Genomic DNA, 205,295 nt, shown 5'->3' with positions numbered 1-205,295 from the left:
GGCAGGTAATTTGAGTAGTTTTTCGACATCTAGCATGTGAGATTGAAGTCAATGCATTTATGAGAATTGGGTAAGTTAGTATATTAATCAAATGAAAATTTACTATTGAAATTTTCCATTTCAGGTATGTCAGATATCTTTGCATAATCTGTATCAGTTGTCAAAATATGTCAAGTCTTGGCATAAAGTCCTTCAGCTGTATATAATTTCTGAGCATAATTTCTGAGGGATGTATATATTATAACCATAATTGCATGATTATGTACTCTTGACTATCTTCTGGTGAATTTATCAAGATCTGAAACATTTACATTCCAAGTAACTGTGATGTTTATAAAAAAAAGTTTTAATATTTTTACTGTCATGTATACCTATCCCCAAACACTTACAGTTTGACAAAAGAATACTCAGATTTTATTTCAATGACAGGCTTTTTAATTCAGCGGTTTAATCACTGTTAAAAGTGACATGTGCTTGTGCATTTCATAACAACTTTCACAACATATTTTTTGCATTTAAACCATCTTGTCAACAAAGTAGTGTTCTGAAATCACACGTGGTTTGTCAATCAAATATTGTGCTGTACTTCATGCTCACTTGTTGAAACAGGCTGAAGCAAGAATTTATGTCAGCGAGATAAAGACATATATGTTAAATATTGGTAGTGTTGTTCCCAGCCTCTTGGGACAAAAGGTCAGTTGGACCTGGATTAACAATATGTTTTGGCCGAATGTCCTGGCTTTGTTCACAGGAAAATTGATGGTCAGAAAACTTCCTACACGTCAAAACATCGGACAGTCAATCGGCCATTCGTCAGACAAATGGGTGGGATCAAAAATGTATGTGTCAGTGAGCGAAGACTGGAGGCCTAGGAAAACACTGTATAAGTAGTCTTTATGATGAGATGAACAGCACTTGAAGTTATATCAAATACAAGTACATGTACAAGCCTGCTATGATGTATATTCAATGCAACTTGGAGTTTTTCTTGTATTTTGTCTGTGTCTATGCTGTACACAAGTGTGCATGTATATACTTCCATATGTTATGATTTAATAGTTAAAATTATATTTGAAGGCAGCAGTGTGAACTGTGATTTCTTTGTAGTTATGTAAAGTATAGTTCATTACAATTTTGGGATCTGCTCAGGGTTCTTAAAAGGGGAGTGACTGTGTGTGTGTTTTTCATGTGTGGATTACTATAGTTAGGTGATGGCATGAGTGTGTACTCATGTGGAAAAACGTGTCATACGAAAGAACAACTTAATTATGTATGACAGGCTGAAAATGATCATGATTTCCGGAATGTGTTTTTTTTACCAGTAAAAATAAATACAAATTAATTTCTTAGGCAATCCCTGTAGATAGTCATTGAACGTCTTATGTTGAAATTGAAGCTTCACCTCTCCACAGATTGCTAGTAAAAACAACCAACCAAACAGGAATCTTTGTTGAAGATCAAAATGGTTTGAGGCTTAAATATGTCTGTAGTCTGTTCTGGTTGACTAGATCAGTTCAAGATCGTGGATATGAATCTTGCAGCTGCTCCTTGAACAATTAGTTAAAGCCACCCTCTGCCTCCCGTAAACCATCTGTTTCTGACAACAGAGCTCCCCCAGCTTTTACATACAGTACAAACATACATCCATTTGAACGCTTGAAGCTTTGGAACATCCTGGTTGCTTTCCGTTGAGAGTGAAACATTTTTCAAAGAATTTATTTCGTACCAAGGAAACCATGTGAATCGGACGCCTTGTTATGGTGCTGGACCTAACTTTTAAAATCTAAATGATAAATATGCAAAGTTTGTGAGACAAACATTGTTAAAACACGAAAGAATTCTGTCATCATCAAGACAAAGTCAGTTCAGTTCGAAGTCTTAAAAGTTTGAAAGTAAGAAGCCCGGATGTATGTCAAGCGAGGTGGATGAGTGAGTTGACTGGTGCGTGTAAATTGCAGCTCTTTTCAGTTGATGACGGGGAAGTAGACTACTGAAAACGATACAACTTTCCCCTTTTTAAGATGCTGGTTGACTGATATTTCAAACATGTTATACTGTTTGTTGCTGTGCCTTTCTAGATTGAGTATTGTGCGCATACAAACGTACTTTCGCAACAGGGAGACTATTGCATTAAGGTAGCTGCATCCTACCATTGCCAAAGCAGACGAATTTTCTGCAAACGGCAGCAAAAGTTTCATTGAAGACGCCACTACTCTGTTCTGTGTCACTCTCAATCATGTGTTGCATTTTAGATATAGAGGTGCACAATAACATGCTTTTGCAGTACTTATATATCAGGATTGAAAGCGCAAACCACTCATTTGATCATGTATGAAAATGTGGATCACATGGGGCCCCGATGGCTCGAATATACCACGAGAACTGGTGTGTGGTTTACGCGCTTTAAATTGCAAATCAAGAGATCTGTAAGTGTCATTTTATGTTGAGTGCTATTGTGAGTGTGTTCCATTAGGTTAGTATTGCTTTTGTACTTGTAGTGAAATATGTCATCGTCCTGTAAACCTTATGTGAGGTGGAGTGGGGCTTGAATGTTAAAATATTTTAAACCCTTCCTACTCAAACTGATTTGATTTGATTTGTATTTGTAATACCTGTAATGTGTATACTGCACAGTACACACAATCCCACTCATTTTCAGAGGAGTAAAGACTGATGTGGCTACAACAATGCATATATTTAAGTGTGCAGATGCACTTGAGACTGATCGTAACTTCACCATGACTGACAGACACTGGAACTTAAACACACAACCACATTTTGATCCCACACAAAGTGTTATGAATGTTGTGGTATTGTTTTTACATTTAGTCAAGTTTTGACTAAATGTTTTAACATAGAAGGGGAACCGAGACGAGGGTCGTGGTGTATGTGTGTGTGTGTGTGTGTGTGTGTGTGTCTGTCTGTGCGTGTAGAGCGATTCAGACTAAACTACCAGACCGATCTTTATGAAATTTGACATGAGAGTTCCTGGGAATCATATCCCCAGATTTTTTTCCTTTTTTCGATAAATACCTTTGATGACGTCATATCCGGCTTTTTGTAAAAGTTGAGGCGGCACTGTCACACCCTCATTTTTCAATCAAATTGATTGAAATTTTGGCAAAGCAATCTTCGACGAAGGCCGGGGTTTGGTATTGCATTTCAGCTTGGTGGCTTAAAAACTAATGAGTGAGTTTGGTCATTAAAAATCGGAAACTTGTAATGAAAATTATTTTTTTATTAAACGATCCAAAAACAATTTTATCTTATTCTTTGTCATTTTCTGATTCCAAAAACATATAAATATATGTTATATTTGGATTAAAAACAAGCTCTGAAAATTAAAAATTATGATCAAAATTAAATTTCCGAAATCGATTTAAAAACAATTTCGTCTTATTCCTTGTCGGTTTCTGATTCCAAAAACATATAGATATGATATGTTTGGATTAAAAACACGCTCAGAAAGTTAAAACGAAGAGAGGTACAGAAAAGCGTGCTATGCAGCACAGCGAAACCACAACAGCGCTGGTCAGTTTCACTCCGTTTTGCACAAGCGGCGGACAACGGTCATTGTGAAAAAATGCAGTGCGTTCAGTTTCATTCTGTGAGTTCGACTGAGCTTGACTAAATGTTGTATTTTCGCCTTACGCGACTTTTTTTTTTTTGTGTGTGTGTGTCTCATTTTACAGTGGTACAATAGAATACGTATGTATGTTACATGACCCGAATACAGTGTCATTATTTTGCCAAGGGAGCAGGCACAACAACTATATGTCTTTTCCATTGTTTTTCTGATCTCAGCAAAAATGTATACATGTACTTCTTTTATCTTTTAAAATGATCTTTTATTAAAAAAAATGTATGTTCATGTTCAGGTATTAACGCAGCACCAACCATGTTTATGTTCCAGATCATATTAGTAGACACAACATTTAATATGTCCAAGTTAGATATTAAGAAAACGATTCTTTTTGGACATTTTAAAGTCAGAAATCAGTATTATAAACTATTGACAGAACAATCTGTAACTCCGTCCACTTGATTCTTGCCAGCGTTTTCCAGTTCACTATTTATTCAGTTCGACCAAATTTCATATGACATGTAAAATGGCCTGTAAATATGCTTGCCCTTTAACAAGAGTTTTGTTCTACTTGTGTGATATACAGAACTTCCACCGTTACTAAATTGTGTTTCATTCCCATGTGTATGAAGGCCAGTGTGGCTCTTGACAAGTGCTTCAGCTGTTATTATTGATTTACTGTTCCAGTCAGTATTGAGTGGCAGACTTCTTCTAAAGCATCAGCAAATAAAGGGGGCTATAAACTCACAGGACTGGACTAAGTTAACCGAGAATGTTTGTTGCTATTTGATGGTGCCTGGGAATACAAGTCCGCATACTGGTGTTAAACCGACTTGCAATGAGTAAAAACATGTAGGTACTGCATTGTTATTGAACACGGTATGGACAGTGGAAACAAAACATGTGCACATGTCCTATACTGCAGACAGTTTTGTTTTTTTATCTTCATGTGTAAATAAGTGTAGTGTCAGTCACTGCATACATAGATCACACGTAGATCTATATGTTGACAACGTGTTTGACTAAAATTCAGTTTTAAAACGAGGATGCATTTCTGTATGTTGAGTAATAAAGATTCCTTTTGTTGAAGTAAAGACCTTTTTTTGACATAACTTCCAATTTTCTGTGTGTGTGCGTTATAAAAAATGACCGAATAAGATTAACTTACTAAGAGAGTGCTCATCACATTCAATCATGTTACAGAATCTTGCAAATAATGTTCATTCCAGGTATAAAGGAACAGTGCCTCATGTTTCTCTGCATTGCACAAATCTCTTTGGGCATTCTTCAGTTGTCTTATTTAGAAAATTATCAAGTTTCATTCATCTTTCTTGCAAGGAGTCAAAACTGCATTTTTGCGAAAAATTAATTTTTATCATTGTCCTCGTAGGTTAGCGTAAGACGGAAAATGCGGAAGTAAAAGGTAAAAGTACCCAATCAGGCCCCGCACTTAATAACTTATTACGTCAAAAGTTTTGTTTGGCTAGTGTGCAATACATACATCTGTGGGGTAGTTGTGTGAATGTTTTGACTGTTTCTATCCTCATCTGCGACAAGACATTGTCCCTTTTTAAGCCTTGCACACCAACACAAATATAAACAAGAGAATACATAGACAACTCATCACATTTATTGATGACATTTTGATACAAGACATGCTGAAACAGCATTCTTTCCATTTATTTCAATCATCATAACTCATAACTCATAACATTTTATTGATCCAACAAAGGAAATTAAATTGGTCATCAGCACATATAGGTCATTAATTAATAATTATAAAAGAATAAGAGAAGAAAATTCATAAAACCCATGATAACAAAAAAATATCTAAAGTAATATATGTACAACTACAATACCCTTTTTACTTGCACACTTGACACACCAACACACATGCATACATACCTACATACATACCTACATGTACCATGCACACAAAGATAAAACTGTTGAAACCAGAAAGCACATAACATTTAACAGTTAAATCATCCCCTTCACCAGACTAATGCATATTCCTGTTTGACACTTCCGTTGTGGAACTTCATGCTTATATTTGAAGGAAAAAAAAGTGTTTCAACATTACACACAACATCAGGATTTTGTCAAAATGTGTTTGCTTTTTGACTCACATGCGAAGCAAAAGTGAGTCTATGTACTCACCCGAGTCGTCCGTCCGTCCGGAAAACTTTAACGTTGGATATTTCTTGGACACTATTCAGTCTATCAGTACCAAATTTGGCAAGATGGTGTATGATGACAAGGCCCCAAAAAACATACATAGCATCTTGACCTTGCTTCAAGGTCAAGGTCGCAGGGGCCATAAATGTTGCCTAAAAAACAGCTATTTTTCACATTTTTCACATTTTCTCTGAAGTTTTTGAGACTGAATACCTCACCTATATATGATATATAGGGCAAAGTAAGCCCCATCTTTTGATACCAGTTTGGTTTACCTTGCTTCAAGGTCAAGGTCACAGGAGCTCTTCAAAGTTGGATTGTATACATATTTTGAAGTGACCTTGACCCTGAACTATGGCAGATAACTGTTTCAAACTTAAAAATTATGTGGGGCACATGTTATGCTTTCATCATGAGACACATTTGGTCACATATGATCAAGGTCAAGGTCACTTTGACCCTTATGAAATGTGACCAAAATAAGGTAGTGAACCACTAAAAGTGACCATATCTCATGGTAGAAAGAGCCAATAAGCACCATTGTACTTCCTATGTCTTGAATGAACAGCTTTGTGTTGCATGACCTTGGATGACCTTGACCTTGGGTCAAGGTCACATGCATTTTGGTAGGAAAAATGTGTAAAGCATGTGAGTCGTATGGGCTTTGCCCTTCTTGTTTCTGTTAGTAGTACAGTGGAACCTCCCGTAACGACCTCTCCCAAGAACGACCCCCTCCTTTTGCCGACCAAATTTCTCGGCACGGATGCCTTTTACTATGTAAGAACGATGACCTCCATTTTCAGACGACCGACCTAATATATATATCAAAGGGTCAATAACGACTTTGACCTTTTTATCAGCGAGTGTCAAAGTTCGTAATTGCCCAGCACACGCACGCGATTAGTCACGCATCAAGAGTCAGGAGTGGTGGTCTGTGGTCAGCGGTACTGCAGGTCCAGTGGCCTACAGCTGTCCTCTTCTCACCTTTTGCTGCCACAATTGCATGACTGCTCTTGAAGTAGGGGAAGGGGGGTGGAGGGGAGGGGAGAGAAAGGGAGTGGAAGGTGTTGGTAGGCGCAGTTTGAACAACAACTCAATACTGAAGGCGTCAATATTGCCAGCCTACCCCATGGCGTTCTTTTTGGCTAGTTTGTTTGCATACGTATTCTGTGATTTTGTGCTCACCACCTGTGAAGATGAATAATCCTGAATAAACAATAGAAACACTCCCCTTGACTTGAGTTTGTGAGTTGTTTTGTGTCGAAGCGCTCTGTCTTAGTTCAACTGCATTTTACATTTTGAGAGGTTGTGTGTTAACATGGCGACTCCAACCAAAAACCGAAAACTGTTGACGCTAGAAGACAGGATCAAAGTCATAGAAAGAAGCAATAAGGGTGAGACTGCGATCGCAATCGCTATAAGTCTTGGAGTTGAAAAAACACAGATCCAAACCATTATCAAAGACCAGGAAAATATTCGGAACAGGTGGGAGAACGGAGAAAGTTGTGACCGAAAGCATTCTAAAAGAAGAAAAACTTGTAGCCTGTTGCCTGTGTTTTACCAGAGTCAACTTGTATACTCTTAAGACATGTATAACTACATACACGTATTACACCACAGATTTTGCAGTCTCATTGTCTTTAATTCTCTGTGTGTGTGTCACAGTGTGTGTGTCTGTGTGTGCGTGTTACCTGCCTGTTTTCAAATGGGAGCAAAAATGGTATAACGAACCCAAATCCCAAGGGACATAACTACGGAAAATCAAAAAGACTTAACTGCACAACAGTTGCCTCCCCTGTCAAAAAAATTAAAACCTCCCAAACTCCCAATAAAGACCCCTCCTTTTTACAACCGATTTCTCTGGACATTTTCAAGGTCGTTAGTGGGAGGTTTTACTGTAATACTTTCTTTGTGTGCACAATTTATTTCCGTGATTGCTGACCGACTACTGGATCCAGGTACTGTATGGGATCACAACAGATTTCAGGTTCACGCACTTCCCTGAAAGCAGCGTATGGCTGCCTAAATGGCGGGGTAAAAACGGTCATACATGTAAAAACCAACTCGTGCAATAAACATGTGTATGTGGGAGTTTCAGCCCATGAAAGCAGAAGAAGAAGAAGAAGGTTCATGTATGCACATCTTAACCTTCAGCGGATCACGCGTTGACTACACAGTCCGAATGATGTGGGTTGTGTACGACCCATACTTTACGAAGTAGGATTCAACGTAAAAAGTATAGGTCATACACGACCAACGTCATCCGAATAGGGGTAACAAACGAATAGTTTGCCGCCTCTTGGCAGAGTATGGGTCGTACACAATCCACACGACACCATCCGAATAAGGATAAACAACGTAAAATTCCTTACGTCATTCCATATATGGGTCGTCCACAACCCACATCATCCCCACTGTGTAGTATAAATTACGTTGTAATAATCTTTCACAAGTTGGGCACTGGAAAGGTCGTATGGTGATTGGAGATACCCTGAAGTCTCAATTAAAAACTCAAAATAGTTTCAGAGATAAAGACGATTTTGTGAGGCTCTGGGTTGTCCACGACCCACGAAGCACGAAGAAGGTTAACCTTGAAAGTCTTGTATGTGACTGGGCAGCCCTGCACCTCTGAACTGTACCTGCAACAGAAGAGTTTTTAATGAAACCTCATTCAAACAACAACAATGCATCTTGCATGTATATATATGTATAAGTCACACCTCCGTCCATCCATGGTATGGTGAAGTATCTTGTCGAGACTGGGTCAATGAATATGATGTGAGCAAATATAGCGCCATAAGGCTTTAAAATAAAAGCTTCCATACATTGTTCAACAATCGGAACACAGATGAGGTCGGTCGCAGTTGTAGAATGAAACTATGAATTGGTACGACCTTCCATCACCGCCAGATTGTGAACAGAGAGGGTTCATTGTCAGAATCAAGGTCAAATTTGCCTGGGTCCCATTTGAAACGTCATCATTTTATTCAAGATTTTCTTTTTCTTTTTTACTGTAGCTGCACAGGTTATGTTCCTAGGTCATGGCCAAAGTTTAGGCCTACTGAGCAAATATGGCGCTATATTTGCTCACTAGAATAACACAGACAAAGAAGGAAGGTCATGGGATATTTGATGTTTGGTGGCTTGTTGACAGACCAGCTTTTTTTAATTGTTTTCTGTTTCATATTTATCGACCAAGACCGAAGGCCGTGGTTGATAAATATTAAAACCGAAGGCTATTTGGTCCCCAAGGACCAGCAAAAAAAGCTTGTCTGACAACAAACCACCAAACATCGTTTTTGTCATCATTTTGGATGAGCACAGGTTCGCACAATAACACACAGGGATCCCTATTCTGAACGGATTTTTCAGAATGCCATTTCCAGGGTCCCAACGCGTCAGAAGTTCGAGATAACACGTCATACTTGTCTGTGACGTCAAACGTAACTTTTTTTGTTTGTTTATTTGTTGCTTAACGTCCAGCCGACTACGCAGAGCCATATCAGGACGAGGAAGGGGGGGATGAAGGGGGCCACTTGTCAAGCGATTCCTGTTTACAAATGCACTAACCCATTACTTGTGTCCCAGCAGGCTTTAGTAAAACTAAATTAATACCTACTGGAAGATTACCAGTTTCCAGTATGTTAAAATAGGCTTAACCTATCTACTGCTGGACTTACATCAGAACACTAACAGATTAAACTATACATGAATCGCGAGACAAGCGGCAAGAGAAGAGATTTTTGGAAAAAATACAGGTGAATGAGCAAGAAGGCAGAAAAAAGAAAAGAATTCATGAAGAAAAAGAGAGCATGACAGGAAAGAGGAACCAAAAATCTACCTAACAGCAAACTAGAAAGCTCCTGCGGTTCCAAAAACAGGAGGGGCTTTTAATTTCATAACCGCAGTGCCCCACTGCGGGATCAAACGTAACTTGTTCGTAGATTTTGTTCCAGACTGAAAATGCACAGAGCTTCCATCTTATTCAGTGAGTTTGAGCATATTCCTTTTCTTTTAAGCGTTCTACGACTTTTCGTTGTGGATTGTCCAAATACAGAGATAAGTTGCAAATTGACCATGAGTCGCAGCGGTAACCATCAACTTTGATTGGGTCTTTGAGAGTGAATGCTTACAATCATTGTCCTCGGAAACACGAAATCCAAAGCCGCGTTGGTTCCACACATCAAAATCAAACAATCAGCCTCATTGGCTTCTACTTTGACAATCCACATTTTACCTGAAAGCTCAAACCCATTCACCACCTCGATTTGATACATGGGGAACATGAGATTTATTTCCAAGCTGGTTACGAATGAAAACACCTGGGAACTAAATGTCATGTTCCCCATGCAATAAATTCCGTTACCATAGTTGCAGGAAGCAGGTTATACATGGATAATCAAAAGCAAACCCAATAGAAACGTTCGGGGATTCTTCAGCTCTTTTGATTGGCGTTTCGCAAAAACGAACTGGCAATCTGGCAAAAGTAAACAAAAAACAAAACTACTTCATGAAAGGTCATAAATTCATCACAAACAAATGAAACCCACCGATATGTTTTGTCATCTTACAAAGTCATGGAGTGCGTGTATCTGTGTTTCGATACACAGACGTTCGGAGAAACACGAACGTCAAGTTCAAGTCAAACCAATTGACCCCTGACACACAAATTTTGACCCATGCACAAGACGTTGTACTACATATCAATCAACGAAGCGCAAAGAAGAAATAATAATAAAAGCAAAGAAAATAGCAACAAGATATGCAAACATCTAACAAAGCCGAGTAAGCCGAATGACAGGTCTAATGAAAAACAAAGAGGCAATGAGACGGAAACATGATCGCGATTCTTTCCTTCGCTGCACGACGCATATCTTCTGTGACCTTTGACCCAACGTAGCTTCCACATTCGATCACTAAGCTTAATATTCACAACTGAAAGCCGAAGGGGTGGAATACCGAGATGAACCTACAGAACTGTGCATCCTCAAACCTATTCATCCCAACATTTAATGAACTGAAAAACACAGAAAGTTGCTTTCACACGCCAGCTTTGATTGCCAGTGGTTATCAAAACCACGCCGGTACCTCCGCTGCACCCGAAAAAAGCCGAGGCCACTTGCTGCGCACCGGGACCGAGCCACGAGAGGTGAGTTTCTGCACTAAATCTTCTCTGTTTTCTCCAAAATGACATATCATCACATAACTGGCGTTTGTACTTCGACCTAAGGTGTTATAGCATCCCATCATCGGTTTTATTCTTTCCCTCGATTCAATTGTGAACTCTGAGCTTCAATTGTTTATGCTTTTTAAGTGAATTATGTGTAAATATTGACTTTCCACAATTATTACGGAAAATCAAGCTTATCAAACAAGCTGCAGAGAATTGGAATGTAATTATTGGTTATTTATTGACATCTGGCTCAAGCGGTATCATCTAAATTCACGCGGTTGAATCATATTTCTTGAATCTCTACTGTCACTGAACGAATTTGTTGCTGTGCACCGGGGCCACTGTGGGCTGCGCACAGGGGCACTATTTGTGCAATTGATGCTGCGCACCGCGGCCAGTTTATTCAGTAATAAACGTGTTATTATGCTCCTTCAAAGTGTGTAGCATACTGTTTTCGGTTGCGACCGTACTTGAGGATCTTTGTTTGTTTGTCAGCTTGTCCCGAGGGGACACAACACAAGCTGTCGTCTGCTAACTATTTTTTTCTTCACATTGTTACCTGCAGGGACCTCGGTTCCGCAAGGTCTATAGGCCTGTCCCTTACAAAATTGATTGAATAACAAGCACGACTGTCAATCAAAAATAAATATTTGAACATGCTTGAAGAGGACGGTCATTATGCAATCAAGAAGCCACTGATAAGCCCTTCCCCAGTATGTGGCAATCATCTATTGCTTTATTGAGAACATCGTCTACTCTTCTTGTAGTTCGATAACAATAACAATAATAGCACTTTATTGTCCATCAAAATAGTACATAAATATGGAACATTTTCTTCCGCTGTGAGTTCTTGTAGTTCTTGTTCTCATTGTTTGCAATACACATGCGCGGGCAGGTACAGGCGCCCGCAGGTATATTCCCAGCGAAGTTGGAGGTAAGCTTATCCCATGAACGAATACTGAGATCGACTTGAGAAATGTTCTTCCCGATAATACATGATAAAGAAGGATCCTTTGTTGCCAAACTATGGCTACAGTTGGGGACAGAAGTTGCCAAACTTTAGAAGACCTACGTTGATCTGAATTTGGGTGGATTTCCGCGGATTTCTTTATTTCTGATTTTTATTTAATAAAAATGTTGCATCGCAGATGGAGGAGATCTCAGCAGTCACCGTAGACAGCAGTTTTCTGGACGTTAGCGAGGTGGTGGTGGAAACACATCATGAAACGGATGCTCCAGACCAAGCTCTTTCTAGTCACTTCATTCAGCGACAAAAAACGAATCTTCAATTGTTCATTCGAATGCACATCGACACTGTGTCCAATAACGTCCTTGAACTCTCGAAATTTGAATTTGCAGTAGTAACATCTAAACTGATCCATTTGTTCACCTGCAAAGCAGAACAAACCCACTCTTAAAAAGGACAAAACGAACGAACGTCAGCGTCATTACCTTTCGTGTGTGTGTGTGTGTGTGTGTGTGTGTGTGTGTGTGTGTGTGCGAGCGCGTGTGTGTGTGTGTCTGAGACAGACAATACTTTATTCACTGTAGTACTGGCCCAGATGCGCAGCAAATTAGTGCCCAGGTCAGTATACAGCCCTCAAAACAGAGACATAGCCTGATGCGCGGCATCAAAATCGTTCAATGACTCTAGAGATTCAAGAAATATGACTCAACCGCAAGTATAAATATTTCACCGCTTGAGCCATATGTCAACAAATAACCAATAATTATATTCCAATTCTCTGCAGCTTGTTTGATAAGCTTGATTTTCCGTAATAACTGTGGAAGGTCCGAATTTACACATACTTCACTGGCCCCGGTGCGCAGCACATAAGTGCCCCGGTGTGCAGCACATAAGTGCCCCGGTGCGCAGCCCTCAAAATAGAGACATCAGCCCGGTGCGTGCTCTCAACAAAATCGTTCAGTGACGGTAGAGATTCAACAAATATGATTCAACTGCGTGAAATTAGTAGACACCACTTGAGCCAGATGTCAACAAATAACCAATAATTACAATGTACATTCCAATTATCTGCAGCTTGTTTGATAAGCTTGATTTTCAGACATGGGATTCAAAAAAAGTGATAATTAAGGAAAAAGAAGGTGGGGGTCTGGGGGCCGCAGAAGGCCCCCAGTAGGGTCCAGGGGCGACGCCCCTGGTCGGGGTCTGGGGGCTTCGTGGTTTTTAGTGTTTTAGACACACAAAAATGGCCCTGAAATGCATATTTCAGCTTAATCATAGCCCCCCCCCCCCCCTTTCTCTTCCTTCCCATGTTTCTCAAATTAATTTTATGCTAAGACTCAAAATAAGGAGGAGAAAGAGAGAGAGAGAGAGAGAGAGAGAGAGAGAGAGAGAGAGAGAGAGAGAGAGAGAGAGAGAGAGAGAGGCAGGGGGTGGGGGGTGGGGGGGCATGTGACGGTGTGGTTTCAATGTTCTTACCTTCTCGGTGCCAAACGACCCCAGTGACTGATTAACCGACTGGGTTTTCAGAATACAGGGTTCATACAGACACCTGACAGTGAAATTCAAGGAGTATTCAAGGAGTTTTCAAGGAGTATTCAAGGAGTTCAAGGAGGTCAAATTGCATAGGTGTTCACGTGGAAAAACTTTCATCAACTTGAACTTGAACTTGAACTTGAAGTTTACTATGTGGTAGGCTGTGTAGCCTTTACATAGGTCCTATTACTAGACTGTAGCATGCATTCAAAGCTCAAACCAGAAACGTAAAGTAAAACAAAAACATTTATTTACTTTTTTAAATTCAAAAATTTTTAAAAGCACTTTCCACCCGGCATGACTACGATTTTCGACCGGCGATGGCTTGAAACGCTGTCACAATGAATCGACACTCTGCTTCTTCAGAAATGGCGCTAAAAGCTACCCGGATGAAGGGGAAGTAATCGGTTTCAACTTCCCTTCGCACGATGGCAGACGACACACGACTTGCACACAACACGCACACAATCGATATAAATTGCTGAAAAACTTTAATATTAGCATATTTTTTTTTTTTGCCTGCACTTCAGAATTCAAGGAGGTTCAAGGAGGTTAAACACAAGAATGACCATTTTCTCCAAATTCAAGGAGATTCAAGGTCCTTGAAAAGGGGGGTTGAAAATTCAAGGAGATTCAAGGAGATTCAAGGAGCGTATGAACCCTGGAATAGTCTAGTCAGGTGCTTGTTGCTTTTCAAGTGGCTTTTGAGGGCAGTCTTTCCATTGGAGCCGTAGTTGATAACATTAACATTGTTGCACAAAGTGCACTGAGCTTTTCCCGGCAAGTTGATTTTAGCAAAAGCATCGCCAACTTTCAGTTTCACGTCTTGTGTCTTCTGGCCTTTCTCGTATTTCCAGCTCAATGTTACAACTTCATCGAGCCAGTCGAATCTCCAGAGATTTTTCTTGTACTTCTGCTGGTCAATTTCCCGGGCTAGAACGGTTTCGTCTCGCTTTAGCTTCCTCATCATTTTGGCAGGTGGTTCGAAGCGATGTAAAAATGGCGCCGAATCATTCTCATACGGTATGCTTACACTGAATCCCCGATAGCTACGTTGAAACGGTGACTGTAGGAGACAAAGAGCGCGTTCTCATACGGATCGACCAGCAACAGTCTAACCGTTTTAGGAACCAACCGTTCAAGAATAGTATGGAATGGAGCGTCGCGATCAGCGGACCGGCCGAAAAACTTGGGTCTATACCTGTTACGCGCATTCTTACGATTACGACCATCTTAAGATGGCGCTGCGCCGGTACACGCCGCGTGTATTGGCGCAGCCGGCTTAAGACGGTTGCGCTATTACACGTCTGCGGAAAAACAGATGGCTGCGCCGATACACGTTCATAATCACAATCTATCAAACTTAAGTCGATACATATTGATAGTAGCCGACCAATGCTTTAAATGTAAAATGTGTGTATACACATGTATAATTATCGGTGTGGGTTTGAAATGAAATTAGGTAGTAGTAAACATTTGTTGTGAATATTGCTATTCTGACAATGTGGGTAGTATGGAAATGTGAGCATTTGAATATGCCTTTTAGGAATTACAGTACCCAGGAAGAGAGATGAGAGACAGATAGAGTAAATCGCAATAGGTTGTGTGGAATCTTTGTGCTTTGTTTTAGGAAATATTTATTTAAACATTGGAAATTACTGTTATGCATTTCACAAGGTATTGTACAGCAACTAAACATATTTACTCACAACATCACCACACACAACCAGTCCTGAGCCCTTAGTACTACTTAGTTGTCTAAACCGACCTCAAGTTAATTATCTAATTCAAAATTAAGGAATAAAACAATATAAGTTTGAAGGTATGATATTCACCTTGAAATATTGAAGTCAAACCTTTTTTAACACATACCAAACTTCCAGTATTATGACGTAGGAATAATACATAGTATACATGGAATATGAAAAAAAATGCAAAGTAACATTTTTCCTAATGACTGCCACCCTCATGTCCCTTGCACCTGGGGCACACAAACTTGCCCTTGAACTGCTTCACTCCTCCCACACAGGCAGAGTGGAAAGACTGCTTGCACCTTGTTCACTCGCCCATCAACCCACGTCCATGTGGTTGTCGGTAAAATACGTGCGTCTCATGACCTCGGGCCCCGGTCACAGTGAGTTTCCAAAGAATGACGCTATCACGTGTGACAACAACTCAATGTGAAAGTGAGCAATGCTCACACATTAGGAAAATAATAGGTTTTACTGAACGCAGTTTGCTTTGTAGGTGAACGTGTATCGGCGCAGCCATCTGTTTTTCCGCAGACGTGTAATAGCGCAACCGTCTTAAGCCGGCTGCGCCAATACACGCGGCGTGTATCGGCGCAGCGCCATCTTAAGATGGTCGTAATCGTAAGAATGCGCGTAACATACCTACATATACCCCAAAATTTTCTCAGCGGATTTGCACGAATCTCAAGAATGATCCCTGGAGCCTAAAAATTTACGGAATTCCGTAAATTTACAGAAGAATCCCATGTCTGGATTTTCCGTAATAACTGTGGAAAGTTAGAATTTGCACATAAATCACTGGAAAAGCATAAATAATCGAAGCTCAGAGTTCACAATTGAATCGAGGGAAAGAATAAAATCGATGATGGGATGCTATAACACCTTAGGTCGAAGTACAAACGCCAGTTACGTGATGATATATGTCATTTTGGAGAAAACGGAGAAGATTTAGTGCAGAAACTCACCTCTCCTGGCTCGGCCCCGGTGCACATCAAGGGGCCCCGGCTATTTTCGGTGTGCAGCGGAGGTACCGGCGTGAAAACGGAACTCGTGTTTCAAAGCATGGCTCCCTGTGTTCATTGTGCACTTATTTTCTCACTACCAAAAAGATGACAAAAACGATGTTTGGGGGTTTGTTGTCAGACCACAGGCGGAAGGTATCGTCCACTGGACGACTACTATCACAGAAAGACTACAAGGTACGTCACTCACCTTCGAGTCTTCTGTGTTCTTGGAGTCGCTTCCTGGGGAAAAATATTGTTCAAGACGGTTTGCCTCTTCCTACAGTCTGTGTAAGGTCAAATAAATACAGTTGAATGATTGTTTGAACTATATGCACCTTTAGTTTTCAGCTTCCGTTTGCTGCAGGTTGTTTTTAACCATCATTTGGACGAATCTTCGTTTGCGAGCCGCTAATATCCATCTTGCGTCAAATCATGCATCTTGGTCTAAAACATATGTAAATATTGTGCAGCAAAGGGAAGCGTTTTAGACCAATGAGCGGTGGTATGCATATTCGGTGCCGGATGCATGATTTGACGCAAGGTGGATATAGACCTTTTCGGTATCTGAGCAGCTCTCGCGAGACACGCTCTTTGTTATGCTTTGAACATCGCAAGAACTTCGAACCTTCGCTTGTGCAGCTCGCACGAGATCGCTGTACCGCATGCTTTGCTATGCTCTGAAGCTTGCGAGAGATTACGAGAGCTTGGAATACCGATAGGGTCTATTAGCTGCTCGCAAACGAAGATTCGTCCAAATGATGGTTAAAAACAACCTGCAGCGAACGGAAGCTGAAAACTAAAGGTGCATATAGTGAGTGACGTACCTTGTAGTCTTTCTGTGATAGTAGTAGTCCAGTGGACGATACCTTCCGCCTGTGGTCAGACCAGCTTTTTTGTCGGTCCTCGGGGGGCATATCGACCTTCGGCCTTGGTCAATAAATATGAAACAAAAGACGATATGCTCCCCCTCGGACCGACAAAAAAGCTGGTCTGTCAACAACCCATCAAACATCTTATAATGTTTTAGATGGGGTTTACAGGAGCGGTTGGAAGAAAAGTAGTACCCCAGGACAGGACACATGATCATGAATCAAAATCAGAATACCCTGTACCTAAATGACGTGAGACTTATATACATGGCAGCATCAACATCAGTTCTGATTGGAAGTTGGTGGCTGTTCATGCAACGACTGCAAAGCCAGATCCGTCCATTTTTGCTCCTGCTCTTTTAGAGTTTCAGTGGTAGGTCCGTTGTCCTGTTCGAGCTCTGGAAGTTCCATCTGCGGCACAGCGATATCCTCCATTGGAAGAATGTCCTCTCTCCATTTATCATCAATCATGTCCATCAGACGACCCGGCCTTTGCCAGCTCTGGATTTCGCTATCCATTTAACTTTAAGCCCCCCTGTCAAATGGACCTTCGAAGGGAAGCGATACCCAAGGGACGGTCTGACTAAAGACTACGCGACGGGTGCGTCTAATTACCCAAATGAACCCAAATGATACCCAAATGAATCCAAATGAACCCAAATGATACCCCAATGCCATTTATATAATATTATTCCATTCCATGAGAAGTTAACGGTGGGATTAGCCTCAAACAAAATAGTTATATTGAGATGGGGATTGGGGGCGGGGGGGGGGGGGGATGGGGTGTTACGGAAGGAAATCCTTCCCATTAATTTACTATAATGTCAAATATTTTTTAATATTGGTACTTTACCTCACATGCTATCCACCGCCCATCGCTGTGATCAAAACAATCTTGACACTCAGCCATCATGACATCTCCACTCTCTCAGCTTTCAAGTGTGATAAGATTTTCAAATCATATATCAAGCAACCGTGACCGAACACTGAGAAGATCCTTTGCGATAAACGGGACACTGAGCAAACGTGAAATAACTGAATGGTGATCACAATTCAAAAATACCAATTGAAAGACCTGTGTTGCCATCTTACACACACTGACACATATGGGATGGGGCATTGAGCAAACATGAAATAACTGAATGGTGATCACCAAAAAAATCAGTACCCATACCTGTCACGTTTTGATGAATACAACTCCACAAATTACGTCCAATCTTACACAGCGACACACACACACACACACACACACACACACACACACACACACACACACACATTCTCTCATTCACATACACACACTCTTATTCATTTTTATATAAATGGTATCATTTGGGTATCATTTGGGTTCATTTGGGTATCATTTGGATTCATTTGGATTCATTTGGGTTCATTTGGGTAATTAGACGTACCGCTACGCGACCGCACGCGGCCACACGCGACCTTGCACTACCTTGCGCGGCCTCAAACTAAAGCATGTACATGTAATATTTTTATATATATAGTATCTTCACAACATTATCTGACTTTATACCAAGTTTTAAGTCACAGAAATAAAAAAACAAGGGAGTTATGATGCATTTTGAGACGCGCTATCGAGCGAAAGTGAAGGCATCATGGTTCAGCGTCCGACCATGTTCGCATTGATCTAAGAACGCAGGCTCCATAACCAGGCCCTTCAATCAGGGGTGGGCTTATGATATGCCCAAATAGGGCTTGGCCAGATGTAAGCCTAAGTATCTAGTTTAATTTTATGGTCATTCTGTGAAATGGGGCCGAGGATGATCGCCGGTGACTCGTCATCATCCCCATCATCATCATCCTCATCATTGTCATCATCCTCAGTATCCCCATCTGTCATTTGAACGGCCACAAAGTGGTTAGGTAGCCAAGTTTTGTCTTTTCGTTGGGATGGTGCAACACGGGTCCATAACAAAGTAACAGGTGTATTCTCATACATCATACCAAAGGTTGTGTTCAAAATGAGGGGAACTTTGTTTTTTCTAGTGCCTGTTTTAGGATAGACGCTTGCAATGGGTCTTTGTATCACCATGCACAGTGCCATTATTGTCCACGCAGAAGAAAAACTGTAATTTTTGGCACATTCACCAACTGCCACGTCATATTTCGGTGAGACACAGTCAATTGCTGCAGGATTCATATGCTTGCTTTTCACCTCTGACGCATATAGTGTCATGGTTAAAGCCGTCTTAGGCCTATATCGTAACTATGTGGTCATGGAACAATCCCCCTTTAAAGACAGCATGGAACAGACAGTTTCCGTCTGCTGGAGTTTGCAAGGCCTTCCCGGGTAAGTTCATTTCTTTTAGAAAAGTTTGAGAAACAGTATCTATTTCTGTTTGTTTTGCTGTGATATCAGTGTGATCTGTGGTGACAGTGAGGTTTCCAACATGAAGCATCTCTTCCCTCAAGGCCACTTTACGCAGATGCAGCCTTCCCTTTCAGTTCCAGCCGCCTGAAACAAACTCGATTGTACATCACGTACTTGTTTTTCCAGCGTCGCGGACGACGCTGGTATCTGCGGTCGGGAAGACTTTCCACGAATTTGCCTACAGGGCGCCGCCATGTTTTCTGTGCTCGACTGCGAGCAGACCACAGGCACATTACACCCAAAATTCTTGTAGGCATACACAGACGCAACATAGCATATACAGACAATAACAGCCACAACACTTCAACTGCATATGAAAGGAATAAAAATAAATCCGCAAATCAGTCGCGCACAATACACCAGTTAGAAAAACAAGGAGTACCAAAGCGGCGTGCAGAAACTAAACTGACTCGGAGACTGAGAAGAAACATTTATTACACGATGTGGATAGCAAACATTAAAATAAAACAGATAAGTCAAGCAAAAAATAAACACAAATATCGAAAACACAATAAACAAAGGTAAAGAAAACAAAAAGAGATGCTTGCCGACAGTCAGTGTGTGTGTGCGTGGTTTGCCGTGTGACGGTCAGCGGGGTGTGTGTGTGTGTGTGTGTGTGTGTGTGTGTGTGTGTGCGTGCGCGTGCATGCGTGCGTAGGCTACGTTCTTGCGTGTGTGCGTTCGAATGAGAAAGAAGAGAGAGAGAGGATTGAACAATGAGGTCACGTTCTCTGTCACATGAATACATATACACACACTGAAGGCTACTTCGGACACGAACACTTGCCAACAACTGTGGTTGGACATGCTTTTGAAATGTAATATTTTTTCGACATGATTTCTGGACATACGAATGCCGCTGTGTTGCCTACTGATGTTGCGAATGATGAAGGTTTTGAGTTGACTGACCTTGAGGAGGGATTGCATCAGGCGTTTATCGTCTCAAATTATATCCTTGCTACTTTTCAGGAGTCAACTATTGCCATTCATGGTAACTTGGATAGTCAATGTTTTTATTTGTTTGATTCCCATCAAAGAAACAGAAATGGTAACCATTCTTCAAATGGCGCTGCAGTTTTGATGTCATCAAGTTAATTCCTTTGCAGAATTGATTGATTTTCTCAAAAGCCATTATCAATGTGTTTATCAATTAACACCTGTTCATTTCTGTCCAACTGCAATGCAAACTCAATGTGGAGGAAACAAGGATTCATTACAAACAAGTCATCCCTGTACATCAACAGATTTATGTACCTCAATCAATACTGCTAGTATGAGTGACAGGAATCTAAAAGAAAAAACAACCAAACCCAAATGTACTACTACTTCTACGACTCGTTTGAATGTAAAACAGAAATGTAACACTATCTGTGACAATGACGGTTCTACGACTCGTTTGAAGGACAGTATAGATCGAACCTTAACCCACAACTACGACAATTTGTGTCAGACTTTTTTGAACAGGAAAATATGCCTCTGTTCAACAGTAACCAAAACATGGAAGATGTTTTTGAAACTTTACAGAAATGTAACACTAGCCTATCTGTGACAATGTTGCTTTTGAATTGAACCCACATTTGTTGAACAGGAGAGAATGTTCCTGTTCAACAGTGCCCAAAACACTGAATCTGACGTTTTTGAATCTTTTCTGTCATCTAACTGAATCTGACGTTTTTGAATCTTTTCTGTCATCTAACCCAATTGCTCATGACTTCATCGATCTTGAACATGCCTACTTTTCAAAGAAAGACAGACAAAAGCGAAATCTGCATGTTAGCCATCTGCCTGAAATGGTCAATGCACTTTTGTAAAATTGTCACAGCTGTTATGCACTTTTGTGAAATGGTCAGTGCTGTTGTGCACTTATGCAAAACTTGGTGCTGTGCTGTTAACATTTGAACAAAATGCATTTTGTTCAAATGTTTAGTGCAACTTGCTACTATATAATCGCTGTATGCGCTTTGTGGTAATAATGCACTGTTGTGAAAAGTTTGCGCTAAATGTTGGCACTATGCATCATTGTTGGAGCACCCTCCTGTAGATGCACCATGCTGAAAAATGTACTTATGAATCAAGCATTGACTGAAATAAACAATTTATATATCCAGCACAACATGCAATTCATTAACTTTTGACCCTAACCTTTAACACTTCCCAAAATAAATCTTTGGTGGACATTGCATCGACGCTGTTCATTTTGAATGAACATTTTTCTTGTAGCTTTAGCGCTTTCTCTTTTTCCCCTTTATCATAAGACAGTTACACTGATGTAATTTTGCAAATAAATAATAGTGTGGGTGGGTGGGTGGGTGGGTGAATGTGTGTGTGTGTGGTAGTGGTGGTGGTGGTGGTATATGTGTGTGTGTATGTGTGTGCGTTTGTGATATTTAACATGTAGTTATTTTGTTTATTTTATATTTATTTCCCATTGTATAGTTATAGCAAATGTACCTCTGACGCAAATAAATAATAGTGTGGGTGGGTGAATATGTGTGTGTGTGTTTGTTGTGTGTGTGGTAGTGGTGCCGGGTGGTGTGTGTGTGTGTGTATGTGTACATGTGTGTTTGTGGTAGTTAACATAAATATTTTATGTTTATTTTATATTTATTTCCCATTGTTTTGTTATAGCAAATGTACCTCCTCTAATCTTGCTATGCCCTTTTCATAGTCGAATGGAACTCCCGCAACGCAAGTGGGACACATATAGGCTTCCTCTATCTTTTCCCAGAGAGAGAGAGAGAGAGAGGTAGAGAGAGAGGTATGATACTGACTTCACATTCGATACTACTCCGATTTTCAGTGTCGTCGCAGCAGATGCCACATGGCCACGTCTGTCTCCTTCGAGGCATTATCATGGAGTGTTACAGAATGTAGCCAAGTAAAGACCAATGCCGGGTATGTCATTAACTCGGGTATACAATAGAGTGAACTGTTTTATTGACTCATACTGTTTTATTATTCGCTTGTGAACAGACGCTCACTCAAAAGAAAAAAAAATTAAAGAGAGAGAAAGAGAGAGGGTTTGTTTCGGTGCAACACTTGTTTTTTGTCGTCGTAACTCGGGTATACAATAGAGTGAACTTTTTGAGTGAACTGATTTATTATTCACGAGTGAACAGACGCTCGCTCAAAATAAAAAAAATAAAAGAGGGAGAGAGGGTTTGTTTTGGTGGCAACACTTGTTTTTTGTCGCCGACCGTCACCGACCGTTGCCGACCGTCACCGACCGTTGCCGACCGTCCGACCGTTGCCGACCGTCACTTTCAACCAACCGTATGCTGGGTGATCTTAGAATAACCCTTTTTAGCGGATGAGCGTATGATACGAAGAGCGGGGCACGAGGTGAGTATCTGCAGAAAAAATGTAATAACTCCTAAAATACTAATTATCCTGCAACCATATTACAGTTGTCAAAACCCGAAATGTAGCGCTACTTATTCACGTTGCTCTTTTTACAAAAAAATGCGTATCTATTGAATAACTATCCAAAACACAAGGCAGGTCGCTGATTTGTGGTCGGGTGCTCTTATGAAATACCCCCCTGTGCGCTTATGATAGCTTGATTTTTCGGATCGGATGCGCTTATGACTGGTTTTTCGCTGCGCTGCCTAGTTTTTTGCTTGATGACCTGAATTATCTTAATTAAATGTTCTCATTTTACAGATCATGGATTATAGATGTTACCATTGTGGAGAAGGGTTCTCCATCTTCAAAGAAATCATAACCCACACAGTTGATAAACATGAAGCACATAAGCTTCGGTATTGTTTTGTTCAGCTTAACACGGAGACAGGCAAGCGGAGGCTATGCACAAAAGCATTCGATTTTTCACCAAAAGAGTGCGCTGAGAAAGGCTGCAAAATAGTTGTAACCGATCAAAACAAAATAATAGTGGATAAAATTCCAAATTCCATTGGGCTTACTCCAGCATCTCAGAATGGCAATTAAGAGGCTCAAGAGCCTACGCCAGTGTCTCAGAATGACGATAAACATCCCCAAGAGCACACTTCTAATTTTCTCGTGTTACACCGGGAGAAATTTTCGGCTTGTTACTGGATTCTTTGGATAATCTCTGAAGGCTGGGTACAGCAAAATTTATATTGTATGCTCTGTCAAAATCCCATTTTTCACTTTTTGTCTTGGTTTTTTTCACTCCAGGTTCTATCTCATCTGTATCCACTCCAGGTTTGGTCTCAGCTTCTGTCATATCCACTCGATCTTCTGTTTCATCTCTATCCGCTCCAGGTTTGGTCTCAGCTTCTGTCATATCCACTCGATCTTCTGTTTCATCTCTATCCGCTCCAGGTTTAGTCTCAGCTTCTGTCATATCCACTCGATCTTCTGTTTCATCTGTATCCACTCCAGGTTTGGTCTCAGCTTCTGTCATATCCACTCGATCTTCTGTTTCATCTGTATCCACTCCAGGTTTGGTCTCAGCTTCTGTCATATCCACTCGATCTTCTGTTTCATCTGTATCCACTCCAGGTTTGGTCTCAGCTTCTGTCATATCCACTCGATCTTCTGTTTCATCTGTATCCACTCCAGGTTTGGTCTCAGCTTCTGTTTCATCTGTATCCACTCCAGGTTTGGTCTCAGCTTCTGTCATATCCACTCGATCTTCTGTTTCATCTGTATCCGATCCAGCACCTGTCAAAAGATTATCCCCATGTTGTGCCAGCTTTCTATCTTCTTCAGCTTCTCTTCCATTCATGAAGCGAATGAATCTGCCATGGAATAAGCGATAGCCTGTGTGCCAAAACAGAATGGACTCTTTACTGTATCTCATTCTTTTTTTTGTCTCCAGTGGCGTAATAGTTCACAACGTCAAGAAATAACCGAAAGGCAATATTATCAAGGGGAAAATGTCCTTGAATTATCATTTGATGAAAACTAATCCATTCACTTATCAAGCCGTTTTCAGCCAGAATTTGTCCAGCCTTTTCGGCAAGGTTATTCACAAAATAGTTAACCGCACTAGGGATGTTTATCGTCATTCTGAGACACTGGCGTAGGCTCTTGAGCCTCTTGATTGCCACTCTGAGATGCTGGAGTAAGCCCAATGGAATTTGGAATTTTATCCACTATTATTTTGTTTTGATCGGTTACAACTATTTTGCAGCCTTTCTCAGCGCACTCTTTTGGTGAAAAATCGAATGCTTTTGTGCATAGCCTCCGCTTGCCTGTCTCCGTGTTAAGCTGAACAAAACAATACCGAAGCTTATGTGCTTCATGTTTATCAACTGTGTGGGTTATGATTTCTTTGAAGATGGAGAACCCTTCTCCACAATGGTAACATCTATAATCCATGATCTGTAAAATGAGAACATTTAATTAAGATCATTCAGGTCATCAAGCAAAAAACTAGGCAGCGCAGCGAAAAACCAGTCATAAGCGCATCCGATCCGAAAAATCAAGCTATCATAAGCGCACAGGGGGTATATCATAAGAGCACCCGACCACAAATCAGCGACCTGCCTTGTGTTTTGGATAGTTATTCAATAGATACGCATTTTTTTGTAAAAAGAGCAACGTGAATAAGTAGCGCTACATTTCGGGTTTTGACAACTGTAATATGGTTGCAGGATAATTAGTATTTTAGGAGTTATTACATTTTTTCTGCAGACACTCAACTCGTGCCCCCCTTTTCGTATCATACGCTCATCCGCTAAAAAGGGTTATTCTAAGATCACCCAGCATATCATAAGCCCACCCCTGATTGAAGGGCCCGGCTGATAACTCAGTCCCTTCATTTTTATTTCTATGACATAAAACTCGGTACAAAGTCTGATAATGTTGTGGAGATACTAGATCTATACTAATATTGCATGAACATATTTAGTTTATGGTCGTGTCTGCGGTTCTAAAAACAATGCAAAAATGGTCGGACGCAGAAATCCGATGTTTGCACTTTCGCTCGCTAGCTCTTCGAAAATGCATCAGAACTAACTTTTTTGTTGTTATTTCTTTGACTTAAAACTCGAGACAAAGTATGATAATGTTGTGAAGATACTAGATACATAAAAATATTACATGACAGGGCCGGACTAGGCTAAGAGGAGGGGGGGGGGGTTGCCAGTGGGGGGTCTTCTTCTTCTTCTTCTTCGGCGTTCCAGGGTGGGGGGTCATATTTTGAGATAGCAAAATGGTCGCTCCTTGCATGAAACGGCATAAAATAAACAATAATAAAAAATGTTTTAAATAAGTGAGGTACATGTTTAGGCTAGGGGAGGGGGGGGTTGCGCAACCCCCATAACCCCCCCCGGTAGTCCGGCCCTGCCTGAACATTCTTTAGTTTGAGGTTGAGCCTGCGTTCTTAGATCAATGCGAACGTGGTCGGACGCTGAACCACGATGCCTTCACTTTCGCTCGATAGCTCGTCGCAAAATGCATCATAACTCCCTTATTTTTATATTTAGTCAAGTTTTGACTAAATATTTTAACATCGAGGGGGAATCGAGACGAGGGTCGTGGTGTATGTGTGTCTGTCTGTCTGTGCGTGTGTGTGTGTGTGTGTGTGTGTGTGTGTGTGTGTGTGTGTGTGTAGAGCGATTCAGACTAAACTACTGGACCGATCTTTATGAAATTTGACATGAGAGTTCCTGGGTATGAAATCCCCGAACGTTTTTTTCATTTTTTTGATAAATGTCTTTGATGACGTCATATCCGGCTTTTCATGAAAGTTGAGGCGGCACTGTCACGCCCTCATTTTTCAACCAAATTGGTTGAAATTTTGGTCAAGTACTCTTCGACGAAGCCCGGGGTTCGGTATTGCATTTCAGCTTGGTGGCTTAAAAATTAATTAATGACTTTGGTCATTAAAAATCTGAAATTTGTAAAAAAAATTAAAAATGTATAAAACGATCCAAATTTACGTTTATCTTATTCTCCATCATTTGCTGATTCCAAAAACATATAAATATGTTATATTCGGATTAAAAACAAGCTCTGAAAATTAAATATATAAAAATTATTATGAATTTTTTTTTTTTCGAAATCAATTTAAAAACACTTTCATCTTATTCCTTGTCGGTTCCTCATTCCAAAAATATATAGATATGATATGTTTGGATTAAAAACACGCTCAGAAAGTTAAAACGAAGAGAGGTACAGAAAAGCGTGCTATCCTTCTCAGCGCAACGAATACCCCGCTCTTCTTGTCAATTCCACGTGCACTGCCTTTGCCACGGGCGGTGGAGTGACGATGCTACGAGTATACGGTCTTGCTGAAAAATGGCATTGCGTTCAGTTTCATTCTGTGAGTTCGACAGCTACTTGACTAAATATTGTATTTTCGCCTTACGCGACTTGTTTTTATTTCTGTGACTTAAAACCTTGGTGTAAAGTCAGATAATGTTGTGAAGATACTATATATATATATATAAAAATATTACATGTACATGCTTTAGTTTGAGGCCGCGCAAGGTCGCGTGTGGCCGCGTGCGGTCGCGTAGTCTTTAGTCAGACCCCCAAGGGAAGTTACTCTTTGGCATGACGCCGAGAATTCGCGAGAACTGGGATTCTGTAATGGCGCTCACGTTGTTGTTGTTTTGACCATACATTTTTCTTTGGATCAGTAATTGTTTGTGCAAGAAAGGTAGGAGTAGATTTTGGTTCCTTGATGATTATTTTCGACTGACTGAAGTTTTACTCTCACAGTGGCCAATGGCAGCGATTGATTTGTTACTTTCGTGTGCGATCAAAGCATGGGACTGAAACGGACACTGACCAAATTGATGACATCAGCGCAGTCAGTATACTAGCAGGTCTACGGAATGCATGAGCTGTTCATGTTGTGTAACAGTGGTTGTAAAGGTTAAAAACGAAGTACATTGTCCTCACACTAAAAAGCATTGTAACTGCTTGTCACTGTAGATTTGATGGAAAGAAATGTTTGATGGGAACTGGCCTCTTCAGACTCGGGACTGGAACATTACGGCCCAAACATTACTACTATAATTTGTCAGCAAATTATTCAAACTTTTGTTCGATGTTGATCGGTGTCTGTGACTCATGAATGATGCTGATTGGTTTCTCTGAGTGCACTACTGCTGTGGACAGTTGACAGAGTTTTTTGTGTGTGTTTTGTTTACAGTGAGTATTTCACACTGATTGCGCTCAGACATGGCATCGACTAGTTCCAGAGGATCTTCATTTCAGTATGAGCTGCAAGGTGATTTGTGTGTGTGTGTGTGTGTGTGACAGACAAACAGAGAGAGAGAGCATTTTCGTAGCATATGTTCAAGTATTTTATTTTTAGGCTGTACGTCATAACTAAATGTTCACAGTAACAGAGGCATCGGACATAGACCGATTAAAAGGCTCAAATGTCCGATTCACTTAGCCGCATAGCGGTCAGATGTCTTATCGTTTTCAACTGAGCGCGGTCATTGTCGAATAAGAACTCCATTCCTTCGGACAGCGCGTTATTTGATAATTTCCTTTTCGGCTTTCATAAATATAATAAAAATCTTCAAAAAGTGACCGAGCTCTCTCGCGTACAGGTGCACTGAAGTTGTGCAGTGCAGATCTTGCGTTTTCTGAACCGTTTGCGGTATGAGCTGTTTGTGTACACCCGTCTTCTAACAGCACACTAAAGTTAGAAGTACGGGAGACAACTTCAACTGAATAAGAATAAGAATACTTTATTATCTCATAGAGAAATTCAGGCGTGGTACATAACAATAATACAAACAGGACATTGTTTTTACATAAGACATATAGCACTATATATAAAAAACGCTGGCGCTGGACCCGAGTACTCTTCAGACTGGCTCGCTCCCCCAGCATGAAAGTTTTTGTCTTGTGCACGTGGATTTAAAAAAAAAAAATTTATTTTTTATTTATTTTACACAATTAAAAAAATTATTAGAGTAAAATAAAACATTAAAACGTTCATAATAAACAATAGTAAACAAGAATTTATTAAAAAAAAAAATAAATAGACAGCCCATGCCGGGAATCGAACCCGGATCACTTTAGCCATAGTCGGAAACGCTTTCCACCAAGCCACCAACTCTATCATTCGCCAGTGAACTCAAATGCCTATACTCCTCGCGCACAGTGGTACACGCACGCACGCAAAGCCTGCTGTCGCTGGCTGGCTGGCGGATTAGCCGAACGGCTGTTCTATCCCACCGCGAATCGCGCCCACCGTTAAGAGTCGTTTTTGTTGATTAATTCGCATTTAGGTCCCAGGTAACATTATGAAGTTTTAATACGATCAATCGGACCTACAGCAGTCCCTGCAATGTACGGCCCCCGGCGTGAGCGGACACCTGACATGTACGGACACATTTGCTGGGCACGGAGTGTTTTCCTTCTATATTTGCCCCCCCTTAAACGGACACCTGCAAAACGTGGACGCGGACACTCATTTTCGGTCCCAACAGCAGGTCATACCTCCAATGTACGGACAGACCATCGTCAAATTTTCACCACAACAAAATCGATAACAGAGCAGTCCGGCTCTTGGTACAAAGATCACAGCGGCAATGGCGTGATGACAGTCATGCGAAGATGCCAACATGAAACTGCACTGTGCTCTTTATTCTTGTCTGTTGGACGTAAACAACAGAAACCACAGTCGATAAAGGTCCTGAGCGAAAGAGAGTAAAAAACCGGCCACAATTCTCAGCATCGTGTGTCTGTGTGTAACCTCTTTCATTGACAAGATACTCTTGTTTCCCCTCAGCCTTGACCAGTGAGTCGGTTGCCTAATCTATGAACCCTTCAGTTGTCTTGCTTTGTCAAAAGTTACGACACAGTCAACTGGTTTTGCTCTGAGTGAACAGTGCAGCTGGCCTCTCTGTCCACAGTCCCCAACAGTACATGGCTAGAGGGAGTGAGAGTGAGGAAGGGGGGGTGGGGGGTGGAGGGGTAGCTGGCTAAACTCTGTGGGTATCCGGTGTCACTGCATGTCAGCAGGAAGAGCATTGGAGAGAAATAGAGAGGTGTACTCTTCCACACAATTTCCAAGCATCAGTTGTCACGGCTTGGTGTAGGCATTAGTGAGGGAGAGTGGGAGCTGTGTTATGTACAGTCTATTTTCGACTCGGAAGAGTGAAAAGTCACTGCCATGCCACATGATCGGCATGCAGTCAATAAAGCCAGACAAGAAAAAAATAATTACATGATTATGACATGCAGCTCTATCTGCTGCTATTTATTCAAACTGGTTTTCAAGCTTATTCTTGCAAAGCATCTGCACACGCTCCTCTGTGCTGTGTTTGTGTGGCTGCTTTCGTATGTCAGTGCATGGTGAGTGTGTTCACTACCTTGAGGATTTATTTTATCTCTTCTTTTCAACACTTTTCATACAAATCATTAAATTACATATTCCTACTCCGAATCACATGTAGCAGTTGACTCAGTCTAAAGTGCTAGGTCTGAAAAGGCTACCCGTCTAAGGGGAGCAACCCCAACTAAAAAAGTGTAAACGTAGCTATGGTAATGACGACGCACCCAGGGAGTTACCTCCCCTCCTGCGTACCACGTCACTACTGCTACTGACCACGTGACCCCTATCATTCGACACTTCAGCTTTCTAGGGAGCAGGTCGTGAATTTTTTGGCTCTAGTGGAAGTTCGCTGTTTGGTGTTTGCTTAGACACCCACCGGCACCCACACACCCGTCTCTTCACCCGCTGCACTGGTAGTTGGTGAGCTCGTTCCTTTACTTGTATTGAACGTAATTTTCAGTTGCTACTTGAAATTTTCGGCCACGTGTTGGTCACGTATTTTGTGGTAGCCATTTTGGAATTTTTGTCGCCATTTTGTTGTCAGCATGTCTGACGGAGATAAAAAGCGCGGCAAGGCTGATGTGAAGGGAAAAATTAAACCCAAGTCTTCTACTTCTGTCCCTAAGCCTATTTTGGTTGTTGTTTCCGACGCGGCTAACAATGCTGTTATGACGGTCCCTATTTCTGCCCCGAATGACCAGCCGGTTGCTGGGCAGTCTAATCAACCTACGCGTACTGTTGTTTCTCGCTCGTCTTCTCTGCCGCTTGCAGATTCGGCGTCGCTGGTTTCATCGTTGCTTTCTTCGCTGGTTCCCGAGCTTCGCACGTTGGTGAGAGAGGAGATGGTGCGTTCTAAGCCTTCGACTTCCGTTGTCCCGTCGTTGGCTTCCTTTCCGCTTCCGGCTGTGACGCTGTCCTTGACCGAGGTGGTTGCTTCTGCGCCTTCTACCGCTGTGGTTGGCGACGCAAGTAAGTTGGGCTGGTCCGTAGGTCCTCGTGAGACCGCTGGACGCTCCCTGCTGGGAAGCAGCCCTTTTCGGCGGGTTCACGACCCGCAAACCCCTGTTCGTTCTCACTTTGGCTTCACGGAAGACCATCGTGTTGACGAGCAATGGCGGCATTTGGTTCAGGCTTCGACGCTTCCGGCACTCGCCGGAAGCGTAGGTCCTCCGACGTACGCACCCGCTGGGGTCGTTTCCGGAGTCGACCAGCCGGTTCCGTCTGCTGCGCTTCCGGCACTCGCCGGAAGCATAGGTCCCCCGATGTACGCACCCGCTGGGGTCGTTTCCGGGGTTGACCGGACGTGGCCCTCTGGGCATTCGGCCTTCCGGCTGCCGTCCACAGTGTCTGCGCTTCCGCTTTTCGCGGTCGCGTCTGATACTTTTCCGGCTCAGCCCGGATCTGCTGCTTCTTCCGCTTCCGCTTCCTCTCGGATGGCGGTCGCGGGGGGGCATCACCAGCCCTTTGGGCAGGTGTCTCAGCCCTGGCCGGGGCAGTCAGCGCTTCCGTCTTCGGTTGTTGCTTCGACTGCGGTTCCGGTTCCGGCGGCTGCGGGCATGCCGTCCTCTTACTCTTACCCTAGTCAGGGCATGAGTTCGGATGGTATTGGAGTGGACGGGTTTCCGGTTTCCGGTTACGGTGTTCACCGCCCTTCTACCAGCAACGTGGACTTCGGTCCTTCGCCGGATGTTTCGGATGTTCAGTCCGTCGCCAGCGAGGCTGCACGTGTTGGTTATCCGGAGAGACTCAAAGTGGCACTGGAGGCCGCTGCCGAGGTCACTTCGAGATATTTCGCGGAAGGGGCTTCGGTCTCTTCGGCTGCCGCTTCGACGGCTCCGTCCGCGATGGCTGATTTTCGCTCTGGGAAGGAGGATGACTCATACTTCCGGTTTATGGAGTCTCCATCCATAGCTTTTCAGCTTTCTCAGGTTTTGGCCAAGCCATCTCCTTCCGGAAGTGGAATTCCTTCACTTCCGGTTCCGCTGCTCGTGCCTCACGGCTCAGTTCCGGAGCTGGCTCAGCAGTGGATGGCTTCGCCTTCCCAGGCTTCTGCATTCGCACTGTCGTCTCACAGGCGGTTGGTCTTGCAGAAGTCTCCTAGGAACTTGTTGGATGCGTTCGCTCTCCCGCGTTCATCTTTGACAGTTCCTCCGGAGATGCTTGCCTTGTTGGCCAAGCCTATCAAGAAGGATGACGGCGTGCTCTTTTCTGAGAACACGCTGATTGCTTCTGAAGAGGCAGGGCGTCAGCAGCTGGAGCTTGCCTCCATTGCTGAGACTCTCATTCGGGCCCTCTCTCGTGCCCTCACTGATTCGCTGAATCCGTTCTCTCTCAGCGAGGATCAGGATGCGGATGACGTCTCCACTTTGTTGGCCGCTCTTGCGAGGGTCAATGAAGAACAGATGAGACTTTCTGCTGTGCACTATGCGCACTCTGTTATGTGTCGTCGGGATCTCTTTCTGGCACACTCTCAGTTTTCGGATCAGGCGACCAAGGACACTTTGCGTGCCTCACCGGTCTTGGAGGGTTCCCTCTTCGGGCATCTCGTTTTCGACGCCCGAAGACAGGAAATTCAGGCAAACAGGGACCAGCAGTTCTCTGACTTTTCCCTGCACAGCCTTAAGCAGTCCAAGCAGTCTCAGCCTTCTCAGCCGAAGCAGGCTAAGGTTGCTGGCCCTCCCAAACCGGCAGACAAGGGTCGTGGACGTTCCTCTTCTCGGGGCTCGAGAAGACGACCGTCTTCCGGCAGGGGGAGAGGCGGCTCTGGAAGCAAGCCTCACCCCCAATGAAGTGCTCCCGATCTCCCCCCCACCCCGCCCTCCACTCTGGTGATGGCGGGGGGCCCTTCCCGGGCACTTTCCCATTGGCTCGTGTCCATACAGAGTCAATGGATCGTGGGGGTCGTGAGGTCGGGCTTCCGTCTTCTCTGGAAAGATGGCAAGGCTCCACTGGTCAGGCGTCCGCCGGCGTTCAGGCCTCCCTCCTCGCAGGAAGCCATTTCCGTCCTTCGGGCGGAAATAGACTCCCTGGTGCAGAAGGGTGCAGTGGAGAAGGTCCTCGACCACAGTTCCCCTGGGTTTTACGGACGGCTTTTCGCCGTCCCCAAAGCCTCAGGGGCATGGCGTCCTGTCTTGGACCTGTCGTTCCTCAATACCTTTTTGAGGGAGATAAGGTTCAAGATGGAGACGCCAGCGTCGGTCAGGGACTCTCTCCGCCCGGGAGATTGGGCGACCTCCATCGACCTGACGGATGCATACTTCCACATCCTTATGCATCCAGCCGACCGGAAATGGCTTCGTTTCCGGTGGGCAGGTCAGGTTTACCAGTTTCGTGCCCTTCCTTTTGGCCTGTCTCTCGCCCCTTGGGTCTTCACCATGGTCGTGAGACAGGTCTGCGCGCTGGTGAGGTCGCGGGTGTCCGGCTACGTGCCTACCTGGACGATTGGCTCATCCTGAGTCAGAGTCAGGCGGGGTGCGAGCAGGATACCCAATCGGTTCTTCGGGAGGCCAACATGTTTGGCTTCTCGATCAACCGATCAAAGTCGGAGCTGACACCGTGTCAGACGTTCACCTACTTGGGAATGTCTTTCGACACGGTGGCTTGGACGGTCCAACCCTCTCAGAAGAGGGTGGACAAGCTCCAGGCGTGCATACGCTCCACTTTGCCTCTCCCGAGGGCCTCCCTGCAGACTTTGGCCTCCATCTTAGGGCAGATGGAGTCCATGGCTCTCCTGGTCCCCTTGGGGAGGGTCCACAAACGTCCCTTTCAGCTGGCGCTGAAACCGTTCGTGGACTCTCCCACGGTGGATTGGAATGCCCTCATCCCTCTCCAGGGATGGTTCCAATCCGCTACCCTTCCGTGGCTGGACACGGAGTGGGTGAGCAGGGGCGTGCCGATAGCCCTTCCTGCCCCAGATTTGGACCTGTTCACGGACGCGTCCTTGGTGGGGTGGGGGGCTCACACAGACCAGCTGACTGCGTCAGGTCTGTGGTCGGCAGATCAGAGGATGCAGCACATCAACTTGCTGGACAAGTTCCGGCCCTCCCTTCAGGCCAAGCATGTTCGTCTGTTTACAGACAACACGACAGTGGCAGCTTACATCAACAAGCAGGGAGGGTCGCGGTCTCCGTCGCTTTCGGCCAGGGCCTGCGAGATCCTGGTTTGGTGTTCAGAGCATCAAATCAGGCTTTCGGCCAGGTACCTGCCCGGAAGCTTGAACACTCTGGCGGACGCGCTCAGCCGCTCCGACAGAGTGCTTCAAACAGAGTGGACCATCACTCACGGAGCGCTGGATCGTCTCTGGTCTCTTGTGCAGAAACCTCAGGTGGACCTTTTTGCCACCAGGTTCTCGAAGAGACTACCAGTGTTCGTCTCACCATTCCCGGATCCCGAGGCGTGGGAGACGAACGCGATGGACATTTCCTGGTCAGGCCTGGAGGCTTATGCGTTCCCGCCATTCCAGTTGCTCACGCGAGTTCTCAGGAAGGCGGAGCAGGAGGGCCCGTCCCTCCTGCTGATCGCTCCTCTTTGGCCGTCTCAGCCGTGGTTCCCGGACCTGCTGAGACTCGCCCAGGGCCCTCCCATTCCTCTCGCTCTCACGCGAGGAGAACTGGTACAGCCTCACACCGGCAGCCTCCACGCAGAGCCTCAGATGCTGAATCTTCACGCGTGGAGGTTGTGCGGTCTTCTCTGAGGCGCAAAGGGGCATCAGATCTGACCACGGACCTGGTAGGACGCTCGCACAGAGCATCTACCTCGTCCGTTTATGAGTCACATTGGAGGGCCTGGGTTACCTGGTGTCACGAGCATCGGCTGGATGCTACGGCGCCCCGCACGATGCACGTGGCGAACCATCTTGCTTTCATGTCCTCTCAGGGTGCTTCTGCTGCCTCGTTGAAAGTAAGAAGATCGGCCATCTCGGCGACCCTACGCCAGTTAGGTCGCTCTATAGATGTTAGTGGTGTGATCGCTGGAGTCATCAAGGGCGCTTCCCTTTCTGACGTCAAGTCTCGTACACCCGTTCCTAAGTGGGATCTCTTATTGGTCATGGAGTTTCTGCGTTCAGCGGATTTTGAACCTCTCAGAGATGCCAGTTTTGCGAATCTTACACGCAAGTCCCTTTTCCTTTTGCTGCTAGCATCGGCACGAAGGGGCAGTGAGATCCACGCTCTTTCCGGTAATTCGGACGACATTTCCTTTGAATCAGATGGGTCCGTTACTTTGCGGTTTCGACCTGATTTTCTTGCGAAAAACCAGGCCCCCGAGCGAGCTTCTCCTTTGGTTCATGTCAGGCCGTTGTCCACTATTCTGGCTCCGAATGATCCAGACTTAGTAAATTGCCCTGTTAGAGCCCTTCACATCTACCTTGCCCGTTCTCAGTCTCTTAGATCCGCAGCTCAAAAGCTTTTGTTTATTTCTCTCAATACGGAGAGACATAAGGATATTACTAAGACGACTCTGGCCCGGTGGGTGTCGGCGCTCATTAAGCATGCTTACGAGTGGAGCCGCCGTAATGAAGGGGGGACACAGCCTGTCCTTCCTCTGAAATCAGCTCGGGCTCACGAGACGCGAGCTTGGGCTTCCTCCTTGGCCGTGTTACGATCAAGAAGACTGGAGGAGGTGCTACACACCGCATACTGGCGTTCCGAGGATGTCTTCATGAATTTTTACCTGCGTGACATCTCGGCTCTTCGCCAGGATGGATCTAGAGCTTTGCCTGCCATGGTGGCAGGTGGTCAGCTCTTGACAAGGATTTGAGAGTGAGTTTGAACTTTTTCTTTCCCACCGCCTTGTTGTTTCAATCTGCTACATGTGATTCGGAGTAGGAATATGTAATTTAATCGAAAATTTTATTGTAAATTTTCATTTAATAAATATACCTACCCGAATCACATATCGTAGTCCCTCCCACCTACCCCGCTTATGATTTGGAGATGTTATTCTTCGAGTCGAATGATAGGGGTCACGTGGTCAGTAGCAGTAGTGACGTGGTACGCAGGAGGGGAGGTAACTCCCTGGGTGCGTCGTCATTACCATAGCTACGTTTACACTTTTTTAGTTGGGGTTGCTCCCCTTAGACGGGTAGCCTTTTCAGACCTAGCACTTTAGACTGAGTCAACTGCTACATGTGATTCGGGTAGGTATATTTATTAAATGAAAATTTACAATAAAATTTTCGATTTTTACAGAACGTTTAAAGAAGTATTAGGAGTTTATTGTTATTGTTTAGTAGCCACAAGAAGTGATTAGCATAGACTCAATCCTGTTGTTTGTGTGTCTCTATGTGAGTGTATGGGGGAGGGGGTGGTGTGGTCACCCCTCCCGTGACCGGACACCTGCAATGTACGGACAGTTTTGCTATGGCCCAAGGGTGTCCGTTCATGAGAGGGACTGCTGTATTATCAAGTTAGTGTATCAACTTTTGAACGAACTGCGCCCAGTAGTTTCCCAGCAATAAGCTGTTAAGTCGAGACAGACAGACACACAATTAAAGTCTGTTGGACCCTAGTACTGCGTACTCGGGGATAACAGGGCAGGTTATAAACACACCTCCCACATACCTTTCTGGCCATTCCTTGCATTGTGCTTACGCATTCAGTCATGAACACATCTATGTCTCACTTACACATCGCACACATGGACATTCTTATACGCTCAACTTACCCGTTCACACATGGACATTCGACCACGCTCCACTTACACATTCTTATACGCTCCACTTACACATTCACACATGGGCATTCTTATATGCTCCACTTACACATTCCCACATGGACATTCGACTATACGCCCACTTACACATTCCCACATGGACATCTTTAAAGCACTGCGCTTACATATTCTCGCACACCTACGCGTATAACGGACTATGGCTAAACATCATTGCAAAAAATCATAGCATACAATATATCACAGAAAAAATACGGACGTACATAAAACCAATACATACATGTACATTACTTCTGATTGCACTGGCAGAAGAGGGGATGAGTCGGGTATGTGGATGTGTTTACATGTTGCCAAGGGTGATGGATTTGGGGATGAAGCTGTTTTGCAGCCTGAGTGTCCTAGCTTTGTGCGTGCGAAGTCTACGGCCAGAGGGAAGGAGTTCATAGAGGTGGGCAAGGACATGGGACCTATCTGAAGCTATCCGCCTACTCTATTTTTAGAAGGTCACTGTCAACAACGCTCAATCCATATTCCCGTTATACTATTTTTACTCTTCTCCAGTGTTTTTCGCGTTTATCTCCCTTCCTTCATGCGGTGCGCCGGTGAATAAGGCTCGTGTATGCTTTAATTTGCTTTCGGTTAGAGTTGAAGCGCACTGCACTGAATTATGCCACTGAAAAAAGCTAAAGCCTGCTAAACAAACAAAAAAGCTGAACACGTTTGGCGTTTCAACGGCATCGTGTGCTACATTAGGGCCAAGAAGAACATGGGAAAACACGGCTAGCAATAGCATAATTCCAGAAAATGACAGCGCCAATGATAGTGTCGCCGCTGAAACCTCCACAATCACGGAAAGTAAAGTTTCGTGACTTGAAGATGTACGTGTCGGTACAACAGGACATTCGCACAGACGGTCTTTTAATAAGGTTAACTATTCATGTTGACCCTGTTTAGTACTAGTTGGTTAGAATTTGACAGCAAAGAGACCAACTATATATATACGATTTGTGTGTGTCTGTGTGTTCGCGATGCACGCCCAAGGTTCTCGATGGATCTGTTTCAAATTTGGTGGCCATATTCAGGTACACCCCGGACACAACCTGCTCGATGAGATATTTCAACACGTGCTCTCAGCGCGCAGCGCTGAACAGATTTTGGTTTTTCTCTGGATCCATTCCCAGTAACTCTTCCTTATCTTCTCCAGTGTTTTCAGCGTTTATCTCCCTTCTTTCGTGTGGCGTCAATCCATATTCCCGTTTCTATTTTTTGAAGGTCACTGTCAACAACGCTCAATCCATATTCCCGTTATACTATTTTTACTCTTCTCCAGTGTTTTGCGCGTTTATCTCCCTTCCTTCGTGCGGTGCGCCGGTGAAGCCGGCGTACACCCGACAAAGCTTGACTTCTTCCCGGCGAAGCCGTACCCGGCGAAGCCGGTAATCATCTAGTCTATATATATATATAGGTAAACTGTTTTGTCGAATATATGTCAAGAAAAAGCTCTATCAGGAAATCATGCAGTTTGTGTGCCAATCAAAGTAAGAGTGCTGAAGTTTTTGGTTGCTTTTTGGTTTGTTTGTTTCTTTTTTGTGTGTGTCCTGTTTGAAACAAAAGAGATAAAACAATATACGCACACAATGTTGGTGCATATATTGATATGTGTGTGTGATCATGATTTTGTGTTTTGCACAAAATTATGTCCTATTAAAATGTCTGAAAGCAGTCAAATGTCCTATTGATGCCGAAGAGCTCGGGAGATTTGTCCTATAGGTATGAATTTGTGGCAACATCCCTGCAGTAACCATTGAATTCAGTATTTTTAGCTTAATTTGTTTTGTCTGTCTCATTTACATTAGGTATGTATACCAGTGTACATTTTATAATTTATTTTTCGGAGTTGCTTGGGAAACGGCAGTCACCAGTTTCTCACAATATATAGACCTTCCTATTTTTCACCTATCTGTCATACTTATATTGCCTTCTTAGCTCAGTTGGTAGCGAAACTGCATTAGAGTAGCATTGCCACATCGCCCAGCGTCAACTGAGGACACAGTGAAAAGGCACTTTTTTTTCACTTTGAGTGAAAAATAATTGGCATAATTGATGTTTGTGAGTCACATATTATGTATCAAATAAAAAAGGAATGAATAAAGAAATGATTCAAAAACAAAGTTTACTGTATGAAATTAATAAAAGATGTGTTTTGGAATATTTTGAGTGTGAAAGTGCGTGTTCGTCTTGACTGCCTCTCGCGGCCATTTTCGCGTCACTCTTAGCAGATGACCAGTTCATTTCAAACTGCTCGGAATACCGTAATTTTCATTGGAGGTCTGTGATATTTTGCAACCAATCAGAGAAAGCCTTACATCTTTCCCATACAAAAAAACGCGAACCACCGGAAGCTACATCTCCGTCAGCATGTCGGTGAATATTACTCGTGTGAGTTTCACTAAAATTTGGTCTGAAAACTTCCATCGGCATACACGGTTAAAATGCAGTTTATAAAACATTAACTTCTGTTTCATTTAAACCAAAAATCAAAAGAATCGAGCGAGAAATGACTTATTCCCAACGATTATGCTGCGCAAAACTGGACCCGAAAAATGCGAAACTCGGCCGATCAAAAGCCTGAAGAGGTTGCGATCTCGGCTCGCTCAAAGCAAAGTGATTTCGAACTAAAATGACCATATCTCGAGAACTACTGCACCGATTTAAATAAAACAAATTGCTATGTGCTCAGAATGTTGATCTGTTTAAAATGGTGTGTTTCTTGTCATTCAACCATTAATTTCAAAATTTCATATCATTGCCACAGCAATCAGTCTATGTCACTAGCTTTGTCCTCAAATGACGCCCAAAATTTCTCAACTAAAATGACCATATCTTGAGAACTACGCGCACCGATTTAAATAAAACAAATTGCTATGTGCTCAGAATTTTGATCTCTTTAAAATGGTGTGTTTCTTGTCATTCAAGTTCAACCATTAATTTCAAAATGTCATGTGTCATTGCTAATTAGAGATCATGAGGCCGCAGGTTCAAGCCTTGTCATTGCCAGCGTCCTTTTTTGACTCACATGCGTAGCAAAAGTGAGTCTATGTACTCACCCGAGTCGTCCGTCCGGAAAACTTTAACGTTGGATATTTCTTGGACACTATTCAGTCTATCAGTACCAAATTTGGCAAGATGGTGTATGATGACAAGGCCCCAAAAAACATACATAGCATCTTGACCTTGCTTCAAGGTCAAGGTCGCAGGGGCCATAAATGTTGCCTAAAAAACAGCTATTTTTCACATTTTTCCCATTTTCTCTGAAGTTTTTGAGATTGAATACCTCACCTATATATGATATATAGGGCAAAGTAAGCCCCATCTTTTGATACCAGTTTGGTTTACCTTGCGTCAAGGTCACAGGAGCTCTTCAAAGTTGGATTGTATACATATTTTGAAGTGACCTTGACCCTGAACTATGGAAGATAACTGTTTCAAACTTAAAAATTATGTGGGGCACATGTTATGCTTTCATCATGAGACACATTTGGTCACATATGATCAAGGTCAAGGTCACTTTGACCCTTATGAAATGTGACCAAAATAAGGTAGTGAACCACTAAAAGTGACCATATCTCATGGTAGAAAGAGCCAATAAGCACCATTGTACTTCCTATGTCTTGAATTAACAGCTTTGTGTTGCATGACCTTGGATGACCTTGACCTTGGGTCAAGGTCACATGTATTTTGGTAGGAAAAATGTGTAAAGCATGTGAGTCGTATGGGCTTTGCCCTTCTTGTTACATTTAGTCAAGTTTTGACTAAATGTTTTAACGTAGAGGGGGGAATCGAGACGAGGGTTGTGGTGTGTGTGTGTCTGTCTGTGTGTGTGTGTGTGTGTAGAGCGATTCAGACCAAACTACTGGACCGATCTTTATGAAATTTGACATGAGAGTTCCTGGGAATGATATCCCCGGACGTTTTTTTCTTTTTTTCGATAAATACCTTTGATGACGTCATATCCGGCTTTTTGTAAAAGTTGAGGCGGCACTGTCACACCCTCATTTCTCAATCAAATTGATTGAAATTTTGGCCAAGCAATCTTCGACGAAGGCCGGACTTCGGTATTGCATTTCAGCTTGGTGGCTTAAAAATTAATTAATGACTTTGGTCATTAAAAATCTGAAAATTGTAAAAAAAAAAAAAAATTTTTAAATCGATCCAAATTTACGTTCATCTTATTCTTCATCATTTTCTGATTCCAAAAACATATAAATATGTGATATTCGGATTAAAAACAAGCTCTGAAAATTAAAAATATAAAAATTATTATTAAAATAAAATTTCCGAAATCGATTTAAAAACAATTTCATCTTATTCCTTGTGGGTTCCTGATTCCAAAAACATATAGATGTGATATGTTTGGATTAAAAACACGCTCAGAAAGTTAAAAAGAATATAGATAAAGAAAAGCGTGCTATCCTTCTCAGCGCAACTACTACCCCGCTCTTCTTGTCAATTTCACTGCCTGTGCATCGAGCGGTGGACTGACGATGCTACGAGTATACGCTCTTGCTGTAAAAATGCAGTGAGTTCAGTTTCATTCTGTTAGTTCGACAGCTTGACTAAATGTTGTAATCTCGCCTTATGCGACTTGTTTCTTTTCTTTTTTTTTCTTTAAAAATAAAATCTTTTTAACTTATTAACTTTCCTTACTTTTACTTTGCCCTATTCTTTATTCTGAAGCATTTCGGGGATCGAACTGAGATTGCAACAACTGAAGCAGCTTACACGAGTCAAGTGCTCACTGACTCAGTGATTGGGCATTGCCCGGATTACTGAATTTGTCCGCGAACCAAGCTACGTGTGTCACAGGTCCCGAGGCTAGACTAAAGCAGCATTAGTTAAACAAAAATCAGTATATAAATACTTAACATGGAAACAAACAAAATACAACAAACAGGTTTCATTTTTGGCAAAATATCAATCTAATTTGCATCGAGATACTTCGACAGAATCTCTGCATCTCTTGCTACAGTCAGTCGCTCTTTAGTGACCGCGCTGTTGCCGAAATACACGTCCTTCTGAATCTATAACTGATCATTAGCAATCTTTCTCCACAGTTCTTTGAATTGAACAGCGATTATAAACTCCTACACAAACACAAAATCATGATTTACAAGGTGAGCAGCCATGTGAGTTCCCTGGGCTCGAGAGCTGACTCGACGGTACCTCCAGCCATGGCCTTTATTTTTACATTTACATACCAGAAGGTTAGTGGATGATAAAAGAAGAGTACTTACCCGATTTTGTTGGATTACTGCATTTCACTGCAGTTGACCGACTGTGTTTCTGGCCCATGAAACAGGCCCAAGGTCTCAATAACTGCATGACTTGTCAGTTCTCTAGCATAGTCTGAGCCTTTTTAAGTGTATAGTGTATGGTCAGAGCTTACTATAATATGTGATTGTCATTGTCGCAGGTGGTAATTTTTCCTGGGATAAGTATCTACGGGAGACCAATTCTTCTCCAGCACCTATCAGCTGTTTCAAACAGGTAACACAGTAGTAACACTGTATGTAACTTTAACAGTGCAAGTTGATTTGTCAACATTGATGCTTCATTTTTTATTAATAAGTCATGACATTGACAGTCATGACTTGAATATTTACTATCGTAAATAAGTGAGAATTAACTCTATGGTGTACATCTTGCTGCTTACTTTTTTTCAATAACAGGGACCGTCACCTTTGCTACCTCTTTGTATGCAGAATCCCCCACCAGGCAACCTAAGTTTATACATAACCTGTTTATTTGGGTCAAACAATCTTTGACTCAGTCCGGACTATGGGAATGGCATTTTAGTTTGGAAGCTCAAAATTTAATTACCGTACTTTCCGGGCCATAAGGCGCGACTTTTTTCCTCGAGTTCGACCCCTGCGTCTTGTATAACGAAGCGCCTAATCCGTGTATGAAATACGAAAAAAATCAAAGAGACCGCTTGAGTACCAGTCAAACAACTTGTGATAATGCATGTTTCAGCTACTTGGTACTGCCCTGCCTTTGATCTGGCCGCACACACAGATTTCCACTCTGTTAAACTAGGTCACTGACCGGTCACTGGCCCCGATGCAGGAAGTGTTTCCTCTCAGATATGACAGGGGAACCACCTCTCATGGCAAAAACTGGGTCATTGACCCCTGGGAAGAAGGTCGTGTCTTTTAACAAGGCCACCCAGCTATCACAATGCCTTTGATCTGGCCGCACACACAGAGCACACATATTTTCACTCAGTTAAAGTCGGTCACTGACCGGTCACTGACCCCGATGCAGGAAGTGTTTCCTCTCTCAGATATGACAGGGGAACCACCTCTCATGGCAAAAACTGGGTCATTTTGGTGCGCCCTATCGGCCCCCTGCGTCCAATGGGTGACTGGATTACAATTTTTTTTTAAAAGAAGGGGGTGCGTCTTAGATAACGAAGCGCCTTGTCACCCGGAAAGTACGGTAATGAATTTGTTTATGAAAAATGGAGAAAAAGGTTAATATATTATAGACATTTTGTAAACTGGTTCACAAATGAATGCATTGAATTCTTTTTGACTCACATGCGAAGCAAAAGTGAGTCTATGTACTCACCCGAGTCGTCCGTCCGTCCGGAAAACTTTAACGTTGGATATTTCTTGGACACTATTCAGTCTATCAGTACCAAATTTGGCAAGATGGTGTATGATGACAAGGCCCCAAAAAACATACATAGCATCTTGACCTTGCTTCAAGGTCAAGGTCGCAGGGGCCATAAATGTTGCCTAAAAAACAGCTATTTTTCACATTTTTCACATTTTCTCTGAAGTTTTTGAGATTCAATACCTCACCTATATATGATATATAGGGCAAAGTAAGCCCCATCTTTTGATACCAGTTTGGTTTACCTTGCTTCAAGGTCAAGGTCACAGGAGCTCTTCAAAGTTGGATTGTATACATATTTTGAAGTGACCTTGACCCTGAACTATGGAAGATAACTGTTTCAAACTTAAAAATTATGTGGGGCACATGTTATGCTTTCATCATGAGACACATTTGGTCACATATGATCAAGGTCAAGGTCACTTTGACCCTTATGAAATGTGACCAAAATAAGGTAGTGAACCACTAAAAGTGACCATATCTCATGGTAGAAAGAGCCAATAAGCACCATTGTACTTCCTATGTCTTGAATTAACAGCTTTGTGTTGCATGACCTTGGATGACCTTGACCTTGGGTCAAGGTCACATGTATTTTGGTAGGAAAAATGTGTAAAGCATGTGAGTCGTATGGGCTTTGCCCTTCTTTTTTAAAAATAATTTCTTGTATCCAAATAGATGTATAGAAATGTCATATTTACTCTAAAAAATGTGCTCCAAATTTAAGAAAATAAGTTATATTACATTTACAGGGATGGTCAAATTGTCCGCCCGGTCGCCACTAGCAAGTAAAAAATACGCCAGGCTAGTAGAAACCAGCTGGCAGCTCGCACAGCTGGTCAGTGAAAATTCTGATCAAATGCAAACAACTTTGTACTATCGAGTTTCAAACTCAAAGTCATTGAAACACTTTACGGGGCGGGGATGTAGCTCAGTCGGTAGCGCGCTGGATTTGTATCCAGTTGGTCGCTGTCAGCGTGAGTTCATCCCCACGTTCGGCAAGAGATTTATTTCTCAGAGTCAACTTTGTGTGCAGACTCTCCTCGGTGTCCAATCACCCCCGTGTGTACACGCAAGCACAAGACCAAGTGCGCACAAAAAAGATCCTGTAATCCATGTCAGAGTTCGGTGGGTTATAGAAACACGAAAATACCCAGCATGCTTCCTCCGAAAGCGGCGTATGGCTGCCTAAATGGCGGGGTAAAAACGGTCATACACGTAAAATTCCACTCGTGCAAACCACGAGTCGAGTGCACGTGGGAGTTTCAGCCCACGAACGCAGAAGAAGAAGAAGAAGAAGAAACACTTTACAATGCAGAAACTTCTGTCGTCTGCAAAAACGCTGCCATGCTGTAGTGAAACGAGAACTAGGCTCCCATCTCGGATGCTCTTCTGGCATTTTAATTTTTATTCGCACTGCGGCTGACCTGTTTGTACTTTCACTACTGATTTTAACGCCACATATGTTTGTCAACAGGTGAACCCGCATTTAAAACAAATAACTTGATAAGGCTTGATGCCGAAAGGAAGGAGAAAAACAAACAGTATGAGAAACAGAAAAGATCGTCCATTCAAAGAACACCGGCGAGTTGTCAGAGTTCAATGGGGAGACGATAGGGAGTTCTTGAGAGTTTGTACTGTAAAAGATTTCCAAGAACACAGAGAGACAGAAAGGATGCCTTTTTGATTGGAACAACATCTCAAAGTTGAAAAATGTAAAGTCATGCGAAACATAGATTGCTCACAGTTTGAATGCAACTTGCGTGAAGAATAGTACATGTCCCCCCAAAAGCTGGGAACGCCTATTCATCGCTGACCACCCTCCAGTTGTCGATCATATCATGGCTATTTTGTGTGTAACAATGAACCTGACAGTCATTCATATAATCACTGTGTCATACTTTTTGTGTGTGGTATGGAACGGGCTAGTGACATTTCTGACAGGCTAGCAACTTTCTTGGAGTTACTCGCCCGGCTGGCGAGTTAAATGTTTTGAGATTTGGCCATTCCTGTATTAGCAATCGTCTGCTTTGCAAGCCCAGTGCCATCCCCCAATGGTGTTTGGGTTTCGGCTAGCCAAGCCTGTGCCAATGATCTGATAAACAAAGTGAAGTAAGCGCTCTAAATGCTTAGGACATGTGTAATACTAGTAATAAGTGACCGGCACGGTTGGCCTAGTGGTAAGGCGTCCGCCCCGTGATCGGGAGGTCGTGGGTTTGAACCCCGGCCGGGTCATACCTAAGACTATAAAATTGGCAATCTAGTGGCTGCTCCGCCTGGTGTCTGGCATTATGGGGTTAGTGCTAGGACTGGTTGGTCCGGTGTCAGAATAATGTGACTGGGTGAGACATGATATGAAGCCTGTGCTGCGACTTCTGTCTTGTGTGTGGTGCACGTTATATGTCAAAGCAGCACCGCCCTGATATGGCCCTTCGTGGTCGGCTGGGCGTTAAGAAAAACAAAACCAAAACAAAACAAAAACAGTAATAAGTGAGAGTCATGCGGAACCAGTCTCCTGGCACCTGAAAGAATAACAAGCATTGAAAATTAAATGCACAAGCCACTTTTGTCCTCAAACCTTTGCTTTTTTCAAGCCTTTGCTAGTCTTGGTAATATTGAGTCTATTATAAAACTATTTTCCAGATTGTTAGTGTGGATCTTTTAGTTTGAGGCGTACAGATTTACTTAATGTTTTGATCGCTCCACGCGACTTTGTTCTTGTGTATGTTTGTTTATTTGTTGCAAACGTTCTGTGGGTTTCTACTGTTAGTTTTATTCTTACGCTTACTATGACTTGCTGCTATAATTTTTACTGCGGTACCAGTTTGCATGTAAGTTAAGCTATCTGCCTTTTATGATGAGAGGTATGAATCTATCATTACTGTGCCATAAAATCGTAGATAATACTTTCTTCATGTGTGATTCAGTGGCCAGTCCCACCTGCTAATGAGTTTGGTGTGGCCATGAAACTAGAGGCCTCTGACCCTCGCAACCTGACTTCAATTTGTGTGGCCACCGTCGTTGGTATTCAAGGGGCACGACTCCGTCTGCGACTTGATGGCAGTGACAACAAGAACGACTTCTGGCGCCTGGTGGATTCCTCAGATCTGCATCCCATAGGTTATTGCGAGTCTCATGGTGGTTTACTACAGCCACCACTCGGTAAGTTTGTCTGTGTGGAAATAGATTTGTTCTACTTCTAAACCTGACTGCTCCCTGAAAATCAGGCAAACAAGCAAAGTTTTCACTATGCTATGCTACTTACCTTAGCTGTACAAAAACTGCTCGTGCTTGTTTGCACTGAGTTTGGGAGTAGAAATGTAAATTTGTTTGCTCTCATAAACTGATAAAGGAGAATTAAATTACATATTCTTACCCAACTCACATAGATAGCAATAACTTCATTTTGTTGCTAAGGTATTGAAGCACTCATCCGTGGTAACACGGGAGGTAACTCTTAAAAACAAAACTCTATACCATATAAGGCATGGTTCATGGTAGTTACCTCCCCTACCGGTGTCCTGCGCATGCGCCGGACATACACCGGTGACACTCATTCCTTTTCCTTCAACCCACGTTGCATGACGTGTTTGAGGAGCTCAGGCTTTTTCTTAAGCCATCGGCCTACCTTTCAGGGAAGGCCATCGAATCTTGGTAACATATCAACGTCCTTCTTCACTTCTTCAGGAATCGGTGAGAGCGTTCCTTTTTTGTTTAACGAGAAGATTTCTTAGCGTTTTTGAAAGCTTTGCCACTTGTCTTGTGTAACAGTGGTCCGCCATTTTTTACTTTCAAAATGGCCGACAACCTAGACATAAAGAGAAAACTAAGAGCTCTGCCAAGCAGACTTGCTCACCTGTTTCTCAATTGGGCAAAACGGTTAAAGCTGGCGCTAAACCACGCACTTCTTCTACTACTCATAGCTCTAAAAGGTTCCTTAGCGAGAAGCCGTCTTTGGTTGGGACTTTAACCTGATAAGCAGCATTCTATTCTATTGTTGATAGATACCGCTTCTCCCTCAGTTGACATTTCAGCTTCGGTTAATAACCACAGGTGTTACAACCATAATGAAGTTAAGCGAGAGGAGCTTCTTGTCCTCTTTTTGTCATTGTTTATTCTGAGGTTCAGGACATGTTAACTGCTGATTGTAAACAAATAGCAAGTTAGGCTTCTCTGCTGCTCCCTTCCGGAGTAGGTAACGCACGGTCGCTCGCACGGGTTCGTTACGTACCTTCTGCAACCATTACGTCTTCCGACGTTGTTGCAGAGCCGACAGATGCGTTTAGGTCGTAGTCAGGTTTTCCTGTCAACGAACTTTTGTCTGCCTGTCAGACCTCAGCACCGCCCAGTCCTCTCGGCGCTTTGGTGTCGCGGGCGGTGTTTGCCTTGGCGAAGCACGCAAACCTGCGTCAGGTTTTGGTAACGCAAAGTCTCTCGCGCGGGTTCGTTCAGAGCCGGCTGCAACCATTACATCTGCCGACGTGGTTGCAGAACCAACAGTGGTGTTGGACTCGTCGTCAGGTGTTCCTTTCGACAAATTTTTGTCTGATTTTCAGACATCAGCACCTCCTGGTCCTCTCGGCGCTTACGCGTCGGCAGGAGGTGTTCTTGGCGAAGTACGCAAACCAGCCAAAAGGTTCATTCCTCAAGTCAGCCTTATGCCCTACCGGGGTACGGGTTGGGGTGTGAAGAGCATGTGTCCGCTACTTCCGGTAGTAGGACAACAGGATCTTCCGGTTGCCATTCGTTGGGTCCGGTTGGTGCTGATGCTTACCAATCCACTGCTGGTTCCGCTTCCGCTTCCACGGCTGCGGCTTCCGGTGGCAGGATGGTATTGTCTTCCGCCGATAACACTTCGGTGTTGGCGGTCGGCACTCATCAGCCTCTGCTTCCGGTTTCGCTTCGGCGGTTTCCGGGTGGTCGGAGGCTGATGCTGGATCCGCTTCCGCTTCCGCGGTTGGGTTTCCGATGGCAGGATGGTATCGCCTTCCGCCAATAACACTGTCGGTGTTGGCGGTCGGCACTCATCAGCCTTTGGCTTCCGGTTCGCTTCGGCGGTTTCCGGCGCCGTTGTACAGGCTACAACCATTTCCGCTTCCAGTTGTTCAGCTGGCATGAAGACAGGTCGATGGAGGATCCGTTCAAGGATGTCCAACTTCCGGGGGTTTTTCCCAATCATTTCCGGCTTCGGCCGATGTTGCCTCTGCGGGGTTGATTTCCGGATCTCACACTTTCGATGATCGTTGGGATACTCCGGAACAGGGTGATGAGGATGTGGAAGACGATGCCTCTGAGGCAGATGGGAATGCCCCTTTTTCGACTTCTGGTTAAGCTGCCAACTAAGTTGGCCTTAGCCGCAGAGGTCACTACACACTATTTCCCGGAGGGAGTAGCGGTAGCGTCGTCATCTGCTGTTCCTCCACCTTCAGCTTTACTGATTTGAGCCTTCTCAGGAAAATCTTCGAACTTTAAGTTCTCAGAGCATCCCTCGGTGGCATTTGAACTTGCGAAAGTTTTCTCAAATGATTTTCATCTTCCACCACTTCCTTCGTTGGCAGCGCTCGGTGAAGCACCTGCTGCGGCATTGCCTTGGCCTGCGTCACCCGCGCAAGTAGCGCATCACTCGCTGAGCGCTATCCGTAGGCCTCGGTTAACACCAAGCCCAAGAACTTAACTTATTCTTTTGTTCTAACTACGGAACCGCTTCCGGTTACACCGGATTTGACGAACATCCTTTAGGATGGTTATAGCAAGGAGAAACTGTCTCTTTGCAAGGACAAGGATCTCCGAGCTGTGGAAGAATGCGGCTGCACTTCTTTAGAATTATCGTCTTTGTCTGAGACCTTGATTTGTTATCTCAATCAATCAATCAATCAATGACGCTTATATCGCGCATATTCCGTGGGTACAGTTCTAGGCGCTCTGCAGTGATGCCGTGTGAGATGAAATTTTATACGGCCAGTAGATTGCAGCCATTTCGGCGCATATTTACCTTTCACGGCCTATTATTCCAAGTCACACGGGTATAGGTAGACAATTATTAACTGTGCCTAAGCAATTTTGCCAGGAAAGACCCTTTTGTCAATCGTGGGATCTTTAACGTGCACACCCAATGTAGTGTACACGGGGGGAGGGTTCGGACACCGAAGAGAGTCTGCACACAAAGTTGACTGTGAAATAAATTTCCGCCGAACCTGGGATCGAACTCACGCTGACAGCGGCCAACTGAATACAAATCCAGCGCGCTACCAACTGAGCTATTTCCCCGCCCCTCTCTCTCGTGCAATTACGTCCTCACTGGATCCCTTTGTGTTCCTTCAGGGCGCAGAGCCAAAGGATGTAGCTTTGCTGTTCGCAGCTTGGGAGAAGGTCTCAGCTGAACGAATGGTTCTTTAGGCGAGACTTTAATCGCTTCCTTTCTCGAAGGTTCTCTTCTCGAACATGATCTGCTGGACGCACTGCATTAGCAGCCCTACCGGCACGGTTGGCCTAGTGGTAAGGCGTCTGCCCCGTGATCGGGAGGTCGTGGGTTCGAACCCCGGCCGGGTCATACCTAAGACTTTAAAATTGGCAATCTAGTTGCTGCTCCGCCTGGCGTCTGGCATTATGGGGTTAGTGCTAGGACTGGTTGGTCCGGTGTCAGAATAATGTGACTGGGTGAGACATGAAGCCTGTGCTGCGACTTCTGTCTTATGTGTGGCGCACGTTATATGTCAAAGCAGCACCGCCCTGATATGGCCCTTCGTGGTCGGCTGGGCGTTAAAGCAAACAAACAAACAAGAATTAGCAGCCCTCGCAGGCCAAAGACTTACAGTCTGTTAAGCTTTCGGAGCTGGCATTTTCAAGAAACAAACCAAACGCAGCGGACCTCCCGCTCCTTAGTTCTCGGCGTCAGCTAACACTGGCCAGAGTTCGAAGTCTGGTTCGTCTTCTCGGAATAAGAATCGGCCTCGAACCTTCCCCAAGAACTAGCCCTCCTTCGGAGAGCGGGGGTCAGGCCGTAAGCCTAACCCTTAATGACGCTCCCCTGGTCAGAGCTTCCTATGGAGCACGCACAGTGCACATTGACCAGAACTCCTCCTGCTTTTCATTTCCGGCCAGAGTAGAAGCCAGGGATTCTATTACAGGCCGGGGTCTCCCTTCTGCTTCAGAGGAGAGCTGTGGCTGTGGAATTCTGTTTGTCATTCCAAAAGCCTTGGGCACATAGCGTCCGGTTCTAGAACTGTCTCATTTAAACCTTTTCTTAGAAAGAGAACGTTTACAAGGGAGACACCCACTTCATTGAGGGAGGCACTATCTGACCACGCGCTTCTACGCCTCCGGGCGTAATCGGAGAAGCCGCTGATAGACTTATTTGCCACTCGGTACTATCGCCGTCTGCCGATGTTCGTCTCCCCGTTCCCGGACCCCGAAGCATGGAAGATCATCGCTCTCGAAAATATTTTGAGCGGCCTGCCGGTCGCACCATAGGGGCTCTTTCAACCTTGGTTTCCAGACCTTCTAAGGCTGGCAAGAGGGCCCCCGTTTTCCGCTCGAGCTACACGGGTGGCAATTGTACGAGAATCATTGAGACGCTCAGGGGCTTCGGCCTCAACTCTGGATTTGGTCCAGAGATCCCATAGGGGTTCAACGTCTTCGATTTACACCTCACATTTGGCTGGCTTGGACCAAATGCCGTAATGTTAACGGAAAGAACTCCACTTCTTCCCGTTCAATGCAGGTGGCGAACCACGTATCCTGGCTTTCCGGCCAGGGAATTTTCTCCTTCTTCTTTGAAGTAAGACGATACGCGATATCAGTTGCACCGTAACAGCTAGGTCGCACTATTTCACTTGGGGGCGTTATCGCCAGCGTGATTAAGGGAGCCTCCCTTCGGTTTGCTGAAAACAAATCTCCCGTCCCGACTTGGGATTTGCTCCTAGTTTTGGAGTATTTGAGATCGGATTCTTTGAGCCGTTACAAAAGCTAGCCTTGCTAATCTAACACGGAAAGCGGTCATGGTTACTCCACTATACTGTTCAAAAAAAGAAACGCATAGTTGCTACTTGCCAAATTTGTTTTATTTTTCGAAAAAATTAACAGAAAATCCAATATTTAGATTATTTGTTTGAAATTTGGTATGGACACAGTTGAATGCACACACAGTTCATTTGCATCTTCAAATCAATCAGTCAATCAATACGATTGGGTGCCGAGGCTGTCAAGTCAGTAGGGGGTGTGACTGCCTTGAGCAGCAACAACTGCCCGGCACCTTCTGGGCATGGACTGGATCAGATGCCGGATATCTTGCTGTGGGATGGTGTCCCACTCCTCCTGAAGTGCCTGCAATAGATCGCGGTGATTTGCCGGCGCTTCTTCTCGCCTGCGCACACGTCTGTCCAATTCATCCCAGAGGTGTTCTATCGGGTTCATGTCTGGCGACATGGATGGCCAGGGAAGCACCTGGACATGGTGGTCGGTGAGGAACTGGGTGGTGAGTCGTGCTGTGTGCGGGCGAGCGTTGTCCTGCTGGAATATGGCATCCTGGGCAGCCAGAAGAGGAAGGGCGTGTGGGCGCAGAATTTCCTCCAGGTATCGCTAGGCAGTTATGCGCCCTTGGACGTGCACCAGGGTGCTCCTTCCAGCGGTATTGATCGCCCCCCACACCATGACGCCTCCACCACCATGAACGGGTGCCTCATCCACACAGTTGGGCGCGTAACGTTCGTTTACTCTCCGGTAGACCCTCCTCGGACCATCATGTCGCTGGAGCAGGAAGTAGGACTCGTCGCTGAACCACACGTGTCTCCAGTGATTCCGGACGGTCCAGCGAAGGTGCTAGTTGCCCCACTGCACTCGGTTCTGGCGATGGCGGCGGGTGAGGACAGCTCCTCTGTGAGGTCTGCGAGCTCTCAAACCAGCTTCATGCAGGCGGTTCCGCACGGTCTGGTCCGATAATCGGTGTGGCCCGGGGAGAGCCTGGACAGAAGATGAGGCCGACAGGAAACGATTCCGGAGGTGGCGGAGCCGTATGAAGCGGTCGTGAGCAGCAGTTGTCGCCCTTGGTCTTCCCGCTCGTGGCAAGTCAGCAACGGAGCCAGTGGCTTGAAACCTGACCCACAGTCTACTGATGGTGCTCTGGGACACGTGGAAGTGCCTGGCGATTGCACTTTGACTTTGGCCTGCTTGTAAACGACCCAATGCAATTTGGCGGTCTTCTCTGCTCAATCGGGCCATCTTTCGTCGCTGAATTGTCGTCTGATTTCTTTGTGGCGAACAATCCGCTTTTATGGGTTTTGGAAGACATGGTGAGAGCTCAATATTCCCCGAGTTTCACGAGATTACACTGAAGCATGACGAGTGGTCATGCCAAATGAGCAATTTTGACATTGTAGCCACTGATAACGCATGCGTCACGTGCAGAGCTCACTTGTGGCAATGGACGAAAGGTCGACGACCAGATAAACATTTTCTGCAGTTTGGTGGATATCCTTGTAGCCATATAACTAAATTAACCAAATATTACAAGCTATGCGTTTCTTTTTTTAAACAGTATAATTGTCTTGTTAGAGCCCTCAGCAGTTTTCTGTTTTGGACTCCGCACACTCGATCGGAAACTCAGAAACTTCCTTTTATCTCACTTAACATGGTGCGGTGTGCAGGTACAGCAGTCCCTGCAATGTACGGCCCCCGGCGTGAGCGGACACCTGACATGTACGGACACATTTGCTCGGCACGAAGTGTTTTCCTTCTATATTTGCCCCCCCTTAAACGGACACCTGCAAAACGTGGACGCGGACACTCATTTTCGGTCCCAACAGCAGGTCATACCTCCAATGTACGGACAGACCATCGTCAAATTTTCACCACAACAAAATCGATAACAGAGCAGTCCTGCTCTTGATACAAAGATCACAACCGCAATGGCATGATGACAGTCACTGATAACTTGAGTGCACGTGTACCCATCGTTTTGGTCAGGAGTGAAGTACATGCGAAGATGCCAACATGAAACTGCACTGTGCTCTTTATTCTTGTCTGTTGGACGTAAACAACAGAAACCACAGTCGATGAAGGTCCTGAGCGAAAGAGAGTGAAAAACCGGCCACAGTTCTCAGCATCGTGTGTCTGTGTGTAACCTCTTTCATTGACAAGATACTCTTGTTTCCCCTCAGCCTTGACCAGTGAGTCGGTTGCCTAATCTGTGAACCCTTCAGTTGTCTTGCTGTGTCAAAAGTTACGACACAGTCAACTGGTTTTGCTCTGAGTGAACAGTGCAGCTGGCCTCTCTGGCCACAGCCCCAAACAGTACATGGCTGGAGGGAGTGAGAGAGAGAGAGAGAGGGGGGGAGTGGAGGGGTAGCTGGCTAAACTCTGTGGGGTGTCCGGTGTCACTACATGTCAGCAGGAAGAGCATTGGAGAGAAATAGAGAGGTGTACTCTTCCACACAATTTCCAAGCATCAGTTGTCACGGCTTGGGGTAGGCATTAGTGAGGGAGATTGGGAGCTGTGTTATGTACAGTGTATTTCCAATTGAAGAGTGCAAAGTCACTGCCATGCCACATGATCGGCATGCAGTCAATAAAGCCAGACAAGAAGAAAATAAATTACATGATTATGACATGCAGCTCTATCTGCTGCTATTTATTCAAGCTTATTCTTGCAAAGCATCTGCACACGCTCCTCTGTGCTGTGTTTGTGTGGCTGCTTTCGTATGTCAGTGCATGGTGAGTGTGTTCACTGCCTTGAGGATTTATTTTATCTCTTCTTTTCAACACTTTTCATACAAATCATTTTTAGTATTTTACAGAACGTTTAAAGAAGTATTAGGAGTTTATTGTTATTGTTTAGTAGCCACAAGAAGTGATTAGCGGCATAGATTCAATCCTGTTGTTTGTGTGTCTCTGTGTGAGTGTATGGGGGAGGGGGAGGTGTGGTCACCCCTCCCGTGACCGGACACCTGCAATGTACGGACAGTTTTGCTATGGCCCAAGGGTGTCCGTTCATGAGAGGGACTGCTGTATCTCGAAAGTTATGTTATTCAAGTGGGCCTCCGCCATAGGTAGACAAGCTTTTGTATTGTGGCGGATTCAGTCGGGTGATGTCAGGGCAGTTGGCCCTTTATTACTACAGCCAGGTCTCATGGGGCAAGAGGTGGGTTTTCCTCTCTAGCTGTTCTTCGATTTGGTCTCCTGGCATTGGTTCTTGAGTCTGCTTACTGGCTTGCTTAAAATGTTTTTCATCGATGTCTATCTCAGAGATGTCTCTTCATTGAGACAGGATGCGTTTCTGTGTTGCCCGCTCTGGTAGTGGTAGGACATATTCTCATTTCCTCCACCGTTAGTAGCAATCTGCTATATATGTGAGTTGGGTAAGATATGTAATTTGATCAAAAATTTTAGTAATAAATTTTCATTTGATTAATATACTTACCCAACTCACATGGTTTATTCCCTCCCGCCTCCCCGCTGTGATGTTTCTAAAAAAGAAGTGAGTTGGGCTTCGTTTTGGAATGATGCAAATGGCGGCGTATGCGCACGCATACGGAGGTCAGACTAGTTATTGGTCTGGCATTATGGGTAGTGGTCACTCTTTTTTTAGAGTGGTCTCTCTTGTTACCAAGGGGACGCGTACAACGTTACTAGCACTGAACCTGAGTTAATTGATATATGTGAGTTGGGTAAGTATATTAATTAAATGAAAATTTATTATTAAGATTTTGGATTATAGTACACATGGTCTGCCGGCTATAGTTGCTGCCGGACAAGTACTTACAAGATATTGACTGTGAATATTTCCCCACCACCTTGATTAGCAATCTGCTATCTATGTGAATTGGGTAAGAATATGTAATCTATATATATATACGACTTGTGTCTGTCTGTGTGTGTGTGTGTGTGTTCGCCATGCACGCCCAAAGTTCTCGATGGATCTGCTTCAAATTTGGTGGGCATATTCAGGTAGACCCCGGACACAACCTGGTCGATGAGAATTTTCAACACATGCTCTCAGCGCACAGCGCTGTACCGATTTTGGTTTTTCTGTTCATCTTCCCAGATCCATTCCCAGTAACTCTTCCTTATCTTCTCCAGTGTTTTGCGTTTTTCTCCCTTCCTTCGTGTGGCGTCAATCCATATTCCCGTTACTACGTTACTATTTTTAGAATGTCACTGCACTGTCCAGAACGCTTTCCTTGCACCCGTAAGTTGTCCTCACTGTAAAAGTGCAAAGGTCGAATCAATTTATAGCCACGCGAAAAATACACTGTCATCTATCTCTATATATTTATAGATATGTGTGTGTGTGGGCAACACCTGTGGATTGTAGAGTTCTGTTTGTGATGTGGTCTGGCGGCTTTGGTGTGTCTGTATGTTCGGGCCTTCCTTTGAGAAGCCATAACAGTTATTATAGGGCTTAGAAATATGCTCTAAAATTCTCAATCCCGTTTGAGTGGACTTCGCCTTCAAAGGTGATTGTGGCATCGTGCAGTACGAGAAGCTGCAACGACTCCCCTCTCACCCAGCACACCAGCACACCCAACAGATGACGAAGAACAGGCTGAAAAGAAGCAGTTTCAACCATCTGGCCAAGCAGCTAGAGAGAACCCAAACCAGCTTCCTACCACGCACCCCTGAAGAACAAGAGCCCCTCCAAGACGCTGAAGAGTGGAACAGCCAGCTCAGCAAGGTGGTCTTTGTTACTGACATGCCAGGAGTGACCAGCAAGAGAGAGCAGCAGGACGCAGTCCTCAAGAACCTCACGCTGGAGATGATGCACCAGGACTACAACGCCTCAGTATGGACTCACATCTACACTGACGGGTCCTCAGATGGTGCCATCAAAAACGGAGGAAGCGGGATCCTGGTACGCTACCCAGACGGACACACCCTTTCAAGATCCCTGCCTGCCGGAGAGCTGTCATCCAACTACCGGGCAGAACTCACCGCTCTCAGAGAAGCAGTTAGCCTGGTCAGCGAACACCCACCCTCTCACGCCGTCTTCCTGACCGACTGCAGATCCGCCGTCCAAAGCCTGCAGTCGCCCAAAGAGCAGCTGGAACGAGACACCCAGCGTCTTCTTTGCACTCTCTCCCAGAGCACAAACGTCGCTGTCCAGTGGATCCCTGCTCACTGTGGCCTCTCAGGGAACGAGGAAGCGGACAGACTGGCCAAGACTGGCAGCCATCTGGAGCAGACAAGACCAACAGTCTCTTACAGTGAAGCCAAAACCCTGGTGAAAAGACACTACCAAACCACCTGGAATGCCCAACACAGCCTGCCATCTGATGATCAGATGCCCAACTTACAGCGCCATCAGCAGACCATCCTCTTCCGCCTACGGACTGGACACTGTCGACTGCGTGCCCACATGCACCGCCTTGGTCTGTCGCACACACCGAACTGCCCGTGCGAAACAGGCCCACAGACCCCGGAGCACATCCTGCAGACCTGCCCGCTCCACCAGGAAGCCAGAACAGATCACTGGCCACAAGGTGCCACACTGCAGGAGCAACTCTGGGGCACCAAAGACTCCCTGATCCTGACCACTAGCTTTATTCAAGCTACAAAACTTGAAGTCTGACCTGAGGCCAAAAAAAATCCTGGAACGCCGAAGAAGAAGAAGAAGGTCTGGCGGCTTTGGTGTGTCTGTATGTTCGGGCCTTCCTTTGAGAAGCCATAACAGTTATTATAGGGCTTAGAAATATGCTCTAAAATTCTCAATCCCGTTTGAGTGGACTTCGCCTTCAAAGGTGATTGTGGTGTTTCGGCACTCGGTTACATTAAGCGTCGTCGACAGGGATGGGACTCGACATGAAATGTTCAGGCCACTGAATCATTTTCGTGCTGTTCCCATTCCACCAACCTGGGAGGGACCTAAGCTTGGCGGGTCCATGGTTCGGAACTTTGGGGACAAAGTTCATTCAAAGGGGGTCGAGTGTGACAGGGAGACTACCGTCGCCCTTCACAGCAGACTCTGCAGAGTTGTTCACCTTAGAAGTTGTGGGCTTTCCTTGCATGTACCCGTAAGTTGTCCTCACTGTAAAAGTGCAAAGGTCGAATCTATTTATCGAAAAATCCACTGTCATCTATCTCTATATATTTATATATATAGATAGATATATACGGCTTATGTGTCCGTGTGTGTGTGTGTGGTGGCAACACCTGTGGATTGTAGAGTTCTGTTTGTGATGGGGTCTGGCGGCTTTTGTCTGTCTGTATGTTCTGGCCTTTGAAAAGCCATAACAGTTAATATAGAGCTTAGATATAAGCTCTAAAATTCTCAATCCCGTTTGAGAGGACTTCGCCTTCAAAGGTGATTGTGGTGAACCGCCACGCTGTCTGTCTCTGTCTCGCGATTCACCTAGTTTAATATAAAGTTTCAAAAATAAACTTTGATTTAATTAATATACTTATCAACTCACATACTGAATTCCCTCCCAACCTGCCCCGCATATTGTGTTAAAGGGGTATGTGTTTCAGAACGGAATGAGTGTCACCGGTGTATGTCCGGCGCATGCGCAGGACACCGGTAGGGGAGGTAACTACCATGGACCATGCCTTATATGGTATAGAGTTTTGTTTTTAAGAGTTACCTCCCGTGGTACCACGGATGAGTGCTTCAATACCTTAGCAACAAAATGAAGTTATTGCTATCTATGTGAGTTGGTAAGTATATTAATTAAATCAAAGTTTATTTTTGAAACTTTATAATATGCGGGCTCACAGTAAGGTCCATTCCACCTTTCAAATCTGATCGCATTTCAGAGTATGAATATACATGTGTAGTTACATTTTAAAAACTGCAATGCATTAGAATTGTTTTTAAGAAGAAAGAAAAATGTTTTGTTTTGATTGTGAATGAATACGAGTATTTATGTATGTATATATACAGGTTTTCGGATGAACCCATCCTGTTGGCCTTCCTTCCTGCAGAAAACTCTTCATGGCGCAAAGATTGCACCAGACCGCTGCTTTAAAAAGGTTCTAATCTTGCATGTTCTGTCTCTGACATCTTTCTTCCATTTCTTTTACGCAGTTTCATTCTTTTTTCTTTAATCTGTGAGCTGCTCTTCCTGCAGCGTATCTATTTATGGAGCAAAGATCTCTCCTGACTCCTGCTTTAAAAACATGTTTATATAGCATGATGATGGAGTCCTTGAAAACGCTGTCATTTACTGCACTAAAATACATTTTTTAGAATAATGCATGATATATATGAAATGTTTTAACGTGATGTACTTATTTATATACATACATACACACACACACAAATTGAGTTTCTTTTCAGTGAGTTGATAGCTAGCAGACTGCGATACAGAAATAGAAGAAGCTTACTGATTGTTTCATGCTCATAATCAGAAACTGATTTCTTTTCCAGGAGCCCCCTACTCCTCGCTGCAACCACTTTGAAGTTGGGATGAAACTGGAGGCAGTGGACCGAAAGAACTCGCAGCTCATTTGTCCCGCCACAGTCGGGGCAGCGAACGGTGAGCAGATCCATGTCACTTTCGATGGCTGGAGGGGAGCTTTCGACTACTGGTGTCGCTTTGATAGCAGAGACATCTTTCCTGTCGGTTGGTGTGCAACTACCACTCATCCACTGCAGCCGCCAGGGCAAAAAGGTATGTATTAATGCGTGTGAGAAGATGTGTGTTTATATCTGTCAGTCTGTATAAAGGCAGGGAGGTAGTATGCTGGCGTTCAAACCAGTTTATCGCAATCAGCATGGGTTCCAATCATGGGTTCCTTGAGGGATTTGTTTCCCAGAGTAAACTGTGCAGACTGTCCTCGGTGTCCGAACACCCCAGTGTGCATGCATAAAGATCACAGCGAATGTCTCGTGCTCAGGGCTTGCCAAACATGAACACAAGCATGCAGAACAAAAGAAGAAGAATAAACATCTCGGTATTCCTGTCCTTCAATTGCAGCATTTTATTTTCCAGTCAAGTGTTCGGTTTATCAAATATTTGCAGATAAAGCACAAATGACTGTATGTTACATTTACACCATAACATAATTTCAAGGTGCTGTCATTTTCTTAGGTTCAGCTTTAGGCAACTGTTTCACTATTTGATGGCTGAATGTAGAGTTGATCTGTACTAAAGCAACACTTGAAAAAAGTTTCTCCTGTCTCAATATAAGCAAAATCATTTATCCGTTAGTTACTTTACACCAAAGCCCAGAATCAAAGTTACAATTCAACATTTACCTATTTACACTGTTTTTAAAACAATGAAATTCTCTATGGAAGTGCAGAAAAGGTTCCAGTAAATTTTCATGTCATTTGTTTTGCAAACCTTAACCTCAATCATCAGGTTATTACTTAATTTGAAAAAAGCACGGTCAGCGGTGTAGAAATTATTATCAAATCACCCTCTTTAAATATTTTTACACTATTTTGGTCTGCAGTTTTTTGAGTTACAAACAAGAAATCATAACAAATCCTTTTCACGATAGAATAGTCAGGTTGGTACTCCACTACGGTACCAAATGTTAATTTTACCCATGATCTGTACGTTACTTTACACCAAACAGCAAGTACAAGGTACTGAATTTACATTTAATGGGCTATGCTCACATCAGTTAAACAGTATTTCTAACTTGTTTGTTCTAAGCTACCTGTCTCAAGTCAAAATAAAGGGTTAAATTAATGGTTGTGCCTTTTTGGTTGTGTGTACCGTACTTTCCGGGTGACAAGGCGCTTTGTTATACAAGACGCAGTCCCCCTTCTTTTTAAAAAAAATTGTAATCCAGTCACCCATTGGACGCAGGGGGCCCATAGGGCACACCAAAATGACCCAGTTTTTGCCATGAGAGGTGGTTCCCCTGTCATATCTGAGAGAGGAAACACTTCCTGCACCGGGGTCAGTGACCGGTCAGTGACCGACTTTAACTGAGTGAAAATATGTGTGCTCTGTGTGTGCGGCCAGATCAAAGGCATTGTGATAGCTGGGTGGCCTTGTTTATAGACACGACCTTCTTCCCAGGGGTCAATGACCCAGTTTTTGCCATGAGAGGTGGTTCCCTTGTCATATCTGAGAGAGGAAACACTTCCTGCACCGGGGTCAGTGACCGGTCAGTGACGGAGTTTAACTGATATGAGTGGAAATCTGTGTGTGCGGCCAGATCAAAGGCAGGGCAGTACCTAGTAGCTGAAACATGCATTTAATATCATATTCTTACTCCGAATCACATTAGCATTGAGTCACCTGAGATGCTTATCACTGAAAAACGCTTACCCGGCTAAAGAATTTAAAGGGAAGCAACCCCATCACCAAAACGAAAGTGAAAGTAGCTTTGGTAATGGGCCAGTACACCGGGAGTTACCTCCCATACGGGTGTATGCCACGTCACTTCCTCTAGGAACACGTGCCTATTATCATACGTCTTTTTCACCTCGGAGAGGACGGTTCACTTTTTGACGCTCTGTGGCTGACCTTGTGTGTTTGAGTGACACCCGCCGGCCACGTTACCCAGCTTGTCTGCTCGCCTTGCCTACAGTTTGGTGAGCTCGTTCCCGTTTGTTGTTGGTTGTTTGCGCTGTTTCGTTACTGTACGTTGTCCGTTTTTTACGGACTTGTGTGTCAGTGACTTGCGTGTTTCGCCATTTTGTTGTGTGAGTTAGTTAGCTAACTCGTGTGACTTTGCTAGTAGCTCTGCGTGCCCTCTTTCTGTTTGGGCAAGTGTAGCTTTAGTATTTTGTTGACGCGTAAGCGTGTGTGTTTACTGTGTTTTCAGTCGTTTTGACTTACGTTTCAGTAAATCTTTTTGGCTTTGCCACGTGTTGTTGACGTTTGTGTCAGTGTCTTGCGTGTCGCCATTTTGTTGTGTGAGTTAGTTTTCTAGCTCGTGTGACTTTGTTTGTAGCTCTCCGTGCCTCTGCTTGTGGGGCAAGTTTAGCTATAGTATTTTGTTAACGCATTAGTGCGTGTGTTTACTGAATTTTCCAGTCGTTTAGACTTATGTTTCAGTAAATTTTTTTCGCGTTGCCACGTGTTGTTGTCAACATGTCTGATTCAGACAAGCGCCGTGGCAAGTCGGACCCCAAGGGGAAAATTAAGGCTAAGTCTTCCTCTTCCAAAGCAACGTTACTTGTTACAGACCAAGAGCGTAACACTTTGTTGGCTGTACCAATTTCGGCGCCTAGCGCTGTTACTACTTCTGCTTCTTTTGCGGCGCCTAGCGCTACTGTTACTTCTGCACCTGTCTCTACATCGGAGACTTCGTCTTCTTTGTTAGCACCTGGACAAGGTGCGTTGGTTTCCTCTCTGTTAAAGTCACTGGTTCCAGAAATCCGCAGCTTGGTGCAGGCAGAATTTCAGCGTTCCGTCGCCAGCAGTTCGGCGTTTCCGGCATCTGGCAGTGACGTCCGGGCATTGGCTTCCGTGTCTTTGTCCTCCACTTCCGGCTTGGAGCAGCGTCCTCCCTCTTCAGCGTCGGTTGGTAAGCAGAGCTGGTCCGATAGCCCTCGTGAGGCGCCTGGACGTTCTCCTTCGGGGGACAGCTCTTTCGCATCGGGTCACGACCGATACCTTGCTGATCTTTCATTTCCGGCGATAACCTACGAGGCCCCGGACTTGTTCGAACAGCGGCGGCAGTCGGTTTCGACTGCCGCATTTCCGGCACTTGCCGGAAGTGATGATCCGTCCGCTCCGGCACGCTACGGCGGTCGCGGCAGGATGGAGTATTCACTGACTTCCGGTCCTTCCGGATCGCGAAGTCAACCAGTGCAGTCTTCACTTCCGCATTTTGCGGTTCCGTTGACTACACTTCCGGTTTCGGCCGGAAACGCTTCTTCCTCTTCTGGTGGTTCCTTCCGGATACCAGATAGTGGATTACAGCGTGCGCCTTCCGGCTTTCAAGCGCCTAGGCTTGAGCAGGCATCACTCCACTCAGTCGGGGGAGTGACGTCAGCTCATCCAGCTCCGGTTTTTGCGGATGGTCGTCCTGCTTACCCTTTACCTTCACAGGATTTTGGGCGGCAGGATGACGTTAGTGCTCAGGCTTTTCCGGTTTCCGGTTTGCCAGGGCATGCTTCTGCTTCCGGAACTGGTGACTTCGGTCAGGGTTCCACGTGTGACTATTCTGATGCTCCATCAGTGGTCAGCGAGGAGTCGCGGGGCGTGTTTCCGTCGAAGCTCAAGGCTGTTCTTGACGTCGCGGCGGAAGTAACGTCTCGTTATTTTCCTGAAGGGGTGGTGGCTGCGGACTCTTCCGCATCATTCGTTCCTTCTGCCATGGCGGACTTCCGGCCGGCACAGGAGGATGTTTCTTCCTTCCGGTTCGCCGAGTCTCCGTCAGTGGCTTACCAACTTTCGCATTCACTGGTTCGTCCAGCACATGCGGGGAGTGGTATTCGGCCAGTGCCTGTTCCGTTACTGCTTCCTTTTGGTCCAGTTCCGGAATCAGCTCAGCAGTGGGTGGCTTCAGCTGCCCAAGCCTCTTCCTTCGTGCCTACGGCCAATAGGAAGCTTGGCATGCCCAATCAGAGCCAGAATTGGCTGGCGTCTTTTGCACTCCCTAGGGCTACCCTTCCGGTTTCCCGGGAATTGCTGCCTCTTCTGACTAAACCGATCAAGCGTGATTCGGTTTTGCCGGTTTCCGAGGCTTCCCTCCTCTCTGCTGAGGAGGTTGGACGTCGGCAGATCGAACTGTCCTCCATTGCGGAGACTCTCGTTCGGGCTCTGTCTCGGGCATTGACCGATTCGCTAGTTCCTTTCACTCTCAGTGAAGAACAGAATGCGGACGATGTCTCTGCGCTTTTGGCCGCATTGGCCAAGGTCAATGAGGAACAATTGCGTCTTTCCTCCCTGCAGTACACCCAAGCGGTACTCTGCAGGAGGGATCTCTTCCTCTCGCAGTCCCAATTCACGGAACTGGCTACTAGGGAGACCTTGAGAGTCTCCCCGGTCTCAGAGGAGTCTCTCTTCTGTCCGCTGGCACTGGATGCCAGACAGAAGGAGATTCAGTCAAACAAGGACAGTCAGTTCCTTGACTACACTCTGAAGGGGGTGAAACAGTCTCAGCCTTCTAAACAGAAGCAGGCTCAGACATCGTCTAACCCCAAGCCAGCTCAGAAGCGGCAGGCTCCGCCGGCCGCTCGTGGTGGGAAGAAGAGGACGGCATCGGGGAGGGGGCGTGGCGGCTCTGGAAGTAAGCCACACCCCCAATGAAGCGCTCCCGATCTCACCTCCCTCCCGCCCTCCACCTTGGTGATGGCGGGAGGCCCCTCTCGGGCACTTTCTCGTTGGATGTCGGTAGTAGACAGCCAATGGATTGTGGGAGTGGTGAGATCGGGCTTCCGTCTACTCTGGCGGGAGGAAAAGGCGCCTCTTCCCCGAGTGCCTCCGCGGTTCAAGCCCCCCTTCTCGCAGGAAGCACGTTCCGTCTTGCAGTCGGAAATTGCCTCCCTGGAGCAGAAGGGCGCGGTGGAGAGAGTTCGGGTCCACAGCTCCCTGGGATTTTACGGGCGTCTGTTCGCTGTTCCCAAAGCATCAGGAGGATGGCGTCCCGTGTTGGATTTATCTCTCCTCAATACTTTCTTGAGGGAGATAAAATTCAAGATGGAGACGCCAGCCTCTGTCCGAGACTCTCTCCGCCCAGGAGACTGGGTGACCTCGATCGATCTCACGGACGCATACTTTCACATTCTTATGCATCCGGCCGACCGGAAATGGCTTCGTTTCCGGTGGGGAGATCAGATCTACCAGTTTCGCGCACTCCCTTTCGGGCTGTCTCTCGCACCATGGATTTTCACCATGGTGGTGAGACAGGTCTGTGCACTGGTGAGGTCCCAGGGTATCCGTCTGCGGGCTTATCTGGACGACTGGCTCATCATGAACCAGTCCCAGAGCGGCTGTTCGCAGGATACCCTGACGGTTCTTCGAGAATCCAACTCGTTGGGGTTCTCGATCAACCGGGTAAAGTCGGAGCTGACCCCGTCACAGACATTCACTTATCTGGGGATGTCTTTCGACACGGTCGCTTGGACTGTCCAGCCTTCTCAGAGAAGGGTGGACAAGCTCCAAGCCCAGATTCGCTCCACTTTACCTCTCCTGATGGCTTCCATCCGCTCGCTCGCCTCCATCTTGGGGCAGATGGAGTCTATGGCTCTTCTGGTTTCACTGGGCCGGGTCCACAAACGTCCGCTTCAGTTCGCGCTGAAGCCGTTTGTGGACTCTCCTCTGGTGGACTGGGACGCCCTCATCCCTTTGCAGGGATGGTTCCAGTCTGCGACCCTTCCGTGGTTGGACACGGAGTGGGTCTGCAGAGGTGTTCCGATCGTCGTGCCCCTCCCCGACCTGGACCTCTTTACAGATGCGTCCAGGGAGGGTTGGGGGGCACATACAGATCTTCAGACTACTTCCGGTCTGTGGACGACGGAGCAGTCCTTGTGGCACATCAACTTGCTGGAGCTAGAGGCAGTTGCTCTAGCTCTGGCCAAGTTTCTGCCCTCCCTGTACGCCAAACATGTTCGTCTGTTTACAGACAACATGACAGTGGCGGCGTACATCAACAAGCAGGGAGGCTCGCGGTCCCCGTCTCTCTCGGAGAGGGCTTGCGAGATCCTGGTGTGGTGCTTTCAGCATCATATCACGATCTCGGCCAGGTACCTTCCAGGGAGGCTGAACACTTTGGCGGATGCGCTCTGTCGTTCCGGTACAGTGCTTCAGTCGGAGTGGACGATCACTCACGGGGCACTGCTTCGCCTTTGGGCCCAGGTCCAAAAGCCTCTGGTGGACCTTTTTGCCACAAGGTACTCAAAGAGGCTTCCGGTGTTCGTCTCGCCATTCCCGGACCCTCAGGCATGGCGAGTGAACGCTCTGGACTTTCCCTGGACGGGTCTGGAGGCGTACGCCTTTCCTCCCTTTCCGTTACTCAGCCGAGTAATCCGGAAAGCGGAGATGGAGGAGCCGGCCCTTCTTCTTCTGGTCGCTCCTCTGTGGCCGTCGCAGGTCTGGTTTCCAGATCTTCTTCGGCTCGCCCAAGGGCCCCCCATTCCTCTCGCACTCGTGCGAGGGGAACTAGTGCAGCCCCGAACAGGCATTCCACACGAGGAGCCCAGTCTTCTGAAGCTTCACGTGTGGAAGTTGTTCGGGACTCGCTGAAGCGCTCTGGGGCGTCGTCTTTGACTCTGGACTTGGTGGCTCGCTCGCATAGAGCGTCCACCTCTTCAGTTTATGCTTCCCACTGGAAGGCATGGACTGCCTGGTGTTCAGCTAGAGGGGTGAGTTCGGTGGCTCCGCGCTCTATTCAGGTCGCTAACCACCTCTCTTTCATGTCTTCGCAGGGCGCCTCAGTCTCCTCGTTGAGGGTCCGGCGCTCCGCTATCTCGGCGACTCTTAAGCAGATTGGTCGTTCTGTTCGAGTCGGGGGCGTTATAGCTGCAGTCATTAAAGGGGCTGCTCTTAAGGAAGCTAAAGCTCGTTTGCCCGCTCCCAAGTGGGACTTGTTTTTAATCCTGGAATTCCTTCGTTCTGCGGATTTTGAGCCTTTAAGCGAGGCCAGTCTGTTCAATGTCACTCGCAAAGCGCTGTTTCTCCTTTTGTTGGCTACGGCCCGACGGGGTAGCGAGGTCCACGCCCTGTCGGGTCAGCCTGGAGATATCTCCTTTGAGCCGGACGGTTCCGCATCTTTGCGTTTCCGGCCTGATTTCCTGGCCAAGAATCAGTCTCCGGGGCAGGCCTCTCCGCTGGTTAGAGTTAAGGCTCTGACCAGCGCGTTGGCCCCGGATGACCCCGATTCGGTCAATTGCCCTGTGAGGGCACTTCGTCTGTACTTAGCCCGGACTCAGCCGATTCGGTCTAGTTCTCAGAAGTTGTTGTTTATCTCTCTCCTTACTAGGCGCGAGAAAGATTTGTCGAAGGTAACGTTGGCCCGGTGGGTGTCCTCGCTCATCAAGCAGGCTTATGAGTGGAGTCGCACAAAGAGGGGGGGGGTTATGCCCTCCTTGCCACTTGACTCGGCCCGAGCCCATGAAACGAGGGCGTGGGCATCCTCTCTGGCAGTTCTGCGCTCCAGACGTCTAGAGGAGGTGCTGACAACTGCGTATTGGCGTTCCGAAGATGTTTTCATAAACTTTTATCTTCGGGACGTCACAGCTCTTCGACAGGATGGCTCCAGAGGCCTTCCAGCGCTCATAGCAGCAGGCCAGTTCCTGTCCAGAACTTGATGGTGAGTTTTGATTCATTTCTAGCCCACCGCCTTGTTGATGTTATCTGCTAATGTGATTCGGAGTAAGAATATGATATTAAATGGAAAATTTCCTAAATAAATTATCATTTAATTAATATACTTACCCGAATCACATACTGTATTCCCTCCCACCTGCCCCGCTTATGGTTTTAAGATTTTTTAAAGCCGTATGATAATAGGCACGTGTTCCTAGAGGAAGTGACGTGGCATACACCCGTATGGGAGGTAACTCCCGGTGTACTGGCCCATTACCAAAGCTACTTTCACTTTCGTTTTGGTGATGGGGTTGCTTCCCTTTAAATTCTTTAGCCGGGTAAGCGTTTTTCAGTGATAAGCATCTCAGGTGACTCAATGCTAATGTGATTCGGGTAAGTATATTAATTAAATGAAAATTTACTTTAGAAATTTTATATTATCACAAGTTGTTTGACTGGTACTCAAGCGGTCTCTTTGATTTTTTTCGTATTTCATACACGGATTAGGCGCTTCGTTATACAAGACGCAGGGGTCGAACTCAAGGAAAAAAGTCGCGCCTTATGACCCGGAAAGTACGGTACATCTTTACACAAAAGGATGGTGTAAAGTAACATACAGAAGGCTCCGAAGATCTGCAGGTCCATTTGAAGGGTAATTTCTCTTTTATTTAGCTCATAAACCCTCAACAGACTGTTATGTGCTGTTTTTAGCATTATTATGTGCTGCATATGGTCTCAGTAAAAAAAACAAGGTGATGTATGTTACATTTACACCAAAATGTCCCAACAGTGGTCCTTCTGAGGTAAATTTTGTCATTCAGTGTGCTTGTTTTCATGTTGAAACAAAGGTTTGGTCTTGCTGGTTGTTCTTAAGCACTGATAAGTTATCTTCTGTCTCTAAAACAAATTCATTGTCATTTTCAAGTATTCTCAGTATGTACGTTACATTTACACCCTTGTCAGATGGCCTCACTTAAGTCTCTCTACGAGCCAACAGGTGCAAGCACTAGGAATCCTGTGACCATAGTTTAACTACCAGGTGTCTGAGGTATAAGAAAACACACACTTTTGTGTATTATGGCATTATTTAAGGACTGTGAGTGTGACAAAACTTGTTTGGGCAAGTAGATACAATTTCATTTACACCAAACGCATATTTTTAACTTAGAAGTACAATTAAATTACATCAAACACAACTTTTTCGCTCAATTTAAAAAAAAATACAATCATCCTACCAAATGACTTTTCTCTGCAATGATTTTTGACTCACATGCGAAGCAAAAGTGAGTCTGTACTCACCCGAGTCGTCCGGCCGGCCGGCCAGAAAACTTTAACGTTGGATATTTCTTGGACACTATTCAGTCTATCAGTACCAAATTTGGCAAGATGGTGTATGATGACAAGGCCCCAAAAAACATACATAGCATCTTGACCTTGCTTCAAGGTCAGGGTCGCAGGGGCCATTAATGTTGTCTAAAAAACAGCTATTTTTCCCATTTTTCCCATTTTCTCTGAAGTTTTTGAGATTGAATACCTCACCTATATATGATATATAGGGCAAAGTAAGCCCCATCTTTTGATACCAGTTTGGTTTACCTTGCTTCAAGGTCAAGGTCACAGGAGCTCTTCAAAGTTGGATTGCATACATATTTTGAAGTGACCTTGACCCTGAACTATGGAAGATAACTGTTTCAAACTTAAAAATTATGTGGGGCACATGTTATGCTTTCATCATGAGACACATTTGGTCACATATGATCAAGGTCAAGGTCACTTTGACCCTTATGAAATGTGACCAAAATAAGGTAGTGAACCACTAAAAGTGACCATATCTCATGGTAGAAAGGGCCAATAAGCACCATTGTACTTCCTATGTCTTGAATTAACAGCTTTGTGTTGCATGACCTTGACCTTGGGTCAAGGTCACATGTATTTTGGTAGGAAAAATGTGTAAAGCAGTTCTTAGTGTATGATGTCATTGCTAGGTTTAGTTATTTGACCTTGACCCTGAAGGTCAAGGTCATGTAAAGGTCAAGGTCAAGCATGTGAGTCGTATGGGCTTTGCCCTTCTTGTTTTAAGTAAGTTTGACCAGAAACATTTTTTTAAGATAGTTTCTCTTTTTTCATGATTATTTACACCAAATGTAACGTACTGACCAGCTAAAAAAGAACGTTCAAAATCCAAAACCTATGTTCAGATCAAACTTTCATTAATCTAACATATGTTTCTCCATCCATTTCTGGACCTATTAAAAATTAGATTGAGATGATACCCTTATCAGTAACTTGGTTATTCAATGCCCAATGTACCATGCGTTTCGCGTAACGCCTTGTGTGCCCAAAAAGGTGCTTTTTTCTGGAACAAAGTCAATTTTCTCAGCATCCAGACGACCGACAGACATAAATTTGGTATGGATAGAATCTGCATGAGGAATACTTCATAACTGTATTGTTTATATTGTAGTCATTTAAAAACAGAATAAAATACAAAGTAATAAAAGTATCCAGAACAGGATTTTTGCATTTGGACACCTTGACAGATTCCTGACCATAAATGTGTGCGTGTGTTGCTGTGACCACTGGGTTACTATGATAACAAATGAGCATGTAGTTCACTGCCACTTTTACTGCCACAAGTTATCATGTGTGTGTTAATATGAGGATGTATAAACAATTAAACTGGTGTGTTCTTTTGACTGCTAGCTTTTTCTAAATTTTGCTTTTTACGTTAGACATAACCGCTTGTTCAAGAAAGAAAAAACATCTTGAAATAGAATGTTTGCGAAGTGCAGTTTGTAGTTTTGATGTCAGGGTAAAATGAAATATGTACATCAAACTCTGCATGAATGAGTCCCATTATATCTGCGCGTTGACTTGACAGCTGTGTTAACTGGGGGTGAGCAGAAGAACATCCACTCTATCAGTACTTTCCTGAACAACAGGTATGCCCACTTACAAGGCCAGCAAGCTGATGAAGGAAACAGACCTGTCTGTCAGTGTCAACTCCCCTGGTCCCAGTATGCCTGTCCCTTCCCCCTCCCCCACCTCCCCGAACACCTCCACCTCCTCTGCTGCATCCATGGCAACCACAGACCGCCGGCCGCAGTCCCCTCCGGAGAGCAGCCAGCAGGCAGCTTCGTCTTTGGTGACTGTGTCAGAACCTGATACTAGCTCAACACACAGTTCTGTCACAGGTGTGTTCCACGTGCAATTTGCTTAACAATGAGAGGTGGCTTGCATATATGTGGGTATGGGTTGGTGAGTTTCACTTTCAGCATATCGGTAGGTATTCTCTTTTTCATATCAATAGGTAATCTGTAGATTTATGTATGGACAGTTTTGGGAGATATCATTGTTTGTTGGAGCTGAAATTATGGAATAAGCCTCTGCATAAAAGAGTCTACTGATTTTAAAAGATATTAAGGATATGGTGCGCCAAATTGATATTACTATCGTTAACTGTTATATAGAGTAAAGAGACCAAAAAGCAATGTACTCACGTTAAAATGACGAACACGGAACGAATAACAGTGACGTTTCGACCTATGGGTCTTCTTCAGGCACAAAAACACAAAAGTACACACACAAAAAAGAAGAAGAAAGACGATAGAACAGATAAAGAGGAGAATAACTGACAAAACAACTGCACTGCACAAACCAACAAATGACAAAGACAGAGAAGCAAGGGAAGCTACTCGAGGGGAAGCCAACAATAACACAGGCAAGAAAAAGTTAGAGTTGAAAAGCGGCAGTTTTGAGGTCTGTAGACCAAACAAAATGTGGGGGGGGGGGAATGAATGGGAACGAAAGAGGAAACTCACGTATCTGTGCACACACACACACGCACACACACATACACACAAGGTGGAACAGCGGGGGGAAGGTTTAGATGAATGAATTAACGGCGGATGTTATTTCCATCGGGGCAGGTAGTGCGGAGGGATGATATGATGTGGGACTCCCTGAGTTTGCGCTCGAAGGAGTTGCCACGTACTTTCGGATGAGACGAAAAACCGAGGTCCCTTCGTGTACACTACATTGGGGTGTGCACGTTAAAGATCCCACGATTGACAAAAGGATCTTTCCTGGCAAAATTGTATAGGCATAGATAAAAAATGTCCACCAAAATACCCGTGTGACTTGGAATAATAGGCCGTGAAAAGTAGGATATGGGCTGAAATGGCTGCGATCTGCTGGTCGATGTGAATGCGTGATGTATTGTGTAAAAAATTTCATCTCACACGGCATAAATAGATCCCTGCGCCTTGAGTCCGAGTCTGGAGATACGCGCGCGATATAAGACTTCATATAACGTACTTGCCACAGAGCCATGACTCTGACATGATCAAGTGAGTGATTAACGGCGGTGAATTAAAATGAAGGGATACTGGCCTATTGCGGGAATGACGGATGTCGGCCAGATGCTCGGAGAAACGCACCTCGAGGGTGCGCGCAGTTTCTCCGATATAAATCTGGCGACAAGAGAAGCAGACGATCGCATAGACAACGTTGTGACTTTGACAGTCAAACGTTCTCTTGACCGTGAAGGAGCCACGAGGGCCTTGGAGGCAGGTGTCAGAGTGGAGGAAGGGAGAAGATTTGCAATTTCGTTTAGAACAAGGAAATGTCCCAGGGGCTGTGGGGTTGGTGGGACTGTGAAGACGGGATATCACCAAGAGGTCGCGAACGCTGCGGTCTTTTCTGAAAGCACAGAGTGGTTTTTGAGCAAAGATCGAACCAACAGAGTCACTTCCTTGAAGGATGTGCCAGTTTGATTTCAGGATTCTGCTTACTGGCATGTTGTGGGAATGAAACAGTAGGGAAACGACGGGTCTGTCACTGTCCCTAGATGGTGTAGGACTGAGGGCGGACTCTCGACAGACCTGGGTAACACACAGAAGGGAGTCACGGACGAGTGCATCAGGGTAGTTGCGGGCCAAAAAGAAAGACGTCATCAAGACAGACTGTTGGTGGAAGTCGTCGTCTTCAGAGCAGAGCCTCCAAAGACGAAGGAATTGAGAGAAAGGAATGCTGCTTTTGTTGGCAGGATGATGAGAAGAGTTGAAATCAAGGTATGAATGAGCGTCAGTTTCTTTGTAGAAGACAGAGGTGGTGAAGCGACCATGCAAGATGGAGATGGAGATGTCAAGAAAGACCACAGATGAGGAAGAGATGTTGAATGTGAACTTTGATGCTGGGATGGAATGCTTGGATGAAGTAAAAGAAATCGAGAAGGAGGGGTTCAGACAGAGAAGTGGCACCCAAACCATCGTCGATTTTTTCTCCTTCTTTGTCTTAGTATTTCTCACCTCCATATTACGTCCCCCTCTCTAATACGACATACGACCGTCCATACGAGGACTTATAACGACTTTTCTCAAAATTATCACGGGGTTGGTTTACTCTGACTTATATCTCCAGTCGAGTGAGTAAGCGATACGGACACAAACACGTGCTGAAATCCTGTCCGTGTACATCACTTCGGCACGCTAACGGCTGAAGCCATGGTTTTTCGTTTTTATTTTAGGTCATTACTTTATTTTGAATTTAGATAAAGGTCATTCGCCAGATGTCTGCTTCATTTTGCAAAGAACTGTGCAGGAACTCCTACCTTTTAAACACGCAAAGTTACAGAAACGTTATGAAAGTAATCCGATCATCGAACCAAAATCGAAAGTTGTGGTGACGTCATGACATTTTGCGATGTACGTATGCAAAGCGTGTGTAACATTTTTGGTCTAGCCAACAATGGCGGCCGACGAACATGGGTTTTGAAATCTGGAATTGTTCTTGGTTTTCCCCGATCCGTGACCGAATGACGCGATATACAACCACGCGTTCGTTTGAATCAATAAATTCTTCTCAGAATCCCGTCAGTGAAGTTTGAAGGTGAGTAGTGGAGTGTCCTAAATTACTCAACTCTGTGGACAGTCCGTAGTGCAGTTGTCCCTAAGTTGAATGAGTGAGTCAAGTTTCATCGTGAAAACTGACACTTTTGGCTACAATTTTACATCAGTTTCAACACACTGCCGCGGTTCTTATTCGTTTTGTTCCTTGCGTTTGGGACACTTTTCTTTGTTTTCAACCAAATTGTTGCTGGGTATCGTATGACTATGATTAGTAGCTGGTATCGACATCGATGTGCATGTTTTGGGACCGCATGCTTTCGTTCGACCTCAGTTTGTTTATTTCAAACCTTAACCCACGAGTAGTTACGGGGCTTGATTAAACAAGCAAGAAAACTGAATTAGAAAACAGGTTACCATAATCGTTTAAGGAAAGAATAACATTACTTTGTGGGCGGAATCAATCAAAACGCCAATGTCATTCCGGATCATTGACGGACCCGGACATAATAAAACAATCCTCCATAATATGACCCCTCCATAATACGACCGAATTTCGGTTACATTTTCAAAGTCGTTATACAGAGGTACCACTGTATCGTTGATACAATATTCACCGATTGCTTTCAACATGGAGGGGTGTGCCTAAATTGCCGTAGGCCTGAGGGATTCCATTTACAAATCACAGGTGAGACAATTTAGGCACACCCCGACATGTTGAAAGCAGCAGGTCGATATTGTAATTGTAAATCTATCCATTCAAAGGATCTTTCTTTTTGGATGTGAAGTGGCACCTCAATTCATCAATTTTATTCATGACTTGTCACGTACTTACCATCGCCTTCGATGCAAGTATAGTCCCATGGAATTACGATGTGCTTAGCACATTATAATTCGCTTGAGGTTATTATGTGCTTTTCTATATTTTACAGACTGACTTTTCCATGGCTTGTTCCTTTTGAGAAGTCTGCAAAGGCCGAATCACAAAGTGACGTTCTCGCTAGAACAATTCCCGCAGTGGGGCACTGCGGTTATGAAATTAAAGGCCCCTCCTGTTTTTGGAACCGCAGGAGCTTTCTAGTTTGCTGTTAGGTAGATTTTTGGTTCCTCTTTCCTGTCATGCTCTCTTTTTCTTCATGAATTCTTTTCTTTTTTCTGCCTTCTTGCTCATTCACCTGTATTTTTTCCAAAAATCTCTTCTCTTGCTGCTTGTCTCGCGATTCATGTATAGTTTAATCTGTTAGTGTTCTGATGTAAGTCCAGCAGTAGATAGGTTAAGCCTATTTTAATTTAGGTATTAATTTAGTTTTACTAAAGCCTGCTGGGACACAAGTAATGTGTTAGTGCATTTGTAAACAGGAATCGCTTGACAAGTGGCCCCCTTCATCCCCCCCTTCCTCGTCCTGATATGGCTCTGCGTAGTCGGCTGGACGTTAAGCAACAAATAAACAAACAAACAAACAAAAAGCTAGAACAATTCGTCATTCATTATGACATGACGTCACATCCTTTTCATGTCTCGGTCACCAAATTGCGTACTTGCTGTCTTCAATTTCCCTTGATTTGTCTATCGTTCGTGCGCATGACCAACCGGCTGGCAGAAACTATTGCAGTCATGGCGACACATGAAACACATGACTTGTATTGATACGCTTGCCATGAAGTGTACATTGAGGCAGATCCATTTGGAGGTGATACACGCTGATTGCCTGACCGCTGAGTGATTGCATTGACCAATCAAAATGTCGAATTAACAAAGAAGGATTTACAATAACTGTTATATAGAGTTTCTAAAAATAGCGTAGGCATAGTCGGATGTTTTGATGATGTTTTCTGGCAAAATGGCTGCTGAACGTTGCGTGTGTCGTCTGCAGTTCGTCCAACTGCAGAACGATCGGGTAGATATGGTTGCGACCTGTGTGACTCAATTTCATGGGCATTACGTAACTAAAATACTACATTTACATTTAGTAGATCATATTCAACTCACCGTCGTCTGATAAGTCCATCATTTCGGTGCTTCGTTTACTGCTTCGTTTAGAATGAAGTAATCAAATCTTCGTTTACCACGAATATTCTGTTGGCCTACCTTCTTCAAACCGCACACATGGAAAAGGGTACGGCCGAAAGTACAAATGATATGATCGAGCTAATATTAAACAAACTCAATAATAATTTAAGAAGAACAGAAGAACGGTCAAACATTTCCTAATGTTGTAGTTTTTGAGTCACTTGAGAAAAAGTGACTCTATGTAATCGGTCAGTGTTAGTCTGTCCGGCCGGCCGGCCGTAGACACCACCTTAACGTTGGACTTTTCTCGGAAACTATCAAAGCGATCGGGCTCATATTTTGTTTAGTCGTGACCTCCAATGACCTCTACACTTTAACGATGGTTTTGTTGACCTTTGACCTTTTTAAGGTCACAGGTCAGCGTCAAAGGAAAAATTAGACATTTTATATCTTTGACAAAGTTCATCGGATGTGATTGAAACTTTGTAGGATTATTCTTTACATCAAAGTATTTACATCTGTAGCCTTTTACGAACGTTATCAGAAAAACAAGGGAGATAACTAGCCTTTTCTGTTCGGCAACACACAACTTAACGTTGGGCTTTTCTCGGAAACTATAAAAGTGACCGGGCTCAAATTTTATGTGAACGTGACTCATTGTGTTGTGAATAGCAATTTCTTCCTGTCCATCTGATGCCTCATATAATATTCAGAACTGCGAAAGTGACTCGATCGAGCGTTTGCTCTTCTTGTTAAAATTGTGTTTCTAGTTGAAATGTACATTTCATGGCAAAAAGACGGTTTCGCAATGGCATTTCAGGGTTTTCCCATTTGGGAACGATACTGACGCGCTTTTGATAAAACTATCGTTAGCTGTTATATAGAGTTTCTGAAACTATAAAACAGCTAACGACAGTTTTGAAACTCAACAGTTAACGATAGTTTCAAAACTATTATAACAGTTAACGATAGTTTTAAAACCATATATAACAGTTAATGATAGTAATATTAATTTGGCGCACCATACAAGGAGTGTTTTGTCATTAAAAATAAAATACAAAATATGTATATATCCATGTTTATGCAGTTCAGTTCTTTTCACTTGTCACTACGCTCCTTAAACTCTTTTAAATCAGCACGTTCCCACAATAATAAATGTGTTCTTATTAAATGTGGAATAGAACATTACACTCCTGCTTTCATGTATGTAATTTGATGTAATTTTATTATCTGTACAAGTACTCTTTGTGTGCTCTTACAATAATGATGCAATGTTGTCTGCTTACAGTCAGCGTGCACATCAGTCCAGGCTGTTACGCAGGCCATTTTCTCAGTGCGCACAAAGTTCGCACGCTGCCACTTCGCCTGGGCCCGGGCAGCTTGTCACGGGTTCTCATGGAGACAGTGCAGAACTGCATTAATTGTGCTACAGACGAGAGGAAAGTCTTCAACCTGGTCAAAGAAGGCAGCAGCAAAGTTTGTGTCACAGGTGAGGATCCCCTGCAGGAGCAGTGGGATGGAAGGTGTTGGCGGAGGGTCCTCATCCTCACTTGAGCTGATTATTTGTTAATTCTTTTAATGTCTTTAAAATACAGGCAAGAGAATCTTCCGCCTAAGTTTATTCTCATTTGGCGTATTCTTATTTGGACTGAATGTAGCTTGTGGGAAATTTGCCGAGGATCACAAGAATGCTGTCGGAAACAGCCGAGCAAGTAGTTTTCTGCTTGTTCCGGAATGGGCAGAAGATTTCAGAGCGCAAACTTTGTTTTTACGGATCCTGTATTTTTGAGACCGCTCGCCATTTTTGTTGCTATGCATCGACAAATTACAAAAGGCCCTTGCTGCCGAAGTTGACTTGACCGTGAAAAACACGTGGAATTTTGGTTGGCTGGAGGAGAAAATAAAAGACTTCGATCTGGTTGACGACACGAAAGGAAAAGAAAGAACACACCGTCTGTTCACGACTCGATCTCAAAAATCAACAAAGATATTGTTACTGCATGCAGAGGAAGAGTCCGCGAGTCAGTTCACATAGGTGAGGAATTACTGCAGCTTAAAGTGTACTGTCTTGAAAGTGTTTCTGTCTCCTGGTGCAAGTTTTAGGCTATGTATTGCAATTATTCGTCCGCTGTCAAATTCGCGAATGCACGCACATAATGAAACTTTTGCACATACACTGATAAACAAACACAGAGAGACACATACACGCATGCACAGACACACACGCACAGAGGTGCATGGATTGCTACGCATCACTCCTCCGGCTTAAAGTGCACTGTTTTGAAAAGATTTGTCTTCTGGTGCAAGTTTTAGGTGTGGAAAATGTGAACATTCTTCAGCTTCAGGGGGCTCTGTTTTGCACCGTTTTGAAAAGTTTTGCTGTCTCCTGGTGCAAGTTTTAGGTGTGCAATAAGTAAACATTCTTCAGCTTCAGGGGGTTATGCCCCCTGACAATCAGTCATTCTTTCTTTCTTTATTTGGTGTTTAACGTCGTTTTCAACCACGAAGGTTATATCGCGACGGGATCAGTCATTAAATTACATATCTTTACCCAACTCACAAATAGCAATTAACTCTAGTTCAGTGCTGGTAACAAGGGAGACCACTCTAAAAAAGAAAGTGATCAATCCCATAATGCCAGACTATTGCTAGTCCGACTTCCGTATGCGTGCGCATACGCCGCCATATTATCATTCCAAAACTCAGCGTCAACAAGACTGGTCGCTTATCAAGTACGCTCCGGCTGTTTTCAGCCTTGTTTCTTAGTCTACGGACTTTGGCTTCGCCCCTTGGTCTGCCGCTGAGCTTTATCTACACCTTTGCTGTTTGGGTGAGACCTTTCCTGTTTTATGAAAACTTTGGCGACTTTTTTTGTCGCGCTTTTGCGAACTTGTATGAAATTTTCTTGTAGAAATTTTTCGTAAGTTCGTTATGTCAGGGCGGAGAACGCCAAGATTAAACCTAGTTTGAGACAGACTACTGCTGCAGCGTCTCCTACTAAGAAAGCTTTCTCGGTTAGAAAGAGTAAGAGTGTCGGATAAACCGCCATTTCACTTTCAGAACCGGGAACAGACATATGTTTGGATGTTTTGGCCGACAAGCCGTCGGCCGCCATTTTGTCCGCTAAAAGGGACAAGGTCACGCGCGGGACAAAGATGTTTGTGTTGATTAAGATGTTGTTGTGTCGGGGGCATCTGGTGGTTCAGGTGTTTTGCCCTCCGACATTGCTTTGTTGTTACGGACGATTAGTTCGCAGGTTTCGACTTTGGCTGCGGATTTGACGGCAACTTAAGCAGAACTTCGTTCACTTCCGTCTGGCGTCTTCAATGTTACGTCTTTGGGGAGAATCCGGTCTTTGCCTTTGGCTCCCGCAGTGGGGCACTGCGGTTATGAAATTAAAGGCCCCTCCTGTTTTTGGAACCGCAGGAGCTTTCTAGTTTGCTGTTTGGTAGATTTTTGGTTCCTCTTTCCTGTCATGCTCTCTTTTTCTTCATGAATTCTTTTCTTTTTTCTGCCTTCTTGCTCATTCACCTGTATTTTTTCCAAAAAACTCTTCTCTTGCCGCTTGTCTCGCGATTCATGTATAGTTTAATCTGTTAGTGTTCTGATGTAAGTCCAGCAGTAGATAGGTTAAGCCTATTTTAACATACTGGAAACTGGTAATCTTCCAGTAGGTATTAATTTAGTTTTACTAAAGCCTGCTGGGACACAAGTAATGGGTTAGTGCATTTGTAAACAGGAATCGCTTGACAAGTGGCCCCCTTCATCCCCCCCTTCCTCGTCCTGATATGGCTCTGCGTAGTCGGCTGGACGTTAAGCAACAAATAAACAAACAAACAAATTTGCCTTTGGCTTCCATTTCCGGTTCCACCTCTGCTTCTGCAACCGTTTCCGCTTTGGGTTCAACTTCCGTTGTTCAAGCGGAAGTGCACGCTTCGCAGCATGGCGACGGTCGTCTTGTGTCCCTTCTGCATGAGCGGGGGCTCACTAAAGGTATGTCTTCTCCACAAGTTGCCAGGTTCTCTGGTGACAGTGGGGTGCGATCACAGGAGCGAGTAAGCCACGTGTGTGGTGAAAGCTCTCCTGTCATCTCTGGCCATTTGCATTGTGCTCGGTCAGCGGTGGCAGGGAGCCCTGTGAATCGTAAGAATTCTGCATATCGTACTTTCCGGGTGACAAGGCGCTTCGTTATCTAAGACGTACCCCCTTCTTTTAAAAAAAATTTGTAATCCAGTCACCCATTGGTCGCAGGGGGCCGATAGGGCGCACCAAAATTGAAAAAGTATACCGGTAGTCGAAGAATGAAAATAAGCCGGCGAGATCAAAGCCAGGTCCATTGTTTATAGACACGACCTTCTTCCCAGGGGTCAATGACCCAGTTTTTGCCATGAGAGGTGGTTCCTGTCATATCTGAGAGAGGAAACACTTCCTGCTTCGGGGTCAGTGACCGGTCAGTGACCGAGTTTAACAGAGTCGAACTCTGTGTGTGCGGCGAGATCAAAGACATTGTGATAGCTGGGTGGCCTTGTTTATAGACACGACCTTCTTCCCAGGGGTCAATGACCCAGTTTTTGCCATGAGAGGTGGTTCCCCTGTCATATCTGAGAGAGGAAATACTTCCTGCACCGGGTCAGTGACCGGTCAGTGACCGAGTTTAACTGAGTGGAAATAATTATGTGTGCTCTGTGTGTGCGGCCAGATCAAAGGCAGGCATTGTGATAGCTGGGTGGCTTGAGAGCTCGAGGAAACTTGGCCAGGGCAGTACCTAGTAGCTGAAACATGCATTATCACAAGTTGTTTGACTGGTACTCAGGCGGTCTCTTTGATTTTTTTCGTATTTCATACACGGATTAGACGCTTCGTTATACAAGACGCAGGGGTCGAACTCGAGGAAAAAAGTCGCGCCTTATGACCCGGAAAGTACGGTATACCTCTGATTCAGTGTCGGGTATGCCGGTTCTACTTCCGCCCTGGGGGCAGGAAGTTGGGTGTGTCTCAGAGGACCGCTGCAAGCCTGCAAGTCTCTCTGGTGCGCATCTACCTGACTACGATGGCGAGCAGGAAGGGTGCGTCCATGGTGGAAGTTGGTGATTCTGGGATTGACCGCGAACGGCGGCTTTCCGGGGGTCACCTTCCTGATTGCGATTGCGAGCATGAAGGAAAGGATAACGAGGGTGCGTCCACGGTGGACGACACCCAGCTTACTTGCCGTTCAAGTTGTCCAGCGCAGTGACGTGGGCAGCGGAAAACGGCATTTAGGTATTGTGGAAGTTGGTGATTCTAGGATCGACCGCGAACGGCTTGGCCGGGAACGTCTTTCCGGGGGTCACCTTCCTGATTGCGATTGCGAGCATGAAGGAAAGGATAACGAGGGTTCTTCCATATGAGGGTGCGTTCATGGGGATGGACGACACCCAGCTTAACTTGCCGTTCAAGTGGTCCAGCGCAGTGACGTGGGCGGCGGAAAACGGCATTTAAGTTTTGACCGGAAGGGGTGGTTGAGAGCTAGGTGTTACTTACTCCACCTCTATCTGGTTCCGACTTCCGGAAGTTCGGAGGAACAGGATGTTCGCTTCAGCTTCCGGGAATCGTTGTCCATTGCCCTGGAGTTGGCAAATGGCCGCGTGTAGCCGGGTTCTCCGGTGAAAGTGGTGTACGTTCGCAGGAGGAATGTAGCACGCATTTTCGTGGCTGGGCAACGTAAGCTTCCGCCCTGGGGGCAGGAAGTTGTTGGGCTGGGTGATTCTTGGGTTGACCATGCGAGTCTCTCTGGGGGTCACCTTTCTAACTTGGATATTGACAGGAAGGGGTGGCTGAGAAAATTTTTCTTTACTTCGTCCACCTCTTTCTTCGTTCGACGACTTCCGGAGTTTGGAGGAACGGAAAGTTCACTTCCGCTGCCGGGAATCGTCGTTCTTTGCCCTTAAGATGGCAAATGTCTTGAAGTTTGACTTCCTCTTCCTCCCGGGGGGCAGGAAGTGAGCAGTAGGGCTGGTTCTTTGTTGGACAATTAAGTCAAACAGGGAGTCAGCTTCCGGATTGCCCGGTTGTGCTTGACGGCTGTTCAGATGAAGGTGCTTCCGCTTGACTGAAAAGCACTGAATTCAGGTTCCGTTTCATGTTAGCAAGTGCAGTGGCGCTCGCAGCTGAAATGGTTCGAGGTACAACGGGATCGTCCGGTGTGTTTATATGCAACCGGTTGGTTCTGATGTTTACTAATCCACGGCCGGTTTCGCTTCCGCTTTTGCGGCTGTGTCTTCCGGTACAGGATGGGATAGCCTTCTACCGTTAACACTGTGGTGTTGGTAGTCGGCACTTTTTAGCCTTTGGCTTCCGGTTCCGTTACTGCGGTTCCTTAGCTGTTTTACAGGCTGTATCCACTTCCTCTTCCAGTTTTCCGGCTGGAAGGAGACAGGTGGATGGAGTATCTGGTCATGGAGTTCCGGTGTTTGAACATTTTCAAAACTTTTCCGATTTTTGGCAAGTATTGCCTTATCGGGATTGGTGACTGGTTCTCATCATTTCGATGATTGTTATGATGCTATTGATCAAGGGGAGGCTCATACTTCAGCTGTGTCGCTGTTCGCGGCATTTTGTAGTTGATTTGAGCCTTCTGAGGAGAATCTTTGAGTGTTAAGTTCTTAGATCCTCTGGCCCGTCGTGATATAACCTTGAGTGGTTGAAAACGACGTTAAACACCAAATAAAGAAAGAAAGAAAGAAAGATCCTCTGGCGGGGTCTTTTTGTACTTGTGGAAGTTTTCACAAGCGAGTTTTCTTTGTCTCCACTACCTTTGTGGACAACGTTCGACTTATACCTGCGGCGGTGTTGCTTTAGTTTGTGTCTTACGCTTGTCAGGAATGAATTATCTACAATACCGACTGTCAGTCAGAAGGCTACTATTTCATTTATACGCATTCGTTATTCTCCTCCGATTCATTCCAACAATAAAAGAAAATACGTGGAGCTCAATATGTTTATATAGCTCACTGGTAAAGCGTGTACATATATCAACGTTCAGGATTCACACACATATACACAATACGCCCAGGGTTCTAGATGAGTAAATTAATGTGTTACCCCATCACCAGAACAGCGTAGTGTAGTTCATCTCTGTTTCTCCATCACCCAGCCGACGCGGCGACTCCTGGCGTGGTCCGTAAAGTCCGGTTAGTAGATCACGTCGCTCTGCTTCGTGCATCTTCATCTCTTCATGCGTCTGCTTGAATGGTCAAACAAGCTCTCGCGAATTCCATCTTCTGTCTCTGGGAAGACTCCTGTGAAAGTAATTCTTGAGTCAGTATTTCCATAGGCATAACACACACAGCAATTCACTCATCATTCACCCTGGGCTGTAATTACACTCTACATTCAACCACACACACACGAATTCTTAAATAACTACTGTCAATACTAATATCAATTCCCATCCATGTCCGAGTTATTTATCCACACATTAAACAACTATTCAGAATATCCAGATTAAGAACTAGTACAATGAACACTTAAGTTAACATAACAGCGAATATTAAGAATGATTATTCATAAACATACTAGTGTTCCTTAGCGAAAACATATCATGAAAAATAGTTTACCTGAGCACGCGAGCAAAGAATCTTCCCCGACTTGCCGCTTACATGTTCAATGGGCAAGTGAAGCTAACAGCTTAGGTGACTGGCGACACAAGTCTAACAGCTCACCTTACAAAAAATGGACATTCAGGTTTTTCACCTGTTGCACGTGAGTGCGTGGTGCGTGGAGACTCGGCTCTACAGGTAACAGTACAGGCCCCATAATCATGGTCCAACAGGCATGCGAATCAATAATAATGTTTTTCGCGATACGAGTCTACTTCTGTCAATTAATGCATACTAATAACAGCATCATTTCATCATTAATTAAGTACTCATATTACATACATGTTCATACATAAAACCCATAAATGTCATATCTGACAACGCTCAAGTAGCGTGTCACTCGCGGAGCGCTTTCTGTAGGCTTCGGTTTACTCCGAGCTTAAGAACTTAGGTTTTACGGAACCGCCCTCTGGTTTGGCAAACATCCATCTGGATTTTGATAGCTAGGAGAAACTGTCTGTAAGATCAAGATCTCCTAGCTCGGGTAGATTGTGGCTTCGGTTCTTTGTGATCGGCACTTTCGAACAAAACTTGCTTTTATTCTCTCGCCTGGGCGGTTATGTTCTAACTGGATATCTTTGTGGTCTGACAGGACGCAGATACAAAGGATGTAACTTTGCCGGTTTTTTACCTGAGAGTAAGCCTCTGCCTTTAAAGTATTGTTCTTTTGGCTAGACTTTAATCTCTCTCTTGTTTGAAAGGTCTCTTTTTGAGGCCGCTTCTAGGCACGCGGTCTTTTATCTATCAAAGAGACGCTCACGGTAAAAGGAAAGCGCAAGGCAGGCCTTGGCTGTTGTTTGTTTCCAAACGAAAAGCTTCAGGCTGGCTGTTATCTACTTTAGCTTTTGGCTCTATACCCTCGTTTTCACAGGGTCTTCTTCATAGATCGTTTTGGCGACCGGTTGGTCGCACAGTACGGGTCGTTGCAATCTTGGTTCCAGACCTCTTAAGGCTGGCAAGAAGGCGTTTTTGCTTTCTCACATTCGAATTACACGGATGTCTACTGTAAGGGTATCCTTGAGATACTTAGGGGCTTCCCCCTCAACTTTGGATTTGGTTCAGGGTCTTTATAGGGGTTTTGGCGTTTTTGTTCACTTGTCACTTAGACTGGCTTGGTACAAAGCGCTTACTTCTTACGGAAAGAACTCCTCTTCTTTCCGTTTAATGCAGGTGGCGTTCCACCTATTCTGGGTTTCCGTTTTTTCTTCCATGTCTTACTTTTGAGACTTTCTGTAATTTCTGTCACATTGTTACGGCTTGGTGCAGTGTTGCTTTAACCCGTTTCAAGACTAGCCTGGCGGATCTACATGGAAAACGGCCAAGCTTACTCTTGTAGCTTCTGTGAGAAGTGGGAGTAAGCGTACTTTCTGGCTATTTTGAATATAGACAGCTTTTTCAAGAAAGACTGATCTATGACTTTTGGGTTTCTTCGTAATTTTTCAGGCAGTTTATGCGGAAAACGGGGAAAACTAGCTTCCAATTGCATTTTCAATTTATGAAGCAATATTTTGGCTCCTTTAGAGTCAGGTTTAGTCATTTGAATATTGCGAGTTTCGAATATTTTTCTGACTTTCACTGATCTTATTAGATCATTGAATTAAAGGGCAGATATTTTGAGATATTTGGCTTCTAACGAGGTTGAACCGATACAGTCAACTAGTTTGGCTAACTTGACACGCAAGGCAGTTTTTCTAACTTTGCTCGCTACGTCTCATAGAGGAAGTGAGGTTCATGCATTATCCGGCTTAGCTAAAGATATTTCAACCGAAAAAGATGGTTCTATATCTCTCAAATTCAGGCCAGAATTTTTAGCTAAAAATCAGAAACCGGGCCAAATTTCACCTGTCATTAACATTCCTGCCTTGAGCAACATTCTTGCTCCTGGAGACCCCGACATCGTTAACTGTCCAGTTAGAACTCTCAGCAGTTACTTGTCTCGAACGCAGTTCATTCGTTCAGAAAGTCAAAAATTGCTTTTCATTTCGCTCAATACAGCAAGGTGCAAAGACATGGCGAAAGTGACTTTAACCAAGTGGGTCTCCACATTGATCAGACAAGCGTATGCCTGGTGGCATACTCAGTCCGGAGAGGTTAGGGCGGTTCTTCCCCTGACTTCGGCAAGAACTCATGAGGCAAGGGCATGGGCCTCCTCTGTGGCAGTGCTCCGATCAGGCCGTATGGCTGTTGTATTGGAGGCGGCCTATTGGTAATTAGAGGATGTCTTCCTGAGTTATTATCTCAGAGACATCTCCTCCTTGAGACGGGACGGCAGTTTTGCGCTACCTGCTATGGTAGCCGCAGGACAAGTCCTTCTTCTTTGATTTTTGGTAAGTACCCGCCACCTATAGTAGCAATCTGCTATTTGTGAGTTGGGTAAAGATATGTAATTTAATTAATCCAAAATTTTATAAATAAATTTTCATTTAATTAATATACTTACCCAACTCACAACGTTTATTCCTTCCCGCCTCCCCGCTGTGGTTGGTACTGGGGTCTAAAAAAGAGTGAGTTGGGCTTCGTTTTGGAATGATAATATGGCGGCGTATGCGCACACATACAGAAGTCGGACTAGCAATAGTCTGGCATTATGGGATTGATCACTTTCTTTTTTAGAGTGGTCTCCCTTGTTACCAAGGGGATGCGTACAGCGTTACCAGCACTGAACTAGAGTTAATTGCTATTTGTGAGTTGGGTAAGTATATTAATTAAATGAAAATTTATTTATAAAATTTTGGATTCTCATTTCTTTCTTTCTTTATTTGGTGTTTAACGTCGTTTTCAACCACGAAGGTTATATCGCGACGGGGAAAGGGGGGGAGATGGGATAGAGCCACTTGTTAATTGTTTTTTGTTCACAAAAGCACTAATCAAAAAATTGCTCCAGGGGCTTGCAACGTAGTACAATATATGACCTTACTGGGAGAATGCAAGTTTCCAGTACAAAGGACGTAACATTTCTTACATACTGCTTGACTAAAATCTTTACAAACATTGACTATATTCTATACAAGAAACACTTAACAAGGGTAAAAGGAGAAACAGAACCTGTTAGTCGCCTCTTACGACATGCTGGTTAGCATCGGGTAAATTCTTTCTCGTCCCAACCAATATGGGACTCCCCCTAACCCGCGGGGGGTAGTCATTCTCATCTGATCACTTAGAAATGGAGTACTTACCCTAGAGTGATATTGAAAACAAGTAAGCATGGGAAATGTGACAAAAAAGCCAGCAAGACCTGCTGAATGACGTTTCTTTACACTCGAGTCGAATGAAGACGAAGACAGTTTGTTAGTAAAACCTGACATGAGGTTTGTCATGTGACCACACAAAAGTGTTTAACCGATACATGTAGTAACGTACCACAAAAGAGATTAGTTTGTGCAGTTTGGCACTGTAAACAACACAACACGCTTATTACACATGCACATTGCATGTGTTACAGGCAGAAACCTTCCATGCCAGTTTCAAAGGAATCTCCGCAGAAAAAAAATCTGACAATGTATGACTGTCAATTTGACAATTCTTGTTCATAAAATTACAACTGAGAAAGTAATACGACATACAAGGTTGTCGTCACCAAGACTGGGACTGGTCTCAAAAACCGGGAAATCTTTAGATGATGCAGTTGTTTTTTATTTCAAACCCTCGAAGTATTCTCCCTTAGCGGCTACACACAGTTTAAGTCGTTGGACCCAGTCAAGAAATGACCGTTTGAAGTCGTTTTTTGGCACCTGGTTCAGACACTGGAAAACAGCCGATCCGAGGGCTGATCGACTGTCAAATCGACGCCCAGCCAATTGTCTTTTCAGATGAGGAAACAAAAAAAAGTCACAGGGTGCAAGATCAGGAGAGTAGGGAGGATGTGGCAAAGTTTCAAAGTTTTCTTCCTCCAGGTACTCTTTCACCACCTTGGATTTGTGAGCAGGTGCGTTATCATGAAGTAATTTGATCCCTTTCAATCCTGTAGTTGGTCTGGCTCTCTTGTAGTAACGAACGATGCCAGCAAGAACTTTTTCCTTGTACAGTAGAGCCTCCCTATTAAGACCTTCCTTATTACGACTTCCTCTAAGTTAGGACTTTAAATTTCATGACCGATCCTTTTTACTCTGTTTACATCCTCTGTACTACGACTACCTCCTTAACCCGACATACGACTGACAAATCATGGTCAAATGCGACTTTGTTATTCCCAAGAAGAAGTTCAAAACTGTGCAAACCTTGATATTGTTTTGGAAATTGAGCAAACAGTTGACGAGCACATCGCAACTGCGATGTCGTCTGCTCAAATAGGCTCCATTCTCCGCAAGCGTTATTTCCCCTGTTGACATATTCGCGACTGGATCTGGATCTGGATAACCCGCCTGGGTTGGTGGTTGGCGGGTGCGCCACAGAAGCCGACGACGACTATCAACGTGACGTACTTTATTTTGAATAGATAAAGGTCATTGGCCAGATGTCTGTTTCATTTAGCAAAGAACTGTGCAGGAACTCCTACCTTTTAAACACGCAAAGTTTCAGAAACGTTATGAAAGCAATCCGATCATCGAACCAAAACCGAAAGTTGTGGTGACGTCATGTCATTTTGCGATGTACGTATGCAAAGCGTGTGTAACATTTTCGGTCTAGCTAACAATGGCGGCCGACGAACATGGGTTTTGAAATCTGGAATTGTTCTTGGTTTTCCCCGATCCGTGAACGAATGACGCGATATACAACCACGCGGCGTTCGTTTGAATCAATACATTCTCAGAATCCCGTCAGTGAAGTTTGAAGGTGAGTAGTGGAGTACGTGTCCTAAATTACTCAACTCTGTGGACAGTCCGTAGTGCAGTTGTCCCCAAGTTGAATGAGTGAGTCAAGTTTCATCGTGAAAACTGACGCTTTTGGCTACAATTTTACATCAGTTTCAACACACTGCCGCGGTTCTTATTCGTTTTGTTCCTTGCGTTTGGGACACTTTTCTTTTTCAACCAAATCGTTGCTGGGTATCGTATGACTATGATTAGTAGCTGGTATCGACATCGATGTGCATGTTTTGGGACCGCTGCTTTCGTTCGACCTGAGTTTGTTTATTTCAAACCTTAACCCACGAGTAGTTACGTGGCTTGATTAAACAAGCAAGAAAACTGTTCAAATGCAATAATGTGTTGAGCTGGCAATCGTGGCATTAAAAAAGAACTGAAACATCATTAAGGAGTTTTATTTACATTTTACACTAGCTGTCTGTCCTTCAGGTCTTGGTTCAGCCTCCCTATTAAGACCCCTAGGCCCTCCCTATTAAGACTTGATTTTGGGAGGTCTTAATAGGGAGGTTCTACTGTAGTACACCCCAGTGATGCTTCTGCCTTTTTCGCGTGGTTTTTGAAAAATGACGCCCTTTGTGTTATAAAATATTGTGTATAAAACCTTCTTGCCGGAGCGACTTTTTCGCACGATCCGAGGGGCATTGGCACCTTTTTTTATCCATGCTTTGTTTTGAGCTTTTCTTTTTGGCTCAAAGAAGTACACCCAAGTTTCGTCTCCAGTCACGATCTCATCCAAGCGTTTTTGATCACATCCGTCGTATATCTTGAGTAGCCGTTGGGCAAACGTAACCCTACACCTCTTCTTCTCTTCAGTGAGGAAATGTGGTACCCATCGCGCGCACACCTTTGTGTATCCAAGTTTGTGTTTTGAAATTCTCAAGACAGACGACAACGAAATGTCCAGTGTTTCGGCGATAAAATGACTGCTCACTCGGGGATCTTCATCAACTAACCGTTGCACATGGGACACCATTTTATTGTCGGTTACAGGTGGTTTCTTCACTTTTCCCCTTGCATCTTCCACAGACGTTTTCCCTGTTGAGAAATGCTTTGCCCACCGAAAAACTGTCGCGCGAGATGGTGCTGTGCCTGGGCTTACAGTTCTCAGCTCTTCAAGTATGTCACCGGCCGTTTTACCAAGTGCCGTTCTTATTTTGATGTAGGATCGAAAATCCTTCTCTGAAAATGTGCTTTTTGCCGCCATTTTTTAGGCTAGTGTCTCTCGCTTACATGACTAAATACACTGTATCTTTACGAAAACACAACGGATCACAAAGAAATTATGCACAATAATACATCATGTACCAATCTTGATAATGACGTCATTTGTTATAAATGTCGTCATTTGATTCTGTGCAAAAAAGACCAGTCTCAGTCTTGGTGACGACAACCTTGTACATTGCTTCATAAATTGCGCCTACACGTTTGTCATGTCTCTGTATCGAGTGAAGTGGAGACAAAACATCATTTTCCAGACCAAATTTAACGGCTCAATGGTTATTTCATGACATTCCATGCAAACAGATAATGAAAAAAACTTTTTGATATACGTTCCATGTACACACATATTGATTTTGATAAGTATTCAGCCACAAAGTAAACGTGTTCCCAGGGGTGCCCACCACATGTCCCACTTTTAAGCACTGTTTTACCATCAATTTGCAACTGTATTTTTAGTTTTATAAAACATATAAGTGTAATGGAGATATTTTCGTTTTCAAATTGAAATAAAAACATACCAGACAATATTTTAGGTATTAAATTGTGTTCGAATGCTTTTATCAGAAGTGTAAATACATGTAGCTGCTGAAGTCGACAAATCCTCAGTCTTTCCAGTATCTCAGACAAGAACCGATAGAACTAAGCCATCTTTTGCCGTTCATGTTGCTGGTTGTTATCAGGTGAGTTTGTTTCAGCCACCTTCCAAGGCAAGACTTACAGCAAGAGCCTGGTGTCGGTGGAACGGGTGTCCACTTTCTGGTCCTACTTGGAAAGTTTCCTGGAGGAGCTGGGAGCCTGTGAGAACCTGCTGTCCAGCCACCCCCTCTCAGGTCCCTGTCTCAAGTGTCAGCGAATGCGCTCTGCATTCATGCCAGCATCCACCTCACACAGTGAGCCATTTCTTCTTAATGACAATTTGATTTTCTCTCTGGTCAACAGTTTATCTGTACTATCTGATATATATATTTCAGGGATGTTGCTACAAATTCATACCTATAGGACAAATGTCCTAGCTCTTCAGCATCAATAAGACATTTGACCCCTTTCAGAAATTTCAATAGGACGTCAGAATTTTTTTATTTTCAAGAATGACGCTCGCCGTGTTCCCCCCTGTTTTTACATTTAGTCAAGTTTTGACTAAATGTTTTAACATAGAGGGGGGAATCGAGACGAGGGTCGTGGTGTATGTGTGTGTGTCTGTGTGTGTGTGTAGAGCGATTCAGACTAAACTACTGGACCGATCTTTATGAAATTTGACATGAGAGTTCCTGGGTATGATATCCTCAGACGTTTTTTTCATTTTTTTGATAAATGTCTTTGATGACGTCATATCCGGCTTTTCGTGAAAGTTGAGGCGGCACTGTCACGCTCTCATTTTTCAACCAAATTGGTTGAAATTTTGGTCAAGTAATCTCCGACGAAGCCCGGACTTCGGTATTGCATTTCAGCTTGGTGGCTTAAAAATTAATTAATGACTTTGGTCATTAAAAATCTGAAAATTGTTAAAAAAAATGTTTTTTTATAAAACGATCCAAATTTACGTTCATCTTATTCTCCATCATTTTCTGATTCCAAAAACATATAAATATGTTATATTTGGATTAAAAACAAGCTCTGAAAATTAAAAATATAAAAATTATGATTAAAATAAAATTTTCGAAATCAATTTAAAAACACTTTCATCTTATTCCTTGTTGGTTCCTGATTCCAAAAACATATAGATATGATATGTTTGGATTGAAAACACGCTCAGATAGTTAAAACGAAGAGAGGTACAGAAAAGCGTGCTATCCTTCTCAGCGCAACTACTACCCCGCTCTTCTTGTCAATTTCACTGCCTTTGCCATGAGCGGTGGACTGACGATGCTACGAGTATACCGTCTTGCTGCGTTGCATTGCATTCAGTTTCATTCTGTGAGTTCGACAGCTACTTGACTAAATGTTGTATTTTTGCCTTACGCGACTTGTTGACCCTAATGTAGCACAGGATGCCATTGAATAGCCAAACATGTTTAGCTTTTGTTGAACTTTGGCAGGCTTTAGTTTTATTTTTCGGTGGCATAAATCAGTGCGCTTCGTCAAAATGTCTCGAACTGAAAGCAAAAGCAGACGCAAGACTTAGTCAGTTGGAGTTGTCTCCCATACTCCTAACTTTAATGTGCTGCAGACGGGTGCCACCCAAACGCAAGATCCGCACTGCACAACTTCAGTGCACCTGTACGCGAGAGTGCTTGGTCGCTTTTTGAAAATGTGTATCTTGAAAGGAACATTAACGAATATCGCGCTGTCCGAAGGAATTGAGTCCTTATCGGACAATGCCAGCGCTCAGTTCAAAACGATAGGACATCTGACCGCCATGCGGCTATGTGAATCGGACATTTGAGCCTCTTAATCGGTCTATGTCCGACGCCTAACGACATCCCTGATATTTGTTATTGTGTGTGTGTGTGTGTGTTTCCATCTTACACTTTTGTGAGTGAGGTAGGTACAGTATTTGGTTGAATCTGAGCGGGATATGTTTTCTTTTCCCCCCTCACATTTGTTTGTGTCAATGGGCACATATATGCATTCAGTTGGATCTTAGTGAGAAGCCAAGTACACGTACACAAAATGTGTCCAAAAACAAGTTTAATGGCCTATGTAAATAGTTCGGCTCACTGTCTCAGATCTGGCCAAGCTTTTACATGAGATAAGACCATCCACAGACCTGTTTACCCTTACGATTTTGGCGTAATTTATTACGATTTTCTGCAAAAAATACGCGATTCCGCTATTCGTGTCAAGACTACGATTTTCATAAATGATAAAAATGTTTAAAAAAAAATGTACATTTTTTTAAAATTTTTTAAATTTTTTTAATTAATTTACATGTTTGGCATTGTTTTTTTCAATGGCAAAATGGGGTGAAAAAGCACAGGACTGACCAGAGATCATGTCTGTCTGATGAGACGCTGGAGAGCCTTCTTGTGGTGAAGTCTCGCCCTCACTCATTCGGCAAGCGCAAGTACAGTAGAGAAGCGCTTGACACACTGAAAAAGGCCTACTACGAGCAAAAGAAAAAGAATCAGTGATGCATGTGCTTTTGATGTGATCTTCTTTGAAATTATGACTACAAAAACTGACTGATGTGTTTTGTTTGTGAATGATGGATATATGTGCATGATTGCGTTTCGCAGACACAGTTGTCATGTGCGTTGTAATTGGCGACGAATGCTGGATGATTACTATTTTTGTGCCAGGATTACTATTTTGGGGGCTGAGCATTACTCCAAAACACTTATGGGGGTAAACAGGTCTGCATCCATGCCTTTATTTGGTCACATACCAAAAATGAACAGCCTAAGTGCTCTCTGTGCACAGTTGAAATGTTTTGATGAATTAATTTCTTAAAAAGCCACAGCAAGCAGTCAGGGAGTTGATATTTGGTATGTGTCCAGGTAGAGGGGTGGTCAGATCTTCACAAAAAGGAGTGTACCTTTTGGAGTTTTAGCTGTGTGACGCAAGGAGCTTGGACCTATGTAAACTCGGAGACAAAAGAAACGCAAATAAAGGATGCGTTAATTAAACCGTTATGGACTTGAAATAAAAAGACAATAATGATACTAGCATGTTCTGCACGTGTTGTTTTAGCGGTCTTATCTTGTCAGAACCGTGTTTGCCGTTATCTGGGTCACACGTGAGGTCTTGTTGACGGGGATCCCAAACCGTCATGGGGACCACTTTCAGCACATGCACAATGTGGAAAAGCAGCTTTTCGTGTTCAGAGTGTTCAGGCAAGCTGTACCGTACTCACAAAACTGTTACAACATTCATTTCTGCGACACAGGCGCGATGCCGAGACTATCACCAGATCAGTGCCAACAGGCGATCGGGAGACTTGATGCCAGACAATCAGTTCAGCAAGTTGCTAGGGCATTTGGAGTAAATGTCACCACGGTTTATCGCCTGCAGCAACGTTTTCATGCCACTAACAGTATCTGCGACTTACCAGGACGTGGCAGACCCCGGGTAACAACAGCCCGACAAGATCGCCATCTTGTCCATCAACACCAGTGAGATGCATTCGAAACTGCCGCCAACACAGCCCGTAACACATTTGGGGTGCATGGACAACCCGTCAGTGCCAGAACTCTACGCCGACGCCTTGGTGGGCAGAACCTGGTAAATCGGCGTCCTGCTCGACGTCCTGTCTTGACAGCTCTGCATCGCCTGGATCGTCTATCCTGGGCCCAGCAGCATGCCCACCGGCGCCATCGGGACTGGCGGAGGGTTCTTTTTTCGGACGAGAAGCGCTTTTGCCTGGAACCTGGCGATGGGCGTGTCCGGATCTGGCGAAGACCTGGACAGCGGTTTGCTAACAATAACATCCTGCAGCATGATCGATGGGGAGGTGCCAGCGTCATGATATGGGGCGCCATTGGTGTCAATTAGCGAGTGGGACCTGTCGTCTTTCAGAACGTCGGCCAAAGTCGTGGGAATGGTGTCAATGCAGACCGCTACATCAATCAAGTCCTGCGTCCCTATGTGGTTCCATTTGTCCAGAGGTACCGGAACTGCCTGTTCCAGCAAGACAATGCCCATCCCCATACTCCACGTGCTACCCAGGACAGGTTGCGTCACAACAGCGTGAACATTCTGCCTCATCCTGCTCGATCTCCGGATCTCAACCCAATCGAACACTTTTGGGACATCATGCAAAGAAGGATTAATGCCCTTGCCCGGAGACCCCCCGCACAGCAGCAGAACTGCGTGCTGCCGTGACCCAGGTGTGGGCTCAGGTCCCTCAGCAGCAAATTAATCACCTCGTCCTCTCCATGTACCGGAGGTGCGCCACAGTCATCAACGCCCAGGGAGGAGCAACACGCTATTGACTTTCAACAGTCTTCAAACAGTGTTCAGTGGAACATGGCACGTCATGCTCTCATCCCAATACACTTTTTCGTATGGTTTTTGTATCGGTCAATTCGTTTCCTTGTTATGGTTAACCCGAAATAATTAATTCGACATTAAAATTCATGGGTAACCCATCTTCACTGCAGCATTTGCGTTTCTTTTGCCTCTGAGTATAGTTCATTTGTCTTTTTTATGCTCTCTTGATTTTGGGAGTCTTAGTTGTTATTTCTATTTCTAGTGCTGACTTATTTCAAGTGAGTTTTAGAAATTAGCAGTGTTTGTCTTGTTTGGGCGGCTGTTCGTCTGTCCGTCTGTTAAAAAAAACACCTCATTATCAGGTTTTCAGGGGTGGGACTCTTCCGCGAATCCGCGGATTTCCGTGGACACAACTTACGAATTCCGCTGGAGTAATTTATTTTTCCGTGTCAAATGATATTTAACGATTTCATTCTCAAACGGCATTTATTTCTCAAACAGTTCGGAATCGTATTTGGTACAGTCTTTGCCTTTGCCTTTCCGGTTTGCGAAACAAAATGGCGCACCGCAAAGACTTTGTCGAACGAAGCAAATGTTCAACATTGGATGAAAGTTTGAAAAACAAGTGGAGATGGGATTGGTCAGGTTGATAAAGAACTTATTGGAGAATTTATCACAGTATCTATAACTTGTTGACTGAATGATATGGAGAGAAGTAAAGATGGAACAGAACACTGGAGGCTTGAGAGTTAAATTGTGCTGACTGAAAACTCCTGATAACTAACAGTAATAACAGTAATTAAATTACATATTCTTACCCCAATTCTCATAAATGCATTGACTTCAATCTCACATGCTAGATGTCGAAAAACTACTCAAATTACCTGCCCTTGCAAGGGTGGTAACCAAGCTAAAAACAGACGCCATAGCCGTTGCTATGCCCTGTCCCACCTGGTTACCCATAACCCACCGCGCACCACGTGAGCGCCGGCATCCGGAATAATCATTCTCGACTTTCGACGACACACATCAGACGTGCGGAATTCGTCTGCTCACTTGGCCTTCCCTAGCCCTTGTCTTTGTGGGACCTGTCGTCTTTCAGAACGTCGGCCAAAGTCGTGGGAATGGTGTCAATGCAGACCGCTACATCAATCAAGTCCTGCGTCCCTATGTGGTTCCATTTGTCCAGAGGTACCGGTAGCTCAGTTGGTAGAGCACTGGACTTGTGATCGGAAGGTCGCAGGTTCGAATTCGGGCCGGGACGGACACGGGTCAACTTTATGTGCAGACCCAGAGACGGAAGCAATGTCCCACCCCCGTGTTATCACAACAGGTCTGCCTACCGTTACGGAATTTCCGTATTTGTCCCGGAAATCAATAAATTTTATCAAGTGTTCCGGAAAATACGGATGTTCGAAATGCGTCCCGAAAACTCAAAAAAATTCCAAACACGCTCACAACAGTGTGAGCGATAGAGATTGCCTTCAGCTACTAGGTATACTGCCCTGCCTTTGATCTGGCCGCACACACAGATTTCCACTCTGTTAAACTCGGTCACTGACCGGTCACTGACCCCACTAGGTACTGCCCTGCCTTTGATCTGGCCGCACACACAGATTTCCACTCTGTTAAACTCAGTCACTGACCGGTCACTGACCCCGATGCAGGAAGTGTTTCCTCTCTCAGATATGACAGGGGAACAACCTCTCATGGCAAAAACTGGGTCATTGACCCCTGGGAAGAAGGTCGTGTCTTTTAACAAGGCCACCCAGCTATCACAATGCCTTTGATCATTGCCGAGCAGCTTTTTGTAGCTAATAGTAATACTCATGCGCGTCAACTTCTTGCAAGAAGAAAAGGTCGAAGAAAAAATGGCGTCAATGTTCCAACACTTGCCAATGGTCATGCTGTCAATCCTCACCATTCCACACTCTTCAGCACACTGCGAGAGGATTTTCTCGGTGGTCCGCAAGAACAAGACAGATTTTAGAGGCAGCATGGCAAAAGACACTCTCGAAGCACTTGTTGTCGCCAAGTTGAGACCCGGTGAAGCTCTGGATAGAGTTTACACCAACAAGGAGCTCAAAGACATGAAGAGTGCCTATTACAGGTCCCTTCAGGCCAGCTCCAAATGAATGCAGTGACACCACCAAACCTTGTACAAAATGTAAATATTGTAAGTTTGAATTTCATTTTTTCAGTGACATTTACAGTGACAATGTTCAAGTTTGGCAAGATGATTTGAAGGCAATGTTAGGGTAAAATGACACCAGATTGCACCAATTGTGTCCTTTTGGCCCAAAAAATTTTTCGGGGGGGCATGCCCCCGGACCCCCCTAGCCAGCTCGCTTGCGCTTCGCGCAACCTCGACTTTTGCGCAAAGCGCAAAATCGACTTCTTTTAATCTTCAACAGAACTTTGTCCCTGAAGCTTCACTTGGAGGGTAGGCAGACCTGTCACAATGGCACGTAAAAGACCTTGGTCATTCTGCCATAAGTGCAGGTGGCTGAATACACCTAAACACGCAGACACCTGGGTAGCGCGACTCCGTTGCTGCTAGCTTTCCACTGGGAGGAAGCGACCCGAATTTCCCAGCGATGGGACAATAAAGTAATGAAAATGAAATGAAAAAAATGAAATGAAATGGGCTTGGGGGGGCCTTTATCTGTTCGCCTTTCTTTTGGTGAGACCTGCCCTTTTTATCCCAGCGAAGCTGGAGGTATCCCACGAACGCTGTACTGTAATCGACTTGAGAAATTTTCATACCGATAATACATGATAAAGAAGGATTCTTTGTGCCCGTGCTACGGGCTACAGTTGAAGATGGAAGTTCACCAAAAATTGGGACCATACTAACAAAAATACGGTGGGTGCAATAGGCGCCCCCATTTTTTTAGCAAACGCCACCCAAGGCCGCTTTGGACGGGTAGAAATTCTGTAGTTTCCAAGTCTATTTGTGTGTGGTTATCCAAGACTGGATAAAGCTCGCGTAAGAAGATTACGTCACGGTCAAAAGTCTTTGACGTCAATTAATGCATCATGACGTCATGCCTCCCTGTAGTCTTTTTCTCTCGCGCGGTGTGTGTGTGTGTGTGTGTGTGTTCATTTTGTGCACATGTGTTAGTGTTAGTGTGTGTGTGTGTGTGTGCGTGTGTGTGTGTGTGTGCGCGTGCATGAGCCTGTACTCGTGTGTGTGTGTGTATGTGTGTGTGTGTGTGTGTGTGTAAGAAATTAGACAGAGAGAGGGAGAAAGAGTGTGTGTGTGTGTGTGTGCATGTGTGTGTGCATGAGTTTGTGTGTATGTTTGTGTGTGTATGAGTGTGTATATGTGTTTGTTTGTAAAGATGTGTGTGTCCATCTGTCTATGTGCGTATTTGTTTGTTTGTTTGCTTAAAGCCCAGCCGACCACGAAGGGCCATAATTATCAGGGCGGTGCTGCTTTGAGGTATAACGTGCGCCACACACAAGGCAGAAGTCGCAGCACAGGCTTCATGTCTCACCCAGTCACATTATTCTGACACCGGACCAACCAGTCCTAGCATGCACTAACCCCATAATGCCAGACGCCAGGCGGAGCAGCCACTAGATTGCCAATTTTAAAGTCTTAGGTATGACCCGGCCTGGGTTCTAACCCACGACCTCCCGATCACGGGGCGGACGCCTTACCACTAGGCCGACCGTGTATGTGCGTATGAGTGTGTGTTTTGTGTGTATGAGATTTGTGTGAGTCAATGTGTGTGTCTGTGGGTGTGTGCGCGCGTACATGCATGCGTATGTACATGTGTGTGTGTGTGTGTGTGTGTGTGGGTGTGTGTCTGTATAAGAGAGAAAGAGAGAGAGTGGGTGGGTGGGTTTGTGCGTAAGTGTATGTGTGTGTGTATGTGTGTTTGTTTGTAAAGGTGTGTATGTCCGTCTGTCTTTATGTGCGTATGGGGGTGTGTTTTGTGTGTATGAAGTGTGTGTGAGAGAGTGAGTGAGTGCGTGTGAGTGAGTGTGTACGTGTGTAACTTGGGGTATATGTGTGTTCGTGTGTGTGTGTGTTTGAGAGAGAGAGAGGTTTGTCTTTCGCTGGGGTATGCAGTGCCTTGGCGTTGCACATCTACTTAATTGAATTGAATTGTTGTTTGTTAGCTGCTTGTTTACAGCCGCTTCAGAAATTTACTTTTCTGGTGGACTACGATTTCGCCCATTTTCAAGATGGCCGATAGCAAGCAGTAACTTAGGGCTAGGCAGGAAGTGAATAAGGCTGTTAGCCCTTTTTAGAAACCTCTGTGCGGGTCATCGACCCTTCGAGTAGTACGACTTTTGTAGTAGCTGTTCGTGCGGATAAGGTTTCGTTTTTTCTTCCCAGCCCTCCTCTCCTCTTTAGGAGAACCAGTCAGTGTCTTCCACTTTCGGGGGACTTAACGATGAAATATGTGTTTATTTCTCAGCTGTTTCAGGCACAATCGGCCCGCCCACTGTGGCGGCGTACTCCTTGGCAGCTTCGCATCGTGGTCTGGTGCAAATGGCCAGTTTGGTTCAGCCCTTTTATGCCTCTGGTGGCTCTGGGTTGTTTGCGAGCACCCTCTCCTTTTGGGAGGGGGGGCCTGCTCCCTACCTGCCTCTGACCACTCTGATTACCTCCGGTATTTCTCAGTGTGTTGGGGGATGGGGGGGGTGTTCCTGCTTCGCACCGTGGTCTGGTGCAAATGGCCAGTTCGGTTCAGCCCTTTCTGCCTCTGGTAGTACTGGGTTGTTCACGAGCACTCTCTCCTTTGGGAGAGGGGGCCTGCTTCCCGCCTGTCTCTGCCCGCTCTCCTTGCTTTTAGCACAGCTGAGTCGGGCATGCAGCCCCCTTACCTGGGCTGGTTCTCACTCTGCCTCAATGGGGGCAGGGGGCTGTGTCAGTGGCCCACCCTTTCCCGCCCTCAGGGCAGGATCGGGTGGGGGCTGTGACGGCGGCCCACCCTTTCCCGCCCTCTGGGCGGGATCGGGTGGGTGCTGTTGGACTGTCTTCTCAGTCTATGCCTCTATTGTCCTTGCCCGGCAACCGCCCCCCCCCCTCCCCCCCTCGGGGTGGGTGGGCGGTTGGGCTACTGGACGTCAGCAGGTGGACGGGTGGGGGTCGGCCGTTTACGGTTGTGTCTCTCACCCCGTCTCTCCCCCCTCCAGGGGTTTACTGCTGTGACGAGCCACCCCCCTCCCCATCTGGGGCGCGGCGTGGCTCAAGCGAGTCATCACAGCGGGGGTGGCACGTACGGCCTTTCCAGGCTACGTTACATACTCCTCCTCTGTCCCATTTGGGGCGGGGGCTGTGTTAGCTGCCCGCACTGGTCAGACCGGTTTTGGCGGCTGGGACCAGTCTCTCGCACATCGGTCGGGGAACAATGAGCTCGGCTCTCCTTTGTTCTCGGCAGGGTATTTCACACAGCGGTCGGGGAACAATGAGCTTGGCTCTCCTTTGTTCTCGGCAGGGTATTTCACACAGCGGTCGGGGAACAATGAGCTCGGCTCTCCTTTGTTCTCGGCAGGGTATTTCACACATCGGTCGGGGAACAATGAGCTTGGCTCTCCTTTGTTCTCGGCAGGGTATCTCGCACAGCGGTCGGGGAACAATGAGCTTTGCTCTGCTTTGTTCTCGGCAGGGTGCTGTGCCGGCTGCCTACCCCTCTACCCCCTTGGGGTAGGTGAGCGGTGGCGGTGGCAGGCGGAGAGTCAGAACATGCTCTTAACTCTCCAGTCTCCCTTTCTTTGTGTTCTGACACAATGGATTGTGGGGGACTACAGTATCGCCTTGCCAGTGGTTATTGTCCTCAGCCAGCATCCGTCACCCCCCCCCCCTCCTCTGGGTGGGTGAGCGGTGGGGCTACAGGAGGTGGACGAGTGGGGGACGGCCGTTTACGGTTGCGTCTTTCATTCAGTCTTTCCCCCCTCCAGGGGTTACTGCTGTGACGAACCACCCCCCTCCCCACTCGGGGCGCGGCGTGGCTCAAACCAGGCAGACTGGTTCTCAGCACTGGGATGCTTCTCTCGCACAGCTGGTGGGGTACGGCTGGCCGGGCTTGGCTTTGTCTCGTACCCCCACTCTCCCTCCTTCTCGGCAGGGCGCTGTGCCAACTACCAACCCATGGGTGAAACTAGCCCGTCAATTGACTGAAATCCGTCAAACTGAAAAATAGTCTGACGGAAATTCCGTCAATCCGCAATTTTGAAAACAAAAAAACAAAAACAAAAAACAACCCCGAAACTACTTGCGGAACGCGTTTTCGAACTGCTATAGTGAACCGGTTGCAGTTTGCCCGGAAACGGAAGCGCTTTTGCCCGTGATCGCGGTAAACCCCGTAGGTGAGGTTTCTTTGCTTTCGGATTCGCTCTGCATCACGATAAAAAAAAAAAAAATTCTCTCGCGTTTTGGCAGGCATTACGAAGTGGTGACACGATTTCTGCGACAAAGATGCCGGTTTTGACAGAAAACGCACCAAATCTTTTTGATGCTGGTCTAGCCAACAAATGGCGATGGGACTGGTTGGAGTTCATGAAAACTAAAACTGTGTGTGATAAGTTTGGTGCTTGAAACACAAGTGCTTTTCCTTGAGAACTTTGCACTACAGTGGAACCCCTCTCTAGCGACCTTGAAAATGTTGACAAAAATCGGTCCTTATGGAGGGGGTTCCTTAAAGAGGGAGGGGGCGGGGTCAGGGGGCCACAAAGAAAGTCACCTCAGATTTTCTTAAAAAAAGAAAACAGAAAAGTTTGAGTTGCTGACGACCGTTTCCTCAAGCAAACTGCTTCGATTTCATGTTTGACATTGTCGATGGTGTCCACCAGTTTTGGTTCATGTACTCCCCTCAGATCTCCCTGGCCAAGTTTCCTCTCAAGACATCAAAGAGACCGCGCCATAGGTTAAACTCCCCATAGGTTAAACTCGGTCACTGACCCGGGTGCAGGAAGTGTTTCCTCTCTCAGATATGAAAGGGGAACCACCTCTGTAGCTAAAACTGGGTCAATGACCCCTGGGAAGAAGGTCAGTGTCTTTTAACAAGGCCACCCAGCTATCACAATGGACCTGCCTTTGATCTCGATGATTGGTTTGTGATGTTTACTTAGCCCACCCAACCATCACACCTCGCAGCGGTTTAGTGCCTTTGCTTACGCGAGACGGTTATAACTGGTTATAACCGGTTTGTCAGTGATGCGTTATGCTGACTGAGAGTCTTGGCTTTGTCTGACAAAGTCGTTGCACAAGCTGTTAGGTCGGTCCTTAGACGTTAGAGCGGGGTGGTCGCTACACTGGTGACAACTATATAATAAGGAAACACATCGGTTAAAAAAAAATGGGTCGTTGTGGCAGGGTAGTCCTTAGAGAGGGGGGGTCTTAGAGAGGGGTTCCACTGTATAAGAGATGCTACTGCTTAGTTGCTACTTTGTGCAGTGCTACATCATGCTGTTTGCATGTGTTACATTCTGTTTCATCATTTATTTCAATGCCTGTCTGGCAATGTTTGCTTCTTATAATTAAATATTTCGAACTTTTATTTCAGTTGTTCAGTTGTTCACTTTCTATTTCATGTAGTATTGCTGTTGTCAATGTTAATTGTTATCAATTGTGTCGTTGTGTTGGAAGATGCAAGTGTGAAAGGATACACACAAAAATAATTACTGCTGTGAATTGTTTTGATTTTGTTTACCCTTTTTACCATATCATTAGAATCTGAAGGTATTTTTTTGACCTGCATGATAGTGTATTTTTTTGCCAGGAAAGGCCACAAAATCACAATGAATAATGCAAAATTCGTTTTCGGCCCCTGGACCCCTGCCTCAAAAAAATTTCAGTCAATTTGATTTTCCTAGGTTTCACCCATGCCAACCCCTCTCCCCCCTCACGTCAGGTGGGCGGTTTGGGTTGGCAGGCAGAGACTGATCACGCTTTTCACTCTCACTCTTGGCGGTGTTATCAGCAGGAGTTTTAGTGCGCTGCCTCCCCCGTCTCCCCTCCTTTTGTGTTTTGACACAACTGCTGGTCGGGATTCGGACTACTCGGTTGAGGAGGGAGAGTGTGTAGCGCTCCCTACTGCTTGTAGGCTTGCTATGCAAAAAGCGGCTGCTGGGGCAGCTTACTTTTTCCCGGATGGGGTGGCGGATTCAGAGCAGGGCGTCTCTCTTCCGCGGATGACTTTGGGTTTACGCGGGCTTACTCGCAATCGTTTCGATTTGCCGAGTCTCCGGTGATTGCCTACCACATGTCGCAGCTCTTGGTTTGACCCGCACCTCAGGGTAGTGGTCTTCAGCCTACACCTTTCCCGCTGCTTCATGCGCATGGTCCTGCTCCTCCTTCTGTTAGCCAGTGGCTGGCTTCTGGGTTTCAGGCTGCTTCGTTCTCACTTTTAGTGAGGAAGAAGATAGGTTGTCTTAGGATCTGATCCAGACCTAGTTTTTCCGCTCCGCCAGAACTAGTCTCCTGGCTTCACAAATGGACCACAGGGAACGTGGGGTTTCGTGATGTTACTCCTCCCTCTCCTCTCTGGAGGAGGTGGGACGGCATGGTCTAGAGTTATCTGCTTTTGCTGAGACTCTCCTCTGTGCTCTCATACGAGACATCTTATCCTCCCTGGACTCTTTTTGGTTTAGGAAGGATGCCTCGGATAGGGCCATAGCCATGCTGCTGGCAGCTCTGGCTAGGGTCATCACCGAGCAGATGTGTTCGTCAGTGATGTTCTATGCCCACACTGTCTTCACCAGGTGTGATCTCCTTCTTTTCAAGGGGTTTGATTTCACTCCGGTTACAGGAAGCAAGGGTCAGGCTTTTTTCGGGGTTTTGTTAAAACCTACTCAGAAGCCTCAGTCTTGCCCTTCCTTCATGGACAAGTAGCAGCGCATTGATGCGCTCCCGGTCACAAAGTGGGTGTTTCGTTCAGTGTCTCCTCCCTCTCCGGAGGAGGTGGGACGGCATGGTCTAGAGGTATCAGCTTTGGCTGAGATTTCCCCCTGTGCTCTCACAGGAGCCTTCCTTATGTGTTTCTGCAGACAGGAAGTGGCTCCGTTTCTGGAGAGCTATTCGTCTCTGGACGACCTCGGGGACTGGTTGATCTTTTATCAGAGTCAATCAGCTTGCCAGCTGCACTTTCAGATGGTGTTGAACCAGGCTTTTTGCCTGGCGTTCTCAGTAAACCAGGCAAAATCTGAGCTGTCCCCATCCCAGGTATTTTACCCGGGCATGCCGTTCGACACTGTCTCTTGGAAGGTTCGTCCTTCACAGGAGAGAATAGAGAGGCTTTAGGCTCTTATCACTGCCAGACTGGCACGAGAGCAGACCTCTGCGAGGTCCTTGCTATAGCCTTGATCCTCGGTCAGACGGAATCGATGGCTATGCTGGCCCTCTAGTCTTTCCTCAAGTCTCTTTGGGACTCGGCCTCACAGGTCTGGGACAAGAGGGTCCTCCTCCAGGGTGGGTTCCTCCACGCGAGTAGGTGGCTGGAATCCAATTGGATCGCTCAGGGCGTTTTCCCTAGCTTTGTTCCCCCCCGGACTTAGACCGCTTCATGGATGCGTCTCTGTCTGGATGGGAGCCTACTTTGGCAATTACAGTCTTGAGGCTGTGGATGTAGACTCAACTCCTTGGGCATCTCAATTGCCTGGAGTTAGGAGCAGTAGCTGTCAGTCTACTAGCCTTTCTTTTTGGCTATATACAGGCATGTTCGGTTGTATACGGACAATACTTCTGTTGCTTCCTATGTGTACTAGCAGGGAGGAGCAAGTTCTCACTCCCTGTCAGACAGAGTTTACGGGATTCTGATTGGGTTTCTTTCACACTAAATCAATTTCTCAGGGGAATTTCTCCCCGGCCGGCTCTATAATCTGGCCGACTCGTTCAGCAGGACCTCTCAGGGCTTGCACACGGGTTGGGTCATCTGCATACAGGGCTGGAGGTTGTGCTGTTTGTGTTACAGATCGGGGGTTTTGACTCTGGTCTTGGTGCATGAAGCACATAGGTCCTCCACTTTCTCTGTGTATGCCCCTCATTGGCCTCATTGGCGTATAGAGCGGGGGTGCAACTCCTTAGCGCCCCTCTCTCAATCCAGGTGGTTATTCACCTCTGTTTCTTTTTGGCTCTGGGCAGCTTGGCCTCTTCTTGGAGGTTCCGGCATCTTGGCTATCTCAGCTACTTTGGAACAAATAGGCCTCTCTTCTGATGTTCATGGCGCTTTTGCGGGCATGATCAAAGGACCTTGTTTTTAGAGGTTTAGAGGCGTCCCCTTGTTTAACGCGTAGGACTTTGTTCTTCTTACTCTGGGCCTCAGCCCCGAAGGGCAGTGAGGCACATGCGTTGTTGGGGTTTACCGGAGGTTGTAGCCTTGGAGCTTATAGTTCCGTTTTTTCATGGTTTTTCGGCCAGATTTCCTTGAATCAGAAACCTGGTCAATCTCTTCTGGTGTTTAATTCCCTCCTCTCGGGAGGATTCTCGCTCCGGGCGGTTTGTATTTTCTAACTGTCTGGTTAGAGTTTTTAAAATCCTTTTTTGATTTGCGCTCAGTCAATTGGAACTAAGAGCCAAAAGCTCATGTTCTTATCTCTTTACACTATAAGTGAAAGAGGCTTCTCTTTATTGACTCTCACAAGAGGTGTTGCTACTTTCATAGGACAGTCCTATGAGTGGTGGCTTATTGAACACGGGGGGGGGGGGGGGGGGGGGGGGGGGGTTGGGCGTTCAGTCCTCCCTCTGTTCCTTTACAGGTGTTCAGGAGTCCAGAGCCTGGGGTTCTTCTCTCGCTATTGGTGTTCCTGTCGCCTATGCGAAGTTTTGCCAACAGCTCTTTGGAGGTCTGATGACGTGTTCATTAATTTTTTACCTCGTGGACATCTCCTGCTCTTAACTTGATGGGGCAATTTCCTTGCCCTCGTTAGTTTCTGCAGGACAGGTTCTCTCGGGGACATTAGTAAGTTCCCTCCGCCTTTAGGAGCAATCTGCATTTATGAGAATTGGGGTAAGAATATGTAATTTAATGGAAAATTTCAATAGTAAATTTTCATTTGATTGATATACTTACCCAATTTTCATAGTTAATACCCTCCCATCCATCCCCTCTACTTAATTTCCTAAGGGTTTTTGAGAAGTCTCGAATGATTATTCCGGATGCCGGCGCTCACGTGGTGCGCGGTGGGTTATGCGTAACCAGGTGGGATAGGGCATAGCAACGGCTATGGCGTCTGTTTTTAGCTTGGTTACCATCCTTGCAAGGGCAGGTAATTTGAGTAGTTTTTCGACATCTAGCATGTGAGATTGAAGTCAATGCATTTATGAGAATTGGGTAAGTATATTAATCAAATGAAAATTTACTATTGAAATTTTCCATTTTGAGCTTCAATGTATTGGGGCGTCACTTGGATCATACTATTGCCAGTATTGGATTATGGATACATGGTTCATTACGTAAATATGCACCATTACACTGTTACCATTGTTGTGTGAAAGTGTTTTTTGTTGTTGTTTGGTTAGGATTGTTTTAGTGGGTTTTTTTTTTTTGGGGGGGGGGGGGGGGGTTAGGGTTTTGTCTTTTTTACCTGATGCAAACAAGTACGATTTTACTTTCAGAATGCACCAGATTGCACAGATTTTAATGTACCATTTGAAAAAAATGTGGGGGGGGCAGGGTTCGTACAGGTCATGGAAAACCTGGAAAGTCATGGAATTTGATTTTTAATTTTTCAGGCCTGGAAAGTCATGGAATTTCAATTCAAGTCATGGAAAGTCATGGAATTTAACAAAAATAAGAAAGAAAAAAAATTAACCTTCAGCACGCCAGCGGCGATTTTCGTTACCAAGCCATTCATCAACACCCCCCACCCACCCCTTTGCCAGCCAGTAGCGATTTGCGTCGCCAGCACAAGGCTTGTTCGTTTGACCAACTTCTCGTTTGCATACGAGAATAACGGTATTTTTAACGGCACTTGAGCCAAAGCGAGGCTCACTTCCTTCCGTTATCTCGTCGTGTCGTCTGCGCTGCATTTGAGTCGGCTTCGTCGAAGTTTTCTGCTTTTGTTTTTGCATCAATAAAGTACTTTAGCGCTTCGACAAGCAAGATGGAGGATGATGAGTTTGAAACTTTCTTTCGAGTTGTTTGTTGACAACAAAAAGTATGTGAAATTGGAACGAATTACCGAGGAAGATCTTCGCAATGAACTGTGTATCGCGGTGAAAAAAATGACAGTTCGTCAAGTCACAGTGACGGTTACGAAACGGAATTTACGAAAGTGCAGATGGATACAAACAGTGGCTGGTCCAGTTTAGTGAAATGACAGGACCAGCAAACATTACCGATAATCTGACTGCGTAGCAAATGCTTGACTTGCTTGTCGAAGAGACACTGCGTAGAAACTGACTCAAATTCAGTGCAAAGCAAGCCAGTGTCAAAACTGGCAGTGACAAGACATAAAAAGTTTGCGTGTTCGGAAATGGCGACCTGTGGATCTAGTCATGGAAAATGTTATTGAGGCTCATGGAAAGTCATGGAAAAGTCATGGAATTTTGTTTCTAAAAACCAGTGGGGACCCTGCCCCTAGAAAAAAGGGATTTTCTCTTTTTTCATCACAAGAGAGTCCCACCCCTGGGTTTTTGAAGCTGGGGCTTTGAAACTTTCCACACCCAAAATTTGGTTGACCCTCATCAAATTTCAAGGTCACAGAAGGTTCAAGTTTCTAAAAAAAAATAATTTGTCAATTTCTTTCATGTTTTTGCAGCTGCAGCTTTAAAACTCATTACACTTTTTGGGTTTGATAACCTTTAAATGACCAAAGCCTGGTTGACTTAAAATGTCAAGGTAACAGTGGGGTCAAGTTTAGCTCATAAAATGGAATAGAGCATAGTGTAGTATATATATATCTATATCTATATACGGCTTGTGTGTGTCTGTCTGTCAGTTCGCGATGCACGGCCAAAGTTCTCGATGGATCTGCTTCAAATTTGGTGGGCATATTCAGGTAGACCCCGGACACAATCTGGTCGATGAAAATTTTGAACACGTGCTCTAAGCGCGGCGCGGTGAACTGATTTTGGTTTTTCTGTTCATTCATTCAGATCCATTCCCAGTAACTCTTCCTTATCTTCTCCAGTGTTTTGCGCGTTTATCTCCCTTCCTTCGTGTGGCGTCAATCCCATACGGTATTTGCAAGAATACTGAATGAGAAAGTTTGATCTTCCGATCACAGCTACGGTATCATCCCGGCAAAGCCGGGTATTCCTCTAGTCTATATCTATATACGGATTGTGTGTCCGACTGTCTGTCTGTTCGCGATGCATGGCCAAAGTTCTTGATGGATCTGCTTCAAATTTGGTGGGCATATTCAGGTAGACCCCGTACACAATCTGGTCGATGAAAATTTTGAACACGTGCTCTAAGCGCGGCGCGGTGAACCGATTTTGGTTTTTCTGTTCATTCATTCAGATCCATTCCCAGTAACTCTTCCTTATCTTCTCCAGTGTTTTGCGTGTTTATCTCCCTTCCTTCGTGTGGCGTCAATCACGTACGGTATTTGCAAGAATACTTAATGAGAAAGTTTGATCTTCTGATCACAGCTACGGTATCATCCCGGCGAATCCGGGTATTCCTCTAGTATATATATACATGTATATATCCCATGACCTCCCTTCTTTGTCTCTGTAAATCTACTATAGGTATAGTTCTTGTATTTTAAGAATATTATTGTTACATCATATGATGTATCAATTGCACTCTTATAACACATAAAATAGTGGATAAATAAGGGTGCAACAAATACATCAAAGCTAGCTCTACTTTCTGTCATCCTTGACATTCCAAAATGCACATGTACCTGTCGACTGGATGTGCAAGGGATTACCACGGTTTTGAGAACTTGCGCGAGAGTCGTTCAGTGCTATAGCTGAGTTTTAGTCTTGACTTGCCAAGACCAAAGATAGTAGAAGCTGAGAAAGAGAGCCGACTCTCGGTTTTCTGGACTGTGCAGAGTGAGGCCAGCTGCCGGCCACTCCCGTGACGAAATTGCGTGATAACTGGTCCTCCCTGCCTTTTGGAACTAGTGTTTTCAGTGTGTTTTGCCGGGTATCTCTCGATAGTTATATTGCAATGCATTCTGACATTTCACTCAAAACACAACTTAGTGTTACGTGAGATGGCTGTGTGTTCCTTTCTATTCTATATGCACGTGTGTTATCTATGTGTACGTCTGTACTCTGTGAGTGTGTACGGTGTGTGTGTGTATATATGTGTGTGTGTGTACACGCACTGCAACTGGAGCTATAGAGACATGTTTACAATATTGATACTCGGTCACAGTATTCTGTTGCTGTCGTATTGTATTTTTGTTATGCATTGTTTTTCTGAATGCTCTACAGTAATCAGTGTACTGTTTCATAAAGAAGACTGATGTCATCAAGCACTGCCAGTCTTCTAGAAATCAAGACTACAGTTTTAATTCAGCAAACACATTCACAACATTATTTAAAAAAAATCTGTTTTGGTTGAAAGTATTCGTTTTTGCACAATCATCCAAAAGTAATCAAAACACATTTTGCAAGCTTACGTTTTGAAACTGAAGGAGATCACTGCCGGATTGAATCTGTTACAGCACACTGGGATTTTGGACACAATAATAAATTATTTAAACTTATCTACCACACACACACACCCACACCCGGGCCCACACCCACACACACACATCCTTCTTCTTCTTCTTCAGCGTTCCAGAATTGTTTTTGGTTACGTGTGAGCTCGTTTGCCCATTTGGGTTCCCCACACTATACTCTGAGAGCATAGTCAGCTCACTCCGCTTTCGTTGAGTAGGCATGCTGGGTATTTTCGTGTTTTCATAACCCACCGAACTCCGACATGGATTACAGGATCTTTTCCGTGCGCACTTGGTCTTGTGCTTGCGTGTACACACGAAGGGGGTTAAGTCACTAGCAGGTCTGCACATTAGTTGACCTGGGAGATCGTAAAAATCTCCACTCTTAACCCACCAGGCGGCATCGACTGGGATTCGAGCTCACGACTTCCCGATTAGGAGGCCGACGTCTTACCACCACGCCACTGCGCCCGTCCCACACACATCCACTGACATGCACATAATCAGTGACACGCGCAACACATACATCCACTGACACACACATACACCACCACAAACGCGTGAAACACACTCAAATGCTGATTAAACGTATACAACAAACGACCAAACAAACAATGTTATTCATCGTGGGAATTGCCAAAATCAAAAGGATGATTTCAATTCGTGTATTTTGTCCAGTTTGTGGTATTGCATGTTAAATCTCTGACTGTTTTCTTCTCTGCGTGTACTGCCTTCAACGCTGCCAGAGCCGCCTTATCACGCAATTTCCTCAGAGCCGCACCCATCACTGGACACACCGAAAACCGAGAATCGGCCCTCTTTCTCAGCTTCTACTCTCTTTGCCGAGACAATCATCACAGCGTCATAGATTTCATGACTTCTGTCGTCCATCGCGTCATATTCTGGGGACGTAATCTGTTTCCTTCTATTCGCTGTTCTATTTCTCTCTTGTGATCAACATGACAAGCCGTGTGTGTGTGAGTGTGTGCGCTCGTTGGTGCCGGCTCTCTCAACTAAAACAGAAGCAATCGTTAAAAACCCAGTCCGTCCGACCAGCACTGCTAATATTTTCAGGCTATGCTCATGCCAATGAAGTTACAGGCGTGCTCTTTTCGGTACACACGCTCTTATCGGTACATCATCGACTAGGACAGTCCTCTGGACAGGCTGTTTAATGCATTTTGCGAGTATTTCTAGCTCTTCTGCCGAGCAGTAGGCCCTATAGACGATGAAGTTGTCCAAGATCTCAGTAGATGCGTTTGTAACCACTAGGTGTTCAGTCAAATCAGTGTAAGAGGCTTTCAACTGACACAGCGACGACGTCATTATGTACGAACTTGGCATAGATCAACAGGCGTGCCTTTACAATAACAACTGAAGCTTAATGTTTCCATCGCACTTTGTCTTTTAGGTCTTCAAGGGATATACAGGTTACAACACTCGTGATTTTGTATATGGCTTGTATTTCAGTCAAGACCCAGCGGGAATATCAAAGGGACTTACTCGCCAAAGGCTCGTGTTTCCCTTGATATTCATCCGCTGGGTCTTGACTGAAATACAAGCCATATCAAGGGCGGATCAATTCACTTTGGAGGGGGGGGTTACAAAATGACTGCGAAGATACAAGTTGACGGCGCCTTCGGCGCCTAAGCCTCTAGGGGGGTCCGGGGGCATGCTCCCCCGGAAAATTTTTTTATCGAAAGAAGCAAAATAGAGCTATCTGGTGCATCCTGAGCCAATAAATTACCTCTTTTTTGGGGGGGTGGGGGGGGTTACGTAACCCGTGTAACCCCCCCCCCAGATCCGCCCTTGCATATAAAAAAACCACTCGTGTTGTAACCTCTATATATTTGTGTACCCGATTGGTGTTCCGTGTGATGAAGGTGAACCCTGTAAGCATTTTCTTTTCTTGATTACATTGTAATAATAAGCCAGCAATATTTTTTAATGTATATTGTAAAATTAAAAGAGTTAAGTGTTGTGTCACATGATAGGACAAAATCTGTTTCAGTTCCAGAAGATGATGCAGGAGACATGGCAGCAGCAAAGCGGCGTTGGTCAACAGAATCTGCAGACAGCGCCAGGGGAACCAAAACTCTCAAACTTCCTCGCAGACAGTCCACTTTTGAAGCTGAAGGTAAATATACTGTTCAAAAAAAGAAACGCATAGCTTGTAATATTTGGTTAATTTAGTTATATGGCTACAAGGATATCCACCAAACTGCAGAAAATGTTTATCTGGTCGTCGACCTTTCGTCCATTGCCACAAGTGAGCTCTGCACGTGACGCATGCGTTATCAGTGGCTACAATGTCAAAATTGCTCATTTGGCATGACCACTCATCATGCTTCAGTGTAATCTCGTGAAACTCGGGGAATATTGAGCTCTCACCATGTCTTCCAAAACCCATAAAAGCGGATTGTTCGCCACAAAGAAATCAGACGACAATTCAGCGACGAAAGATGGCCCGATTGAGCAGAGAAGACCGCCAAATTGCATTGGGTCGTTTACAAGCAGGCCAAAGTCAAAGTGCAATCGCCAGGCACTTCCACGTGTCCCAGAGCACCATCAGTAGACTGTGGGTCAGGTTTCAAGCCACTGGCTCCGTTGCTGACTTGCCACGAGCGGGAAGACCAAGGGCGACAACTGCTGCTCACGACCGCTTCATACGGCTCTGTCACTTCCGGAATCGTTTCCTGTCGGCCTCATCTTCTGTCCAGGCTCTCCCCGGGCCACACCGATTATCGGACCAGACCGTGCGGAACCGCCTGCATGAAGCTGGTTTGAGAGCTCGCAGACCTCACAGAGGAGCTGTCCTCACCCGCCGCCATCGCCAGAACCGAGTGCAGTGGGGCAACCAGCACCTTCGCTGGACCGTCCGGAATCACTGGAGACACGTGTGGTTCAGCGACGAGTCCTACTTCCTGCTCCAGCGACATGATGGTCAGAGGAGGGTCTACCGGAGAGTAAACGAACGTTACGCGCCCAACTGTGTGGATGAGGCACCCGTTCATGGTGGTGGAGGCGTCATGGTGTGGGGGGCGATCAATACCGCTGGAAGGAGCACCCTGGTGCACGTCCAAGGGCGCATAACTGCCCAGCGATACGTGGAGGAAATTCTGCGCCCACACACCCTTCCTCTTCTGGCTGACCAGGATGCCATATTCCAGCAGGACAACGCTCGCCCGCACACAGCACGACTCACCACCCAGTTCCTCACCGACCACCATGTCCAGGTGCTTCCCTGGCCATCCATGTCGCCAGACATGAACCCGATATAACACCTCTGGGATGAATTGGACAGACGTGTGCGCAGGCGAGAAGAAGCGCCGGCAAATCACCGCGATCTATTGCAGGCACTTCAGGAGGAGTGGGACACCATCCCACAGCAAGATATCCGGCATCTGATCCAGTCCATGCCCAGAAGGTGCCGGGCAGTTGTTGCTGCTCAAGGCAGTCACACCCCCTACTGACTTGACAGCCTCGGCACCCAATCGTATTGATTGACTGATTGATTTGAAGATGCAAATGAACTGTGTGTGCATTCAACTGTGTCCATACCAAATTTCAAACAAATAATCTAAATATTGGATTTTCTGTTAATTTTTTCGAAAAATAAAACAAATTTGGCAAGTAGCAACTATGCGTTTCTGTTTTTGAACAGTATATATATATTCTGTAAAGTGGTTATATATTTTTTACTAAAGCTTAATTTTGTGTAATTACTTTTGAAAATGTAGTTTAATGTTGTGAAAGAAACGAAAAGTCAGTAGAGACTTTCTTCTGAGATTATAAAAATCTTTTAGTAGAGTGAGAGAGAGAGTAAAATATATAGGGAAAATGAACTTGTGGGTTGGCGTAAGAAGGGCATGCAGGGCTTTAAGGCATCGTGGAGCCTCATGGACTTGTGTCTGGGCTGCCAGGAAGGGTTGTCGCAGCCTCCTTGAAAACATCCATTCCTCAGACCAGTTGCCTGAAACGCGAGGACTCCAGCAGTTCTGTTCTCCAGACAAGCATGACTCACAAGCACATGTCAGATGTTGAGCTTGTATTTTCCCGCTTTCAACACACTTGACAGCATGGAAAGTACAAGTCCCTTTGACAGCCATGACATCGTGGCAGTTGCGGTTGATTCTGTAACTTGGTACCCAAAAGAAATAACGTAGACTGTGGCCATGGCGGGATCCAAAAAAGCTGCGCTCTAACCTTGCGTCAACATTTTCGAGTGCCTTTGAGATGTCGTTGAAATGCCCATGGCTCTTGTGCTGGGCCGAGTAACCATCCGACTACCGAACGATGTTCTGGAAATCACCCCACATGAATCATGCCACGCAAAAAGGCTTGCGATGTTATACAAATGTGTCATCAGCGATGCCTTAAATTCAACGTCGTGTTACAGAGGATTGTGATAAATGCATCCTTTTTTGCGTTCTCTATGAAAGCAAAAAACTCAGTTGTTTTAACAACTGTTGGTCCTGATAACCTGCGCAAACACTCTTCTACTGTGTTCAATAGATCTCTTGGTCAATGCACAAACACATAAAAAAAAAAAACAGAAGCAGCAACAACAAGAACAAAATATCCAAAATAACAGAAAGAAAACATTTGGCAATGTAAACATCGTTCACAAAAAGGTTTTTCTGGGGTAGGCTTGAACATGAACTGAAAATCCTACCCATATTGTAGCACCGTCTAAAACCATGTTCGGTCAAGGCATTGACAGTTTGAAAGACACGAAAGTAAAACTGCAGGTCTGAAGTTCAATAACCAACCATTTGCAAGTATGTTAGCATTTCTGATTCCACGCTCTTCAGTCATGACAGGATGAAATTGTGAGCAAGTAGTTTTTTTTTGAATATTTGTAATTATTTAATCAAATGCAAAGTCTTGTTGGATCGAAGAACAAAATGGTTGTTCAAAATTTTATCCTGTCATGACTGTGGAACCCGAAATGCTTAAAAACATCCTCTTTTTAGATTTATGTTGCAATTACCGGCAAACAAAACTATATATTTAGTAAGCAAAGCTGTGTTTGTGTAGCAGCTATGTGTACAAATAACGTGTCCCTGCAAGGTGTTCCAACACATTGCCATTATGTGCTCTGGAGTGGTTTTCTGTGCGGGGTGCTTCCTTGACACGACACCTCGACCGAACAGCATTTTGCCCAGTCAAATTGCTCAATAATACAACAATTTTTTATAAGAAAGTAGCTGTACCCGTTTTCAATGTCTGTACGCGTCTTATATTCCCCCACCTATATACAGTTTACAGGAGAGAGAAAGAGAGAGGGAGGGAGACAGAGAGCTCACACTACACACACACGTGCACACACGACTTATTAGCCCAGAGAGAGAGAGAGAGAGAGAGAGAGAGAGAGAGAGAGAGAGAGAGAGAGAGAGAGAGAGAGAGAGAGAGAGAGAGAGAGAGAGAGAGAGAGAGAGAGAGAGAGAGAGAGAGAGAGAGAGAGAGAGAGAGAGAGAGAGAGAGAGAGAGAGAGAGAGAGAGAGAGAGAGAGAGAATTTTTATTGCATCAAACACAATGTGTATGTACAAGGGGGAGAAATAGTTAGCATGTGAACAAAGTGGACTTGACCGTCCGGAAGCAAGGCAACTTAAAATCAACACCTAGCACAAGAAGTAAAAACAGAGAAGAAAAAAAAAAAAAAAAAAAAAAAAAAAAAAAAAGAGAGAGAGAGAGAGAGAGAGAGAGAGAGAGAGAGAGAGAGAGAGAGAGAGAGAGAGAGAGAGAGAGAGAGAGAGAGTGCGAGAGAGAGAGAGCACTCACACACAATAGCACACACATACACACACACTTATGTATGTTCACACGCACTGCACGTATTCGGATTACATGACTTATCCCGCAGAGAGAGAGAGAGCTTACACTCACATACATACACATACATGCACACACACACATACCCGCGCACACACACACACGCACGCACATACACACACACACATGTATGTATACTGACACGCTCTGCGCGCGTTTGGATTACACGACTTATTAGCCAGCAGAGAGAGAGCAGGGACTCACAACCATGAGAGGTGGCATAGGACAAATGTCCTGGACAATGCAAAAGTGATATGACATTTGTCCTGAACAAAAATAAATCAATAGGATATTTTTCTCTTGCTTTGTCAGCTGTCGTGTTTCAACGATCTCCTTGTCTCTCTGGAGAGATGGCACTTGCACACTAACAGCATGGTCTTTAGTTTCTTGGTGATCTGTAAGCGCCAATTTTCGGAAAGTTTGAACAGCCAACGGTAAAAGAGTTTGACTTGCCTGTTTGCACACATTTCATGCAAAACATCAGTTGCTTCTTTGGGTCATGCGACACCCACGGGAATGAAGTCGGCCAGCTTGAAACGAAGCCACGCGCGGGGGTGGGGGAGGGGGTAACGTCTTTCTTTGGCGCCGAAGTTTCACTTTCTAGAGCGACGGTTTCATCTGGCTCTGGCTGCTCAGAGGCCGAAGGGAGCTCAGTTTTCGTGGTACTAGCCGCTGATGAGGGCAGAGATTTGAAGTACAAACGCTTCTGGCCTTTTTCTGGCACCAATTTTCGTTTTGGCGGCATGTTGCTGTCAACCGGCTTGGAGCATTCAGAGTTGCGGCCCTTGGAAGCTCTTCTCTATAAAAAGCACATAAAGTCTCCCCAAGTTTCGTCTGCTTGGAGAGACACATCGCTTCGCAAAACATCGATAAAATAGCAAATCAAACTACTGTAAATTGGAAAGTACTGACAATGTCCAGATCAAATGAAAGCACAATCGGACAATGACCACTTTGTGACAAAAACATTAGGACATATGTCCTCTTGCATGAAAAATGTATAGGAGTCATTTAGAAAAAATATCCTTTAAAGTTTGGTTTTTAAAGTACCCTATGACAGGACTCGAGTGGCAAAGAACATAACCTGAAATTCCCGTCTCAGTCGGTGCAGCCGTTTCCGAGCCTTTAGACATCAACACACACACACGCACACGCACACACACACACGCACACAGAAGCGAGCTTTATTAGTTAGATAGATATTGTGGTCATAAAAATTTGCATAACCTCTTTGCACCTGTACACATTGTTTGCACCCTTCACTCTTAGTAATAGTTTATTGGAGATAAACGTCTGTTTTTTGTCAAGAGAGGAATCACAAAATGGCCGCTTTCAATCAGCCGATTTTCAGCAAACTAAAATGTCAAACAAATAAACAAGGAAACAGTAGTCAAATATGGTTTAAAAACATCAATTTATTGCGTGGGACACACAACAGATACAAAATATTCTTGATTTGGTGGCAAATGATGGTTGTTCATTAAGTATGTCACCCCCCTCCCCCTAGGACAGTAATCTGAGAATGACCCTGCTTCTTTTGGCATGGGAGACAACCCTTGTCTGACCTCCTAAGACAGTATCTGTGAATGAAAATAATTTCATTTGAGGTCAAAGTATAGAAAGGGAGTTTGTTATGACATTTACACAATTTTAACCAACACATTATGAATCCAAAACAGAAAGACTGCTAAAGTTTCAAATTAAATTAAAAAAACAAACAAGAAAGGTATAATAACGCTGAATTCAGGACAAAAGCAAACATTCACAAGAACTTAGACCTATGGGCCTTTAAAGTGGATAAACAAAAGGCACAACAGACAAAAATAAGTTATGCTATAAAAGAATGGGACTAGGATGACTCAGAGATGGTTGAAGCAAGAAATTAGGTTAAAACCTGGGACAAATTGAAAAGACTGGATCCATTGATTATAAACTTTCAGTAACTTTTACCAAATCCTCATTCTAAAAAGTGTGCCAAAGAGCCACAAAAGCAAGGGCCTTTTAGGGTTTATAATATTGGAATGAGATTACACAGGTATACTTATTAAAAAGAGAGCAGTATCTTGTTTGGTCAAGTTCTCATCGGAAGGGGAACGTATTCTCGCACCGGTTCCCCCATAGATATGATTTGGAATTTGTTCTCACTCTTTTCCATCGTGCTATCTCTAGATTAACACAGATGCAGAATTCTGTGGACTAAAATCAAAAATTTGAAGTACCCACCAAAATCACCAACACAACTACCTAAAATAAAACAAATCCAAAATCTGAAAAAAAGAGAATAAAAGATAAGGTTCTACAGTTGTTTTGTTTTATATTAAACTTCATTGAGACTTGCCTGGTAACTGCAAAACTTCTTGAAAACAGCGTGGGATCTCATGGAAGAAAGTACTGTTTGAGAAAAATGCAGTAATTATTAATTATAATCTTTTTTGTTCAAAGTGATTACATACCGAAACTCAATAGCCTGCTTTTTTGCTGAGGCAAACGTAAGTGTAACTCATGCGTGGGCTCAATGCACCTTCAGCTACACGCGCGGCTCACAGACGGCTGAAGTAACTGAAGTTTTGTCCTTTTCAAAGATCATGCCAGTCTTACATTATAGCTTCGGCATTGTATGTTGGAATTATCCTGTAAATATGTTCTGAGGAGAGAAAAAGCGGCCCAAACTGAGTTCTCCCCCTTGAGTAAGAGGGGCACATCATTGTTTGGATACTGCCAGATTTTGATTTTTTTGTTTGATTTATGATGTTTAAAGTTTTGAAAAAGTCAACCCAGTGCATTCTATAGTAGTAGGGCATCAAACTAGCACCATCTCGTCATATTACCAAAAAACATGTTTGACACTATTCATACAAGTGTCTACAAGTGTGATGTTAGCATTTGCTAACTAGATACAGTCTCTTGCTGTCCACTGTAACAGCACGTCTTTTTACCAAAACTAATTGATATTAGTTTATGTGCAGTTTTTGATCGGACTATCTTATTGATGGTTCTGAATTAAGTTTACTATGGTGGTGTAAGCACACAAAAAGGGAACAAGTTAATTGTCTCCCATGTATGGATGCTTGTCTGGTACAGAGTTGGTTCCCCTGATAGAGGGGATGCGATTCCTTCTGTTCAAAGCTTTTAGAATATCGTCTTATATGAAGCATCCTATCTCTAAATAACATAAAGATGCACTTAAAATACCCACGACTACATAAAATACATCTAAATACATAATACATAGAGACAACAACAAAAACCCATAAAAAACAAAAGATAGTTCAGCTGTTATTTGATATTTATTTGCAAGCATTTTTTGTTTTTAAACAAAGCCTATTGACTCAAAAACGTTTTGAAAATAGCACAAAACATCTAAACCTGCATTGTTTTGTTATGGGTTTTAAAATTGGTTACGTAATTGTTCATGCAAGTGTAAACAGGTATGATGTTGTAATTGCTGCTATATACTTGATTGTTTACCAAACACTTAAAAATATTAGTTTTTTTTTAAATTTCATAGGATAGTCTCAGTGATAGTTCTTTATTATGTCAGAATGTCGGTTGTCTTCAAACTCATGTGGTAGGGATAAATGTGTGGCCTTGTAAGATCCTCTTGCCTGTACACTGCATACATTTGATAGTTATTTCCCCTGATATTGTACATGTGAGATTCCCTTTACTGCAATACAGAGCAAAAGAACAAGTTGAAACTATGAAAGTTGTTTTCTTTTGATTTGTTTTGGGGACTGTCTTATGATTTAGTGTTTACTTCAGACAATAGACAGGCTTCTGATCTACACCTGATTAGTAATTTCCTTCTCAGAGTTTTGAAGTTAGGACATTCATTCTGCACTTCTATAGTTTTCAGAGATAAGGGATATAAATTATGAAATAATTTTCTTTATGTTAGCCTGTTGTACTTCTGTATTTTTTTTAATGGGGGATTGCACACTCTTTGCATTTGATAAAAATTGTTAGTGGTGAATTTTGGGCAGGCAGAAGATTAAGAGGAACAGGCTGGAACAATGATTGTGAACCACAGGGATTCATTATATATATATACCCCACCCCTAAGCAAAAAATAGATTCCAAGTGCTGGGGCAAAATTAGGACCGGCCAACGTTCGAATACTTCAGTGGAAATGCTCCGGGGAGAGCAAATCAAGAGTTCTGTCCCTTGAAAATGTGGCAAGTGGGAAGTTGCTTTGCTTTGCAAAGAGGTAATTTGATCTATTGTATTCAATTTGACTCTAAAACAAAATCACTGGTGGTACTCACCTTCAGAGTATAAAGCAATGACTTCTTTGATGTCCAATTCTGATTCTCAAAGTACAAATGACCAGGTGAATATACCTTTATTTTGCACTTTTCCGCTGACCTTATAAAGCGTTGAATGCAATGCTGTGGTAGAGTGTATAAGCTTTTTTTAAAACTTATTAGATTTTTGGAATAGGGTGGTATGTGGCTTTCTTGGGCCACATACTATCTGAGATGTGTACAAATTGATGAAACTGAGTAGCTTTGGGGGTTTGTGAAGATTATTCCTAATTAAACAAGAATTGATTCTTTGGTTGTATAACAATGCAATTTTTTTCTTCAACTAGAGCTTAAAACTGATGCATCATAATTTATAACTGATGCAACATAATTTATTAATTCTTCATTTGTCTAAAGACATGCAAAGACATGAATTTTTTGGACACAAGTGACCATTCCTATTACGCGTTTAAATTTTGTTTCCAGATCATTGCATAGCAAAAGAACAAATAACTGTAACAATTCAACATTCCTTGAATACATCTAGTATGTTGGCAAAATATTCTGAAAGTTTCAAAGCAATCCACCAAGTCATTGCTGACATACAGCGCTTTTTGTCATGATACTCCTCAAAATTGACGCAAAAAGTCCCGTTTTTGACCGCTCATGCATCAGTAAGAATAGCATAGGACATGAAATTCGAAAGCTAGCTAATCAAAACAACATCTTCTGGGTTGATAATTGATGTGACTTTGCATCTCGTATGTAAAAATTGCAAGTTTTGCCTATTGTGATTTTTCGTCGATTTTATTTTGATCCCTTCCGTTTTTGTCGATGGCCTTGAATGGCATAGAAAGCTTGAATGAAATGACACGGGAATTAGTGTTTTAATTTGGGTGCGGAATTTGTCACAATATTTTGTTATCTAAGTTTACATCAAAAAGAACATTTTCTTTGTCTAATTTTATAAGATTATTTTTCCCAGAGTTGAACCTTTTCACAATATTGCCTGTTAAAGTGGTAGTTAGGCTTTTGACTGTAGTTTCAAAAATTACGTCTAATTAAGAGCTTGCTTACGGGATATTTTGAGAATTGCAAAACTTGGGTGCAAACGTTTTAGCCTTGTGAGCTCATTGAAGTATTTTGAGTTTTGTGCTAGTGTTTTTATTGTGAGGGGCACATAACTCTACAGATGTGTGCTTGGATGTTTGAATGGATGTAGTTTGTGTTGCAATCTGGAATGCAGTTACCAAGAACATCTTGGGGGATTTTGACTTGTTGGAGATAAGTCCTTTGCTTGGCTTTGTATACTCTTCTCCACTAAAGACTTGAATCACAAAAATGTTTCTTAAAAATGCACACATTATTCAATTTTTTTGCAATTGGGGTAAGAAAGGCATGAAAATAAGGTTACTTTTTCTGCCATGTGATTTATGATATCGATGTACTTCAGGATGTATTCCGAGTACTGTACTTTTATGACTATAATAGTATAGAGCTCAACAATTTTCATTATATTTAACTCCTGTGCCCTTTTGACCGGTATTGCCTTGTGTATGACTACAGAAGAGTGTCAAGTTTTTTGTCGGTCCGAGGGGGAGCATATCGTCTTTTGTTTCATATTTATTGACCAAGGCTGAAGGCCGCGGTCAATAAATATGAAACAAAAGTCGATATGCCCCCCGAGGACTGACAAAAAAGCTGGTCTGACAACAAACCACCAAACATTGTTTTTGTCATCATTTATGTAGTGAGAAAATAAGTGCAAAATCAACACAGGGAGCCATGCTTTGAAACACGAGTTCCGTTTTGATAATACATGGTTTTGGGCCCCACCACATTGTTGCAATCAAAGCTGGTGTGTGAAAGCAACTTTCTGTGTTTTGAGTTCATAAAATGTTGAGATAAGTATGTCAGGTTTGAGGATGCACAGTTCTGTAGGTTCCTCTCAGTATTCCACTCTCTCGGTTTTCAGTTGTAAATATTAAAGCTTAGTGATCGAATGTGGAAGCTACGTTGGGTCAAAGGTCACAGAAGATTTGCATCGTGCAGCAAGGCACGTTGGGTCAAAGGCCACAGAAGATTTGCGTCGCGCAGCGAAGGAAAGAATCGCGATCTTGTTTCCGACTCATTGCCTCTTTGTTTTTCATTAAACCTGTCATTCTGCTTGCTCGGCTTCGTTAGATGTTTGCATATCTTGTTGCTATGTTCTTTGCTTTTGTTATTATTTCTTATTTGCGCTTCGTTTATCGATACAACGTCTTGTGCACGGGTCAAAATGTGGGTGTCAGGGGTCAATTGGTTTGACTTGACGTTCGTGTTTCTCCGAACGTCTGTGTATCGAAACACAGATACACGCGCTCCATGAGTTTGTAAAAAGACGGAGCATATCGCTAGGTTTCATTTGTTTGTGATGAATTTATTACCTTTTATGAAGTAGTTTTGTTTTTTTGTTTACTTTTGCCAGTTTGCCAGTTGGTTTTTGGAACTTTGCAAAGCTGAGTGTCGTCTGTCTAGGTCTGTGGAAACACCAATGAAAAAAGCCGAAGAACCCCGAGCGTTTCTATTGGGTTTGCTTTTGATTATCCATGTATAACCGGCTTCCTGCAACTATGGGAACCGGGGATTTATTGCATGGGGCACATGAGATTTATTTCCCAGGTGGCTGTGAATGAAAACTCATGAAAATGATGACAAACAGTGGTATTCATCTAGACACACATCCTGGAGCAAACATATTTCCACTCTGTATACTTCCTCCTACTTGCAGCGAATACAGTGGAAGCGCCTATTGTGTGGATTTTTCTAAGTTTAACTTTTAATGTGGGGGTTGAGCCTTTTACAATGAAGCGCCCTGTCCGGAAAATACGGTATTAATTTTGATCACAAGCAGTATTGGTGTTAACTGGTAATTACCGGTATTTTACAGGTTGAAACGAGAAAATACCGGAACAAAATTGGCTGGCGGTATGACCTACCGGGTGATTTTTACAACTACCGGTTTTTTTCCGCTGGTAGAAGAACAATAAAACCAGTACTTTGAGTTGGACTCTTACTAGTTCCAATGACCAGCCTACCGTTTTTTTTCTGGACAGGTTGCATCATAAAAGATTGCGTACCGGTTTGAAAAAATACATCACTGCACAAGGTTGCAGTAGCGGTTCGTTTGCATGAATTCATATGCACAATTTTTACTTTTGTACTGCAAATATCATACAGATAATGGCATACATTCAAATGTGGTGGTCTGCTTCCACCCAACCCAATAAATGATGTTTGAACTCTGTTAGGAAACGCTGCCGTTGCTGAACTTTGGTTCAGTTTTGTGTGTTGCATGTAGTTAACTTATTTGTACTTTGTGGGAAAGTACCGATATTATATTTTGTAAACACAATATTTATGTTTGGACGAGAATGCAGGTGAACTTTCTAGTCCTGTCAAAACAAGTTGTTTACCACGTTGTTTTGAGTCGTGGGTTCGTGGCGTTCGCTCGGATTAAGTGCGTCGGCGCTTTTGATGTACGTCACAGAGAACGTCATTATTCTAGTCCATGGGCAGTTCATCTAATTTTAGTTGTATCATGTTCGGTCTGGAATATTCTCGAGATTGAGTATTTACTATATAGGCCAGCGCGATTTGTATGTAAAAAAGCTTCTACTTTGAGTTCTGCTACGATGTGCAGTTGTATGTATGGAATGCTAAATAAATCCTCGAACTCAATTTGACGAGTTGTTTTCTGCTGCTGCGAAGACGGGCGACGTAGAATAAAAGAACACAACTATACGACGTTTGAGAACTTGTGGCAATCTCAAGTGTCGTGTAACAAACTCTGGTACTGGTTTATGCCCTGTGGAAAGGCAGTGTACCATTTTCTTTCCAAACCATGCACATCAGAGCTGATTATTCACTATGACGCTAGTCAGTGCTACTTAGTTATTTGACACAGTTATTTGTGAAAATCATCTATAAATATGAAGGAGTAGATGTAAGAGTGAGAGATTGTGTGTGTGTGCAGCGAGCTCCACCACAGGTGACATGCATGTGGCCCCTGCAGCAGCACGGTGTGCAGAGCCCAGCCAGTGGTCCATAGAGGAGGTGGTGCAGCACATCAGCGACACAGACACTGGCCTAGGAGCTTACCTCGACCTCTTCAGACGACATGTCAGTCATTAAGCCCTTGTATTAGTCCCTTACTTCCTGTCTTCTTCTCTTGCCTCCCGCAGTGGGGCACTGCGGTTATGAAATTAAAGGCCCCTCCTGTTTTTGGAACCGCAGGAGCTTTCTAGTTTGCTGTTAGGTAGATTTTTGGTTCCTCTTTCCTGTCATGCTCTCTTTTTCTTCATGAATTCTTTTCTTTTTTCTGCCTTCTTGCTCATTCACCTGTATTTTTTCCAAAAATCTCTTCTCTTGCCGCTTGTCTCGCGATTCATGTATAGTTTAATCTGTTAGTGTTCTGATGTAAGTCCAGCAGTAGATAGGTTAAGCCTATTTTAACATACTGGAAACTGGTAATCTTCCAGTAGGTATTAATTTAGTTTTACTAAAGCCTGCTGGGACACAAGTAATGGGTTAGTGCATTTGTAAACAGGAATCGCTTGACAAGTGGCCCCCTTCATCCCCCCCTTCCTCGTCCTGATATGGCTCTGCGTAGTCGGCTGGACGTTAAGCAACAAATAAACAAACAAACTTCTCTTGCCATTCTCATTCCAACTACCCTCGCTCTCAACCTAAGCCTATATACTCAAATTTCTTGTCATACTGTTCTCAGTCTTTTGTAAGTTAGTATGACCTAGTTGTAGCTGTTCATAATTATTTTGTAAGTTAGCGTTTATAAGTGGATTGTGATTTGGTGTGGTGTCATGTCTCACCTGACAAGGCCTCGGTGAATGAGTGACTAAGCTGGTCATTGTTTAAGCCTAAGTAGAGTGTCTTTACAAACTTACCACAAATCTGTTGCAACTGATCATTGTCACAGTAGTCATTCATTAAATGCAACAAGAAAGCAGTCATTTGTTGCACAGACTATCAACTGCCAGGACTGAATGTCTGTCTTCTTCTTTTTCAAATAATTACTAGCAAGCATGTTAAACATGGGACACTGCTACAACTTCATTATTGGAGGGTTTCTTTTTTCGAGATTGACTTACTGCAAAATTAGAGAAAACAGGAGTTTAATCTCTTCTTTTCTCTCTTTTTCTTAACATATCAGTTCCATTGTCTAGCAGATAGAACAGGAAGAGAGATTTATACTTAGGTATTATTCTACTGAAAAACAGTACTGATGTACACTTGATGAGACTAAGAAGGATATGAAAAGTGAACAGTAATTTCTTTCGTTTCAGGAAATTGACGGCAAGGCATTCCTGCTGCTGAACAGTGAGATGATGATGAAATACATGGGCCTCAAACTCGGCCCCGTCCTTAAACTGTGCAACATTATTGAGAAACTCAGGGCTCGACTCAAATGAGAACGATTCAGCACCCTCCATACACATCAATGTCATCCTCACTTTGGCTTCTGTAGCTTTGTGTGAAATTCCACCCATGTTTACATGTAGCAAAACCAGATGTGACTGTGAGGACTGTTAGATTGGAATGTTTTTGACAATTTCCATATGCGGTAGATGTAATGACAGTATGTGAATGAACCACTTGTTTTGCCTGTTACAGATCATTTCAACCAGATGCATGTTGTTGTCAGTGTAATTTGGTTTGTATCCTTCACAAAACACATGATGACAGAGAAAGCTGTAAGCTGCTTTTCCTCAGTACTTTGGAAAGTTTTATCTACGTGTGAGCAATATGCACAAATGAAATTTGGTCATTACTGCCAACCAAACCCGTTTTTGAAATGCTGGATGTCTTCTTTATGCTGAGGTGTGATCCTGGATGGAAAGCAAAAGTGTCTTCTTGGGTCTGCAGTGGCTCTCTCCACGGTGGGCAGTGTACAGTGGGAGATGGTGATTCCATCTTGCGTGACAACAGATTTATTGCACATAAAACAATCATTCTTTTTTACATTTAGTTAAGTTTTGACTAAATGTTATAACGTAGTGGGAATCAAGATGAGGGTGTGGTGTATGTATGTATGTATGTGTGTGTGTGTGTGTGTGTGTGTGTGTGTGTGTGTGTGTAGATCTATTCAGAGAAAACTACTTGACCAATCTGTTCCTGAGTATGATATTCCCAGAATTTTTTTTTCTTGTTTGGATAGATGTCTGATGTCATATCCGGCTTTTTGTGAAAGTTGAGGCGGCACTGTCACACCCTAATTTTGTTTAACCAAATTGATTGAAATTTAGGTCAAGCAATCTTTGACGAAGTCCGGACAATGGGATTGCATTTCAGCTCGGAAGCTTAAAAATAAGTTCATTAGTTTGCTCATTAAAGTTGTAATTAAAATCAAATTTTCAGAAGCAGATTAAAAAATGATTGAATTGTATTCCTGAATTCAAAAATATATAGATATGTCATGTTTACTCTAAAAATTTGCTCAGAAAGAAAGAAAATAGGTTCAGTAAGTACATGTACCATGGTCGCATGCTTCGCGGAGACCAGCGTGACGCGTCTCGGTCTTCAGGTATGGTTAGCCAAGACTATCTAAATGTAGTCTCGGCGATGACTGGTTTGTGGTGTAGATCTTTTAGTTTGATACCGACTGACTAAATGTTTTTATATCACTTATATCACTTCACGAGACTTGCTTTATGTTGGTCAAGCTCTTGTTTGTGTTGATCCGCAGCAGACCAAGCTTTTTGCGTAGTGTAAAGAATTAGATCCAGTCATTCATGTGACTGGCAACAGGAGTGCCGCATGTTACATTCAGGAGACGCTCAGCATTGTCTACTTGGGGTTTGCTCATACGAATTTGGTCCCTTAATTAAAGTAGACTTTTTTTGTTTTTAGTTTCTTGGTAGTGTAAATGTATTTGATTCCTTTTGCGGGATGGGGCTGAATAGATTTGTCCTTGGACCAGTTTTAGCTTTTGATGTGTCAAACTTTACTGATTTTTTTCTGGAATTGTTGATCTGTTTTATTTAGTTCAAAGAGTTTTTGTTGAGATCAGACACTTCTTTGCTTATCAACCCTTTTTCCATCCTGCCAAGAGCAGCTGCATTTTTGGGTTTTGTTTTCTTTTAATGCATGTTTGTGATGGAGTACTTGATTTAATGCCTTCAGAATTTTACCTCTTGCAACTAGATGTTAGCTTTCTATACTACCCGTCCTAAAAAAAAAACTAGGCAGATGCGTTTGAGGGCAGATGTTTGTGATGAGGCCATTTATTGTACAACCAGTTATATGACTGAAAAGGCCATTCATTCCCCTATCTTATTCAGAAAACAGATTGAGGTTATATGAGGTAGTGTCCGGATTGATTGTTCTTTCTAATGACATACAGAAAATGTTAAATGTTTTGTTTTAGTTGTTCATATTTTGTCGATTTTAACGCGCGAACCTTGAGTTTGCAAATTTGATTTTTGGGAGTATCAGTGTTGTGGGTTCCACTGTATAGACACTACCGCATGTAGACTCACACTGTATTCTGAATAAGACAGGGAAATGAATGGCCTTTCAGTCATGGAATTGGTTTTACAATAAACGGCCTCATCACGAAGATGTGCCCTCAAACGCAGCTGCCTATTTTTTTTTATTACGGGTAGTATAGTACACACACTTTGCCAGTTGAACAGTGTACTATCATTTTGGATTCAATTCATTTTCAGTGTGGTGCAGCTACTGTTAAATACTTGAAAACTAGTTTGTTTCATGCTTCGCTGGGTACGGCTTGGCCGGGAAGAAGTCGAGCCGAATACCGGCTTTCGCACCGCACGAAGGAAGGGAGATAAACGTGCAAAACACTGGAGAAGAGTAATACCCGGCTTCACCGGGACAGTGACCTTCTAAAAATAGTATAACGGGAATATGGATTGAGCCTTGTCGACAGTGACCTTCTAAAAATAGAAACGGGAATATGGATTGACGCCACACGAAGGAAGGGAGATAAACGCTGAAAACACTGGAGAAGATAAGGAAGAGTTACTGGGAATGGATCCAGAGAAAAACCAAAATCGGTTCAGCACTGCGCGCTGAGAGCACGTGTTGAAATATCTCATCGAGCAGGTTATGTCCGGGGTGTACCTGAATATGGCCACCAAATTTGAAACAGATCCATCGAGAACCTTGGGCGTGCATCGCGAACACACACACACACACACACACACACACACACACACAGACACAAGTCGTATATATATATATATATACTAGAGGAATACCCGGCTTCGCCGGGGTGAATCGCGAGACAGAGACAGACAGCGTGGCGGTTCACCACAATCACCTTTGAAGGCGAAGTCCTGTCAAACGGGATTAAGAATTTTCAAGCTTATTTCTTAGCCCTATATTATCTGTTGTGGCTTCTCAAATGCCAGAACATACAGACAGACAAAAGCCGCTAGACCCCATCACAAACAGAACTCTATAATCCACAGGTGTTGCTTACACACACACACAAACACACACACACACACAGAGAAGCCGTATATATATATGTATATCTATAAATATATAGAGATAGGTGACAGTGTATTTTTCGCGTGGCTATAAATTGATTCGACCTTTTCACTTTGACAGTAAGAACAACTTACGGGTGCAAGGGAAGCATTCTGGACAGCGCAGTGACATTCTAAAAATAGTAACGTAGAAACGGGAATATGGATTGAAGCCACACGAAGGGAGATAAACGGGGTGAATCGCGAGACAGAGACAGACAGCGTGGCGGTTCACCACAATCACCTTTGAAGGCGAAGTCCTGTCAAACGGGATTGAGAATTTTCAAGCTTATTTCTTAGCCCTATATTATCTGTTGTGGCTTCTCAAATGCCAGAACATACAGACAGACAAAAGCCGCTAGACCCCATCACAAACAGAACTCTATAATCCACAGGTGTTGCTTACACACACACACAAACACACACACACACAGAGAAGCCGTATATATATATGTATATCTATATCTATAAATATATAGAGATAGGTGACAGTGTATTTTTCGCGTGGCTATAAATTGATTCGACCTTTTCACTTTGACAGTAAGAACAACTTACGGGTGCAAGGGAAGCGTTCTGGACAGCGCAGTGACATTCTAAAAATAGTAACGTAGAAACGGGGATATGGATTGAAGCCACACGAAGGAAGGGAGATAAACGCAAAACACTGGAGAAGATAAGGAAGAGTTACTGGGAATGGTGAAATGAACAGAAAAACCAAAATCGGTTCAGCGCTGCGCGCTGAGAGCACGTGTTGAAATATCTCATCAATGATATTGTGTCCGGGGTGTAGCTGAATACGGTGTCTAAATTTGAAAAAGATCCACCGAGAACTTTGGCGTTGTGATGTGGTCTAGCGGCTTTGGTGTGTCGGTATGGGGGCCCGGGTAGCTGAGGTGGAACCAAAATCGGTTCAGCGCTGCGCGCTGAGAGCACGTGTTGAAATATCGACCAGGTTGTGTCCTGTCCCGGGTGTACCTGAATATGCCCACCAAATTTGAAGCAGATCCATCGAGAACTTTGGCCGTGCATCGCGCACACACACACACACACACACACAGACAGACAGACAGACAGACAGACAGACACAAGTCGTATATATATATAGATAGAAGCATCTTTTTTTAGCATTGAGTATAGCAGTCCATTACACATGTACATTACAATAGGTGCGTGTTTGTGATTTACCATACCTTTCGCGTATTGTATGCATCATGTACATGACCCTGTGAATTAATGTATGTATTTTGTCAGATAAACTATGCAGTTTTGAATTCCTCATGGATGCTTTCACTTCAGTACCAGATGTTTGTGTGTGTAAAGTAGGTATTGTGTCTCAGATTTTGTGTACATTCAGAATTTTTATTTATCTTCTTTTCGTTCATGGTCTAAAACTTGTTTTCACCCTGGCATTTTGGCAGCAATGCATACACAGTTTTCGGGGGATGCATGCTTGGTATTTCCGTGTTTCTATAACCCACCAAACTATGACATGGATTACAGGATCTTTTCCGTGTGCACTTGGTCGTGTGGTTTCGTGTACACACGAAGGGGGATAAGGCCCTAGCAGGTCTTCTCATAATTTGACCCAGGAGATTGAAACAATCTCCACCCTTAACCCACCAGGCCAGCATCTTAAAGTGAGTGTTAACTGGTTGATATAATCAATTTCAGTTGGTCATTATTGAGCCATTTGATCTTTGCTGGGCACACTCTTTTTATTAGCATTTGCAGCAGAACATTCATGCGCCATTTTGTCGTATGTTGAGTTTTGTTTTTGTCAGTTTAAACACAAGCGTCACAGGGTTTGTAGGTAAATGGTTTTTACAGTTTAAAGCTAGTATTCACATACATATCAAAAGTTGTTTACCTGGGTGAACAATTGGTGAAACAATGTCTGAGTGCATTTGATTTGGTAATGTTTTTCTTTTCCTTTTTCTTTCTCCCTGTGTTTGATTGGTTTGATTTTGTTTGTGTTTCTGTTTTTTTGTTTTGTTCTTTGCAAGGCTTAACTGACGGAAATGTGAAGTGGAAAGAAAAGGGTAACAGTACCCTTAAAGCTTCATGCTCGCCAGGTGGACCTGTAAGTACATTTGCCTTGAAAGTTGTTTTGATTGTAGATTGGTTTTATCCATAATTAGAGCTATTAAAAGCTGTGTTCTGTTTGTATTCAGTTGGTGCTTTATATCTGGTGTTGCCACTTTGTGTTCAGAATTGTTTATGTTACCTACTGTAAAACTATGCCTCTGTAAAACTCCATGAGACAGTTCAGAATCAAACCTTTACTTTTCTTATGTTGGTGAGCTATAAGCTTTTAACCTCAGCTCAGCAGCTGAAACAGCTTTTTTAACATATTTTCTTCTGGATCTTTTTTGTGGAAGTATTTTATTAGTCCCAAGCATGACTTGATATGTTGTGAAGTATTAGATCTGCAACTGTTTAGTTAACAAGGACCAGCATCCTAGTTCAGCAGACAGTAGACATGATCAGTATAGTAGGTCATTGTCACCTTCAATATTGTATTGTATTGCTGTGAAGGAAGGCAAACCTTACTGACTACATTCTTGTATTGTGATGTGCTGTATCACCTGTTTCATTGTCTTATGCATGCATCACACCTATTGTTAAGTGTCATGCACATCAGTATCAAATTGTACAGCCCATGTTAAAGTTTAAAGCTGAACAGTAGCGATAAAACTAGGGGACACAATGCAGTTACGATCCATCGTTTGCTACCTTTGATACTGTACCCTTATGTCCTCCTGTGTGTGTCTCATGTGTCTCATGTGTGCCCCTTTAAAACGCCCAAGCTGTTCAGCGGGGTATCCGTCTAACTTCAGCCACCAGAGCATGAAAGAATCTTTCACTATGGCTTAATTGCTTTCGAGAGAAGTGACAGGTTCAAGGTTTGCAGTCATTAAGTGAACACTCTGACTGACTGACTGACTAACTTAAGTTAACTATCATTGTCCCCAGCACAAGTGACTATCTGGGACATGAGATGTTAGTATACTAGAAGAACAGTCGCTTGGGCTTTTTTTTATAGGGCTCACAGTGAGAGACTCGGGTAGGTCGGGTGGAAGACACAGCGTACGTCAGGGGACAGTTTTCAGGGAAGATTAAGATGGATCAGAGCTGAATTATGGCCACTCTTGCTTTCAAACGCCAATCAATTTGTTTTATCGCTACTGTTCAGCTTTAACCTTCCTTCTCTTGCAAATGTTCTGGTACACCATCACAAATGTGTCCAGCTGTTTACATGGGTGAGAGCATTCTTCCACTTGGACATATACCAAACATCTATAGCCAGACTGGTTCCAGTGCAAAGTGAGAATGTTTTGCTATATTCATTTCGAAGGTGTCAGATACGGAATTAATCCAGCAAAGAATTGTCCACTTTGCACATTGAGCAACCAGGCAGTAGATTGTTGGTGATGCCCAAGTGGAAGGATACTCGTATCTTACGTTAAAGTCTGGATGGATCCATGGTGATTTACAAAATGGTCTACATTGAAAGGAAAGTACCTTTAATTTGTTTAATCTGAAAGGTGAATATCATGCACCCCTGTGTCACTGCATGTTGTCTCACATGTTTAGAAGGAACATAGTTATGTGACTCACTGAGAGCAAGAACTATGTGGAATGTTCAGCTAATAAACACTCGGCACTCTGTATTGAATATCATCTTTTAGTGTACTGATTTACTTCGGAAAAAAATTAGATTTTGTTCATATTTTTGTGCGACTGGTGATTGTTTTGTGTACTGGGTAAATGTTGTGAGACTATTTTGTTACTTAAATGACAAATAATAATTCACAGTGTTGACTTTCTACTCATTGCCTGTTCCCTACCACCAACCCATTAACTAACGCCACTGGAACTCAAATGATCTTTCGTCAATATCATTATTGCAGTTGATGTTCATATCATTCACAGAATCTCCTCAGGGAAACTCTTTCTTAACCTTCGCCCGACCGGGTTATCGACTACACACGGAAATCTTGAATACCCTTCTGTAGACGTCGTGGGGCCGTGTGGACCCACATTGTTATGTATTAATTTCGCTCCACGCGACTTGTTTATTAACTCCAAAATTAAACAGATCGTAGAAAATCATGTTTAGAGCCAATACCTGAAGGTTTGTGACTTCTCTCTCTAGTTTTTATGCAAGTTCCTTCAGTTTGAGAAACATGGGTCCGCACGGCCCCACGATCTCTTTCGTGTGTTGTCTAAATTTGACCTTTGTTTTTTTAATTACTTCTCGCTGAAATGTAATGATCTTTTAGGACATAAGAGCTTTTTAGGTGTCTGAGGCATTCTTAAAAGCTCAGTAAAAAATGCCAACTGGTTTAAGAGATATTTGCAATTTAACACCCTTCTGGGTCCACATGGACCCACAACGACCGGCGAAGGTTAAACATTGGATAAAAAGTTTGCTTTCCTTGTTCTGTAGCTTGGAAGTCATACACATTCGAAGATGCTTTTGTTTGGATAAAACATTGTGTAAGGTAGTTTGTGCACCTGTGTGATTAAGGCATGCACCGGGGAATGACAGAAATGTTGACAGGATTATTAGCACTCGACTATGTACACCTTTTTAAAAAAAATGTACTGAACAATTTTTAGGCGTGTTACAATATCTTGCAGTGTTTTTTGTGGGGAGGAAAACAGTGTTTGCAAATGTTTGATCAATAATGGAAACATTTTTACTACAACTACAAGGTGCTTATTTCTTTGTTTTGTTTCATTTTTTTGTTATTTTATTGATGTTTTCAAATTGTTTTGTTTGCTTGGAAAAAATAGGAAAGTTATGTTCCAGTGCTTTTCATGTATAAATTGCACTTACAGTGCTGTTTCAGGTCTATTGTATTTTCTTTGCACCATTTGATCACACTGATTGTTGCCTTCACTGCAGACTGTCCACAAATTATTGAGAATCTTGCCTCTGATTTCTAGTTTCATAAGAAGATACCCCAGAGAGTCTACCTTAATCATACATCATAAACCTAAATCATCTAGTTCTAAAATGTGTCTTACATGTAAGTGAAACAGAATTTCACATACATTTTGGGAGAGGTGATATAGGCTCAATTCAGAACTGCAAAGAGTAGAAGAACAATAAAAAAAACCGAATGTTCGTTGTACAGTCCCCGGCGAAAGAAACGCAACTCATTCGCGCCCGCTGTTGCGAGTGATTTTTCGTCATTTTCAAATTGTCGTAAAATATGAACCAGATAAGATAAATCAAAAAGAAAAACAGATTCGTAGAGGATAATTTACTGGCTGTACGACAAGTGCATAGTATTTAATCGTTTTTATCGTTTACTTGTTCATAAATTGTGTTAGACAGGGTAGGGGTCAAGCGAGTCGTGATTGCAGGCAAACGTGTCTCTTCAACATGCTGAGAAAATCGTAAAAATGCAAAAAAATTACAAACAAATAACATTTTTGGAGGAAATTAATTTCTCAATAGCACCATTTAATTAGAATTATTAGCCAAAGCGTTTAAGACTAAAATAAATGAGCAAAGATCACTTAGACAGTGTTAACAAGGGTTGTTTGGCAAAAGCTTATTGGCACGGAATCGACGTGATGATTTCTTTAAAAAAACAGGTGTTATTTGTGGCCAAGTGTCTGATCTACACGATCAAACTATAACTAGAAACCAAAAAGTGCGTTTTTAAAAAAAAACTTGTTTTACATCGATCGATTAGCGATAGTGATTCGTATGAAGCCAAACGCATACGTCCCCCCTCCCTGAACACATATTTACACCCACATGCACACACGCATATGCATACACACACAGACACGCACATCCATATATACAGATAAATGAAGACAGATAAACGAACAAAGTCGCGATGTGCAGGAGCGCTACGCAGTGCTAAAATGGACGCCAACTGTCACTTTGATGATCGCTGTCCCAAACAGTTTGTCTGTCGCTATTTCTCCAAAGTTATATTTCTCACATTTAAAACAACGGACACAGACACAAAGACACACGCACACACAAACACTCATGCACGCATGCTCACACATACACGGACAGATGCACGGACACACATGCACACGCCGGCCCGCCCGCCTGAAGACACAATCACAACTCACACACACGTAAGCACTCACATGTAGGCACACACACACACACACAAACACACACGCACGCACGCGCAAACAAACACGTTTGTGTTGGTATTTCTGTGTTTACGTTTAAAAAAAATCATCTGCGTGTGCGTTCGCGTTTGTGTACGAGCGCGTGTGCGCACGCGTATGTGTGTGTGTGTGTGTGTGTGCCTACATGTGTGTGCGAGTTGTGATTGTGCCTTCAGGCGGGCCGGCCGGCGTGTGCATGTGTGTCCGTGCGTCTGTCCGTGTATGTTTGAGTGTGAGTGTTTGTGTGTGCGTGTGTCTTTGTGTCTGTGTCCGTTGTTTTAAATGTGAGAAATATAACTTTGGAGAAATAGTGACAAACTGTTTGGGACAGCGATCATCAAAGTGACAGTTGGCGTCCATTTTAGCACTGCGTAGCGCTCCTGCACATTGCGACTTTGTTCGTTTATATGTCCTTTCGTTTATCTGTATGTATGGATGTGCGTGTCTGTGTGTGTGTATGTGTATGCATATGCGTGTGTGTAAATATGTGTTGAGGGAGGGGGGACGTATGCGTTTGGCTTCATAGTATTTTCATACGAATCACTATCGCTAATCGATCGATGTAAAAAAAGTTTTTTTTAACAAAAACGCACTTTTTTTTTCTAGTTATAGTTTGATCGTGTACAAATAACACCTGTTTTTTTAAAGAAATCATCACGTCGATTCCGTGCCAATAAGCTTTTGCCAAACAACCCTTTTTAACACTGTCTAAGTGATCTTTGCTAATTTATTTTAGTCTTAAACGCTTTGGCGAATAATTCTAAATAAATGGTGCTGTTGAGAAATGAATTTCCTCCACAAATGTTATTTGTTTGTAATTTTTTTGCATTTTTACGATTTTCTCAGCATGTGGAAGAGACACGTTTGCCTGCAATCTTATGTTATCTGGTTCATATTTTACGACAATTTGAAAATGACGAAAAATCACTCGCAACAGCGGGCGCGAATGAGTTGCGTTTCTTTCGCCGGGGACTGTACACCAAAAACTTAGTCTCAATATTTTTTGGACAAGCTGTACATGACTTGTTTATAAATGCTTTTCTTCATGTTGTGAAGAACTATCAACCATAGTTACAACTATCAAATGGCAATAAGAAAATGGAATGTATACATACATGTACTTACCATGGTGTGTGTGTGTGTGTGTGTGTGTGTGTGTTCATAACAAGAAAGTACATAAAGCATCTTACAAAGCAGATCAAACAACAGAAGGTAAAATAAATCTCTTTGATTGTTTTAATGTATTTTCCTTTGACGGTTTTCCACACAGAAACAGTCCATACATGTACATCACAATGTAAACGTTGTGTCAAAATGATAAAATTGCTCTGGGTACGTAGATATATCATGATTTGTAGTGCTTTGCAAGAAATATCAAAATGCTGTATACTTGTTAAAAAAATTTAAATCACATGAACCTATTTTGAACTGAACACCTGCAAGAAGGGTGGTGGCATTTAATCACCAAAATTGTCAAGTTGTTAAGGGAGTATTAACCAGGATGCTTCAATATCCAGCTGAATCCTTTCGGCTAGGCGGTAGAAGCCTTCAGTCTTCAGCAGAACAGTTAAAATCTCTGGCTATTAAAAAATTCCAGTATTTTTCCATTTTTATCAATTTAATTAAACAAATTCTACTTGCTTTGTAAGGAAAAGAAGCCTATACACAAATGTGTACACATATGTATAACTTACAGCTCCGTCCATCCATGGTATCGCGTGATATTTTGTCGAGACTGGGTCAATGAGCCGAGAGTGACGTCATTATATTCTTTCACCCCATCGAGACAAAATATAACGCCATACCATGGATGAAACTGAGCTGTAAAGTATATATGGCATGACCAAAGTAAGGAGAATTTGTCATGGGATGTGGAAACAAAGCATGGGAAATTCACCATGGGCAGAATAATCAACGCAAGCCTAGAAGTTGTAGAACTATATTTTGTTTCAGTCTTGGCAAGTCCAGTTTTGTCCAGTCAGTCCGGAAAAGACATCATGAATTCATTCACCCTGCCGAGACAAAATACCAATTCCATGGATGAAAACGTATATATCCCGTGACGTATCAAAGCTAAATTTTGTTTTGAAATGTCTTCACAACGTACAGATAATTTATAACGACATAATCGTCATTACAAGACAGGAAAAACGCATACTTTGTTTGTCGTCTGCTACAAATCTAGTCTTGTTGGTTGACGGAGTGAATACAAACTTCAATCGTACCTTCATCAACCGAAATAAATGCTCAATCCGCTGTCATTTTGCAACTGAACATTGATTTTTTTCTTTAAGTTTTTGGTTAGCATTGAAACGGCAACCCAAAAGAGTGTTTCAGCTGTTTCAAGACACAGGCTCTGCTACTTCTTTTGAGTTGCTTTTCAGTCTAAAATGACACCGGAAGCGAAAAAATTGTCGCGCATACTGTCACAAAAAGACGTCAATACAAAGTTACACGAAAGAGACTTTGACGTCATTTACTTTTCCGTCTGTTCCTAGCTTGTCGTGAGTACCCAAAACGTCTTTGTTCTCTGTTCGCATTGCAGCTGTGAAATAATCAGTCTTGTGTCTCGGTCGTGTAGGTACAGAGTTTGCTTCTGCAATTGTTGTGTTCGTTCGTTGAAGACGGCTTCGTAAGACAAATCAGTGAATCTATCGTGTGGAAGACATTTCTGTACAAAACACTGAACCCAACCGGAGGCGGTATTGATGCGTTTGCAATTTTCTGAAGAAATAAAGTGCATGTGGTTAATTTCATCCGTTTAATGCTTGTCGAAACGAGCCATAAGGCTTTAGAATAAAAGATTTCACGCATTGCTTGGCCATCTGATCACAGATGAGGTCACAGTTTGTAGGTTGAATCTATGAATTGGCCAGAGATAGATCTGCATCTCTGGTACGACCTTCCAGATTATCAACAGCGGGTTCATGGTCGGAATCAAGGTCAAATTTGCGTGGCTCCCAATCTCATTCATAAAAGATTTCCTTTTTTACATTTAGTCAAGTTTTGACTAAATGTTTTAACATAGAGGGGGAATCGAGACGAGGGTCGTGGTGTGTGTGTGTGTGTGTCTGTCTGTGCGTGTGTGTGTGTAGAGCGATTCAGACTAAACTACTGGACCGATCTTTATGAAATTTTACATGAGAGTTCCTGGGAATGATATCCCCGGACGTTTTTTTCATTTTTTTGATAAATGTCTTTGATGACGTCATATCCGGCTTTTTATAAAAGTTGAGGCGGCACTGTCACACCCTCATTTTTCAATTTTGATTGAAATTTTGGCCAAGCAATCTTTGACAAAGGCCGGACTTCGGTATTGCATTTCAGCTTGGTGGCTTAAAAATTAATTAATGACTTTGGTCATTAAAAATCTGAAATTTGTAAAAAAAATATTTTTTTTTATAAAACGATCCAAATTTACGTTCATCTTATTCTTCATCATTTCTTGATTCCAAAAACATATAAATATGTTATATTTGGATTAAAAAGAAGCTCTGAAAATTAAAAATATAAAAATTATGATCAAAATTAAATTTTCGAAATCAAATTAAAAACACTTTCATCGTATTCCTTGTCGGTTCCTGATTCCAAAAACATATAGATATATGTTTGGATTAAAAACACGCTCAGAAAGTTAAAACGAAGAGAGGTACAGAAAAGCGTGCTATCCTTCTCAGCGCAACTACTACCCCGCTCTTCTTGTCAATTTCACTGCCTTTGCCATGAGCCATGGACTGACGATGCTACGAGTATACGGTCTTGCTGAAAAATTGCAGTGCGTTCAGTTTCATTCTGTGAGTTCGACAGCTTGACTAAATGTTGTATTTTCGCCTTACGCGACTTGTCTTGTTTCTGCGCAAGTTATTTTGCCTAGGTCATGGCAGAACTTTAGGCCTAATCGCTGGATATTTTCTCACTAGAATAACAGAGACAAAGAAGGGAAGTCATGCTATATCTTATCTTTACAGGATCCCAATAAACAGAGGATAGCAGGGGAAAGGAATGTTAGCTTTCCCAGCACCTGAAGTTCAAGAGCTGCTTGTGTCCACTGAAAACCACTTTTCTTTCAACAACAGCAAATTAAAACCATTTTTCTTTCAACAACAGCAAATTAAGGAATCAGTCTCTTTGGAAAATTAACAATCTCTTTGGAAGTAGGCACTACTTAATTGATCACAGATACCACATTCACCTGAGACTTGTTTTGGCTAACCAAAAGTTAAATGTTTCCATGTGACAACTACAGTGGAACCCCCCTTTAAGACCCCCTAATTTCTTTCTTTCTTTATTTGGTGTTTAACGTCGTTTTCAACCACGAAGGTTATATCGCGACGGGGAAAGGGGGGGAGATGGGATAGAGCCACTTGTCAATTGTTTCTTGTTCACAAAAGCACTAATCAAAAATTTGCTCCAGGGGCTTGCAACGTAGTACAATATATGACCTTACTGGGAGAATGCAAGTTTCCAGTACAAAGGACTTAACATTTCTTACATACTGCTTGAATCTTTACAAACATTGACTATATTCTATACAAGAAACACTTAACAAGGGTAAAAGGAGAAACAGAATCCGTTAGTCGCCTCTTACGACATGCTGGGGAGCATCGGGTAAATTCTTCCCCCTAACCCGCGGGGGGACCCCCTAATTTAAGACTCCCTCCTTTTTAAGACCTTGTTTTTTCAGACTTTCGGTTCATAACCTCTGTAAAATTACCCCAATTTTAAGACTCCCTCCTTTATAAGACCTAATTTTCTCAGATTGTTGGAGGTCTTAGAAAGGGGGTTCCACTGTACTACATTTTCTTCTGTTCATCAACTTTGTACATACACATTCAGACACAACTCTTGTAATCAATAGCTGTTTCACACAGCACTGTCTTGTCCTTAACAGTCATTCAGGTAGTTACCTTACTGACTGACACTCTGAGAACCAGCAGCTATGTGTGTTTGGGTGGCAGGGAGACAGCTTAGGTTGAAAAGGCTGAGTGAATTAATCTGAGTTGTTATTAGCTCAATGGACAGTGAAAACATCACCACAGCAAGGAAAAACAGGAGGTACAATGTACACACATCTCAAGTGTCGTATGAAATGATTACCGTACTTTCCGGGTCATAAGGCGCGACTTTTTTCCTCGAGTTGGACCCCTGCGTCTTGTATAACGAAGCGCCTAATCCGTGTATAAAATACGAAAAAAATCAAAGAGACCGCTTGAGTACCAGTCAAACAACTTGTGATAATGCATGTTTCAGCTACCAGGTACTGCCCTACCTTTGATCTGGCCGCACACACAGATTTCCACTCTGTTAAACTCGGTCACTGACCCCGGTGCAGGAAGTGTTTCCTCTCTCAGATATGACAGGGGAACCACCTCTCATGGCAAAAACTGGGTCATTGACCCCTGGGAAGAAGGTCGTGTCTATAAACAAGGCCACCCTGCTATCACAATGCCTTTGATCTGGCCGCACACACAGAGCACACATATTTTTACTCAGTTAAAGTCGGTCACTGACCGGTCACTGACCCCGGTGCAGGAAGTGTTTCCTCTCTCAGATATGACAGGGGAACCACCTCTCATGGCAAAAACTGGGTCATTTTGGTGCGCCCTATCGGCCCCCTGCGTCCAATGGGTGACTGGATTACAATTTTTTTTAAAAAGAAGGGGGTGCGTCTTGTATAACGAAGCGCCTTGTCACCCGGAAAGTACGGTATACTGTAAAGTACACAAAAAACACAAACACTTATCAAGTTCCAGAAAACAGACAGAACCAATGCAGCATGAGCCATAATGCTGTAGTAATGAAGTCAGCTGACAGAAACTTCGGTTCTCAAAAAAAGGAAAAAAGTATGAAGGCAAACTCTTCATGTCACACATGAAAACACAAAAAAGCAAAGATCTATTTTTTTGTGGTATGGGAAAATCATAACCACAAGGCCTATAAACAACTATTGAAATACATGTACTGACAGCACTTGTGCCTTTAAAAAAAAGAAAGAAATGTTGTTCCACAAATCTAAGCTGCAAAAGGAATACCTGTACTATTGTGTTCACCAACCTGAACCAACAGATCCATTCTGGTTTCTTAACCCTAGGTAACTGTCCGTCCATGTCAGGTGTCCGCTCACGCCAGGTGCCATACATTGCAGGGGCTGCTGTATATATGGACCAGTTTATTTTGTAAGCACCAGTGTTTAGTTGTTAATTTCTAACAAATGTACCTGGGTCACCAAAGACAAAATCTGTTTAATCTTACTTCTGCTCTTTTACCATTTCCCTAACACAGAAGTTCACTCAACACATCTATTCTCTTACACAGAAGTACCTCAATTCTAACAGTTCTAACAATAGCTAACAACAACTCGGTGGCTAGAGCTAACCAATCAGTACGCGCGATAAAAAAGTCTGGCGCGAGTCGTTTGCTTGTCACGGCTGAATTGGGCAGTGCTCAACTGGGTTTTGGAGTCTGGCGTGAGTCGCTGGGGTTGTTCACATGGCAGACTTTTCCCCGATTCGGCCTCAACGACTCGGGAGCGATTTTCAAACGACTAAAGTAGGTCACAAGTTGGTTGCAAGTTTGCCATGTGAACAGCACTTAAAGGAGCAGGGATATACATGTACAGAGAAACTAGCTGCCTTTAGATTAAAGGAACAGGGATAGCCTGGTTACTTTGCAGGTGATGGGGTGAAAAGTAGCTGTTTGACAACCAAGATCATTGACACAAACATGCTGAAACAACCAACATTCTTGCTGGTAGACATGGTGTTAAAACTGATATTATGCATGATCCTTGCTTTGAGGGAAAAAAATCAACAGCATCCGAACCCAGATATCCACTAAACTGTGAATGTTCTGAATCTTAAATAATGATGGAATGTGACTGACAAACGCATAGCATGGGTGGGGGGGGGGGGTTGTAGTTGAAGGAACAAAAGCCTGATCCATATATTGATAAAGTGATCAGCATCCAAACTGACAGCACTCTCAAGGACTAGTAACAATAAATTGAAACAACTTTGATCTTTACCAATACACCAAAAGTATAAGCTAACAATAAAAACAATGCTGAAAACGTTAAACTGTTTCAAGAACCAGACATGAACAATTCTTAAACTAAAGTCCAAAGTCATTGTAAAAAATTAGTGTAAACAAATCAAAACATGTTGATTATTATCTAAACTGTTAAAGAGCAATTGACTAAAATCACAAGTGGGCAAAGCCATAAAACTGTGGAAAGTGATAAATAATGTGTCAGGCACAGTCAAAATGAAGATGAAATTGTTAAGGCAATGTACAGAAACACACACAAAATTGAACAAAAACAAAAAGAACATACAAACACACACACAAACAAAGTGACACACACTTGTCTACCAAAAGGGGCATCAAAATCCCTGAGCCCTTGTCAATTCTTGTCTTCAATTAAAAATATGTTAAGAGACTAGATTTGATTCACACAGCTATCCTGGTTAAGTTATTGAAAGCGCAAAATAGGTTTGAAGGATATTTCTACCCTTCCTATGACCCTGAACTTGATTGTAGAATGATGAATTCATGGAGCTGGGCATCTGTAATAATGAGGTTACGCTGCACTCAATTTTGAAGCTATTACAACAAATGGTTGGATAGGGGTCAGACGAAAGGCGGTGGAGGACTTTCTTTCTTTATTTGGTGTTTAACGTCGTTTTCAACCACGAAGGTTATATCGCGACGGGGAAAGGGGGGGAGATGGGATAGAGCCACTTGTTAATTGTTTCTTGTTCACAAAAGCACTAATCAAAAAATTGCTCCAGGGGCTTACTGGGAGAATGCAAGTTTCCAGTACAAAGGACTTAACATTTCTTACATACTGCTTGACTAAAATCTTTACAAACATTGACTATATTCTATACAAGAAAACACTTAACAAGGGTAAAAGGAGAAACAGAATCCGTTAGTCGCCTCTTACGACATGCTGGGGAGCATCAGGTAAATTCTTCCCCCTAACCCGCGGGGGGACGGTGGAGGACAAAACAAAGGAAGTATACCAACAACAAATTAGCAGCAGGTTGGCTCAGGGATTTACACACCATAAAAAGAAAAAAAACAAGTCGCGTGAAGCGAAATTAATACATTAGTCAATCTGTCAAACTCACAGAATGATACTGAAGACACGACAATGCTTTGCCAATAGACACATTCCGACGAGCACGCCATACAAACATGACAGTTATTTTCGAAAAAACAAACACGACAGTTATTTCCGAAAATCGTCTATTACCGCGACCTTGACTGAAAGCGCTGACAAATTGACGTGGAAATCGCGATCGCTTAAAGTGACAAGCCAGTATAGCGCAGTAGCGTACAGCGCGTCAGTCTTTATTCTTTTTATTCTTCTGAGCTTGTTTTTGAGTCACTTGAGAAAAAGTGACTCTATGTAATCGGTCAGTGTTAGTCTGTCCGGCTGGCCGTCCGGCCGGCCGTCCGGCCGGCCGTCCGTAGACACCACCTTAACGTTGGACTTTTCTCGGAAACTATCAAAGCGATCGGGCTCATATTTTGTTTAGTCGTGACCTCCAATGACCTCTACACTTTAACGATGGTTTCGTTGACCTTTGACCTTTTTCAAGGTCACAGGTCAGCGTCAAAGGAAAAATTAGACATTTTATATCTTTGACAAAGTTCATCGGATGTGATTGAAACTTTGTAGGATTATTCTTTACATCAAAGTATTTACATCTGTAGCCTTTTACGAACGTTATCAGAAAAACAAGGGAGATAACTAGCCTTTTCTGTTCGGCAACACACAACTTAACGTTGGGCTTTTCTCGGAAACTATAAAAGTGACCGGGCTCAAATTTTATGTGAACGTGACTCATTGTGTTGTGAATAGCAATTTCTTCCTGTCCATCTGATGCCTCATATAATATTCAGAACTGCGAAAGTGACTCGATCGAGCGTTTGCTCTTCTTGTTAATCCAATTATAACATATATGTTTTTGGGAACAGAAAAATGTAAAGAATAAGATTAAATCATTTTTGAATCGATTACCAAGTTTTTAATTTTATTTAGAATTTTGAGATTTTTAATGACCAAACTCATTAATTAATTACAGACCTGTGCACACTCAAAACGCTCATCAGTAGTAAACAAACCAAACTTAAGTAGTTTTTAAAATGTTTCAGTAGTAAGCTGTAACGACAGTTCAAGACATAATTCTGCTCACAAAGCACACAGGTCTCCTTTGCTGGATTTTACGATCTCCAGGTTGTCTTGAGAATAACTGGACTTCCAGCACTGTTGTGCCGTTTTCTTCTTTGGTGACAGAGCTGGTGTCTCCTCTTCACTATGTACCGGCACGGGTGGCCTAGTGGTAAGGCGTCCGCCCCGTGATCGGGAGGTCGTGGGTTCGAACCCCGGCCGGGTCATACCTAAGACTTTAAAATTGGCAATCTAGTGGCTGCTCCGCCTGGCGTCTGGCATTATGGGGTTAGTGCTAGGACTGGTTGGTCCGGTGTCAGAATAATGAGACTGGGTGAGACATGAAGCCTGTGCTGCGACTTCCGTCTTGTGTGTGGCGCACGTTATATGTCAAAGCAGCACCGCCCTGATATGGCCCTTCGTGGTCGGCTGGGCGTTAAGCAAACAAACAAACTCCTCTTCACTATCTGAATCTCGCCCTCTTTTTTTCTTTTCCATGTTTCACTTCAATCACAAGTTGCCACGCAGACGCTAGACGAACTAAGTCTAAGAACAAAGACTCAATGCTGAGAACACGCGCGCTTCCGGTAAATCGGAAAATGTCTTTTCAGCGCAACGGCCGACTAATTGGTCAAAACATCTTAAAACAGAAAAAAAGTTTTAAAATTTTTTTTTCGTAAAACATCGGAATTTCGGAATTTTAATTTAAAATCCGTAGCACCGTATTCTGCATATAAAAATCGGAGAAATTACGGACAAACCGTAGATGTGCACAGGTCTGTAATTATTAAGCTTCCAAGCTGAAATGCAATCCCATAGTCCGGGCTTTGAAGATTGCTTGACCAAATTTTTAATCAATTTGATAAAAACAAGAAGAGCAAACGCTCGATCGAGTCACTTTCGCAGTTCTGAATATTATATGAGGCATCAGATGGACAGGAAGAAATTGCTATTCACAACACAATGAGTCACGTTCACATAAAATTTGAGCCCGGTCACTTTTATAGTTTCCGAGAAAAGCCCAACGTTAAGTTGTGTGTTGCCGAACAGAAAAGGCTAGTTATCTCCCTTGTTTTTCTGATAACGTTCGTAAAAGGCTACAGATGTAAATACTTTGATGTAAAGAATAATCCTACAAAGTTTCAATCACATCCGATGAACTTTGTCAAAGATATAAAATGTCTAATTTTTCCTTTGACGCTGACCTGTGACCTTGAAAAAGGTCAAAGGTCAACGAAACCATCGTTAAAGTGTAGAGGTCATTGGAGGTCACGACTAAACAAAATATGAGCCCGATCGCTTTGATAGTTTCCGAGAAAAGTCCAACGTTAAGGTGGTGTCTACGGACGGCCGGCCGGACAGACTAACACTGACCGATTACATAGAGTCACTTTTTCTCAAGTGACTCAAAAATGAGGGTGTGACAGTGCCGCCTCAACTTTCACAAAAACCCGGATATGACGTCATCAAAGACATTTATCACAAAAAGGAAAAATGTTGTAAGAATTTTGATGTAAAGTTTCATGTAGATTGGTCCAGTAGTTTCCTTGGAATCAATCTACACACACACATACACCACAACCCTCGTCTCAATTCCCAGTCTATGTTAAAACATTTAGTCAAAACTTTACCAAATGTAAAAATAATCCACCAACATACAAATTTACAGAATGCAAATGCAGTATAAGTATAGCTAATGTACATGTCTAAAACAAATCACAGTTTCAAAAACAAAAACAGTTGCAATGTAAGTGATGCATGGTGATTCAAAAACAATTAACAATGATAGAATTCATTTGAAACCCATACATTTTGATCTTGTTAAGCCATTAAGGCTCAACTATCACACATGCAATAGAGGATATTTGGAAATAACTGGGCTGTGGAAGAGTTTTGCCCCTTAAAAACAATGGTGCAAACAGTCTGTTGAAGTGTGCAATCAAGGCCATCACAGTAAAAAAACTCAGCTCCAATGTGCATTTTGTGCAGTGTGGGCTCAATACGACGCACTTTTCTTACGAAAATAGACATGTTGGAGCGCACTATTCACTAGGCAATGGTTGCTGGCCCACAGTCATCACTGACTACATGCTTTGGCAAAACAGCTACTAGTGTTCCATCTGTAACTTCAAATAAACTGACAAAGAGGTACTCCATTTTTTTCTTATACATGTACTTTGAAACACAGCAGGCAGGTACCAGGCACGTTAACCCACATGAATTATAATTGTGCAATCAGGATCTAACATGTTAACAAAAAGTCCATTGCCTTTACACCTACACCACATTCTACATTTCCTTTTACTGTATGTTGCTCCCCCCTCCCCCCGTTTTTTTTCTTATATTTCTTTTTTTAAATCAACACAACCTACTCTTTCAGCATATTTTGGCATAGATGTAAGTCTGCATTTGGTAGCTTCTCTCTGTATTCTTGCACTATGTTGCACTTTATGACTCACCTTCAACTTTTCTTTCAATATGCATATGCACTCATGCATACAATAAAAAATACCAAACTCACAGAGGTCTCAGGGCTGGGAAAACACGAATGCATGCATGCAGGAAATAAAGTATCGCAATTCTGTCATTGCACGCTATCCTGCCCAAATTTCCTTGAAGGAATTCCCGAAGGACAAGTAGACATAACAAATATCTATAGAGTATATTGTTTTTGTTGTTGTTTGTTTGATTTATTGTGCATGCCACATAAAGAGCAGAGACATATTGGCCACAGATCTTGAATGGTTGATATGTTCTACAGAATTGTATCATTCAGGTCTGCAAACATACTAGATAAAAATGACACAGAGAAGATGGGGAATCTTTCTAAGAGAGTTTGGGAGCATACAAGATATTGAATGGATCCCCAGAATGAGAGTCTGACTGCTTAAATGGCAGGGAAAAAACGGCCTTATACGTAACGCTCCAACTCGGGTGTGTACGTAAGAGTCCCAGCCCATGAACGCAAAAGAAGAACAGAAAATGGATGCAAGGTATTAATTGTTCATTCACTTTATAATGTTTTTGAAGCTAACCTTGGTCTGTTATAGGAGCAAAAGGATTCTTATTTCTCAAGTATGGACGGTTAGTTTGTGTCTGTTCTTCACCCGTTTGATTAAAAACTTGTCAGCAAGGTAGCAGACTGGATTCCTTTACATCATTCACAATGTACACAGATCACGTAGTCAATCTTATTCAGCCCTTTTGCTGCTTTACATTAGCTGCAATTATTACCTATTCATGACTTTTGTTCGTTGAATCATTACAGTTATGTCTTTGTTCAATTAAAGCTTGAAGTGGGATTTTTCTACATTGCAACCCAGTTACAGCTACTTAGCCATGTGTAAATTCAAGTCTTAAGTGACCAACTCATCTGTCTCCTCTGTCTTCACATCTTTCCACTTCTCTTGCTTTTCCTCGCCTTGATCCTCTCCCTTGGCACTCTCTCTCCTCGCTTCTTTCACTGCAATGACATTGTTGCTTCCTCTGGACGTCTTGTCCAGGAACATTCTGGTTTCATCCACCCCCTCTGCATCCACTTCATCCATCTCAAACTCCTCCTTCTGCCCTTCATGTCCACCCGCCCCGCCTGGAATGAAGCCTTCCGCTGTCAGACGCTCATACACGTCCGGGTCAGTGATGGTGATCATTTCTGTACGCGACGGTCCTCCATTTTCTGCTATAGCCAGTGCTGGGGCTGACAGCTTGTTGCTGGGGTCTGCAACACAAATGTTATCAGTTAACGTTTGATTACATTCACTTATTCACTTCTGCTTTCTTCTGATTTACACTACACTACAAGGTATGCTTCCCCCCCCCCCCCCACTCCAACAGTGTTTGGGAGAATGACTGCCCTAACAAGTAACCTTTCTGAACAATTAAAAATAGTCCCTCTCCCTCTCTTTGTCACAAATTCCCAAGGAATGACAAGGATATGAAATGACATCCCATGACCTCCCCTCTTTGTCTGTGTAATTCTACTATGCCTGTATTTCTTATATTTTATGAGAACAATATGCCATGGGTGCAACAAATACATCATAACACTACTTTCTGTCGACCTTGACATTCCACAGTGCACATATATACCAATTGACTGAATGTGCCTGAGAATACCAAGGTCTTGAAAACTTGTGCTATAGTCAATCAGTGGTCTCAGTTTCAGTCTCGGCTTCCCGAGACTATCATCACTGCCTCATATATTTATGAAATCTATCAATCGCCATATCATATTCTGGGGACATAATCAATTTACACTGTTCTCTCTTTTGATCGAATACAGAACTGTTAAATGCAGTCCTTTCTGTGCAAACGATTAGGCTCATCATCTGGGACCTGGCTCCACTTTTACATGCGATAAGGTCTTCCTTCCAATGTCAAGGCCTGGCTACACTTTTACACGTGATAAGGTCTTCCCTCCAATGTCAAGGCCAGGGCAGATCTAAGATAGTGAGCAGAACTGTGTTTATGGAAAGGACTATGCCTTTTATTCATTAAATAAGACCACTGAAACAGAACTGTGTTTATGGAAAGGACTATGCCTTTTATTCATTAAAGACATTTAAGCCTCAATCTTAAATGTTGTTATGTCGGGCGAACGACGTACTCCTGTATGCTGAATTGGTTTTATTCCTATTCAGCAGGCTACTGTGTCAGCATTTTGGGTTATTCTCAAACAGCTTGGTCGGGAGACAAAACACCCCGGATGTTAGACCAGCACCGAAATTGTGGAGCAATTTCTAGCTCCAGTTTTCTTCAATTTTTCTAGCTATACTAGTCACCTTGGTTTTGCTCGACCTACAACAGTAGCATAGCAGTTTCAATTTAAAAGCAATTCACTTTTTACATCGATTCGACGAGGAGAACGAAGTTTTGGTAGTGTCTGACGAGTCACATCGGAGTCGAGGGAAAGACAAAGGAAAACCGCGGAACCGGCGTCCACGACACCGTGACCTACTTTTTGCTGGGGTGTGGTAAGTGTTCACGGTAGGCAATACTTTTGTCTGACACTTCTTCATGGGGAATCCAATCTCTAGGATACCACAACTGTATCAGCAGTCGCCTTGTAGCTCGTGTATTTTGTAGCAAAATTAGGTCAGCATATTGAAAAGGGGTGATACATGCCGGGAGCTGTTCGTCTTCCGCACACTGTCGAAGTGACCGAGTCAACAGCCACTCATAGTCGCAAAAAAGGGGGGAAGTTGGTGCTAGTAAAGGCCGGGGGCATGTTGTAATTTGTCTGGTCACGTTTACAGGGATATGAGATGGACAATGCAGTCAATTTTGGTACAGCACGACAATTTGGAAAACTTGACGGTTTCGTTTTGCCATGTAAGGGTAAATTAAAGGAAGGGAGGTAACTACCGGATTACAGAGTACTCTTCATAGGGGGTCACAAGTTACTTCCCATGTAGTGCTGTACTGTTTTCAATGGGAACTAAGGAATTCGAGGACAGAACTTTACAGTGATTACTAATAATGAAGGAAAAGCAATCACAATAAGTTTGAAAAGTTTAATATCAAACGCAGACATGTTTTTAATTGTCGAATTTAGGGGGGACAAGTTCTACTAAAAAATACTTGGGCAAGAACCTTAAATAATTAGGGGGGGCTAAAGCTGTGGTCACATCGGGCTGTACCTTGCCGCTACAGAAACGGAAGAAGGAAGAACAACACTGGGTTCTAACACGGTAATTCAACTAGTTATAGTCTGAGTGTTACAGATGTCTGGGAGAGGACGACCTCAACGCCGGGGGGCTGGCAGGCGACCAGCCAGACTGAGGTCACGCAGCCCAGTGCAGCAGCGAACAGGGCCGAGTGGGCATGGGCAGCCAGGACCGAGCCAGCGAGACGGGGACCAGGGGCAGCCGGGACCGAGCCAGCGAGACTGTGGCCATGGGCAGCCTGGCCCGAGCCAGCGAGACTGGTGGGATGATGGGCGAGAGACCAGACAGGATGCGACAACATCGTCGGATGCCCGCACTTCAGTGCCCACGAGCGGAACCGATCCAGGTATACGGGAATTACGTGAGAGGCTGAGATTTTTGGAAGACGCTTTCGAGAAAGGGGCGGGAGGACACAGGGGTCATAGAATGGACCACCTCTCTATAACAGTGGCACATGATGTCAGAAGAAAGATTGTGGAGGGGAAATCCATCGACCTGGCAATTCTCCTTGCCAAATCCTTTATGGACAGGCAAGAGGACAGGCAGACAGTGGCCTATGTCTTGGACGACCAGGGGCGCCTGGTCCCAAGGGAAGAAAAGAGGGGAAAAGGAGAAATGTCCCTGGAGCAGTGGACCAGTGCGTTCCACATTTACATGTCGGTATACCTGGTGGCCCACCCTGAATGTTTGCAGGACATGCTGGCTTATGCGGAATTAATCAGAGGCGCGGCCCGGGATTTCCCGGGCAATGGCTGGTTGCTCTATGACCAGCAATTCCGCACAGTAAAGGAAGCAGACCCAACGCGCCCGTGGGGAAACATTGACAACCAGCTGTGGTTGCAGCTGTTCTGTAAGCCACCAAGTGTGACCTCATCCCTTGTTCGGTCACCCCCAGCTCAGTCGGCCCAAGGGGGGGACAGTGCCAAAAGAGGTGGGGGCGCGTGCCATTATTTCAACAGAAAAAGGGGATGCACTCGCGACAACTGTTCATTCAAACACGCCTGTTCAAGCTGTGGTAGCTCCTCCCATGGAGAAGTCAGTTGTCGCAAGAAAGGGGAGGCTACCAACACATCAGATAGGTTCAGTGATACATTTGAAGACAGTAGGTAGTCATCGCCAGGTGTGCCCGGTTCGGTGCATGAGAGCCTACTTAAGTGCGAGGCCAGCCGGACCAGGTCTTCTGTTTAAGCATTTGAGTGGCGCTCCTTTAACAAGGTATCAATTTCAGGCAGTTTTGAAAAAGGGTGCGGCCACCCTGGGCTGGCAGGTAGACCGATTTTCTTCTCATTCGTTCCGTATTGGAGCTGCAACTACAGCTGTCATAAATGGTAGGACAATGGAAGAGATAAAGATATTGGGAAGGTGGACATCACAAGCCGTACGGGTATACATAAGGGAATAACTTAGGGAACCCAGTGACACAAGATGGCGGATATTGACAGGTTTCGTAAATGGGGCAAGTTGTTAAAATCAATTCGCAACAATAACAAGTGTTCATCTGAAGTTGGGGGGGGGGGGGGGGGGGGGGGGGGGAGGGGGGTAAGTTAGGCGTATAATAGAATAACTTTTCATTTTAAGTTAATCTAGCAGTTGCTGTAACATAAGCAACGACAGCCGGTGCCTCGCCGCAGATGGTGTACACCTCAGCGAGTGGGGCAACAAACTCTTTGTTGCGAACTTAGAGAGACAGCTCATAGGTATAATTAGGGCGGGCAGAAGTGGGGTAAATTGCTAGCAATTTGTTGGCATAAGATAGACATGGCCACAGGCGAAAGTAATTCTGCTTGGAAGCACACACTATTCAGTAACTTTAACGATATCTGCAGGATCCTCCCAGGATTGAGCCCTTACAAAAGGCCATGTTGTTGTGGTCTGGTTCAGTGGAGGAGGGTCCTGTGGCTGCACCATTACCGACCTGTATCCATTGCTAGTCTTTCTCACCCTGTGAGAGCCAGGGGTTGGCGTGCTAAACAGAGTGATTTGGTTGGTGGACTCCACCAGATTACTTCTGCAAGTATAGTACGTAATGGGCAAAACAGAGCTGAGACGTCAGCCAGGGGCCTGCTGATTTGCTGGTACAGATGAGGGCAATTGGATACAGAGAAGCGGAGGGGGTGCATTTCTAAATTTTGTGTTTAAAAAAGTGGATAATTGCTGCCTGTGGTTATGTCTATCTCCCCACTCTGCGCCCGATTATGCCAAAAAGTATTAACCTGATTGAACAACAATATGTTTGTTTTGAACTTATGTAATTGTGGCTGAGGAATAGTGTCTCAGAACAGCTAAATGTTTGATTGTGCATGGATAGACTTTTACCCTGGTCAGGGTTTTGTGCTTAAAGAGGAATGTACAGCAGCAAGTTTGTTGCTAGTGGAATTTTGTACCCCAGTCAGGGGAGTTTGTGGATGTGTGGATACACATGTGTATATACCAGCTCAATAAATGTTGGAAATGTTACTACCAGGGTGAAGTTTTAGATGGTGCGGTATGAGGATGGAAGTTGTGCGTATATGTGTAAATATGCGAGAGTGGTGTCGCGACATAAATAAGACAACTGTAACAGAACTGTGTTTATGGAAAGGACTATGCCTTTTATTCATTAAATAAGACCACTGAAACAGAACTGTGTTTATGGAAAGGACTATGCCTTTTATTCATTAAATAAGACCACTGAAACAGAACTGTGTTTATGGAAAGGACTATGCCTTTTATTCATTAAATAAGACCACTGAAACAGAACTGTGTTTATGGAAAGGACTATGCCTTTTATTCATTAAATAAGACCACTGAAACAGAACTGTGTTTATGGAAAGGACTATGCCTTTTATTCATTAAATAAGACCACTGAAACAGAACTGTGTTTATGGAAAGGACTATGCCTTTTATTCATTAAATAAGACCACTGTAACAGAACTGTGTTTATGGAAAGGACTATGCCTTTTAGAGTTCATTAAATAAGACCACTGTAACAGAACTGTGTTTATGGAAAGGACTATGCCTTTTAGAGTTCATTAAATAAGACCACCGTAACAGAACTGTGTTTATGGAAAGGACTATGCCTTTTAGAGTTCATTAAATAAGACCACTGTAACTGATAAACCTTTACAGCCATAAAGTGTCAAAAGTTGTTATCAGCTCCCAGGTATCTAGAGTGCTGATGTGGGGTGTGCCACTGGGCTTACTGTTATCTGATGTACGCACACTCACTGTTACAATGATGGTAAAGTATTCAACCCCATGACAGACGTGCTGTCACATTGTCAGTTCATTGTTCATTTCTGAAACCATACACTTTTCCTCTTCAACACTACGCACTTTGTCTCACATGCAGGATGATCAATTTAAAAAAAATCATATTTCATTATGCTCCACATTTTGTTGGGACCAAATTTGTGTTTAATATCAGTTGAGCTATAAAAGATACCATGAAATTTAAGAGGATATCAAGTCAACCAGAGTCATGGTACACACACAGCATTTTTGTAGGAGGAACTTTGAGGACATGTGTCGTATAAAAAAGCTACTAGACATATTGTAGCCAACTGGTTTGTTTGTTTGTTTGTTTGTTTGTTTGTTTATTTGTTGCTTAACGTCCAGCCGACTACGTAGAGCCATATCAGGACGAGGAAGGGGGGGATGAAGGGGGCCACTTGTCAAGCGATTCCTGTTTACAAATGCACTAACCCATTACTTGTGTCCCAGCAGGCTTTAGTAAAACTAAATTAATACCTACTGGAAGATTACCAGTTTCCAGTATGTTAAAATAGGCTTAACCTATCTACTGCTGGGCTTACATCAGAACACTAACAGATTAAACTATACATGAATCGCGAGACAAGCGGCAAGAGAAGAGATTTTTTGGAAAAAAATACAGGTGAATGAGCAAGAAGGCAGAAAAAAGAAAAGAATTCATGAAGAAAAAGAGAGCATGACAGGAAAGAGGAACCAAAAATCTACCTAACAGCAAACTAGAAAGCTCCTGCGGTTCCAAAAACAGGAGGGGCCTTTAATTTCATAACCGCAGTGCCCCACTGCGGGAAGCCAACTGGTTAATGTTTTAAATATTTACTAGAATGCATTTATGTATCCTGACATCTAGACATCTTGTAGCCAACTTATTATCATTTTAAATCATAACAAGAATGCATATATGACTAAGTGCCAAAAGGTGCGCACGAAAAGCGGACAAAGGGGCTAAAAAATAAAAGTTGACAAACACGACTGATATTGTGATTTTTGTTAAGACAACAGATGCTGGAACCCAATTACGAAAAGAAAAGATAAATTTACCCAAATGATTTTACAAATAACGATAATTTTGTTCGTTATATCATTCAAAACGGCACTGAGTCATAGCATTAAGGTTATCTCGCACGTTTTTAAAGCTAGGGCTTTGAAACTTGGCACACAACCAAAGTATAATGACCTCCAGGTATGGTGCACATCACATTAAACAACATTGAATTTCAAGGTCACAGCGAGGTTAAATTTCCTTTGCAAACTGGAAAATTGTCGTTGTCACGTCTTACATGTTTTAATACTAGATCAGTTAGACTTTACATACTTCACATACTTTCAGCATTTTTATAAAACCTCATTAAAAGTGACCTGCTGGTTAATCTTTGTCAAAGTTCAAGGTCACAGCGGGGTCACATCTGGTCCAAATGTGGAATATTTTCAATTTATTCAGCGCGTTTATAGCACGAGCTTTGAAAATACACACAGTTCTAGTGTATGATGTTCACACACGATTAAAGTCTGGTTGAAAAAGTCAAGGTCACAGCAGGGTCGCGTTGAGGTCAAACATATACATTTTTCAATGAGGTTTTCTCATATGTTTTTGAAGCTAGGGCCTTGAGACTTGGCACACTACGCAAGTTAAATTAAACCTCATCAAATTCCAAGGTCACAGTAAGGTTAAAGATCCTTTAAGGATATTTTCTAAAAAAGGTGACCACCTGGTTAATGTTTGTCAAATTTCAAGGTCACAGCAGTGCCATCTGGCTTAAACTTTGAAAAATTGTCAATTTCTTCAACTAGTTTTATAGTGTTTGAAGTCATTCACACATGATGACAGTCTGGTTGATAAAATCAAACGTCAAGGTCGCAGCGGGGTCGCATTGAAGTCAGACACATACAATTGTCATTTTCACGAACGCCTTTTAAGCAACACCTTTGAAACTTCACACATTCCAAAGTTTTGATGTTGTTTGGTTATAATCAAAGTGTGGTCAATTTCCATGATTGAGAGCATTCAGAGGGGTCAAGTTGAGGTCACACAAAAAGTGATAATCTTTATAAGACTCACGTTTGCTGCTATTGCTCACTTGACATTGGTGAAAGTGCTTATTTTATAATTGTTGATCTTGATGTTTTGACCAATTAATATTACCAGGATCAACCATACCAGATTTCAAAGTCCAGAAATTGTCAAACCTCAAACCTGTTGGAAGTTTCAAAGATTTAAGCATCAACAAATTTCTATTTGATTTGACCTTAAATAACAGATTTGACCTTAAATCTTAAAACAGATCAACCAGACTTTGGTTTTATATAAATTGAAGTTCAATACAATTTCCTTTTTTTTTACCCAAACCATAACGCCACTTTGACCTTGACATTTGACTAAGGTCGACCAGACTTGGTTCATGTTTGCTGGTGTTGTCCATTTGTAAATGTACTGATATCTGAAATATGACATGACTTATGTTTTGTCGTTCCATGCTACATGCAGTGTCCGAACAATCTCATTTTTACCCACACGAGACCCTGCTATGACCTTCACATTTCTCAAGGATCAACCTTGAATTCTCCATGTTGAACAATCATTAAGCAAAAGCGTTGTTTGAAGTTTGAAGGTTCTAGCTTCAAAAATCTCTGAAAAAATATGTTTCATCCGTTTTCTGAACCACATGTGACCCAGCCGTGACCTTGAAATCTGACAAGGGTCAACAAGACTTTTACCATGCATGGGGGCGATTAAACCCCAAATGTGTGTGAAGTTTCAAGGTTTCAACTTAAAAAACGTCTGAGAAAAATATACATTTTCCTTTTTGGACAATGTGTTGCACGCAAGACAACACGACAAACGCTCGTGTTATCATTCTTTTACTTTAAGGTCGACTTGCGTGCCCGCACTTTCGCTAATCTCAATTAAAATTCATCTTGGAAGTTCGGTTTTATTACGCTTTTAATTAAGAAGATTAAACTAAGACAACAAATAGTTAGTTTTACCCATTAAACTCGATAAGGTAGTGACATTTTATGTTGAACGCAAGATGGTGTCGCACGCAAGATCTGAAAAGATGTTGACGACATAATTTCAACACTTGATAGCGCATTCGTGGTTCGTGATTTCTTCACAAATTTTGAACACAGAATGTGTCACGTGGTTCCGTAGATGAAGTAGATCTTTGTACATGTAAATTTTGTTTTTAAAAGAAAATAACCGTTAATTACCGAACATTTTGTCGCACGCAAGATATGACGAAATTTTCAAATCGTTTTCAAAAATGCTATTCAAAAGTTCTGCAGTCTTTGCTGGATTACTTGAAAGACAGCAGTTTGATACACCGTTATCGCTTGACGTGTCGACATCAATTCCAGAATTTTTGAAAAAGAAATTTAGTAAATATCTGCGATTGAAAAATGTATGCCGTGATGACGACACATCTTGCGTGCGACACCTTAAAATTCGGTTATCGAAAAAAAAAAATTCTCTCGAGATTTAGATTTGACGTTTGGTCTCGTCTGTAAAGCGATGTTTCAGGCATTCAATCAAACTAAATGCAATTCATTTGTGCTTCTTGTTATTTTTCTGTGGCATATTCAAAACACGAGGTATCACGATGTCCGTTTTCAGATGGCCGGTTTTGGCATTATTTTTGACTTTAAACAAAGATAACTTCAAAACCGTTCAAGTCAGACACACGAAATTATGTCCACTATCTCTTCGCACATTCATCCACACACACACCAATTTTCAGCAGACACACGTTTTTAGAAACATTTTTATTGTAAAACAAAGTCGTCTTCTGTTCTGTGAGCACCTTTTGGCACTTAGTCATATGTGTATCCAGACATTTTGTAGCCAACTGGTTAATCAATATTTTAAATAATTATGAGAACGCATACATATGTATGTATCCAGACATCTTGTAGCCAACTGGTTAACGTTTTTAATATTTACAAGAACGCATATATATGTATCCACATAAGATGCGAATCTTCTATGAGAAGGCACTGCATCAGCAGCTAACATACATGTATCTGTCTGTCTCTAGTATATTTGTCCACACCGATTTGTGTGGCATCATGTGTCCTGAGGTTATTTTTGTGTGCAACAGATGCACATCAAAACATTAAACAAATATCACAGAGTTTAAACAATCTTAGCATTAGACATGATTTCTGTGTGTGTTTGTGCGCGCGTGCATGCCTTTGATATTCAGAATGCACCCCTCAATCTTTTTGAAAGCGATACCTCCCTTAACGGCCCCTCTATTTTACGGCTCCCTCAATATTACAACAGATTTTTTTCTGTGACGTATTTCTTACCTCTATGTTTGTGTCCCCCTCTCTGTAACGACATACGACCAACCATCATTGGACTTATAACGCCATTTTTCAAAATGTGGTTTACTTAATTTCATCTCCAGTTGAGTCGGTACGCGAAACAGTAGCAAAAACGTGCCCAAATCTTTTCCGTGCACGTACACAAACTGAACTAGAGCCACGGGTTTTCATTTCGATTTCTGCTAGTTACTTTACTTTGTCTAAATAAAGCTCATGTGCCAGATCTGTACCTTATTCTGCAAAGAACTTTGCAACAACTCCAACTGTATACAGACACAAAGTAAAACAACCGTCATGAAAGTAATTTGTTGGCTGGCTTTTGGCTACCCAAAACCGAAACATTATATGACGTCATGAAATTTTGCGATGTACATCTGCAAAGTTTGTGCTCATGTTTCTGTCAAGCTAAAATGGACGACGAACATGATTTTGAAATCTGTAACTGTTTTTTGTTTAAAGGTACACCGCCGAGTAGTTACCGGGCTTGGTTAAACAAGCAAATATGACTGTATATGTTGGTAATTAATTTAATAGAAAACTGATTACCATAATTGCATGAGGAAAAAAAACCATGATCACACTGCGGGAAGCATCAAGCAAAACGCCCATGTTATTCCTGATCATTCACTGATCTGGACATAAACGTAACAAACCAAAACTATATTACGTCCCCTCTGCATAACGACCGAATTTTGGTTACATTTGCAAAGTCGTTAGACAGAGGTACCACTGTATAACTGAAAAAGATTGGAACAACATAAATTGGTGTATATGTAGAAAGGTAACGTAACCTTTTCAAATTGTCGATGTTTCAACTCTCGACCAAATGTCCTTAACCTTTTATGCCTCAACTTTTTATTACTCAACATGTTTGTTATGTGTATGTGTGCATATGTGTGTTTATTTAAATACATGAAAGAGTGTGCGGTACCATTATCATCATCTTCACAAGAATGCTAATCCACCAACCTGCAGAGGCATTGAAGCGGCTGCTGTAAATGTCCGGACACGACACTCCGACAAACTCTTCAATTTCAGTCACAGGTGGATGGTGCTGCAACACGCACACACACAAGTATGCTGTATTTCTTGTTGTTCATAATAGCAATACATTGGCATAAGATATATACAAAATGAAGACATCCCATAGATGCAAAACTATCCCCCTTTCTTCTACAGAAGAAATGCAGTCTTTAGTTATGACTCATGGAAAGTGTAGTCTTAAAGCAAATTAAAAAGTTAACTGAATAACTGACTGTAAGTTTCTAATGTAACTGTATGCTCTTAATAACAATGAAATTTAAAAAATACACATGAATGCAGCAGGTTATCATTAAGAGAATCTCCTTAATTTTTGATTGATGATAATTATAATTGTCAGTAAGTACTGGTGTCACATGACACTTAAAACTGTTAGCGCTAACTTTTCCAGAGAGCGTATTCTTCCGCCCTTTTCCAAAGCGAGGCTGTGCCCCTTTTGATTTGAGAAGATTCTTCTCATCCTCCATGTTAGTGGCATGTAGCTTATCTTCTCCACATTACCAAATGATGCTTGACCCTAAATGTCCCGCGGCTAAAAGCAGAAGTGTTTTTTCTGACAGATTTCATGCGCCTGTGCCACAGTGAGTCTAGGCCTCTTCTTTCGACTTGCGAAGATTCTTCTCAGCCGCTGTGTTAGTGGCATGTAGCTTATTGTCTCTACATTGCCAAACAATGATTGCTTGACCCTAACATTTCCCGCGGCTAAAAGCAGAAGGGTTTTTTTCTGACAGATTTCGAGCTGGACAAAGCAGCATTAATTTGGAAGTTGACTGATTCAATAGACTGTCCTATTTGTATATGTAGCAGACGACATTATCAGTTCAGGACTGAAATGAACGGTTTTCGCATATTTCAAGACAACTACGATGTAAACAGAATACGCGAAGGCTTCAAAACATTCTTACCATGTAATCACTAAGCACCAACCTCCCAGATGAATGCAGGTGCATTGCGAGAAATAACATGCCAACTTTATTTGTTTGCGAATGAGGGAACGAACGTGTCACTTTGAGTCGTTTGACATCAGGGGACGCCACTCAGTTGCTTGGGGGTCGTTCATTTTTTTGGGAGCATAGAACATTTCGGTACATGTTTTTTATACCAATAATTAATACATAAGTGAAACTGTATGCTAACAGGTACATTTTGTACAACTGTAACTCATACTGTTAGTTGCTACTCGATAAAACGGTACAGAGGGTAATCAAATCGTAAAATGCATCGTCGGCGATGAAACCGTCAATACCCCCGAAATGTGCAAAGCCGACACGCACACAAAAGTAGATCTAACTCAACCTGTCCACGATTGATCCAAACGCTGGCTTAAAAATGTGCCTTTTCAAACGTTCTAATCTATTGTCGTTACTGACAATATCGTTATTGAAACAATCACAGTGCACTAAGAGATTTATAGAGCAAATCTTGAAAATAATTATATTTTCTCGATTTGCTCTATAAATCTCTTAGCGCACTGTGATGTCTCAATAACTTAAAATAAAACACACACATCACAAAAAAATAACTGCTGAACAGAAACTAAACAAAAAACAAACTGTGAATAAGGGGAGAGGTGCATGGCACAACAAATTGAAAGTGGCTGTAAATTTGTGTGTGGATATTTTTATGTACCTTTAAGCAAAAAAGCATAACATGACACATTCATGCTCATTTCTTAGACCTAGCTAGTACCAACACTTTTTTTTTAATGATGGATTTATTAAAAAAAAACAAGTCCCATAAAGTGACTCCGCGCTCAAGCTTAATCACCCAAAAAATTCTGAAGCTGCAGATTTCAAATTTGTCATAATGAACTCATCAGTAGCTATTCTAGGTAACAACAGAGCTTTTTTTGTTTCCAATTTCATTGCCAGATCCGATTCAGAGGTATGCAATGAGGGGGAATGAGCTGTTTTCTGGAAATAACTCTCCCGTACGAAATGAACATATATGAACATATAAGAGACATATAAGAAACCTATAAGTTTCTTATAAGAAACATATAAGTTTCATATATGACAAGTAAAAAGCTATGTATGTCAGTTGTAGGAATAGGTTTCTTATAAGTCTCTTATATGAAAAAGACCCCAATTCATATAAGAATCATATATGAATCATATATGAGAACCTGCACTTCCAGAAACCTATAGTTCTCTTATATGTTTCTTATATGAATCTTATATGACTCTTATATGAATCATCACTTAGTTTCTGCATAGGAGAATTCAGGACTTAGAAAAAATATTGGACAATGCTGAATTACTGGCAATACTGGCTTTCATATATGTTTCATATATGAACAGGAAGTGGATGGTTTGCCTTGAGCATTATCTCCCCCTGACTGAACGGCCATCTTTGTGACAGCAGCTCTGTGAGGATGTTTAGCAGAAAATCAGTGAAAGAGCAGGACTAAAATGCAAAGTTCTTACAGAAATAATTGGACTTGATGTATGAATATGTGAAGAGAATGTTTATGTCATGCTGATGTTTGTGGGTGGCTGGCAGCCCAACCAACCCAACAGCTTGACACTGACAGGTTTGTGTTTTTATTCAAAATCCAGAATTTCCCTCCATTATTTGTTTTACTTTACAGTTCTGGTTCTGCATCAGGTGATCAAATCATGTTTACCAGCACTACTTTGGTTCAAGCAACAAGAAACTGTGACAGCTGTGCATATTCAAGAAAATTATTTGTGGCTGTAACTTGTTTGTTGTTTCTTGTTCATAATTTCAAGTTTCAAAGTATTGGATTTGAAGAGGACAATGCATGTCTTACTCCTCTTCTTGTGACCAGTGATTTAGAGATCTGTTTGTTTTTGCCCTCAAAATAAACACAACTTCAGTAAAGATATGTATATATACTGAACCAAAAGGTATTTTGCAGTTGGATTCATTATAATTCAAAGTCAAGACAGTTAAATTGGGTTAAGCAGGTGTTATTTCCCTTGTAAACACAAATGTAGGTCAAGGTCGTGTGTCTAGTATGAGACATATAAATATCATATATGAGACATATAAGAATCCTATAAGGGAGATGTAGGTTTCATATAAGATTCTTATAAGTCTCATATATGAACATTTCATATAAGAGACCTATAGCTTTCTTATAAGAGAATATAAGATTCATATAAGAGACCTATATGAGCTCAGGTTATAGGTTCATATATGATTCATATAAGTTTCTTATAAGAATTTACCTCATTTGCATTTAAAATACCTATAAGCCACATATATGAAATTGTCATACAAGACTCTTATAAGAATCTTATATGAAATTGGGTCCAATTTCTTATAAGAACGTTTCGTACGGGCTGTCAACCCCTGTACCTCGAACAAGGTTTTCACAACATCCGGATTATGTTCCACACTTCCGATCGGCTGTATCCTGCGATCGGGACGAAAACTAACTATGATGTGTTTGCTATGCAGCATGACCTAAATGTGATACCATTTTCTTTAGAAAATATAATCATCAGAGCCATGAATAGCCAACGATTGCTTGCTGATCATTGGAAGCATGTGTTTTCCTAAACCCATGTGACCTCAATTAAGCCAAACCCACGTGACCTCGATCAAATCTTGTTGTGATACCTGCCAGTGATCATTTCCGCCACAAATTCTGAACTCTGATGAACTCGTGAACGCTGATTTTCAAAAGAAAAGGGTATCATATTATGCACGCGCTGCGTAACATACACATTAGAGTTAGCTGTTCGTCTCAATCGCAGGATACAGCCGATCAGAAGCGTGGAACATAATCTGGATATTGTAAAAAACCATGTCCGAGATACAGGAGCTCTTACTCTTCCAAAAAATCGTCTTTTGTGCATGCAATTTTTGGTCGATATCACATTCATTTGTTTTGAACGGGATAACACGTGTATGCATGAGCAGAGATACTTCCACAAGTTTCAGAGACTACAGAAGTTGATAATGACTAATCAAAGAATACCCTTTCAACGGTTGAAGGTAATTCTTTCAAATAATTATATGGAATATCCACATGTGACACGCACATCTGCCTGTTTTAGCGGTTGGGTGGAAAAACCAACTAGATATTGGTAATGCTGACAACGTCAATAAAACGGAATTACCGACGAGTACGTTTGCATCGAAGAAGTACAAAAACATAAATGAAAAGTGTCTGTTGCTCAGCCTTAAAAACATCGATTTTCAGCAATTTTTCAGATTCTTAGCATTCACTCACTTTCAAAAGCATCACTTTATTGCAAGAAAGAGGATGAAATTGACAAAATGAACATTCTACAGTGCTTTTGTGATGTTCAAAGTACCTAAAAATGCTGAGAACCCAAAACACGCCCAAGACAATTTTGGAGCACAATTCTGTGCCACCTCTTGCCTTAAAATCATCATTATATAGATCATGTGAGGTACCTTGGTACTTTTTTTTTTTGGGGGGGGGGGGGGTATCTGTTTACTCACACTTTTGTTCAGAAGTTTGTATTTTTGGATTAATCAATTTTTAGGTAGCGGACAAATTTCCTTTTTCCAAATGAAGTAATTTTTGGCTCACGAAGTGTAGCCTATGCGATGCTAACTTTTGTCTGTCTGTGCGTGCGTGCGTGCGTGCGTGCGTATGTATGTATGTATGTCTGTGGTAGAAACTTTAACATTTGAAGACGTCATATTACATTGACGTCACATTATGACGTACGAGGGTTAGACGTCACGCGATGGAATTACTGAAAGTCTCGGTGATTGTTATTTTGAGCGGGCCGAGACTATTTGGCAGTCGTGTCCATGTAAGTAGGCTACATGCAGACAGACAGATCTAGATCTAGTGTCTCGCTTTCTTGCACAGTTTCACCTATGCTCTTTCTGTGTGTGTGTGTGTGTGTGTGTGTGTGTGTGTGTGTGTGTGTGTGTGTGTGTGTGTGTGTGTGTGTGTGTGTGTGTGTGTGTGTGTGTGTGTGTGTGTACTGTGTGTGTGTACTGTGTGTGTGTGTGACGGAGTGATTGAGTTTGTGTTACTGTTTGTCGATTTCTTACGTGAGCCTTGAAGGCTTCGCCTCTTGTTCATTAAGGAACATCAATTAGGTGACAAAGACTACTAAAATTTCACAGCAAACCCCTCCCTCTATCGAGCCTCACGAATGACTGGGTCACCAGGTTACAAGAAATTCGGTGGACACCTGTTGTTTGATCGTGTGAAATATGCATTGGAAAGGAATTTACTGTTGAAAAAAAAAATGATATAGCTGGCTATGAGGCCATACTTATTTACTTACTTATGAGTGCAACTCTGTTGTTTGTTAGAAGTCATTATGAAGGACTAATTAGCACCCAAGCCGCCAACATTATTTCACTCACAAAATCAGTTGTCTGATTGTCTTGAATCGATTACAAGAGAAATACAGAGCAAAAAATGCAGTTTTTGAAATAAAGGGGAACATTCAAGTACCAAAGGGTCTCACACGTGCTAAACACACCTCACAAGAAATATTGGTCTAAACTGCTGGTACACATCAAGGCCAGAAGATAAAGGCATACTGATCAAAACTGTTCAAGTTGATTACAAGAGCCTGATTTTCAAAATGATTTTTTTCTATACTGTAGTTTGATCATTAAAGAAGTAAGCATGTAAACCCTGGGAAGAATTCATACTGTATGACTATCAAGTATGAAGGTTAAATGTGTAACAAATAATAAGATATGTAGAATATTTCATTGTTTACATTTGTGACTTCAGAAGAACATTATCTTATGGATATGCAATATTTGCAAAACACAGATTTTTGTTTTTGCAAATAACTACACAATTACAATTTACCATTTATACATGTACAGGAAGTTCTAACAGCAATAGGGCAGTTTTTAACCTAATAGAAATAGCCTGACTGCAACAGTGTTTTCAGTATATTAGGTACCAAGCACTGTTGCTGCTCCAAATAAAAGATCAAAGTAGATTCTACCAAAGGATCAAATCAAAGCTTCTTCTTCAAAGTAACACAGTGAAAGGCTTGTAAGCACGCAAGCTTACCTGGGAACCTTTTTAAACTAAATAAAAAGCATATGAGGTGGAAATCAGATCTTTCACAAACCCCAACCCCAACACAAAAGTTGTGATGTGAAGTCACTGCAGTCAAAAGAAACAATCAAAGGTGCAAATACAAATGAAGGGATGCTCAATCGTGCACACTTTCTTTTTTTAACTCAGGTTTTCTAAACTCAACTGCAGGTTACAAAACATATGGACACTTTTCATTTGACACTGCCTCTTGCAAATCTGCATTGTCAAGACCCATGTCAGGTCAACTGTATGCAAAAGCACACAGAGCATAACTTGGACAAATATCATGGTCTAAGCATGCTGAGATCAGCATGCCAGACATGAAACAGATTAAATACATGGAACTTGCGTTATATGATGTCAGCACAATTTCAAGCCCCAACAAACTGTTTTAGAACGAGCTGTTTTTGAAAAAGGGTTTGTTAATTGTCTTTTCAAAGCACATTAGGTTGATTTTTTTTGGCATAGAAAAATGTGCAAGTGACCTGCTGCTTTCAGATAACAGACGGTACTGAAAAGTGACCATAATTTTGTTCTAAAAACACAACACGCCTGTCCAAACAGTGATTTCACCAATGTTCCACAAAATACTATGCATGTACAATGTACCAGTTCCGGAGCTTGATTAATGACTTCAATTTCAAAGCTTCTTGATCCAAAACTGCCCCTCCTTCTAACCTGAAACTAGAAAATAACTTTTCCTTCATTGAAATTGGAAAGGGGGCGAATGATCGAATTCACCATGGATCAAAAAGTCAATGTTGCTGAGCAACACTTTTGAACCGGGCAATGCTGTTGTCTTGCATACATATTGACTACATGTAGTCACATGTCAATGCAACAGCAACAACAAAACCATAAGTGAGATGTCTGACTGATTATTTCCTGTTGGATAAGAGTCTTCAAAGGAAAATGCAGACCTGTACATGAAAGAAATCCACTATTACTACCCTGTGGATTTGGCCCAGAATGGAGTCGACAAGTATAATTTCTCACATGAGCTTCCAAAAATCTGAATCTAAATTATATAACTGTAATTCTAGAAGATCAATTTTTACATCTTCCTTGTAATTGTGAGCTTTAATTTCTATATTCCACCTTCTTAGCCACTACAAATTCTCTCACTTGCTCACTCTTTTCTCCGTTATTTTTGACAAAAGGATTGCCAATTGGAGCAATTTGTTTTATTCACATTAGTTTGCTTCCTTCTTTTTTGTGCCACTGTTGCTGCTAGCAGTATGTTCTTACTCTCGTCACATCAAAACCAGGAATTTAAATGTCCTCACTGAACTTCACGCTCTGCCAAGATAAAAAAAAATGAACAAAATTAAATGACCCCAAAATTAAAAGAATTTTCAAGAAATGGAAAAAAAAATTCAAGATCAATCAAACCTTATGCCTTGCACCCTTGCGTACTTTCCTTTAGATGACAGATGAAATACAAGAGTCTTTAAAGAGACCATAGTTGTGAGCACTGACCTCATCATGTCGTGGAATCAAAAACATGAGAATGGCACCAACGATAGGGGGAGCCCCCGCAGCATGAAAGGCTATCTTGTACGATCCCAGATAGTCATAGGACAAACCTGGGGAAAATAAAAACAGACAAAGAACGTATGAAAGCTATGACGTGTTTGTGTAATGTGCCACAGGAAACCGAAACACATCCAAGTTAACTTTCAAAGTGAAAGCATTTTTTACAGTCATGTTAACTTTCATGAACATAAATAAAACAAGAGACTGCAGGTGACAAGAATAATTTCATAATCATGATAAGCTTACAGTGTTGGTAAAACAACCTGAATGCTACATGTACTCTTATGAGCAGTGGCTGGAAATCTACCAATGTTGCACATGTTTCCTCAAGGACTCCTGAGTTCCCCCCCAAATACTTATAAAAGAAAGGAAGCAATGCAGAAAGACATGCTCTATAAAAAAGAAGCAAAGGAAGCAGACAGGTACTAATTAACTGTACACACAAAATATCAGCAAACCAGAAGCACAGTCTACTCATTCTCAACAGAATTACAGACAACTGTTGCAACTATGAACTTAAAATGCTCTAACCACTGCATTGTTGTTTACACTCCATAATTACTCATTGAACAAACGTCTGAGTGATTACAACGTAAAAGTTGTGCATGAACTGCAAAAATGAGCACCTAGTTATATTTGAAAAGAGTGTAGAACCTACCAGCTAGTGGAGGGCCGACAGTCATTGGAATGGAGAACATGGCAAAGAGGAATCCCAGAGCCTGAGAAGCCCCGCTGTCCCCCACAATGTCAAAGGCAATTGGCCCCAGCAGGCAGATGAAGAGGCCGTCACACAACCCCATCACCAAGCAAATGACTACCAGTGCCACAAAACTGTCGGCAAAGGGAATGCACATGGTGGTCACGCCCAGCAACAGGAAGGCTCCTTGCTGCATATGGACGCGACTAAGGCACTTGCAGTCTGACGCAAGTCCAAAAAAAATGCGGGAGACACCTGACGTGATGCTAATGCACATTGGGAGCAGGTTCCCGTCTGATCCAGGAAAAATGTCCTTGGTGTGTTTAACCTGCAAGTACACAGTTGTAGCAGTTAGTGATTTATTTCAATCAATCAATCAATCAATGAGGCTTATATCGCGCATATTCCGTGGGTACAATTCTAGGCGCTCAGCAGTGATGCCGTGTGAGATGAAATTTTATACGGCCAGTAATTGCAGCCATTTCGGCGCATATCACGGCCTATTATTCCAAGTCACACGGGTATAGGTAGACATTTATTAACTGTGCCAAAGCAATTTTGCCAGGAAAGACCCTTTTGTCAATCGTGGGATCTTTAACGTGCACACCCAATGTAGTGTACACGGGGGGGAGTTCGGACACCGAAGAGAGTCTGCACACAAAGTTGACTCTGAAATAAATTTCCGCCGAACCTGGGATCGAACTCACGCTGACAGCGGCCAACTGAATACAAATCCAGCGCGCTACCAACTGAGCTATATTAGAGTTGGTAGGCCGGCCAGTGAGACACACTGTTATTTTAAGGTGACCTGCCTCAGGTTAATGGACAATACATCCAAGATGCACACATGTACTGGTCGCGCCAACTGTTGCAAGTAATTTTTTCCTTGTTTTTTAAACTGTTGTAAAATATGAACCAGAAAAAGTACATTAAAAGGAACAAGAAAAGCAAATGCTTTATAAGACTCAACTTTGTCATGTCTAATTACAGAGGACCCCCCCCCCCCCCCCCCACAAATAGAAGACTCCTTCCTTTTGAAGACTCTCAACCCCCCAATAGAAGGCTCCCTCCCTTTTACAGACATGCCTACCCCTAAATAAAGAAAAGAGGAACATGAAAATTGAAGGCGCCCTGGATGAGGGCGCAACACGCCCTAATTGAGGATGCGAAGCACCTGAACATGCTAGGGGGGACCAGTGGCACGCCCCCCCCCCCCCCCGACATTTTTTCTCTCCAAAGAAGCAAAATGGTGCTATTTGGTGCCATCTGAGTTAAGAATTTGCAATAAAATCTGGCTGGGAAAACCTCTCACTATACCCCTAATATTTTCTGATACTGTGAAAGGAAAAATAAAAGTTGAGAAAAGGAAACAAAGTTTGATATCATTGTTTCCACCAGAACTGATGCCGATGTCACAGGCACAAATATCACAAAAGGCGAAAGTCGCTCCTTTTTTCCCGGGTTTGATGAAAGGCCAATCCTCTTCATACTTCGATCTGAACTCCTGCACTCGTCTCTTTTCTTTCGAAACCCTACAAATTTCACCAGAATCACAAACATTGGCTTTCCGCTTTGAACAGGACGCCATTTGTCTTGCTTGGAGGGCACTCGATTGAGAGGCAAACCGGTTGGTCGGCACGTCACGTGATTCCGTTTTCATGCTTATGATTGCCATGATTCCGCGATTACCAAGACACTTTCAATCGAGCACACCAATAAATCACAGTATATGAAACTTTTTTTAACCTTGCTTTCAAAATTCCGGAACAAGCTGCCAAAAATCGTATTTCCAAATTCATCAAAATCCGGGCCCTGCGGAACAGTAGGTATGTCTGCTTTTATTACCACATAGCTGTAGCTTCAAAACCATCAGAGAAAACCTCAATGTTAATTTTTGTCCATGCACAGCCAGCCGGCCTAACACTGCTCATTCCTTAGAGTTAGACTCTCCTGATTACTCAGGGGAGTAAAAAACAGATTCAAGTTGAATATTTTACTGTCTGTTCGATACGTGCACGTTTTTTAATTGCATGGTGTCTGCTTTTACCTCTTCATAAAATGTGTAATGCAAGGTAGGGGTGAAGTAAGTCCTGTTCACAGGCCAAAGTGTCACTTTGACATGCTACAAAAATCTTTAAAATGCGAATTTTTCAACCAGGTAAAGACAGTTGTGCATGAAATTCACCCCTCTACATCAAAATTATCAAACAAAGCGTTAATATATAATCACAAAAGTGAACATAGATCAGTTAAATAGTGTTTAAAACAGGGTTGTTTTGAAAAGACTGCTACACACAGAATCGACACAAGCATGCATTTCTTTACAACCAGGTGTTATGTTTTGCAGAAAGTCTGTACTACCTCTACATGAGTAAAGAAGAAAAAAATTCCTTCTAGCCTTTCTCAGTTTGTAACAATTATGCTTACTCACTGTGTATTTGGGTATTCAAGAGGGCAAAACACTTGTATATATAATACACACCAATCAATCATTGCAAGCCCTTCAAAACACCTGAGACATGCCACACTACTCTCAAAATAACCAACAGGTGGAAAAACAATGACACCAATATATATCTGCCATGTCACCTGCCCTGTCAACAAAATCACCTACCAGACAGTAGACACACTTTGTCATAAATCTTTCATGTTACCTGGGTGTACGCATATATGTGCGAGGTGAGGTTGTGGAGGGAAAGGACACTTCAAAACTATTGGGGAGTGTGATCATTTTCAAATAATGAAACAAAACTTCCAGTGTGAAGTGACTGCTTTCATATATGAATTATGATGCCAATGCCCTAAGATATCACTACAGCATCATTATCTCAAACATTTAGCAAGTTTGCTTTGTAATACATGTGCTCCTTTGTTGTAGATGGTGACAACATAAAACTTAAATGCTACCCATGCACATGTTAAAGGCAATGAAGCTCTTCGTATAACTGTGTCAGAATTCTGTACACTTATCAGCCATGCACTGCCTCGTAACTAACCCAAAATATTATTGAAAGGATGTACATGGTCAAGGTAAAAAAAATTGACAGTTAGAAATAGATCTAGAAAGAAATGAACTCTTCACAGACAGCCTACTGGGTACATCAAACCCTTTTGGAGCCGATCACAACACTGATTGAAAGAATGTCCTGGGCAAAGTCTTCTGGTAGGAAGACGTGTCGCTGCGCGCAATGGGCATTCTTCCATTTCCAAAGAGTGCTGAACCTGAAGAGGTCCATTTTGTTATATTGCCAAGATCGCAACCCGGTTTTCGACCTAAGAAGGTCTTATCAGGCAGTTTCTAAGCACGAAATGGAGAAGAACTCTTAAACTCCTATGCGAAAACCATATCATGTGGGAGGATTCTTCACTCAACACCATAACGTATGCAGTTGTAGTATTGTACAGGGATCGCGCTAGGATTTTTCAAATTGCGTACGGCTTACGCAATGTCGGCAAAAAAACGCGTAAAGCAGAACCGATTTTGCGTCACACTATAACACAGTTAAATCATGTCAGGCTTGAACTGAAAGCGTCTCTCGGCCTAGATTTGGCGCCACACGCCCAGTGCATTTTGGGTGTATGTTCTGTTTCAGAAAACCGACCGGCGTTGCTTTGCGTCCGACACTCTTATGCCGAGAGCACGTCACCTCATTTTGTTTAATCCAAAACAGACTTTAGATTTGAACTCGCACGCTTGTGCTATGTTTGATCCAGAACAGACTAGAGATTCTAAACTCGCGCGCGCGTGCTATAGTCCGATTCAGTATTGGGATGTGCTGCTGAGCATGCCGTTTTGAATAGAAGTTGTTTAGCGTACGCGTTACGCATAAGCGCCGGGAAAATGCGTGGGCGGATTTTAAAACGCGTCAAATACGCAAAAAACATGTACTCTTGTTTATTCCTCAAAACAACCAGACCAACCGGACCAATCTCAGGACAATTTCCTCTCGGTCACGGTCGACATCTCACGTTCAGCGTTACATAACTAATGTACATTATTATTCTCGTCAACCCTTATGAACAAGGTGTATTTAAAAAATAAAATAATAAAGATCAATACGCCATGCATATATTCATGAGCATTAGTACTTTTCGCTCATCCTGCAAATGTCTTAAATAATGATGCCAGAGAAAGTACAAATGGGAGAGGGGCAGTGTGACTAATGACTTCTGTTACGGAAACGTTACGGTACTTGCGATAAATAGCCTTGGCAGTGACAGTACTTGAGGGAAAGGGTGTAAAACTGCGGAAGTCTCTCACATCAGATAATCAGACTGACGATAAAACAACATTGTCCAGTCCAAGAATCAGAGACAACGAAAGAGAGAGATCGAGAGAGAAAAACAGACAGACAGACAGACAGAGAGAATCTCATCCCATTACACATATCTATATATGGCCCAAAGTCAGAATAGGTGTCCATTTTTGTGACATACAAAATCAATTTTAAAAATGAACATTTTCTTTGTTTTGAAAATAGAGATGTATTTTAGAGCATAAATACGCAAGGAACAGCTATGATTTAAGAAAACTCATGTTTGATCACTTCACAGATTCAGGTTTAAAAGTTTGCAGGAGTTCATAACTTCACACCGTCACAAAATTTAGACTTGTTAAATCATTGTTGCTACATGTAATTGGGTCTGTTTTAGACATCTGAGCAAATTGCTACAGCAAATTACTTTGCATTTCAAGCAAGTTAAACTTGTTTTGGCCACGCATGATGCAGATGTGAACTCCATTAATGGGAAGTTCATAACTTCACATAATTTACTTTTATTGGTATAATAAATTTAATTTATACAGGCAGGAAACAATTTGTTTTGTTTTTTAATCTGAAAAAGGTGAGCTGGAACATGAAGGTAATTTTTGAAGATGAAGTGTGGAGAAGATTTTTTGGTTATCTGTATTATTTATAGAAATTAATATTGTCACAATTTTTTCACAGCAAATATTGGCATAAGTTATCATTAAATCTACAATTTTGCTGTTTTTGTGCAAAATGTGCTTGAGAAGTACCATCAAAAGGATTTCAATACACCAAAATGTTTGTCTGACTCAAAGAGTTGGCAGAAACTGAAAGTACTTTTAGAATGTCCTAGGAGTTCATAACTTCACACCGTGACATCACAAACTATGGCTAATTCAAACCAAAGTAAGAAAGTGCATATGTCATCTTATTTTCTCTCCAGCTACTCTTTGTAATCAACATACAACTAAGTAATAAAAGTAAAACATTTGTGAAAACAAACGATAACAAAAATCATAAAATGTGAGCGTGCGCATAACTTCACAAGAATTTTTGTTATGTTGGTCTCCAGTACAGTTACTGTATAATATATTTCCAAAACAATGACAAACTGAGAACACAGAGTTATAGTATAGGCTAAAGCTGCACTTATATTACAAAATCAGATTTTAATTGCCAAAATAAAACAAATTGTTTGAAACTTGTGAAAGTTCATAACTTCACATCAATCACACATTTATACTAAAATAACTAACTAAAGTCTCTTGCAAATAATTCTAAACAAGGTTTTGTTACTTAATGATTTACTTAACCAAACTCAGTCATGAAAACTGTTACCGAAATCATTATTTAGTTAGTGTTTATGTCAGCTGACTGTGTGTTCATAACTTCACATCATTTATTTAACTGAAAAGCTACGTACTAAAATCTGCTGGTAAATTAAAATAAAAATGACATCAAACTGTAACAGCCTACTCTGGAGAAGAGCAGCACATCATTTGAGGTAGTGATTTAGTGTAGTAAATTAATTATTGTGTATAAATCATACTCATGGCATGTGTTCATAACTTCACACCGTGGGGCTGAGGGTCAGTTGATGTGAAGTTATGTACACCGTGCAGTCAACACAGATTCATGCTGGAATTATCAAAATGTAATTTTGAGGGTTGATATTCAGAAAACTTCTTACAAAATGTCCAGATAAAGTCAAATGTACTCTTTTGCTATTAACAAGGCATTATTTTAAACACGCCCTTGAAAAATGAGCTTGAGTTATGTGAAGTTATGAACTTCATGACAAAACGGCTAAGTACTTCAGAAAGAAACAGTCAGCAGCCAGTAGATTCTTTTTGTGATGAAAATCATGGTACAGTGTAATTTGGAAACTGAAAATAGTCATTTTACATATATTTTGGGTTTTGACATGAGTTAGTAACTCTCACATAAAAATAGTGCGCAAGACACAGAGAAAATGGCTAACTAAAGCATACTGCTTGACTTTAGTGACAAAAATTGCTTAGTATCTAAATCTAATGTACTTTTATATGCAAAATTGCTGTTCCACTACAACCTTAACTTTCATGGCTAGCATTTAAGGACAAAAAACACTCTCAGTGGAGATAGTAGGAAAGTTCATAACTTTCTCACAAGAATTTTTTATTTCTCAATTACTCAAACACCAATGAATGAACTTGATGCAAACTTTCAGTGTGACTGCTGCTAGTGGATCCAAATGCATTACAAAGCTAGGTGTTCCCCAACCAGTCAATTTACTCTTTTTATAAGGCAAAAGGTTGGAAAGTTCATAACTCTTTTTTCACAAGAAAATCTGCACGTAAACTTCAAACTACTTTTGAACATGCAAAAACAAGTCAAACAACCCTTTTTATGTTTTATACCTCTGCAAAACATACTGTAAAATACTTTTTTACAAAAATATATCAGGTTTCAATCTTTAATTATTATTTAGAGCTGATCAGTGAACAAAAATGAAGTCTTACGGAAATAGTTATGAACTTTCTGTGAAATTTTGTCTCCCCATTTTCTGCAGGCTCACTGACAAAATTCAAAAACTTTGCTTTGTCAAAGGTACATTTGAGTTTTACTGGCTCAGTGAAAAGTCATTCATGACATTCTGTCCCATAAATATGACAGAGTAGACCATGTTTCAATATGCTGTAAGGTCATGTCACAAAAAATGGCCAAAATGTAGTGCTGCTGACTTCAGATAATGGCGACATTTTCATTAAAAACAACAACTGAGCACACAATGTTTCTCTAGGTGTGTACTTCATACTTTTCTTTAGAAGTCTCATTAATCTTTACAAGGATTTTATTTTTCTTTGATGTACAAATCAGGTTAGAGCCAAGGTTGCACAGCTATTTCAGCTGTGGACACCATTTCAGACTTAAGGCCATATATATACTAGATGAATACCCGCTTCGCCGGGTACGGCTGCGCCGGGAAGAAGTCGAGCCGAATACCCGGCTATGCCGGGTGTACGCCGGCAAAGCCGGCGCACCGCACGGAGGAAGGGAGATAAACGCGGCTGAAAACACTGGAGAAGATAAGGAAGAGTTACTGGGAATGGATCCAGAGAAAAACCAAAATCAGTTCAGCGCTGCGCGCTGAGAGCACGTGTTGAAATATCTCATCGATGAGGTTGTGTCCGGGGTGTAGCTGAATACGGTCTCCAAATTTGAAAAAGATCCACCGAGAACTTTGGCCGTGCATCGCGGACACACACACACAGACAGACACAAGTCGTATATATATATTCTATATATGCCTAAGGAGGCTCTCTGCATGGAAGAGAACTTTTGTCTGATTCGCCTGTGTCTGTGAAGAGCAAGAAGAAAAATTTTGAAGTATCAGCAGCTGCTTTAAATGGTTGAAGCAACAAAATATAATTTAAAAATGACAGCACTGCTGAAAATATGCACTGAATCGCTTGCAATTTCGAATCGAAATTAAAAATATAATTATGTCATGTGCATTATGTCATGTGTAAGAGACATAGGCACACAGAGTAAAGGATAATCTCCCTTGCTTATGACGCGCTATTTCTGCGGTCTCACTTATGACGTAATTATATATATTTTGACGAAAATTCATATTCATTGAAAAAAACTTTTGAGCACAAAAGGAAAACCTCACAATATGATTTTTGTCCGAAAATAGTGATGGCAAGTTTTCATGTTGCTACTTAAAAATAAATGCGCTGACAGTGACACTGACAGACAAGATGGAATCAGTAGCACCCATTTTGTAAGTGCGAGGCTTAGTATCACCTACTGTAGGGGCCCCCATTAGCAGGTCACCCATTACAGACCTGTAGAAGTGGTTGGATTCCAACCCCATTAGTATTACTATGACAAACAATGTGAGTTTTTGTGATGCTGCTTGAGCCATGTCATGCATGCAACACTGATTTTGTGAAGTCATACAGTAATACTCACCAAATGCACAAAAGGCACAAAATACCCAAAGAGGGAGACGCCGCTTGCCAGTGCCCACACAACATAGCCTTTGTTTCGCCAAATTTTGACATTGAGGAACTTGCGAGTCCATCGGTAGCAGTCACTGATGTGCTCCACCACACTTTCTGAAGATAGCATCAAGGCAGCCAGGTTGTTCTCCCGCACGATTGTGGGCTTCCACGTCAAGGAGTAGGGTATGAGCAGGAAGATCATTCCACTAAGACATAGCAGAGTGTGCTTCAGCCCAATCTCTTTCAAAAGTATCGGCAGTACTAGGGAATAGCCGATAGTGAACACAGCACTGCCGAACGTCACAAGACCGTTCACCAGCCCCATTCGCTTCTTGAAGTAGTGTCCAAGAATGACCAGTGATGGGGCGTAGGATAAGGCAAAGCCCACCCCCATGAGTACTCCATAGGTGAGGTAGTAGAGCATAAGCTGCTCCACAAAGGCACTGCTCACCATCCCAATGAAAGCCAGCACACCCCCGAAGAAGGCCACCTTGCGGATTCCAATGCGGTCGCTCAGGATACTGGCCACCATGCAGGTGAGAAACGTCAGCCCAGTGCACACCGACCCCACCCATGCTGCAAAACAATCATCACAGGTCACAACGTCACACTCAGGTATAACAACATCACCCTATACTGTGCTAAATACAGACATCATGCAAGATCAGAAAGAATAGTAAGTTAAAAACAAACGAAAATAAAACAGTTCATGGCCTTGAGCCCATCCATGATGAAACAGAATTATCACAGGTTAGAAAAGTTGGCCCTGCACTCTTGAAAGAAATAAGAAAATAAATCAAGTAGAAGATAGACAAGAACATTACAAAAGCATATTTTCATTTCATGTTCAGTTCTGTCGTTTTCTTGACTTATTACATGCTATATATCTCTTTCTGTCACTTCTCATTTTTGTTGTTGGTCGTCACTGAAGAAAACATATCATCGAAACCAGTTTATGTTAACATTGTTATGTACGTGTTCGTCAGTCAACTTCTCTGGTGAGTACATTTATATTATTTTCTTCCTATAGTCTCTCTTTCCATATTTCCATATTTTGTCTGCTCATGAAGTTAGTACCCTGGTCTGTGCAAACCTCTAGGGGGCAACCAAACCGTGTAAAAAACTGATCTACTGCGGCTCTGGCCACCGCGGTCTGCTCTGGCAAAACAGCGGCTTCTACCCATTTGGTGAATTGATCTACCATTAGTAGAACGAACAGGTTGCCTTGTGCGGAACGAGGAAAGGGGCCTAGTATGTCCAGATGTACCCTGTCCATCGGGGCCCCCGTCATGAAGGATTGTAACGGTGCCCTGTGACGCCGCCATAGCGGCTTGCTCAGGCACGCCTTCACGTGCCGTTCGACGTCTCGTTTATGTTAACATTGTTATGTACGTGTTTGTGTGTCAACTTCTCTGGTGAGTACATTTTTATTATTTTCTTCCTATAGTCTCTCTTTCCATATTTGCCCCCAAAAAAGTTAAAAGTCAGTGTGGCAAGTCACAGCATTACATACATGTCAGTGTTGTTGCCAGCCTAAGAAGACAATAGGTCATTTGGACCTCCCTAAAAAAAACAGTAAGTCCAAATGTCATGGCTTTATAAAAACAATAGGTCCAAATTGTACCGCCATACCTTTGATACATATGCAATGCAAAATAACTTACAGTCCGGAGTTAAATCTATTTTTTTACGCAAAAATGACAAAGCCATTGATGAACTTTCTGCTGTTTGCACCGTTTTCGGTAAATAGGTACACTGGCTGGATCGGGTATTTCCGTAAACGCAGCCTCGAGTGTCAATGACGACAAACACGGACTCGGCACCGAGTGCATTTTCACTCGTAGCGAACATGAGCATTTCGATCGGGGTTTGTTTTCCGACTTTGCAACTCCCATTCTATTCATTGCAGACCTTGTCCGCCTTGTACGAATATGTATCGGTCAGTTGACCACCAAAACGTAAAAACTATTGGTCCATCGACCGGACAAGGCTAGGTCCAATGCGTCAAATCAGAAAGGAATGCGTCAGAGACCGAAGACCGAGGCCTGGCAAGGGCGGATCTGGGGGGGGGGTTACACGGGTTACGTAACCCCCCCACCCCCCCAAAAAAGAGGTAATTTATTGGCTCAGGATGCACCAGATAGCTCTATTTTGCTTCTTTGGATAAAAAAAATTTCCGGGGGGGCATGCCCCCGGACCCCCCTAGAGGCTTAGGCGCCTTCGGCGCCGTCAACTTGTATCTTCGCAGTCATTTTGTAACCCCCCCCTCCAAAGTGAATTGATCCGCCCTTGCCTGGCAACAACACTGCATGTATCATTAACATGTCCAACATAATGGTCATTCATTTTGACTGTAGAAAGCTTTCTCATGATAAAAAATGAAAAACAGAACAAAATATTGTAAACACGACAGTCTTGTATACATGTATCAAATATGTGTACAAGTATATATGAGGCTGTGCCAAAAGGTGCTCTGGGAGACCCCTGTCAAATTTGCACATTGATATTTTGTTTTGTAATCATACATTTTTCCTGATTTAGCCTCACTTAGCTTAAAAGTATATCAAAGATACAACATGCACAACATTAAGGTGCATGTTGGCCTTTGAAAGGGTTAAAATACAAAATAATTACAAGATCCAGGTCCGAATGTTGATCCGGAAGTGGGGACATTTTAGGGGACCCACAAACAACGATTTCTTGTTTTTTATCTTTCAAGTTGAGAGTCATTTTTTTGTAGATGGGTGAAAGAGGAGAGATTCAGCTTTTTAATCAATGTAAAAAGCAGAACAAAATTCTTCCCGAAATGTGTGAAAAACGGTTTTTTTAAAAGCTGTTACGATCGTAACCTATCATGTCAGATGTCACACCAGCAGAAAAGGTTGACGGCAGTGATTTGCTCCAGAAATCTCTCTAGAAGAACACAGAAACAAGTGCTGCAATCTTAGTTTGACGTTTAGCAACGGTGAAAACAGCACTGATTGTTGTATATATTTTATATCAGGCATGTTTTTTACGGAGTAACTTCGTCATGTCAGAGTGTTTCGATCGAACATTTAATAATTCTGGCCGCGATTTTACTTCTACCGGATGTTTGTCGCATCGCAGTAAAAAGACATTCCTTCCCACAATGCCTTTCGCGCACTTTTCCCTCCAAGATGGCGTCGATAACACGCAGCGGTAAGTATCAGTTCCATGTCAGCTTTTTCTTGTAAGTTGCGGTCAACAGAAAGTTCAACCCGAAAAAAAAAAAAATACTGAGTGAAAGTTCGAAACCTAAAATAACCTTTGGAACCGTGTTAAACAGTTTACACGGCTATCATATGCAGGAAACAAACTCAAAAATAACAAAGACTGCCTCAAAAGTGTTAAGTCAGGCTTCGATCGAAACTCCTGACACAGATATCAAACTGTCAACCGAAACTTTGACACGGCTTCGCTCGTGTCATGTGGGAACGTTTGGCTCTGGCCTTCATCAGTCAGCACGATATGAGCTAAAAACGGATCAAAATGTCCCTTTCTTTCCACAAACGGGCTAAGTTTGCGATTCCCACCATTACTCTGGCAAAACTGCTAAATTTACATACATGTCGGATGCAACACATGACATCAGAAAAAATTTGTGTCCATTCTAAAAATGTTACCTCCGACAGATGAATGGTATGGCTGGCAATCTTTTCTCCAGGCATGATCAATGTTATTGTTTCTGACAGCAATGAAAGGACTTCACCAAATGAATAAACTTGGTTTTTGATCAAAACTGTGCTTTGCTGTTCTTGAATTCAAACTGCTAGTAATTGCTATCTGTCGGATGCAACACATGACATCATCATTGCACTATATTGTGTTCAGTTTCTATCAGCAATCAGTACATTTTAGTTTAAACACCTGCTACATGGTTATATAAATGATACAAGTAAAAATTTGCTCAAATGATATAGGTTTACAACTAATTTTACTTGTCTTTCATGTCCATTGTTACATCCGACAGATTCCCAAAAATTACGATTACACATCATTTTCTCAAAGTCGCTTTACTGAGTTATCTTTTTAAGACTGGAATTGTATGTCCAAATGACTATTCTTTCACATTGTGTAAGTGTTGAAATGATACTGTTACTTTTATTTTCTTATAAAATGTCCCCCTCTGACAGAGCACCTTTTGGCACAGCCTCATATATATCTGCCACATGCATGCATAATTATGCAGCACTGTCTGACACAATTAACTCACATGTCTTGAAACCAATGTTCTCATCTTGGCCACCAAATTCATCCAGCATGGCGACATAGAGTATACCAAAGGTGTTGATGCTGCCAAAAACAGTTCCATTTGCACACATGGAGGTGAAGCACACCACCCATCCCCATCCACCATCAGGCTGATTGAACACAGGGTCTGCCACCGCAGCCACTCTGTTGCTGTTGCGGAGAAGTTTGTCTGCAGCATCTCTGCCATTCTGATTATCATTTGTTCTGGTTTCTTTTCCCATGGTGGCCTCTTAATAGTCTCAGTGATCCAAGATGAATGTATTCAACCCTGAAAAACAACAACACATAAAACAGTAACCATGCATGCACTGAGAAATAACAAGGGAATTTTTCTAGCATGAACTATGAGAGAAACTCTTAAATATCACAACATCGGAACAGAATGCTTACATCACTAAAGTCATAAGACTCATATTCATGCTATTTTTTCAAAACAACTGTCACATTACAACTGAGAAGGGAATTTTTTATTTATCTATCTTTGAAGCTTTTCCTTGCCACTCTGAGACACCCGATATATCTGGTCACAGCTGACGTCAGTCTCAGTTTCATTACTTCTATTCGCCAGGGTTTCACTAACTAGTGCGTCTTGCGCCATTGGCGCATAACATCTCAAAATGTCCCATTGGAATTTCCTTCAGTGCGTCAAAGGGCACACTGAGTTTACGTACCATTGCGCCACCCCATGCACCCCTTTTCACGAGAGTACAGTGTTCGGAAAGACCTAAGCAAGAACGGGCGCGAAGCCAAGCAACTTGCAAGTTTGTGAAACGCGCTGTGATTGGCTTTTAAAATGTAATTCATTAGTATTCCACCAATCTACTCAGTAATTATCTGTAACAGTACTCAGTAATTATCTGTACGGGACCGATCTGTGCTTGCGCATTTACCTCTGTGGAAACTGTTAGTGTCAACACAAGCGATATCGATCGAAACACAGACCCACGTAAAAATGCAATGTCCCATTAGAATTTGGTTGAGAAGGACACATGTCCCATTGTCTTTTTCTTCCAGGCTAAACCCCGATTCGCGATCTTGTTGCCAGCATGTGCAGTCTCACCATAAAGCCTAGCTTTTGTCAAAAAAGCACCAGTCCAGAGAGTAATAAGGGGGAAACGGGAACATGTGTTACGATCTGCAAGTGTGTACATTATTATACAGTGCTTCGCTTCACAAAGACTTGCTTGACTTGGCACAAGAACACGCGATAGGAAAATCCGTAACACACTCACAGTCACGCTTGCTCGGCGTACTGTTTCAGTAGTCTGTTGTTTAGCCGCCTTTGTCTTTGAGTCGCATTAGACACAAGGTTAAAGCGGGGACCACATTTGGACGCCGTTTTACGCTCTATGCACCGCATGCCGTTTTGTGCGTCGCGCGGAATTTGCCGAGTGGCCACACATCGACGATTTTTTTCACAACGCGGTATCAGTGAGCTGACAAGAAGGTTCAGTCAGAGAGATGCATTCGACTGCCGCGCCGCGAGCAGCTGACGTCATCGCTCTGGTTTGCTCTGATTGGTCAAATTTCCGTCGTTCTATGCCTGTGTCATAGAAATTAGAACACGCGCTATTCTTCTGCAAATAACGCTTCGCGATCATGGCACGCTACGGCGCTCCCGCGTGGGCCGTTTTGAGCATAACTCAAATGTGGACAGGGTCGGACGGGAGTGTATGGACGGGCCTTCAGCGGTCAAAGGCTAAGACGACGTGGCGATCTGGTACAAACGCACAGGGACAAGCCACGGACTTACATTACCCCGTGGGACAAGCTGATAATATGTTTCTGGGCCACATGCAACCCACGGTTTCTCGGTGAGTGCAAGAAGATAGAGTACTTACTGACCGACCTCCAGCGGCCTAAATGCTGATGGAACTAGACCAAAACCTAGCTACAGTAACGATAAACGCGCATTAAAACCATCGGTCAATAAGTCCAGTTGCAGAAATTAACTAACTCCATTCACTAATATTTCCTCTTGACCACAAAATATCCCCGGAGTCAGCAGAATAGCTCACCTCTGGAACTGGAACTGTGTGTAAAGCAGACGACAGATTTATCATCGAGGCACACACATCGCGCGAATAGCCTACACGTTTTCTCTCCCATTCCAGCCTTCACATTTCTGTTCGACATAAACTCAGTGCTTTCCGTTTGAACAGGAGACGTCTAACGGTGAAGTCAACTGAACAAAATGCATTTTTTCCCACGAGCAACTTCCCCGGTGGCCAGCAGCATCACGTCCTACGTTTCATCTCGCACGCGTCTGACATGCGCAGCAGCTTATTCTACTTTTCTATCACAGCTGATCGCATGGATCGTCAGCTCAGTGAGTGACCGACCTTGTACTGTTGTAGGTAGTGTGTGTGCGTGTCGTTGTGTGTGTGTGTGTGTGTTTGTGCGCGCTATGGTGTGTGTGTGTTTGTGCGCGCTATGGGCGGGGATGGCTCGGAAGGGCGCGTATGTGGTGGGTAGAGTGTGCATCAAGTGCCCTGTGTCAGTTGGCTAGCATCCTCAGAGTCAAACACGGCAGTTTGTTAATATTTCCCTCGCAAAATCATAGTGATCTCAGTGATTGTCTTGACTCGATTTTGAGAGGAATAAAGACCAATGTATCGATTGGAGATTGGATTTCCCTTCTTTGAGTCATGTGACGTCAGAGGCCTACAAAACTTTATAATTGGGCGTTTCAGGTTGACCGAAACTTTAAAGGAACTCAACAAAAAAAACGTCATGTGTTTGATCAGTTGCATGTGTGTGTGCTGTCCAATGTCAAAACAACAACAAAGTGAGTACATGACGTGTATTTTGTAGTTCCTTTGAAGTTTCGGTCAACCTGAAACGCCCAAATATGAAGCTTATGTGTTTGATTGCATACATGACTGTGGATTGCATGCATGTGTGTGTGTGCTCGTTCAATCGTCAAAACAACAACAAAGTCATAAGTACCTGAAAGGAATTCGATCGATACATAAATGTTATTTGCGTGTTTGACCAAAATATGACATTTTACACAGATCTCGACAGTCATTGTTCACCTCGACCGCTAGCGCGGTCTCGGAGCGGAACAATGACTGTCTCGATCTGTGTAAAACAGGCATATTTTGGTCAAACACGCAAATAACGTATAATAAGTGCACACTGGGGTTTTTGTTTAAATAAAGAGTAACTTTCAAGTACCACAGGGTCTCAAATCGACAAATGAGCGGCTATAGGCTACAGATACTAATTAATTTTGAGGTAGCCTACATCAAGTTGTTTTTGAAAGTGAAGCAATTTTTGGCTCACGTAAGTGTAGCCTATGCGATCGTAACTTTGTCTGTCTGTGCGTGCGTGCGTGCGTGCGTCTGTGCGTGTGTATGTCTGTGGTAGAAACTCTAACATTTGAAGACGTCACATTACATTGACGTCACATTATGACGTAAGAGGGTTAGACGTCACGCGAAGGAAGTACTGACAGTCTCGGTCATTATTATTTTGAGCGCGCCGAGACTAGTTGGCAGTCGTGTCCAAGTTGTAAGTAGGCTACATGCAGACAGACAGATCTAGATCTAGTGTCTCGCTTTCTTGCACAGTTTCACTTATGCTCTTTCTGTGTGTGTGTGTGTGTGTGTGTGTGCAGGGCCGGACTACCGGGGGGGTTATGGGGGTTGCGCAACCCCCCCCCCCTAGCCTAAACATGTACCTTACTTATTTAATTTTTTTTTTATTATTGCTTATTTTATGCCGTTTCATGCAAGGAGCGACCATTTTCCTATCTCAGAATATGACCTACCCGTCAGCTTCAGGGGGCTTTGCCCCCTGACCCCCACAACGAGGGGGGGTGGGTGGGTTCTAGGGTTTCCGGACCCCCCGCCCCCCCCGCAGCCAAAAAATAAAAATATTGAATGAGGTATGCATTTCTTTATTTTACATTGAGTTTCAATTTTTGGGGTATTAATCAGTGACAAAATCTGCTGCCTGAAACTGGTAATGATCATCCTCAGAATGCACCAGATTGCACCATTTTGCATCCTTTTTTTCAAAATTTTCCGGGGGGGCATGCCCCCGGACCCCCCTAGCAAGCTAGGCGCTTTGCGCCGTCGGCTCGGCGCTTCGCGCCTTCACACCCATATCTTCACAATATACTTTTGAACAAAACCAGTCATAAAATAAACTGATCCGCCCCTGCCGCCAGAGGGGACATCCCCCTGGGCCACCACTGGCAACCCCCCCCCCTCCTCTTCGCCTAGTCCGGCCCTGGTGTGTGTGTGTGTGTGTGTGTGTGTGTGTGTGTGTGTGTGTGTGTGTGTGTGTGTGTGTGTGTGTGTGTGTGTGTGTGTGTGTGTGTGTGTGACGGAGTGATTGAGTTTGTGTTACTGTTTGTCGATTTCTTACGTGAGCCTTGAAGGCTTCGCCTCTTGTTTGTGAAGCAATGATCTTCATAAACTGATAAAGACTACAAAATTTCATAGCAAACGCTTCCCGGCACTGAATTTCAGGTGACACTGAATTACCTGGCCCGTGACCCAGTAGTATCCTTAGCGGATTATGACTTTATTCAGTTATTGGCCCCGGAAAAACAGAAATGCTGCAGCAAAAACGTTTTTTCCGGGGAATCAGTAACAGAATAATGATGTCATCATCCGCATACGGATACAAACGCTTCTTTTTGCAGAAAAACTCAGTGTTACAGATTATTCCGAAAAAAAGTTAATCGCAATAATGCCGCGGAATAACATGCAAACATTATGCTGTGGAAAAACTGTTTTGCTGCGGAAAAAACGATGCTTCGGTGGATGATGACATTATTCAGTTATTCCCCGGAAAAAACGTTTTTGCTGCAGAGTTGTTTTTCCGGGGAATAACTGAATAAAGTAATAATCCGCTAAGGATACCAGTAGTGCGTGAGGTTTCATAGAGGCCGGGTTTGTATGACGGCTTACTAGTGCCAAAACCTCATAATTACACATTAACATGCTTCCATTTGAAACTTCGAGGTCTTCATCGGGGATTGTAAATCCTTCTTTGTTAATTCGACATTTTGATTGGTCAATGCAATCACTCAGCGGTCAGGCAATCAGCGTGTCTCACCTCCAAATGGATCTGCCTCAATGTACACTTCCTGGCAAGCGTATCAATACAAGTGATATCAATCACGTGTCGCCATGACTGCAATAGTTTCTGCCAGCCGGTTGGTCATGCGCACGAACGATAGACAAATCAAGGGAAATGGAAGACAGCAAGTACGCAATTTGGTGACCGAGACATGAAAAGGATGTGACGTCATGTTATAATGAATGACGAATTGTTCTAGCGAGAACGTCACTGTGTGATTCGGCCTTTGCAGACTTCTCAAAAGGAACAAGCCATGGAAAAGTCAGTCTGTAAAATATAGAAAAGCACATAATAACCTCAAGCGAATTATAATGTGCTAAGCACATCGTAATTCCATGGGACTATACTTACACCGAAGGCGATGGTAAGTACGTGACAAGTCATGAATAAAATTGATGAATTGAGGTGCCACTTCACACCCAAAAAGAAAGATCCTTTGAATGGATAGATTTACAATTACAATATCGACCTGCTGCTTTCAACATGTCGGGGTGTGCCTAAATTGAGACAATTTAGGCACACCCCTCCATGTTGAAAGCAATCGGTGAATATTGTATCATTGACGCCCGACAAAAGCTAATTGAAGCCCTCAGTCGCTTCGCTCCGTCGGGCTTCAATTAGACTTTGGGAGGGCGTCAATCCACGATGAACTTGACCGAGAAGTTTCAAATGGAAGCATGTTAATGTTATTGTAATTCAATCTGACGACGATCTCTTTCCTGCTTTCATGCGGTTGTAAACAGACAGAATTAATTGGTTCTGTTCTGTTCACACACTACTTTCAGCCACCTTCCACGCTTTTACACACAGTACAAACACCCTTCCATTTGAACGCTCACCAAACGGGAACATCCTAGGTGCCCTCCGTAAAGAGCGAGCAATTTTCAAAGAATTTGATTTTTGCGTGGTTTATCTTACCCCTGAGCCATCGTGAACCCGTGTAATCAAGTTCTCTGTATCTGTATCTGTCTGTTACGCTGCACTTGTAGAACAAGTCATCCAGATGTCTGGCATTGTTGCAGCGGAGTGGGGGTGCGCAGCTAGTTCTTTATCGTCGTCTGGCTACTGCCAGCGCCGACTTGAAGCTCTCGGTCGATGCCGAGGTTACAGTTTCTTCATCTAATTGGTTCCAGGCCACTACAGTCTTTGGAAAAAACGAATGTCTGTATTGCTCAGTGTTACAGCGTGGCACAGTGAAGCATCTGCTATTGTTCCTGATGTAGTTGTCTACTGGATTCGAGGTGCTAAAGTCTCTGGAAGATTGACGTGGACGAATGAGACGTCCTGGTTTTTGAGGGGTCAGGAACTTGTCAGGCGGGATTGCCGGCACCAGCCCCTCAGCCACTTTGTAGAAGGAGGTTAGACGCAGGTGTTCGCGACGTTCCTGGAGGGTTGGTAGTTGGAGCTTGTGTAGGAGCCCAGTGACGAAGCCAGGAGTCGTGGTTCTGTAGTCACCAGAGATGAAGCGGGATGCGTTCCGCTGTATGCGCTCCAATCTCTCGACGTCCTGCTTAAGGTATGGGTCCCAGATGGTGGCACCATACTCAAGAAGAGGGCGGATGAGGGCAAGGTAGGCGTTGTGCCTGCAGTTTGATGGGCAGTGGCGCAGGTTGCGGCGGAGGAATCCGAGGGTGCTGTTAGCTTTCTTAGTGATGTAGTTGATGTGGGTGGACCACTTCAGGTCGTTCGAGAACTGAATGCCAAGGTAGGGGTTCGTGGGTACACTCTTGAGGATGGTGCTGTCTAGGGAATAGAGGTAGGAGGAAGGGGTTTTCCGTGCTAGAGTCATGACGTAGCATTTTGTAGCGTTGAAGCGCATGCCCCATCTCTCTGCCCAGGATTCAAGGCTCTTCAGGTCTTCCTGGAGGGCGATGTGGTCGCTGAAGTCAACGATCTCCCTGTAGAGGAGGCAGTCATCTGCGAAGAGGCGCACTTGGGACTTGACTGCATCCGGGAGGTCGTTGATGTGGCAAAGGAAGAGAAGAGGCCCTAACACGGTGCCTTGCGGGACTCCAGAGTCGACAGTGGTTGGGGCGGAGGTCGTGCCTTCCACAACTACCTGCATGGTACGTTGGGTGAGGAAGGTCTGGAGCCAGGCGAGTATGGAGCCGGAGATTCCGTAGCTGTTGAGTTTGTGGAGGAGACGATCATGGGGTACCGTATCGAAGGCTTTGGAAAAATCCAAGATGGCCATGTCGACTTGGCGCCCCCGGTCGTATGAGGATAGCAGGTCTTCTGTTGTTGTCAGGAGCTGGGTCTCTGTGGAATAGCCGGATCGGAAGCCATGATTTAGATTTGTCAGAATGTTGTTGGTTTCAAGGTGGGATAGGATGTGACGGCTAATGATGTGCTCCAGCATCTTACAGGGGACAGACGTGAGTGAAATGGGGCGGTAGTTGGCTGGGCAGTGACGGTCGCCTTTCTTGAACGCGCACGCGACGTTGGCACTGAGCTAGTTTCCCTTTTTCACAATGTAGTCGTCAGTTAGTAATTTGAATGCGACTCGCTGTGAGCTTATCTGCAATATCACGTTATTAAGTACCTCTGACAATGCACGAAACAAACGGCTGTGGTTCACAAGAACTCTAGCGATGGCTTTTGACTGTTCAGAGGAACTGGCGATAGGTATAAACCGTCGTCTGCTACGAGAACCACGACCTTGCGTGACCCCGCTTCCGGGCTTTTCTTTGTTCAAACTTTCAAAACTTCGAATTGTACTGATCTTGTCTTGATGAAAAAAGAAATCTTTTATGCTTTAAGAATGTTTGTGTAACAAGCTGTCAATTTATTATTTAGATTTTAAAAGTTAGGTCTAGCGCCAAAATGCACCACGGTGTCTCTGACACTCTCTCCGCAAAATTAATTCTTTGAAAATTGCTCGCTCTTTACGTAGGGCACATATGATGTTCCCGTTTGGCGAGCGTTCAAATGGAAGGGTGTTGGTACTGTGTGTAAAAGCCTGACAGTATCTGTGATGGTTTACGGGAGGCTTACTGTGCCTTTAATCAGGTTATCCCCCGTGTGAAACAACGCATGCAAAGGCGAAATTTGGTGTTTTTCACGTCCGGGCCGAACGAATGAATAAATGACTCGATTTTTCTTAGCTGAAGGTGTTTGGATTGTGTTTTCTTTTCTGTTTGAGGTTCCAGTCTGTGCAGTCGGTAAAAAAGCAAAACCATGTTTTTGAAGGGGCAACTAGTTGAGTTATAAGGGTTGGTCAAGGACACACACACACACAAACACACACATACACACACACACACACACACACACACACACACACACACACACACACACACATCGGTACGGCTACTACCAAAATAACCAAAAATTGTAGTTGAAACTATTTTAATGGGTGTTGGTTTTGTTAGTTGGATCGGTGGAATGGGGTTTATTTTGTTAAGGCCTTATTTCAGCATAAGCCCTTAATACAAATAAGGCCTTATTGTTCTAAAGTCATATTGAAAATAAGCCCTTAAAAAAATAAAGCCTCTCTTTCTCTTGCAGTCTCTCTGTGTAACAGCATACAAGAGGCACAACAATAAGGCCTTACAAAAATAAGGCCATATTTTTGTGCCTCTTGTATGCTGTTACACAGAGAGAGTGCTAGAGAGAAAATAAGAGAGGAGAGTCAGACAGACGAACAGACGGACAGACAGACTAAAAGACGAACTGACGGATGGACTGACAGACAAACGGACAGAGAGAGAGAGAGAGAGAGAGAGAGAGAGAGAGAGAGAGAGTCAGTGTATGTGTGTGTGTCCTCTCTCTCTCTCTCTCTCTCTCTGGCTCGCATATTGAAAATAAGCCCTTAAAAAAACAACGCCTTATTACTGCTACTTACAGTATTTTAGTGTGTGTGCGTGTCCTACGGTGTGTGTGCGTGTGTGTGTGCATGTGTGTGTGTGTGTGTGTGTGTGTGTGTGTGTGTTATGAACGTGAAGATTTAAGGCATTCTTTTCAAAATAAGGCATTATTTCTCGAAAATATGGCCATAGTTCTGAAAATAAGGCGTTATTTTTTTTAGGCCTTATTTTTAGGATTTTTGACCCTTTGTGCCAAGGATACGAGCGCGCTTGTTTTGCTATTATACATCGCCGTGAGGCCCGATGACAAGGGGCTAATAATATGTGTTCGTTATTATTATTATTTATTACATGTGTCAGATATCGGAATACTACATGGCTTGCTGTGTCGTACCAGATTTACACGAGCTGCTTTTTAAAATATTGAACTACGAGCGAAAGCGAGTGTAAATCATAGTCTGGTACGACACAGCAAGCCATGTAGTATTCTGTTTATCCTACATACCGTGCTGTACTTACGAGTATTTTACTCAACAAGTCCCGCAGTCGAGGCGTCCAAATTGAAGACGCTTCTTTTGGAGCTTCGATCTCTTCCAAAGCCTCGTGCAATCTTTCACGTCAGTCAGTCAAAGCAAAGAAACTGACGTTACTTTAGAAAGTTTAGCGTGACGTGTTAGTTCTAAAAACTCTTCCAGGGGAAACAGCAGGGTCAAAAACCGCTTCCTTTAATGACGTTTGTCTCAGCCGTGACTTTAGCATAATAAGCAGTGGGAAAGCCAGTCCCTGGCAGACTAGTTTGACACGACCTCATTTACATGATATACACACGTGTGTATGGCATTCCGTTTGTCAAATAATTATTTGGATACTTTTTCATGTTTTTTTCACCAGTTTTAGCTAAATAATCATTATTTAGAAGCTCATGTGCTAAATAAGTAATTGTTTATAAACAATGTAAAACAATTCTAAATATTTTTTTGTTTACGTAAACAATTCATTATTTACCTAAACAATTCATTGTTTACGTAAATAATTCATTGTTTACGTAAATAATGATTTATTTACGTAAACAATATATTATTTAGACTTATATTACATTGTTTATAAAGAATCAGCAATGTTGCTAAATAAATCATTATTTACGTAAACAATGAATTATTTACGTAAACAATGAATTGTTTAGGGAAAGCAGTTTTCATTATGTAGGGGAATCAAGAATTGACTTCTAAGCTTCATTTTTTTTTCTTTGTGTATATACAATAATTCAATACAAGGTATCTCCAAACATTATTTATCAGAAAATGTTCGTAAATTTGTTTATTTTACAAGCTGAAATTGCCGTACGAAAAGAACTGAATGCGAAAACAAACAAAAGGTCAAGGTCATAACCGGGAGTGTTTAGTGTTTGCATTCTCTCCCTTGAAGTTGTTGAAAAAAAGTTTTCCGTCCTAAGTTTTCTGTTCTGTCTCAACAAAAACTTTCTCTTTCCATTTCTCTTACTGCATGATTACACTTTTTTTTTTATCTGTAGGTTACACAACACAACACAACTTGGTATGAGCTCTGACGCGATGACGTCACACAGTCGTGTGCAGAGTTGTCCGGCCTTGCCTCTGGCATTCCGGCGGAACTCGCGAGAAGGCAACACGCGAAATCTGCACTCTGAATCTTCCGCATTTATCGACATGGTCTCTAGTTGTAGTGTTAAACATTGCCATAACAGACAAGATAGAGATAGGGACAGAAGATTCTTTTCTGTTCCATTTGTTGTCAACGGAAAGGGCAAAGAGACAAGGGATTTGACTGCACGACGCGGGCGAGAATGGTTGGCACAGCTTCAGCTGAAGAATTTCAACTTTGAATCAACAGCTAGGAGATACGTGTGCTCTGATCATTTTGTCAATGGTAAGTACTCATGCTTTTGTTCACCTGCCTTGGTTAGTCTGTGTTTTATGCAAGCTGTGTTGTGATGGTAGTGTGCAGACAGTCGGTCAGTCCTGCACCGAGTGCAGTCTATGACTGAGTGAGTCAGTCTTACACTTACTCTCAGTATAACAACTTATCATGGTTGCCCAAAACCATGACTTGTGAGAAGGTGTGAAATACTTGGATTTGATAATCAGAATTTATTTGAACACTAAATGGTCATTGTTGATACAACTTTATAGTTCAGTTTTAAAGGGTAGATCTGTGTCTAGATTTACTCATTCATTTTGTTTGGGTGACTTATTTTTAAAATAACTCCCAATCCATAATTTACAATACATTTGCCTTTGATTTTTTCTGCAGGGCAACCATCTGTGAGAAGTAAACACCTACTTTGAAACTTGGGTATGGTGCAGGGACACAGCCTGACAGCCCAACAAGGACAGTACCAGAGACTCAAGGAGAGGAAGAAGCTTGTGGGGAGTGAGTCAACTCCTTCTCACCCTAATTTAGCAGAGGATGCTGTTGATGGCGAAAGTGAAGGTACTTCGGATACAGCAGAACTGGCTGCTCCTCTTCCCGAGAGAGGTGACTGTGGCGGTACTTACTGCCAGACTGAAACCTATGACAATTTTGCCTGGATTTCTAAAGATGAAGAAAAGCAGCAACGGGATGAACTAAACAGGCTGGTGCTAGAAACTCGGGAACTTGACGAACTTGCCAAGAAAAACAAGAAGGGCAAAGCCCATACGACTCACATGCTTGACCTAAACCTAGCAATGACATCATACACTAAGAACTGCTTTACACATTTTTCCTACCAAAATACATGTGACCTTGACCCAAGGTCAAGGTCATCCAAGGTCATGCAACACAAAGCTGTTAATTCAAGACATAGGAAGTACAATGGTGCTTATTGGCTCTTTCTACCATGAGATATGGTCACTTTTAGTGGTTCACTACCTTATTTTGGTCACATTTCATAAGGGTCAAAGAGACCTTGACCTTGATCATATGTGACCAAATGTGTCTCATGATGAAAGCATAACATGTGCCCCACATAATTTTTAAGTTTGAAACAGTTATCTTCCATAGTTCAGGGTCAAGGTCACTTCAAAATATGTATACAATCCAACTTTGAAGAGCCCCTGTGACCTTGACCTTGAAGCAAGGTAAACCAAACTGGTATCAAAAGATGGGGCTTACTTTGCCCTATATATCATATATAGGTGAGGTATTCAATCTCAAAAACTTCAGAGAAAATGTGAAAAATGTGAAAAATAGCTGTTTTTTAGACAACATTTATGGCCCCTGCGACCTTGACCTTGAAGCAAGGTGAAGATGCTATGTATGTTTTTTGGGGCCTTGTCATCATACACCATCTTGCCAAATTTGGTACTAATAGACTGAATAGTGTCCAAGAAATATCCAACGTTAAAGTTTTCCGGACGGCCGGACGGACGACTCGGGTGAGTACATAGACTCACTTTTGCTTCGCATGTGAGTCAAAAATGACACTTGATTCTTTGAGGGACAATGACGATACTGTACGATATTTTTCTGGGATTTCTAATTTCTTCACACTTGTTACATTATTTGATTTTCTTGCATGGCATTTGCCAACACACTCGCGCAGAGCACTGACACAGTTTCAAGCTCTCATTCATGCATATATACGCCTTAACACACCTCTGCAACACCTGGCATACATCTTTTCTGTGTCAAGAACAACTGCCAGCAAAGTTTTTCACGAGACTGTGCATATCATGTACCACAGACTGCAGCCACTTGTTTTCTGGACAGACAGGCGAAGTATAAAGACAAGTCTACCGCCACAATTCCTTCCCTATCCATGGAACAGAGTAGTCATCTTGAACACACACGGCCAGTACCGTGTAACTGGCCTTGGCACGGAACGATCCAAGGGGGGCAATCTCAGTCATCTCAAAGAGGGAAATCCAAACGCAATCCGCTTTGTTCGATTTTATGGGCTTGGACGATAGAGAAAAATAAGAAAAGCAAAAGCTGGAGTCCAGTCTGGACGAAACTGCTATCAAGAACGCAGAATTGCTTTTTCTGAGTTTTTTTTTAGCCGTAAGCACCATGTTTATCGGAGCAGGAAACTGTACTGATGCAGAACTACGCTGGACCACACACTCTTATTTGTTCCCTAAATCAAGCAGCCAATCCGTGTCACTGGAAACATTGAACAAGGAGAATGAACAATATACCTGGCTGAATAAGTTGATAATCAAACTGCTCATGATTCTTTGTTATTCACAGCAGTGGATGTAAAACAATCTCAAAATAAGGTCCTGTATGCATCATAATTTATACTTGCAGCACTTGATTTTGTATTGTGGTCGGTGATCCAAAACAAAATGTATGTCTACATCTGTGCATAAAATGAAACAAGAATGGAACAATTGATGACTTCTCTGTGAGTGTGAACTGTGATTTAAAACATTACATGCTCTCTTTTCTCTCCCTCTCTTCTTCTTCTTCTGCGTTCGATGTATTCTCTCCCTCTCTACAACTTTACTACTGCCACTTTCTATGTGTACAGTCATACATGATGTTTGTTTTCCCACACACATGAGCAAGCGAGTCTGGCATTGTCACTGTTTCTTGCTGCGTTTCACGGCTGGTGTTTGCAGCTGCTCCTGGTTCACATCCACTGCTTGTAGAGGCTCAGCTTCTCTGTCCAGCCAGTTTCCAACTGGCTCTGGAAGAACTGCGAGTCTGAACACTTTCAAAGCTTTCTCCACACACATTGCCCAAAAATCACAGTCAGGCAATACTCGGACAATAACTTTATCCACAGTAGTCCACACCATGAAATCGCAGTAGGAGGAACTGGTCATAACAATCTGGCACTGTACTTGACTAAAGTATGGGTGGTCTGCGCAGACAAAGCATCCCCTCACTGTTAGATTCCAAACAGAAATGGCGGTCTGCCACAGCACACTCAACAGCTGACTCCTTGAAGGTGAAGGGACGTGTGTGCAGGTTTCTCCAACTCCGGCCATGCCGGTTTCTCCAACTCCGGCCATGCAGGTACAGTGTGCTGCCAGTATGTTGCCATCAGAAGTGGCGATGATCCAAGGAGAAAGTGCTGGTTCATTAAGGCGTTGTGAATGAAGAATCTGAAAAATAAATTGAAGGTCGCACAAATCAGCATTCAGCTAGGTCAATCGAATGAATATAACTCTAAGACGCACATAACGTGCTTTACAATAACCTTAACAATGAAAAGTAAACAACAGATTTTTAACTGAATATGAACATGAAGCTCATTATAAATTTATATAATATTTTGCAAGCTATTTCAAAATATAAATATATTCAAGACTATCTACAGCTTTTGTCGTAGTCCAGAATACAAACTGAAGCGAAGAATATATCAAAGACAAAGCCTCAACACAATATCCTGAACTGCAACTTGTGATATCAGCAACACAAGACAGAGAACACTCACGTTCATTCATTATAAACTGAAAGCACATTCTTACCTTTGCAGAAATGACAGAGTTCTGGGCTGTAGCACTTGACATCCCTCACCCAGCCAGAGACAAAAAGTCGGTAGGAATCAAAACTGTTGTACATAAGCTTTTCAGCTGCTCACATGTGTATCTGTATGCACTCTTGCCAAGCACAAAATAATTTACGATGTTGATGTAACTCAGCTCTGGCAGATCGTCCGGATTTGCTGACCAGCACCTGGTTGAGAATGTCATACGGATCATTCCCGTCAATCTCCAAAATCTTCTGGTGGTATCGCCGCCTCTCCTCTGGTAACAATCGCTCAGAATATTTTCGCTTCTCGCCCGATCGCAATGTTTTGCATGAGGCCTGTGCATGAGGCAAGGGAAGTCACTCCAGAGTCTTCTCGGAACGCGTCGGAGGCATTGTTTCCCGTTTTTCAACGGTTCACAGCTGTTTTTACTTTTCTCTTTGAAATGAAACGATGAAAGGAAGAGAAATGGAAAGACAGGCATGTTGTTGGGACATAAACAGAACAGAGAACATAAGGGGGAAAAAACTGTGTTTCAACAACTTCAAGCAAGAAAATGCAAACACTAAACACTCCCGGCAGGGAAAAACCTTAATTGACCTTGACCGTTGACTGTGATGAGATCAGTTATTTTCGTACTCGGCTTGTAAAATAAATAAAATAATATCCAAACAACAGCTATTTTAAGATAAGAGTGTGTGGAGAGACCTTGTATTCAATTATAGTAATCACTGAAAGACATAAAACTTAGTTCAGAAGCGAATCCTAGAAACCCCTAAATAATGGAAAATGTGTTGGCTAAACAATTCATTGTTTACGTAAATAATTCATTGTTTACGTAAATAATGATTTATTTAGCAACATTGCTGATTCTTTATAAACAATGTAATATAAGTCTAAATAATATATTGTTTACGTAAATAAATCATTATTTACGTAAACAATGAATTATTTACGTAAACAATGAATTGTTTAGGTAAATAATGAATTGTTTACGTAAACAAAAAATTATTTAGAATTGTTTTACATTGTTTATAAACAATTACTTATTTAGCACATGAGTTTCTAAATAATGATTATTTAGCTAAAACTGGTGAAAAAAACATGAAAAAAGTATCCAAATAATTATTTGACAAACGGAATGCCATACGTGTGGTTTGAACGATATTGTTATCTCATGAGTGGTCTCTCTCACGTATGTAGGATAAACTAAATTATTTCATCAAAAAATCCCCACACAACATAGGGAGCACTGCAAGGCGTTAGACTTTTACTATGTGTCCAAGTCAGTAGAAGAATGCTTTTATCTTATGTACTCACTCACGCATGGGTAGATCTATGGTGATGTCAGTGAAATATGGTGTACATCCAAAGGAATGTATCTTTAAACTATTAACACATTGCCACTGTTTTTCACCCTCGTGTAAACAGACACATCATATCATTTCCACCACTTTATTTAGATGCAATGTGTCACCTGTCCATGGCGGATAAGGGATACTGTAGGACGTGTAATATGTTCTAGCGGTTGGTATTAGTTACATCGATCACGACACTGCCGCTTTAGATATTACATCTTTTTATGAGGCCCAAAGGCGAAGATGGCATCTCAGGTTCGTGGGTCAACTCTGTCCGGACACGTCTTTCAGACTGACAGAATGGATGTCAAATCTCTTCTCAAGACACGTTTCTTTGGCTTGCTTGCTTGCTTGCTTGCTTACTTGAGTGTTCGATCACTTGCTTGCTTGTTAAAATAATGAAGTCGCGAGCAAGGGTACACTTCTCAGCGTACTAACAGTTAAAGAACTACTGCACTTTAATCTCGTGACCTAACGATTGTGACGAACAAGTGTTGACAGGCGGGCGGGATAAGTGTCAGCTTAGATAAAGTGACACGCTTTGTATTCTAGACGTTCAAACTTCACTACGACCAAAGATCGTTGACATCTTTATAAATTATAACGCCCATAAATGTAAAGCCCGGTGTTAAAAAAAGTAGGATACGTATAAACTGACATACCACACACGCAAATACACGCACAATACACACACACACACACACGGCACACACACACACACACACAAAAGAAGTTCCGTTTTATGCAAAGAAGATTTTTTTGGATTGCGTTCCCAAGACCATATGGTTTTGGCCAGCTTATTATTTAGTAGTCTTGGTGGACAAAAATTCAGTTTCATTCTCTGTCTCTCTCTTTCTGTCTGTCTCTCTGACTCTGTCTGTCTCAATGCCCCTCTCTCTCTCTCTCTCTCTCTCTCTCTCTCTCTCTCTCTCTCTCTCTCTCTCTCTCTCTCAGTCTCTCTCCCAGAACCTCCTCTTTGTTTGTGAAAGAACCCTGCATCTTAAATTCAATGAAAATAGAATTTTGTTTAGTTCAGCCTGACACCTCAGTGTGTGTGTGTGTATGTCACGTTGTGTGTGTGTGTGTGTGTGTGTGTGTGTGTGTGTGTGTGTGTGTGTGCGCAACACAATCTGCAAATTTCATGTACCTAAACGTGGCGCGAAGTTTAGGTTGTCCTTCTATTTTGTTACATGTTAATACTTGACAGACAACTGAACAGAACTAAGCATCTGACGCATCGGTTTGTTTGTTTGTAAAAGAACACATAAGAGCTAGGAGGCCGCGGGAGCCGGAGGCTCTCTATAGCTCTACTCTAAAGAACTCCCATTGCAGCGCTATTAAGTGGAACGTTGTTTTAACGTTGTATTTGGAGACATCAATGTGAATCATTCGCATGTGACACCCACGTGGTCGTGTACACCTGCTGGTGCATATATATATGTGGTTCTCATAATCATCAAGACCACTTCACTGATAATGCTCAGTCATGTCAAAACGATTGCTCTCTCCCCACTGATTGGCAATTGGCAGTTTTGTGTGTGTGTGTGTGTGTGTGGTGTGTGTGTGTGTGTGTGTGTGTACGACAAACTCGCGCACGCACGCACACACACGCGCGCGCGCATTTATACAGAATGTTTAATCGTTGTCGTTTTCTTGACTTCGTCTTCTTGAACAATATACGTTTTCCCTTTTGCAAAAATGTCTACAGCTTCCGAGTCAACCACCTAACCATCCTCAACAGGAAAAAGAACGGGAAAAGCGGTGGCCGCATCCAGTCAGCCCGGGCTGGCTATACCGTTTGACACAAGTCACACTGACAATAAACCGCTGTAGCTCTGACCTCATTCGGCCATTGCCGCATATCAACAAGCAGTATAACCACATTGTTTGACTGTTTACCAGGTAGTAGACCCTTGGTCACAGTGTATAACTGACCCCAGTACGCCAGCCTTCGGTCCAAAGGCCAAGCCCGTAAACTTTGCGAATAACATTCAAAACAAAAACAGGTTTCGACTTGACTGACAAACATCCCGACTGAGGGTGATTTACACCCATCATAACAAAAAAAACCCGGAAATATTCATTTGTTTCTTGAATGGTTACATACGCGTTCGGGTGACAAACCAACAAACTAACGAAAAAAAAACCCCAACAAACAAGAAAACAAACAAACAAACAAATAAAAAGACCAAATATGTCAAATAAACAAACAATTTAAATAAACAGATATATGTATATTCATCGATAATTACTTGTCATAACAAAACTAACAAACGAAAACATAGTACAATGTACATGTACTTACAGTTGGAAGAGATTCTTTTTCATTTAGCTGTACCGTACATACATTTCAAAATGATAACACACCCACCAGCTATAAATCCAAACGTTTTTCCCGGATTGGCTGCAGAACCTAACATAAGTACGTAAGCTAATAACGTGAGCCGAAGCGGTTTTACAGGAGATCAGCAGCTGTTGAACAGTGTATGTGACATGCCAGATAAATTGTTTGTCTTCCCCGTTGTATATCCGCTATCTTTTTCAGAGTGTAGGGTGCTCTCACATTAATTTGCAGTCGGTGTGTCACACTGAGAATGTTTGTTCACTCATTGCTGGACGCACACGATGCACTTGGCAGGCGCGAACAGATTAGGAAACATAGAACGACAATGAGACAGACAAAAAGACAGACGGACAGACAAGACATTCGGGAAGATAATTCTTTATTTCGGTAGTCATGCAGGGCATAAGCAAAAGTAGTTGCTTTATTTTACAACCAGCCCTTGCCCTAACCAGGGAGTACACTTATACAGTAGAGGAAGTAGATCAGTATTGCAAGCAACATTATAAGAGAGAGAGAGATGATGATGATGATGATGATGATGGAACTTTATTTTTCAAGGATAGAGGTTTAAGGCTACGCCTTTTCTTACAACCGGTCCTTAATACAAATGTCTAATAAATGATAAACAAGTAAAACAACCTGACAAATAAACAAATTAAACGAACAACCAGCAAACAAACAACCGGACAAATAAGCAAACAAACACAAACAACACAATGAGAGAGAGAGAGAGCTAGAGAGAGAGAGAGAGAGAGAGAGAGAGAGAGAGAGAGAGAGAGAGAGAGAGAGAGAGAGAGAGAATTGAATTGAATTGAACTTTATTTAACAAGGATTAAGATTTAAGGCTACGCCTTTTCTTACAATCTGTCCTTGGGACGCACAGACACACAATGTTAAAATTGAAAAATTAAAAATTAAAAAGTTAATTAAAGTTTACCAACAAAAGGAGGTCAGAAAACTTCAGCACGTGATGATAAAGATGACGATGATGATGATGATGATGATGATAATGATGAAGATGAGGCATGAAGAGCATACATAATTATGTGGTTATTCATAAAATCAAATGCATACTATGCAAGTAATTATAAGTACAAGCTGGTAGCAATCGAACATGTAGCAATAGTACAACAAAAATATGTTCAGAATATACAATGCACAGCATATCTTTGGCGTAATACTAAGTGTGGTAAATCAAAACGCGTTAAACTACTCAGACATTAAGTGTTTTTGACACATTTTTAAAAACTTTTTAATGACTTTAAAGGCACAGTAAGCCTCCCGTAAACCATCACAGATACGGTCAGGCTTTTACACACAGTACAAACACCCTTTCATTTAAACACTCACCGATTGAGAACATCCTAGGTGCCCTCCGTAAAGAGCGAACAATTTTCAAAGAATTTATTTTTGCGTGGTTTATCTTACCCCTGAGCCATCGTGAACCCGTGTGATCCAGTTTCCCTTTTTGACTCACATGCGAAGCAAAAGTGAGTCTATGTACTCACCCGAGTCGTCCGTCCGTCCGTCCGTCCGTCCGTCCGTCCGGAAAACTTTAACGTTGGATATTTCTTGGACACTATTCAGTCTATCAGTACCAAATTTGGCAAGATGGTGTATGATGACAAGGCCCCAAAAAACATACATAGCATCTTGACCTTGCTTCAAGGTCAAGGTCGCAGGGGCCATAAATGTTGCCTAAAAAACAGCTATTTTTCACATTTTTCACATTTTCTCTGAAGTTTTTGAGATTCAATACCTCACCTATATATGATATATAGGGCAAAGTAAGCCCCATCTTTTGATACCAGTTTGGTTTACCTTGCTTCAAGGTCAAGGTCACAGGAGCTCTTCAAAGTTGGATTGTATACATATTTTGAAGTGACCTTGACCCTGAACTATGGAAGATAACTGTTTCAAACTTAAAAATTATGTGGGGCACATGTTATGCTTTCATCATGAGACACATTTGGTCACATATGATCAAGGTCAAGGTCACTTTGACCCTTATGAAATGTGACCGAAATAAGGTAGTGAACCACTAAAAGTGACCATATCTCATGGTAGAAAGAGCCAATAAGCACCATTGTACTTCCTATGTCTTGAATTAACAGCTTTGTGTTGCATGACCTTGGATGACCTTGACCTTGGGTCTTGGGTCAAGGTCACATGTATTTTGGTAGGAAAAATGTGTAAAGCATGTGAGTCGTATGGGCTTTGCCCTTCTTGTTCACAATGTAGTCGTCAGTTAGTCATTTGAATGCGACTCGATGTGAGCTTATCTACAATAGCACGTTTTTATGCACGAAACAAAAGGCTGTGGTTCACAAGAACTCTAGCGATGGCTTTTGACTATTGAGAGGAACGGCGATATGCATAAACCGTCGTCTGCTACGACCCTTGCGTGACCCTGCTTCCGGGCTTTTCTTTTTTCAAACTTTCAAAACTTCGAATTGTACTGATCTTGTCTTGATGAAAAAAAAATTCTTTTATGATTAAAGAATGTTTGTGTAACAAGCTGTCAATTTATTATTTAGATTTTAAAAGTTAGGTCTAGCGCAAAAACGCACCACGGTCCAAAAACATTCTGATAATCATCGATCCACGGCTATCGCCAGTTTACATCGATAGAATGAGACCCGAAGGGAAGTAACTCATTTTTGACCTGAGTTCAGGATGGGTCCAAAAAAATTCGAGACAATCTGCAAAATTAATTCTTTAAAAATTGCTCGCTCTTCACGTAGGGCACCTAGGATGTTCCCGTTTGGTGAGCGTTCAAATGGAAGGGTGTTTGTACTGTGTGTAAAAGCCTGACCGTACCTGTGATGGTTTACGGGAGGCTTACTGTCCGGGCGTGATTTCCGGTATTGAACTAACAGCCGTCCAGCACCAAAACGAGGCGCCATTGTTGTAGAGGAGCAAGTCCACGAAAATAAATTCTTTGAATATTTCTCACGCTCGACAGAAAGCAGCCACCTGGGCTGTTCCCGTTCGGTGAGCGTTCAAATGGAAGTATGTTTGTACTGTATGTAGACGCTCGGGGAGCTCTGCGATGGTTTACGGGAGACTTACTGTGCCTTTAAGCAAAATCGTGGTTGTTTCATTACACGGCCAGAAGCGGTGTCCGCAAAGCATGCAACCAGCACGATTTCGTAAACACTGATTTTCTCCTAACCTTGTGGAGGAAAATGCATCACACGTTGTCGCAACCCGCAGGTACAAGAACCTTTATTGTGATGTCAAACTAAGACATCATTTTAGTCGTATATCGTTTACATGGTTATATGTCAAAGTTTGTGTTACCGGCAATGGTCATCTGATAATATCCATGTCATAAAGACTAAACTAGGTTTGTGGCGATGGGCACTAACTGTCCGATGTTGGTAAATGATAAAGCCATATTAGCCCATACAAAAATGCGTGGAGTGAAGGAAAAAGCCGAAACAAACATTTGGTACCTTTTCAAAGCAGACTGGTCGTTTTTCATTGACATTGAACTTTGTGTGCATTGCATTGCTTCTTTCTGTTTATGATGGTTGCACTTGATTCTGGAGTGACAACTGACTGAACAATGATAAGCATTCAATGCAGACGTACAGACAGACAGATACGCTCGCCAACAATTTGTTTTTTAATAATCAGAGCAAAAGTTTACTAAGGGGAACAACCATTGTGAGAACACTTCATTCAGGTCATCATGGGTTACTCCGCGGACAGCATGACGGCCGTGGGAAGTTCACATTCATGAGTATGTCGCGTGAAGATAGGAGCTATTGACGAAACTATAAACAGCGAACGTAATTTTGTCACTGCATTTGTCTGACTCTTCTTCAGTCGTGTGGTCGTCAGCACCTAACACTTGACCTGACGCGGAAAACTAAGGACGAAGACCGACTTCAACAACTATACTGTGACATGAGAAGCTAGGTTTGCAGTCGCGTTAGCGCTCGATGTGTTTTCAGTTTTTTTGGGTTTAATCCACCAGGTTTTTACATTTAGTCAAGTTTTGACTAAATGTTTTAACATAGAGGGGGGAATCGAGACGAGGGTCGTGGTGTATGTGTGTGTGTGTGTGTGTGTGTGTGTAGAGCGATTCAGAGTAAACTACTGGACCGATCTTTATGAAATTTTTCATGAGAGTTCCTGGGTATGATATCCCCAGACGTTTTTTTTCTCCATTTTTTCGATAAATGTCTTTGATGACGTCGTATCCGGCATTTTGTAAACGTTGAGGCGGCACTGTCACACCCTCATTTTTCAATCAAACTTCATTTCTTCCCCTCATAGGAGCAATAGCAAGTCTCTAATATCACTGGCATGATGTGCTTGCTACAGGTGAACAGTAGGCACTGAACTGGTCTTGCACCATATAGGCTGTATTCAATAAATGGGAGGTCCATAATCTGAGAAAGGAAACAATGAATCAAGAAACTAAAACCCAGGTGCACATCTGCGGCACCTAGGGAGTGTACGTGCACACTATCTTGTTCCTGCCTCTTGCCATCTCAGAGGTATGGCGACCACAGACAGACAGACAGACACTCTCTTTTATTATATGTATAGATAGATAGAAGATAGATAGATTGATTGAAATTTTGGCCAAGCATTCTTCGACGAAGGCCGGACTTTGGTATTGCATTTCAGCTTGGAGGCTTAAAAATTAATTAATGACTTTGGTCATTAAAAATCTGAAAATTGTAATTAAAATTATTTTTGAGTCACTTGAGAAAAAGTGACTCTATGTAATCGGTCAGTGTTAGTCTGTCCGGCCGGCCGGCCGGCCGTCCGGCCGGCCGTCCGTAGACACCACCTTAACGTTGGACTTTTCTCGGAAACTATCAAAGCGATCGGGCTCATATTTTGTTTAGTCGTGACCTCCAATGACCTCTACACTTTAACGATGGTTTCGTTGACCTTTGACCTTTTTCAAGGTCACAGGTCAGCGTCAAAGGAAAAATTAGACATTTTATATCTTTGACAAAGTTCATCGGATGTGATTGAAACTTTGTAGGATTATTCTTTACATCAAAGTATTTACATCTGTAGCCTTTTACGAACGTTATCAGAAAAACAAGGGAGATAACTAGCCTTTTCTGTTCGGCAACACACAACTTAACGTTGGGCTTTTCTCGGAAACTATAAAAGTGACCGGGCTCAAATTTTATGTGAACGTGACTCATTGTGTTGTGAATAGCAATTTCTTCCTGTCCATCTGATGCCTCATATAATATTCAGAACTGCGAAAGTGACTCGATCGAGCGTTTGCTCTTCTTGTTTATAAAACGATCCAAAATTACGTTTATCGTATTCTTCATCATTTTCTGATTCCAAAAACATATAAATATGTTATATTCGGATTAAAAACAAGCTCTGAAAATTAAAAATATAAAAATTATGATTAAAATTAAATTTCCCAAATCGATTTAAAAACATTTTCATCTTATTTCTTGTCCGTTCCTGATTCCAAAAACATATATATATGATATGTTTGGATTAAAAACACGTTGAGAGAGTTAAAAAGAATAGAGATATAGAAAAGCGTGCTATCCTCCTCAGCGCAACCGCTACCGCGCTTTTCTGGATTGTTAATTTCACTGCCTTTGCCACGAGCGGTGGACAGACGATGCTACGAGTACGGTCTTGCGGAAAAAATGCAGTGCGTTCAGTTTCATTCTGTGAGTTCGACTGAGCTTGACTAAATGTTGTATTTTCGCCTTACGCGACTTGTTGTTACTTACTTATACATATTTGATTAATAACGGCAATGCTGAGGCGTTACAATGAAGTAGGAAACTATTGCTTGGGCAGTGCTGCATTATGATAGCAGACGGCAGACAGCACAGGGTGACGTCCCCATTCGCCGTGGCCTAACTCGCCGCTTCCCATCTCGCCGCTTCCGAACTCGCCGCTTCCCATCTCGCCGCCAATTATCTTGAGATTTGCAAGAGAGGCGATTCGCCCCCTCTCATCTCGCCGCCAACACACACACACACACACACACACACACACACACACACACACACAAATGCGTTGCAGTTGTCAATTCTAAACTGGAACTCAAAAATACATTTTCCTCCCCGACTGGTGGTCGCGACCTGGAGAGCCATGGTTGTGAAGTGACTTTCACAGAACATAAATCAGGTAAACTCAGGATAAACTCAGATAAACGTGTCAAATTTTTTTAACCTGTTTTGCACGAGAAACGTCAAAAGTCAACTTCATCGCATGGGATATGGTAAACTCAGGACAAGCTCAGGTACACGTGTTATTTTTTATAACCTGTTTTGCACGAGAATGGTCAACTTCATCGCATGGAATACACGGGGGCGAGTTGGCACTGCTTGCGGGGGGCGAGATGGCACCCTTGACAGTTTGAAAGCAAGTAGACCGTGAAGTCGGCGACTACAAAGCGGCGGCGAGATGGGCGGGGGCGAGTCGGTACCTCGCCCAGCACAGACGGACTGGTCTTATAGCAGTCAACAAAACAAAGAACATAATTATCTTTTTTGCACGCTGTTAGGAAACGCTACCGTCGCTGAACTTTGGTTTAGTTTTGTGTGTTGCATATAGTTGACTTATTTGTACTTTGCGGGAAAGTACCGATATTATATTTTGTAAACACGATAATCATGTTTGGACGAGAATGCAGTCGAACTTTCTAGTCATGTCAAAACAATTTGTTTACCACGTTGTTTTGAGTCGTGGGTTCGTGGCGTTCGCTCGGATTAAGTGCGTCGGCGCTTTTGATGTACGTCACAGAGAATGTCACTATTCTAGTCCATGGACAGTTCATCTAATTTTAGTTGTATCATGTTCGGTCTGGAAAATTCTCGAGATTGAGTATTTGCTATATAGGCCAGCGCGATTTGTATGTTGAACTAGATGAATACCCGCTTCGCCGGTGAGTGGCGCACCGTACGCGATTGACGCCACACGAAGGAAGGGAGATAAACGCGCAAAACACTGGAGAAGATAAGTAAGAGTTACTGGGAATGGATGTACAGAAAAACCATAAAAACCAAAATCGGTTCAGCGCTGCGCGCTGAGAGCACGTGTTGAAAATTTTCATCGACCAGATTGTGTCCGGGGTCTACCTGAATATGCCCACCAAATTTGAAACAGATCCATCGAAAACTTTGGCCGTGCATCGCGAACTGACAGACAGACACACACAAGCCGTATATAGAATACTAGATGATTACCTGCTTCGCCGGGTACCGGCTTCGCCGGGAAGAAGTAGAGCCGAATACCAGGCTGCGCCTGGGACCCGGCTTTGCCGGGTGTACGCCGGCTTCGCCGGCGCACGAAGGAAAGGAGATAAACGCGCAAAACACTGGAGACCTTCTAAAAATAGTAACGTGCAGTGACCTTCTAAAAATAGTAACGAAGTAACGGGAATATGGATTGACGCCACACGGAGGAAGGGAGATAATCGCGGCTGAAAACACTGAAGAAGATAAGGAAGAGTTACTGGTAGTAGATCCAGACCCCCCCAAAAAAAATCGGTTCAGCACGTGTTGAAATATCTAATCGACCAGGTTGTGTCCATGGTGTACCTGAATATGATCACCAAATTTGAAACAGATCCATCGAGAACCTTGGCCGCGCATCGCGCACAGACACACAGACAGACAGACAGACAGACAGACACTAGTCGTATATATATATATATAGACTAGAGGAATACCCGGCTTCGCCGGGGTGAATCGCGAGACATAGACAGACAGCGTGGCCAAATGTAACCGAGTGCCGAAACACCACAATCATATTTGAAGCCGAAGTCCACTCAAACGGGATTGAGAATAACTGTTATGGCTTCTGGAAGAAAGGCCTGATTATTCAGTCACACACCAATGCCGCCAGACGACATCACAAACAGAACTCTACAATCCACAGGTGTTGCCCACACACACACACAAACACACAGAGAAGCCGTATATATATGGGTGCGTCTCAGAATCTCGTCCTCTGTTTGTGACATTATCACCAAAAGTAAAATCTTCCCAGAAAACTTTGATAATACTATTTACACACTTCTCAGGGTGTACCTTTTCAGTTAAAACAAGAAAAAATATAACATTGCCTTTAGTTTGCCATATATTGAGCATTATTTGGACCATGTGTGCAAAATCACCCGTGTAACATGGAAACAATAAAAGTAAAAACAAACTGCATTTATAAGGCTGAAAACGACTTTTATTCAGTTATTATTGTTGAATCACAAGCCATTATAGAGTTCAATATGAAATGACTACATGCAAACAACAAAATAATGTTTTTTTCAAAGTTCCATGCATTCGTCAAAATTTCAATACAAAAATGAAAATTAATTAATGATATCCTGATCAGAACATGTTGATACATGGCATTCATTCAGTCTTATTGACATTTAACCTTCACAATAGCATATATACAAAGATTTGTTGCTCTAAGACAAAATGTTAGAAAGTTATCCCAAAAGAATGCAAAATGGTCACCGATGTAACATGGAAACATCACTTTTGTAACAAAGAAACGGTTATGCTTTTTCCCACAAACTTTACTAAATGAAGCTGATTTTGCAACCAGATTCTTCTTAGGTAAAATGCCAAACACTAAAACAGGAACAGAAAGAAAAAAAGCTGGACAAAATCAAGCAAACTTTGCCCCAAAAAAGAGAAACATTAATGAAAAGTTCATCACCGACGTAACTCGGAAACAAACAACCAGATATGTATTATAAGGTTTGACATGAAAAATGCAAATGTTCAAAAGTGGTTCATTCAATTGTTAAGACAATAAACCAAAGGCATTGGTTACATATAGAACAGTTGCCACTTGCAGTTAATTAATTTATTTTAAAAGAAATAATGCCCCCTGGCATTGAAGGTGGGGTCACGAATCATGGTTGCATCAGATGTAGGGACAAAGGAAATATCATCGATCCCTGGAAAGCAATAGTAGTTCCCCTCCGGTTTCCTTCGAAGGAACGTTACCACCAGTTCATCAGGTCGAATCTCCTGCACCTGAAACATGCAAGTACCTGCGATTTCAACTAAAGATTGATGCAATATGTGTACTAGTTTCACTAACATGAATTTGTTTAATGTCTATCAAGATTTTGATGCATCCACATTCACTGGCTAAAAACAAAATAAAGTAATTATTTTGTTCAGACTTACCATTCCATTGAACATACAACTTTTACAATTAAAGAAAACATTGACACTTACCGTTCCTTTAAATGGATTTCGGAAATTTAATTTTGATCATAATTTTTTATATTTTTAATTTTCCGAGCTTGTTTTTAATCCAAATATAACATATTTATATGTTTTTGGAATCAGGAAATGATGTAAAATAAGATGAACGTAAATGTGGATCGTTTTATATATAAAAAAAAAAATTATTACAATTTTCAGATTTTTAATGGCTAGTCATTAATTAATTTTTAAGCCACCAAGCTGAAATGCAATACCGAAGTTCGGCCTTCGTCGAAGATTGCTTTACAAAAATTTCAATCAATTTAATAGAAAAATGAGGGTGTGACAGTGCCGCCTCAACTTTTACAAAAAGCCGGATATGACGTCATCAAAAGTATTTGTCGAAAAAAAGAAAAAAACGTCCGGGGATATCATACCCAGGAACTCTCATGTCAAATTTCATAAAGATCGGTCCAGTAGTTTAGTCTGAATCGCTCTACACACACACACGCACAGACAGACACACACACACATACACCACGACCCTCGTTTCGATTCCCCCTCTATGTTAAAACATTTAGTCAAGTTTTGACTAGGTGAAATCGAAAGAAAAACTATTATTAACAAATGTTTAGCCTAATTTTTCACTTCATAGAATATCATAGCAGCAAAAACTCACTTTTTCTCAAGAACCTTGGGTGTTGATCACTGTCGTAACAAAATCACAGACTTCGGAAACATTCTCGAAATCTTTCTTCGCTGCTGGAAGCTGAACTATTTCTCTCTGTAACTGCGCATGCGTAGTCACCCGCACCTCTAAGTCACTACGCGCAAAATAGTTCTAATCTTTCTTCAAAACTCTGAACATTATTTGCAAAACCGTTCACCATCGTAACTGAATTTTGAAGAAGCATGTCATATTGCGCAACTTTCAACTTAGTTTGCAGATGCAATTTTGAGAAAATAATACTCAAATAACATTTAGCTTAGCGATTTTCTATGCCCTTTCATGTCAAGATCGTGTTGAAGATGAATATGCAAATTCTAAAGTTCAAATTTAGGACTTGTTGCTGTTGCACGCGTGTGGAAACCTATGTTACGACAGTGATGGCAAACTTTCAAGCGATTAATTTCGTTTAAAAAAAACAATTCTGTGGACAAAATAACATTTCAACTGTCAAGTACACTTAAACCAAACACACATAACAAGAATAGCAGTCCTTGGACATTCTAAACGATTCTTGTAGTGAGGTGCAAAACTAGTTGATGGTTCATGTCACAGATCAGACCTCCATTTTTCACGCATCCAATCATTTCTTTCGCAAAACAACCTTCATAATAATCATGCAAAATACTCAGTTTTGTTTGTACTATTTCTTTATTCATTTTACTTCTCAAAAATACCAATATCATGATTTAAAATTCAGTATGTTTCAATTGTGGGCTAATTTGATTATGGCACACACAAAAGGTTCAGTTTCTGAGACGCACCCATATATGTATATCTATATCTATAAATATATAGAGATAGGTGACAGTGTATTTTTCGCGTGGCTATAAATTGATTCGACCTTTTCACTTTGACAGTAAGAACAACTTCCGGGTGCAAGGGAAGCGTTCTGGACAGCGCAGTGACATTCTAAAAATAGTAACGTAGTAACGGGAATATGGATTGACGCCACACGAAGGAAGGGAGATAAACGCGCAAAACACTGGAGAAGATAAAGAGAAAAACCAAAATTGGTTCAGCGCTGCGCGCTGAGAGCACGTGTTGAAAATTTTCATCGACCAGATTGTGTCCGGGGTCTACCTGAATATGCCCACCAAATTTGAAGCAGATCCATCGAGAACTTTGGCCGTGCATCGCGAACTGACAGACAGACACACACAAGCCGTATATA

The 205,295-nt window shown here is 42.9% G+C and overlaps 2 protein-coding genes and 2 long non-coding RNA genes across 6 annotated transcripts; 2 read left to right on the top strand and 2 right to left on the bottom strand.

The window, feature by feature from the left end:
- The first annotated feature begins 26,919 nt into the window (after positions 1-26,919).
- Positions 26,920-130,587, top strand: LOC138960791 (polycomb protein SCMH1-like). Of its 2 annotated transcripts, XM_070332443.1 has the most exons (12): positions 26,920-27,044; positions 27,543-27,620; positions 41,830-41,903; positions 45,959-46,193; positions 57,904-57,992; positions 58,390-58,633; positions 69,124-69,375; positions 75,327-75,527; positions 88,397-88,591; positions 109,162-109,287; positions 121,246-121,391; positions 122,573-130,587. In XM_070332443.1, exons 2-12 carry the CDS (start codon positions 27,572-27,574, stop codon positions 122,696-122,698), a joined length of 1,737 nt encoding a protein of 578 aa, XP_070188544.1. In that variant the 5' UTR covers positions 26,920-27,044; positions 27,543-27,571; the 3' UTR covers positions 122,699-130,587. The 2 variants fall into 2 exon arrangements, with proteins under 2 accessions (XP_070188544.1, XP_070188545.1); XM_070332444.1 differs by lacking the exons at positions 109,162-109,287; positions 121,246-121,391; positions 122,573-130,587 and adding an exon at positions 90,619-94,834.
- A 2,567-nt stretch (positions 130,588-133,154) lies between these two features.
- LOC138960790 (monocarboxylate transporter 10-like) lies at positions 133,155-179,224 on the bottom strand. 2 transcript variants are annotated; one of them, XR_011454062.1, is made up of 8 exons: positions 178,186-179,224; positions 176,130-176,435; positions 171,864-172,471; positions 163,615-163,981; positions 162,900-163,006; positions 155,321-155,405; positions 133,479-144,828; positions 133,155-133,436 (listed from the first exon to the last, which is right to left on the bottom strand). XR_011454062.1 is itself a non-coding variant. In XM_070332441.1 (7 exons), exons 2-7 carry the CDS (start codon positions 176,386-176,388, stop codon positions 144,467-144,469), a joined length of 1,788 nt encoding a protein of 595 aa, XP_070188542.1. In that variant the 5' UTR covers positions 176,389-176,435; positions 178,186-179,224; the 3' UTR covers positions 133,155-144,466. The 2 variants fall into 2 exon arrangements, 1 of the variants encoding a protein (XP_070188542.1); XM_070332441.1 differs by having other exon boundaries at positions 133,155-144,828.
- A 7,035-nt stretch (positions 179,225-186,259) lies between these two features.
- Positions 186,260-188,511, top strand: LOC138960808 (uncharacterized). Its single transcript, XR_011454069.1, has 2 exons — positions 186,260-186,975; positions 187,360-188,511. It is a non-coding gene; the product is annotated as an uncharacterized lncRNA (long non-coding RNA).
- On the bottom strand, positions 187,500-191,616 carry LOC138960806 (uncharacterized). Its single transcript, XR_011454067.1, has 2 exons — positions 190,509-191,616; positions 187,500-190,142 (listed from the first exon to the last, which is right to left on the bottom strand). It is a non-coding gene; the product is annotated as an uncharacterized lncRNA (long non-coding RNA).
- Between the last annotated feature and the right edge of the window lie 13,679 nt (positions 191,617-205,295).

The sequence above is a fragment of the Littorina saxatilis genome, linkage group LG3 (assembly GCF_037325665.1).
Source record: "Littorina saxatilis isolate snail1 linkage group LG3, US_GU_Lsax_2.0, whole genome shotgun sequence".
NCBI classification, from domain to species: Eukaryota; Metazoa; Mollusca; class Gastropoda; order Littorinimorpha; family Littorinidae; genus Littorina; species Littorina saxatilis.
The sequence above is the reverse complement of the archived record's forward strand: the minus strand, read 5'-3'. Positions and strand labels throughout refer to the sequence as shown.

Coding starts and splice junctions, on each gene's coding strand:
- LOC138960791 (XM_070332443.1), top strand. CDS start 27,572: ATGGCATCGACTAGTTCCAGAGGATCTTCATTTCAGTATGAGCTGCAA. Junction 58,634..69,123: donor GCAGCCGCCAGGGCAAAAAG/GTATGTATTAAT, acceptor CCTGAACAACAG/GTATGCCCACTTACAAGGCC. Junction 88,592..109,161: donor GCCAGCATCCACCTCACACA/GTGAGCCATTTC, acceptor AATCTGTTTCAG/TTCCAGAAGATGATGCAGGA.
- LOC138960790 (XM_070332441.1), bottom strand. CDS start 176,388: ATGGGAAAAGAAACCAGAACAAATGATAATCAGAATGGCAGAGATGCT. Junction 163,007..163,614: donor TGTCGGCCCTCCACTAGCTG/GTAGGTTCTACA, acceptor TATTTTCCCCAG/GTTTGTCCTATGACTATCTG. Junction 144,829..155,320: donor CCGCTTCAATGCCTCTGCAG/GTTGGTGGATTA, acceptor TTTGTGTTGCAG/ACCCCAGCAACAAGCTGTCA.